The sequence below is a fragment of the Bubalus kerabau genome, chromosome X (assembly GCF_029407905.1).
Source record: "Bubalus kerabau isolate K-KA32 ecotype Philippines breed swamp buffalo chromosome X, PCC_UOA_SB_1v2, whole genome shotgun sequence".
Classification (NCBI taxonomy): domain Eukaryota; kingdom Metazoa; phylum Chordata; class Mammalia; order Artiodactyla; family Bovidae; genus Bubalus; species Bubalus kerabau.
In genome coordinates, this window is record NC_073647.1 from 69,094,753 (window position 1) to 69,383,110 (window position 288,358).

Sequence of the window (288,358 nt, forward strand, 5' to 3'; positions counted from 1 at the left end):
TTTATTGATAATTAAGATAAAGTTAAGATAATGGGCTCCTAGTTTCTAGAAATGGAAATACATATATCTTGGTGGTGGTGGTTTAGTTGCTAAGTTGTGTCAAATTCTTGCACTATGGACTGTACCCTGCCAGGCTCCTCTCCGTGGGATTTCCCAGGCAAGAATACTTGAGTGGGTTGCCATTTCCTTCTCCACTATGTCCTTAAGTATGTGAAAAGAAAAACGTTTACTCTCACTCATAAGTGACATGTAAATTTCAAAGTACATGGACTATGAAATATCTGACCTCTGCTGCTGCTGCGGCTAAGTCGCTTCAGTCGTGTCCGACTCTGTGCAACCCCATAGACGGCAGCCCACCAGGCTCCTCCGTCCCTGGGATTCTCCAGGCAAGAACACTGGAGTGGGTTGCCATTTCCTTCTCCAATGCATGAAAATGAAAAGTGAAAGTCACCTCCAAATTGTCGAGGTCACCAAACCATTAAAAGTCCTTGTCATAGCTAAAGGAATCAAAGGGACATGATAACTAAATGTAATGTGGTATCCTGGATGGGATTCTGGAACAGAAAAAGAGCCCTGAATAAAAAATAAGGAAATATGAACAAACTATGCACTTTAGTTAATAGTAAGGTTCATTAGCTGTGACAAATATACAAAGTTATATATGATGTAAACACTAAAACTAAGTGGAAGAATACAGAATTCTGTACCAGGCAACCTATCTTGTGTGTGCTTGCTTGTATATGCAGAATACCTTGTGGAAAAGAAAGACATACTTCCTATCCTGAAAATTTCTAAAAGATGAGACTGTCATGGCAAATACTAGAGTTATCCAAAACCTGGCCTTGTGTATTAGTCGCTCAGTCATGTCCAACTCTTTGTGACCCCATGGACTGTAGCCTGCCAGGCTCCTACATCCATGGGATTCTCCAGGTAAGAATACTGGAGTGGGTAGCCATTCCCTTCTCCAGGGGATCTTCTTGTCCCAGGGATCAAATCCCAGTCTCCTGCATTACAGGCAGATTCTTTACTGCTGTCTGATCCACCAAGCAAAACCTGGCATATGCAAACAACTGTGCTTCTGAAGCACACAGGTGAATGGATACAGCTCTAACATGCCCTTTTGTGGCTTTTGCACAGAACAGGGTCGGAATCTAAGCAAAAACAGTGTGGGTCATATCATAGTCCACATCAGGTAAATTCTATGGTGGTAAGGCTGAATTCTGCTGCTCAACCAAACTGTCCAGTTGACAGAGTGATAAACGACGAAATGGAAAAATACACCAAGGTTGCTAGTGTGTCTGTCCCCTGGGAAGGTGGCAAAGGGTGGAACAAATACTACACTGACTACCACACCAGACTTGTACGCAACTTCTAATAAAACGTATATCCTATTGGTACTGAAGTGATACACACTACATTACAAATCCACTAGGTGGGACGAGTGGAGAATGAATGGCTAAAAAGACATATACGAGGTGGAATTACTAGAAAGCAAGGTCATAAGGACGTGTTCTATGTACCTGTGTATAATTGTAGCCAGTTTAGTGGTAGGTACCAAGGGACAAACACTTAGAAAATTGCACTAAAAGGAAAACTGGGCTATTTCTAGCTCTGCCAAATTTATTAACTGTGGAATAATAGCTATTCCATTTCCCACAGCATCCTCTCCCTAGTTCATAAGGATATCGGACAGTATATAAAAAGCTTTGAGATTTCCAGATGTTATTCATGGGCACAGAGATCTTATCATGAGGTAATTTCACAAATTCATCCCAGAATAATTTATGACAAGCTGAAAAATATGCCTCATTTGTCTTTCTGACAATTTAACAAGGTTAGTTTAATTAAGCCAGAAGTTCCTCCTTAACATAGACATATTTTCAGGCTTTGTCCTTTTTAGGTGCTTTGTTCACAACACACTTTTGATGAATATATTATGAAGCAATTATAATTTCCAGATATGAAAGAAGATGCTAAAACCAAAAATCTTCTCTTGAAGAGGGAGAACATCACTCATCTAATATTAAGAGTAAACAATTGTGCATGTCTTTCAAATTCTCCAAATTAGATAGCATAAATGCCATTATAGAGAGAACAAATATAGCATCTTATTCAAAGGACAAAAAAAAAAAGTAGATAAGCACTGGGAAAGTGTCAGCATGACAAATTTAAGAATTCTCCTTCAGCTAATACAGCTGGTCTTTAACAATGGTTGGGGGGTGGAGGGGTCTCAAGAATCCAGTACCTAGCAAAAATGTAGACTTAAAATTACTGGCATGAATAGGTTATTTCTGATCTTGTAATTCATGTCTGCTCAACAATGTCACATCTTGTAGACACGTTAGAACCACAGTCAGTGAAAAAGTGAAAGTATAAGTCACTCAGTCATGTCCGACTCTTTGCGACCCCATGGATTATACAGTCCACAGAATTCTCTAGGCCACAATACTGGAGTGGGTAGGGTAGCCTTTCCCTTCTCCAGGGGAGCTTTCCAACCCAGGGATCGAATCCAGGTCTCCCACATTGCAGGATTGGATTCTTTACCAGCTGAGCCACAGGGAAGCCCAAGAATACTGGAGTAGGTAGCCTATCCCTTCTCCAAGGGATCTTCCCGACCCAGGAATCGAACCGGGGTCTCCTGCACTGCAGGCAGATTCTTTACCAACGGAGCTATCAGGGAAGCCACGTCTTTTAGATACACGTTAGAACCACAGTCAGAAGTAGCCTTAAAGACAAATTAGTCCAAGGCTCCAAACAGTACAGAGATCCACCAGTAAACTTACAGTGTAACTGCACTGATTTAGAAGTCACTTGCCATTCACTTGCCTCTTTTATGTCCTAGAAAAAAAATATTAGACCTCTCAATGCAAAGTCAACAGGAAAACTATAGCCCCCTCCTTATTTTACTGAGGAAGTTTTATAGTAAGCATGTACTGGTAGTGAAAAGATATAAAGGAACCATAAAACTTGAGAGAAGTGGAAACTAGTTTATTTCAGTTGAGAAAACTTTCATATGGTCCAACTCTATTATGTTGTAGACAAAAGATAATTCTCCAAATGAAAGTATCTGTCCAGTTAATCAAGCAGGGACAAGAATAAACCCAGTGTTTTCTTCTATATATTATGTTCTCTTTCCTGAATGTGAAACAATGTATTCACAGACTACAAGAGTTGAATTGCCAAAAAAATACAGAAAATCTCTTTATCTAGGGTACAGTAGTAATAATATTGTACTCAAACATTAAAGATTACTCAAGATTATACTCAAAAGCTGTATACCTACAGAAATCATCCATAAAATTAAATGGCCTCTGAATTTTCATATTCTATAACTTTGAGAGGTAATAAAAACTTATCTGATTACAAGCTGCTACTTTGAGAAGTGTGGGTAGGGAAAAAAAGAGGCCATGTAAGTATTGATATTTGGTTTACTCATAAGGTGAAGTAAATCGCTAATACTCATTTCAAAAATATTTTCCTTCCATAATATGTCTCCCTCAGGATGGTCATGTTCAGTCAGTACAACAGAAATTCAGCACAGTAATGACAAGCGACTAGCACTAGTCACTCAAAAACTTTTTAAGTAGTTTATTTTTCAGAGCATCGCCTTTATTTATGATTTAGGTAAAACACGAAACATAAGAAATCAGAAGTTAAGAACAAGGCTTTTTCTTGAAAAACAAATAAATACATAAACCCCACAAGTATTAATCACATGCTAAAATCAAGTAAAATGCCAGATTATTTGCACATTAAAAATAAACTGCCTGAACCATACCCTTTAAAAATAGCCTAATTCAAGCCCTAAATCTACTCTAACTCTTCCTCCCTTCTCTGAAATTCTTTTAATATTTTTATTTATTTATTTATTTGGCTGAGCTGGGTCTTAGTTAAGGCAGGCAGAATCTTTAGTTGTCGCATGCAAGGACTTTCAATTGTGGCACATGAACTCTTTAGTTGTGGCATGTGAACTTAGCTGTAGCATGTGGGATCTAGTGCCCTGACCAGGGACCGAACCAGGGCCCCTTGCATTGGGAGTACAGAGACTGAGCCATTGGATCACTAGGGAAGTTCTACTTCTCTGAATTTCTATAGCATACTTTCTGTAATTCATAACACACTTTCTTGTATTGTCTATACTATTTTCATATAGAAAATTAATTGTATTAATTGTATCTCAAAGGAGACAGTAAGTGCCTTTGAGGAGAGAGACTTCACAGTAGCTAACACTATATGCTGAATGTTAACAAGCACCCAGTAAAGACTGGCTGGCATCTATTTTTTGGCAAACATTTCTCTATGATCTGGCTGGAGTGAAAAGGACAATGTGTACTGGCAGTAAGATATGGAATCTGGGAGAGTAAGCCATGAATTAGACACACAGGGTCAACATCAAAGAGGTTGCTGCCTAGACAGAAGAGCTGATAAAGTTTTGATTTGCTAATACTAAAAGCCAAACTACAGTATCATTTTCAAACAGCACAATATTTAAGTGGAAAAAATACATGCATACTTTATTGTACCAAAGAGGGAATAGTAGCTGTAAATACTATTCTAATGAACACCATCAAAATTTGAAGGTAATGTATAATCCAAAACAACATGCTCAAAATAGGGTCATTTAATCAAAAGCCATCTTGACGTTGTATTCTTCCCAACGATGATCCTCTAGAATTTGTGTTACCTCTTCTACCTTCCTCTGCAGCATGTCTATAAGGGGAAAAGGCACACAACATTACTCACGGGTAGAAATATCCCAGGAACATAATAACTTAATTCTCCCTTCAACATATGATTGATAAAACTTTACATGTCAATTTTAATAGTGTTAAGTATTAAAAGACGAGAAAAACATGTGTCTATCTGGTAGGAAACTACTGGACAAGAGTGTTCTTGATTTTTTCTCCCTAGCTTTCATGGAAATTATGGTCTATCCTGATATTTATGTTTTGCTGAAGAGAAGTGTTAACTGCTTTTTACTCATTACAGCCTAAAAGTGCCATACAGGATGGCCATGAAATTGAATGTGTAGATCTTTGTTGCCTATAAGCAAATTAGTACACTGAGTAGCTTCATATTTCTATTTCATTCTAATGATTAATTTAACTTGGTGGTCCTTAAATTTGCTCAGAGCAGAGCAACACAAAATACCATTAGTTTTACAATATAAAACAGTAATTTTCTGTAGTAAAAATAAGCTGTTGAAGTAAGTGTGATAATCTGAATTTTTCTATTAATGTGCATAAATAAATGTGGTCATTTGTTTTAGTGTTCATTAATGCTCACTGGCTGATAAGCAATAACTGGGCCCAAAAATTTAAGAAAAATTTTACAAGAGAAAAACTAAAAAATGTAGAGCACTATACTTTTTCTTCAGCCAATTGGAAAAGAACAGATGTTACAGAGTTTTTGAAGTATAATACCTTATTTTTATCTTATGACATACAGGCACTATAAGATCACATCTTTTAAGAACAAGTGATTTAAATGATGGTTGTCTACTGAAAGGGTAGGAAAACAGTCTGGCAAAAAACATCTCCTTTCTGTTGAAATAACAAACTGCAGGGTGCAATTTTTCCCCCTAAATAACATTTTTCAATGTGATAAAAGCACAAATGAGCACTACAACAAATCATTAACTTGAGGCCAGAAGTGTCAACATAAGCACAATCTACTTAATTTGCTGATTGATATATATTAAATGCAAAAGAGTAAATTTATAAACATTTTTAAAAATCAATGAAATGTTGAGAAACACAAGTCAGCATTATTAAGAAAGCCTTACCATAAATATTTTGTCATGTTTTCAAATTGAATTCTCAAGACTATTTCTGTATTAACATACTTCATATTTTTCAGAAGTGTCATTCTTTAAGGGCAAAAACTGCACCTAGGCACTTAACTGCCCAGAGTAATGGTCCCATGATATGCATCAGTGATTAGTCCCTGCATGTGTGCATGTTAAGCCACTACAGTGGTGTCCAACTCTTTGTGATTCTATAGACTGTAGCCCACCAGGCGCTTCTGCCCATGGGATTTCCTAGGCAAGAACACTGGAGTGGGTAGCTGCTTCTTCCTCCAGGGGATCTTTTCAACCCGGGGATCAAACCTGAGTTTCCTGTGCCTCCTGCATTGCAGGCAGATTCTTTTACTGCTGCAGGCCTATTAAATTATATGATATTCTAGAAGTAAAATGCTAGTAATAGTTGAAATTTGATGGGAAATACACCATACACATTTGCCATTATTTACAAAGGAACTGTACTGAACAATATGAAATTGAAATTAATAAAACAACTCCATTCACAATAGCATAAAAAAGAATTAAAACACTCAGGAATAAATAAACTAAAGATAAATTTAGGAATAAACAGCAAATGAACTATAAGACTTGTACAACAAAAACTATAAATCACTGCTAAGAGAAACTAAGAAGATCTAAAAAAAATGAAAAGATATTCCATATTCATGGACTGAAAGACTCAATAGTTTTAAGATGTCAATTCTCCACTAATTGATCTACAAATTCAATGCAATGCCTATGAAAATTCCAGCGGGCTATTTTTTGTAGAAATAAACAAGCTTCAAAATTTACATGGAAAGACAAAGGACCCAAAACAGCTAAAATAATCTGAAATAGAATAATAAATTACAGGAATTATATCACCCAGTTTTAAAACTTATTACAAAGCAACGGTAATCAAGACAGTATGGTATTATCATAGGATAGCCACAGAGATCAATGGAACAGAAAAAATGTCCAGAAAAAATCTTACATTTATGGTCAATTCATTTTTAACAAAGGTGCCAAGATAATTCAATGGGGGAAGCATAGTCTTCAACAGATAATACAAGGACAACTGAATGTCTACATGGAAATGAAGTTGAATTCCTACCTCTAACTATGAACAAGGTGGACTACTGGTTAAACCTAAAGAGCTAAAATTATATTTGGAAGACAAAACACAAACATCAAACAACTGATGAATGGATAAACAAGATATGATATGTCCATACACTGGAATACTACACAGCAATGAAGAGGAATACAAAACAGAGATATGTTACAACACAGATGAACCTGGAAAACATTAGGTCAGACAGAAAAGGCCACATATAATATGATTCCATTTAATTAAACTCTCCAGAAAAGGCAAATCAATAGACAGAAAGTAAATAAGTAGCTGCCTAGGGTTCAGAGTAGGAATGGGGATTAACAACAAACAAGCTAGAGAGAACTTTTAGAGGTAATAGAAATGTTCTAAAAGTGGATGGTGTGATGTTTGCACAGGCCTATATCTTTAAACAGCTATTATTTAAGACAGCATATTTGTGTGTTTAAAATATTTCTTAAAAATGACTTCCCCCAAAAAGGTTCTGGTAAAACTGCTTCCAGCTAGCTCCATTCTGTTTAGGGACAGACGTTTTCTTTACCTTACTTAGTCTACTTGCAAATATATCAGATAAAGATTGCAAGATTTTCATAGAAATTTATGAAAATTAGCAATTTGGTCATTAAACACAAGCATAGCCTTCTACTGTAATTACTTTTAAGTTATACATATAAATATTAGTTCAGTTCAGTTCAGTCGCTCTTACTGAACTGACTCTTTGTGTCTGACTCTTTGCGACTCCATGAATCGCAGCACGCCAGGCCTCCCTGTCCATCACCAACTCCCAGAGTTCACTCAAACTCACATCCATCCAGTCGGTGATGCCATCCAGCCATCTCATCCTCTGTCGTCCCCTTCTCCTCCTGCCCCCAATCCCTCCCAGCATCAGAGACTTTTCCAATGAGTCAACTCTTCGCATGAGGTGGCCAAAGTACTGGAGTTTCAGCTTTAGCATCATTCCTTCCAAAGAACACCCAGGGCTGATCTCCTTCAGAATGGACTGGTTGGATCTCCTTGCAGTCCAAGGGACTCTCAAGAGTATTCTCCAACACCACAGTTCAAAAGCATCAATTCTTCGGCGCTCAGCTTTCTTCACAGTCCAACCCTCACATCCATACATGACCACTGGAAAAACCATAGCCTTGACTAGACGGACCATTGTTGGCAAAGTAATGTCTCTGCTTTTCAATATGCTATCTAGGTTGGTCATAACTTTTCTTCCAAGGAGTAAGCGTCATTTAATTTCACGGCTGCAATCACGATCTGAAGTGATTTTGGAGCCCAAAAAAACAAAGTCTGACATTGTTTCCACTGTTTCCCCATCTATTTCCCATGAAGTGATGGGACCAGATGCCATGATCTTCGTTTTCTGAATGTTGAGCTTTAAGACAAATTTTTCACTCTCCTCTTTCACTTTCATCAAGAGGCGTTCCTCTTCACTTTCTGCCATAAGGGTGTGTCATAGATGCTATTAAATTCACTATCAACAGAAGCAAAGTATTCTCATAAACATTACTATAGTATACCTCTTATTCTCCTTTTAGAAAAACAATTGGGGTATTAAAGGAAAAAATAATCTGACAAAAAATGATCAAAAGACACAAATAGGCAACTTAGGAAATGAAGTTTCCTAGGAAATTGTTTATAAACATTTTTAAAAGACTCAACCTCATTAATAATGACAGGAATGTAAATTAAACAAGGGAAATATTATTTTCATCTATAACTTTGAGCAAGGAATGATAACAATGATGATGGTGGTAGTGATGATGCTTTCAGGTGCAGAAAAATGGGTACCTAATGAATTGTATGGATGTGAGAGTTGGAAAACATAAAGAAGGCTGAGCACCAAAGAATTGATGCTTTTGAATTATAATGCTGGAGAAGACTATTGAGAGAGTCCCTTGGACAGCAAGGCAATAAAACCAGTCAATCCTAAAGGAATTCAACCCTGAATATTTATTGGAAGGACTAATGCTGAAGCTGAAGCTCCAGTACTTTGGCCACCTGACGTGAAGAACCTACTCACTGGAAAAGACCCTGATGCTGGGAGAGTTTGAAGGCAGGAGGAGAAGCAGACGACAGAGGATGAGACAGTTGAATAGTATCATTGATTCAATGGATATGAGTTTGAGCAAATTCTGGGAGATAGTGAAGGACAGGGAAGTCTGGCATGCTGCAGTTCATGGGGTCACAAAGAGTAGGACACGACTTAGTGACTGAACAACAACAATGAATTGGTGGTGAAAATATAATTAGGGCAACTTACTTGGAAAGAACCATAAGTCAAAAGCCTTTAAAACAAATATTACTCCTAATTCAGCATTTTAACTTCTAAGAACTTTATCTACGTCCAATAACCATGGATATATCCTAAAATTTACCTACATTGGGGCTCACTGAAGCACAATTTAAAAAAGCAAAAAGCTAGAAACATTAACTAATATGTAACAACAGGTACTATTTAAATAATAGTGTATCCTTATAATGTAAAATTTAACAACTATTAAAATGTAGACTATTTAATAATATGGAATAATATTCATGTACACATGTCTGTTACCTCTGTATCTGTTTTACCATCAAAGACTGAGTACAGTGTGCAGTGTAAATACCAGGGGACAAATAAATTAAAAACATATATACTGGCCCCCAAGTTCATCTCCAGTGAACCAATGAAGTTACTCAGTCATGTCTGACTCTTTGCAATCCCATGGACTGTAGCATACCAGGCTCCTCCATCCATGGAATTTTCCAGGCAAGAGTACTGGGATGGCTTGCCATTTCCTTCTTCAGGGGATCTTCCTGACCCAAGGATTGAACCCAGGTCTCCTGCACTGCAGGCAGACACTTTACTGTCTGAGCTACCAGGGAAGCTCAAGTTCATCTCAGACAATGCTAAGTTCTGAAGATAGAGAAATAACTAAATATAACCTCTATCATCAAGAAGCTCAAATCCCAGTAATGAAGGTAAATATGTGAATAAATAACTACAACAGTGTATGATAAATGCTGACATTATTGTATATAGAACAAGCTATTAAAAACAGAAGTCAAGGAAGGCTTCATAGAAGAGATGATCTGACATGGGAGCAATTACCAGGCAGACAATGATGGGGTGGGGTATGCTGGGAGAATCAACTAAATATCTAAAAATATGGATAAACGAAAACTGAGTGTTTGTAAAACCATAAATATTACTCACAAACATAGAAAACAAACTTACGGTTACCAAAGTGGAAAGGAAAGGAGGGACAAATTATGGGTATGAGATTAACAGACACAATCCACTATACATAAAACAGTTAAGCAGCAAGGATTTACTGCATAGCACAGGAAACCATACTCAATATTTTGTAATAACCTATAATGGAACATAACCTGCAAGATAGCTGAATCATATGCTGTATTCCTGAAACTAACACAATATTGTAAATAAACTATACTTCAATTTGAAAAAGTAATGCTGCAAACAAAAGATGAGGCTGAAAAATAGGTAGGGGCTAGATTATACATGGCACTCTGTATATTATGCAAATAAAAAATACAGAGCAATGGGAAGTACTGAAGACATGATTAGCAGAGAGTATCATTATATCAAAATCAATCTGGCAGTTGTGTAAAAGTGAATCGGATTGGGGTAACACTGGGAAAATGAGACCAATAAAAGACTAATTAAAGACATAAACATATGCATTTATTGCTGCTGCATTCCAAAACACTTGTGAAATGGCAGTAAGGAGATTAAAAAAAAAGAAGAAAAACATAAAGCACAAAACCACAAGGACAAAGATGTAATAAAGTAGACAAGAACAAAATTTTGAAAACTGTAACATCTGAACCCTAGAAAGGATTTGGAATTAGCAGGAAAAGGTAATTTAAAGTGGTGCTGAACTATTTACAACAGTTAGGACACGGAAGCAACCCAGATGTTCATTGACAGATGAATGGATAAAGAAGATATGGTACATATATACAATGGAATATTACTCAGTCATAAAAAGGAATGAATGTGAGTCAGTTGTAGTGAGGTGGATGAACTTAGACCCTGTTATACAGAGCGAAGTAAGTTAGAAAAACAAATACCATATATTAATGTATACATATGGAATCTAGAAAAATACTACTGATGAACCTATTTGCAGGGCAGGAATAGAGATGGAGACATAGAGAACAGACATGTGGACACAGTTGGGGAAGGAGGAGAAGGTAAGATCAATTGAGAAACTAGCATTTACATGTGTATACTATCATGTGTAAAACAGGTAACTAGTGGGAAGCTGCTGTATAACACAGGGAGCCCAGCCTGGTACTTTGTGATCATCTAGAAAGGTGGGACATGACTGAAGTGACTTAGCAATAGTAGCAGTAGCAGAAAGGTGGGATGGGGGGGCGGGAGGGTATATATATATATGTGTGTGTGTGTGTGTGTGTGTGTGTGTGTATATATAAAATATATAAACGCCATATACCTATGGTGGTATACATATAATGAAAGGTGGTGCTAGTCGCTCAGTCGTGTCTGACTCTTTGTGACCACATGGACTGCAGCCCACCAGGATCCTCTGTCCATGGAATTCTCCAGGCAAGAATACTGTAGTGGGTTGCCATCTTCCCAACCCAGGAATCGAACTGGGGTATCCTGCATTGCAGGCAGATTCTTTACCATTAGAGCCACCAGGGAAGCCCCACATATATTATATGTATTGCATAATTATATATATATATAATTGTATATTGCATTCATATTTTATTAATAATATATTACACATGGATAGAGAGAAAGAAATGGGTGTGGTAAAAAGAAGGCCTAAAATGGAAAAACTACAAAGTAATATATACAGTTTTTACAGATATAGAAATTTTTTTTTAAAAACAGCTTAACCAATGAGTATGTTTCTGGGGAATGGGAAATGTGATGTGGACAAAGGGCTGATATTTTTCATAAACCTAATAAAACTGCTCTACTTTTAAGGTAGGAGATGAAGAAGACCCTAAATAAGGCAGTAACAGAAATCTACTTAAAAGAAAAGATTCAAGAGCTATTTAAAAAGTATAATCATCAATGGGCTTCCCTGGTGGATGAGCAGTAAAGAATCCACCTGCCAGTGCAGGAGACACAAGAAACATAGGCTTGCTCATTGCTGAATATCAATACTCAATCCAAGTCTATGCCCTAACCAGTAATATTGAAGAAGCTGAAGCTGAATGGTTCTATGAAGGCCTACAAGACCTTCTAGAACTAAACCAAAAAAGGATGTCCTTTTCACTATAGGGGACTGGAATGCAAAAGTAGGAAGTCAAGAGATACCTGGAGTAACAAGAAAATTTGGGCTTGGAGTACAAAATGAAGCAGGGCAAAGGCAAACACAGTTTTGCCAAGAGAATTCATTGGTCATAAAAAACACTGTCTTCCAACAACAAAAGAGATGAATCCACACATGGACATCACCAGATGGTCAATAAGGAAATCAGATTATTATATTCTCTTCAGCCAAACATGGAGAAGCTCTATACAGTCAGGAAAAACAAGACCGGGAGCTGAGTGTGGCTCAGATCAGGAACTCCTTATTGTCAAATTCAGACTTAAATTGAAGAAAGTGGGTAAGACCACTAGATCATCCAGGTATGACCTAAATCATATCCCTCATGATTATACAGTGGAAGTGATAGATAGATTCAAGGAGTTAGATCTGATAGACGGAGTACCTGAAGAACTATGGATGGAAGTTCATGACATTATACAGGAGGCAGTGATCAAGACCATCCCCAAGAAAAAGAAATGCAAAACGGCAAAATGGTTGTCTGAGAAGGCCTTACAAATAGCTGAGAAAAGAAGAGACACTAAAGGCAAAGGAGAAAAGGAAAGATATACCCATTTGAATGCAGAGTTCCAAAGAATAGCAAGGAGAGACAAGAAAGCCTTCCTCAGTTATCAATGCAAAGATATAGAGTAAAAATAGAATGGGAAAGACTAGAGATCTCTTCAAGAGAATTAGAGATACCAAGGGAACATTTTATGCAAAGATGGGCACAATAAAGGAGAGAAATGGTATGGACTTAACAGAAGCAGAAGATATTAAGAAGAGGTGGCAAGAATACACAGAAGAACTATACAAAAAAGATCGCCATGACCCAGATAACCATGATAGCGTGATCACTCACCAAGAGCCACACATCCTGGAATGTGAAGTCAAGTGAGTGTTAGAAAGCATCACTATGAACAAAGCTAGTGGAGGTGATGGAATTCAGTTGACCTATTTCAAATTCTAAACAATGATGCTGTGAAAGTGCTGCACTCAATATGCCAGCAAATTGGGAAAACTCAGCAGTGCCCATAGGACTGGAAAAGGTCAGTTTTCATTCCAATCCCAAAGAAAGGCAATGCCAAAGAGTGTTCAAACTACCACACAATTGCACTCATCTCACACGCTAGCAAAGTAATGCTCAAAATTCTCCAAGCCAGGCTTCAACAGTATGTGAACCATGAACTTCGAGATGTTCAAGCAGGATTTAGAAAAGGCAGAGGAGCCAGAAATCAAATTGCCAACATCTGTTGGATCATCAAAAAAACAAGATAGTTCCAGAAAAACATCTACTTCTGCTTTATTGATTATGCCAAAGCCTTTGACTGTGTGGATCACAATAAACTGTGGAAAATTCTTAAAGAGATGAGAATACCTGACCTGCCTCCTGAGAAATCTGTATGCAGGTGAAGAAGTAACAGTTAGAACTAGACATGGAACAACAGACTGGTTCCAAATTGGGAAAGGAGTACGCCAAAGCTGTATATTGTCACCGTGCTTATTTAACTTATATACAGAGTACATCATGAGAAATACTGGGCTGGAGGAAGCGCAAACTGGAATCAAGATGGCCGGGAGAAATATCCATAACCTCAGATATGCAGATGACACCACCCTGATGGCAGAAAGCAGAAAAGAACTAAAGAGCCTCTTGATGAAAGTGAAAGAGGAGAGTGGAAAAGTTGGCTTAAAACTCAACATTCAGAAAACTAAGATCATGGCATCTGGTTCCATCACTTCATGGCAAATAGATGGGGAAACAGTGGAAACAGTGAGAGACTTCATTTTCTTGGGCTCCAAAATCACTGCAGATGGTGACTGCAGCCATGAAATTAAAAGACACTTGCCCCTTGGAAGAAAAGCTATGACCAACCTAGACAGCATATTAAAAAGCAGAGACATGACTTTGCCAACAAAGGTCCATCTAGTTGAAGCTACGGTTTTTCCAGTAGTCATGGATGGATGTGAGAGTTGGACTATAAAGACAGCTGAGCACCAAAGAATAGATGCTTTTAACTGTGGTGTTGGAGAAGACTCTTGAGAGTGCCTTGGACTACAAGGAAATCTAACCAGTCCATCCTAAAGGAAATCAGTCCTGAATATTCATTGGAAGGACTGATGCTGAAGCTGAAACTTCAATACTTTGGCCACATGATGCAAAGAACCGACTCACTGGAAAAGACCCTGATGCTGGGAAAGATTGAAGGTGGGAGGAGAAGGGGATGACAGAGGATGAGATGGTTAGATGGCATCATTGACTCAATGGACATGAGTTTAGCAAGCTCAGAGAGTTGGCAATGGACAGGGAAGCGTGGCACACTGCAGTCCATAGGGTCGTAAAGAGTAGGACATGACTGAGCAACTGAACTGATTCAACTGAATGAAATTTATTCAGCCTACCTTAAGTCCTGAATAAATAGCAGCAATCAACTGAAAAAAAGAAAAGTAGAAGGAGTTACAGACCTGGGAGGCCCAGGAGAGAGTGAAGATAATGAATTTAGTTTTATATAAGTTTAGTTTGAGGTGCCATGGGATATCTTACGTGCAGATATTTGTTAACATGAAGCTTTAGAACAGATAGTCAGAGAAACATTAGTGAAACTGATGGTTAGAGATGACAACTGAGGTTTCAAAAATGCTGATTATCAGGAAAGCCTTAGAAGAGAATACTTTTTTTTTTTTTTTTTTTTTAATTTTATTTTATTTTTAAACTTTACATAACTGTATTAGATTTGCCAAATCTTTTAGAAACAAGGAGAGGTTGCAAATAAAAATCTAACTTCCTAATTCCAGAAAACTGAAAAAGAGCAAAATGAACCCAAAGCAAGCAAAAGGAAGGAAATAATGAAGATAAGATCAGTTATCAATGAAATTGAAACCAGGAACACTACTGAGTAAAAGCAATGAAACAAGCGGCTTAATTCTTCAGAAAAAAAATCAGTAAAATTGATAAACCTTTACCAAAATAGAAAAAAATAAATTAGAGAACACAAATCACCAATATAGAAATAAAACAGGGTATATCACTACAGACCCTGCAGCCAATAAAAGGATAAAAATCCTATGAACAACTTTATGCTTATAAATTAAAGGACCTAGTAGAAGTGTACCACAAATTATAATAACCACAGATTATGAAAATTCAACCAAGCTAATCTGAATAGACCTAGAAGCATTAAAGAAATTGACTTTGTATGTAAAAAGCTTTCCCAAAAGAAATATCCAGGCCCAGGTGGTTTCACTGGAGAATTATACTAAATACCTAAAGAAGAATCAAGAAGAGCTCATAAATGCTTCTAAAAATAGAAGCCAGTATTACCCTAATAACAAAACTAAAAATGACAGTATAAAAAAGGAGAAAACTACAGATCAACATCTCTCTGCTGCTGCTGCTGCTGCTAAGCCACTTCAGTCGTATCTGACTCTGTGCGACCCCATAGACGGCAGCCCACCAGGCTCCCCCGTCCCTGGGAATCTCCAGGCAAGAACACTGGAGTGGGTTGCCATTTCCTTCTCCAATGCATGAGAGTGAAAAGTGAAAGTGAAGTCGCTCAGTCATGTCTTGACTCCTAGCAACCCCATGTACTGCAGCCTACCAGGCCCCTCCGTCCATGGGATTTTCTAGGCAAGAGTACTGGAGTGGGTTGCCATTCCCTTCTCCTCAACATCTCTCATGAACATTTAAAAATCTCTCACCAGAGAGATGCTACTGCTACTGCTAAGTCATTTCAGTTGTGTCCGACTCTGTGCGACCGCATAGACCGCCGCGGGTCAGGCTCTGCCATCCCTGGGATTCTCCAGGCAAGAACACCAGAGTGGGTTGCCATTTCCTTCTCCAATGCATGAAAGTGAAAGGTGAAAGTGAAGTCACTCAGTCGTGTCCGATTCTTAGCAACCCCATGGACTGAAGCCTACCAGGCTCCTCCGTCCACGGGATTTTCCAAGCAAGAGTACTGGAGTGGGGTGCCATTGCCTTCTCCGCACCAGAGAGATGGAGGGGGATAAATTAAGAGTTTGGGATTAAGATATACACACTACTATATAAAAGACAGATCATCAACAAAGACCTATGTATAACACAGGGAACTCTACTCAATACTCTGTAGTAACCTATATGGGAAAATAATCTGAAGAAGAATGGATATATGGATATATATAACTGAATCACTTTGCTGTACACCCGAACCTAATACAACATTGTAAATCAAATATATTCCAATGTAAAATAAAATTTTTTAAATCTCTCAAACACTTAGAGATCCTCAAGAAATTCTAGCAAACCAAATCCAATAATATATAAAAGGAACTAAAAACTAGGACCAAGTAGAATTTATTCCATAAATGTAAGGCTGATTCATTTGATGTTTAAAACCATGTCAATGTAGGGACTTCCCCAGTCGTTCAGTGGTTAAGAATCTGCCTTGCAATGTAAGGATGCAAGTTTGATCTCTGGTCAGGGAACTAAGACCCTACATGTTGCAGAGGCAGCTAAGCCCACACACGGAAACTACTGAACCTGCATGTTCTGGAGCCCAACAGAGATCCTGTGTACTGCAACTGAGATCTGATACAGCCAAATAAATACATAAATATTTTTAAAGAATGTGTCAATGTAATCCACCATATCAATAAGTTAAAGAAGAAAAATCATATGATTATATCAATTGGTGTAGAAAAAGCATTGACAAAATCCAATATTCATGAATGATAAAAATTAGTGATTAAAAAGAAGTCAGGAAAAGAGTGGAATTAACTCAATTTGATTTAAAAAGCATCTATTTTAAAAAACCTATAGCTAAAATCATATACTTCTAGTGAAAGACTAAACTCAGAGGCAAGGCAAAGATGTTTGCTCTCATCACTCTTATTCAACATGGTACTGAAGCTCTAGCCAGTGCAATGTAACAAAAAGAAAGAAATAGCATACCAATTGGAAGAAAGAAATAAAACCGTCCCTTTTTGCAGATGATGTAACTACCTCTGTAGAAATCCCAAGGAATCAAAAACAAAAAACAAAACTCCCCAAATCAAACTCTTAGATCTAAGAAGTGAATTCAGCAAGCATACAAGATCAACATTAAAAATTGTGATTTTATGCAGTAAAAATGAACATGTGGAAACCAGAATTTAAAACACAATATCATTTATAATCACTACAAATAAAATGAAACACTTAAGTATAAGTCTAACAAAACCAAAACATATATATGATGTGAGTGCTGAAAATTACAAAATGCTGATAAAAGAAATCACAGAAGATCTAAATAAATATTTAGACATACTATGTTCATGCATGAGAAGACTCTACATGGGAAAGATGTCCATTTCCCCTCAAACTGATCTATAGATTTAATGTGTGTGTGCTTAGTTGCTCAGTTGTCCCCGACTCTTTGTGATCCCATGGACTGTAGCCCACCAGGCTCCTCTGTCCATGGAGATTCTCCAGGCAAGAATACTGGAATGAGTTGTCATGCCCTCCTCCAGGGGATCTTCCCAACCCAGGGAAAGAACTCGGGTCTCCTGCATTGCAGGCGGTTCTTTACCATCTGAGCCACCAAGGAAGCCCCTGGTAGCTCATAATGATATAAATTTAATGTAATCCCTATCAAATCACAGCCCAGTAAACTTTTATAGAAATGCAAACAAATTAAAATAGCGAAAACAACCTTGATGGAGAAAAATAAAGTGGGAGATATCAGTCTCCAAGATATTAAGGCTTAGTATATAGCTACATTAATGAAGAGAGTGTGGCATTGGTGGAGGGAAAGACATAGATCTATGGAACAGTAATTCTAGGAAACAATTTGATAAGGGAAAATTTTCCATAAAGGGAAAAGAAGTTGATCTAAACCTCTCATCTTATACAAAAATTAACTCAAAAAGGATCATAGCCTTAAATGTAAAATATAAACAATAAAACTTGTAGGAAAAAAAAACAGAAAATGGGGGGGGGTGGGATATAGGACTACACAAAAAGCTCTTAGACTTGACACCAAAAGCATGATTCATAAAAGGAAAAACTGATAAACTGGACTTAATTGTAAAATTTTTGTCCTAGAACAACTCTGTTAAGAATAGACAAGCTACAGAGTAGGAGAAAATATCTGCAAACCACATAGCTAGCAAACGACTAGTAGTAGCTGGAATACACAATAACCTCTCAAAACAACAGTTAAAAAAATCCAGTTAGGGATAACCAACAAGGACCTACTGTATAGCACATGGAACTTTGCTCAATGTTATATGGCAGCCTGGATGGGAAGGGGATTTGGGGGAGAATGGATACATGTATCAGAGAAGGCAATGGCACCCCACTCCAGTACTCTTGCCTGGAAAATCCCATGGAGGGAGGAGCCTGGTAGGCTGCAGTCCATGGGGTTGCTAAGAGTCGGACACAACTGAGCGACTTTCCTTTCACTTTTCACTCTCATGCATTGGAGAAGGAAATGGCAACCCACTCCAGTGTTCTTGCCTGGAGAATCCCAGGGACGGGGGAGCCTGGTGGGCTGCCGTCTATGGGGTCGCACAGAGTCAGACACGACTGAAGCGACTTAGCAGCAGCAGCAGCAGGATACATGTATATGTATGGCTGAGTCCCTTTGCTGTTTACCTGAAACTATCACAACATTGTTAATCAGCTATACCCCAATACAGGATAAAAAGTTTTAAAAAATAGTAACCAACAAGATATAATTCTCAGTAACCAAATTAATCATCTAATCAAGCTTCATAATGTTCTAAATAAATAAACATATAAAGTTGAAATATATTGTTACATATTGGTATTAATTTATTATTTTTAAAAAGTGCTTTCTTATTTTAAAATATTTTAATGACACATAGTACAAAAATAATGATATAATAAATATGGCTATACCCCACATAAAGGTTTATTTTATCTTACCCTGATAACTTTATTTCTTTTCCTGTTTTTAATAAAATGAGATTCCAGCTAGCAACGATGCCCTTTGTGTAACTTCCCACAATCATACCATATACTTCTTACCTTTCCTGCCATAATCACAGACTTGAATTTGTGGTTAAATATTGCCAGCAATGGTACTACATTTTGCTGAATATATATATCTTCATAAAAATTACACAATGTGATTCAGAAGACTTTTATATTTGATACAATAGATATATTCTACACATAATTCTTCAACTCGCACATTTCACACGTTATGTTTTTAAAATTAACCTACGTTGATGTAAGTCAAGTTTGTTCATGTGAATTTTTAAATACTTGTACAATATCCCACTGAACAAATATGACATCAACTTATTTATGCATGCTCCTAGGATGGATATTTGGGTTGCTATATGTTCTATGTCATTACAAATAACAACTGCAATGAATTTTTAAAAATCCAATTAGAAAATGGACAAAATATGAAAACTGACATTTCATCAAAAAGGATATGCTCATGACAAATAAGCCCATGAAAAAGATGTTCAACATCATTAGTCATTAGGAAAATGCAAATTAAAATTTCAATGATATCACTACACATCTATCAGAATGGCTAAAATGAAAAAAAAAATAGTGAAAGTACCAAAAGTTTAGGACACAGACAAATTAGATCACTTGTACATCACTGGTGGGCATGTAAAAAATGGTACAGTCTCTCTGGAAAACAGTGTAACAGTTTGTTATAAAATTAAACACTCAACTACCACATGACCTAGCAACTGCACTCTTGAGCATCTATCCCAGAGAAATAAAAACTTATGTTCACATAAAACTCTGTACATAAACATTCATAGAAGCTTTACTCATAAGTAGCCCCAAACTGAGAACATCTAAGATGTACTATAACAGGTGAATGTGTAAGCAAATTGTAGTACATCCAAACCATGGAAAAGTACTGAGCAACTAAAAGGATCAAATCATTGATATTAATATTCATAGCAATTTAGATGAATCCCTGGGGAACTAAGCTGAATGATAAAAATCCAGCCCCGAAATTTTACATGCTATATGATTTCATTTTATATAGTATTATAAAATGGCAAAATTTTAGAAAGGGAGACTAGATTAGTGGTTGCCAAGAACTGGGGAGCAGCGATTAGGGGGATTAGAGGTGGGTGTGGCAATAAAAGGGGAATATGAGGAATTCTTGTGGTGATAGAATTATTCTGCATTTTTGACTATGGTTGTGGATATAAACTTATTTATGACTAAACACACACACGCACAAGTAAAACTGGAAATTTGAACAAGACAGATTTTACTGATATTAATATCCCAGTTGTGATATAGTACTACAGTTTTGTAAGATGTTATCACTGGGGAAAACTAGGTAACAAGAAATAGGAACTCTACATTCTTTCTTTATTACCTATATTATTTCTTATGTTATATGTGAATCCACAATTACCTCAGTAAAAATTTCATTAGTGTAAAAGACTAAGCCACACAAATAAGATTTTGAGTCCCAACTTCTTCTAGAAGTGCCTGCTGATTAGGCACATAATATGACCCCACATTTTTGTGAGGCAACAAACTGCTTTAACAAATTTATTCTCACTGCTTAGTATGGTTGGCCATCTTTTCAGCTTCCAATATGGGTTTCTTCACTGCTGTACGACTGCTAAGCCAAAGGCACATTTAAAGGTTTTTAGTTACTGTAGTATATACTAGGCTAGGCTGCTGTTTAAAAGCAAACTTGAAATCTCAGGAGCTTAACCTAATTAAGGTTTATTTCTTATTCAAAAAGAAGGAGGTAGGAAGAGGAAGAGAGGTGGAGGGAGAGAGGAAGAAAGAGAGAGGGAAGGAGGGAGAAAAAGAGAGAGAGAGAACACTATCCTCCTACTTGTCATTGGTACTTTTAAGAAGATTCCCAGGTTATTGAAACTAAAGTAACACTCAGAATAAACACACTTGAATTCTTAGTGCTAACTATGGCCTGATGGAAAGAAGAGTGTTTATAGGGACGTACAAAGCTCTCAACTCTGCCATGAGAATTCTCATCTTGATCTTATCATTGATACATTAAGGTGATGAGATGATAACACAGTCTGCTTGTATATAGCACTACTGCTTACTCAAAATTAATAAAAAATATGTTTCAAGGAAAGGAATAAAAACAAAAGATGGTAAAGGTATTGTGAATTCTTGGAGGCCAGGGTGGGAGAAAGATAGTAGAATTATTACATTTGAAGTGGTCCTCAGACCTGTTGAAATGTTACTTACTCTTCAAGTCTCACTTCAAATTCTAGCTCTTCTAGGAAACCAACAGAAGATAGGTTTCTCTTTCTTTACTGACCCCACACTTGCACTTTGAAACTTTCAAGGCAGAGATGCATGCCATTGATATTTATATTTCCTACACCGATTTAAGAGAACACCTTGACACATAGTAGGTGCTTTGTATTGAGAATCACTACTCTGTGGTTTTGACTTGCATCTAAAAGAACACTTTCCATTATACAGCACTTGAGCAAAATGCCTAAGCATATTACCTTATTTGATTCCCACAATAGCTTAGGATGAAGAGAATAACTAAAAACTCCGGAACACTCAGTGGCTTCCCAAAAACCAAAAGTAATGAAAATTGGTAACAGGACTCATATCTTCAGACTCCCATCTAATAATGCTTTTTCTATTACAATGCATCTGTATGTCAAATGCTATGAAAATTTTAAATAAAATGTACTAACTGGTACCACAACATAACATTTGTTATTCCTTCACATACTGAAGTGCTCAAAATAGGGCAGTCCTATCTAAACTCCAACTGGGGAAATTTCATTGGTGAAATACTATCAGGCCACCTTATAGATAAAGTACTATATAGATAAAGTACCTCATAGATGAGGTAGCCAGAGAGTGTGGGCCCCTAAACTGCATTATAGCAAGGCTCCAGTATATTTATAGTTTTTAGTCACTAACAGGAAGAAAATTGCTTTGGACAAAAATCTGTATATCTCACAAACAATATAAATTCTGCTATTTGGGAGTGATTTAAATGATGTTACATATAATTCATCTGGGGAAACGCTCCAGCTTGAGGAAATTCACTTGGGCACAAAATGTACACAAGGAGGATTAGTGGAAATCTAATTTTGCAGATGTATTGAGTGCATTTCAAATCTGGATTTACATATAGAAAAGAAGTTTGGGAAGAGGAGCTCTGAGAATGTTAACCATCATGCATTCTTTGCTAACAGGAGCTAAAGACTTGATCATTTTTAATCTTAGTACTCTAATCTAACCTACAAGAAATTATTCAGAATCAAGGAGAAATCGTGTGACAATAAATCTATTTTGTCTGTAATGGGGAACAGAGATGAGTGGGTAGCTCATTAAACAAGGGAAAGATATAAAATACCTTTCAATTAATAGGCAATGGGAAGAGGCAAGTAAGTAGCTGTCTGTTGAGCTTAAAGAGACCTTTAAAATGAGTCTTTGTGTTGTTGCCACATCTCTGACAGATCAAGAGCTTTCACCTCTGAAGTATCTGAAGTGGAACATTATACTCCAGAACACAAGAGATGATCTCATCGATCAACCAATGTGTCACCAAGATTTCCCAAGGAATTTCAGAAAAAGAGGTAAAAGAAACCAGCTCAATCTGTAAATCAGATTCTGCTCTAGAAGATGAAATAGGATAAAGACACTTTGATTGGAATTCAAAGGTGTCTTTTGGTATCTCAGCATTAGATATGCTTCAGATATGAGAGGGCTAAAAGTAATTAATAAAAAATTTTTTAACCATTTCTTATCTGGGCCAAAGCTTCTTTAAAAATACAGCACGGTAACTATAGTTAATGTGTGTATGCATGAGTGCTCAGTCACATCCAACTCTGCGAGCCCATGGTCTGTAGCCCACCAGGCTTCTCTGTCCATGGGATTTTCCAGGCAAGAATACTGGAATGCATTGCCATTTCCTTCTCCAGGATAGTTACTAATACTGTATTGCATATTTGAAAGTCGCTAAGAGAGTAGATCTTAAAAGTTCTCATCTCAAGAAAAAAATGTTTTGGTAATTATGTAAGGAGACGGATGTTAACTAGACGTCGTGGTGATCATTTGGTAATGTGTACAAATATTGAATCATGTGGTACATCTGAAACTAATATAATGCTCCATGTCAAATATACCTCAGTTTTTTAAAAAAGATAAAAACATGCCCAGACCTGAAAAATCCAATTTAAAATAATCTCTCAAACAATAACTGCTAACACTGGGTAAAAGTGAAGTATGATTATGACATATCACAGAAAGCTGCTTCTCTAAAATGATCCTGAGGGTATTTTATGCAAGTTAGTAGAATCATGCTAGATGACCAAATATGTTTTATGTCAAAAATAAATAATTAAGGTGTTCACAGACCAGTGCTAATAGAACTATATTGGAGAAATATCACAAAACTCATGGCATTTTAGTTACTCTAAAGATTCTTCTCTTTCTGTCATAAATAGTAGTCTAAATGTTGTGAGCAACTATTAAATAATTATGGGGTAATCCATGAGAGACTACAATGATTATGGGTAAAATACATTTTAGTCACTTATTATCATCATAAAGCTCTGGGACACTTCATGAAAGAAGCAAATGCCATCAAAATACTCAAGGAACTTTCAACTAATGACAAGCATAAGATTTTCCACTGCCTGTCTCTTTATTATGGTGTTTGATAAATATTAACAGACAAGACAAGGTTGGTTAAATGAAGAAATACAAAACACCTAACCTTCAGCCCTACCTCCCTGCTCTAAAAGAAGTAGCTTCATACATTTAAAATGAATAACAAGTTGGCTCAGATTGATTGCCAACCCTGTCATAAGTGGTCCCAGCAGAGCTGGAGTTGCTGCAGTTTCAGTGACTGCCAATTGAGAAGACAGATGTGTGACTGCAGCACTGCCATCAAGCCAATCTTGAAATAATGACATAAGTTTGCACAAAGAGAAAGACAAGAGAGGGAACCAGTATTTGACTACAGTTACTATTAATTTTCAGTTAGCTATATTAATCATGAGGAAAAGAGGCATAGAAAATGTTTCTAAAATAGATAAATATCAAATTTGAAAAAATTGGAAGAAAAGTTATGACAAAACCAGACAGTGTATTAAAACACAGAAACATCCCTTTGCTGACAAAGGTCCGTCTAGTCAAATCTATGGTTTTTCCAGTAGTCCTGTATGATGTGAGAGTTGAACCATAAAGAAGGCTGAGTGCTGAAGAATTGAAGCTTTCAAACTATGGTGCTGGAGAAGACTCTTTAGAGTCTCCTGGATGGCAAGGAAATCAAACCAGTCAAACCTAAAGGAAATCAACCCTGAATATTCACTGAACGACTGATGCTAAAGCTGAACCTCCAATACTCTGGCCACCTGATGAGAAGAGCCAACTCATTGGAAAAGACCCTGATGCTGGGAAAGATTGAGGGCAAGAGGAGAAGGGGACGACAGAGGACAAAATGGTTGGATGGCATCACTGACTCAATGGACATGAGTTAGAGCAAATTCCAGGAGATAGTGAAGGACAGGGAAGCCTGGCATGCTGCAGTTCATGTGGTTGCAAAGAGTCAGACACTACTTTGCAACTGAACAACAACAGCAGCATATATGTTCAGTGTGCTCAGTCACTCAGGTGTGTCCGATTATTTGCGTCTCATAGACTGTAGCCTGCCAGGCTCCTCTGTCCACGGGATTTTCCAGGCAAGAATACTGGAGTGGGTGCCATTTCCTCATCCAAAGGATCTTCCTGACCCAGGGATTGAACTTGCGTCACCTGTGTCTTCTGCACTGAGCAGGTGGGTTCTTTACCACTGAGCCACCTGGGAAGCCACTCTCTCACTCAAAACTCTTATACTTACCTCTTCCTGGTTTGGTTCCATCAGTGAAGTTCTATGTAATTTAGAGGAAGAAAGGGGCCTAGTTCTCTACTTACTCATGGATATTGAAAAGTTGACTGGACAGTATAATATTTTAACATATATAAAGTGTAATGTGTGATTTTCAAATCACTTTTAAAGATAAGCTGATTTTTAAGTTAAATATATAGCACAACAGTTATGTTTCATAGCAGGAAAAAATTCTGTACTGTCATTAAAGATACCAAATCATAAAAATATTTCCCAGAAATGTTTCAATATAGATTTCAGCTTTAAAATATTTTTTTAGAAAACCCTGCCAGTTAGAGATTTCTCTTTACAATTTTTAAAATTTCTAATTTAATTTAATTTAATTTTTTAACTTTACAATATTGTATTGGTTTTGCCATATATCAAAATGAATCCACCACAGGTATACATGTGTTCCCCATCCTGAACCCTCCTCCCACCTCCCTCCCCATTCCATCCCTCTGGGTCGTCCCAGTGAACCAGCCCCAAGCATCCAGTATTGTGCATCGAACCTGGACTGGCGACTCGTTTCATATATGATATTATACATGTTTCAATGCCATTCTCCCAAATCATCCCACCCTCTCCCTCTCCCACAGAGTCCAAAAGACTGTTCTATACATCAGTGTCTCTTTTGCTGTCTCGTACACAGGGTTATTGTCACCATCTTTCTAAATTCCATTAAAATTTCTATTGTTAAAATAACATATGTTTTGGGTTTTTAAAAAACTATTATTTGGATGTGAATAAAGAGATTCATTGAAAAGTTTAACCTTAAAATTTCTCAGTCCACAGACCATTTCAGCAGACATGATGCCATTAATTATTAAGAAGTAAAATAAACCATCACCACCACCACCACCACCACCAAAAAAAAAACCCTCTTAGCATAATTAAATCCTGCCATTCTCCATTCCCTGATCAAGTCTTTTCCTGATATGAAAAAGAAAGGTTTCTTGTGGGAACAGAAAAAAGGAGCCCACAGTATCAAGAATCTCTAGGCTTTATTCCATTATCATGGCCTCTCCATCTCATTTGAGAACCTGTATGAGCTCTCGTTGCCTCTTCAGCTCAACTCAATTTTAGCAGAAAAGTAACTCCAAGTAATCGTTACTCTATTGTCCTACCTTTTTACTGTGTTGACTGAAGCTTTATCCAGACCACTAGAATTTACATCCTACCCAAGTACTACCATTATATTTTGAAAACCCGTGTCCTCTACTGTTAAGTAAATGATTGGGATTTGTTTTTATATCCAGTGATGCCCACATTAGAATTGTTTTAAGAGCATACCAGTAGAAAGAATACTATTCTGATTATTATTCTGGTCTGAGCTCTGCCGCTAATTAACTGTGTGTTCTTAGGGAAGTCGTTTAACTTCTCTGAATCACATTTCCTTCATTTACATAATACAGTAAGTTCTTGGTAGCACTAACAACCTTAATTTTATTAGTAGGAAAACAGTGGCTGAGAGCCTTGAGATTTCATTTATGACAAAGAGGATCCCAGCCAAGAGAAAAAAAAATCATTATAATCTTTTTTTACCTAATTACATTTTGACATCCCCCCAACTCTATCCAAGCATTGTTCACTGTAGGAAAATATGCAACAGACAGGAATACAACTGAGTCAAACTTTGTATGATCTCATTCCTCAGTGTTCTCTAGCCACCAACAGGCTTCCACATCACAGCTGTTCTTAACCACTTCTCTAAGTAAGTGGTTTTCAATGATAATGTGTGGAACTGCCTTCTCTAGCTACCTTTTGAACCATATGACCCTATTTGTCTTTCTCCCCCAACCCATCTCCACCCACAGCAAACTCTGACAACCAGTTCTGCTGCTATCATTTACCGACCACCAATCATGGAACAGGCACTGCTTAAGGAAACGTCAATGTTGCTTCTTTTAATCCTTACAAAAGCCCTAAAAGGTAAATATTACTCATTTTTAAAATGAGGAAACAGACTTAGAGAAACTGAGTTACAATTAAGGTCACACAACTTTTAAGTGGTAATACCTTGACTTGAGGGCTTCCAGGTGGCATAGTGGTAAAGAATCTGCCTACCAATGCAGGAGATGCAAGAGATGGGGGTTCGATCCCTGGGTTGGGAAGATTCCCCTGGAGTAGGAAATAGTAACCCATTCCAGTATTCTTGCCTGGAAAATCTCATGGACAGAGGAGCCCGGCAGGTTACAGTCCATAGGGTCACAAAGAGCTGGACACGACTGAGAATGCACACAACACACATCCCTTGATTTGAATCCATATCTATCTGATTCAGAAACCTCTCCCCATCAGGTAATTAATACTAAAGTGAAAATCGCTCAGTCGTATCTGACTCTTTGCGACCCCATGGACTGTACACTCCATGGAATTCTCCAGGCCAGAATATTGGAGTGGGTAGCCTTTCCCTTCTCTGGTGGATCTTCCCAACCCAGGGATTGAACCCAGGTCTCCACATTGCAGGTGGATTCTTTACCAGCTGAACCACAAACTAAAGCAATATAGAATTTAACCTCCCTCTGATGATTCAAACCATAGTTTAGAATAAAACAGGATATTTTTTCTTTTAACACAGGAAAGAAGGAAGTAAACATGGATGATGATGATATAGGTATATTTGGAAGGGAAAGAAACAGAAGTTCATGGTTGATGACCTCTAGTAATGCATAGAATGAGGAATATATAAAGCTGAATAAGAAGACCTGTATTATTTTCATACCACATCTTTAAAAATAGTTAACTAGCTATTTAGTTTACCAATAGTAAATTGGTTAACTAGCTCCCATTTGTCTCAATTACTGACGTCTCAATATATTTCATATTTAGGCAAAGGTCTATGACAATCATTTCCCACCAGTTTTTATTTTAAATCTATTGAAAAGCTGAGAGAGTAGTAAAAGTCACAAATTTAAATACCTTTTCCCTAGGTTAACCCACTGTTACCATTTGCCACAAATTTCGCCATCTTTTTCTCTTCACAAATGATTTTGGTTGAACCACTTGAAATAAAATTAGCATGCAGCTAATTTTATTCTCTAAATGTAGCATGCAGCTTCTAAGAGTAAAATTATTTTCTTGCATAACCATAATAACATACATAGGAAAATAAAAAATCCCTTAATATTTAATGTGCAGTTCATACTCAGTTTCCCTAAATGTTCTAAATAATGTCTTCTTGGCTTTGATCCAGTATCTAATCAAAGTTAACATGGTAGACTTGATTGTTATATCTCTTTTAATCTATAACAATCTCCTTAATTTTTTTTTGTTTTGAATTTTCTAGATATCCATGACTGATTTTTCAAGAGTTGGAGTCAATTATCTTTCAGAATATATTATCCATAGAATGTCTGATTATCTTCTTATCATTAGATTCAGGTTAAACATTTTTAATAAGAATACTACATATGGGATGTTATGCACTTCTCACGTCAGATCAAGACGCACACAATGTCAATTTATTGCAATACTAGTGATATTAAACTTGATCACTTGATGAAAGTGGTACTTGTCAGCACTGTTGCAAAGGTACATTTTCTCCTTTGTAATTTTTAAATAATGGGTAGAGTTTTAGCATTACTAAGTGGTTTTAGCATTCCTTGATGACCCTTGCCAGAATCAATCGATAAGCCAGGGCTACAAAATGGTAACTTTCTCATTAAATTGTACAATTAAAATGACTGCATATAAATTGAGTATATAAATTATACCTAAATGAAGTTAAAAATCACTCAGTAACTTGTAATCTATATTTGATCCATTTCCTGTCTGTATATATATATATATATTTTTTTTTTTTTTGGCCAAGAAATGACTGACAGTTTAAATATAAATGAGGTAGGGTATTCAACATCCTGGAAACCTTAATGAAAGTATTCTTTTGAAAATGTTTTAAATGGTGGTTCTCTATTTCTTCTACAATTATTAGCTGTACAATCATTCCTTCTCTAATTATTAGCTTCCATGCTTCTATAAAGATTCTTCACTGCATCTCCCATTTTTCTCTGTCTCTGTCTTTTTGGGAATTTCACTGTAGTCTCATGAGGTTTTTCTCCTTCAGTGTATTATAATACATCACTGCCATTATTCTTTTTTAATGTTGAAACCTGATTTGGCCAGTAGAAGCCCATTAAAGCACCTTCTCGTGTCCTGACTATCTCATTAGTTTTTGAATAATCTTTGTTTTCTGGCATAAAAAGTGTCAAACTCATCCTGTACTTTCCCTGTGTAAGACCTGAGATCAGATATTTCTCTAAGAAGCCTTGGTTCATTTTAATGGTAATGGTATCTAGAAACCAAGATCAAGGTGCTAGATGTGCTCACTGCTATCAGGGTATATCATTGCTTCTTGGCCCTTTCCAGGTATAGAAAAAGGGAACAGTAATTCGTACTGATGTTTGCAATTCAAATTTATAACAAAATATGAAAGAAAAATATCTTATTTCTGCTTTATCTTTTAATGAAAATCTTGGTTTCTATTATTAATAAATGTGTGCATTTGCTTTCTACTATATTTATAATGATGGGCTTCCCAGGAGGTGCTACCAGCCTGCCAATGCTAGAGATGTAAGAGATGTAGGTTTGATCCCTGGTTCGGGAAGATCCCCTGGAGGAGGGTATGGCAATCCACTCCAGTATTCTTGCCTGGAGAATCCCATGGATAAAGGAGCCAGGTGGGCTACAGTCCATAGGGTTTCAAAGAGTGGGACACGACTGAAGTGACTTAGCAAGCATACACATATGTAATATATAGCATCATCCTGAAACTAATGATAAACTTATTAAGAAAGCTTAAGATTTCTTTGTAGTTCTTTTTATCATTAAGATTACATCCTAGTAAGGATGCACCATCAAAAACACAATGTACAAAAGTTATCTGAACTGCATATTTATGTTATAAATTAGTTACACAGGTTTGTTTGGTTTCATTTTGTATTCAGTTTTAGCATTTGTCTTTCTTCCCATTATTTTTGGTTTAATTTTAATTTTTGAATATTTAAACTTTTACATGGTCCAGAAGCCAAAACTGTATAAAAAGGCATACCCAGAAAAGTCCTGTTTCCATTCCTACCTACTCCACTCCATTCCTAAACACCCCCTATTTTCATTAGTTTCTAGTTTATCCTTCCTATATTTCATTTTATAAAAATAAGCAATTACAGTTCCTCAGAATTAATACAGACATAACACATGTTAAACAGTACTCTTACAACTGAGCTCTTATTTGAGTGTGGTCATGGTGCACAAAATCTGACTTGTATCACATTTTCTACTTACAGATAACTTGGGGTACAAATAAACTCCCACCTGAAGTATGATTAATCCACTGTAGAAATTCCAAATGAACATTCAGAATTCTGCAGATCCGCTGGAGCTAAAAACACACAGGAATGCATTTGAGTAAGTTCTAATGAGGTGGATGAAACTGGAGCCTATTATACAGAGTGAAGTAAGCCAGAAAGAAAACACCAATACAGTATACTAATGCTTATATATGGAATTTAGAAAGATGGCAACGATAACCCTGTATGCAAGACAGCAAAAGAGACACAGATGTAAAGAACAGTCTTTTGGACTCTGTGGGAAAAGGCGAGGGTGGGATGATTTAAGAGGGTAGTGTTGAAACATGTACATTATCATATGTGAAGCGGATCGCCAGTCCAGGTTCAATGCATGAGACGGTGCTCAGGGCTGGTGTGCTGGGATGACCCTGGGGGATGAGATGGGGAGGTAGGTGGGAGGGGGGGTTCTGGATGGGGAACACATGTGCACCCGAGGCTGATTCATGTCGATGTATGGCAAAAACCACTACAATATTGTAAAGTAATTAGCCTCCAATTGAAATAAATAAATTTATATTAAAATAAAATAAAATTTTTGAATAACCAAAAAATAAAATAAAAAAACTGTTCTGTAAAGCAATTATCTTTCAACTAAAAAATTAAATTTAAAAAACTGGAAAAACAAACAAACACACAAAAAAGCCACAAAGGATTCTTAGATTATGATTATTCTGATATGGTAAACAAAAAATAAACATAAAAAATGAAATTAGGGAAGTTATTTACATTTCTTCTGATAAGAAATTTACTGAGAATATGCTAAGTATTAATTGCATGGGTTTTTTTTGCTATTTTATATTTGTAATATTCATATATTGGTTCAATCTATTTCAACTGTCAACAATTCAATTCCTACAATTCAGTAAAAAAAAACACCTAACTTCTATAGTACAAAAATAAGTAAAGAACATTAAGAGACATTTGACAGAACAAGAAATTCATATAAAACTTTTAAAATATGACCTTTTATCAACCAAACTAACTTTTTAAATTGAGGTATAATTGATACATATAACATTATATTAGTTTCAGGTGTATACAATAATGATTTGATATTCATATATATTATGGAATGACTACCACATTAAGTCTAGTTAACATTCACCATACAGTTACAAAAAAATTTTTTCTTGTGATAAGGACTTTCCCAATCTATTCTTTTAGCAATTTTCAAATATGTAATACAGTATTATTAACTGTAGCTACCATGGTTTTTTCATTTTGTAACTAGAAGTTTGTACCTTTTGACTCCCTTCAGCCATTTTGCCCACCACTCACCTCCATCCTCTGGCAATCACCAATCTGTTCTGGGTATTTATGAGCTTGGTTTCAGTTCAGTTCAGTCGCTCAGTCGTGTCCGACTCTTTGCGACCCCATGAATCGCAGCACGCCAGGCCTCCCTGTCCATCATCAACTCCCGGAGTTCACTCAGACTCACGTCCATCGAGTCAGTGATGCCATCCAGCCATCTCATCCTCTGTCGTCCCCTTCTCCTCCTGCCCCCAATCCCTCCCAGCATCAGAGTCTTTTCCAATGAGTCAACTCTTCGCATGAGGTGGCCAAAGTACTGGAGTTTCAGCTTTAGCATCATTCCTTCCAAAGAACACCCAGGGCTGATCTCCTTCAGAATGGACTGGTTGGATCTCCTTGCAGTCCAAGCTTGGTTTAGTTTTAGTTTTTTGTTTTCAAAAATTCCATATATAACTGAGATCATATGGTATTTGTCTTTCTCTAACTGACTTATTTTACTTTGCATAATGCTCTCAAGGTCCATCCATGTTATCGCAAAAAGCAAGATTTCCAAATCATCAATTTTTAATAAATGGTAATATTCAGTTGTCAAGTGTGTGTGGAAAATAGGTACATTCATGCACAGCCTATGATAATATGAATTGACCCAGCCCTTCAAAATGTAAATTTTTGCAATAGATATCAAAGTCTTATATATATATATATCAAACTATGATATATATAAAATAATATATATTATATATATATATATATATATATATCAGAAGTCTGATATATATATGTGTGTGTATATATCTAATATTTATATTTATAAATATATATCAAACCCTGAGCTATCAGGGTTTCCCTGGTAGCTCAGTTGGTAAAGAATCTGCCTGCAATGAAAGAGACCCTGGTTCGATTCCTGGGTTGGGAAGATCCTCTGGAGAAGGGACAGACTATCTACTCCAGTATTCTTGGGCTTCCCTTGTGGCTCAGCTGGTAAAGAATCCGTCTGCAATGCGGGAGACCTGGATTCAATTCCTGGGTTGGGAAGATCCCCTGGAGAAGGGTAAGGCTATCCACTCCCATATTCTGGCCTAGAGAATTCAGTCCATGGGGTCACAAAGAGTTCGACACGGTTGAGTGACTTTCACATCAAAGTCTTACCATTTAACTCAGTATACTCTACTTCTAGAAATCTGTCCAGAAGAAATAATGAGATCTAAACATACATCAGGTTAATTTCATAATGGTAAAATTTTGCAACAATATCTCCATCAATAAAAAATAATTGAATATATTATGGTAAAGTCATCTCTAATGAAATATTATACAGTTATTATAACCATATTTTCAAAGAATGGTTAAAATTTGGGGGAAATACCATGAAAGAAAATTAAATGAAGACAGAATCCAAAACTTTATATAGATGTGTTTCCAATTCCATTTAAAAGAAAATAAGTATTTTTACCTGTATAGCAAAAATACTTGAAAGAAATATACTAATATATTAGCAGAATACTGGTAACACAGGGGATTTAATTTTCTTTACAGATTCTCATATTTTCTAAGCTTAACACATTGAATAAGCATATGTATTTATTTTGTAACAAAAATACTAATCCTTTTAAAAATGTTAGAATACTTTTGACAAATAGACAAATATACTGGCAAAGTCCAGGATAATATTGAAAAACAAGGAGAAACGAAAATGTTACCACACTTAAGTGGTATGTAATAAAAATAACAGATTTAGTGTATATTAATATAACAAACAGAAATAAGATTTGTAGTAGGAACAATGAAATTTTATAAAAATCTATGGCTGAATATCATATACCATAATATAAACTTGTTTAATAAAAATTCCAGAAAGTAAGTGGTCTTTCCTATGTCCCCCTGAAAATGGTAAAAATAAACAAGTAAATCCCATCACTGTGAATATTGTTGAACATACTTGCTATTTTTCTACCCTAGTGTATTGGCCTACAGTAATAAGGCTTTGTTGATCTGGTTATAATTAATTATCTACAAGAATTTTATGTTCAGCAAATGTTTTCTCTGCTTCCTGTCCAATGATTAATGCTATCTGAGAAAAGAGATGAATTGTTGCTGATTTCTTGCTACTTTTGTCCTGCTATCAAGAAGCAATTATCCTTGCATTCACTCATCTTAAACATCTCAATCACTCTTGCCAGGAAAAACAGAAATGCAAGACTCAAATCATTTACTCCCTACTACTAAAACAAAATAAAACAATCCAAGGCTTAGTAGAGATAAAGGATACGGATAGGATTACAGTTTCCTTTCACATACTCTGTTTAGAACACTTATCTTACATTAATTCAAGATAGAGACAAGACATCAGCTCTGCCTTATGTCTAAATCTATATGTATTTATTTATGCATCAAAGTTCTATGACAAAACAATCTTGAATTTTGGAATCACAATGGTGATCTAATCTTTCACTAAAAAGAAGGTCTATAATGTTAACTCTTGCAGGAAGATGGTAGCATGTGTAAACTCAGACTAATTTATATTTGTTTTTGTTCAATTTTAGATTCACTTGAAGTAGAGAATAGCAAATTTTTATAGTTGGAGGAAAATTCAAGATCATTTAGTCCACCCTTGACATTCTACAAAAGGGTCCAAGACTTAGATTAAGTGACTTAAATAAAATTCTAGTGTTTTCTCAACTATACCATGCTGTCTCCTTCTAATTAAAAAAGCTAGTAAAATGTTATATAAACAACTGTCTGGGGGGGCGGTCCTAAGATGGTGGAGGAACAGGATGGGGAGACCACTTTCTCAACCACAAATTCATCAAAAGAACATTTGAACACTGAGAAAATTCCACAAAACAACTTCTGAATGCTGGCAGAGGACATCAGGCACCCAGAAAAGCTGCCCATTGTCTTCGAAAGGAGGTAGGAAAAAATATAAAAGATAAAAAGAGAGACAAAAGAGGTAGGGACAGAACTCCGTCCCGGGAAGGGAGTCTTAAAAAAGAGAGAAGTTTCCAAACACCAGGAAACACTCTCACTGCCGAGTCTGTGGTGAGCCTCGGAACCACAGAGGGCAACACAACTGAGAGGAAAAATAAATAAATAATTAAACCCCACAGATTACGTGCCCAACGGTAACTCCCCCAGTGGAGAAGCAGCGTAGACGCTTGCACCGCCACTAGCAAGTGGGGGCTGGGAAGGGAGGCCCGGGCTGCATTGCTTAGAGTAAGGACCGGACCTGAATGCCTCGAGGACAATCTGAGGGAACTAACTTGGGCTAGCAAACCAGGCTGTGGGACAGCTACCACACGAAAAGCCCTAACCTAAGACACAGCCAGACCCGCTCACAGAACAAAGGACTGACTAGAGCTATGAGAAAAGCCGTAACCTAAGACACCGTCAGGCCTGCTCACAGAAAAAAGGACTGAGCAGAGCTGGCCGCCTGCAGACCAGCCTATCCCCCTCTGGTGACAGGCAGGCGAGGGCAGCCAGAGCCGGAAGAGGGCAATTGAGGCCCCAGAGAGGCATTATCTACCAAACTGCAAGCAGGTTTCGTTGCTAACTAAGACTTCTTGGGATTCTGGACGGTCAACATCTGCCTGAGAAGGTGCGCCAGTTGTACACCCAGAAAACCGAGCGGCAGGGACAGGGGAGGCGATAAGTCACAGTGACTGTGCTCAGCAAACACCTGGTCACCTGAGCTGCTTGGATCTGGGAAGGGCACAAAACGCAGGCCCAACCGAGTTTGCCCCTCAGAGGACCACCCGAGTACCTGAACCTGAGCAGCTTAGATCTGGGAAGTGCATACAATCCAGGGCCAGCCTTTGACAGTTCCCGGCAAAGCAACCTAGAGCCTAAGCAGTGTAGACAGGGAAAGCACACACACCTTGAGTGGGGGAAAACCCAGTGTGGCCAAGACACTGCAAGCATGTGCCAGTGTTATTTGTTTGCAGCGTCCCTCCCTCTCCACAGCACGACTGAACAAGTGAGCCTAAAAAAGTGTCCACCATTGCCCCCTTGTACCAGGGTAGAAATTAGACACTAAAGAGACCAGCAAACAGAAGAAGCTAAAACAGAGGCACTCTCCTTGGAAGTGACAGGTGCAATAGATTAAAACCCTGTAGATAGTACCGACTACATAGGAAGGGGCCTATAGATCTTGAGAAATATAAGCCATATCAAGGAACTATTTGAAAATGAACGACCCCACACTGTCCACAACAACACCAGAGAAAGTCCTAGATATATTTTTACTATTTTTCCTATCATTCTTTAATTTTTATTTTTAAAAAATTTTTAATTTTAAGTCCTCTATTACTCCTTTAATTTTCATTTTTATAACCTACTGTTACTTTGCAAAAAAAAGAGACCCTATTTTTTAAAGCAATCTTCATATATATATATATATATATTATAGTTCTTGTGACTTTTTTTTTTGTTAATATTGTAGATTTGAAAATCCAACTTCTACTCTAGACTTTTAATCTTGGCTTTTTGGTATTTCTGATCAATTTTATACCTTTAAGAACCCAATCTTCAGTACCCATTTTTACTTGTGAGTGAGATTACTGGCTTGAATGCTCTCTCCCCCTTTGGACTCTCCTTTTTCTCCACCAGGTCGCCTCTATCTCCTCCCTCCCTCTTCTCTTCTCTACCCAACTCTGTGAATCTCTTTGTGTGTTACAGACGGTGGAGAACACTTAGGGAACTGATTACTGGCTGGATCTGTCTCTCTCCTTTTGATTCCCCCCTTTATCCTCCTGGCCACCTCTGTCTCCTTCCTCCCACTTCTCTTCTCTGTATAACTCTGTGAACATCTCTGAGTGGTCCAGACTGTGCAGCACACATAAGGAAGTGATTACTGGCTACCTTGCTCTCTCCTCTTTTGATTCCACCTCATCTCATCCTGGTCATCTCTATCTCCCTCCTCCCTCTTCTCTTCTCCATGTAACTCTGTGAACCTCTCTGGGTGTCCCTCACTATGGAGAAACTTTTCAACTTTAACCTAGAGGTTTTATCAATGGTGCTGTATAGATGGAGAAGTCTTGAGGCTACTGTAAAAATAAGACTGAAAACCGGAAGCAGGAGGCTTAAGTCCAAATCCTGAGAACACCAGAGAACTCCTGATTCCAGGGAACATTAATCGACAGGAGTTCATCAAACGCCTCCATACCTACACTGAAACCAAGCACCACCCAAGGGCCAACAAGTTCCAGAGCAAGACATACCACACAAATTCTCCAGCAACACAGGAACACAGCCTTGAGCTTCAAAATACAGGCTGCCCAAAGTCACTCCAAACCCATTGACATCTCATAACTCATTACTGGACACTTCATTGCACTCCAGAGAGAAGAAATCCAGCTCCATCCACCAGAACACTGACACAAGCTTCCCTAACCAGGAAATCTTGACAAGCCACCTGTACAAACCCACCCACAGCAAGGAAATTCCACAATAAAGAACTCCACAAACTGCCAGAATACAGAAAGGCCACCCCAAACTCAGCAAAATAAACAAGATGAAGAGACAGAGGAATACCCAGCAGGTAAAGGAACAGGATAAATGCCCACCAAACCAAACAAAAGAGGAAGAAATAGGGAATCTACCTAATAAAGAATTCCAAGTAACAATAGTGAAAATGATCCAAAATCTTGAAACCAAAATGGAATCACAAGTAAATAGCCTGGAGACAAGGATTGAGAAGATGCAAGAAAAGTTTAACAAGGATATAGAAGAAATAAAAAAGAATCAATATATAATGAATAATGCAATAAATGAGATAAAAAACACTTTGGAGGCAACAAATAGTAGAATAATGGAGGCAGAAGAGAGGATTAGTGAAGTAGAAGATAGAATGGTAGAAATAAATGAATCAGAGAAGAAAAAAGAAAAACAAATGAAAAGAAATGAGGACAATCTCAGAGACCTCTGGGACAATGTTAAACGCCCCAACATTCGAATCATAGGAGTCCCAGAAGAAGAAGACAAAAAGAAAGACCATGAGAAAATACTTGAGGAGACAATAGTTGAAAACTTCCCTAAAATGGGGAAGGAAATTATCACCCAAGTCCAAGAAACCCAGAGAGTCCCAAACAGGATAAACCCAAGGCAAAACACCCCAAGACACATATTAATCAAATTAACAAAGATCAAACACAAAGAACAAATACTAAAAGCAGTAAGGGAAAAACAACAAATAACACAAGGGGATTCCCATAAGGATAACAGCTGATCTTTCAATAGAAACTCTTCAAGCCAGAAGGGAATGGCAAGATATACTTAAAGTGATGAAAGAAAATAACCTACAGCCCAGATTACTGTACCCAGTAAGGATCTCCTTCAAATATGAAGGAGAAATCAAAAGCTTTACAGACAAGCAAAAGCTGAGAGAATTCAGCACCACCAAACCAGCTCTCCAAAAAATGCTAAAGGATCTTCTCTAGACAGGCAACACAGAAAGGGTGTATAAACTCGAACCCATTAAGTAAATGGCAATGGGATCATACTTATCAATAATTACCTTAAACATAAATGGGTTGAATGCCCCAACCAAAAGACAAAGACTGGCTGAATGGATACAAAACCAAGACAGCAAAAGAGACACAGATGTATAGAATAGTCTTTTGAAAAAAAAAAAAAAAAAGAACAGTCTTTTGGACTCTGTGGGAGAGGGAGTGGGGGATGTTTTGGGAGAATGGCATTGAAACATGTATAATATCATATAAGAAACGAATCGCCAGTCCAGGTTTGATGCAGGATACAGGATGCTTGGGGCTGGTGCACTGGGATGACCCAGAGGGATGGTATGGGGAGGGAGGTGGGAGGGGGGTTCAGGACTGGGAACACGTGTACACCCATGGTAGATTCATGTTGATGTATGGCAAAATGAATACAATATTGTAAAGTAATTAGCCTCTAATTAAAATAAACAAATTTAAATAAAAAAAAAACAATTATATATGTTGTCTACAAGACACCCACCTCAAAACAAGGGACACATACAGACTGAAAGTGAAGGGCTGGAAAAAGATATTCCACGCAAACAGAGACCAAAAGAGAACAGGAGTAGCAATACTCATATCAGATAAAATAGACTTTAAAACAAAGGCTGTGAAAAGAGACAAAGAAGGACACTACAAAATGATCGAAGGATCAATCCAAGAAGATATAACAATTATAAATATATATGCACCCAACATAGAAGCACCACAATATATAAGGCAAATGCTAACAAGTATGAAAGGGGAAATTAACAATAACACAATATTAGTGGGAGACTTTAATACCCTACTCACACCTATGGATAAATCAACTAGACAGAAAATTAACAAGGAAACACAAACTAAATGAGACAATAGACCAGTTAGATCTAATTGATAGCTATAGGACATTTCACCCCAAAACAATGAATTTCACCTTTTTCTCAAGCACACACGGAACCTTCTCCAGGACAGATCAGATCCTGGGCCATAAATCTAGCCTTGGTAAATTCAAAAAAACTGAAATCATTCCAAGCATCTTTTCTGACCACAATGCAGTAAGATTAGACCTCAATTACAGGAGAAAAACTGTTAAAAATGCCAACATATGGAGGCTGAACAACACGCTGCTGCATAACCAACAAATCACAGAAGAAATTAAAACATGCATAGAAACGAATGAAAATGAAAACACAACAACCCAAAACCTGTGGGACACTAAAAGCAGTGCTAAGGGGAAGGTTCATAGCAATACAGGCATACCTCAAGAAACAGGAAAAAAGTCAAATAAATAACCTAACTCTACACCTAAAGCAACTAGAAAAGGAAGAAATGAAGAACCCCAGGGTTATTAGAAGGAAAGAAATCTTAAAAATTAGGGCAGAAATAAATGCAAAAGAAACAAAAGCGAGCATAGCAAAAATCAACAAAGCCAAAAGCTGGTTCTTTGAGAGGATAAATAAAATTGACAAACCATTAGCCAGACTCATCAAGAAACAAAGGGAGGAAAATCAAATCAATAAAATTAGAAATGAAAATGGAGAGATCACAACAGACAACACGGAAATACAAAGGATCATAAGAGACTACTATCAGCAATTATATGCCAATAAAACATACAACATGGAAGAAATGGACAAAATCTTAGAAAAGTACAGCTTTCCAAAACTGAACCAGGAAGAAATAGAAAATATTAACAAACCCATCACAAGCATGGAAATTGAAACTGTAATCAGAAATCTTCCAGCAAACAAAAGCCCAGGTCCAGATGGCTTCGCAGCTGAATTACACCAAAAATTTAGAGAGGAGCTAACATCTATCCTACTCAAACTCTTCCAGAAAATTGCAGAGGAAGGTAAACTTTCAAACTCCTTCTATGAGGCCACCATCACCCTAATACCAAAACCAGACAAAGATGCCAGAAAGAGAGATAACTACAGGCCAATAACACTGATGAACATAGATGCAAAAATACTTAATAAAATTATTGCAAACAGAGTCCAACAACATATGTAAAATATCATACATCATGACGAAGTGGGCTTTATCCCAGGGATGCAAGGATTCTTCAATATCCTCAAATCAATCAATGTAATACACCACATTAACAAATTGAAAAATAAAAGCCATATGAGTATCTCAATAGATGCAGAGAAAGCCTTTGACAAAATTCAACATCCATTTATGATAAAAACTCTCCAGAAAGCAGGAATAGAAGGAACATACTTCAACATATTAAAAGCCGTATATGACAAACCCACAACAAACATTATCCTCAATGGTGAAAAATTGAAAGCATTTCCCCTAAAGTCAGGAACAAGACAAGGGTGCCCACTCTCACCACTACTATTCAACATAGTTTTGGAAGTTTTGGCCACAGCAATCAGAGCAGAAAAAGAAATAAAAGGAATCCATATTGGAAAAGAAGACGTAAAAACTCACACTATTCGCAGATGACATGATCCTCTACATAGAAAACCCTAAAGACTCCAGCAGAAAATTACTAGAGCTAATCAATGACTATAGTAAAGTTGCAGGGTATAAAATCAACACACAGAAGTCCCTTGCATTCCTATACATTAATAATGAGAAAATAAAGAAATTAAGGAAACAATTCCATTCACCATTGCAACGAAAAGAATAAAATACTTACGAATATATCTACCTAAAGAAACTAAAGACCTATATATAGAAAACTATAAAACACTGGTGAAAGAAATCAAAGAGGACACTAATAGATGGAGAAATATACCATGTTCATGGATTGCAAGAATCAATATAGTGAAAATGAGTATACTACCCTAAGCAATCTATAGATTCAATGCTGCTGCTGCTGCTGCTGCTGCTGTGAAGTCGCTTCAGTTGTGTCTGACTCTGTGCTACCCCATAGACGGCAGCCCACCAGGTTCCCCCGACCCTGGGATTCTCCAGGCAAAAACACTGGAGTGGTTTGCCATTTCCTAGATTCAATGCAATCCCTATCAAGCTACCAATGGTATTTTTTCACAGAGCTAGAACAAACAATTTCACAATTTGTATGGAAATACAATAAACCTCGAATAGCCAAAGCAATCTTGAGAAAGAAGAATGGAACTATAGGAATCAACCTGCCTGACTTCAGGCTCTACTACAAAGCCACAGTCATCAAGACAGTATGGTACTGGCACAAAGACAGAAATATAGATCAATGGAACAAAATAGAAAGCCCAGAGATAAATCCACGCACCTATGGACACCTTATCTTTGACAAAGGAAGCAAGAATAAACAATGGAGAAAAGACAATCTCTTTAACAAGTGGTGCTGGGAAAACTGGTCAACCACTTGTAAAAAATGAAAGTAGAACACTTTCTAATACCATACACAAAAATAAACTCAAAATGGATTAAAGATCTAAATGTAAGACCAGAAACTATAAAACTCCTAGGAGAGAACATAGGCAAAACACTCTCTGACATACATTACAGCAGGATCCTCTATGACCCACCTCCCAGAATATTGGAAATAAAAGCAAAAATAAACAAATGGGACCTAATTAAACTTCAAAGCTTCTCCACAACAAAGGAAACTATAAGCAAGGTGAAAAGACAGCCTTCAGAATGGGAGAAAATAATAGCAAATGAAGCAACTGACAAACAACTAATCTCAAAAATATACAAGCAACTCCTGCAGCTCAATTCCAGAAAAATAAAAGACCCAATCAAAAAATGGGCCAAAGAACTAAACAGACATTTCTCCAAAGAAGACATACAGATGGCTAACAAACACATGAAAAGGTGCTCAACACCACTCAAGAGAAATGCAAATCAAATGCAAATGCAAATCAAAACCACAAAACCATTTCACGCCAGTCATAATGGCTGCGATCCAAAAGTCTACAAGCAATAAATGCTGGAGAGGGTGTGGAGAAAAGGGAACCCTTTTACACTGTTGGTGGGAATGCACACTAGTACAGCCACTATGGAGAACAGTGTGGAGATTCCTTAAAAAACTGGAAATAGAATTGCCATATGACCCAGAAATACCACTTCTGGGCATACACACCGAGGAAACCAGAATTGAAAGAGACATGTGTACCCCAGTGTTCATCACAGTGCTGTTTATAATAGCCAGGACATGGAAGCAACCTAGATGTCCATCAGCAGATGAATGGATAAGAAAGCTGTGGTACATATACACAATGGAATATTACTCAGCCATTAAAAAGAATACATTTGAATCAGTTCTAATGAGGTAGATGAAACCTGAGCGTATTATACAGAGTGAAGTAAGCCAGAAAGAAAAACACCAATACAGTATACTAACACATAAATATGGAATTTAGAAAGATGGTAACGATAACCCTGTATGCAAGACAGCAAAAGAGACACAGATGTATAGAACAGTCTTATGGACTCTGTGGGAGAGGGCGAGGGTGAGATGATTTCAGAGAATGGCATTGAAACATGTATAATATCATATGTGAAATGAATCGCCAGTCCAGGTTTGATGCATGATACAGGATGCTCGAGGCTGGTGCACTGGGATGACCCAGGGGGATGGTTTGGGGAGGGAGGTGGGAGGGAGGTTCAGAATGGGGAACATGCGTACACCCGTGGTGGATTCATATTGATGTATGGCAAAACAAATACAATATTGTAAAGTAATTAGCCTCCAATTAAAATAAATAAATTTGTATTCAAAAAAAGAAAAAAAAAAAAGAAAGTACAACCTGAGCTCCCACAACAGGAGACTTCTCTTACCATTACTGTCATGGGGTGGGTGTGGGGAAAAGGGCTCCATGTAGCTACTAAGACAATAGGGAAAGGCAGAGGAAATAAGTTCTTTAATTAGAGTATAGATAAAGGAAAATAAATCAATCTTTTCTTACCAGCAAATTAATTTAAAACATCTCAACTCTCTAACTGGAGCCTCGGCTGTATTTTCTCATGTTATAATAAATTTACATTATGAGTTAACTAGGATTCCACAAGGCAGGTGGAAACCTAATAACTATACTTAAAATTTCTATGGAAAAATATACTGTAAGTCTTGAGTAGTTGACTTTTTGAACTTTTGAAATATAAGCTAATTATAAATTAAGGATTGCCTGGATATACTTACAAGACTCAGAACATGTGTATGTATATATACACACATATACTCACAATTATATCAACATGTAGATCAATATGTAAAAGGACAAATAAACTAGCTAATGAGTAAGTGAACAGAAAAATTAGAATAGAGACATACTTATTGGAAGAACAGAAAGAAAACCCTGAAAATTTTGGGAGACCATTAATTTTTTTACCCTCCTGGAAATAATCACAAAAAAACTCACAACCTTTTTGTGCTCCTGAATATTTCCTGCTCCACTAACTACACCCAAAAATTCACACCTCTGGAGACATGTAAGGAACACTATAGAGGACAGGAGAAGGTGACTAGGTAAAGGAACAACAGAATGCTAATTTCATACTACATTTTGGTTGTCTAAATAGATAAAGCAGTTAACACACCGGGTCAGTAGAGTCAGCAGGACTTTCAAATATATTCAGGTACTCAATGATGTCCTTGAGATCTTGGGTCATTTGTTTCATCTGAGCATCTACATTTTCTGCAAACTTGTAACTGAAAAGGAAGGTAAAATAAAGGGATTAACAAAAAAATGTTTTCTCCACTATGCACTGTTAGTGACATACAAAGAATGATACTGCCAATTGAATTTGCCCTTGTTCCCCTACCTTCTCACTGTGTCTCCATTATGACTAACAGCACATTTTTATGGATGTAACATTCACGACCATATTCTAAAAAGACTACATAGATGAAGGCTTTTATGCACTTTGCCATTTTTACAGTCACCTGTTACCTCACCTATTAGATATCAGAATAAATCCATAGGTTACTTAGTTATATGAGAAGTTATTTTGGTGTTTAGTGATTTTAAGAAATGCTGAGATGTCTGCAACAATTTTGAATACATAAATTTTCAAAGTAAAATCGCATACAAATATACACCATCATCCAAGAAAAGATATTTTAAGAAATGAGATTCATAACAATCAAAGTCAGAAAAATCTGTTGAGTTCACAAGTCGATTAATTGGCTAAATTCTCAAGATTTCCATCCCAAGTATTTGTGTGTGTACACACACACAGTTAACCTAGTCAATGAATATGTTTATGAGAATTAAAGTGAGCAAAGGATTTTTCAATGTCTATCAGTTCAGTTTAGTTCAGTTCAGTTGCTCAGTCATATCCGACTCTTTACAACCCCATAGACTGCAGCACACCAGGCCTCCCTGTCCATCACCAACTCCTGGAGTTTACCCAAACTCATGTCCATCGAGTCGGTGATGCCATCCAATCATCTCATCCTCTGTTGTCCCCTTCTCCTCCCACCCTCAATCTTTCCCAGCATCAGGGTCTTTTCAAATGAGTCAGTACTTCCCATCAAGTGGCAAAAGTACTGGAGTTTCAGCTTCAGCATCAGTCCTTCCAATGAATATTCAGGACTGATTTCTTTTAGGATGGAATGGTTGAATCTCCTTGCAGTCCAAGGGACTCCCAAGAGTCTTCTCCAACACCATGGTTCAAAAGCATCAATTCTTCAGCGCTCAGCTTTCCTTATAGTCTATCTCTCACATTCATACATGACTACTGGAAAAACCATAGTCTTGACTAGACGGACCTTTGTCTATAAAGACTAAATAATTCAATTAAATTTATTTGTAACTACTGCCTTTCTGTCCCAAAGTACTTATAGATAATTGGCTGCCTACATTGTTGAAGATTCTAGTAAAGAGTCCAATGTAATATAAATCTGACTACCTAAAAGCAATTAGAAAGAATATGCAGGTCAGGAAGCAACAGTTACAACTGGACATGGAACAACAGACTGGTTCCAAATAGGAAAAGGAGTACGTCAAGGCTGTATATTGTCACCTTGCTTATTTAACTTACATACAGAGTACATCATGAGAAACACTGGGCTGGAGGAAGCACAAGCTGGAATCAAGATTGCTGGGAGAAATATCAATAACCTCAGATATGCAGATGACACGACCCTTATGGCAAAAAGTGAAGGGGAACTAAAAAGCCTCTTGATGAAAGTGAAAGAGGAGAGTGAAAAAGTTGGCTTAAAGCTCAACATTCAGAAAATGAAGATCATGGCATCTGGTCCCATCACTTCATGGGAAATAGATGGGGAAACAGTACCGGACTTTATTTTTTTGGGCTCCAAAATCACTGCAGATGGTGACTGCAGCCATGAAATTAAAAGACACTTACTCCTTGGAACAAAGTTATAACCAACCTAGATAGCATATTAAAAAGCAGAGATATTACTTTGCCAACAAAGGTCCGTCTAGTCAAGGCTATGGTTTTTCCAGTGGGCATGTATGGATGTGAGAGTTGGACTGTGAAGAAAGCTGAGCACCGAAGAATTGATGCTTTTGAACTGTGGTGTTGGAGAAGACTCTTGAGAGTCCCTTGGACTGCAAGGAGATCCAACCAGTCCATTCTAAAGGAGATCAGTCCTGGGTGTTCATTGGAAGGACTGATGCTGAAGCTCAAACTCCAATACTTTGGTCATGTGATGTGAAGAACCGACTCATTGGAAAAGACCCTGATTCTGGGAGGGATTGGGGGCAGGAGGAGAAGGGGACGACAGAGGATGAGATGGCTGGAGGGCATCACCGACTCGATGGACGTGAGTTTGAGTGAACTCCGGGAGTTGGTGATGGACAGGGAGGCCTGGTGTGCTATGATTCATGGGGTCACAAAGAGTCCAACACTTCTGAGCGACTGAACTGAACTGAACTGAAGTGAGTGTTTCTTCAACCTACAGGTAGGATCACATGGCTGAAAATGTAACTCTGTTTTCAAGAAAATGATAGAATGCATAGGATAATCAGTGAAATGAAAAGGAAGATTCACAAAGGCTGAAATACAATAGAAGAAACAGAGAGCTAGAGTTCATACAGATTAGCTGTACTTACCACATTTAATACATCTACAAAAAGTTAACTTGCAAGGTTTTAAAAAATAAGCTCAGTCTTAACTCACTAATAAGCCATTCATAAAATCAATCAGATTTAGTTTACATAGCACATTCATACATGTTCTTCTAATAACATTTTATAATTTGGCCTTGTTACCAAATCTCAGTTCTAAAGAAATAAAATTACTGTGGGAATATTGGCAATTTATTGACCAAAGGTAAAGACCAAATCACACACAAATAAAATATATTCAGGTAAAGACCAAATCATACACAAATAAAATATATTCAATCTAAGACATCGACAAAACCATTCAATGTTTAAAAGCCACACAGTCTGCGCCTAGATTAACAAATTTCCTTTAAAATAAGAAATGGATTTATCACTGAAGCAATTGCATGAACATTAGGTTTAAAAGAGTCAGTATAAATAGGAGGTCATAAATATTCCATAATATCATGATACCACACACATAAAATTTGTATTTCTAATTTAAGAACAAACTTGACAAATATAAAAACTTAACAGTGGTCATGTCTAATCCTGAGATTAATAACAGTTTACAAAATGCTACAAAACAAAACTGCCAGAATGACTACTTCACTTTCAACCATCCTGAAAACATAAACAGCAATCAAATAAGTTGATAAATGGCAACTACCGGAACTTGCACTTTTCTCCCAATTTTTATTCCCTGCCTTCAAAATCATTTTTACCTTTGTTTAGTAGCTAAGACCTGCCCTATTCCTCAATCTTTATTTAGTTACTTACGTCTTCTCATGCTCATCTATATACTGTGGATAAACAGACCCACTATGGTCCTTGAGAGACTCCTCCAAAGGGATAAAGAGATCTTCCAGTTCCCTCTGCTGTGATAGGATAAAATCCAATTCTTGTTCCAGCCTGAAAAAAAAAGTCAATAGAAAGGCTGATGAAAGGAATTTGGAGTGACAAAATAAATGTCAATAAACTATAACAAGGAAAAACAACCAGACAAAGAAATAGATCTTTAATCTTCCAACCTAGGGAAGCTACGGTTCTACCTTTTCTGATGCAGTTTCACTTTTTCTACTTCTCCATGTAAAGCAGTTATCTATAAAGGAAAATAAGAATATAATAGTATAAATATTTGAATTTATATTGTAACTGTAAGGCAATATTTATTTTGTAATATACACTTCAAGTATGAAAGAGTTCCTAATTCAGGGCACTTATTACCTAAGGAAAATATTTTTAAGTTTATCACTAATATTGAAAGGAAAAATTAACCATGAAACATGGGTCTATTTTCCTGTGTTCATCAGAAAATACTTGTACAATGCAGGTAAATTAATGAGAACATCTTCTTACCTTCTCACCATTCTCCATCAATGTATAGTCCCAAGCGTTGACCAGGGTGGCCTGGTGAAGAAAGTATTTCTCTTGATCCTCTAACTCAAGGTTCCATTTGTTTACCAGACCGTCCAGCTGACCATATGTCATCACAGGAGTTATGATTGCACTAAAAAGAAGGATACGGTATGATCGGATGATCATACTTTCCAAAGTATGATCAGATTTTTAAAAGTATAACACAGAAGAGCTTAGAGGAAAAAATATCACATTTTACAGGCATTTCTCCAACCTGCTCCCTAACAAAACCACCAAAACTGGTAAAGATTATTTCAAAAACAACCATTCAAAGTCTCTGGAAGTTATCCTAAGGAAATACAGCAAATGTAAAATGATAAATCTTTCAGAAAAAAATTAGGAGAAAATCTTTGGAATCTAGGCAAAGAGTTCTTAAACTTGACACTAAAAGCACAATTCATTAAAGGAAAAAGTGATAAATCAGACCTTGTCAATTAAGTTTCGTTTGGTGAAACAACCTTTAATTACAGAGTTAAAAAAAACTGTTCATAAACCACATATCTGACAAAGGGCAGGTATCTAGAATACATAAAACTCTCAAAACTCAGTAAAAAAAAAAAATCAAGTAGAAATGGACAAAAGGTATGAACAGACACTTCATCAAAGAGAATATGCAGATGGGAAATAAACATATGAAAAGATGTCCAACATCATTAGTCATCAGGGGAATGCATATTAAAACTACTATGAGCTGGAGAAGACTCTTGAGAGTCCCTTGGACCGCAGAGATCAAACAAGTCAATCCTAAAGAAAATCAACCTTGAATATTCATTGGAAGGACTGATACTGGAAGCTAAAGCTCCAAAGCTTTGGCCATCTGATGCAGAGTTGAATACTGGAAAAGACCCTGATGCTGGTAAAGATTGAGGGTAGGAGAAGAAGGGGGCAACAGAGGATAAGATGGCTGGATGGCATCACTGACTCAATGGACATGAGTTTGAGCAAACTCTGGGAGAGACTGAAGGACAGGGAAACCTGGCAGGCTGCAGTCCATGGGGTGGCAAAGAGTCGGACTCAACTGAGCAACTGAACAACAAAAATGAAAAAATAGTGACAATACCAAATCCTGGTGAGAATATGGACAAGCTGGATCTCTCATACATTGTTGTTGGAGAGGTAAAATGGCACAGCCACTCTGGAAAAAATTTATAGCAATTTCCTTAAAAACTAAACTTGCAACTGCCATACCACCCAGTAACTGTACAGATGGGCTGTACAGAGAAATGAGAGTTAGGTTCACCAAAAGTGTTAGTTGTTCAGTCAAGTCCGACTCTTTGCAACCCATGGACCATAGCCCCAAAGGATCCTCTGTCTATGGAATTCTCCAGGCAAGAATACTGGAATGGGCAGTCATTCCTTTCTTCAGGGGATCTTCCCGACCCAGGGATTGAACCTGGGTCTCCTGCATGGCAGGAAGATTCTTTACCATCTGAGCTATGAGGGAAGCCCAGGTTCACCAAAATCCTGTACACAAATGTTCATAGCAGCTTTATTCATAATAGCCCCAAACTGGAAATAAATTATTTCCAAACTGGCATAAATTATAAGAATTCAGGCTCTAGAGCTTGACTGCCTGAATTTTAATCCTGGCTCAACCATTACCAAGTATATGACCAGAGGCAGATTATAAAATCTTAATGTGCTCTAGTTTCCTCATCTATAAAGTGAGAACAAAATAGTACCTAAGTCATACAGTTATTGTGAGGATTAAATGATGATGTGTGTGTAAAGCACTGTCATATTGCTCAACATATAGTAATCACATAATAAATATTATCTATTATTCGCAACAGTAATAATTGTATTATAATGATATTCAGAAGACAAAAGTATCCTTTTAGTTGTTCAACTTCTAAGAAACAGAAAGCCTTTCTCTAACTGCTCCTTGACTCTGAGTCATTTACCTAACTTTCAAACACTATTCTAAAGATATACAAGCAAACTATGTCTTGTGTATGACAAATAAAATGAAACAGATACAAATTGTCAAATGAATACTTACTTAACAGTCGGAGTAAAAGGTATAGATGTAATGCTGACTGGAACAGTGTTATTAATCCCAATTGATGTTAGTGGTTTTAGATTCAAGGTAAAGCTACTAGTGGCGGTAGTAGTGGTGGTGGTGGTAACAGTGGTGGTAGTGGTGGTTGATGCTACAGCTGGAAAATAAAGTGTATAATGTTAATAATAAGTAAGAAATTTTAAAACTCAGCACTTGATCATTCAGGATAAAAAAACCATAGAAGTGCTTTTTAATGTGAATTTGAATTCAAAGTTGTAATGGGTTTTAACTCAACATTGTTATAATATATGGCAGGCCAGTTATCTGGATTAAGCTTCCTGCTAAAAACTGAAAATCTTGGATAAATGTGTAGAAAAATAAAATTTATAACCTAACCAGACCTATAACCATTAAAGAAATTGAATCAATCCTCTAAACTCTTCCCATAAAGAAAACTCCGGACCCAGATAACCTCACTGGTTCATTCAGTTCAGTTCAGTCACTCAGTCGTGTCCGACTTTGCGACCCCATGGATCGCAGCACGCCAGGCCTCCCTGTCCATCACCAACTTCCGGAGTTCACTCAGACTCACGTCCATCGAGTCAGTGATGCCATCCAGCCATCTCATCCTCTGTCATCCCCTTCTCCTCCTTCCCCCAATCCCTCCCAGCATCAGGGTCTTTTCTAATGAGTCAACTCTTCGCATGAGGTGGCCAAAGTATTGGAGTTTGAGCTTCAGCATCAGTCCTTCCAATGAACACCCAGGACTGATCTCCTTTAGAATGGACTGGTTGGATCTCCTTGCAGTCCAAGGGACTCCCAAGAGTCTTCTCCAACACCACAGTTCAAAAGCATCAATTCTTTGGCACTCAGCTTTCTTTACAGTCCAACTCTCACATCCAACCTCACTGGTAAGTTCTGCTAAACTTTGAAGAAAAGAATAATTGCAATCTTACACAAAATCTCTGTACATCTCTAACCTTGCATACTTACTTGAATATATCTGTGTAATTAATCCTAGAAATGAAATTGCTAGACCAAAGGGTCAGCATGCTCTAAATTGTAATTATTTCTTTCCAAATTCCCCTGTCAAAAAGATATTGCCAATTTGCACTCCTATCAGTAGGGAAGACTGCTGCTTCTCTACACCATAGCTCATAATTGGCATACATCTTAGCCAGTATTATAGTTAAAAGCCACACTTTTTTGTGCATTGTTTGTTAAGTGCTCATTGTGTAAGAAGGAACCAAAACTGACATAAAAGTTCAGAAAACTAAGAGAGAACTACAGGTAGAAGAGAAGTGGGCAATAAAACATGAGGAAGGATAGAGTTACTAAAACTCTATCCTTTGATCCTAGATCACAAGGGTGGGCATCTACGTTACTGGCAGCCTATGAGAGGGTCTGGCACAAAAAGCTCTAGCCAAACAGGGATAAAAGATGGGTCAAAATCTCATTTTCAAAAATTTAGAACTCTGGAAAGAATCAGATGGCAGGTAAAAATATGGAAGTATTTCCAGAAATATGGAAAGCATCAGACTCTAAGCAGAAATTTGGAAATATTTCCAAACATGTAGAAAGAATCAGACAATAGACAGAGGGGAGCTGAAAGGACTGACAGAGGGAAAACGTGAAGTAAAATTAAAGAGTCATGAGCAAGTCAAAATTAAAAATAAGCTAAAATAGTATGGCAGAAAAGGGTAGAGAAACCAAAAAGAAGTTAAAAAAAGATTTTAAAAAAGACAAAAGGAGAATGGCTAAACTATATTTATGCAACATTAAATTCAGGAGGTCCCTAAAGCTGACTTTAAAACAACTTCTAAATTCCAATTTCCTTGAAGTTCATTGCCATGATAATACCTGTATTAGCTTTCCACAAGATTTCATTTCTCTTTTGGCCACAAGGATCCTTACAATAATTCCCCCATTCTTTGTGTTAGAAAGTGGAATGGGCAAGAGAAGATCATGCCCAAATACCAAAGATCTCTGGGGTCATCATCACTTAAAACACTGCAGAGATTACAGACTAGATCCCACATAGCATTCTTTACTGACACATGTCATCACCTTCTTCATCTAAGAATAAAAAATCTGATCTGAAAAGAATTCCTTCTTCAGAAATGCTGAAAATTAATGCCATTATCAAGACCCCCCCTTTACTGATTAATCATTCTAACATTGTATAATTACTACATTCAAGACAGAAAAACAGATAAACCATTAAGAAAAACTTGTACAAGTCTTTCTTGTAAAGGAGCTTATCTTCACCCAAAGAAGTTTTTTTATTTTTTTAAGTCAGCATTTCCTGACATGGATAGATGTCCAAAGATAATATATACTTAAGAAAATGGCAAATTCTAAGATTAAGTGTGTGTATCCCATTTTTTGAAAACAACAACAACAACAACAACAACAACAACAACCACATTTAATGTATGTTTGTATGTGTTTGGAAAAAAGGCTGTTAAGGAAAGAACCATACTGTTCCCTCTAGAGGGTGTGATATATGTATGTATGCATGTGTGTATGGTTTGTGTAATATTTAGAAAAGCAACTACAATCAGTACCACTAAACAAAGAAATTAACATAAATCAATGCCTCTCCAAAGATGCTGTATGATACCTTTAGGAAAATTAATACCTGTCAGTCTAAACACAAAGGAATCAAGTCATAAAAAATAGTATGATTATTTTAAACTTTTTTATATAGTATTTTTTTTATTCCTTATTTTTATGGTATTTTTAAAAGGTATAAATTAGCTCTGTCATAGTAGACAATATTAAAATAACAATAATATTTCAACTAATTCCAAAAGAAGCAATAGTTTTGAGAATAAAGGTCCTATCACAGTCTGATTTTACAAGTTACAGCTCTGGTCAAAACTAAATACGAGTCAACTCCATGTTATCTGTATACTAAAAGGAAAGCACTGTTCTATAAATAATAGAAAATAATTACATAACAAATTTGGATTTACATTTAAATAAATCTCATTCTGATAATCTTAAAAATCAATACATAACAAAGCGAGTGCTCAATGTGCTATGCTCAGTGTGCTCAGTAGTGTCCAGCTCTTTGACATCCCATGGACTGTATGTAATCCACCAGGCTCCCCTGTCCATGGTATCCTTCAGGCAAGAATACTGAAGTGGATTTCCATTTCCTCCTCCAGGGGATCTTCCTGACCAGGGATCGAACCACATCTCCTGCATCTCCTGCACTGGCAGGTGGATTCTTTACCACTGCACCACCTGGGAAGCCTAAAATAGTGAGACCATCCTTTAAAAGACCCTACAATTCAATTTTCCTATCCTGTCTGATCAACAACTATGTATCTTATTCCATGCTAGGAATGGACAGCATTAGACTCACTTCTTAAGACTCACTTTAGATTCACTTTCTTAAGACTCATGCAAAAGATGAGACTGACAACAAACAAGCTTCTCTTAAAACTTGCTGATTATATCTAGGACAGAAAACAATCCCAAACGGTGATAGATTTACAGACCCAGATATCTGAGAGCTGCCCTACAGGGCTAATTTGTGAGATGAATCTGAGCAAGTAAATATACTTGGGGAGAAAGAAAGGTGAGTAGGGAAAAAAACAACTCTGGGCTGGGTGTACTGAGTTGAAACATATCTGATGGGAGGTGGGTTAACAACACAAGGCAGTGGTAGATACATGGGCTTGTAGCAGTGGTGCCAGTATGCAGGAAGGAATTTGAAGACTTAGGTGGGGGTGAGGTATGGCAGAGCTCATCAAAGAGCTTGCAAATTCATACTTCACTGACTCAACCCGGGACTGAAAGAATCAATTTTTTGTTCAGCATTTTATAAGGGAAACTATGTGTTACATTTTTTTGCAAATACAGTAACTTAAAAAGTTCTCAAGCCATACCCTTCATAATGCTCATAGGATGGCCGGTTAGCCAAATACACAGTAGAAACTCAGTTAAGTGTTGGTCATGCAAAAGATGGTGTACATCTCCGTTTATGAATAATTACTTTAAACTTAAGAGGGTCTGACTTTTAGCTTATGACAGGTTTGAAGAAAGATTCATTTCAGCCCTAAGTAAACTTTTTAAAGTGAAAACAAACAACACTTCCCTAAAGTGGAGTCTAACTTAAATGATAGGTTTAAGATCTCTAACCACCAAGCTCACAATAGGTAACAGTCAATGGATAACTATAGGTAATAGGCAATGGATAACTAGGAGCTTCCCTGGTGACTCAGATGGTAAAGAACCTGCCTGCAATGCAGGAGACCTGTGTTTGATTCCTGGGTTGGGAAGATCCCCTGGAGAAGGGAATGGCTACCCACTTAAGTATTCCTGCCTGGAGAATTCCATGGACAGAGGAGCCTGGTGGGCTCCAGTCCATGGGGTTGCAAAGAGTAGGACACGACTGAACAACTAACACTTTCACTAATGGATAACTAAGTTTTCTTTAATTTACAACCTACCTAGTACCTAACTGGCAGAAATAAATTTAGGATACATCTACAGAAACTCTTGTAATTAACTTTAGGAGAGGATCAACACAGGTCAAATCTTAGATTAATTTTTAGAGACTAAAACTAGGAATCCCAATATATTGGGTCACTTTGAACAGTATGATCAATAATAAAAATGTTTAAGCTTCAAAGTTGACAAGAGTTTGATAGCAGCTCTGATTATAGTCATCTAAAAGGAGTAATATCATTGGTATCAACTATCTCCTTCCACGCTTTGACAATTCTCAACATTGATGTACCTTTTGGATACTCCGATGAGATGATCAAAACCAACTGAATCCTAGAAACTAAGGAATACAACCTACTTACTGTTGTTACATTTCCAGTGAGCATCCAAATACATCCCAATAATTGTAAAATCTTACTAGATGCAACAGCAGCTGCTCCATATGCTCCAGAGAAACTTAATCCAAATCCCAAAGATGTATCACCAAACATTCCAGAGGAAGTTACTGGGGCATCAACTGCAGAGAATAACATAATACTACCTATTACCCTTTTAATCAAAAATAGTGAATGAAGAATTTATATAGAGTATTTTTCATCTGAGGAGTCCTTTAGTAACTTTGGCTAAACTTAAAAAAACTATAGTCAACCCATTTAAATTAACACGAATATACCTGTGGGGGATTCATTTTGATATTTGGCAAAACTAATACAATATTGTAAAGTTTAAAAATAAAATAAAATTTTAAAAAAAGTGCAGAAAAGGCATAGATAGAGACAAAAAATAGATCAGTAGTTGTCTGGGGCTGAGAGATCTTATTGGGATGATATAAATGTTCTAAAACTGGATTATTGTGATAGTTATACAATTCAGTAAATTTATTAAAAATCACTGAAATATACACTTAAAATAATTTTATGACATGTAGACTATACCTCCTCATTAAAGTTAATTTTAAAAAACACTGTGGTCACGATTTCTTTTCATTTTGTAGGCAAGGACATCAAGGACAGGAAAGAAAAAAAAAAACCTATCAAAGGTCAGAAGTCAAGACTTTGAAAATGGAATTCATTCAATAATTCTAACTCCCAACCTCAGATAGGGTCATATTCACAACATCTATTATACTTGAGAAAGATATTATATATCAAGAGGTTTCCAGAATCTCAGTCATGTCTCAAGATTAAAATCATCCCTACTTGGAAGAAAATACAACTCAAGTGGTAACCTGCAATTTCAACCAATGTTCACCTATGCCAACTGCACAAGATGATGGGGATGGCAAGCCACCATTTTGCATGCTGAACTACGTATTAGCAATTCCTGGCAAGTTTTATTACCAGAAATGGTGACAATTTTGCTATAACAGAGCTTTGGGAGGACCATATTACTGCTAGGATTATAATAACAAAGTCTAATGGTTAATATCATGGCACTGTGTAGATGCCTCCAAAGTACCAGCAGTTTATGTGGACCTGTAAAAAATAATTACCTAAGATATATACAGAATTCAATATTCTCAACATTTGTTATTACTCTACTAATGGAAGATGTGTAGCAAAGAAGTTGGGTTATGAGATAATTAATGTCCCACTTCTCAGCTCAAAGCATCCAGGTGTTCATCTTTAAGAGGAGAGAACAGGAGGCATCTCACAGTGTCATAAAAGTACAAAACTACAGCTGGTCCTTTTGTCATGTACCACTTCTTACAGGTAAAATGTAAGGATCACAAACCTGGTCTATATAGAAGAATAAAATACAGCAAGGCTCCAACATTTGTTTCCCATTTTATCTGATTCACAAGGATAATAAGAGTTCTAACCTTCAAACATACTTGGCAAAACTCCCACTCTTCCTTATTCCCATTAGCTTCAAGAAGTTGCTTCAAAACATTACAATGTTAATGAATTATATGCTTAAAATCATTACGTTAAGCTGTAATAATCATGTTAATATAAAATTCACAACGGAAGCCATGACAATTAGGTTCTTAAGCAAAGCTAGTACTGATATCAGCAATTACAGATGGGATCGAGCATAATGATAACTTATGAGGTGTCAGAGATCCATAGCTTATACTGGCAAATTGAGTTAAACGGCCTAATACGAAATAATAGTATTTTCTTTGCAACTAGTAACTTACATGAGGGCCCAGTAGCAGCAGTGCAGGTAGAAGAATCTGAAAATGGGGTAAATAGCATGGTGTTTGAACTAGCAGTGGCAGCAAAAGTAGATGCTGGAGTAACCCTAAATTAAAGTAACAAGCAAAAAGAAAAAGTCAAAATCATTTTTTAACAAGTAACACAATTATGACAAACTTTACTTATACAAAGAAATAACAACAAAGCAAGGAAAATTAATAAGTATGACATAGTAAAAGTGAAGTTGCTCAGTTGTGTCTGACTCTTTGCGACCCCATGGACTGTAGCCTACCAGGCTCCTCTGTCCATGGGATTTTCCAGGCAAGAGTACTGGAGTGGATTGCCATTTCCTTCTCCAGGGGATCTTCCTGACCCAGGGATCAAACCCAGGTCTCCCACATTGTAGACAGACGCTTTACCGTCTGAGCCACCAGGAAAGTCCTGTCATGACATAGTAAAATTCTGATTTAAAAAATAGTTCATCAGTACTGCTTAGTATTGGCTTCCCAGGTGACTCAGTGGTAAAGAATCTGTCTGCCAGTGCAGAAGATGTGACTTCAATCCCTGGGTCAGGAAGATTCCCGGAAGAAGGAAATTGCAACCCACTCCAGTATTCTTGCCTAGAGAATCCCACTGAGAGAAGCCTGGTGGGTTACAGTCCACGTGTGTGCTCAGTCACTCCGTTGTGTTCAGCTCGTTGCAACCCCATGGATTGTAGCCCACCAGGCTCCTCTGTCAATGGGATTTCCCAGGCAAGAATACTTGGGCTTGGTGGCTCATATGGTAAAGAATCTGCCTGCAATGCATGAGACCTGGGTTGGATCCTTGGGTTGGGAAGATTGCCCTGGAGAAGGAAATGGCAACCCACTCAGTATTCTTGTTTAGAAAACCCCATGGACAGAGAAGCCTGGTGGCTACAGTCCATGGGGTCACAAAGAGTCAGACACAACTGAGCGACTAACCCTTTCACTTTCAAACACAAAATGTTACATACTGTATGATTCTATTTATATGAAATGTCCAGAAAAGGCAAATCCATAGACAGAAAGTATAATAATGGTTAGTTATCAGGAGCTGGGAGGAGAGGGTAATGAGGAGTGACTGCTGACAGTTACAGGTTTCTTCTTTGGGTGATGAGAATGTTCTTGAATTACACAGTAGTGATAGTTACACACTCTGTGAATACATTAAAAAAAACACTGAATTGTACATTTCAAAAGGGTGAATTTTAAAATATATGAATTATACCTTAATTATCTCATTATTTTAAAAATACATGATCATCTCAATAGAAGCAGAAAAAGCATTTGAGAAAATCCAACACTTTTTCATGATGAAAACACTCAACAAACTAGAAAAAGAAGGGAACTTCTTACACATGATTAAGGGTATTTATGAAAAACTTACAGCTAACATCAATCTTAATAGTGAAAGACTGAATACTTTTCCACTGCCACCAAAAACAAAACAAGGATGTCTGCTCTTACCACTTCAACAATACATAGGAAGTTTTTGCCACGACAATTAAGCAAGAAAACAAAGGCAACCAGATTGCAAAGAAGAAATAAAATTATCTCTATTAACAGATGATATGATCATGAATACATAACAACCTAAGAAATCCATAAAAAATCTATTAGAACAATAAACAAGTTCTGCAAAGTTGCAGGATTCAAGATCAATATAAAAACAAATTTCAATTCTATATATTATCAATGAACAATCCAAAAATGAAATTAAGAATATTTCATTTATTATTATTCAAAATTAATAAAATAGTTATGTACAACCCTAACAAAAGAAGTGCAAGCCTTGTATCCAGAAAAACATAAAATATTACTAAAAGAAAGACATCCTAAATAAATGGAAAGATCTTATGTGCATGGATCAGAAATTTTTATATTGTTAAGATGGTGTGGTAGACAGAAAAATGGTCCCCCAAAGATGGTCACATCCTAATACCCAGAGACTGTGAACACATTACCTTATTTGACAAAAGAGATTTTATAGATGAGGTAATGGTCAAATTGGTTAAGTAACATGATATAGGAAGTTTATCCTGGATTATCCAGGTAAGCAAAACTAAGGACATGAATCCTTAAATGTAGAGATCCTTTCCAGGCTGTGGTCAGAAGAAGATGGTGACTAAACAAGAATGGTCAGAAAGATGCAAAGTTGTTGGTACAAAGGGCCACCTAACACTTGAAATCATACTTAATGTCATCAGTCATTAGGAACTTGCATATCAAAACCACAATGAGATACTATGTCATGGCAACTAGAATAGCTAAGGACTTCCCTTGTGGCTCAGCTGGTAAAGAATCTGCCTGAAATGCAGGAGACCTGAGTTCAATACCTGGGTTGGGAAGATCCCCTGGAGAAGGGAAAGACTACCCACTCCAGTATTCTGGCCTACAGAATTCCATGAACTGTATAGTCCATGGGGTTGCAAAGAGTCAGACACAACTGAGCAACTTTCACATCAAAAAATAAAAAAGAGTGGCTAAAGTAAAAAAGACAGATAATATCAAGTGTTGGCAAGGAGATGGAGAAATTGGAAACCTCATGCAATGTTGATAGGAATGTAAAACAGTGTAATCTCTTCAATAAAACTGTATGGCATTTTCTCAAAGTGTTCAACATAAAGTTACCATATGACCCAGTAATTCCACTTCTAGGAACACAAACAAAAGATATGATAATATAGATCCACACTGAAATATGTATATGAATGTTCACAGAAGCATTATTCATAACAAAAGATGAAAGAAATCAATCCAAATGAATACCAACTGAGGAGACGATGAATAAAATGTAGTATATTAATACAATGGAATTTTATTTGGCCATAAAAAGGAAAAGAAGTATTGATATATGCTAAAACATGGATGAGCCTTGAAAACATGCTGAGGCTAATCACAAAATACCATATACTGTATGATTCTATTTATATGAAATGTCCAGAACAGAGCAGTCTAGAGACACAGAAAGCAGATTTGTGATTGCCAGAACTGGGGTGAAGAAAGAATGGGCAGTGACTGCTAATGTGCATGGTGTTTCTTCGGTGGATGATGAAAATGTTGTAAAACGGACTTCAGCAATGACTGCATAACTCTGTGACTATCCTAAAAACCAATCCATTGTGCACTCTAAATAGGTAAATTATGTGGTATGTGAATTATACAATAAGTCTGTGAGAAAAAATAATAAATAAAAGTCTGGAATAAAGTTTCAGAAAACATTACTTGGCCACTTGCTTGAAAATTTAAAATAAAAACTATAAAAGAAATAAAGTTTGAGAAATCAAGTACATAAAGACACAAATAAGATTAACTGGTTAACAGAAAACAGTTTATCTTTTCATCCTCACTATAGATCACTACACAGGGCACATGATACTAAGTGCTCAATAAATATTTGTGCTGACCTGAACCAACCGTTTCCAGACTCCAATACATAATTACAGATATTCTTCTTCCTTTTCAAAGGGAAAAAAAGTTCTTAATAAGTAACTGCATTTGAATCTGTTGCTGCCTACATCCAACTGTTAAATAATTCATGACAATAAATAAGACCCTGCTATCCAAAACATGTAAGGCCACTGGGGGTTTGGGGACAGGGAGGAGATGCTGGGAAGGAATTGGGAACATTACCACCTACCTCCAACTATCATGGGGAATTTCCCTGGTGGCCCAGTGACTAAGACTCTGAGTCCCCAATGTGAGGGGCCTGGGTTCGAACCCTGGTCAGGAAACTAGATCCCACATGCAGCAACTAAGATCCTGGGTGCCACAACTAAGACCCAGTGCAGCCAAATAAATAGATTAATTAAAAAAACTGAAGCCTATTATACAGAGTGAAATAAGTCAGAAAGAAAAACACCAATACAGTCTATTAACACATATATACGGAATTTAGAAAGATGGTAATGATGACCCTATATACAAGACAGCAAAAGAGACACAGATATAAAGAACAGACTTTTGGACTCTGTGGGAGAAGGCAAGGGTGGGATGATTTGAGAGAATAGCATTGAAACATGTATATTACCATGTGGGAAAGGGATCACCAGTCCAAGTTCAATACATGAAACAGGGCACTCAAAGCTGGTGCACTGGGACAACCCTGAGGGATGGGATGTGGAAGGAGGTGGGAGGGGGATTCAAGATGGGGGATGCACGTACACCCATGGCTGATTCATGTCAATGTATGGCAAAAACCACTACAATATTGTAAAGTAATTAGCCTCCAATTAAAATAAATAGATTAATTTTAAAAAATATAGAGATATTCCATGTTCCTACGTAGGAAGAATCAATATTGTGAAAATGACTATACTACCAAAAGCAATCTACAAATTCAGTATGATCCCTATCAAATTACCAATGGCATTTTTCACAGAACTAGAACAAAAAATTTCACAATTCATATGGAAACACAAAAGACCCCGAATAGCCAAAGCAGTCTTGAGAAAGAAGAATAGAGCTGGCGGAATCAACCTTCCTGACTTCAGATTATACTACAAAGCTACAGTCATCAAGACAGTATGGTACTGGCACAAAAACAGAAACACAGACCAATGGAACAAGATAGAAAGCCCAGAAATAAACCCATGCACCTATTGGTACCTTATTTTTGACAAAGGAGGAAAGAATATACAACAGGGCAAAGACAGCCTCTTCAATAAATGGTGCTGGGGAAAGTGGACAGCTACACGTAAAAGAATGAAATTAGAACACTTCCTAACACCATACACAAAGATAAACTCAAAATGGATTATAAACCTAAATGTAAGACCAGAAACTGTAAACAACCCTTAGAGGAAAACATAGGCAGAACACTCGATGACATAAATCAAAGCAAGATCCTCTATTGACCCACCTCCTAGAGTAATGGAAATATAAACAAAAGTAAACAAGTGGGACCTGATTAAACTTAAAAGCTTTTGCACAGCAAAGGAAACTATAAGCAAGGTGAAAAGACAACCCTCAGAATGGGAGAAAATAATAGCAAATGAAACAACTGACAAAGGATTCATTTCCAAAATATACAAGCAGCTCATACAACTCAATGCCAGAAAAACAAACAACCCAACCAAACAGTGGGGAAAAGACCTAAACAGACATTTCTCCAAAGAAGACATACAGATGGTTAACAAACACATGAAAAGATGCTCAACATCACTCATGATTAAAGAAATGCAAATCAAAACCACAATGAGATATCACCTCACACAGGTCAGAATGGCCATCATCAAAAAGTCTACAAACAATAAATGCTAGAGAGGGTGTGGAGAAAAGGGAACGCTCTCACACTGTTGGTGGGAACTGGTGGGAATGTAAATTGATACAGCCACTATGATTCCTTTATTTTTTTTATTTTTTATTTTTTTGAGATTCCTTTATCTTTTTATTTTTTATTTTTTTGAGATTCCTTTAAAAACAAGGAATAAAACCACCGTATGACCAGCATTCCCACTCGTAGGCATATATCCTGAGGAAACCAGGGTTAAAAAAGACACACGTATCCTACTGTTCATTGCAGCACTATTTACAGTAGCTAGAACGTGGAAGCAACCTAGATGTCCATCGACAGATGAATGGATAAAGAAGCTGTGGTACATATACATGATGGAATATTAATAAGTATAAAAAGGAACACATTTGAGGCAGCTCTGATAAGGTGGATGAACCTAGAGCCTATTATACAGAGTAAAGTGAGTGAGAAAGAGAAGGATAAATATCGTATTCTAATGCACATATACAGAATCTAGAAAAATGGTACAGAAGAATTTATTTACAGGGCAGCAATGGAGAAACAGACATAGAGAATAGACTTATGGACATGGGGAGAGGGGAGGAGAGGGTGAGATGTATAGAAAGAGTAACATGGAAACTTACATTACCATCTGTAAAATAGATAGCCAACAGGAATTTGCTGTATGGCTCAGGAAACTCAAGCAGGGGCTCTGTATCACCTACAGGGGTGGGATGGGGAGGGAGATGGGAGGGAGGTTCAAAAGGGAGGGGATATATATATATACCCATGTCTGAGTCATGTTTAGGCTTGATAGAAAACAACAAAATTCTATAAAGCAATTATCCTTCAATTAAAAAAAAATTGACAGGAGCTATGCTATAGTACAGGAGACAGAGATCAAGACCATCCCCATGGAAAAGAAATGCAAAAAAGCAAAATGGCTGTCTGGGGAGGCCTTACAAATAGCTGTGAAAAGAAGAGAAGCGAAAAGCAAAGGAGAAAAGGAAAGATATAAGCATCTGAATGCAGAGTTCCAAAGAATAGCAAGGAGAGATAAAAAAGCCTTCCTCAGGGATCAATGCAAAGAAATAGAGGAAAACAATAGAATGGGAAAGACTAGAGATCTCTTCAAGAAAATTAGAGATCCCAAGGGAACATTTCATGCAAAGATGTACTCGATAAAGGACAGAAATGGTATGGACCTAACAGAAGCAGAAGATATTAAGAAGAGGTAGCAGGAATACACAGAAGAACTGTACAAAAAATATCTTCATGACCAAGATAATCACGAAGGTATGATCACTCACCTAGAGCCAGATCCTGGAATGTGAAGTCAAATGGGCCTTAGAAAGCATCACTATGATCAAAGCTAGTGGAGGTGATGGAATTCCAGTTGAGCTATTTCAAATCCTGAAAGATGATGCTGTGAACATGCTGCACTCAATATGCCAGCAAATTTGGAAAACTCAGCAGTGGCCACAGGACTGGAAAAGGTCAGTTTTCATTGCAATCCCAAAGAATGCTCAAACTACCACACAATTGCACTCATCTCACATGCTAGTAAAGTAATGCTCAAAATTCTCCAAGCCAGTCTTCAACAGTACTTGAACTATGAACTTCCTGATGTTCAAGCTGGTTTTAGAAAAGGCAGAGGAACCAGAGATCAAATTGCCAACATCTGCTAGATCACCGAAAAAGCAAGAGAGTTTCAGAAAAACATCTATTTCTGCTTTATTGACTATGCCAAAGCCTTTGACTGTGTGGATCACAATAAACTATGGAAAATTCCTCAAGAGATGGGAATACCAGACCACCTGACCTGCCTCTTGATAAACCTATATGCAAGTCAGGAAGCAACAGTTAGAACTGGACATGGAACAACAGAATGGTTCCAAATGGGAAAAGGAGTACGTCAAGGCTGTATATTGTCACCCTGCTTATTTAACTTATATGCAGAGTACATCATGAGAAATGCTGGGCTGGAAGAAACACAAGCTGGAATCAAGATTGCTGGGATAAATATCAATAACCTGAGATATGCAGATGACACCACCCTTATGGCAGAAAGTGAAGAGGAACTAAAAGGCCTCTTGATGAGTGAAAGAGGAGAGTGAAAAAGTTGGCTTAAAGCTCAACATTCAGAAAACAAAGATCATGGTATCCGGTCCCATCACTTCATGGGAAATAGATGGGGAAACAGTGGAAACAGTGTCAGACTTTATTTTTCTGGGCTCCAAAATCACTGCAGATGGTGACTGCAGCCATGAAATTAAAAGACGCTTACTCCTTGGAAGGAAAGTTATGACCAACCTAGATAGCATATTGAAAAGCAGAGACATTACTTTGCCAACAAAGCTCTGTCTAGTCAAGGCTATGGTTTTTCCTGTGGTCATGTATGGATGTGAGAGTTGAACTGTGACGAAAGCTGAGTGCCGAAGAATTGATGCTTTTGAACTGTGGTGTTGGAGAAGACTCTTGAGAGTCCCTTGGACTGCAAGGAGATCCAACCAGTCGATTCTAAAGGAGATCAGCCCTGGGTGTTCTTTGGAAGGAATGATGGTAAAGCTGAAACTCCAGTACTTTGGCCACCTCATGCGAAGTGTTGACTCATTGGAAAAGACTCTGATGCTGGGAGGGATTGGGGTAGGAGGAAAAGGGGATGACGGAGGATGAGATGGCTGGATGGCATCACCGACTCGTTGGATGTGAGTTTGAGTGAACTCCGGGTGATGGATGGACAGGGAGGCCTGGCGTGCTGCGATTCATGGGGTCGCAAAGAGTCAGACACAGCTGAGCGACTGAACTGAACTGAATGAACTGATGCTATCTAGCTGCCATTTAATGTGTCAGAGAACTGCTTTATTTTTTTTTAATTATTTATTTATGGGTGTGCTGAGTCTTTGTTGCTATGCCTGGGCTTTCTGGGCTTTCTCTTGTTGCACGGATGGGGCTGCTCTTCACTGCAACGTGCCAACTTCTCATTGCAGTGGTTTCCCTTGTTTTTGGAGCAAGGCTCTTAGAGCACATGGGATTTAGTAGTTGTGTCACGTGGGCCCAGTAGTTGCAGTTCCCCAGCTCTAGAGTGGGGGCTTGGTAGTTGTGGCCTACATGCTTAGTTTCTCCTTAGCATGTGGGATCTTCCCGGACCAGGGATCAAACCCATGTCTCCTGCATTGGCAGGCAGATTCTTAACCACTAGACCACCAAGGAAGTCCAAAGAACTATTATATTAATTTTTGTCCTTTTTCTATTTAGAATAAATGCACAAAAACTAAACAGGCAACACAGTTTTCACACAACCTACAGTAATTATAGGGGCTTTTAGGCTGGGTGAAGTGAATTGAAGTGAAAGTTGCTCCGTCGTGGCCGACTCTTTGCACCCCCATGGATTATGCAGTCCATGGAATTCTCTAGGCCAGAATACTGGAGTAGGTAGCCTTTCCTTTCTCCAGGGGAAAATCTTCCGTACCCAGGGACCAAACCCAGGTCTTCTGCCTTGCAGGCGGATTCTTTACCAGCAAAGCCACAAGGGAAGCCCAAGAATACTAGAGTGGGTAGCCTATCTCTTCTCCAGCAGATCTTCCCAACCCAGGAATCGAACCTGGGTTTTGTGGCTCAGTGGGTATAGAATCTGTCTGCAATGTGGGAGACCTGGATTCAATCCCTGGATTTGGAAGATCCCCTGGAGAAGGGAAAGGCTACCCACTCTGGTATTATGGCCTAGAGAATTCCATGGACTGTATAGTCCATGGGGTCACAAAGAGTCGGACACGACTGAGCAACTTTCACTTAGTCTGGGTGCCAGCATCCATACTAATGCTATAATAAGCAGAGCCCTATCATCCCAGGTAACAGCATCTACTCCTTTTGTTTTTGGCCCTGCTATCTCTGTTACTCAGTTACTCAGTGTGCAACTGCAACAGGCTTCTTATTCACATTGGTGGAAGTGCACTGCAGACTGGTTGCACCAGTTACAATATAGTCTTGATGAGGAATGCAGCATTTGTAGGATTACTCTTCACTCCTGCTACATGGGCATCTAGTGGAACAATTGTTACATAATCAATTGCTCTTTTCAACCATAGCGGACAGTCCACTGGTAGGGTTTTAACTGTGCTTTCTAATGGAGAAGATTGATTTTGAGATTCTAATTTGATTGACTCATCCAAATATGACTTCCTTCTCTTTTTGGAGATTAGTAGTATTGAAGAATGTGATAGAAATTAAATCTAAACTGCTACTTCTGATTTTGCAGTTTTAGGTTTAGAACCAAGGAATGTTTGAGGGGGAAAGTTACAACCTTCTGAGAATGAGTAGTCTAGAGTCTAGACAAATTGGCCTCTAGTAATAATAGAGTTACCCTGAAGTGTTTTGTTCAACTTGCTTAATGCTTGTATTTACCAAGTATATATTTTTTCATAATCTGTTGCTATGTTCTGTTTTCCTTTTTAAAAATAAAACTTCCTAAATGAAATTTATCAGGAAGTACAATAGAACAGAAAAGAACATTTTTTTTGCAGTAGTATAAAATTTTAGAGAATATTAAAATAATGATGCAATAATAAAGTGAGTTATATGGCATAGTTGGGAGATGGTAAAATATTTAGGCTAGTAGAGACATCTTACATGCATGGGTTATAGTTTCTAAATAAGTAGGATTCAGTAAAATACATTTAACCTAACTGGAAATTAATTAGAAGAGATTTAGGATCTTACTAAAGCAAAATGCAACTAATAAAGAGTACTGGTTTATAAGCCATATAAGCATGGTTTTATTGTAGATGCCTCAGTTATTTTTTTTTCTCACCAACATTATTTGACAATTTATTCTTTTTTTTCTCCCAGTGGACTGTGAAATTTTCCAGTTTTTATTTATTTTTTTTTTACTTTACAATATTGTATTGGTTTTGCCATACATTGACATGAATCCACCACAGGTGTACACATGTTCCCCATCCTGAACCCCCCTCCCAACTCCCTCCCCATACCATCCCTCTGGGTCATCCCAGTGCACCAGCCTCGAGCATCCTGTATCATGCATTGAACCTGGATGGCAATTCGTTTCACGTATGATAATATACATGTTTCAATGCCATTCTCCCAAATCATCCCACCCTCACCCTCTCCCACAGAGTCCAAAAGACTGTTCTATACATCTGTGTCTCTTTTGCTGTCTCACATACAGGGTTATCATTACCATCTTTCTAAATTCCATATATATGCGTTAGTATACTGTATTGGTGTTTTTCTTTCTGGCTTACTTCACTCTGTATAATCGGCTCCAGTTTCATCCAACTCATTAGAACTGATTCAAATGTATTCTTTTTACTGGCTGAGTAATACTCCATTGTGTATATGTACCACAGCTTTCTTATCCATTCATCTGCTGATGGACATCTAGGTTGCTTCCACATCCTGCTGAGTGAGATATTTAAGCATTTTACTTTATGGTATATTTTATTAAATTACATATTCATAGTCATGATTTCAGAGCTTTTAGAATCAACCAAAAAGGTAAAGTATTTTTATAATTATAGATAATAGAGAAATAGCTTACTTATCATTTGTAATAGTGGTTACTGAACCAATTTTAATTGATTAGTTTGGCATTGTAAGACACAAAGAGATGAAGTAGAGCATTAAAATCATTATGATGCTAGAATAGTTGGTCACTATCTTGGGGGGGCATTATTTTAATTATGCAGAAATGAATTTTTGATACTACAAATAATACATATCTGTTATCAAAAAAATAGCTACAAAATAAATGTTTGAGTCTTGGCTCTGATATTTACTAGTTCTCTGACCTTGGAAAAGTTACTCTAATCTCTTAATATTTGGTTTGCTCATCAATAAGTACTCAAGATTTTACCTTGTAGGGTTGTTGTGAGGATTGGGCGTGTTGAGTGAATATAAATAAAGTAAATGCTTAGAACCCTGTCTGACATGCATGTAATAGGTACTCAATAAATAGTAGCTATGTTTGTTATTTTTATGAAAGTATACATTTCCCTGCAGTATTAAATATGTTGGATATTATCCCTTTTGTTTGTTTGTATTTTAAGCTTTGGTAGTTTAACACTGAAAATAGTATCATAGCATCGTGTTCATCTACATTTTCTTTAATTATTAGTAAGACTGACTTCTCTTCAAATTATTGATTAATTGTACTTGTGTTCTTTTGGTATATGTTTGTGTGGGGAGGAGAGTGGGAATTGAATGAATTCCCTTTTCCCTTTTTGTATCTTTCGTTGCTCAGTTTTCTTTCTTTTTTCTTTTTTGGCCATACTGCGTGGCATATGGGATTTTAATTCCCTGACCCAGGATTGAACCTGAGCCCTCAGCAGTAACAGCACGGAGTCCTAAGCATTCAACCACCAGGGATTTCCCTGCTCAGTTTTCTAATATGGTGCTTATCTTTTTTCTTGTTTATATGCAGTTGCAATATCTTACCTCTGATATTTGTATAAGAAGTTTTTTCATACCTGTGATTTCTGTTGGTGACAAAAATCACAGGTACTGCTAACCTTTGTAATTTGTTGCCTACCTTTATAATTAAGGGAAATGCTCAATTTCTGCTAGACATTAGTGAAGAGAGATGTAATCCCCCCCCAAAATAATTATTTTCCCCCATTTGTTTATTTTTCTTAGAACTTTATGGATATTAAAAGATTTTAAATTTTTAAATTAAGCTTTTTATTTTGATATAAGTATAGGTTCTCATGCAGTTGTATGAAAAAATACAGAGACCCCACCCACATCCCCTTTGTCCATTTTCTTCTGGTGGTAACATATTGCAAAACTACAGTACAGTATCACAACCAGGATGTTGATATTGGTAGTCAAGATATAGAATAGTTCTTCTCACTACTACGATTCCCCATTTTACCCTTTGATAGCAACACCTACTTTTCTACTGCTCCCATACTCTTTAATCCTGGCAGCCATTAATCTGTTCTTCATTACTATAATTTTGTCATTGCAAAAATGTTGTATGGGGCTTCTGTGGTGGTGCAGTGGATAAGAATCTACCTGCCAATGCAGGGGACACAGGTTCAATCCCTGGTCCAGAAGATTCCACATGTCGCAGAGCAACTAAGCCTGTGTGCACCACAACTACTGAGCCCATGCTCTAGAGCCTATGAGCCACAACTACTGAGCCCATGTGCCTAGAGCCTGTGCTCTGCAACAAGAGAAGCCACCTCAGTAAGAAGCCTGCACACCACAACAGAGAGTAGCCCCCACTCGCCACAACTAGAGAAAGCCCACACACAGCAAAGAAGACCCAGTGCAACCAAAAATAATAAATAAATTTTAAAATGTTGTATGAATGGAATCATATGGCATATAATCTTTTGGGAATGGCTTTTTTCACTCAGTATACTTTTCTTTAGATCATCCAGATTGTTACATGTGTGTTTTTTGTTTTATTGCTTCATGGTGTTCCATGGTATGGATGGACCTCAGTTTGTGTAACTATTTGTCATTCAAATAATTTTTCCTCTATAGGTCAGATGCCATTTTTCTCTTGCTATTTTCAATATTTCTTCTTTGTCTTTAATTTTCAGAAATTTAATTGTTATTAAGTGTCTTGGTGTGGATTCCTATCATTCTGTCATCAAGTTCACTAATCTAGGATATCCCCTCTAGTTGACTGCTGAGTCCTTTTGCTTAGCTTTAACCTTGGATTTTGGTTATTGGTTATCTGGTTATCTCAAATTTCCACTTGGCTCTTTTTTCTGTCTTCTGTTTCTCTGTAGAGATTTTTATTTCTTCTTCTTCTTTTTTTTTGCTAAGGCTATTTTTTCTTGTGTTTTAAGTGTGTTCATAATTTCTTTTTGATGCATTTTTATCATGGATGCTTTAACATTTGTCATCTTGGTATTGTCTTTTAAAATTCCATCTGAGATCTTTCTGGTTCTTGGTAGGATGAGTGATTTTTAACTGAAACTTGGACATATTATGTTATGAGACTCTAAATCAGATCAAAGATTTTTGCTTTAGCTGGGTTTATTTGTCATGATAAAGAAGGGTTTCGCTGTGTTACTGTAAGGTGGGAGTAGAACTTTGTTTTCCCCAGTTCGTCTCCGTTGCTACCGGAGCCAAGTTCTGCTAGTTCTTGCTGGGCGGGAGTGGGAGTTCCTGCTTCTCATGTGGTTTCCTCTGACACTGTGAGGACATGGTTCATTAACTGCTGGCAGAGATGACATCCTGGCTCCCTACTTGACCTCCTCTGATACTATCCTGGCTGGGATGTTGAGACACCTCACTGTAGCTTCACAGTGGCAGAAGTTTAGGCTCCTTGCTTGCTGTTCTCTGGGATAGGTAGGTTGTGGGGCCACACATTTTTTCTGTGGTGTTTGATTACTGGAGAGTGGTTATTGTCTAAAAGTTTTATTGCTCTGTCTCTTTCTTTGTTTTTTGTCTAAAGAGCAGGCTTTTGTTGGGTTTTGTTTTTCTATACCCATTGTTGTTTCTTGCTGGCCAGCCTGTCCGACTCCATGCCTGGGAAATATGAGACAGAAAGAAAACCTATGGAATTCGTTATCACAATGTTTCTTGGGTCTCAAGATCCCTAGCTGATTTGCCTTCTTCTCTCCACCTTTCAGTGTTTTCTTGTTTGTTTTATATATAATGTCCAGGGGTTTTAGCTGTATGTAGGAGGAGGAATAGGGAAAAGTACATTTTCCTGGAAATGGAAATCCTTAAGATTTAAATTTTCATGTTTTCAAATCTCTCATTCTTCTGAATTTCTCTCTCTGGACTTCTTTGTATAGACATTTTTCATCTTAAGATTTAATTCTTTTTGTTCTTTTATGGTTTATATTTTTAGGAATTTCTTGCCTTCCTATTGATTACTTGAACATTTTTAGGAATCTGATTTTTTCTAAATGATCAGTGAATTAAACCATTGTATTTAATTACATAGCCATTCTTTCCCTACTGATTTGAGATGCTGCCTTCCTCATACACCAAATTATTATATATGGTTAGTTCTGCTTCTGGGTGTCCTATTTTGTTCTATTGATTTGTCCTTTCTTGTTCTAGTATCACCATTTTGTTATTGTAGCAAGTGCCACTATCTTGTAAGGTATGGCCACCTTCCCCTATTCTGTTAAAAAAAAATCATGCTTACTTTCTATGGTCAACAGTTTATTAAGATAGTTGATATTTTCCTGTGTTCATAAACATGAAGACATTAAGGCTGATTTTCTTACCCTTATAACACTAGATGGAGAAAATTGTGATATTGAACTCTTCCTCTTGTCCAGTAGAGGCGATTTTCACCCCCTCTCCCAGAGGATGTTTGGCATTATCTGGAGACAATCTTTTAAAATAATATTATTTATTTATTTATTTTTGGCCACATTGAGTCTTATTTGGGGCCCTGGGGCTTCTCTCTAATTATGCACATGAGCTTAGCTGCCACGCTGCATATGGTATCTCAGGTCCATGACTAGGGATCAAACTCTCGTCCCCTGCATTGGAAGGTGGATTCTTAACCAGTGGACCACCAGGGCGGTCCCTCTGGAAACATTTTTGGTTTTCCAAACTGTGTAAGTGTTCCTGCATCTAGTGAAGCCCAGGGATGCTGCTAAATACTTTGCAGTGCACATAAAGGAAATTTTTACTGTCCTTGACACACAACACTTTTGACACCAAATATGTGGGGGTTCTTCCCATACCAACTAATTCTCTCAACTCTCCAGACTCCATCTGGGTATTCTACAGTTCAGTTATGACGCTCACCACCTCAAAGAACTCTGGAAAACACTTGACTTACAATTTCTGGTTCATTATATATGCTGCAGTTTAGGAACAGCCAAATAGAGAGATGCTGTAAGGCTGAGTATGGGGGAGCAGCACAGATCTTTCGTGTCCTCTCCAGGCACCAACACCCTCCTAGCACCTACACCAACCCAGAAGCTCTCCAAACCCCTTCCTTTAGGGTTTTGATGGAGGTTCCTGTTGGCATGAATGATTAAATCTTTTGCCTCTGATGATTAGACTCAGTCTCCAGTTCCTCTCCTCTCCAGGGAGGTCAGAGGGTTAGGCTAAAAGTTCCAGCCCTCTAATCACTTTGTTGGTTCCTCTGGTAACCAGCCTCTCAGCCTGAGGGGCTTTCTAAAGTTCACCTTATTAACATAAATCAGATGTGGTTGAAACCTTTATTGCTCTTGGAGCTGTTTCTGGAACTGTAAAGAAAACTCAAATAAGCTTCTGTCTCTCTCATTACTTAGCAAGTTACAAGAGGTTTAGGATCTTTGTCCCAGAAAGGGGACAAGACCAAATATACATGCCTTATATCTTACCATGGGACAGCCTTCTGCCATAAAGAATTATCGGGTCCAATGTCACCAGTGCCATGTTGAAAAACTCTGCTCTAGTCCTATGATTAGGAAAATGAGACTTTGTTTTTTAAAAGAAGAGCTATTGGTTTTGCATTATTTATTTAGTAACTGGCCCGTATTACTGAAACCTCTTCAATAAAGAGTAAGGCTTTAGCTTGAAAGCAAGTCGTATTAAATGGTATTTGTTTCCTTAGCTACCTCTGGGTATGTGATTTAAGGTCAGGCTTCTGAAATTATGCCAGTATCTGAGACACATGATCAAGATTTGAAAATATGGGCATAAATAAAGTGTAAATTTAATTAGTGCTAGTGAAGAGGTTTCAGTAATGCAGCCAGTTACAAAATAAATAATGCAAAAAACAATAGCTTTCCCATGTTTAAGCAGTAGTAATTGGGAAATATAATGGAGGAAGTTCCCATTAACAATTTCAACCAAAAGTATGAAGTACCTAAGAGTGAACTTTAAAAATGTGCATAACCTATATGAAGATGACCATAAAAGTTTACTGAGGCATATAAGAAAAGACATGAATAAATGAAGACTACACGGACTCAATAGTATAAGAATGTCATCTAGCTCCAAATTAATCAATGCATTTAATATGATTCTTATAAAACCACAGTGGGAATCTTTGGGGGAAGGAAAAGAAGGAGGGTCTCTACAAGATTCTGAAGTTTAAATGGAGGGGATAAATGCATGAGATTAGTCATCTCTTGTGTTTTAAGGAAAGTAATGATAGCTTGCTTGTAGAAAAACATGAAAATATAAGTTTATTATCTGACTGTAAATTTAAAATATTTAATATAAAACTAAATGAGTTCTAGTGCTTCAATAATTGGAAATCTCTTGTAGAACAAGGATAGAAAGAAAAATCAGTGAAAAATTTTAAAGTACAGAATCAAACCTGGGTTTATGAAGATGACATTTCCATTCTGGAGAGAAAGGATGGAATAGTGAATAAATGAATTGCAGTAGCAGGCTAGCCAGGTGATTTGGGGGAAGCGGGTTATGTTTTGCCTAAAGAGATTAACTGAAATAAATACTAGGTGAATTAAAGCTAGAAAATGAAACCATAAATATTTAAATTGTATAAATATGAATATGAAAATGTATAAATAAAAATTGTTGGGTTGGAGAGAGGACCACTTACTGAAGTATAATTTTAAAATATATAATATAGTCAGTCAAATGGTTCAAGAATAAGACTATAAACATAGTATAAATAGGTATACTGTCCCCCATCTACCTTGTATTACTCCCTCCCCCCTCCCCCCATCTATTCGGCTAACCACTGTAATTGTATATATCCTTCCAAAGTTTCTTTATGGCTTTGCTAGCAAATAAAAATATATATTCTTAGCCCTCTGCTTGTTTTTAAAGTATAAATAATAGTATATTCTACACACTGTACCTTGCTTTTTATTTTTTTTATTTTTTTCTACTTTAAGTTTATTTATTTTAATTGGAGGCTAATTACTTTACAATATTGTATTGGTTTTGCCATACATCAATATGTACCTTGCTTTTTAAACTTAAAGCTTTATACACTTATTTTAAACATTTTGTAGCTCTTTTCACATCAGTCAGTATATGAAGAGCTTCCTCAGAATTTTTATAGCATCATACATTGTCTGCATGTGCTATAGTTTATCTAGACCCTTGCCGGTGGGTGTTTGGGTTGTTTCCTCTTCTGCTAATATAAACAGTGGTGCAATGGATATCATTTTACATGTCATTTTACATATGTATATCTTTGTAGATAAATTTCCAAAAGAAGTATTACTGGTTGAAAAGATAGATGCATTTGTACTTTTTAAAACATTGGCCACTTATTTTCCATAGGGATTATACCAGTTTACACAACCATTAGAAGTCACAGAAGTTGGCCCTTTCTTCACAGTGTCCTCAAACAGTATATTACTAGATTTTTAAAAAAATATTTCTTCGCATATATTAGGTAAAATTGTTCTTAAGGTAGATATAATTTGTGATTTTCTCCTAAAAATGAGGTTGAACGTTTCATATGTTTGAAGGAATTTTGAAACATGATATGGAGACATAGACCATAAAGGAGAAAACAGTGGAAAGATTTGACTACATAAAAAATAAAAACAAAATAAGAAAAGCAAATGACAAACTGGGGTTGGAAAGTACTTGCAACATTTGACTAAATAGTTAAAAATCAGTAATAAGAAGATATTAATCCAGTGAGAAAATGGGCAGATGATATGAATAGGAAATTTTGAATGAAGAAATTAAAGTAACCATTAAACCCATGATAAAAATTTAGTCTCGCTGATAGGTATTGAATTAGAAATATTAAAACACCTTTGTGATAATTGGTTATTTCTTTAAAAGTATATATGTTATATATGTGGTGCTTCTGTTAAATGAAACATAGGGATATTCTATGATATATATTTTATTTTATTATATTTTTAAATAATGCAATGCTGCCATTTAAATTTTTTTCTTGTTATTATTTTATTGAAGGATAATTGGTTTAGAGAATTTTATTGTTTTCTGTCAAGCCTCAACATGAATCAGCCATAGGTATACATATATCCCCTCCCTTTTGAACCTCCCTCCCACCTCCCTCCCCATCCCACCCCTCTAGGTTGATACAGAGCTCCTGTTTGAGTTTCCTGAGCCATACAGCAAATTCCCGTTGGCTATCTATTTTACAGATGGTAATATAAGTTTCCATGTTACTCTTTCCATACCTCTCACCCTCTCCTCCCCTCTCCCCATGTCCATAAGTCTATTCTCTATGTCTGTTTCTCCATTGCTGCCCTGTAAATAAATTCTTCTGTACCATTTTTCTAGATTCTGTATATGTGCATTAGAATACGATATTTATCTTTCTCTTTCTCACTCACTTTACTCTGTATAATAGGCTCTAGGTTCATCCACCTTATCAGAGCTGCCTCAAATGTGTTCCTTTTTATACTTATTAATATTCCATCGTGTATATGTACCACAGCTTCTTTATCCATTCATATGTCGATGGACATGTAGGTTGCTTCCATATTCTAGCTATTGTAAATAGTGCTGCAATGAACAGTGGGATACGTGTGTCTTTTTTAACCCTGGTTTCCTCAGGATATATGCCTACGAGTGGGAATGCTGGTCATATGGTGGTTTTATTCCTTGTTTTTAAAGGAATCTCCATACCATCTTCCATAGTGGCTGTATCAATTTACATTCCCACCAGTTCCCACCAACAGTGTGAGAGCGTTCCCTTTTCTCCACACCCTCTCCAGCATTTATTGTTTGTAGACTTTTTGATGATGGCCATTCTGACCTGTGTGAGGTGATATCTCATTGTGGTTTTGATTTGCATTTCTTTAATCATGAGTGATGTTGAGCATCTTTTCATGTGTTTGTTAACCATCTGTATGTCTTCTTTGGAGAAATGTCTGTTTAGGTCTTTTCCCCACTGTTTGGTTGGGTTGTTTGTTTTTCTGGCATTGAGTTGTATGAGCTGCTTGTATATTTTGGAAATGAATCCTTTGTCAGTTGTTTCATTTGCTATTATTTTCTCCCATTCTGAGGGTTGTCTTTTCACCTTGCTTATAGTTTCCTTTGCTGTGCAAAAGCTTTTAAGTTTAATCAGGTCCCACTTGTTTACTTTTGTTTATATTTCCATTACTCTAGGAGGTGGGTCAATAGAGGATCTTGCTTTGATTTATGTCATCGAGTGTTCTGCCTATGTTTTCCTCTAAGGGTTGTTTACAGTTTCTGGTCTTACATTTAGGTTTATAATCCATTTTGAGTTTATCTTTGTGTATGGTGTTAGGAAGTGTTCTAATTTCATTCTTTTACGTGTAGCTGTCCACTTTCCCCAGCACCATTTATTGAAGAGGCTGTCTTTGCCCTGTTGTATATTCTTTCCTCCTTTGTCAAAAATAAGGTACCAATAGGTGCATGGGTTTATTTCTGGGCTTTCTATCTTGTTCCATTGGTCTGTGTTTCTGTTTTTGTGCCAGTACCATACTGTCTTGATGACTGTAGCTTTGTAGTATAATCTGAAGTCAGGAAGGTTGATTCCGCCAGCTCTATTCTTCTTTCTCAAGACTGCTTTGGCTATTCGGGGTCTTTTGTGTTTCCATATGAATTGTGAAATTTTTTGTTCTAGTTCTGTGAAAAATGCCATTGGTAATTTGATAGGGATCATACTGAATTTGTAGATTGCTTTTGGTAGTATAGTCATTTTCACAATATTGATTCTTCCTACGTAGGAACATGGAATATCTCTCCATCTGTTTATGTTGTCTTTGATTTCTTCCACTAGTGTCTTATAATTTTCTGTGTATAGATCTTTTGTCTCCTTAGGTAAGTTTATTCCTAGATATTTAATTCTTTTTGTTGCAATGGTGAATGGGATTGATGCCTTAATTTCTCTTTCTGATTTTTCATTGTTTGTATATAGAAATGCAAGTGATTTCTGGGTATTGATTTTGTATCCTGCAACTTTGCTAAATTCACTGATTAGCTCTAGTCATTTTCTGATACTGTCTTTAGGGTTTTCTAGGTACAATACCATGTCATGTGCAAACAGAGTTTTACTTCTTCTTTTCCAATCTGGATTCCTTTTATTTCTTTTTCTTTTCTGACTGCTATAGCTAGGACTTCCAGAACTATGCTGAATAATAGTGGCGAAAGTGGATATCCTTGTCTTGTTCCTGATCTTAGGGGGAATGCTTTCAGTTTTTCACCATTGAGAATAATGTTTGCTGTAGGCTTATCATATGTACCCTTTACTATGTTTAAGTAGGTTCCTTCTATGCCCATTTTTTGAAAAGTTTTAATCATAAATGGGTGCTGAATTTTGTCAAAGGCTTTTTCTGCATCTATTGAGATGATCATATGATTTTTATCTTTCAATTTGTTAATATGGCGTATCACATTGATTGGTTTGCATATATTGAAGAATCCTTGCAGACCTGGAATAAACCCAACTTGATCATGGTGTATGAGCTTTTTGACATGTAACTGAATTCTGTTTGCTAAAATTTTGTTGACGCTTTTTGCATCTATGGTCATCAGTGATACTGGCCTGTAGTTTTCTTTTTTTGTGTTGTCTTTGTCTGGTTTTGGTATCAGGGTGATGGTGGCTTCATAGAATGAGTTTGGAAATGTTCCTTCCTCTGCAATTGTTTGAAAGAGCTTTAGAAGGATAGGCATTAGCTCTTCTCTAAATGTTTGATAGAATTCTCCTGTGAAGCCATCTGGTCCTGGGCTTTTGTTTTTGGGGAGATTTTTAATCACAGCTTCAATTTCAGTGCTTGTAATTGGGTTGTTCATAATTTCTATTTCTTCCTGGTTCAGTCTTGGAAAATTGAACTTTTCAAAGAATCTGTCCATTTCTTCCAGGTTATCCATTTTATTGCCATATAGTTGTTCATAATAGTCTCCTATAATCCTTTGTATTTCTGCATTGTCTGGTGTAACCTATACTTTTTCATTTCTAAGTTTGTTGATTTGATTCTTCTCTCTTTTCCTGATGAGTCTGCCTAAAGGCTTGTCAATTTCGTTTATCTTCTCACAGAACCAGATTTTAGTTTGATTAATCTTTAATATTGTTTCTTTTATTTCTTTTTCATTTATTTCTGCTTGGATCTTTCTTTCTTTCCTTCTACTAATTTTGTTTTTTTTTGTTGTTGTTGTTGTTGTTCTTTTTCCAGTTGTTTTAGGTGTAAAGTTAGCTTGTCTATTTGATGTTTTCCTTGTTTCTTGAGGTAGGGTTGTATTGTTATAAACTTCCCTCTTAAAACTGCTTGCACTGTATCCCATAGGTTTTGAGTTGTCGTGTTTTCATTGTCATTTGTTTCTAGAAATTTTTTTAATTTCCCTTTTGATTTCTTCAGTAACCTGTTGGTTATTTAGAAACGTGTTGTTTAATCTCCATGTGTTTGTGTTTCTTACACTTTTTTCCTTGTAATTGATATCTAGTCTCATAGTGTTGTGGTCGGAGAAGATGCTTAATATGATTTCAATTTTGTTAAATTTACTGAGGTTTGATTTGTGATCCAAGATGTGGTCTATCCTAGAGAATGATCCATGTGCACTTGAGAAGGTGTATTCTTCTGCATTTGGATGGAATGTCCTAAAGATATCAATGAGATCCACTTCATCTAATGTATCATTTAAGACTTGTATTTCCTTATTAATTTTCTGTTTTGATGCTCTGTCCATTGGTGTGAGTGGGGTGTTAAAGTCTCCTACTATTATTGTGTTACTGTCAATTTCTCCTTTTATGTCTGTTAGTGTTTGTGTTATGTATTGAGGTGCTCCTACGTTGGGTGGATAGATATTTACAATTGTTATGTCTTCCTCTTGGATTGATCCCTTGATCATTATGTAGTATCCTTCCTTATCTCTTGTAATCTATACTTTAAGGTCTATTTTGTCTGATATGAGGATTGCTACTCCAGCTTTATTTTGCTTCCCAATTGCATGGAATATATTTTTCCATCCTCTCACTTTTAGTTTGTATGTGTCTTGAGGTCTGAAGTGGGTTTCTTGTAGACAGCATATATATGGGTCTTGTTTTTGTAACCAGCCAGCCAGTCTGTGTCTTTTGGTTGGAGCATTTAATCTGTTTACATTTAAAGTAATTATTGATATATATGTTACTATTGCCATTTTCTTAATTGTTTGGGGTTGATTTTGTAGATCTTTTTTCTTCTCTTGTATTTCTTGACTAAGTTCCTTTAACATTTGTTGTAAAGCTGATTTGGTGGTACTGAATTCTCTTAACTTTTCCTTGTCTGAAAAGCTTTTTATTTCTCCATCAATTTTGAATGAGATACTTACAGGATACAGTAATCTCGGTTGTAGATTTTTCCCTCTCAGTACTTTAAATATATCCTGCCATTCCCTTCTGGCCTGCAGAGTTTCTGCTGAAAGATCAGCTGTTACGTGTATGGGGTTTCCCTTGTATGTTACTTGTTCCTTCTCCCTTGCTGCTTTTAATATTCTTTCTTTGTGTTTAGTCTTTGTTAGTTTGATTAATATGTGTCTTGGCGTGTTTCTCCTTGGGTTTATCCTGTATGGGACTCTTTGTGCCTCTTGGACTTGATTGACTATTTCCTTTTCCATCTTGGGGAAATTTTTGAACTATAATCTGTTCAAGAAATTTCTCATACCCTTTCTTTTTCTCTTCTTCTTCTGGGACCCCTATAATTCGAATGTTGGTGTGTTTGATATTGTCCCAGAGGTCTCTGAGACTATTCTCTGTTCTTTTCATTCTTGTTATTTTATTCTGCTCTTCAAAAGTTATTTCCACCATTTTATCTTACAGCTCACTGATTCATTCTTCTGCTTCAGATATTCTGCTATTGATTCCTTTTAGAGTATTTTTAATTTCAGTAATTGTGTTGTTTTTCTCTGCAGGTTTATTCCTTAATTCTCCTAGGTTTTTGTTATTTGATTCTCGCATTTTCTCCATTTTGCATTCAAGGTTTTTTATCATCTTTATTATCATTATTCTGAATTCTTTTTCAGGTAGTTTACCTATTTCCTCTTCATTTATTTGGACCTCTGTGTTTCTAGTTTGTTCCTTCATTTATGTATTATTTCTCTTGTTTGTATTCCCTTGTTTTGTTTTTCATTATTTTTTTTAACTTATTGTGTTTGAGGTCTCCTTTTCCCAGACTTCAAGGTTGAATTCTTCCTTCCTTTTGGTTTCTGCCCTCCTAAGTTTGGTCCAGTGGTTTGTGTAAGCTGAGTTTTTGTTTGTTCATTTGCTTTTCCTCTGATGGGTGATGCTGAGTCAGGTGGTTATCCCGTCTGCTGATGATTTGGTTTGTATTTTTGTTTTGTTGTTGTTTAGATGAGGCATCCTGCACAGAGTGCTACTGGTGGTTGGGTGATGTCAGGTCTTGTATTCCAGCAGTTTCCTCTGTGTGAGTTCTCACTATTTGATACCCTCCTAGGGTTAGTTTTCTGTAATCTAGGGTCTTGGAGTCAGTGCTCCCACTCCAAAGGCTCAGGGCTAGATCTTGTCAGGTATGAAGATTCCACGTGTGGTTTGTTATGGCATCAAGTGAGATTAAAACAAATATCCAAAAATGAGAAACCAAAGATGAACCCCAGACAAGTTACATTTACAAAATAAGGCAAATAACAATTAAAATAATGGAACATACACATATACATATACACCCATGAGCAAAGTCAAAAGAGACCAACAAAAATAAAGTACAAGAGACTGACATGGTGAACAAAAGAAATAAAAGATTATATTTACCAGTTAAGAACAAGACTAAAGCACAAACTGGAAAACAAAACTAAAACAAGGTGTCAACTGGGGAATAAAGCAATGAAAATAAAACTAACAAATATGTTGAGACTAAAGGAAAGAAAGAAAAGAAAGAAAGAATAGATATGTAAAGTTAAATAGTGGTAGATAAAGAAGATTTATATATATTAAAGAGTAACTGCAAGGGGAAAAGGACAGTAGGAAAAGCAAACAAGGGAATAAATGCAGAAGAAATAATAATAGATTTAAAAAATGAAAAATTAAAATTAAAAAAGAGAGGGAAAAAAAAGTCCCCAGAACTGCAAAAGATAGAGGCAGAGGTTTATAACAACAATAAAAAATGTGACTGAGAAAAAAAAACAGAAAAAAAAGAAAGCTCAAAAGCTTAATTAGATTTCATACAGCCAATAAAATTGACAACTACAACGGGGGGGAGGGGAGGAAAAAAAATCCAAAGGAATCAATAAAACAAGTCAAACCATAAGAATAATAAATATTTTTCTTGAGCCACTGCTGTCAGATTCCTTTCCCTCGCTGGGAGTCACAGTCCATTCACCTCCCTAGGATGCCCTCTAACACTGTGCTGATCTCTGGACCTGCTGTGGAGGGGAGCTCAGATTCTGTTCTTGCCCTACTCCTCTGTGTTCTTGCCTCCAATGTCCACAGCTATCAGAACTAGTGTGTTTTCTTTTGTGGGAGCTCTCAATGACATTTTATATATTCCATAGACACAGAGTCTTCCTAGTTGATCGTGCAGATTTAATCTGCAGCTTATACAGCAAGAATACACAGAACAACTGTACAAAAAAGATCTTCATGACCCAGATAATCACGATGGTGTGATCACTCACCTAGAGCCAGACATCCTGGAATGTGAAGTCAAATGGGCCTTAGGAAGCATCACTATGAACAAAGCTAGTAGAGGTGATGGAATTCCAATTGAGCTATTTCAAATCCTAAAAGATGATGCTGTGAAAGTGCTACACTCAATATGCCAGCAAATTTGGAAAACTCAGCAGGGGCCACAGGACTGCAAAAGGTCAGTTTTCATTGCAATCCCAAAGAAAGGCAATGCCAAAGAATGCTCAAACTACATCACAATTGCACTCATCTCACATGCTAGTAAAGTGATACTTAAAATTCTCCAAGACAGGCTTCAGCAATACGTGAACTGTGAACTTCCAGATGTTCAAGCTGGTTTTAGAAAAGGCAGAGACATCAAATTGTCAAAATCTGCTGGATTAGAGAAAATGCAAGAGAATTTCAGAAAAATGTCTACTTCTGCTTCATTGAGTACACTAAAGCCTTTGACTGTGTAGATCACAACAAACTGCAGAAAATTCCTCAAGAGATGGGAATACCAGGCCACCTGACCTGCCTCCTGAGAAATCTGTATGCAGGCCAGGAAGCAACAGTTAGAACTGGACATGGAACAACAGACTGGTTCCAAATAGGAAAAGGAGTACGTCAAGGCCGTATATTGTCACCCTGCTTATTTAACTTATATGCAGAGTACATCATGAGAAACGCTGGGCTGGAGGAAGCACAAGCTGGAATCAAGACTGCCAGGAGAAATATCAATATCCTCAGATATGCAGATGACACCACCCTTATGGCAGAAAGCGAAGAACTAAAGAGCTTCTTGATGAAAATGAAAGGGGAGAGTGAAAAAGTTGGCTTAAAATTCAACATTCAGAAAACTACGATCATGGCATCCCGTCCCATCACTTCATGAGAAATAGATGGGGGAACAGTGGAAACAGTGGCTGACTTTATTTTTCTGGGCTCCAAAATCACTGCAGATGGTGACTGCAGCCATGAAATTAAAAGACAGTTACTCCTTGGAAGGAAAGTTATGACCAACCTAGATAGCATATTAAAAAGCAGAGACATTACTTTGTCAACAAAGGTCTGTCCAGTCAAGGCTATGGTTTTTCCAGTGGTCATAAATGGATATGAGAGTTGGACTATAAAGAAAACTGAGTGCTGAAGAATTGATGCTTTTGAACTGTGGTGTTGAAGAAGACTCTTGAGAGTCCCTTGGACTGCAAGGAGATCCAACCAGTCCATCCTACAGGATATCAGTCCTGGGTGTTCATTGGAAGGACTGATGCTGAAGCTGAAACTCCAATACTTTGGCCACCTGATGCAAAGAGCTGACTCATTTGAAAAGACCCTGATGCTGGGAAAGATTGAGGGCAGGAGGAGAAGGAGACGACAGAGGATAAGATGGCTGGATGCCATCACCGACTCAATGGACATGGGTTTGGGTGGACTCCGGGAGTTGGTGATGGACAGGGAGGCCTGGTGCGCTGCAGTTCGTGGGGTCGCAAAGAGTTGGACACGACTGAGCGACTGAACTGAACTGATACAGCTGGTGGGAGGGTGTTGGGTCTTCTTCCTTAGTCACACTGACCCTGCGTTTCAATTGTGGTTTTATTTCCACCTCTGTATGTGGGTTGTCCACTGGTATTTGCTCCTGAGGCTTCCCTGGAGGACTTCAGTTTGCCTTTGTGCAGGCCAGGTGTGGAGGTGGTGCAGTTGCTTGGGTTGCAGGGGTTCTGGCAGGATCAGGTCCTCAGGGGAGTTGGCGGCTAGGGCAACAGGGAATATAGCGCTCTAGAAGGGTATGGCAACCAGTATTGGCCAATACGCTACAGTATTCTTACCTGGAGAACTCCCCTCCCTGAGAGAGAAGACTGGCAGGCCACAGTCTGCTGCTGCTGCTGCTTCTATGTCGCTTCAGTCGTGTCCAACTCTGTGTGACCCCATAGACAGCAGCCCACAAGGCTCCACAGTCCCTGGGATTCTCCAGGCAAGAACACTGGAGTGAGTTGCCATTTCCTTCTCCAATGCATGAAAGTGAAAAGTGAAAGTGAAGTCGCTCAGTCATGTCCGACTCCTAGCAACCCCATGGACTGGAGCCCACCAGGGTCCTTCGTCCATGGGATTTTCCAGGCAAGAGTACTGGAGTGGGTTGCCATTGCCTTCTTCGAGGCCACAATCTACAGGGTCGCAAAGAGTCGAACACTAGTGAAGCAACCCTACAGGTTGCATCAGGCATTTGATGGGCCACCCTCTCTATTGTTCAACTGCCAGTGCTGGCCTGTTGGGGAAGAGAGGTGAAGCTCCCGCTATGGTGATGGCTCCACCCCCATGCGTGACTCAGCAGTATCACCTTGCTTCCATGGCTGCCTGGCTTTCCTCCAAAGGCATTTTCCAACACGATCTCCTCCCTCACATCCCCTCAATCCATCTCTCCACAGTCAACAGCAGCCCTCTCCCTAGGATTGCTCCACAATCCCTAAACTTCAGCTCCCAGCCACTGTGCCATCTGGGGTATGTATGGCTGCAGCAAGGACTGTCTGATTCTCCTTCCATTTAGGCTGCCACAGATCAGCTGTTTCACCCTCAGCCTTAAATGTTTCTCCTCTGATTCAGACAGTTGCCCCGATGTGGGGATTGGACCCCTGCTCCAGTTCCCCCACTGCCAAGGGCACGTTTAGTCCTACTAACACTCCTGTTTTTCCCCCTAGTTCCTTCATCCTACCGAGTTTTGCGTGGGTCTATATGTTCTTTTCTGCTGGTCAGGTACTCCTGTCCTCTCTCAGCTGGTGTTCTGCATGCACTTCTGGTTCTGAAGGTGTATTCCTGATGTATCTGAGGAGAGAGATGTACTCCACTTCCACCTACTCCTCCACCATGTTGTTCTCCCTTCCAAATTAAGTTTTAAATATGAACATTGTATAAGATTTTACTCTATTGGTTATTTCATCTCAATACAGAAGGAAAGACAACCAGATATTAATCCAGGAATACATGTACAGAGCTCCCTATCTGTTCATCCACAGATAAAGGTTCATCCACAGATAAAACCTTTAAATCTTTTAGTTCACCTTAAAGTACCTCATTTGGTCTACTTTAAGGTGAACTAAAAGATTTAAAGGTTTTAATGGGAAGGAGTAGTTCAGAAATGTTTATTTTCAGTAGCAACAAAATAACCTACACTCCTTCTATGAATCTGACAGATTTTATTAAAAATGTAATTTTTTGTTTTAGACACTGAATCATAAAGTCATACAAGAGGCATACCTCTAATAGAGTTTCTAGAAAACTTTAAATGTATTTCATGACCCATGAAAAAATGTGCTTCAGTATTTAAATTACCCATCCTAAGGAAGGTTATTTAACACTCAATTACAAGTTATTAGATAACTAACAGTATAGAGGAGAATTCCAGCGGGAATACTCCAGTTTTCAACAGGCTATCAGGTATTACTGAAAGAAAGGGCTGGATCCAACTGAATTTACATAGAAAGTCATTTTTAAAAATGCTCTCTTTAAAAATTCTGAGATGCAGGAGGAAAGAATGTATATCCAAGGTCATTACAATGATCAATAGACAAAGATGTCTCTAGAGAGAAACATTTAACAAGCAAGCGGTCTAATTTCAAGATGATATATGTTCAAAACCAGTGAATACTCTTCCTATGGCTCACATTAAATGAAAGGATACTACAGATCAGAATTCAATGTGCCTTGTGTCTCAAATCAGAAATGATTTCAATTTATAGGGCTATCTTGGGAATGAGTGACATAATTCCTAATAATTGACTTAGAAATGCCATACCATCCCTTTACCCTCTCTCCACACTCTGAATTGAAAGTTTGTCTTTCAAAGATGATAACCTTTGTAGCCACTAAAAGAATCATATTCCTCTTCTTACCCCAAGGAAAATCAAGTTCCTACTGGGATAGGAGTTGAGGCAACTGGTACTCCAAAGCTGAATCCTGTATTCTGCCTATCTGGAATTGTGTTACTGAATGAAAACAGGTTGGCAGAAGATGAAACTGTTTGGAATGGAGTCCACAAGTTAAATCTTCCTATACCAGGAGTAGAGAAAGCAAACCCTGTAGCTGAAGTGGTTGTCTTTGCAGAGCCAGAAGTGAACCAACCTGTAGGGGTACCAGTTCCTCAAAAAATAAACCAGCACCTGACTCCAAACCCTAAATGAGAGTAAGAGAGGAATGGAAAAAGAAAAATTCTAGAGATCTCAAGGAGACTTTGGGATCCACACTGGAATCAACTCTCTTCTACTCCAAACTCCATAAAGTATCAGTTTAAATGCACTTGCTAAAAGACATTTAAAAAATACAAACCAGAGTTTTTAAAGAAAGAAAGACAAATTTCCAGGTGCCGGACAGGGAATTCATATCTATGAGCAGAAGCTGAAGCTGCTTAATCCAAGGGGGCGACTTGAATGAATATGTGCCCTAAAAGCTGGAATTATGCTAGACTGAGGGTAAATCTGAGGCCACAGTGTAAGGTCACAGGCTCCTCAATCAATAGAGCCCTAGTGAAGCTTAAATCGGGAAAATCCGTATAGGAGGATGGAAAAGACAATGGAGACACATAGGAACCCCAAGCTGATACAGAAGATATACACAGACGGCCTGAATTCAATTTACCTTTGTGGTGTGGAAACTTCAAACTAAGATGTTAGCATAAACACTAGTCAGGAGCTGATGAAACTTTCAGGGCCCAAGCAGGTTGTGCATGACATCACTTACCAGAGGTATCTCTATGTCTCTACTTCCATAATCCAAAAAGCCCTGAGAAAATTAACTCAAAGACAAAGAATATCCTTAACAAAATTCTAGCAATCAGAATTCAACAGCATATTAAAAAGATCATACATCATGACCAAGTGGGCTTTATCCCAGGGATGCAAGGTTTCTTCAATATCTGCAAATCAATCAATGTAATACACCACATTAACAAATTGAAAAATAAAAACCATATGATTATCTCAATAGATGCAGACAAAGCCTTTGACAAACTTTAACATCCATTTATGATAAAATCTCTCCAGAAAGCAGGAATAGAAGGAACAAGTCTCAACATAATAAAAGCTATATATGACAAACCCACAACAAACATTATCCTCAATGGTGAAAAATTGAAAGCATTTCCCCTAAAGTCAGGAACAAGACAAGGGTGCCCACTCTTACCACTACTATCCAACATAGATTTGGAAGTTTTGGCCACAGCAATCAGAGAAGAAAAAGAAATAAAAGGAATCTAAATTGGAAAAGAAAAAAACTCTGTTTGCAGATGACATGATCCTCTACATAGAAAACCCTAAAGACTTCACCAGAAAATTACTAGAGCTAATCAATGAATATAGTAAAGTTGCAGGATATAAAGTTAACACACAGCAATCCCTTGCATTCCTAGACACTAATAATGAGAAAACTGAAAGAGAAATTAAGGAAACAATTCCATTCACCATTGCAATGAAAAGAATAAAATACTTAGGAATATATCTACCTAAAGAAACTAAAGACCTATATATAGAAAACTATAAGACACTGGTGAAAGAAATCAAAGAAGACACTAATAGATGGAGAAATATACCCTGTTCATGGATTGGAAGAATCAATATAGTGAAAATGAGTATACTACCCAAAGCAATCTATAGATTCAATGCAATCCCTATCAAGCTACCAACGGTATTTTTCACAGAGCTAGAATAAATCATATCACAATCTGTATGGAAATACAAAAAGCCTCGAATAGCCAAAGCAATCTTGACAAAGAAGAATGGAACTAGAGGAATCAACCTGCCTGACTTCAGGCTCTCCTACAAAGCCACAGTCATCAAGACAGTATGGTACTGGCACAAAGACAGAAATATAGATCAATGGAACAAAATAGAAAGCCCAGAGATAAATCCACGCACCTATGGACACCTTTGACAAAGGAGGCAAGAATAAACAATGGAGAAAAAACAATCTCTTTAACAAGTGATGCTGGGAAAACTGGTCAACCACTTGTAAAAGAATGAAAGTAGAACACTTTCTAATACCATACACAAAAATAAACTCAAAATGGATTAAAGATCTAAATGTAAGACCAGAAACTATAAAACTCTTAGAGGAGAACATAGGCAAAACACTCTCCGACATACATCACAGCAGGATCCTCTATGACCCACCTCCCAGAATACTGGAAATAAAAGCAAAAATAAACAAATGGGACCTAATTAAACTTCAAAGCTTCTCCACAACAAAGGAAACTATAAGCAAGGTGAAAAGACAGCCTTCAGAATGGGAGAAAATAATAGCAAATGAAGCAACTGACAAACAACTAATCTCAAAAATATACAAGCAACTCCTGCAGCTCAATTCCTGAAAAATAAACAACCCAATCAAAAAATGGGCCAAAGAACTAAATAGACATTTCTCCAAAGAAGACATACAGATGGCTAACAAACACATGAAAAGATGCTCAACATCACTCATTATCAGAGAAATGCAAATCAAAACCACAATGAGGCACCATTTCACGCCAGTCAGAATGGCTGCAATCCAAAAGTCTACAAGCAATAAATGCTGGAGAGGGTGTGGAGAAAAGGGACCCCTCTTACACTGTTGGTGGGAATGCAAACTAGTACAGCCACTATGGAGAACAGTGTGGAGACTCCTTAAAAAAACTGGAAATAGAACTGCCTTATGACCCAGAAATCCCACTTCTGGGCATACACACCGAGGAAACCAGAACTGAAAGAGACACATGTACCCCAATGTTCATCGCAGCACTGTTTACAATAGCCAGAACATGGAAGCAACCTAGATGTCCATCAGCAGATGAATGGATAAGAAAGCTGTGGTACATATACACAATGGAGTATTACTCAGCCATTAAAAAGAATACATTTGAATCAGTTCTAATGAGGTGGATGAAACTGGAACCTATTATACAGAGTGAAGGAAGCCAGAAAGAAAAACACCAATACAGTATACTAACACATATATATGGAATTTAGAAAGATGGTAATGATAACCCTGTATGCGAGACAGCAAAAGAGACACAGATGTATAGAACAGTCTTTTGGACTCTGTGGGAGAGGGCGAGGGTGGGATGATTTCAGAGAATGGCATTGAAACATGTATATTATCATATGTAAAACAAATCGCCAGTCCAGTTTTGATGCATCATACAGGATGCTTGGGGCTGGTGCACTGGGATGACCCAGGGGGATTGTATGGGGAGGGAGGTGGGAGTGGGGTCAGGATGGGGAACACATGTACACCCATGGCGGGTTCATGTCAATGTATGGCAAAACCAATACAATATTGTAAAATAATTAGCCTCCAATTAAAATAAATAAATTTATATTAAAAAAGGACTATAAAACATCTAAGTAAGTAGTCTATAGACCTGAAAATTGAGGAAATTCTCATCTAAGGAATTAGAGATAATAGACCAATATGAATGGCATATTAAGATGTTTTATGTGTTCAAGGAGCTCAAAAGAAATAATATCCATAAAAACAAACAAGTGAATGTGAAAAGGACCATGGAGATATCCAAGAAATGGTTACAGTATTAGCAATAAAATGGTTCAAAGGACAGGTTGAAATAGTAGACTAGACATAACTGAAGAGGAAAAATAAATCATTAAAGAGGAAGAGAGAACAGAAGAAACCTGCCAGAACACAGGGCAGATAAAGTGATGGGAAAGAAGAGAGAGAGAAAGAGATAATGAGAATATAAAAGAGAAGTTCAAATATATATCCAGAAGAAATGTCAGAAGGAAAATAACAGAATGGAAGAGACAATATTCAGAGTTAATAAATGAGTTTGCTAAAACTGAAGAAAAATGAGTGCTCACGTTTAGATCCACCAAGTGCAAGGAGGTAACCCCTCCCATCACCATACACACACACGCACACACACAGCCTTTACAGTGAAACCCTAGAATATTAAGTATAGAAAAAAAAAATCTGAAAGTTACTAAAGAGAAAAAAAAACACTTACCTAATGAGGAGTAACAACCAGGTTGACAGTAGGCTCTTCATTAGCAAACATAAATGTTAGAAGAAGATGAAATAATATCTCTAAATATCCTTTAAAATGTAAGGATAAAATCACTGTGTACTTATAACTTTATCTCAGTCAAGATTTATAAAATGGGTTGTGACTAACAATCAATTTTTACACAATAGCTCTGAAAGGCTATTCTAAGAAATTAGTATCAAAATATTTCATCAAATTTAAGATCCCCATTACTTTATGCACCAATAAAAAGGAAAAAAATATACCAACCTGTCACAATTTCTTATCATTTAAAATTTCCCACACTTTTTGAAAGAGCTTCTTTCAGTGTAGACACAGATTTTAATCAAATGTGCATACATTAAGAAAAATATTCAGAATCCAATTTTCAACTCAAATTTCTTGAGGTCTTCTGTGCTACCAGGAGCATTGTTGCTACAGCAATTCTTAAAAGAACTTACAAGAGAACTAAAAGTCATTTTTTGCTGTGCTTTCAAGCAAGCTTTGCCAGGATGTAGACTAGCTTCCTTTTGTCTCCCACTTCAGCATAATCAATAACTAAACTTGATTAACCATCTTCTCCATTGACTCCCCACAACCACTGGTTTCTAGGAGTTTCAGGCGATTGCCTATTTTCTCTGGGATTTTCACTCAAGCCACCCATTATGCAGATTTTGATCCTAAATGTGCTGATATTACAAGTGCATATGGAAACAACTATGACATTCACAACTGCCACCGAGCCAAAAGGGATTGTAAGATACGATCAATTGTTAAGACTCATTTCAATTTCAGAGATGTTAAAATATGGAAAACTGTACCTCTTAAAATTGATTAAACACAGTATCTTGAGTAGTGTTAGTGTTACAAGTGAACACCTACCCAAGGGGAACTCTGAGGGACAAAATTTATCTAAATGTGTTAATATGACATGCTTATTTTTATGTCATACACATCTTAAAACTTTAAACTTTTAAAATGTGAGCTCCAGAATGGGGAGGGAGGAGGGAGGAGGGTTCAGGATGGGGAACACATGTATACCTGTGGCGGATTCATTTTGATATTTGGCAAATCTAATACAGTTATGTAAAGTTTAAAAATAAAATAAAATTTAAAAAAAAAAAAAAAAAAGAATTGAACCCACAAAAAAAAAAAAATAAAATGTGAGCTCCAAAGGGTGATTTCAATGATGTAATAACTCAGTCCTGAAAGGCATAGAAAGAAAGGTATTCTGTACAAAATAAGAGCCCTTGCTGTATTTTCTTTTTTTCTCTTTTGTTGGCCAGCATGTGGGATCTTAGTTCCCTGACCAGAGATCAAACGTTGCACTGAAAGTGCAGTCTTAACCACTAGACTGACAGGCAAGTCCTCATGGATTTAGTCTTCTATTCCCAAAGGTACCAATCTCCTGAGATTATAGGCATTATGTTATAAATTATAATATTACATTGTCATGTTATATAATTATATATACATATTTATGATATGCAAGTATATGGTAATATTACAAATGCTGATAGAAAAACTACTGTTGTCAAACCATTGTTCTGATACTGTCATAGAAACTGATCCTTTCAGACTGGGTACTGTCATCAATGTGAAACTGTAGATCAAATTAAAACTTCTGGTAGCCACTAAAGGGTGGAATTTTTCTGTGGTCTTGCATTTCTGGACTTTTTTTTCATTTGGAAGTAATTTAAGAGTTACCTTGTTATTAGAATGTCTCTCTTTAATGTAGCATGTACATTCAAATTTTTTTTCCTTAGGAATTTGAAAAATAAAATAAATGAAAATCACCTTTGGATTAAAAATGGCTTTGTCATTAAGAATTTGGAGTTAAAGATTATTTACTTTTCATCTCATTTAGATCATATATCTGTCACATCTTTGTACTTAAAAATTTTTTTAATCTATTTTGCTTAACCAGTTGCTGACAAAAGTGTTTTAAGTCTCTCATTATTATTAGAGATTGTCAATTTCTCCTTATAATCCCATTGCTTTTGCTTTATATATTTCAAGACTATGTTGTAAGGGCCACAGATTCATGGTCGATAGTCTCTTGGTAGATTCCCTTCTTTCATCAGTGTGAAGTATCTGTTTAATACTAAATTGCCTTAAACAGTATTTCGTCTGACATTAATGTTGCTTCACCATTTTTCTTTTGGTTCGGCATATGCCTAGTGTATCTTTTCCCATCATTTTGTTTTCAACCTCTCTGAGTCATTTTCAGTGTGTTTTTTATAAATATCAAAGCTAAAAAATTTTAAATATAGTTTTGTTTTTGTTGTCATTTAGTCGCTAAGTCATGTCCAACTCTTTTGCAACCCCATGGACCATAGTCCACCAGCCTCCTCTGTCCAGGGGATTTTCCAGGCAAGAATACTGGAGTCGGTTGCCATTTCCTTCTCCAGGGAATCTTCCCAACCCAGAGACTGAACCTGCATCTCCTACTTGGCAGGTGGATTCTTTACCACTGAGGCACCTTGGAGACCCTAAATATAGTTTAAGAATCTCATCCAAGGTGGAAATGTAAGCTGAGTTCCACATAAAAAGCTGCAGTTTTGCCAGCTTTACGCTTCTAGTCAGGCAGTGTGGATAAGGAGAGAGCTTTGAGGAGAAACAGAAGTTGGCTAGAGGAAGTCAACATTGACAGAGACAGATATTCCTACTCTTAGCCACCCAGAGGAAGTACAGAGTTGTTTTCCATTTTTTAAATTAAAACATTGATATGCAGAGAAAAGCTGAAGTGTGATAAAGTCTTTTTTGTTAAAAAGGATATAGAATACTCATTAACTTCAGGCTTTGTTAGAAGAACATAAACTTAAACATGTTAAAGAATTCAAGAGAAACTCATACAAATAAATATTATTAGAATATGTAACTTCCCAAGTATAGGAAAAACAAAGGAATACAGAAAATTTCATCAGTCCAATTATGCAGAAAAAGATAAAAGATAATACAACATAGCAAATAGAATAGACAGAGACACTGAAATTTAATGAGCTGAGTTTAATTTATTCACATTTATATGCCTACTGATACAACTTGACACTTATTTAGTCCATCCTATTTTGTCTTATTTATTTGCCACGTTACAATGTGGCTTGAATTATAATTCTCCAAGCCAAGCTTCAGCAATATATGAACCGTGAACTTCCAGATGTTCAAGCTGGTTTTAGAAAAGGCAGAGGAACCAGAGATCAAATTGCTAACATCCGCTGGATCATCGAAAAAGCAAGAGAGTTCCAGAAAAACATCTTTCTGCTTTATTGACTATGCCAAAGCCTTTGACTGTGTGGATCACAATAAACTGTGGAAAATTCTGAAAGAGATGGGAATACCAGACCACTTGACCTGCCTCTTGAGAAACCTATATGCAGGTCAGGAAGCAACAGTTAGAACTGGACATGGAACAACAGAATGGTTCCAAATAGGAAAAGGAGTACGTCAAGGCTGTATATTGTCACCCTGCTTATTCAACTTATATTCAGAGTACATCATGAGAAACACTGGGCTGGAAGAAGCACAAGCTGGAATCAAGATTGCCGGGAGAAATATCAATAACCTGAGATATGCAGATGACACCACCCTTATGGCAGAAAGTGAAGAGGAACTAAAAGACCTCTTGATGAAAGTGAAAGAGGAGAGTGAAAAAGTTGCCTTCAAACTCAACATTCAGAAAACAAAGATCATGGTATCTGGTCCCATCACTTCATGGGAAATAGAAGGGGAAACAGTGGAAACAGGGTCAGACTTTATTTTTGGGGGCTCCAAAATCACTGCAGATGGTGGCTGCAGCCATGAAATTAAAAGACGCTTACTCCTTGGAAGAAAAGTTATGACCAACCTAGATAGCATATTCAAAAGCAGAGACATTACTTTGCCAACAAAGGTCCATCTAGTCAAGGCTATGGTTTTTCCACTGGTCATGTATGGATGTGATAGTTGGACTGTGAAGAAAGCTGAGCACCAAAGAATTGATGCTTTTGAACTGTGGTGTTGGAGAAGACTCTTGAGAGTCCCTTGGACTGCAAGGAGATCCAACCAGTCCATTCTGAAGGAGATCAGCCCTAGGATTTCTTGGAAGGAATGATGCTAAAGCTGAAACTCCAGTACTTTGGCCACCTCATGCGAAGAGTTGACCCATTGCAAAAGACTGATCCTGGGAGGGATTGGGGGCAAGAGGAGAAGGGGACGACAGAGGATGAGATGGCTAGATGGCATCACTGACTCGATGGATGTGAGTCTCAGTGAACTCCGGGAGTTGGTGATGGACAGGGAGGCCTGGCGTGCTGTGATTCATGGGGTGGCAAAGAGTTGGGCACGACTGAGCGACTGAACTGAACTGATTATCTTTTATCTTTTTCTGCATAATTGGATTGATGAAATTTTCTGTATTCCTTCATTTTCCCCATACTTTGGAAAAGTTACATATTCTAAGTATATTTATTTGTAGAAGTTTCTCTTGAATTCTTTTTTTTCTAATTTTATTTTATTTTTAAACTTTACAAAATTGTATTAGTTTTGCCAAATATCAAAATGAATCCACCACAGGTATACATGTGTTCCCCATCCTGAACCCTCCTCCCTCCTCCCTCCCCATTCCATCCCTCTGGGTCGTCCCAGTGCACTAGCCCCAAGCATCCAGTATCGTGCATCGAACCTGGACTGGCAACTCGTTTCATACAGGATATTATACATGTTTCAATGCCATTCTCCCAAATCTTCCCACCCTCTCCCTCTCCCACAGAGTCCATAAGACTGTTCTATACATCAGTGTCTCTTTTGCTGTCTCGTACACAGGGTTATTGTTACCATCTTTCTAAATTCCATATATATGTGTTAGTATACTGTATTGGTGTTTTTCTTTCTGGCTTACTTCACTCTGTATAATAGGCTCCAGTTGCATCCACCTCATTAGAACTGATTCAAATGTATTCTTTTTAATAGCTGAGTAATACTCCATTGTGTATATGTACTACAGCTTTCTTATCCATTCATCTGCTGATGGACATCTAGGTTGCTTCCATGTCCTGGCTATTATAAACAGTGCTGCAATGAACATTGGGGTACACGTGTCTCTTTCAGTTCTGGTTTCCTCAGTGTGTATGCCCAGCAGTGGGATTTCTGGGTCATAAGGCAGTTCTATTTCCAGTTTTTTAAGGAATCTCCACACTGTTCTCCATAGTGGCTGTACTAGTTTGCATTCCCACCAACAGTGTAAGAGGGGTCCCTTTTCTCCACACCCTCTCCAGCATTTATTACTTGTAGACTTTTGGATCGCAGCCATTCTAACTGGTGTGAAATGGTACCTCAGAGTGGTTTTGATTTGCATTTCTCTGATAATGAGTGATGTTGAGCATCTTTTCATGTGTTTGTTAGCCATCTGTATGTCTTCTTTGGAGAAATGTCTATTTAGTTCTTTGGCCCATTTTTTGATTGGGTTGTTTATTTTTCAGGAATTGAGCTGCAGGAGTTGCTTGTATATTTTTGAGATTAGTTGTTTGTCAGTTGCTTCATTTGCTATTATTCTCTCCCATTCTGAAGGCTGTCTTTTCACCTTGCTAATAGTTTCCTTTGATGTGCAGAAGCTTTTAAGTTTAATTAGGTCCCATTTGTTTATTTTTGCTTTTATTTCCAATATTCTGGGAGGTGGGTCATAGAGGATCCTGCTGTGATTTATGTCAGAGAGTGTTTTGCCTATGTTCTCCTCTAGGAGTTTTATAGTTTCTGGTCTTACGTTTAGATCTTTAATCCATTTTGAGTTTATTTTTGTGTATGGTGTTAGAAAGTGTTCTAGTTTCATTCTTTTACAAGTGGTTGACCAGATTTCCCAGCACCACTTGTTAAAGAGATTGTCTTTAATCCATTGTATATTCTTGCCTCCTTTGTCAAAGATAAGGTGTCCATAGGTACATGGATTTATCTCTGGGCTTTCTATTTTGTTCCATTGATCTATATTTCTGTCTTTGTGCCAGTACCATACTGTCTTGATGACTGTGGCTTTGTAATAGAGCCTGAAGTCAGGTAGGTTGATTCCTCCAGTTCCATTCTTCTTTCTCAAGATCGCTTTGGCTATTCGAGGTTTTTTGTATTTCCATACAAATTGTGAAATCATTTGTTATAGCTCTGTGAAGAATACTGTTGGTAGCTTGATAGGGATTGCATTGAATCTATAAATTGCTTTGGGTAGTATACTCATTTTCACTATATTGATTCTTCCAATCCATGAACATGGTATATTTCTCCATCTATTAGTGTCCTCTTTGATTTCTTTCACCAGTGTTTTATAGTTTTCTATATATAGGTCTTTAGTTTCTTTAGGTAGATGTATTCCTAAGTATTTTATTCTTTTCATTGCAATGGTGAATGGAATTGTTTCCTTAATTTCTCTTTCAGTTTTCTCATTATTAGTGTATAGGAATGCAAGGGATTTCTGGGTGTTGATTTTATATCCTGAAACTTTACTATATTCATTGATTAGTTCTAGTAATTTTCTGGTGGAATCTTTAGGGTTTTCTATGTAGAGGATCATGTCATCTGCAAATAGTGAGAGTTTTACTTCTTCTTTTCCAATTTGGATTCATTTTATTTCTTTTTCTGCTCTGATTGCTGTGGCCAAAACTTCCAAAACTATGTTGAATAGTAATGGTGAAAGTGGGCACCCTTGTCTTGTTCCTGACTTTAGAAGAAATGCTTTCAATTTTTCACCATTGAGGATAATGTTTGCTGTGTGTTTGTCATATATAACTTTTATTATGTTGAGGTATGTTCCTTCTATTCCTGCTTTCTGGAAAGTTTTTATTATAAATGGATGTTGAATTTTGTCAAAGGCTTTCTCTGCATCTATTGAGATAATCATATGGTTTTTATTTTTCAATTTGTTAATATGGTGTATTACATTGATTGATTTGTGGATATTGAAGAATCCTTGTATCCCTGGGATAAAGCCCACTTGGTCATGGTGTATGATCTTTTTAATGTGTTGTTGGATTCTGATTGCTAGAATTTTGTTAAGGATTTTTGCATCTATGTTCATCAGTGATATTGGCCTGTAGTTTTCTTTTTTTGTGGGATCTTTGTCAGGTTTTGGTATTAGGGTGATGGTGGCCTCATAGAATGAGTTTGGAAGTTTACCTTCCTCTGCGATTTTCTGGAAGAGTTTGAGCAGGATAGGTGTTAGCTCTTCTCTAAATTTTTGGTAGAATTCAGCTTTGAAGCCGTCTGGACCTGGGCTTTTGTTTGCTGGAAGATTTTTGATTACAGTTTCAATTTCCGTGCTTGTGATGGGTCTGTTAATATTTTCTATTTCTTCCTGGTCCAGTTTTGGAAAGTTGTACTTTTCTAAGAATTTGTCCATTTCTTCCACGTTGTCCATTTTATTGGCATATAATTGCTGATAGTAGTCTCTTATGATCCTTTGTATTTGTGTGTTGTCTGTTGTGATCTCTCCATTTTCATTTCTAATTTTATTGATATAATTTTTCTCCCTTTGTTTCTTGATGAATCTGGCTAATGGTTTGTCAATTTTATTTATCCTTTCAAAGAACCAGCTTTTGTCTTTGTTGATTTTTGCTATGGTCTCTTTTGTTTCTTTTGCATTTATTTCTGCTCTAATTTTTAAGATTTCTTTACTTCTACTAACCCTGGGGTTCTTCATTTCTTCCTTTTCTAGTTGCTTTAGGTGTAGAGTTAGGTTATTTATTTGACTGTTTTCTTTTTTCTTGAGGTATGCCTGTATTGCTATGAACTGAATTCTTTATTTTAACATGTTTAAATTTATGTTCTTCTAACAAAACCTGAAATTAATGAGTATTCTATATCATTTTTAACAAAAAAGATCTTAGCACACTTCAGCTTCTCTCTTCATATCAATGCTTTAATAAAAAAAAAGGAAAACAAGTCTGTACTCCCTTTATGTGGCTATGAGTGGGCTATGAGTCTTTGTCAGTGTTGAGTTCCTCTAGCCAACTTCTATTCCTCTTCAAAGCTCTCTCCTTATCCACACTGTCTGAGTAGGAGCCTAAAGTTGAAAAAACTACAGCTTTTTATGTTGAACTCAGCTTACAGTTCCATCCTGGCTGCCTTAATGCAAGCACACATGTTCAAATAAAGAAATGATAAGTGGTAAATGACTCAACTGAGGCCTTTACACCCCCCCCCACACACACACACACTCTCATACACGCAAAGGACTTCTGCAGAAAAATCACTAGGCATACAGAAATCACCAGAGCTCCCTGGAAAGGCTCCTGGAAATGGGCAGATGATCCTTGTCTGGTAGTCCAATTAATTAATTAAATACCCGGATAGGAAGAAAACAATTCAATGAGTGTTACTGCCTATCGTAGGGCTTCTCTGGTGGCTCAGACAGTAAAGAATCTGCCTGCAATGCAGGAGACACAGGTTTGATCCCTGGGTTGGGAAGATCCCCTGCAGAAGGGAACGGCAACCTACTCCAGTATTCTTGCCTGGAGAATTCCATGGACAGGAGAAGCCTGGCAGGCTACAGTCCATGGGATCACAAAGAGTAAGACACAACTGAGTAACACTGCCTATCTGACCATGCTAGTCACTTAAATGCATTAGAATCTCAGTTTAATCACCTCTAAAATTCTGGCAATTCCACTAAGTAAGAAACCAAAATGTTTTCTTAAAAATAAGTTTACAAAGGGCCCTCCACATATATTGTCTTGTCTAATGTAAAGTGCTATACGAAAGTTTTCCAAAATATAATGCTGGGGTTCTCCTCACTATCAGTGAAGCATCAGTCAATCAGGGATATTTACTGAACACTCTCTGAGCTGGCCCAGAGAGTGAACATAAATTGCATTTCAAATTACAATTTAAAAAAATTACTACATGACTATCTCATTTATCAGCATGCAAATTATCTTCTCTGTATACTATCAATCGTCATTTATAGATCCTGGGAGTCTTTTGGGTAGTAAGAAATCTGACTGAGGATCAGTAAATAATGGTAGGTCATTTCAGGATACACCATTTTTATCTCTTAAGTTCTTGAATCTCTTATATAAAAGGAAAATGACAAAATCACTTATTGAATCTAAAATTCCTCATCTTTGAATTACCTACAACAAACTATTTTGATCTCCATATTATAGCTGAAGAAACTGAGGCTCTAAGATACTAAATCACTTTCCGAAGGTCAAACAAGTAGCAAGTGAAGGAATTGGACATAATACTTTCACTGTGATATTAGTTTAAGTAACACAGATTAGGAAGATAAATTTGATTCTCAAAGGGCAGATTCAAAGTAAGTTCAAGTCTGGGTACCTATTATAAGCCATTTCAGCATAAATGTTCACGGGCTTCTGTCTCACAAAGTACAAATGATTTGGGGGGATCACTCATGCCATTATTTCCCTACATTACTTTGAGAAATGACTGTCAAGACGTGACTAGTATAAAAGTTCAGCCCTGTAACTGATTTAAAAACTTCCCCACATTCTTAGAAGCAAATCTTTGGAGACAGTATTCTCCCTAAAATGCCTAGTTACTTGATAACCATTAAGTGTCATGAATTCACTTCACCTTCTCAAGAACATCATGACTAAACGATCTGGTCTGAAAATTCATGCAATGTGATTAGTCATGTTATAAAACCATTCCCATAAATAGTCACTTCTGATGATACATACAGTTCCTTAACATATCATTAATTATCAAACTAAGGAGAAAGGCAGAGAAGCAAAGGAAAAGTACAAAATCACTGAAGAAATCTCTTGTTCCACCAAGAAAAGCCTTACAGAAATGGAACTAAAGAAGAAACTAGGAAAATTGAAACCTCAAAGTACAGCAGGGTCCTTATTTGCACTGACAGTCATTGATGCCAACTCTGGAAGTATAAACTGAGTTACAAATATTTTATCCTAAATGTTTGAGTCCCCAAAGAGAAATGGATAGGGAGAGGTGAGATCAGTACAGCCACTGTAAAGGAAATAGGAAGGGGTCAAACTTCTAATGGTGATCATTTGTATTTTATGCCAAACTAAAATATAGAGCTACTGAAAATGATTTCAGTTCATATTAAACATCTTAGGCAATGTAACACATTGATTATCATTCACATTAAGTGCTTTTCTCTTCCTTTTTACTTTAACTTGTCAAGGCCATAATGTCTGAATCTTATTTTAAGGGCTAGAAGTGAGTGAAAGCTGCTCAATCATGTCCAACTCTTTGCAACCCCATGGACTACACAGTCCATGGAATTCTCCAGGTCAGAATACTGGAGTGGGTAGCCTTTCCCTTCTCCAGGAGATCTTCCCAACCCAGGGATCAAACCCAGGTCTCCCGCATTGCAGGCGGTTTCTTTACCAGCTGAGGCACAAGGGAAGCCCCCTTGAAGGGAAGGACTAGAAAGGGTTTTTCAAATCCCCAAATTAAGATCAAACTTTCCAAATATTACAAGTCTGACACCTCAGAAGACTGTAACTTTCCATAAAACAGGTCTTATTTTCAGCAAATGCCTTCAGCAGTTACAAAATTGGAAAAGACCAGAGATGGGATCAAAGGGGAGGGTGAGCAGAAGGACTCAAGAGAGGGGAAATCTGGGAGGAGCTGAGAAGGATGCAGGAGTGGGGGAGGGTGGGGGGATGGGGGTGGTACTCAAGAGAGGACGAGAGTGGAGAGTGGAGAAACCCAAAGAGAAGGCTGGGCTAAGTGGAAAGAAGTCAGAGGGATCCAAAAGGGCAGAGCTTGGGGGAGGCACTGGCAGAGTATGGGGCGGGGGCAGCAGTGAAAGAACAGGGTTAGGGGAGAGGGGAGGAGAAAGGAAAGTAAATCACTAGAGAAAACTAGCCCAAGAAATGAAAGAGGAATGGTATTCTAATGCAAAATACAGCCTCAAAGGCCTACTCACTTTCAGAAGTATCCTCCCACAAAACCTTAGAGGGAAAAAAGCAAAAAGAACCAAAAAAAACTGGAGACTTCTGAAGTATAGTATTCATAAAAATCTTACACAAGCATTGTGTAAAGATTTCACAAGCATTATCTAAAGATTTCAAAAAATTTGATTTTACCAGGAAAAACAGATCTGGCTAATACAACTTAATTTGTTTATTTTTAAAATACATTTCACTTTTCTCAGGGCTTTACTCCACAAAAAACAAGTCATAGAGTATATGTCTCTAAAAAATAAGTGTAATTCTTATGTTTGTAACTTTTTATTGTGGCAAAATATACATAATGTAAAATTTACCCTTTTAACCATTTTTAAGTGTACAATTCAGTGGCATTAAGTATTAATACAGTCACAACATTGCTCAACCATCACCACTACCTATTTAAGAACTTTTTTATCACTGCAAACAGAAACTTTGCACCAATTGAACAATAACTCCCTATTGCCCACTCCCCCAGCCCCTGGTAACCTCTATTTTACTTTCTGTCTCTATGAATTTGCCTATTTTAGGGACCTCTTTTAGTGGAATCATACAATATTTGTATGATTTACATGAACATTTGTATACCTGAAACAACCTAAATGTCTAACAACAACAGTGGAATTTTTAAGTGGCATAGTTATATAAGGACTACCTTACAGTAATAAAAACAACTAAGTTTTTTTTTAGTTAATTTAGATTTTATTACTCCTAAGTGATTTTCTGTTTTAAGCTTTATTCCTGGATTGTGCAATAACTTCATTGGGAGAAGCCTATGAAGATTGTACATATTAAATGGCAAGATAGCATTTTTGAATATTTTGTGTTATGGAAATAACTGTTTGAAAAATAAAAAAACATTTCACATTTTAGTATTTATGTGAGTTATATATATGTTATATAATTTAAAATTTTTATTTAATTAATTTTTATTGGCATATAGTTGATTAACAATGTTGTGTTAGTTTCTGTTGTATAGCAAAGTGAATCAATTATACATGATTATAGTGTATATATATCCACACTCTTTCAGATTTCTTTCCCATATAGGTCATTGCGAGCTAAGTCACTTCAGTGGTGTCCAACTCTTTGCGATGCTACAGACTGTATCCTGCCAGGCTCCTCTGTCCATGGGATTTTCCAGGCAAGAATACTGGAGTGGATTGCCATGCCCTCCTCCAGGTAATCTTCCCAACCCAGGGATCAAACCTGCGAGTTATTTACCACTAGCACCACCTGGGAATCCTACACAGGTCATTAGTGAAAGTGAAAGTGAAGTTGCTCAGTTGTGTCCGACTCTGTGCGACCCCATAGACAGCAGCCCACCAGGCTCCCCCATCCCTGGGATTCTCCAGGCAAGAACACTGGAGTGGGTTGCCATTTCCTTCTCCAATGCAGGCAAGTGAAGAGTGAAAGTGAAGTCGCTCAGTCGTGTCCGACTCTTAGAGACCCCATGGACTGGAGCCTACCAGGCTCCTCCGTCCATGGGATTTTCCAGGCAAGAGTACTGGAGTGGGGTGCCATTGCCTTCTCTGATACAGGTCATTACAGAGCACCAAATAGAGTTCCCTGTGCTATATAGAGAATAGGTTCTTGTTATCTTTTATATATAGTAGTGTGTGTATAAAGCAATCCCAATCTACCAATCTATCTTACCCCCAGATAACTAACTTTATCTACATTTATCAATATAAACTGATAAATATCAGATAAATCTCAAAAACAATGTTGACCTTAAAAAAGTTGCAGAAGAGTAAATACAGTAGACTGTTTTTGTAAATGTTAAAGGACATACAAAACAATATATTACAAATCAGTTATGGTCATCTATATTTGAGAGCACTTAAAAACAAGTAAAAATATTTAATAACTTCAGAAGGACAAATATCTCTGGGATGGGAAGGAAATGTGGCTGGGAAGGGGTACAAAGAGGTAGTGTTTTAGCTTTATGTTTAATTTTAGTGTAATGCTTGGTTCTTTAAAAAAAAAAAAAAAGTACCTAATGAAAATATAGCAAAAGGTTAACACTTGCTAAATCTTTGGTAGTACATGGATGATAATGTATAACAGCCTGTACTTTTTTGTTTGAAATATTTTACAACTTTAGAAAGGGTGGCTAGTTAATGTTTTAGAATGACAGAAAACAAGACAGTTCAAATGCTTTGAAAACGGGGAATGTGTTAATACAGACCAATTATAGATCTTATTCTCCCAGTCAACTTAATTGCTTCCTTTATAAAAATTTAAATTATAAATGAATACACACTCATATAATCTTTGGAAAAGATATTCAAAAAGAAAGGTAATCACCATGACTATTATTATGGCACTTGAATCGGCTTTGATTCATATATTTTCTTAAACTGTATCCTTTTAAAAATGTCCATATTTATTAGTTTAAAAATATATTCAACCTAACTCATACGTAAAATGAATATCCTGGTTGATAACTGCTACTCCAGCACATAGAAACATAGATGGGCAAATCCATACATCCAACGGGGCAGAAACTCACAGCTCAGGTCCAGACCACCGGCCTTCCTGTTAGGATTCCTCTTGAGTGTATGGAAGGTAAAAGCTATACAAATGATTTTAAATAGTCAAGACTTTACAGTGTTAACAATAACATGGAATAATCAGAACTAAATCTTCTGTTGTTGGTTTAGTTAGGCTGAGTAAATTATGGACATCTCACTTTATGGAATATCAAGGTGCCATCAATAATGAAAAACATGAGGACTATAAACAACACAGAAAAAATTCCCAGAACTGTATTAAATAAAAGGAACAAAGCATTGTATAAATAGGGATTAAGGTCATGCAAAAAAAAATCAATACATTTGGATAAAATAGGAGAGAAACAGAAATATCAGTTCTATCTTGGTAACAGAATTGAGGGAAATCTTCTGTCTTTAATTTCTTTTAATTCTGGTTTAATAAATTATTTAATTAGTGTTTCAGAACAGTTTATATATTATAAAAGAATTAAATTAGCTAAACTATATCCCTTTGTCACACCTATAACTCACAGAAACATTTAGTTGTCTTTTTTATCTTTCGGATCTCTCAAGTTTCCCTACTTTAAGATCAAACTTGCAGTCAAAGCCAGAAAGAAAGGCAATGCCAAAGAATGTTCAAACTACCACACAATTGCACTCATCTCACATGCTAGCAAAGTAATGCTCAAAATTCTCCAAGCCAGGCTTCAACATTACATGAACTGTGAACTTCAAATGTTCAAGCTAGACTTAGAAAAGGCAGAGGAACCAGAGATCAAACTGCCAACACCCGTTGGATCATTGAAAAAGCAAGAGAGTTCCAGAAAAACATCTACTTCTGCTTTATTGACTACGCCAAAGCCTTTGACTGTGTTGATCACAACAAGCTGTGGAAAATTCTTAAAGAAATGGGAATACCAGACCACCTGACCTGCTTCCTGAGAAATCTGTATGCAGGTCAAAAAGTAACAGTTAGAACCGGACATGGAACAACAGACCAGTTCCAAACTGGGAAAGAAGTACATCAAGGCTGTATATTGTCACCCTGCTTATTTAACTTACATGCAGAGTACATCATGAGAAATGCTGGGCTGGAAGAAGCACAAACTGGAATCAAGATTGCTGGGAGAAATATCAATAACCTCAGATATGCAGATGACACCACCCTTATGGCAGAAAGTGAAGAAGAACAAAAGAGCCTCTTGATGAAAGTGAAAGGGCAGAGTGAAAAAGTTGGCTTAAAACTCAACCTTCAGAAAACTCAGATCATGGCATCTGGTCCCATGACTTCATTGCAAGTAGATGGGGAAACAATGGAAACAGTGAGAGACTTTGTTTTTGGGGGTTCCAAAATCATTGCAGATGGTGATTGCAGCCATGAAATTAAAAGATGCTTACTCCTTGGAAGGAAAGTTATGACCAACCTAGACAGCATATTTAAAAGCAGAGACATTACTTTGCCAAGAAAGGTCTGTCTAGTCAAAGCTATGGTTTTTCCAGTAGTCACATATGGATGTGAGAGTTGGACCACAAAGAAAGCTGAGCGCCAAAGAATTGATGCTTTTGAACCGTGGTGTTGGAGAGACTCTTGAGAGTCCCTTAGGCTGCAAGGAGATCAAACCAGTCAATCCTAAAGGAAATCAGTCCTGAATATTCATTGGAAGGACTGATGCTGAAGCTGAAACTCCAATACTTTTGCCACTTGATGGGAAGAACTGACTCATTTGAAAAGACCCTGATGCTGGGAAAGATTGAGGGTGGGAGGAAAAGGGGACGGCAGAGGATGAGATAGATGCATGGCATCACCGACTGGATGGACATGAATTTGAATTATTTTCAAGTTCTGGGAGTTGGTGATGGACAGGGAAGCCTGGCAGCTGTAGACCATGGGGTAGCAAAGAGTTGGACACAACTGAGCGACTGAACTGAACTGATGGATTCAACCTTGCAGGGGCAAAATAAAGAGACAGTTATAGCCCTAAACATAAATAGCATTTGTTTCCCAAGAAGAAAACTATTATTTGTTAAATATTTGTGCATCTGGTACCTTGCCCAGCACTTTATATTTGTTATATGAACCTTTGGGGGGAGCCCACCACAGAGGGACAGAACCAGTTCCTGTAGTAAGCTAGGGAAACCTGCATTTGTAACAAACATCTTAAATAATTCCTAAACACACACAAGTTTGAAAACCAATGATCTAAGACCAGAGTTTTCAAAGTGTGAATGACAATTCATTAGTGGGTAGTGGTCCACATTTAAATATACATATTATATATATATATATATATATATATATACACACACACACACACACACACACACACACATATAAAATTGAAAGTTTCAGAGAATTTTCCAGAATTCCACAACACGCGTCTGTTAACACCAGGCAGAAAGGGGGCGTGGGGAGAGCGAGTGAAACCGCAGCAACTGTAAAAGCAGTGATAAGGGGAAAGTTCATAGCAATACAGGCATACCTCAAGAAACAAGAAAAAAGTCAAATAAATAACCTAACTCTACAGCTAAAGCAACTAGAAAAGGAAGAAATGAAGAACCCCAGGATTAGTAGAAGGAAAGAAATCTTAAAAATTAGGGCAGAAATAAATGCAAAAGAAACAAAAGAAACCAAAGCAAAAATCAACAAAGTCAAAAGCTGGTTCTTTGAAAGGATAAATAAAATTGACAAACCATTAGCCAGACTCATCAAGAAAAAAAGGGAGAAAAACTATATCAATAAAATTAGAAATGAAAATGGAGAGATCACAACAGACAGCACAGAAATACAAAGGATCATAAGAGACTACTATCAGCAATTATATGCCAATAAAATGGACAACGTGGAAGAAATGGACAAATTCTTAGAAAAGTACAACTTTCCAAAACTGGACCAGGAAGAAATAGAAAATATTAACAGACCCATCACAAGCACGGAAATTGAAACTGTAATCAAAAATCTTCCAGCAAACAAAAGCCCAGGTCCAGACGGCTTCAAAGCTGAATTCTACCAAAAATTTAGAGAAGAGCTAACACCTATCCTGCTCAAACTCTTCCAGAAAATCGCAGAGGAAGGTAAACTTCCAAACTCATTCTATGAGGCCACCATCACCCTAATACCAAAACCTGACAAAGATCCCACAAAAAAAAGAAAACTACAGGCCAATATCACTGATGAACATAGATGCAAAAATCCTTAACAAAATTCTAGCAATCAGAATCCAACAACATATTAAAAAGATCATACACCATGACCAAGTGGGCTTTATCCCAGGGATACAAGGATTCTTCAATATCTGCAAATCAATCAATGTAATACACCACATTAACAAATTGAAAAATAAAAGCCATATGAGTATCTCAATAAATGCAGAGAAAGCCTTTGAAAAAATTCAACATCCATTTATGATAAAATATCTCCAGAAAGCAGGAATAGAAGGAACATACCTCAACATAATAAAAGTTATATATGACAAACCCACAGCAAACATTATCCTCAATGGTGAAAAATTGAAAGCATTTCCCCTAAAGTCAGGAACAAGACAAGGGTGCCCACTCTTACCACTACTATCCAACATAGATTTGGAAGTTTTGGCCACAGCAATCAGAGAAGAAAAAGAAATAAAAGGAATCCAGATTGGAAAAGAAGTAAAACTCACTGTTTGCAGATGACATGATCCTCTACATAGAAAACCCTAAAGACTCCACCAGAAAATTACTAGAGCTAATAAATGAATATAGTAAAGTTGCAGGATGTAAAATCAACACAAAGAAATCCCTTGCATTCCTATACACTAATAATGAGAAAACTGAAAGAGAAATTAAGGAAACAATTCCATTCACCATTGCAACGAAAAGAATAAAATACTTAGGAATATATCTACCTAAAGAAACTAAAGACCTATATATAGAAAACTATAAAACACTGGTGAAAGAAATCAAAGAGGACACTAACAGATGGAGAAATATACCATGTTCATGGATTGGAAGAATCAATATAGTGAAAATGAGTATACTACCCAAAGCAATCTATAGATTCAATGCAATCCCTATCAAGCTACCAACAGTATTCTTCACAGAGCTAGAACAAATGATTTCACAATTTGTATGGAAATACAAAAAACCTCGAATAGCCAAAGCAATCTTGAGAAAGAAGAATGGAACTAGAGGAACCAACCTGCCTGACTTCAGGCTCTACTACAAAGCCACAGTCATCAAGACAGTATGGTACTGGCACAAAGACAGAAATATAGATCAATGGAACAAAATAGAAAGCCCAGAGATAAACCCACACACCTATGGACACCTTATCTTTGACAAAGGAGGCAAGAATATACAATGGATTAAAGACAATCTCTTTAACAAGTGGTGCTAGGAAAACTGGTCAACCACTTGTAAAAGAATGAAACTAGAACACTTTCTAACACCATACACAAAAATAAACTCAAAATGGATTAAAGATCTAAATGTAAGACCAGAAACTATAAAACTCCTAGAGGAGAACATAGGCAAAACACTTTCTGACATACATCACAGCAGGATCCTCTATGACCCATCTCCCAGAATACTGGAAATAAAAGCAAAAATAAACAAATGGGACCCAATTAAACTTCAAAGCTTCACCACAACAAGAGAAACTATAAGCAAGGTGAAAAGACAGCCTTCAGAATGGGAGAAAATAATAGCAAATGAAGCAACTGACAAACAACTAATCTCAAAAATATACAAGCAACTCCTGCAGCTCAATTCCTGAAAAATAAACAACCCAATCAAAAAATGGGCCAAAGAACTAAATAGACATTTCTCCAAAGAGGACATACAGATGGCTAACAAACACATGAAAAGATGCTCAACATCACTCATTATCAGAGAAATGCAAATCAAAACCACAATGAGGCACCATTCCACGCCAGTCAGAATGGCTGCGATCCAAAAGTCTACAAGTAATAAATGCTGGAGAGGGTGTGGAGAAAAGGGACCCCTCTTACACTGTTGGTGGGAATGCAAACTAGTACAGCCACTATGGAGAACAGTGTGGAGACTCCTTAAAAAACTGGAAATAAAACTGCCTTATGACCCAGCAACCTCACTGCTGGGCATACACACTGAGGAAACCAGAACTGAAAGAGACACGTGTACCCCAATGTTCATCGCAGCACTGTTTATAATAGCCAGGACTTGGAAGCAACCTAGATGTCCATCAGCAGATGAATGGATAAGAAAGCTGTAGTACATATACACAATGGAGTATTACTCAGCCATTAAAAAGAATACATTTGAATCAGTTCTAATGAGGTGGATGCAACTGGAGCCTATTATACAGAGTGAAGGAAGCCAGAAAGAAAAACACCAATACAGATACTAATGCACATATATGGAATTTTGAAAGATGGCAACGATAACCCTGTATGCGAGACAGCAAAAGAGACACAGATGTATAGAACAGTCTTTTGGACTCTGTGGGAGAGGGTGAGGGTGGGATTATTTGGGAGAATGGCATTGAAACATGTATAATATCATATAAGAAACGAATCTCCAGTCAAGGTTCGATGCAGGATACAGGATGCTCGGGGCTGGTGCACTGGGATGACCCAGAGGGATGGTACGGGGAGGGAGGTGGAAGGGGGGTTCAGGATTGGGAACACCTGTACACCCGTGGCTGATTCATGTTGATGTATGGCAAAACCAATACAATATTGTAAAGTAATAAAATTAAATTAAAAAATAATAATAATGAAAAAAAAAAAAAGAAACCTCAGCAAAATCTCCTCAGCCCCCAGGCCACCGAGCCTATACCCTTCAGTCCCCCTGCTCCGGGTCGGTGGGAGAACAAGAAAGATACAAGCAATCAAGAAAGAAGAGACAGCATAGTTTACATAACTTAAGCTCCACAAGTATCTGAGAGACGTAATATTTAATACACTTCAACTCTGATCACCTACAGTAATAAAGGGAATTATGGTATAGGTAACTTGGCCAAAAAACCAAAAGTTAGGCAAAACTTAAATGTTCTACGTTCGCTTTTTGTTTTCTGTGCTAATAACAAGTAGAATAGACAAATTACTCAAGCTTTACTATTTACCAGAGAGCAGAAAGAAGGAAAACAATTTAGTTAATTTATAACTGAATTCCAAGCCCTGGAAAACCAACAGTAACCATCCATTAAAGCCGCCCTATTTCTCCTCACTTACAACACACAAATACTGTATGAAGCGACCCACTAGCGAACATAGCCGGTCAGTTCCGAACACTGCAAATATTTATTAAGCCAAACAATCCACAGGATTCTGGAGAAACGAGGGTCACAACGGAACTTCTAGACGAAGGGCAAACACTCGGATAGTCAAGCAATGACAAACCCGCGGAATGCCTGCGTTTATCCATTCCAAGGCGGGAAACGCGGGGCACAGAGACGGGCGACGTTCCCGGGAGTGGGACCAACACGTAGCTCCTGCTCTCTAGTAGCCTCACAGCAGCAGAAGAGGCGCTCCCCATTGGGGCTCCGGATCCCGAAGGCTTGCACACCACGAGAGCGGAGTTGTGGGGAACGCGATCCCATCCTACACACACCTACACACTGCTGCTGCTGCTAAGTCGCTTCAGTCGTGTCCGACTCTGTGCGACCCCATAGACGGCCGCGGGCCAGGCTCTGCCATCCCTGGGATTCTCCAGGCAAGAACACTGGAGTGGGTTGCCATTTCCTTCTCCAATGCATGAAAGTGAAAAGTGAAAGGGAAGTCGATCAGTCGTGTCCGACCCTTAGCGACCCCATGGACTGCAGCCTACCAGGCTCCTCCATCCATGGGATTTTCCAGGCAAGAGTACTGGAGTGGGGTGCCATCACGTATACACAAACGGTTTAAATCAGGATGTTATCACAACACGCGTCTCTAACACTGGGCAGAAAGGGGGCGTGGAGAGCGCGAGTGAAGCCGCAGCAAAATCTCAACCCCCGGGCCACCGAGCCCACCGTTCCATCCCCCTGCTCCAGATCGGCGGGAGAACAAACAGTCCGACCTAGAATTCACGCTCAGGAAAAAAAGTAAAGAGGGAACTGGCTGATGCCCGGAACAAACGAAACCCCGCAAACTTACCCTGGTGGCACTTCGAAGTAAATCGTGAAGCGGCCGACACTGCGAGAGAGGCGGGGTCGGGGCCTTCTGGGGCCGGAAAAAACCGGTCTCCGCAGTGGGCGCGTTCCCTCTGGAGCTACGCTCACTGAGACCGACGCTTAAAGGGGTAGACCTAGTTAATTAGAAAGGGCGGTTACAGACCCCAACAGGCACGGGCTCCGATTGGTTGATTCCCATGAGGGGGGTCAAAGAAGACTCCTCTATGATTGGCCAGCAAAGTCAAGCGGGAACCCGGAGGTGGGGGTTGGGGGAGTTGGGAAACAAAGTTGTTACCCAGGCAACAGAGCGACGCAGAGCTCGCCGCAGTTTATTTTCGAAGCCAAGAGAGTCACCCCAAAAGTGACACAGGTGAGGAAACCTGACCCTTAGGAGGGGAAAAGAAGGGGTCCTCAGATACTTTAGCTATCCGAGAAACTAGGGAGGCCTCTAAATACTAACGGCTCTGAGAGATACCCCGCAAAAGCCACAAGTTGCAGATAGAACAGTCTTGTTCTAAATCCCCCCAGCCTTGCTAGAAGCAGGATTCAGCTTTAACAAAACTCAGTCTATTAGAATGTGAGTGAGATGAGCCAGTTTTACTAGACAAGGGATGGATGCTTCTTGAATGTCAGAAGGCCAAAATGAGCCTGTGACGCCTTACCCATGTCTTTAGACACTCACACACACTTAATGGTTGTATGGCTAATCTGAGAGTGAAAACTTTTTCCTTGTAGGTATATCTGGGTGCTCCCAGTTGGAGCAGCCAGTGTACTTTTTGTTTTACACGTATAGGCATGATTTATCTTGGACCTGCATGCTTGGTTGTGATATATTTTTAGGGGATATTTTGCTGTTCAGACTGTCCCTTGCTACGTGGACAATGCCCTTTGTGAGGGAATGTGAATGCTGTGGCGTGAGAGCTCTGACGAATGTTGGTCAGATCAGTTGAGTGAGAAGCGGTCAGAGGGCACTTGGAGGTCTGGAGTGTGGTGTGTAAAAGACTACTTGTACCTACCAAATCTGCTACTCCCCAAGGGCTGATTGAGATAGCATTATATTGTTGTTGAACTGTTTGCATCAAAAGGTAACAACAGACTGTGACAAAAAATAAAATCTGAGTGAGGGTAAAGAATAGAATTTGAGCCGAGAGTTAGGGGTCATTTCTCCTAAGAGCTTTGATTCAGAATAGAGTCTATTTCCTGAAGAAATGAATAAAACAGACCTCTTGACTTGGGGAGAAAATTTAAAAGTACTAAAGGACAATGAGCCATCTCAACTTTTCAGATAAAGGTGAAGTATGGGAACGGGACAGAAACAACAAAAATTATTGGCAAGTGTATTAAGTTTGGCTAAAATAAAAAATAATGGATATAGGAAATACTAAATCAAGCAGCTCATTTCTTGACCTTTATGTTTATGAAATATCCCAGGTACTTTCAAAAATCATCTTCCATTAAATATTTTAAAATTGTAATTAAAACTCTGTTACGTCCCCATAGTTACTTATGACTGAGTACACTTGATGGCAGTGAAAGTTAGAGCCCTAAAATAAGAAAATTATTCTTGGTATTTTAAAAACAAAGTCAAAATGAATTCGTTTTAATTGTCAGGGAGGGACTTCCCTGGTCGTTCAGTGGTTAAGATTCCATGCTCTCACTGAAGGGGTCACCAGTTCCATCACTGGTTGGGAAGTTCCTAAAGCATGCACAAGCATGGTGCAGCCAAAAAAGAAGGAAAACAAAAATAGGGAAGCATTGAAGTGTATAGTTGTCAAAAATGTAAGGAAAAAAAAAACCCAGTTAACCAGTACATTATAATTTAACTCAGACATAGGCAGCGATGATGTTTACTTTAGTGTTTTTGGAAGAATTTTAATACAGGAATTGTTAAATAAGGCACTATGTAAATAAAGTTGCAGGAGATATGCCAATTTTGAGAGTAAATGAATTTTTAATGCTTTCAAATCATTCGGCTGTAAACAGCACTCTACATGGGGATATGTGTTTACCTATTAAACAAGTTCCCAAATGATAATATTTGATAAGTGTTTATTACTCTAATTTTATTTGCTATATAAACTTGAATCAATAAGATATCATTTCTTTTTGAATAGTGTGTAGTTCAGAGTTTTCACCAATTTAACCTAGACTTTCCTCCAATTAGTTCAAGTCAGAGAGCCATTCCTATTGACACTGTAAAAATAAAAAGAAATAAAAGGTAAAAATAAAAAGGAAGCATGACCCCAGCCCTCTTAACTACAGTCTGACTTAATCTCAAGTTATTGATATTATTGTTTCAGTACTATCAGTCTGTAGTAATCCTATTTTATCTTGTTTAGTCCCTAAATTGGAGAAGGCAATGGCACCCCACTCCAGTACTCTTGCCTGGAAAATCCCAGGGACGGAGGCGCCTGGTAGACTGCAGTCCATGGGGTCGCTAGGAGTCGGACACGACTGTGTAACTTTCAAGTAGACAACCTGAGTGACTTCACTTTCACTTTTCACTTTCGTGCATTGGAGAAGGAAATGGCAACCCATTCCAGTATTCTTGCCTGGGACAGCTGCCGTCTCTGGGGTCGCACAGAGTCGGACACGACTGAAGCGACTTAGCAGCAGCAGCAGCAGCAGCAGTCCCTAAATGGCTCCAATATTTTGGTTAAAGAGCTTATCCTGAAGTATTTGCCCCTTTAGCTCACTGTGGCTAGTACCAAGAGAGATCCCCCATTACCTGTGAAGGCCCTAAGGTTTCAAGTTGATATGGGAAAAATGAAAGGTACTGTCTAGAAAACTCTGCCACTGGAACTGGCCAGCAAAAGAGAGTGTTGCTATTGCTGCTTCAGCTGCTTAAGTCGCTTCAGTCGTGTCCGACTCTGTGCGACCCCATAGACGGCAGCCCACCAGGCTCTGCGTCCCTGGGATTCTCCAGGCAAGAATACTGGAGTGAGTTGCCATTTCCTTCTCCAGTGCATGAAAATGAAAAGTGAAAGTGAAGTCGCTCAGTTGTGTCCGACTCTTCAGGACCCCATGGACTGCAGCCCACCAGGCTCCTCCGTCCATTGGATTTTCCAGGCAAGAGTACTGGAGTAGGGTGCCATTGCCTTCTCTGAAAAGCGAGTGAGAGAACACAAAAGGAGGGGAGGTCTAGAAAATTTAGTTTCTATATAACCAAACTTCAAAGAAAACATTTAGCAATATATTTTAAAAATGAAATTCGTACTTAAACTGGCCTTAAATTTATTCCTGGACTGTTTAAGTGGCAATGCCAGAAAAATCACTATGCTCTCACTACTGTAAGCAAAAGGAAGAATACATTCCAAAGTACAAAGGCAGGAGATTATAGGGTATGTTTAATTAGAAGTTCAGTTTTTAACAGAATGCAGATTACATGTAGGAGAATAATAGGAGGCAAAGGCAGAAAATTAGGCTGGGGTTATATCCTGAAGGTCCTTGATTGCCAGGCTCAAAATGAATTTTATATCAAATTTACAAATAAAAGATAGTCCTACAAATAAATAACAGTGCATAACTCATAAAAAGGCATCTTGCTCTGATTTTTCCAATGTGATCTATTTGTATCAAATGAATTACAATAAGTTTTTAATAGTTTAATGAATTATTCTTGATTTGTTAGACTTCTAAAAAAGCTAGTAGAATCTTCATTTCCATTGAACTTAGAATATAGTTTTCTAACAATTCAAATTTTTGTTTTTCTCTTTAGAGACTTTTAGTTCTTTGATTAATATTGCTGATTCTTTTGTTTGTTGGAATACAATATCAAGAAGCTTGTCATGGTTTATTATTTTGTGCTTATAGGTGATTGTTATAGTTGCTATGGTAAAAATTATTTTTGCTGACATACCAACTTTATTTTGATATTTCTACTTCAATCTATCTAAGTATGAATCTATGCCATTCTATGCCAGCATGATTTGAAATTTAAGAAGTCCAATTCCTAATATACTTCAGATATAAAGAGCATTATTATAAATTATTGTGATTTGTATTACATCCCAAGGAGTGGTATTCCCTTCGAAGCAGTCACTTTGGGAGACTATCCACTTATTATAATGCTGTTGTTATTGCTCAAATTACTTTTGAAACTACTCTTTTAGATTCGCCTTAAGGCTTGTAGCTCATTCTTTTGAATATCCTCAAATATCAGATCTTCATAGTTTGAAAGTAGATGTGATATCTAGATATAGCTAGAAATCACTTGGAGACAAATCTGATGTGTAATCAAACTGAGTGATACCATAACAACACCTGTTTTTTTGGTGATACATATGAAGGCAATTCCAAAATATTTTGAGTATTGATAGCATAATTTCCATCAATGTATAACCTTCCAAGATGACTAGGAAATCAACTTTTGTATGAATTTAATCATGCTTTGTTCAGTATTCACCAACTGCTGACTACATGCCAGCTCTAGTTACTGAAGACACTCAGCTTCCAGGTGTATTTTCCCATTGCCCACACTGCTCTGTCTCTCACCAAATGAGAACAAGGCCAGAGGTACTTCCCCACTGATGTGCATTTAGAATTAATCTGCTTTTCCTAAATACAGTATCCAATGTACCTAATGAACCGCAGCCTTCTTTCATAACCTCTCCTGGGACATTAGAAAGCCTCTGATGTAGTCTCTGGTTCCTCTTCTCTTTTCCAGCTGTGATGTTGAACCCTACCATATTCTGAACCTTTCTCTGGCTGCCAACTCCCACCTCAAGAACCCCACCCTGCCTCCTGTACCCCTACCTGTGGACCAGAGTCCTGCTTTACCTAAATAGACCTCACTGTAACCATGGCTATTCAACCTTTCTGCTGAAACACTGTTCATGTCCTGAAACTCTCGCTGCCATGTCACTGTCAAGCTGATGAGTATGCATGAATAGAAGTTCTGATTGCTATCTCAGATTCTGTATTTGGGACTTCTGAATGCCCTTCTTCTGGGTTAGCTCTACTGGTTCCAGTTTCTTCCTCTCTCACCAGCCCACCATTGATCTCTAGCAATCTTCATCATTGTGTACCTGTGGTTCTGGCACTATGTACCAAATAATAATGATATTTTTATAAAGCTTTTCATATTTTAGCAAAGTCTTTCACCCACATTGCATAATATAGTGATCACAACAATACTGTGAGGTAGATAATGCTGGAATAATAAAGCACTTTCTGCTATATTTGTTTTTTAAAAGTCTCATTGTACAATCTCAACTCAAAATGCCACTTATATCATTGCATCTGATATCTGGATCCATTTTTCCCTTTCGTTGTCTAAGGTAGAAAATGTTTCAGTAAACTTTTTGCTTTTAATGTTAAGTAAATATTTAATGAACACATAATCAGCTAGGACTTTAAAAATATAAACAGGAGCCTCTTCATTTAATTTAATGTGTCAATTATTCATTTGCATAGCAGACTACCAGACCATACTGTGAGAGAAGATTGTTTTATTGCCTCTTATCTCACCTTTTCCAATTTAATAAGTTTTCAGTGTAATGAGTTTTATCATTAAGTTATTTGACATCATTATTAGAAATGATATTCATGCCCAGCAAAATTAAACTTTTAAAGAACCAATAATAGCTAACATGTGTTGAGTACTTGCTATGTGCCAGGCACTTTTCCTGACTCTTTTATGTGTATTAAGCTACTTAATGCTTGTAACAACCCTATAAAGTAGCACTATTATCATTCCCATTTTATAGATAAGGAAAATGAGGTATAGAGAGATTAAATGATGTGTCCAGAGTCACAGAGTAGGAAGTAAATGATAGATACATACCTAGGCAGCATGACTCCAGAGCCCTTACCCTTAACCACTGTGATATACTTGCCTCTATGCTAGATGTACAGAGTTATTTAACATTTGTTCCATACCCTTGACATCTCCAATAAGTATTCAGATCAGTTTTCCTTTTAAAAAGGAAAGTCATAATAATAGTAAAACACAAGTGTAAAACAATAGATTTGTAAACTGCCATTACATGCAGTTGATTTTGACAGGAGATTGTACCAGCACTCTTTTGAGAATCCTTTTATATTACTTTTCTATGCACAATGTAAACATTTTAATGGATCATTTAATATAAGTGCTAAAGAAATTTTTCCTATGAATTAATTTTATAGAATAATGTTTGAAAAATATCAGCAGAAGTGTAGAAAAGATTCCTATTATATTTATGCCCAAATCACTAATAATAAGCCTAATTCTACAGTCTTTATTCAGGTTTTTCATTAGAGTCTGACACTTTCGAGATTTTTAAAAATCCTGAACTCTAAATACAATGGTAGAGAGTATTTTAAAAGACTGATGTCTGGTTGGTAGGAGTACAGGTATTTGTGATTTTCTATTTCTACTTTTAATGTATTATTTCCTAAAATTTCCACAATAGACATACATAGTATCACTATTATAATCAAGAGAAAACAAATATGTTTCCATAAACTTTCACTAAAGTTAATGAACCAACTCACTAGAGGCCTCAAACAGCCGTATAATGCGAGGCATCATCAAGGGTTGATTAAAATTTTAAATAACAGAAAGTACAGGGCTGCCTGAGGCAAAAGTGTGAAATGAGTAACTTTCCTTGAGACATTCACCCCAGCAAACATCCTTTTCAGTTCACTAAATAGAATATACAACTTAGCGTAAAAGAGACAAGGTAAAAAGGTAGTCTACATAAGTACATTTCTAAATAATGATGTACTTTCTACATGACACTGACATACCTTTTCTCTAGAGGTAGAGTTTAAGAATGTGCAGTTTTAGTTATCTCCCCAGTGATTCTTAAGCACTCTAAAACCTGAGAACCACTATGTAGGTGCTCAAGAAATGCTTGTTAGATTGAGCATGAAGTTTTAATAAAGCAAGCTGAATACTTCTGTCTACTTGATGCCCTGTGAGTCTGTGAGTCTCTGTGATTCAGCACAATATATATATTTGAAGGAGTTTACAAGGATTTTCAAGGAGGAATAAGAGATCATGGAGTGACCCAGGGAAAGAAGGGAGATAGGACAATTTAGAAAAATCTTCATGTCTTAAATAAAATAGAAAACTAAAAACCTCTTTCTGATTATCTTCTTCCTCAGAATATGGAATCTGAAAATGCAGAAAATGAAAATATGGAAACAGAAAATATGGACTTTGAAACAATTTCTTCCGTTTCAGCATTACAGGCTCTCTCTAAGATACTCTATCCTGAAGAGGATGACTTTGAGTCCGGACAGGTGGTTGTATACTTACAGATGAATTAGTTCTGATCACACTAAGTCGTGAAACTGTATTTGAACAACTTGTTCCAACCTTGCTGTGAGAGCAGGGCTGTGTCATCTAATATATTCACAGGAGGTTGCAGGGCTCATTATGCATGAGAGTATAACCTCTAGTACCTTTCTAGCAAACATAATTATATTTTTTCTAAACTACCTGAACACTGAATAGGAAAATAGTTCTGTAACTATGGTAGCAATAGCCACATTTCAAAATGTTTGTCATTTATATTTATGGCCAGAGAATGCTTGACAACCAATGCAAAGAGTGGTAGCTAGGATTTTTAAGCCTAGACAATATTTCTATAAAACAAATAATTTTAATTAGGCAGTATTAATTAAACCCCCAAAACCCTTATTTTTTTTGATTTGTCTACACATGAAAGCAGAACAGAAAATATTTTGAGCCAAATAATGGGACAAACTAGCTTCAGCCTATTAAAATTGGCTTCCAGCTGCATGCTCAGATAGAGCTGCAGAATCTAGTTAGCCAAATAGCATTTGGGGTCAGGAAAGGGAACCTTGGGGAGTCTTGCAGCAGCAAGATGGGCTTCATTTTGGGTAGGAGAGTTGCATGAATTGACCTTTGACTATTTCATACTCACTGCCAGTATGCTCAGAATACTCAAAATACTTCCATGTAACCCCTTGCTCTCCATTCTCCATCTCCGTGGACATTAGCAAACTTTGACTATCAGACTGCCAATGTGAAGGCACACAAAATTTGTTTGAAGGCATAAATCTCCTAGTATAGCAGAATATATCAATTTGCTTTAAATTATTTTAATGTTCTTTGTTATCATGGCCAGTTTACCATGAATAAACCATCTCCCATGAACATACATATCAATTTTCTCCTCCCCAAATTCCTTTTTCCCATAGTGTGGAAAAACAAATAGTATAATCTAAATAGGCAGCCAGTTCAGTGGTTCAGGTTGACACTGGATTGAGCTTCTACCCTCCAGGAAGAAGTTAGGTGGAACAGGGCAAGTAAGACTTGCAGATGGAAATAAAATTTGTAGAAGAGGGGAACTGAGTTGGCTTGGAGCCAAGCCAGAATTAGTAACCAAGAAGTTTTAATCAGGGAAAATTCTTAGTAGAGGCCAAAGAAAGAAAAATCAGGTCATTAGTAACAGCATTGAAGATATACAACAAATAAGACACAGAAGAAAAAGTTAAGGGCAATATACCGATAAGTTGGGAAGGCAAATTCATTTTTGCTACCTTAGCTGAGATAGAGTGGTACATCCTGGGAAAGGTAAGGTTATGCCATATAGAAAAAGTATAGTCAGTGCTTGAGAAATAGTGATCTTGAATAAAGTGAAATGGAACTTGTAACTGGAACAGATTCATAGATAAGAATTTATCCTGGTTACAAAGCCTGTTTCCTTTGGCATTTATGCATGGTGATGTTTATTTGCAACTAGAGGCGTTTTCAGGGGAAAGATGAGTGCTTATGAGAATAAAGACACTAGAATCATTTTACCAAATTGTACAATTTATAAAGGAAAATTACTATAATAATGTACAATTCTGTATATCTGGGTTATAAGCAATTTTGAGATAATTGGTCATTCAGACACCACAGTACAGATATCATTAGAGGATATAGAATTGGAGTATCAGAACAGTGGGAGAATAATTAATGTTTCTAATGAACTATTAAATTTTCCAGAAGAGAAATAGCTTTTCATTTTTTAACATGCATTAATCTTGGGAACTGCAGAATGATTACAAGAGTGATGTGTTTTTGAAAATACACTTACTGTAAACAGCATTTAGAACTGTTGCATACACATTGGTTTATTTACACTATCCTCACCATGAATTGTTAAGAATATAGGAGATTGGGAAAGAATATGTCTGTTATCTTTTAAACTCACAAGGGGATTTTAAGACCTTAGGAAATAAGGTTCACCACTTTGCACAGATAACATACCAAGGATGTTCTAACTCTCTTACATATTGCAGGGTGGCATGAATTGCAATGATAAATTGCTCTGATAATTGGGTGTAGATTCATGGTAGAGGCTGAAATGATAATCTTATAGAAACAATTGCCAGATGGTTTTACTGTTTTTTATTATCCTGATCCATCTATTCACGTGAAAATTTTATTTTTAATTATTTATTTTCATTATGTTAATCAACTTAAACTCCCCCTCTGTTCTGATATACTGATCCAATCATCAGTGTTCATAGGGGGCATACCAATTTTTGTCAGGAATGTTCAAGGTTTTATTTCCATGGATTTTTATTTGCTATGGAAGGAAGCACTCAACAAAACAAGAGGCCCTCATGTTCCAAAAAATTCTTTACCCTGATTGACTATTAGTATTATTAGTATTCTGGTGATTAATACCTTAAGAAAAGCACTGCAATTTTATATGACTTTAGTGGTTTAAAAGAAAAAAAAAAGTACAGAATATTATCTTGGGAGTTGCACATTAAAATGCCTGTAACACCTTAAGGGCTTCCCTGGTGGCTTAGTAGTAAAGAATCTGCCTGCAATGCAGGAGACACAAGAGGTGGGCTCAATCCCTGGGTCAGGAAGATCCCCTGGAGGAGGAAATGGCAACCTACTCCAGTATTCTTGCCTGGAGAATCTCATGGACAGAGGAGCCTGGTGGGCTACAGTCCATGGGGTCACAAAAGAATCACACAATTTAGCAACTAAACAAAACACCTTAACCACAGACATAGCACTTTTGAAGCAACTTTCTGGAAAGGAATAGTTACTGCCTGAGAAACTGTTGGAATGTTATAGATTAATTTATAACTAATAACCTACAGCTGTTGGAATAATTTAGCATAATAAAGACAGGTGAGATTTTCCACCAGCTTTCAAGGACAGACCCTATTTCTGTTGCCCAAACAGGACATTTTAACTTTTGTACTTGTCTGAAATCTTGGGAGATAAGGGCAGGATCCTGGAAAGGGAGAGTTTAGAGGTGCTGATTGGCCAGGGCCAAGTGATAAGAAGTTTTGACTGCCAGCAACGGAGTGAATTGGAGCCATAGAATCTGACATCAGCAAGAACAATTAGTAAAAAAATTGGGATTTTCTTGAAATATCGAAGAACTCCTGACAGGGACCAATGAAGTGGTTGCCAGTATATTGAAGGTGTAATGTATGTTATGGCAAATAGATGGGGAAATAATGGAAACAGTGAGAGACTTTATTTTGGGGGGCTCCAAATCACTGCAGATGGTGACTGCAGCCATGAAATTAAAGACGATTGCTCCTTGGAAGAAAAGCTATGACCAACCTAGACAGCATATTAAAAAGCAGAGACATCACTTTGCCAACAAAGGTCCATCTAGTCAAAGCTATGGTTTTTCCAGTAGTCATGTTTGGATGTGAGAGTTGGACTATAAGGAAAGCTGAGTGCCGAAGAATTGATGCTTTTGAACTGTGGTGTTGGAGAAGACTTTTGAGAGTCTCTTGGACTGCAAGGGGATCCAAGTCCATCCTAAAGGAAATCAGTCCTGAATATTCATTGGAAAGACTGATGCTGAAGCTGAAACTCCAATACTTTGGCCACTTGATGTGAAGAACTGACTCATTGGAAAAGACCCTGATGCTGGGAAGGATTGAAGGCGGGAGGAGAAGGGGATGACAGAGGATGAGATGGCTGTATGGCATCACCGACTGGATGGACCTGAGTTTGAAGAAGCTCCGGGAGTTGGTGATGGACAGGGAAGCCTGGCGTGCTGCAGTCTGTGGGGTTGCAAAGATTCAGAAACAACTTAGCAACTGAACTGAACTGAATGAGTGTTATACCTAGTTGAAAAAAGAAAACTATTCTGCTGGTGAGCCAGAGGCAGTCCTGTAAGCTGTGTGTTGGGGGGTATGTATGCTTGTACAGAAGATGGTGAAGTAAATCTGAATTTGCATGAAGACTGAAGTGGTTCATCATGTGTTTGACACTATTACTTTGGGATTGCTGTTTAAATTCACTCATTTAATGTCATGAGGTGGTGAGACGAAGTATTTCATACCCACGGTGGAAAGAAGTAAAAGCTATTAAGACTTTTAAATGAGTTGTTTGATGTCTAAATAGTTGGACTCTATTTAGTTGTTTGTTTCCATTTCTATAAAACTTTCCCATCCTTCTGTTCTCCATCTAACTATGACCAGACAACTGCCAAAATCCAAAATCCGTGTTATACTAATGCTTGGTTATAATCTTCAAAGAGATGAATGTCGCTCACTCCCCTATCCCCAGAAATACATGATTCACTGGTCTGGAACTGGGGATTTAGTCTGATCAAAGATCAATTCTGCCTTATTACTGCTACTACTACTACTGTTAAGTCACTTCAGTCGTGTCCGACTCTGTGTGACCCCATAGATGGCAGCCCACCAGGCTCCCCCGTCCCTGGGATTCTCCAGGAAGGAATACTGGAGTGGGTTGCCATGTCCTTCTCCAATGCACAAAAGTGAAAAGTGAAAGTGAAGTCACTCAGTCGTGTCCGACCCTCAGCGACCCCATGGACTGCAGCCTTCCAGGCTTCTCCATCCATGGGATTTTCCAGGCAGGAGTACTGGAGTGGGTTTCCATGGCCTTCTCCGCAATTCTACCTTAGGGTCTATTAAACCAAATGCTTTTTGAAAGGACAAGGTAAACACATTCAAAATAATACTTGACATCTGTCTCTTGGTTGTATAACAACAATGGATAATTAAACTGGGTAGCTCAATTAAATTGTACCTGGAAATCTTATCAAATTTAAAGTATTACTGGTCATATAAGTTATACAAGTAGTAATTATAGAACATTGGACTTTTTTCTTCTCCTCCAGTCATCAGCAATGGGAGCCATGGGACCTGGAAATATTGGACCACCAAAAATAGAAGAGAATACAGGTAAGTTATACTATAAGAAGTATAGCATATAGATCAATATAATCAGTATACTCTCTTCTTTGGGAGCAAAATTATAGGGAGAGTAATGCTAACACTAGCACTTATCAAAGATGAACTCAAATAATTGTGGGGATGATGAACAGCTATTTACATATAAAGATGCAGCTTTTACTCTATGTTGCAGGTAAGTTGTTTTTCTAGTAATTGAAGTTAATTTGCCTTGAGTTATTCACATTTTGGGGGATGTTTCCTGAGATGGAAAAACAAGAAAGTCCATGTGGTTAGAGAACTTTTTTTAAATTATTTGGAGTCTAGTTACCAAGATGCTTAGCTTCTTCACCTTCTATGCTGCTGTATTCAGGCAGTTTCACAGAATTCATTCATTAAATAAATATTTGTTGAGAGCCTATTATGTACCAAGTAGTATGGTCATCTCTGAGACTATAATGGAGATCAAAATAGAGTCATTGCCCCCTTTGAACTAATAGTCTTCTGGAAAACACAATAAAACAAATAACCACAAGATTTCATCTAATGTTGAAAAACATGAATTAAAGCCCATTGGGTGACTTATAAAGTCATGGGTCCAATAAACTAGAATAAATATTTTTTGGATGTTTTACTTGTGTTTTGGCTTGTACATTTTCACAGAGTTGAACATTTTACACAACTTTAAAAATCTAGAAAGTTCTAATTCTATTGCTCGTGATCACAGTTACCAGAGGATGGACTGGGAAAGGAAATGAAGTACTTAGGTAATTGTAAAAAATTTTGTCTGGAAAAATGTTTAAAATAATGACTAAAATGATGTCTGAGTGGACAATTTTAAAATTTCACTAGTTATTATTCTACATACTCAAGAGTATATTTGCGTTATTCAAGAGATATTCACTTCATAGAAGACTAGTTCCAATTTGGATGTATTTCTGTGCTGCCTGTATTTCTTATAATGTTATGTCTAATAATCCCGAAATACTGAGAACAATGAGTCATACATAAAACTTTATATATAAAACTGTAATTATGCTTTACAAAGCCCATGTTAAATAGACACAGATCATTTCAAAAGAACTGGCAGAATTGAAAACCTGACAATCAGGTACATTTCAGAGAATGCTTGAAAGACTCAAAATACTGTTCTGCACCTAATGTGAGTTGCCATTTGCTGCCCCAATAGTTGGAACAAATTCAAGCTAGGATTTTGCATGCTTATTTACTTTTAAACATTTGAATATGGCATGTAGAAACCCAGGAATATGCTCAGTTTGACATAAAAGAGAAGTAAAAGGCATTTTCTTTAGAGCTCACGTCTACATGAGTAAAATACTGGATTAAAAACGATTATTGTCTCAACTGTTTTCAATTTCTTTCACTGATAGAATTTTTAAAGAATTATATCAGGCTTGCATGCAGTTCAGTTGCTCAGTTGTTTCTGACTCTTTGCGACCCCAAGGACTGCAGCATGCCAAGCTTCCCTGTCCATCACCAACTCCTGGAGCTTGCTCAAACTCATGTCCATTGAGTTGGTAATGCCATCCAACCATCTCATCCTCTGTTGTCCCCTTATCCTGCCTTCAATAATATAGCTTAGTACAAGATAAAATATTTCTACCCAAATCATCTTGATTGCATGTTTCATTTGTTCTTTGATGTAAAAATATTTTACATATGATCCTACTTGTTTCTGTAAAACAGTGTAATATTTCTTTGCACATATGTCATGCAATATATTATCTATAATATATATTTTATATTCAATGTTATTTTATGTACTAAATATTTATATATTATATGTTTTATATGTGTATATACACATATATGTATGTGTACATATATATTTGTAGATATAGAGAGATATGTGTATATACACATATACAGAGAGAGACTAGGAAGATATACACCAGAATGCTATCATTGACTATCTATGAGTGGTTGGATTGTAGATTATTTTATTTTCTTCCTTTTTGCTTATATATCTTTTCCAAATTTTCTACATATATTATTACAACTCTTCAATGTATTGGTTGTGTGTTAATTAAAAACTTTAAGTCAATTGTTACTAATTTAGCTTCCTTTGACAAAAAAACAAGCTAGTGATTACAAATAGAAAATGTTTCACTTCAGTGATCCCAAACTTAATGTGAAGAAGGACAGGGGGAATTTCAAGGAGTAAAAGACGCAGGAGGTTCAGCGTTATCTCCCCTTTCTTCACAGTCATCCCTCAAACTAGTAGTGAAAATTGTGAAGAAATCTGGAATCCAGAGGAACTTTCAGAAGGAGCAGAGCATCATGATGTGTGGGATGTTAGAGACGCACCAGAGTAAGTCAAATGAAGTCAAGAACATGTTTGGGAGTTTTAGATGTGTCATCTAATACTGTTCTATTTTTGACAAGATTCACAAAGTAATTTCTACCACATAAAAGGTAAAACTATGGTGACACACAGAAGGCATGTGTAATTGATTATTTTTTTCCTTCTAGAGCAGAAACAATAAAACATAATACCTTTCTTTCAGTTATTATCTAGCAAAAGATGAAAAATACAGTCACTTCCATTATAAATTTAGTATCATTTAGTCGTATAGTGTGTAACAGTGGATAAAACCAGCCCATTAAATTACAGGCATTCATACAAACTAAATTATTATGCCATGTTTTTGTGTCAAAGACTTGCTTTTAATTACTCAGTGTTCCATAATCTGAGTAAAATGCTATGTTCTCCCACCAATTATCAGCTGTTACCTGGACCTATTTACTACTTATTTTAGTATTGTGTTTAGTATATTTTGCAGGCAGGATTAAAGGCTTGCTTTCTAGCCTTTTCAATAGGAATCATAAATATGAATTTTAGAATTTTCATAAAAGCCTTGCATACTAATACATGAAATCACTCATTCTTTTAAGATTCAAGTATGTTTACATACATAATTTAAATTAATGATTAAATACACTAAGCTTTAAATATATGTATTTTAAAATAAAATCTTGGTTGAATATTTAGAATAGCTTGAAAAACAAAGGCAATACTTATTGAATTACAATGTACTTTAAAATTTATTGAAAACTTCTATGGTAAGTGATCTGAGAAATTTTCTGATTCCAACTGTAAAACTGTGTCCAATATTTAAAAAAAAACAACTATGCTTCTATCTTCTACCTCAGTTCTGAAAATAGAAGCAGTGGGAGGCTGCAGATAATTAACTGGAAAAAAAGTAGTCAACTTTCAAATAAACAATGTTTAAAAAAAAGTAAATCTCATAAAAAGAGAAATCAAAGGGGATTTTAAAACATTTCTGTCTGCATCTTAAATATCAAGGGAGTGAATCCCAGGTTATGTTTATACAGTGCCCACACATTCCTGTGAAAGTAAGAATTAAATCATTCATTTGTCATATAGTTTAGTGAATGTCAAACAGCCATATGTGGCAAGCTCCAAATCTGAGTAAATTTTTACTTTTCATCCTGATGTTTGATGTTCTGTCGAAAGAATATCCCTCAAAATTTTAAATGAACAAGAACTCCAGTAAGGATATGAAGAAAATTGCTTTATAAGATTTTTTAATCTTTATTTTCTATCTTATGCAAATACATTTCAAAATGTCCTAGTTGATAAAGAACAAAATGGATAGAGAATGGGAACAGGCAGGTCACAAAAGAAGAATCACAAGTTACCAAATAAAAATAATAAGGAGCTGAGCTAAGTCACTGACCTTAGGGAGAAATATGAGGGTCTTTATCTGAGAGATATTTGAAGGAAGATTTGGTATTTGATTAGATATGATGAATAAGAGGAAAACATCAAAGATGATGCTGAGATTAGTCGCTTGGGTGACTGGGTGAAGAGTGAAGCCATTAACTGCGATTGGGAATGTAGTGAAGTAGAAGTGGTGGGAGTTTGATTTTGGGTGTGTGGATTGTGAGGTGCCGTGGGACCTTCAGGCAAATATACATAGAAGGCAGTTGGAAAATTGCATCTGGAGATGAGGGGAAGGGCAACAGCTAGAGCAAATCCATGTGGGAGTCCAGGGCATGTAGATCAATATCTTTCTGTTTTGTTTTAACCTGGTTTCACCTGTGTAAATACCTGGGAGCTGTTATAGTCTATTAAGAAAAAAGTGTTCCATCTCAAAATGCTGTTTACTCTTAGTCCTGTTGCAACTCAGAGAAATCCCTCTTTCATCCTTGGGTATTCCGGTTCGCAAGTGGTCAGAAGTTCAATGTTGTCCTTTAGTCTTTCTATCCAGAGATTTGCCATTTCTTCATTAGAGTAGGATTAAACAGACAAGATTATTTGTAAATGTTTGCTTATTTCATTCCATCTAAAAAGATAGGGTTCATTTATGGCTGGGGGTTTCTATAAACCACTGTATCCCTAGGGTCCCAAATTTGGGGCCTAGGAAAGTTTGTGGATTGTCTTGTGTGAGGTGAAATACCAGGAAAATCATTCCTTGAACTAAGGATTCTGTAGATTCTAAACACTGTGGTTGTAGCTCTGCTGTCTACATGATCAGTATTTCTACTGTAGAATTTTTGAGGTGGAAAAGACAATAGAGATCATTTAGTTCAAACTCACCCCTTTCCATAAATTGTACAAATCCAGAAGCTGAGACCACATGAGTTTGGGACTTGACCAAGATCACACAGTTAATGACAGCAAGAGTACTAAGCCTGGATTTTTCTTACTCTGTGGCTTAAATTTGGCAGAAGGTTTCTTTCTATCCATGAAACCCTAGATTATGGGCCCACTATTCTTCTGAGCCATTGTTTTCCAGGAAAGGACCTTCCTTTTTCCTTCTATTTTTACTGTTTGTATAGCTCTGAAACAGTTAACTTTTATTTTTAGACAGGTATATACAACATAAATCCTGCTTTACAGTTTTAGGTATTTTTGACTAAATTTCTGACTTCTATTTTCTTTATGCCTGAAAAACTGCAAGCACTTTATTTATTTTGTCCTTTTATTTTTTGTAGAAATATGTCCTCATAAGTTTCTAGTTTTCTGCTCTGTGACAGAAAATTGCTCTTTCATTTGAGTCTCTATATCACTGGCTTTTTTTCAGATATGAGATTGTGTTCAAACAGCAGGTGGGGACAGAAGATATGTTCCTAGGATTGACCAGAAAGGATGCGTCAACTGCATGTTGCAAAGATTTAGTGGTAAGCCTCTCCCTTCTTCCCCATTTTCCATATGACCATTATAGTTAAATTGACTTATGCAAGGCTGTAAGCCCTTTAAAAATAGTGGTTGCTACGTTTGAGGCACTAAGGGAATAATAGAATAGACTATTTGTTTAAAATTGGTAAACATGTACAAAATAAAAAGTTTACACATGTGGATAAGATTTACAAATAAATAGAATCGTATGATGTAACACACTATTTCTAGCCTAATAACACCACCCAATCTGGACTGAATTTTCTTTCATCCTAGTTCTGTCCTATCCATACCATCTGATTGGTTATTAATTTCTAATGAGTTGACAGTCAATCAGAATGAAATATTTCCTTCCCTGAATCTGTCTTATCTCTTATATCTGTATCTTTTTAAAAATTTAAATTTATTTATTTTAATTGGGGGCTAATTACTTTACAATATTGTATTGGTTTTGCCATACATCAACATGAATCCTCCACAGGTGTACACGTGTTCCCCATCCTGAACCCCCCTCCCACCTCCCTCCCCGTACCATCCCTCTGGGTCATCCCAGTGCACCAGCCCCAAGCATCCTGTATCCTGCATCAAACCTGGACTGGCAATTCATTTCATATATGATATTACACATGTTTCAATGCCATTCTCCGAAATCATCCCACCCTCGCCCTCTCCCACAGAGTCCAAAAGACTGTTCTATACATCTGTGTCTCTTTTGCTGTCTCACATACAGGGTTATTGTTGCCATCTTTCTAAATTCCATATATATGCATTAATATACTATATCTTTTAATGACTCAGCTTACATTAGGGAATGTAAAAGGGGATCTTTTTCCCCTTAAATTTTGGATCTGAACTACCGACTTAACACTCTAAAAAGACATCCAAATTGTTGCTTGGCTCCCTTATATGAATGACGTACAGCATGTTGGAGAGCATCCTTTGCCAAGCAAAGGATGTTTCTTTCTGTGTAACAATGGCGATACCAGTGATATCAGTGAGACTACCTTACTGGATCTAACCAAGAGTGTGAAATGCAACTCACTTTGGCAATATACACTAGTAATTCTGGTGTTTGGTGCTGGGAGTTTATTTTTTGAGAGTAGAGGCTGTGCATCTGTATTTTCCCATCCCTCTCTTAGAATACTCTATGACATAGAATACTAAGGTGCCCATAGGAGATGCTTAATATTTTTCCTTAAGCAAATGGTAAATGGATTCTCTTTTGCATAAATTTCAGGTTTTCTCTTATTAACAAAATCTAAGACATTCAATTGGATCAAATAAAATAATGAGAATAGCATCTTTAAGGACCTCAGGAGATTTTTCAAGCTCTAATGAGTTAGGTTTCAAGTGATCTTGAAGTAATTAGCTCCCAGGGTTTTACCAGTAATATTCAAATTTCTCTCTCTTAAATGACTGTAAGATTATGTTTTTGATGTTTGATATTGCGAATTACTCTAAACTCTAAAGAAATTTTAGGCCCTAAATAAATAAAACTATTATGAGCCTTTCTATTTCTCTCATGAAAATTGCTCAGTTCAGTTCAGTTCAGTTGCTCAGTCGTGTCCGACTCTTTGCAGCCCCATGAATTGCAGCACGCCAGGCCTCCCTTTCCATCACCAACTCCCAGAGTTCACTCAAACTCACATCCGTCTAGTCAGTGATGCCATCCAGCCATCTCATCCTCTGTCATCCCCTTCTCCTCCTGCCTCCAATCCCTCCCAGCATCAGAGTCTTTTCCAATGAGTCAACTCTTCGCATGAGGTGGCCAAAGTACTGGAGTTTCAGTGTTAGCATCATTCCTTCCAAAGAACACCCAGGACTGATCTTCTTTAGAATGGACTGACTGGATCTCCTTGCAGTCCAAGGGACTCTCAAGAGTCTTCTTCAACACCACAGTTCAAAAGCATCAATTCTTCGGCGCTCAGCTTTCTTCACCCTCCAACTCTCACATCCATACATGACCACTGGAAAAACCATAGCCTTGACTAGACAGACCTTTGTTGGCAAAGTAATGTCTCTGCTTTTGAATATGCTATCTAGGTTGGTCATAACTTTTCTTCCAAGTAGTAAGCGTCTTTTAATTTCATGGCTCAGCAATGAAATTAAATCAAATCATTTGCCAAGCAAAGGATGTTTCTTTCTGTGTAACAATGGCGATACCAGTGATATCAGTGAGACTACCTTACTGGATCTAACCAAGAGTGTGAAATGCAACTCACTTTGGCAATATACACTAGTAATTCTGGTGTCCAGTAATTTTGAGCATTACTTTACTAGTGTGTGAGATGAGTGCAATTGTGCTGTAGTTTGAGCATTCTTTGGCATTGCCTTTCTTTGGGATTGGAATGAAAACTGACCTTTTCCAGTCCTGACTAGCATCAATAATAAAGGTATTCTGAGTGAAGAATCTTGGAAAAATTCACACCTCAGAATAATCACACCTCAGAATAAGAGTGTATAGTTTATCTGAAACAGGTATGTACAGAAAAAGGCTTGATCTCCCCCTCTAATGATCTTATAATTGATTGGAGAATTATCTGCAAACCATCTGCAGTGATTTTGGAGCCCCCCAAAATAAAGTTGGACACTGTTTCCACTGTTTCCCTATCTATTTCCCATTAAGTGATGGGACTGGATGCCATGATCTTTGTTTTCTGAATGTTGAGCTTTAAGGCAACTTTTTCACCCTCCTCTTTCACTTTCATCAGGAGGCTTTTTAGTTCCTCTTCACTTTCTGCCATCAGGGTGGTGTCATCTGCATATCTGAGGTTATTGATATTTCTCCTGGCACTCTTGATTCCAGCTTGTGCTTCTTCCAGCCCAGCGTTTCTCATGATGTACTCTGCATATAAGTTGAATAAGCAGGGTGACGATAAACAGCCTTGACGAACTCCTTTTCCTATTTGGAACCAGTCTGTTGTTCCATGTCCAGTTCTAACTGTTGCTTCCTGACCTGCATATAGGTTTCTCAAGAGGCAGGTCAAGTGGTCTGGTATTCCCGTCTCTTTCAGAATTTTCCACAGTTTATTGTGGTCCACACAGTCAAAGGTTTGGCATAGTCGATAAAGCAGAAATAGGTGTTTTTCTGGAACTCTCTTGTTTTTTCGATGATCCAACAGATGTTGGCAATTTGATCTCTGGTTCCTCTGCCTTTTCTAAAACCAGCTTGAGCATCTGGAAGTTCACGGTTCACGTATTGCTGAAGCCTGGCTTGGAGAATTTTGAGCATTACTTTACTAGCGTGTGAGATGAGTGCAATTGTGTGGTAGTTTGAGCATTCTTTGGCATTGCCTTTCTTTGGGATTGGAATGAAAACTGACCTTTTCCAGTCCTGACTAGCATCAATAATAAAGGTATTCTGAGTGAAGAATCTTGAAAACTAAATCACACCTCAGAATAGGAGTGTATAGTTTATCTCAAACAGGTATGTACAGAAAAAGACTTGATCTCCCCCTCTAATGATCTTATAATTGATTGGAGAGATAAAACTAGCATAAATTAACTCATTTTATTACTAACAATTATGCTCTGTGTTGACGATTGTAATTTTACCAGGAGTTCAGCAGGTTTGGACAAGACATGAATACCTTTGAATGCCAGCAACAAATGAAATATTTGTTCATGCTATGGCACTTCACCACATGTATAGCATTCTTTTTATTCATACATTCAATCTTTAAATAGTTATTGAATACTCCTGTTTTTAGGCACTGTCCTTAAGTATTAGGGATGCAAAGACAAATAATAAACAGTCAATTACCATCAAGGAATTTACAGTTAAGGGAATGGAAACCTAATAAATCATTGTAGTTCAGTGTGGTAAGTACATATTTAGAGGCATATACCAGGTATTTGGTGACAAAGTAGAAAGGGATCAATGTTGGGTGGATAGGATTTCTCCAATGGACAACATTCCAAGAAGAGCATTCCAAGCAGAAGAAAGAGCACATGGCAAGGTATCCAGGCATGAAATAGCATGGCCTATTTGGGTAAGCATTGAGTGTAAGCAAGAATAAAGAATAATTGTGGACAGTGGTGTACTGGTAAGCTGTCTCTCAAAAAAGAAAAAAAAAAAACAATCTTTTGCTTGAATTTTATGATGACATCCACTGTCATTACTTAACCCCACTGGGAAGGCTCTGACTGCAGAGGTTGATGACCTCATCTCAAATATTTCTTGCACAAATTTTAAGCTTAGTATTTCTGTTAATAATATGGCATTTCCTCAACTCTACGACATCATCAAATTGTAGATATGCCATTTGTTTAGCAACAAAGGAGAAATACGTATACTACCACATTAAATATGAACATTGATTGTGTGATTCATCCCAATAAGAGAAACATAAAAATGTGAGGAAAATAGCACCTTAGAATTAGCTAAATATGATGTTTGGGGCCTGGATCTGATCTCTATGTAACAATCTGACACAGAGACTTTAAGAAGAAGCCCTCTGCTAAAGCTGAGGAAGGTACTGGGTTGTCCAAAAAGTTCGTTCGTGTTTTCCATCACATCTTGCAGGCAAACCTGAATGAACTTTTTGGCCAACCCAATAATAGGACCATAAACAATCTATTTAAATACAAGGACTGATTTGGGGTTTAAAAATGTATAAGAGCCACCTTTCCTTTACCCTCTCCAGACTCCTTATAAGAAAGCAAGATTTATGAGTCCTAAATCAAAGAGTGAGTCCTAAACAAAAATCAGAGTTAGGAATATGTGTGTTTTCAGCAAACCTTCCACCCTTTCCTTCTAACCCCAACCGGAGAGTTCCATTATCCAAATTATGCCTGCTGCTCCAATTCTGAGTTTTTAGCTACCAAGCTTCCCTTGCCTTAATCTATATTTAGGCATCTTATTTTTAAATAAAATTGTGTATATTTAAAGCATATAATATGTTGATTTGATATATATGGACATAGTGAAATGATTCCTACAGTCAAGCTAATTAACATACCATCTCCTTGCCTACCATTTATGTGTGTGTGTGTGTGTGGGCAGAGCACCTTAAGTCTACTCTCTTAGCAATTTCCCAGTATTCAGTACAGCATTATCAACTATTATCATGCTGTACATTAATTTTAGAGCTAGAACTAGGCCAGTGGTTTGCATGTTTGTTTTGTTTTGGGTTGCCAGCCCTTTTCTTCAAGCAAAATTCTATGAGAAGGCCAAACATATAAAACAAATACTGCTGCCTTAGTTAAAAGGGTACTATCATCCATGACACAGCTCCTAGGAGAAAAATTGGGGCTCTTTGGAACACAGTTTGAAAGATGTTGATTTAGGATTTCCTCCTTATATTACAGTTGAGAAAATAAGGTCAAGTTTACAAGGTCTCTTATACTAACATAAGAGAGTCTAGAGGGCCTTTTCTCCTAGATGGCATGCATGTTTTTCTTTAATCCTCATGAGTAGAATCCTTCTATTTTATTTTATCTTAAATCATATTTTATCTTTTATCTCTCCATTCCTCCCCACAAGACTTCTACTATAATGGATTTGGTACATATCTTTGAATACATATTTATCATTGTTTTCTGTAATTTTTAAAATTCAACACATACTTATTGAGCATTTACTGTAGGCCAGATACTTGACATGCAGTGTTAAACAAAATAAATATAAGGTTCTCCTTCTCTCCAGGTGATTACTGTTAAGAGATCAAACAGTCCATAAGCAGCAGATTTTCATAGATCCATCCAATAAGGAAATAAGCCCCAAAGGATATAGTTTATGATTTACACAAATGGCATAAGCAGAATCACCATGGTGTCAGATCCCCATGTCCCTTTGCCCCACAGGACAGCAGTGAACTACAGGAGCCAGATGACAGGTAACATGAGTAGTGAGACACTCTTGCTGAAGAACCAACTCTAGACTGCAGCTAAGCTGTTTTATAGCTTGCATCTATACCCAGGGAAAGGGAGGTGGAAAGTCCTTTGCTTTGTTGGAACCTCATGACAGCCTCCTGCAAGATAGGGAGCTTCCCACAAAGTGGAAAGACAGATAAGAAACAGCCTTGAGACAGCTCCTCACAAGACCACCTGTCTTCTCAAGCTCCAAGATAATTACAGGATGTTCTGCCAAGACCTCGGGCAGACTGCAGCTGAGCCTTGCCTACATGGCCTATGTGAATAGTGCAAGATTGCCAGAGTGCCATGGTGGAGCCATTTCCCTACATTTGCAGTCCATAAATAAAAGTTTTTATCCTGATTGTTTTCACTTAACATGATATAATAACAACAAACAATTGATAGAATGCTTACTATGTGCCAGGCATTTCCCTAAGAACTTTGCACATAGTAACTCATTAATCTTCACATCAAAACTCGACGAAATAAGTGCTATTATTCCTGTTTTATAAAAACAGTTCCTGAAGCACAAGGAAGTTAAGTAACTTGCTTAAGGTCATGCATTTAGACTCTGGCAGAACTACAGTTTGAACCTAGGCCCAGTTTGAATTTGATAGAAGTGTATGCAAAGTGATCTGGGTACAAAAAAGAGGAAATTCAGGTAGACTTCACAATACAGGTGGCATCTGATGACATTTGAGGGACATAATGGTTTGCCAGGTTGGAGCTGTCTAAGAAGCGTAAATAGGGTGAACAAAGGTGTAGTGCTGTGGAAGTATAATATACAATGTGTTTTGAGAACTATTTGTAATGGTCTCCGAGCCCCAAGATTCTTTGGCATGGAGTAATAAGACAGAATACCCAGCTTAGAGCTAGTTGTAAAAGTCTTTGAATATCATACCATATGTTACAGACTGAATTGTGTCCCCCTCAATTTGTATCTTGAAACCCTAACTCCCAACGTGATGGTATTCAGAGATAGAGTCTTTGGCAGGTAACTAGGTTTAGATGAGGTCACATGGGTAGGGCCATCATGATGATATTAGTGCCCTTATAAAAGAGACACTAGAGTGCTTTCTCTGCTTGCTTTCTATCCCTGCCATGTGAGCATAATGAAAAGGAAGCCATCTATAAGCCAGAAAGAGAGCTCTCACCAGAAGCCAATCATGCTGGCATGTCTGGCATACTCAGACTTCCAGTCTATAGTACTTTGTTTTGGTAGCCTGAGCAGACTCAGATGCCATGAAATTTGGACTTACTGTGGGGTTTAGAGTTCTTAGACATTTTAAAGTGGGTGAGTTAAATGAGTAGATGTATATTTCAGAACAACTCTATTTTGGCAGATTATGGTGGAGAATTTGGTAGAGATTATGGATGGAGGAGCCTGGTAGGCTACAGTCCATGGGGTCTCGAAGAGTCGGACACGACTGAGCGACTTCACTTTCACTTTTCACTTTTCACTTTCATGCATTGGAGAAGGAAATGGCAACTCACTCCAGTGTTCTTGCCTGGAGAATCCCAGGGACGGGGGAGCCTGGTGGCTGCTGTCTATGGGGTCGCACAGAGTTGGACACAACTGACGCGACTTAGCAGTAGCAGCAGCAGCAGCATGGTAAAAGATGAGTGTGAGTTTGGGAGACTGGTGATAGGAAAACCAGCTGATAGTCAATTGCACTAGTTCAGGTAAGAGAAATAAGAGCCTGGACTATGGCTGTGGGGACAGAGAGGAAAAAAATGGTTTCAGTAGACATTTTGGAGATACAGTTGACTCTTGAACAATGTGGGGGTTTGGGGTGCCTACACTCCATACAGTCAAAAATCTAATTCTGACTTTATAGTTGGCCCTCTACATCTGTGAATCTGCACCCATGGATTCAACCAACTGCAGATGTGTAGTCCTGTAGTATGTATGTATTTAAAAAAAAATACACAGATAAGTGGACCCACACAGTTCAAACTCAATGTTGTTCAAGGATCAATTGTAGTATTTTTTGAATTAATTAATTAATTAATTGCTATGCAGGGTCTTTGTTGCCACGTGGGCTTTTTTTTTTTTAATAGTTGCAGTGAGCAGGGGCTATTCTTCGTTGCAGTGTGCAGGCTTCTCACTGAGGTGGCTTGCATGCAGCCCATGCTCTTGTAGCAGAGCATGGGCTCTAAGTGGGTAGGCTTCAGTAGTTGTGGTGTGTGGGCTTCGTTGCTCTGCAGCATGTGGGGTCTTACCAGACAGGGATCAGACTGTGTCTCCTGCATAGGCAGGCGGATTCTTTACCACTGAACCACCAGGGAAGCTCTCAATTGTAGTATTGATAGTATTTAGAAAGTGGTCGAATGTGATGTGTAAGGGAGAAACAGGAGTCAGATTTCTAGCTTGGGTGACTGGGTGAATGGTGATGGTATTAATCAAGATATGGGAAGGTAAAGTGGTTTATATCTGGATAGCAGGCTTATGTTTTTTAATTCATATTTGCTCATCTGAATCTTCTATATTTTTTATAACTACTCTGTATTACTTCTAGAATGAGAGTAAACAAAGGGTGGTTTTATTTGTTTTTTAGGGATCGGGTATGGAGTGCAAAAGAAAGAAGACAAAGTTCTAGAACAAAAATATTAAGTTTGGGCTATACTGAGTTTGAAATACAAATATGTATGGAATTCAAAGATAGAGACTAGAGATGTTGATTTTCAGATTGGTGTTTATTCTCTGTAGGGGTTAGAATATACTACCACAGACTGCTTGCTGGCTTTGCGTCTGGCTTGGAATTAAGTAGAACTGTTTTTAAGTAGTAAGTGTGTGTGTTTGGAGAGGGGGAAGTATGGAGAGGGATACTAGGAAACTGGCAGAAATGGGACTAATTGAAGACAGAATAGATGATCCTTGGGAAGGCTCAATAATCAAAGTTCAAATAGACACTGTAAATTCTCAGTCAATTTCCAGGCTAGGTATTGAAAACTGAGAGACGTTAGGTCAACAAAATGAGGTTGGAATTGTGGCATGGCTTTAGAGATACAGACGATGATGGAGAAGCCAGGAAACTGTCATAGAAGCAAGGTGAGAAGAATGGGAGCCTGCCTATCCCTGACAAACAGGGATGTCTGTGGTAACTGACCTCTTGGGTGTAAGCTGGGGAGTGTGAAAAAGGAATTTTAGGTGTTAAAGATGTGTAAGGAGGCCTCCCCATAGGACTGTTGATGGCAGGAATGAGGATGGGTGCAGTGGAGAGGTAGGTCAGTGGATTTCCATCTTTACCCATGGGTGTTTAACAGCTCACTCTCTCTAAAATCCAAAAATGAATGACTAGGTTTCTTGATTTTTCTGCCAAATGGCCCATCATTTGTTCTAGGAGCAGGAACAAGCCAGCAGATGGCTTCATACTCTTTTTGAGCTGCAATGGATATATAATATTTTGGTGCTCCTACTATAATGGATCTCTATTGATAAGGGAAGATGCTGATGTGACTTTGAAAACAAGACATTAAGCCTGTTTTTATTTTTCATTGTCACCTCCTCACTGGGATATGAGCCTTACTCCATCTCTAAATCTAACTGGGAATGGAGTGAGAGTCAGGGATAGGATGGGAGTCAGTCACCATCAGGCAGACACAATCAGGAGTCACATGTTTATCACATGTATTCATCTCAGAAAGAGCTGGCAATCATTCTGAGCAAAGTGTCTGCACAGCCTCTGAGAATTCACCTGTTTTTTGAATGGTATGCTTCTCAAATTCCAATTTCTCTCTTAAGGTTAAAACAGTCATTTTCATTTACTTCTTATAAATAAATAGATTTGGCTGCTTGATAATGGAATGGATTCTCTTTTCCATTTAAAATTCTGGAGAATGGACACCTTTTTTTCTAGGCTTTCTGATTATGCTAACTTTACTTGATTGGTTATATATCAGACTCTGTGGCAGGGAGAAAGATATTTGAGCTGTAATACAATTCCTCATTATCAGCTCCAGGCAGCACAGTAAACCTTCAATTAAATTTCTAATAGTTCTTTCAGTAATATACATACATTATGGTTAATATCATAATATTTTTACACAATGATGGTAGGGGGATGAATACCTCCTTAATAGCTAATCTAACTGTGTAGACTTAATATATATATGATGATGGAAATTATATATATTTAAAGTTTTAAATAATACCAAAATTAGTAGAGTTGAAAATAAAAGTCCCCTATAAGACTTCTCTACTGGTCCAGTAGTTAAGAATCCTCACTCCCACTGCAGGGAATGGAAGTTTGATCCTTGGTTAGGGAAGATCCCATAAGCTGCAGTATGTAATAATAATTTTAAAAAGTTCCCTGTAATGAGAAAGGTATAGATAGATAGATTGAGAGAGAGAGAGGGAGGGAGGGAGTTTGAAATGGGCTTAAGGTCATGAATTGAATAAGGGTGAAAGATGTCCTATATATATTACTTGGTAGCAAAATCAGTAATTTTACATTTTGATTATGTCATTTGGAGGAGGTTTCATTAAATATTTTAATTATATGGTCCAGAATTCTTGAACCAGAACTGGAAGAACCTTCTGAATCCATGCAGGTGGATTCACAGATAGACCATAGAAAATATAAATATTTGGGGGATGGATAAAGGAAAGGAACAGAAAAGGATATACAGAGATGGGAAAAACCATAATAGTATCTATGGCTGCAGAAAAGTAAAGCAGGATTAAAAAGTCTGGTGATTTTTGAAAGAGAGCAGCTTCTGAGGCATGATAGGGGTTAACACTGGGTTTCAGAAAGCTGAGAAGTGGAGAAGAAATGAGGAAGAGAAGGCAGTAAATATAGATTATTCTTTGCGACAGTTTACCAGTGAAAGGGAGGAGAGAGAGGAGATGGGTGGTGAAGAGGAGGCCTGGTTTAGGGATTTTTGAAAGAATACTTTTCAGTTAATGACAGGAATCCATTCACTTACTCATGTAATATTTATTGAGTGACTACTGTGTGTCATTAGACTTAATGAACAAACCATAAAGAAGTAGTCATGGTACAGGCCCTTAGGGTACTTCTAGAATTGGGTAGAGGCTACTCAGGTGGCTGAGTGGTAAAGAATCTGCCTGCCAAGGCAACAGGTGCAAGAGACTCGGGTTTGGTCCCTGGGTGGGGAAGATCCCCTGGAGTAGGAAGTGGCAACCCACTCCAGTGTTCTTGCCTGGAAAATTCCATGGACAGAGGAATCTGGCAAGGTTGCAGTCCATGGGGTTGGAAGGAGTTGGACATGACCAGCATGCACACAGAAATGGGTAAAGGCATTTTTGGCTACAGGATGTTGTTGACCTTTAGTACTCAGGGGCCAGGGATTCTCTAAATCCTGCAATAAGAGGAACAATCCTAAAAAATGAAAAGTTGTCCTAGACAAAATTAGAAAAAGAGAGGTTGAAGACATGAGAATGACCACTCAGCAATATTCTACCCTGTTGATTACTCCTTCCTTCTTTTTTTGAATACAAAAGTATTTATTTTAATAAACTTTATATTTAAAATAGAATTTTAATCTGTCTACTCACAAAACCTAATTCAAAACATGAAACATTTATCTCTCTAGCTGATTTGATGTTACTCTTTTACAAACAGTACTGAATTTCTAATTGTTTTATATTAAGACTCTGTAACTAAATGAAGTCTATTTTGTCAGAAAACATTTCACTTTAATCTTAAAGAGTGCTTTTTTAAAATGAAGGCACCAACAAGAACTACTTTCAGATGGTAGAGAATTTCTTATTTCTTAAAGACTCTGTGGTTGACCACTTTTTCATTAGTTCCCTGTAGCAAGACACTTTCTATTTTACTCTCAACACTTTTTTTCTCTTTAATGACCTCACTCTCCTGGTTTTCCTCCAAAATCTCTGGACATTCCTCATCTCCTTTGCTTCCAGATCACTGGCTCTTCTCCTGCCTGAAGTTCTCTAGGTCTCTGAAAAAGACCTATGTATTAGTTCTCTAATATATTTCTATCTAGTCCCATGGTTTTAAATGATGCTTATCTGTATAGTCTTAATCCCTTCAATGAGCTTCAGATTCCTATAACAAACCTCTCACTTGACATCTCCCACTTGTTTAATAGGCAGTGCAAACCTAACATGTCCAAAACAGAACTCTTGTCTTCCCCAACTTTATTTCCTATTGATCTTACTCATCTCAAGAGAAGACAACATTCACCCAATTGCACAAGCTAAAAATTTAAATCATTTCTTATTTCTCTCTTCTTTATACCTCATGTGCAATTCATCAGCAAGTCTCATTGGCTCTGCTTTCAAAATATATTCTAAATCCATCTAATTGTTATTACCACAACAACTACCATCATCTTTCAAACCACCATCACCTCTCAACTGGACCATTATGATTCTCTTTTGATTCATCTCCCTGCTCCCACTCTTGCTCCTTTGGAAACTTCCCACAGTGTCCAGAGAAATTTCAGCGTCAGCGTTCATCCTTCCAATGAATATTCAGGACTGATTTCCTTTAGGATGGATTGGTTGGATCTCCTTGCTGTCCAAGGGACTCTCAAGAGACTTCTCCAGCACCACCGTTCAAAAGCATCAGTTCTTTGGTACTCAGCTTTCTTTATAGTCCAACTCTCACATCCATACATGACTACTGGAAAAACCATATCTTTGACTAGATGGAATTTGTTGGCAAAGTAACATCTATGCTTTTTAATATGCTGTCTAGGTAGGTCATAACTTTTCTTCTAAGGAGCAAGCATCTTTTAATTTCATTGTTGTATAGAATTAGATAAACGGAGATGAAATCAAAGAGAATCAGAGCCCCAGATATGCCTGCCAGAACTTAAGGGGCAAGTGAAAGACTACAGGGATAGAAAACCAGATCAATGGAGCAATGCATAGTCAAATAACAGACCTACATAAATGTAGAATCTAGTTTGTAATGAATGCAGCATTTATTACAAATTATGGGGAAAGGGTATACTGTTCAACATATGGTTTTAAGACAATAGGTTTAACATACGGGGAAAAATTAAGTTATACATCTATGTCATGCCATAAATAAAAATACTTTCTAGATGGAATACAGATCTGAAATAAAAACAAAAAAAAAAAAAATAAAAAGTGTATCACATGAATTCTTCACTCTGAACCCCCGATGGATTCTTATTGCACTTAGGACAAAATCCAAATTCTTTATCTTAATCCTTGAGGTCTTAGATGATCTGCCCCTGCATCCTCTTCAGTTTCATCTAATGCCACATTTTATTCCTCGTTCATTATATTCTAGCCACCCTGGCCTTCTTTCTGCTCCTTCAGTATGTCAAGTTATTTCCTGGTTCTTTATGTTCATTCCAGTTGGAAGGCTCTTCCTTCAGTTCAGTTCAGTTCAGTTGCTCAGTCATGTCCGATCTTTATGACCCCATGGACTGCAGCATACCAGGCCTGCCTGTCCATCACAAACTCCCAGAGTTTACTCAAACTTATGCCATTGAGTCGGAGAAGGTGATGGCACCCCACTCCAGTACTCTTGCCTGGAAAATCCCATGGACGGAGGGGCCTGGTGGGCTGCAGTCCATGGGATCACGAGGAGTCGGACACGACTGAGCGACTTCACTTTCACTTTTCACTTTCATGCATGGGAGAAGGAAATGGCAACCCACTCCAGTGTTCTTGCCTGGAGAATCCCAGGGAAGGGGGAGCCTGGTGGGCTGCCGTCTATGGGGTCACACAGAGTCGGACACGACTGAAGCGACTTAGCAGCAGCAGCATGCCATTGAGTCCGTGATGCCATCCAGCCATCTCATCCTCTGTCGTCCCTACTCCACCTGCCTTCAATCTTTCCCAGCATCAGGGTCTTTTCAAATGACTTAGCTCTTCTCATCAGATGGCCAAAGTATTGGAGTTTCACCTTCAGCATCAGTCCTTCCAATGAATATTCAGGACTGATTTCCTTTAGGATGGACTGATGGATCTCCTTGCAGTCCAAGGGACTCTCAAGAGTCTTCTTCAACACCACAATTCAAAAGCATCAATTCTTCGGTGCTCAGCTGTCTTTATAGTCCAACTCTCACATCCATACATGACTACTGGAAAAACCATAGCTTTGACTAGATGGACCTTTGTTGGCAAAGTGATGTCTCTGCTTTTTAATATGCTATCTAGGTTGGTCATAACTTTTCTTCCAAGGAGCAATTATCTTTTAATTTCACGGCTGCAGTCACCATCTGCAGTGATTTTGGAGCCCCAAAAAACAAAGTCTGACACTGTTTCCACTGTTTCCCATCTATTTGCCATGAAGTGATGGGACCAGATGCCATAATCTTCGTTTTCTGAATGTTGAATTTTAAGCCAACTTTTTCACGCTCCCCTTTCATTTTTGTCAAGAAGCTCTTTAGTTCTTCTTCTCTTTCTGCCATAAGGGTGGTGTCATCTGCATATCTGAGGTTATTGATATTTCTCCTGACAGTCTTGATTCCAGCTTGTGCTTCATCCAGCCCAGCGTTTCTCATGATACACGCTGCATATTAGTTAAATAAGCAGGGTGACAATATACAGCCTTGACGTACTCCTTTCCCAATTTGGAACCAATCTTTTGGTCCATGTCCAGTTCTAACTGTTACTTCTTGACCTGCATATAGATTTCTCAGGAGGCAGGTCAGGTGGTATGGTATTCCCATCTCTTTCAGAATTTTCCACAGTTTATGGTGATCCACACAGTCAAAGGCTTTGGCATAGTCAATAAAGCAGAAATAGATAATTTTCTGGAACTCTCTTGCTTTTTTGATGATCCAATAGATGTTGGCAATTTGATCTCTGGTTCCTCTGCCTTTTCTAAATCTAGCTTGAACATCTGGAAGTTCATGGATCACGTACTGTTGAAGCCTGTCTTGGAGAATTTTGAGCATTACTTTACTAGCGTGGGAGATGAGTGCAATCGTGTGGTAGTTTTAGCATTCTTTGGCATTGCCTTTCTTTGGGATTGGAATGAAAACTGACCTTTTCCAGTCCTATGGGCACTGATGAGTTTTCCCAATTTGCTGGCATATTGAGTGCAGCACTTTCACAGCATCATCTTTTAGGATTTGAAATAGCTCAACTGGAATTCCATCACCTCCACTAGCTTTGTTCATAGTGATGCTTCCTAAGGCCCACTCAACTTCGCACTCCAGGATGTCTGGCTCTAAATGAGTGATCATACCATCATGATTATCTGGGTCGTGAAGATCTTTTTTGTATAGTTCTTCTGTGTATTCTTGCCACCTCTTCTTAATATCTTCTGCTTCTGTTAGGTCCATACCATTTCTGTCCTTTATTGTGCCCATCTTTGCATGAAATGTTCCCTTGGTATCTCTAATTTTCTTGAAGAGATCTCTAGTCTTTCCCATTCTATTGGTTTCCTCTATTTCTTCACACTGATCACTGAGGAAGGCTTTCTTATCTCTCCTTGCTATTCTTTGGAACTCTGCATTCAAATGGGTATATTTTTCCTTTTCTTCTTTACCTTTAGCTTCTCTTCTTTTCTCAGCTATTTTTAAGGCCTCCTCAAACAACCATTTTGCCTTTTTGCATTTCTTTTTTTGGGGATCGTCTTGATCACTGCCTCCTGTACAATGTCATGAACCTTCGTCAATATTTCTTCAGGCACTTTGCCTATCAGATTCAATCCCTTGAATCTATTTCTCAGTTCCACTGTATAATCGTAAGGTCATACCTGAATGGTCTAGTGGTTTTCCCTACTTTATTCAATTTTAGTCTGAGTTTGGCAATAAGGAGTTCATGATCTGAGCCATAGTCAACTCCCAGTCTTATTTTTGCTAACTGTATAGAGCTTCTCTATCTTTGGCTATAAAGAATATACTCAGTCTGATTTTGATGTTGACCATCTGGTGATGTCCATGTATAGAGTCGTCTCTTCTGTTGTTGGAAGAGGATGTTTGCTATGACCAGTGTGTTCTCTTGGCAAAATTCTATCAGCCTTTGCCCTGCTTCATTCTGTACTCCAAGGCCAAATTTGCCTGTTGCTCCAGGTATTTCTTGACTTCCTACTTTTGCATTCCAGTCCCCTATTATGAAAAGGACATCTTTTTTGGGTGTTAGTTCTAGAAGGTCTTGTAGGTCTTCATAGAACCATCCAACTTCAGCTTCTTCAGCATTACTGGTCAGGTCATTGACTTGGATTACTGTGATATTGAATGGTTTCCCTTGGAAAGGAACATTCTGTTGTTTTTGAGATTGCATCCAAATACTGCATTTCAGACTCTTTTGTTGACTGTGATGGCTAGTCCATTTCTTCTAAGGGATTCTTGCCCACAGTAGTAGATGTAATGGTCATCTGTGTTAAATTCACCCATTCTAGTCCATTTTAGTTCGCTGATTCCTAAAATGTCAATGTTCACTCTTGCCATCTCCTGTTTGACCCCTTCCAATTTGCCTTGATTCATGGACCTAACATTCCAGGTTCCTATGCAATATTGCTCTTTACAGTATCGGATTTTACTTCTATCACCAGTCACATCCACAACTGGGTGTTGTTTTTGCTTTGGCTCTGTCTCTTCATTCTTTCTGGAGTTATTTCTCCACTCTTCACCAGCAGCATAATGGGCACCTATCGACCTGGGGAGTTCATCTTTCAGTGTCCTACCTTTTTGCCTTTTCATACCATTCATGGGGTTCTCAAGGCAAGAATACTGATGTGGTTTGCCCATTCCCTTCTCCAGTGGACCATGTTTTGTCAGAACTCTCTACCATGACCCGTCCATCTTGGGTGGCCCTACACGGCATGGCTCATAGTTTCATTGAATTAGACAAGGCTGTAGTCCATGTGATCAGTTTGGTTAGTTTTCTCTGATTGTGGTTTTTAGTCTGTCTGTCCTCTGATGGAGAAGGATAAGAGACTTATGCAAGCTTCCTGATGGGAGAGACTGACTGAGGGGGAAACTGGGTCTTGTTCTGATGGGCAGGGCCATGCTCAGTAAATCTTTAATCCAATTTTCTGTTGATGGGTGAAGCTGTGTTCCCTCCATGTTATTTACCTGGGACCAAACTGTGGTGGAGGTAATGAAGATAATGACGACCTCCTTCAAAAGGTCCCATGCACTCACTGCTACACTCAGTGCCCCCAACCCTGCAGCAGGCCACCGCCAACCCACGCCTCCACCAGAGACTCCGGACAATCACAGGCAAGTCTGGGTCAGTCTCTTCTAGGGTCACTGCTCCTTTCTCCTGGGTCCTGGTGTACACAAGGTTCTGTTTGTGCCCTCCAAGAGTTTGTTTCCCCAGTCCTGTGTAAGTTCTGGCAACTCTGTGGTGGGGTTAATGGAGACCTCCTCCAAGAGGGCTTATGCTATACCCAAGTCAGCTGCACTCAGCCCATGTCTGCTGCACCCAGAGCCCCTGCCCCTGTGGCAGTCCACTGCTGACCCGTACCTTCACAGGAGACACTCAAACACAGTTCTGTCTTGGTCTCTGTGGTGTCTCTGGGTCCTGGTGCGCATAAGGTTTGTTTGATTCCTCTGAGCGTCTCTGGCGGGTATGGGGTTTAATTCTAAACGCTATTTCATCCCTCCTACCGTCTTGCTGGGGCTTCTCCTTTGCCCTTGGACATGGAGTATCTCCTCAAAGTTGCTCCAGCGCCTACCGTCTTGCTGGGGCTTCTCTGCCCTTGGCATGGGGTATCTCCCCACAGTCGCTCCAGTGCCACGCAGCTGCAGCAGCTCCAGCACTGCACAGCCACTGCCACTCTTCCTTCAGATAGTGATAATTACCTCCTAATTCTTTCCTGTTGAATTGCATGAGTTAGTACCTCCAGAACTATGTTACATAATAGTAGTAAATAATGGTTTTATTTATTTCTCCCCTTTAGAATATTTCTGATGTTTCCTCATTCACCCTGATACTAACTTTTGTGTTGTGTGTTAAGAACCTGTTCATCTATTCTGATTGATCAAATGCCTTTTTAATGAAGGCAATGGCACCCCACTCCAGTACTTTTGCCTAGAAAATCCCATGGACAGAGGAGCCTGGTAGGCTGCAGTCCATGAGGTTGCTAGAGTCAGACACGACTGAACAACTTGACTTTCATTTTTCACTTTCATGCATTGGAGAAGGAAATGGCAACCCATTCCGGTGTTCTTGCCTGGAGAATCCCAAGGACGGGGAAGCCTGATGGGCTGCCATCTATGGGGTCGCACAGAGTTGGACACGACTGAAGTGACTTAGCAGCAGCAGCATGATATTTTTACTTTTTGATCTACTGGTATATTCAGTTTCTTAATATTGAAACATCTTTGTATAAATTCATTTACTCAGCACATATTTATTGATTACCTATAATTATCCCATAGTAATAAACAAAACACAAATATCACTGTATTCACAAAGCATACTTTCAGTGGGAGAGTTAAATGAACAAAATAAATGCAAAATTGTATTTTACATTGGAAGGTGATTAATGCTATGAAGGGGAAAAAGCAAGGCGAAGTGATAGCGTGTACTAGGGAAGCTAGTGGCTGCAGTTTTAAATACTGTGATCAGGGAAGACCTTACTGAGAAGGCAATTTGTCCAAAGACTTGAAGGCATCTGTCCCCATCAGGAAGTGAGGCTAGGATGCTGGAAAGTTATCTAAGTGGATATTTAAATCACCAATGTTTAAGATACCAGTTAATGTTAGAAATATCAATAGAGAACAAAGAACTATTCTTAGAGAAATAGGTATAGGAAATCTGACTCAGGAATTGGTAGATGATGCCAACAAGGAGGGTAATTGGTGGTATAGTATGAAGACATGAGATTTATTTTTAAAAAGATGCAAGGAAGCGGAGGCAGGGCTAATGATATACGGGAATTGGGAGGGAAAAAAAAAAGACAGGCACAAATTGAGAAGACTATAAGGGAATCAGTGTCATCAAGGTAAACTAAGGTAAACCATCAGTTTAAGAAAAATTGCAGAGAATATTTAGAGGCTTATGAGATAAGGGATGTTGTACTAGTGTTCCAGAAGATCTAATGGGAGGGTTTCATGAGTTGGTAAGGGTTAGGAAATGGAAACAAAATAGAAGCTAGGAAGACCAGATGGTAATTATTAAGTGATAAGGAAAGACTTAGAAATCTGAGGCTTCCTGTGTTTAGTGACAAATAGAGATAAAAAGGGAGAAGGCAATGGCAACCCACTCCAGTGCTCTTGCCTGGAAAATCCCATGGACAGAGGAGCCTGGTAGGCTGCAGTCCATGGGGTCGCTAAGTGTTGGACATGACTGAGCGACTTCACTTTCATTTTTCACTTTCATGCATTGGAGAAGGAAATGGCAACCCACTCCGGTGTTCTTGCCTGGAGAATCCCAGAGACGGGGGAGCCTGGTGGGCTGCCGTGTATGGGGTCACACAGAGTTGGACACGACTGAAGCGACTTAGCAGCAGCAGAGATAAAAAGTATAATGAATTTAGTTCCAACAGCCTCAAAACAGATAATGGCAGTGAGGCTGTGTTTGGGGATAAATGTGGGTACCAATAGAAGTATGAAGGTCCTCTAGATGAGTGTTCTTACTCCAGAATGAGCTGGGCTTACTCTGGACTCCTGTGAAAGGAGAGGAATCATGCTCATGATCTTATGAAACAGACATGGCCATATGGTACTGGAATGTTATAGAAAATGTATCCACTACTTTTAAAAGGTATCTGTTGGTTTCATATCTTAGTTTTTGAGAACATATACCTCCATATTTTTATATCCAGAGGTAAATATTTATACAATTTCAAAGTACGGGGATCTATCCCTTTAATTTTTTTTTTCATTTTCCTATAGATTATCATTGCTCCTGAGAGTTTTTATAAAATACTATGGTTGCACTGAAAAGCATATCTCACATGTGTTTCCATAGGTAAACAATGGGAAGTTAAATCACTGAAGCAATTCAAAATGAGACTTAACCAAACTTTTCTGTTAATCAAAATCTCCTAATATTTTTGTGTTTCAAATGGAGACTCATATAGTCTTAACTTCTTTGTCAAGAATCAAATATACTGGAGATGGCTGCTGTTTTTCAAATTTTTCTGTATATATTAAGCTTCACTAAAATTTCAGTAGATCTCATAGATTAGTCAAGTCACATATATAAGGTATGTATCGCTTATTCTTATGTTCTGGCATTCAGGAAGTGATAGTTTAGAAGAAAGCCTAAAATCGTTGATTTCTAACAAACACTTGCTATTTGACTTTCTCATTTTGATTTTCAAACAACTTAGAATATGATCAAAGACACTTATCAGAGGAACTGGAAAGTCTATATTAATCACCTACAGATTATAGGAATATACTGTCTTTAAGAACCATCTTGTCATATAAATCTAACATAAGAATAAGACAATAAAGAGGAAATCTAAACCTCAAAATGAAAATCTCACATTAATGACCCCACTCCCAAAAGCTTAGGGATATTAAGCTAGCTCTGTTACAACACATAGGGGAGAATAAATGAAAGACAGTGAAAACAATTGGTAAGCAATTTGACCTACATTTACCCATTTCCAGGAAAGCCTCAAAGCGAATTCCTAAAGAGCCTGAAGGAGTAGTTTTGACTACTCTCCTGAAGACAGGCTGAAGGTGGAAAGAAGGAATCTCACAAACTTTAAATTAGTGGACTCTTTTCCTGTTTTATCCACATGGCTGGAAGGCAGAAGTGTAAACTAAAGTTAGCGTTGGGTACAGCGGTAGTCAGGCTTTGAGATGGCCCACAATGATTCTCACCTTCTGATATTCTTCCCTTTGTGTATTCCACTCTCACATCGAATGGGGCTGACCTGTATAACCACTAGGATATTATAGAAATGAAAGTATACAACTTCTGAGGCTACAGTTCTGAAAAAGGCATGCCTTCTGTCTCACACTTTTGGATCATTCACTCAGGGGAGAAGACAGCTGTTATGTCTTAAGGACAGTCAAGGCTCTAAGTCCTATTGAGAAGTCCATGTGGTGAAGAACTGATGTTGCAGGAAGGGGAACTCCTTCAAGGGCCCGAGAATGGGCTCTTGTCTAATACTTGAAAATGAATTATCTGAAGAGACACACATGCTGACAAAGCAAGAGACTATTGGAAAGGGGTGCCTGGGTGGAGAGTAGCAGGGTAAGGGAACATAGAAGAACTTCTCTGCCACGTGGCTCACAGTCTTCAGTTTGTAGTAATGGAGTTAGTTTCTGGATTGTCTCTGGCCAATCATTCTGACTCAGGGTCCTTCCTAATGGTGTATCGCTCAGCCAAGATGGATTCCAGTGAGAAGGATTCTGGGAGGTTGGTAGGACATATGAACTAGCATCTCCTCTATCCTTTTGACCTTTCCTGAATTCTTCCTGCTCGTGGTAGCTTGTTAGTTCCACATCCTTTACCAGGACCTCCTGTTGTAAGATAACTCATACACATGGTTACTGTGGTGCCTAGCCAGTGTAGGTGGTTTTGGTCAGTGATTCCCTTAACACTGAGTTCTCGTGCCATCAGATATGTGAGTGAGTCATCTTGGAGGCAGATTCTCTAGCCCCAGTAAAGCCTTCAGATATCTGCAGCTCAGCCAATATCTTGAACACAAACTCATGATAAACCCTACCTAAGACAGAACTACCTAACTAAGCCTCTTCTGAATTCCTAACCTATGGAATATATATAAGATAATAAATGTTTATTGTTGTTTTTGAGTCATAAATTAAGGAGGGAGGAAGTATAATTGGTTTTGGTTATACCACAATAGATAACTAATAAACAGTAACTATTAGGTTGGTACAAACATAATTGCAGTTTTTGCATTGTTGAAATGTGCCGTTTGATGTTAAAATACATTCTTAATAAATGTGGTTATGTTGTACATCATTTCAATGTGCATTTCTCAGTTTATGCTTTTTTTGCTAATGACTTTGCATGCATGCTTAGTCGCTTCAGTCGTGTCCTACTCTTTGTGACCACATGGACTGCAGCTTACCAGGCTCTGTCCATGGGGATTCTCCAAGCAAGAATACAGGAGTGGCTTGCCATGCCCTTCTCCAGGGAATCTTCTCAACCCAGGGAAATGACTTATTACTTGCTGTTTATTTTATATTAATTTTGGACTATGGGAATAATGTTATACAAAAAGCAAATTCAAGCGATTTTCATATTTGAGTTCAAAATGAGTCATAAAGCAGCAGAGACAACTCACGAAGTGAACGATACATTTGGCCCAGGAACTGCTAATGAATGTACAGTGCACTGGTGGTTCAGGAGTTTTGCAAAGGCGATGAGAGCCTTGAAGATGAGGAGCATAGTGGCCACCCTTCAGAAGTTGACAGCAACCGATCGAAAGGATCATTGAAGCTGATCCTCTTACAGCTACACAAGATGTCAAAGAAATCAACATCGACCATTCTATGGTCGTTGAGCATTTGAAGCAAATTGGAAAAGTGAAAAAGCTTGATAAGTGGGTGTCTCATAAGCTGATTGCAAATAAAAAAATAATTTTGTCATGTTGTCTTCTCTTATTCTTCACAAAAACAAACCATTTCTCCATCGGATTGTGGCGTGTGACAAAAAGTGAATTTTATATGACAAACTGGCAACAACCAGCTCAGTGGTTGGACCAAGAACAAGCTCCAAATCACTTCCCAAAGCCAAACTTCCAGCAAAATAAGTCATGGTCACTGGTGGTCTGCTGCCAGCCTGATCCATCTTTCTGAATCTGGCAAAACCATTACATCTGAGAAGTATGCTCAGAGCAAATCAGTGAGATGCACTGAAAATTGCAACATCTGCAGCTGGCATTGGTCAACAGAAAAGACCCAATTCTTCACAACAATGCCTGACTGCATGTCACACAACCAGCACTTCAAAAGTGGAACGAATTGGGCTATGAAGTTTTGCCTCATCTGCCATATTCCCCTGACTTCTTGCCAACTGACTACCACTTCTTCGAGCATCTTGACTGTTTTTTGAAGGGAATATGCTTCCACAACCAGTAGGATATAGAAAATGTTTTCCAAGAGTTCATCAAATCTCGAAGCATGGATTTTTATGCTACAGGATTAAATCAACTTATTTCTTGTTGGCAAAAATGTATTGATTGTAATGGTTCTTATTTTGATTAATAAAGATGTGTTTGAGCCTATTTATAATTATTTAAAATTCAGTCTGAAATCGCAATTACTTTTGCACCACCCTAATCTGGTTCCATCACTTCATGGGAAATGGGGAAACAGTGGAAACAGTGTCAGAATTTATTTTTCTGGGCTCCAAAATCACTGTAGATGGTGACTGCAGCCATGAAATTAAAAGATGCTTACTCCTTGGAAGGAAAGTTATGACCAACCTAGATAGCATATTCAAAAGCAGAGACATTACTTTGCCAACAAAGGTACATCTAGTCAAGGCTATGGTTTTTCCTGTGGTCATGTATGGATGTGAGAGTTGGACTGTGAAGAAGGCTGAGCACTGAAGAATTGATGCTTTTGAACTGTGGTGTTGGAGAAGACTCTTGAGAGTCCCTTGGACTGCAAGGAGATCCAACCAGTCCATTCTGAAGGAGATCAGCCCTGGGTGTTCTTTGGAAGGAATGATGCTAAAGCTGAAACGCCAGTACTTTGGCCACCTCATGCGAAGAGTTGACTCATTGGAAAAGACTCTGATGCTGGGAGAGATTGGGGGCAAGAGGAGAAGGGGACGACAGAGGATGAGATGGCTGGATGGCATCACTGACTTGATGGACGTGAGTCTGAGTGAACTCCGGGAGTTGGTGATGGACAGGGAGGCCTGGCGTGCTGTGATTCATGGGGTCGCAAAGAGTCGGACACGACTGAGCGACTGATCTGATCTGATCTGATCTGATCTGAACAATAGGTGACAGAACCAGAATTCAAGCCCAAATTTGACTCCAAAGGTTGATCTCCCAAAAGGTCAAAGATTTGCCAATGAAATTTTTATCAGTTTTCCTTAGTTACCTATTAAAATAATTTTTTAAATGAATTCCATTTGTATCCTATGTAAAGAGAGGAACATCAATTCCTTTGGTCAGTGAAATACTGTGTTTACTAATACTGGACACGTTAGGTCTTGGGTACAGTCAGTTCTAAGTCAATAATAGCCATGTCTATTTTCCAGGTATTCATTAAAAGTATTTTTGAAGAAGTCTGATTCATGTTTCGGGAGGAGTCTTTCTGTTGACTCTTCATCAAATCTTCTACTTTATGAGATATTAATGTGTACCATTCCACTTAATTTGTTCTTTCTCCTGTCTCTCTTGTGAAACCATCTTAGTACACAATTTTAATTTCCTCAAAAGGAAAAATTACTGAGTTGTTTCTGAATTACCCTTAATTAGACTTGCAAACAATTTTAAGAACCACTTTGAAGTTTCTACCCAAAAGTTGTATCAAAATTTCATGTAAGTCATTTTTTTTTAACTCAAATGTCATTTCAACGCTGGGGAAATAATCTTTTACCTTGAAAGATATAAACATTTCAAACTAAAGAAAAATTTTTGTATTTCTGAGTCCAGGTGAAATGAATCATCTGGCAACTAAAGAACATCTCAACCCGACTATCCTATCTGAATGTTATTGTGGTAAAAAATGGTCTTTCTTGTCCAATGGACTGCTCATTTAATTTGAGGTAGAGCCCCTATAACTACCTCTTTGAGAAATGTTCTGTTTCTGTCATTAAAAGCATCTCTATTTTAGAAGATTTGAATTTTTAAAATATAAATTGGGAGGTAATTGTTTAATGAAAATATGAACCAAAGGATACATTAGATGGTAGGACCGCTAGAGTTCTATTTACAAATGTTTGTTTATATACAGATTTAATAAAGTAAAATATAACTCACAGACATGTATTTATTCACATACTTTATATTGTGAAAACACTATCGCCTATTTTAAGCTTCTTGTAAGAAATTCTGATTTTTCCCACTGTTTATTTGATAGGTATTTCCTTTGTAATGTATTGCTTTTATCCTTGTTATTTCAGCTTTGAACTCAACAGATGTTCAGAATTTGAAGTCTTCTAGCTCATATTAGTGAAGACTTCATAATTTAACTTAAAGTTGTTTATGGAAACTATATGCTGAGAGAGAGATCAACTTCTATTGAAAAGAGAATAGATTAGAGTTAGAGATTAGACTTTGTATTGTGATAAAATACACATAATATACAATTTACCATAGTGACATGTAGTGTGCTCACAATGTTGCACAACCATCACCACTATCTAATTCCAGAACATTTTCATCAACTCAAAAGGAAATCCTTTTGTCACACCTCTTTTCTCCTTCCCCAGTCCCTCCAGTAACCACCAATCTGTTTTCATTCTCTATAGATTTGCCTATTCTGGATATTCCAGATAACTAGAATCCTACAATATGTGACTTTTTAGCTTAATGTTTTCAAGGATCATTCATGTAATAGTATTTCATTCCATTTTATGGCTGAATAATACTCCACAGTAGGGATAGACTACATTTTGTTTATCCATTCATCAGTTGATGTGCATTTGGGTTTTTGATGCCTTTTGGCTATTGTGAATAATGCTGCCCTGAACAAAAACATTATGTACATAATTTTGTTTGAGTGGTTGTTTTTAATGCTCTTGAATACACACACACACACATATATATACTCAGGAGTTGAATTGCTGGGCCGTGTGGTAATTGAGATGAGACAGTTTTGAGTGAAATCTTATTAAATCAATAAATAGTTCCATTTTTTGAGTAGTGGTCATATTGTTGTTTCTCTTGTTATGTTAGCAAGGTTTCTGGACTCCTACAGTTCTCTAGGAAATGTGGCATGGGAGTTTATGCCAGGAGACTACAACATAGCATCACCAACCCACACCCAACATGAGAACTAACCATTTTTTATACAAAGTACCCAGTGATATAAAGGCAGTGGAAGGTTCCCAGCTCTAGCAGGTGTACTAGCATGCACCTTCAAGCAATGAAGGTACTGGCATGTAACCATAGTGTTTCAATAATAACTTTAAAGGCAGATAAAGCGATGGCACCCCACTCCAGTACTCTTGCCTGGAAAATCCCATGGATGGAGGAGCCTGGTAGGCTGCAGTCCATGGGGTCGCTCAGAGTCAGACAGGACTGAACGACTTCACTTTCACTTTTTACCTTCATGCATTGGAGAAGGAAATGGCAACCCACTCCAGTATTCTTGCCTGGAGAATTCCAGGGATGGGGGAGCCTGGTGGGCTGCCATCTATGGGGTCGCACAGAGTCAGACACGACTGAAGCGACTTAGAAGAAGAAGAATCTTAGTCAAATTACAGATGGTTGCCTTGGTTCACTCACTAAACTTCTCTGTATCTTGGTTTCTCCATCTGTACAATGAAGATAATAAACACTGCTTCTCAAGATTGTTATAAGAGCAGAGTCTGGCACATAGTTGGCATTTAAATAAATTTTAGTTCTCATTCCCTCTTATTTTATTGGACTCTTCAAATTGTTCTTCAAGACAACAGTATTTTTCTTCTCATTTTTTCTTTCAGGTGAAAATTAAACTACCAAACACCAACCCTTCTGATATTAAAGTTGACATTCAGGAGATGATCCTAGACCTCCGTACTCCTAATAAGTGAGTAAAACTTGGAGCTAGAATAATGAATGTTATAATATTAATGAATCTTTTGTCAATATCCTTTATAAAAGTGTGTGTAGTTATTTTGTATCACCCCCAAAGTCAGAAGAAAAGTGAAAAAGTCAGTTAATCATTCAGATGTTTGATCTGGTTAATATAAACATAAATATATTTGTAAATACCTAGATTTTTTACCACTGTACATGCGTAGATTTGGAGTAGGTTGATACCACCAAAACATAGTCCCTGACATTCAGATATAGTTTGCTTATCTATGACGAAAAACAGCTGGAGGTGAAAATCTTTTAAGTTGTAAGTCTTGCATGTGATATTTTGGTACAGTGATGGCATGAAAGAAGCAATCTTTAAACGTTTTGGATATTGTGGGGCTCTAAGGTTGTTTGCGAAGAAGGTAATGGCACCCCACTCCAGTACTCTTGCCTGGAAAATCCCATGGACGGAGGAGCCTGGTGGGCTGCAGTCCATGGGGTCGCTAAGAGTCGGACACGACTGAGCGACTTCACTTTCACTTTTCACTTTCATGCATTGGAGAAGGAAATGGCAACCCACTCCAGTGTTCTTGCCTGGAGAATCCCAGGGATGGGGGAGCCTGGTGGCTGCCGTCTATGGGGTCACACAGAGTCGGACACGACTGAAGTGACGTAGCATAGCATAGCATAAGGTTGTTTGATTATATTCATCTAAAAATCAATGAAAAGACTTATCAATTACTTAAAACAAAAATCTAACAGCTAATTTATCACTGGATCCTCAAGTTGCATGAATACATTTTAAATTAATGCAGATGATAGTGGAATAATTCAATTAAATATTTGATATGTTCAAAAATAGTCTTGTTATTATACAAGTTCAAATGCTGTTCCCCAAACACAATATATAAGGTAAAATTCTGATAAAATGTTTACCCTGAAACCTGGATAAATCAACCCTGTCTCTCAAAACTAACTATATAAGGAAGGAATCAATAGAACCTGGCATGTGCTAGATAAAATATCTGAATATCTCATTGCTTTGTTCACTTTTCAGCTGGATGTATAGCAGTTAGCACACTTGGTTGACTGCAGTGGACCTTTGTTAACTCATAGACATTTCAAAATGGGTGTGGGGAGCAGTCAGATGCTAGCATATTATCTTCCTTCCATTATCAGTACCTATAGTTCTTCTCTGTTGATCATAGGGCTTTGAGAAAATAACAAAATTAGATCTCTGCTACAAAAGACTTCTATGTGTAAACACACCAATGTACATGAGTAGCTTAACTTTGATTTCTACAATAGAGGAATTTAACTACAAATGACCTACAGAGGAATACATATCAAATATTTTCTCCTTACTTAATATAATTTTAAAAATATATTCACTCAAAAATTGTCTCATGTTATGAAAATCACATTCCTTATTTTCACCATTGACATCAAGGAGTATAGTAATTTTTTCATTACATGCTATACACACATTTACTCTTTCCACACAACCTTTGCAAGGGAAGTTGGTTAAATGAGCAGTCAATCTTCCATGATATTTGTGCACTTGTTAAAAGCACAGACATCTACACACCATGGAGTTAATTTCCATTCCCGTAGCGGTTCTCACTGTCTCCATCAATCTTTAGGCAGCTGCTCTGGCTATGCTGTCATTCCAGATATCTTTCAAAGCCCACTAAATGAAAGACTCACACAGAGATATTTTTCCAAATAGAATGTGGGCTGCAGTAGGTCATTTGGATCATACAGTACTTATATATTAAATGCTCAGCACATAAAAGTACTGTCTGTTAAGAAAAAGGTCATTAATTAAGAGAGAAGAAAGAATTAAAATTTTTAGCTCTTTTCCTAAAAACTCAAACATTCTTTGGAGCCCTGTTATTATCTGAACTAGTATTATTGGAAATGTGTCTTGTTTTGAGTTTGCCGATATTCACATCTACTTTCTTTAGTTTCTAACTTTGACACCCTGTAACACTATGCTTACTGGTTTCAAGAAGCATAACAGTGGACATTCTGTTCATGTACCTATAAGGGAAAATGAGCGGAATTATTTTAACTAAATTGACTAGATATCAATCTATTGATAGTCAATTGCATTAAAATTATGAATAAAACCCAGATTTTTAGCATTTTAGAATGAAAAGAAATGTTTGCTGAATCCTTCATTTTGAAAAACTGGTTGTTTTGGCATATAGATTCCCAACAGGGTAGATAGAAAGGAGGAAAGATAGGTGAAATTCTATAATGTCTCAAAATCCCTGGACTTTATCTTCATATGGGGTTTGATTATTTTTTAAGATGGATTCTTAGAATATCTTCAATGAATTCCTTGAATGTGATAATAAAAACACATTCTAAAGATAAACATGAGTTAATTTCTGGTTGTTTGTTACTTTAGATTATCTCACTTTTGCTGTGCTCCTTTGATTTAGATTGAATTGACTGATATTCAAAGACATAAACACCTAAAAAAAAGTTTTCTAAATGGAATAGTGAATTGCAGCTCAGTAGCTGTTTCTGCTTTCTTTGAAAATAGTTATATATCTCCAACAGGAAACCTTAAAAAGGCCATATCTTTTTTAAGCCCAGATATGTAAATCAAATAATTCATAAACTACATAAAATAAAAAGTACATTATGTGAATATGCACAGAACAAGGTTGTTGTATATTTAAATCTCTTGGCAAGAAACATCAACTTGAATTCTCTAATATAAATTTAAGCATATAAGTCTCAAAACTAGAATTCACTGTATAGATATTTTTTTGTTTTTACTTTCATATATTATTATTTGCATTTAAATAATTTCTAAAGAAAAGCAACACTGGAGAGACTTTTTTTTTTACTTTTTATTTTGTATTGGAGTATAGCCAATTAACAATGTTGTGATAGTTTTAGGTGGACAGCAAAAGGACTCAGCCAATATGCATGTATCCATTCTCCTCCAAACTTCTCTCCTATCCAGGCTACCACATAACATTGAGCAGAGTTCCCTGTGCTACATAGTAGGACCTTGTTGGTTATCCATTTAACACTGGATAAACATTTGATCAGTGATTAAACTTTAGCTTTTTAAAAAGCAAATATTTTTCAATGTAAAGGCAGAGAGATTGGGTTTAAATGTTCATTCATATTTTATTATAGTACTGATCTATACTAGTTATTCAAATATCATTTTCTAGTGACCTATTTGCTCTTAATTCATTTATTCGTTCACTCAACAAATAATACTTTCCTTCTTTTAAGAGCCTAAATAAGTTACACAGTTTCTACTCAAAATTTTTGTATGTGAAACTATACTACTAAGGACTAGACAAAAATGCAGGGATGGATGGATCATTCCAATGGCCACTAACTGTCTTTTTTTTTTAATTTATTTCTTTCTGGACAGAGAAGTGCACATTATCATTGGAACTTCTTCAGCTGATTTATAGTTGTCTTTTGGTGCAATGAAACTGTCACCACTGAGCTTTGCTTTCTTTTAAAAGTGAATATATTATCATTTGTAGAATAAGGGATGAAGCAAATCTAACTCTAGTACAACCTATATTGTAAACAACTTTAAAAAGATGGACTCTCAGGAACTCCCTGGATGTCCAGTGGTTAGAACTTGGCACTTTTACTGCCAAGGGCACGGTTTAATCCCTGGTTGGGGAACTAAGATCCTGCAAGCTTCATGGTACAGTCAAAAAAAAAAAAAAAAAAAAAAGATGGACTCTACATGGTTTTTGCACCCACTTTTTTTTTTAAGATTCCAAATATTACAGGGTATATTAAAATACATTGCGATTTCATTACTTCAAGTGGAGAGAATTGTTTCTCCTACCCTAAATATCTGGAATGGAACAAAAGTAACAGAAAACTTCTCCTTTAGGTTCCAGAGCTGTGTGATAAATACTTTTAATGAGCCCAGTTTCCTGAATTTAGGTCTTTGCAAATGAATAATGAGGAGACTGATTTTCGAGGATTTTGTTTTCAAATACTAGTTCTTTGTACAAGTATTCAATAAGTACCCCCTAAAAATTACCCAAATTACCATATTCCTTTACCAATTTGGATCTTATACCTCCTAAAAGAGCTTTTCTGTCCACTTTTTATAGAGATCCTCAAGCCCTCTCTGTTGAGAATGTGAGGTAACAAGTGCTTCATGTATTTAATTTTCTTCAGATACCAGCATGTGCTGACCCCATGCATAATTCCAATTCATACCACTATGACATATTTATGGATGTCTCATCCTAGCCATGCGTCTGAAGCATACAGCTATCCAGCAACTGAGCCATAAACTACAAACTACACTCAGCAGTCTCTCACAGGAAATTTCTGTCAATGTAAAGTAGAAAGAACCAGAGGCAAGCAAAAGAAAGCACTTTCATTGATTGGGTATTGAAATCACTGCAGGCCTGAATTTCAATAACTACACCTGGAGTAGAGATTCAGTTTAAAGTAATGTTAGCAGAATTATTGTAGAACTAGTTGAATTTCAGATTTCTGTCAGGCAGTCACATTTCTTTTACACATAAGGATGACTGGCAACAGATCTATCCAAACAACTTAAAGTTGCAGTGGTTCTATTTCTATGCCAATAAACACAGCCTGAGACTATGTTTATATAATGCAAAATGAGGTCAATTTAGAAAAAAAAGCTTGCTTGCTTGCTAAGGCACTTCAGTCTTGTCTGTCTCTTTGTGACCCTATGGACTGTAGCCTGCCAGGCTCCTCTATCCATGGGATTCTCCAGGCAAGAATACTGGAGTAGGTTGCCATGCCCTCCTCCAGGGGATCTTCCCAACCCAGGGATCAAATCCAAGTCTTTTAAGTCTCCTGCATTGAGGGGTGGTCCAAACAGCTGCTTGGATTTTTAGGGCCAGAAAAAAAAAAGGTATACTATTTGTGTTAATTAGGCATATTTTTGATCCAGTATTCATACTGTCTAGTTTTTTGGTCCCTAACATTGCGATGATATATATTGCTTCCCATTGCCTTTATTAAAAGTGGTATCTTCTTGGTGTCACTGGTTCTAGGTTTTTATTTTGTTTTTCAGGAAGCTGCTGCTAACCCTTCCCCATCCTGTGGACTGCAGCAGTGCCACCGCCTTCTATATACTTGATGTTGAGACTCTCGAAGTCACCATGACTATGAAACGAGAGTTGGATTTCATTAATTTTTTATGAAACAGTGTGGACAAGGATGAAAAGTGGCAAATAACACTGATTAAAAAATAAAAAAACTTTGAAAAAATTAGTTAATGTTTTCTGTCTTCTCTATTATTCTGACATATTGAAAAAGGGCTTATGTTCAATTCTAGTGCTATTCTGATCATTTACAGTCATTTATATTAATCTAGTAGGAAATAGTGTTTTCTCATACTAATAAGCTATCCCATTTTTATAGTGATAGCTGGATGGAATTTACAGGTTAACCAGTTAGATTGCTACATGCCCATTAAATAACTGAAATATGACCATGAAATGGTTGGTTCACTTACTTCAATAGTCTAAAGGCCTTAAGCCATTTGATTATACCATGATACAATCAGTAACATAGGAATTGGTCATTATGATCACCAGAAAAGTTTAATTGATTTCCTTTTTTATTTAATCAAAGGATTTCTAGTGTTCTCTGTTTAGGCTCTCACTATTGTTCAGGAACATACAAATAACAGAAGATTATAAATATACAAGGCTTCCCTTGTAGCTCAGTCGGTAAAGAATCTGCCTGCAGTGCAGGAGACCAGGGTTGGATCACTGGGTTGGAAGATCCCCTGGAGGAGGAAATGGCAACCCACTCCAATATCCTTGCCTGGAAAATCTCATGGACAGAGGAGCCTGGTGAGCTGCAGTCCATGGGGTCACAAAGAGTCGAGCATGACTGAGCAACTAACACACACAACTAACACATAAATAGTTTGATGCACCATACTAACAACCTGTTTTACCTGAATAAGAAATACTCTTGAACACACAGTGTTATTCGGCTTCCTCAGTCTTGCTCTCAGTGTTTGGATCTATTTAGGTTAAAATCTTTTCCTTTTGTGCACTAATAATTATTAACAATGCCTCTTTGGGTACTGTGTTTATATTTAGTAGTTGAATTCCTTGACACTTGAATACAAATAAAAATGTGTGCATTTACAAATACTATTCTCTCTCATTTCCTATATTTATTCATAATTGGACATACTTATTTTATGAATTATGTCAATGTGCCCTGCCTCTTCTGTACTATATAGCATAACTTTATTTTAGAATTATTTATGAATAAATCATATTTTAAAACTTGCGTGACTTAGTCTTACACATCATTGCAGAAATCTGGAGTTACCTGGGGGTAAGTTTTGAAAAGAGATAATGGAAAGATGTGAGCTATTGTGATGTGATGTGAGCTAAATACTCAAGCAGATATTTTCTAAGCTTAATTATACAGACAACTATGAAGCATCTAGTTTGTGACTAGATCAAGTAAAAGGAAAAGACTGAGATTTTGGGAAAAGTGGTTGTGTTAAAACACTAAATTCTTGCAGAGAATTTGACTTTGAAATTACCACCAAGACTTTCTTCTCTGGAGGCAGGAGTTGAGGGTGGTATTAACTGAAAGGAAATTAGTGTCTGTGAATTTAAGTCCATGATGTTACAGAATGAAGAGTGTCCTACTTTGCTTTCATAAGATCTTTTTAAAAAGCTGTATTTTAAGAATTTAAGATTGCACCCTAAACTTTAAACTCTGGAATAAGCCTAAACAGTAACCAATATTTTTCTTCTCTAGAGAGCAACACTGAGTCAGTGGAAATTGTATCTTTTTTTTCCCCTGTGTACTGGCCCTAATTACAAAGACCATTATTATTCAAACTGACAATGTGTACAAGTTGTCCCTGGAAGAAAAGATAGAGCATATCCAGGTCAACTTGAATCAGGCTTTGGTTATGTGAAACTGTATCAGTTTTATAATGCAACAGTGCTTCAAGACAATGAAACGTGATCCAGTAATTTATACCCATCCAGAAATCATCCTACTTCACTGTCTTTGGCTTCAGAAGTAACAACTTCATTATCACTGTTGTTTGTTTTTAAACTAATTCACAGGACTTTTCTCCTTTAAATAGGAATCCTCCACTAAAGCAAATGTAGATAAAGAGAATACAAAAGGAAATTTATCTTCTCAGAATTTTTCATGGCCTCTCAGCCATGACCCAGAGAACTGGAAGTTAAAACCAGGATTGTGGCATATTATTAACCTTCTCCTTCATGAACTTTACCTCCCTTGTTGGTTTTATAATCTCTGGTTGACTTTGTACAGATTCATTCATTCATGCACTCATTAATTAATTCTTTCAACAGATACTTACTTAGCATTTATCACATGCTGGGCACTATGTTAGATGCTAGGCATATAGCAATGAGCAAACTAGATGTGGTCATTGTCCTCATGGAGCAAGTAGTTTAGCAAAGGAGACCCAACAATAACCAAGTAAACACATAAACATATATTTTCAAATTTATTATTAGTATGAAGGAAAAGAAAGGGTGCTTTTGAGAATATCAGAAAAACCAAACCTAGTCTGGGAAAGGAGAGAAGAAAAGGCTTCCCAAAAGATTTGATACTCAACTGAAACATGGAGAATACCTAGGATTTAACCATGCAAAGGGAGTGTTGAGGGAAGGAAGGTAATAGGGCTTCTAGATGCTAGGAGTAGCAAATGTGAAGACCCAGAATGGAAACAACCTGGAGCACAGAGTTCAAGGAAATGAAAGTCAGTGCAGCTGGAGTAGAATGAACCTGGCAATGACTGGTGGTAACGTTGGAAATGCAGGCTGCAGCAATGTCATGTAAACTTTACAGGCTAAGGTTAGGAATTTGAATTTATTCTAAGTATTTTGGAGAAGAGGATGTATTGGGAGGCAAGAATGAAAATGGGGAGACCACTTAGGAGACTGTAGCCCAGGCAAGTTATTCTACACTTCATCCTAAGTAAAATTCATTGTTAATTTTTTTGTATTTAGAAAAAAAACTGCATGCTTACACAGTCCAAGCAGGAAACTTTAACAATACAGAAAAGCTCTTCAAAAATAAAGCAAAAATTTCCTACCATGGGCCGGGACCAGGGTCCAGTGCAGAGAGCCCTTCGTCCTGGGACAGGGGGCGCGGCCAGTAAGTTTTATTTTTCTTTTAGAAAAAGAAATAAAGGAAAAATAAAGCAAAAATTAAAATCACCTGTAAGCAAACAAACCATAAATAACCACTCTTAATCATTTTTAATGCTTCTTTCTAACCCTTTTTTCTAATGCATAATAGATATTATTTTTCTGCAAATAGGAAGATAACACACAAACTGGTTTTATAACCTACATTCTTTTAATTTCCAACTGCATTCTTTTGTATCATCTGTTTCTGGAAATTCCAGTTGTGTTGCATTGTGATAAAAGAGTGTGATAAATGATCCATGTGTATTTTTAAAGAATGAATATTAAATAATGAATATTCTATAATTATTGGGTACAGAATTCTATACATATATATATAAATTCAAGGTTTTTTAATATTTTAATTTTATTGAAGTATAGTTTATTTATAATGTTGTGTTTCAACTTAAATATTTTAAAACAGTGTTGTTCCAATCTTATACATTCTTGTTAATTTTTGGCCTGCTTTCTGTAGCAACATGAACAGGTGTATTAAAATTTACCAATGATGATAGATTTGGTCAAATCTCCTTGTAATTCTGTCAATTTTTGCTTTATATAGCTTAAGACAATATATTTAGGCCCAGACAGACTTAAAATTGTTCTATCTTCCTGGTGGATTATTCCTTTCATCAATATTCTGTGACACTCTCTATCTCTAATAATATTTTTTGCTTTAAATATTTTTGATTAACATTAACATAGCTACATCAACTTTTTAGTATTTGCCTGGCATATCTTTTCCCATCACTTTCCATGCCTGTATGTTTTAGGTATGATGTTTATGAACAGAATTTAGATAAATTTTGGATTTGGGGATGGGGGTTGAGGCTGTGCTGTGTAGCATGCAGGATCTTAGTTCCCCAGCCAGGGATCAAACCTGGGCCCTTTGCATTGGCAGCACAGAATCTTAACCACTGGACAACAAGGGAAGTCCCAAATTTTGGATTTTTACAATTTTTAATATTATTTAAATCCTCCACATTTTAGCACTTCTCTTATATTTTATACGATTTTCTTCTTTTTTAATAATTTCATTTATTTATTTTTGGCTATGCTGGATCTTCTTTGCGGTGCAGGCTTTTTTTTTTTAATTTAATTTAATTTTTATTTTTTTTAATTTTATTTTATTTTTAAACTTTACAATATTGTATTGGTTTTGCCAAACATCGAAATGAATCTGCCACAGGTATACATGTGTTCCCCATCCTGAACCCTCCTCCCTCCTCCCTCCCCATACCATCCCTCTGGGTCGTCCCAGTGCGGTGCAGGCTTTTCTCTAGTGGTGATGGGAGCGGGGGTGCTACTCTCTAGTTGTGGTATGCAGGCTTCTCACTGCAGTGGTTTCTCTTGTTGAGGAGCACAGGCTTTAGGGCACACAGGCTTCAGTAGTTGTGGCTCCTGGGCTCTAGAGCACAGGCTCAATAGCTGTGTCGTATGGGCTTAGTTGCTCCATGGCATGTGGGATCTTCCCAGATCAGAGATTGAACCTGTGTCTCCTGCATTGGCAGGCAGTTTCTTTACCACTGAGCCACCAGGGAAGCTCTTGGATTTTTAAATGCAACAAAGATTCTGTCTTTAAAGTCACATGTTTTAGTCCAGTTACATTTATTTTGATTAATGATACACTTGATTTATTAATGATTTATTTCTATCACCTTATCATGGGATTTCTGTCTTATTCTGCTTTTTTCTATGCTTTTTTTCCTCCTTTCTTGCCTTTTTTCTATTAGTTTTCAAAATCTTTTTTTCCTTCTACTGATTTGAAAGTTATATATACATTTTTTAAAACTTTGAATGTCTACAGTTTCTCGATAGTTCTACCCACTTTAAACAAAATTTAAGAACATAGAAAGTTTTTTTTTTGCATAATGAATGTGTTTATTATAAATTTTACTAATATAAAAGATGTGTAGCATACAATTTACAAATCATCATAAAATATTATTTTAGAGTACATTCCATAGGCCCAATTAAATCTCACAAAATGTTTTCACTGATTTTTTTTTAATTAATTTAATTTTATTTTATTTTTAAACTTTACATAACTGTATTAGTTTTGCCAAATATCAAAATGAATCCGCCACAGGTATACATGTGTTCCCCATCCTGAACCCTCCTCCCTCCTCCCTCCCCATTCCATCCCTCTGGGTCGTCCCAGTGCACCAGCCCCAAGCATCCAGTTTCGTGCATCGAACCTGGACTGGCAACTCATTTCATACATGATAAGAAAGTTTTAACTAAAGCGTACCTCTCCAATTTTGTTTTCATACCCCAAATTATCCATCATCCTCATTATTGTTTTGTTTTGTTTTGTTTTTACAGCCAATGCTTATTTAGATCTACCCACATGTGTATCAATGCTTTGCTCACCATTCCTTTTTCCACATCAGTGCTTCCTTTCTGAATTGCATACTTTAAGTATTTCTTTCAGCAACAGTTTATGAGTTCTTGATTCTCTCAGTTCATTTCTAGAAATGTTTTTATTGCCCTCACTCTTGGACAATAATTTAGCTGGGCTTAGAAATCTAGGTTGACAGTTATTTTCCTTCAGAATTTTGAAGATACTGTTTACCTGTGTTCTGGCTTAAATTTTGTAATTTAAAAGTCTGCTGTCAATCTCATTGTTCCTTTGAAGGTAATCTATCTATCCTGTCTGGTAGTTTTAAGATTTTTCTCTTTCTTTTGGGTGTTTTGCAGTTTGATTATAATATGTCTGAATATATATTTAATTGTATTTATTTTGTTCAACACTTGTTTTTAAATGTTTCATCAGTCCTGGAAAATCCCCAGCCATTATGTACTCGAATATTTCCTTTCTTCCATTCTGTTTTCCTTCTGGAACTCTTCTTAGGCTGGACCTTTCATTCTATACTCAGTCATATTTTCCATCTCTATTTTTCCTTAATATTGGGTAATGTTCTCAAATCTATTATCCCCCAGCTCAGTGATTCTCAGGATTCTAATCTTGCTGGTGATTGTGTCCACTGACCCCCACTCATGGTAGATCATTTATTCTTGTGGGTTTTGCAATATCTTCCTTAATTGGGCTTTAAAAAATTTCTTAGTCTGTGTTGAGGGAGCAGCCCTTCAAGGTGGTTTTACCTTTGCTTTTTCCGAGAGCCTCGGTACAGTTTTCCTGGTCATGCAGGTAGTATAAATTAAAACCCAAAGCTCACAAGAGTTTCAGGCCTGTGCTTTAAATTCTCAGAAGAAATTTTTTCTTCCATCTTTGACTTACCAGCTGATAAACTTACTGGTTTGCCTATGCCAAAGATGCAGATTTTGTTTCTACTCCAACCTTTTATAGAGAGCATAGCCCTTCCAGGGGATCTTTAGGATGGGTCCAAGATCTTGGGTCCAAGACCTCATCTCCTATCCCTGTGGTTCTTTTCTTTTCTTTTTTCTTTTTTTTGGGCTGTGCTGGGTCTGTGCATGGGCTTTATTTAATTGCAGTGATCAGGAGCTACTCTTAGTTCTCTTAGTTGCAGTGGAAGGTCTTCTTATCGTGGTGGCTTCTCTTGTTGCTGAGCATGGGCTCTAGACACGTGGGCTTTAGTAGTTGTGGCTCATGGGCTGAGTTGCCCCATGGTATGTTGGATCTTCTCAGACCATGGATTGAAGCCACACCCCCTGCATTGGCAAGTGGACTCTTAACCACTGGACCACCAGGGAAGTCCCTTGTGGTTCTTAAAAGCTGAAGCTTCCTTCCCAGGGTAACCTCAGCTCTCACTCACAAGATTATAACTCTGATTTTCCGTTTCCTCTTCATTTCTGGCACCTAGGAGTTTTCCTTTATTTCTTGTGAAATTAGTTATGCAATTAAAAAAATGTTTTTGTATTTTATCTTGCACTCACAGAGGTTATTTTTTGGGGCTCCAAAATTGCTACAGATGGTGACTGCAGCCATGAAATTAAAAGACACTTGGTCCTTGGAAGAAAAGCTATAACAGACATAGACAGCATATTAAAATGAAGAGACATCATTTTGTCAATAAAGGTATGTCTAGTCAAAGCTATGGTTTCTCCAGTAGTCATGTATGGATGTGAGAGTTGGACTATAATAAAGCTGAGTGCCGAAGAATTGATGCTTTTGAACTGTGGTGTTGGAGAAGACTCTTGAGAGTCCCTTGGACTGCAAGGAGATCCAACCAGTCCATCCTAAAGGAAATCAGTCTTGAATGTTCATTGGAAGGACTGATGCTGAAGCTGAAACTCCAATACTTTGTCCAACTGATGCGAAGAACTGACTCATTGGAAAAGACCCTGATGCTGGGAAAGATTGAAGGTGGGAGGAGAAGGGGACAACAGAGGATAAGATGGTTGGATGGCATCACCGACTCGATGGACGTCAGTTTGAGCAAGCTTTGGGAGTTGGTGATGGACAGGGACGTCTGGCATGCTGCAGTCCATGGGGTCCCAAAGAGCCGGACGTGACTGAGCAACTGAACTGAACTGAACACACAGGTTTGTATCAAAAGGGTTTTTAGTTAATTTAATCAGTCATGTTGCCAGAAATGGCCAATCAGCTTTCTTAATTTAGCAAAATATTTTTAATATCTTCCCATGTTAATATTCTTCAACACAATTGTTGCAGATTGAATTTCCCAGAAATCAAACTCCAACTCAGCAACAGTATATTAGCGAGTGCTCTTGGGATCAAACCTGTGGGAGGAAGGAAAGGAAAACAGATTGGACAAAGAGAGAAGTTGGGCTGCAATGCAGTCACAAGGCCTTAGCACACCACTTAGGGAGCTCTGAATCTGTAATAATCTCCTAGAATTGTCCCCAGTTGGAGAAAGGAGGCTGAACCTTTATATTCCATCATTGACTGGTCATTGAATGCAAGCTCCTCCTTGGAAGAGAGTGTAACCTTGAGGTAGGTGACTCTGTTTGGCTGAGTTCCCAGAAAAAGCTGACAGCTGAGGACAGTATGCCAGCAGCTCTGCTAGCTGCTGGAGGAATAAGGCCTTCTGTCTTACAGCAGAATCTGTGTGCACATAATAGTGTCCATGACAATGATTTTAAATGGTTTCAGAGCATCCCATCACATGTATTTAACACAATTTACTGATTCTACATAACCAATAATAATGGACTCAGTCATGTTCAATTCTTTGTGACCCCACGGACTATAGCCTACCAGACTCCTCTGTCCATGGGATTTTCCAAGCAATAGTACTGGAGTGGGTTGCCATTTCTTTCTTCAGGAGATCTTCCCAATCCAGGGATCGAACCTGGGTTTCCCGCATTGTAGACAGATGCTTTACTGTCTGAGCCACCAGGGAAGTCAATAATGGACTAGCTATTGCTAATTTTTCTATATCAATAATACTGATAAGAACATTATTGTACTTTCTCTTTGTCCACTTGTTTCCTTAAGTTAAATTCGTAGAAGTGAAATCATTAGATACACACCTTTAAAAATATTTTTATTCTTTAGCCAATTTGCCTATCAAAATGCTTATACTGGTGTGTATTTCCAAAAAAAATGTATGAGTACCCATTTCCCTACATTCTAAGAAATCCTGAAAAATCATCATGCCTTTTCATCATTTCCAGTTTAATAAGAAAAAATAGCATCATGTCATTTTCACAAATGACCTTCTTTGACATTGTTTTGTGTTTTTTTCCACCTATTGCTAGTGATGCCTGTGGCACTCACTTGGGCCTGTACTACCTGTGAGGAGGCCCCATAGACAGTTCCCCATGCGTGTGTTGTCATTTCAGTCATTTCTGATTGTTTGCAACCCCATGGACTGTAGCCCGCCAGGCTCCTCTGTCCATGGGATTCTCCAGGCAAGAATACTGGAGTGGGTTGCCATGCCCTCCTCCAGGGGATCTTCCTGACCCAGAGATAGAACCTGTGTCTCCTGCATCTCCTGTATTGCAGGCAGATTCTTTACCCCTGAGCCACCAGGAAAGCCCCAGAGAATTCCCCAACTGGAGCCAAAGTTGTGGCAAGACTGACCCTTGTGGTTGTAATTATAATTGCAAGGCACACTTCTGCCACAACCATCAGGGAACTTTGAAAAAACAAGGTATGTTACTTAGGTTCTAGACAAGGTTACAAGTTTCTGGACAGTACACAGCATGTCCAAGGGCCACAGAGAGAAGTCATGGGTAAAAAGAGAGTGTGTGGAACTGGGATTCTGCCTTTGCTGGGTTAAAGGATGAAGTGCCCGAGGTTCCCCTTCATTGGTAAACATGAGAGCAAGAATTAAAGCACAGTAAAGGAAATGTAAGCGATCAGTTATCTAGGTCACTCAGGGCTTTCTAAATCGAGAACTTCATAGGTGGGGTGGCCTGGCTCTTTATCTACTTGTGGAGCTGGCACTATGTTTATTGAAGATGGATATCTTTGAAATGGATGCCACAGCAATTGAAAGCTTAACATCAAGCACGTATTACAATCAAAAAAGCCAATTGTTGGGCATTTACACTACAGACATACTAGTGAGGTTGAACAGTGTTTCATAACATGTATTGGCTGTTTATGTTCTCACTTTTGAGGACTGTTTTTCTTTCAATCATTTTACTATTAGACTATTTAACTTTTTCTTATTGATTTGTAAAATTTCTTATATTTTAACAATATCAAGAGATTTCCCTGGTGGTGGCTCAGCTGGTAAAGAATCTGCCTGCAATGTGGGAGACCTGGGTTTGATCCCTGGGTTGGGAAGATCCCCTGCAGAAGGGAAAAGCTACCCACTCCAGTATTCTGGCCTGGAGAACTCCATGGACTGTATAGTGCATGGGGTTGCAAAGAGTTGGACATGACTGAACGACTTTCTCACACTCCCTGGTGGTTCAATGGCTAAGACTCCACACTCCTAATGCGGTGGGCACAGTCCCCCTGATTGGGGGACTAAGATCCCGAATGCTGCAACTAAGACCCAGCACAGCCAAATTTGGTTATTTTACAAAATGCGTGCATGCTCAGTCACTCAGTTATGTCTGACTCTTTGAGACTCCATGGACTGTAGCTTGCCAGGTCCTCTGTCCATGGGATTTTCCAGGCAAGAATACTGGAGTGGGTTGCCATTTCCTACTCCAGGGGATCTTCCCAACCCAAGGATTGAACTTGCATCTCTTGCATCTCCTGCATTGGCAGGTGGATTCCTTACCACTGTATCACCTATTTCCCCCAGAATATTATTTATCTTTTAATTTTTAGTATTTTAGAAGAAAGTTTTTATTGTTATGTGTCGTTTTTGTAGACAGATTATCCATTTTATTTTGGTGATTTTAAGGTTTCATCTTCTACTTTTAAACTATAGCCATTAGAAGTTTATTTTAGAACAATTAAATTTCAGCCTTCTAATACTAGATTTGAGCATTATAAGATACATTTAAAACATTCACTGTCACACTCTGGCTTCTCCCATTTAATTTTACCATGAAATCACCCATAAATTATGCTGTTAGAAGAACAGTTGATGATTTGTAACATATTACAGTAACAGAATTTGAGTTGCAATGCACTTTTAGTCAACTCTTCTGACAAGATAATTTTTCAGTGTTTCTATTTGACTTTAAAATGCATTCACATATGTATGAATAGGTATTACACTGAATTTACACTAGTACAAATTTAAGAAGCTTCATTATAAACACTCAACTAGAGAGGTGCTGAAAAGCAACCTTTTCTCCTCATCCTGACTATGTTTTGTTTTGTTTGTTTCATCCTGCATGTTGAAAAGGACCGTATCACCTTTCAACCTAAGCAGGGCTTTAATCTAAAAGTACTGTCTGAATATTTCCACATTCAGTAGTGGTATGGGGTGGAGGAAGTTGAACAGATAGGTAGTAAGAGCAAAGGTAATTTTTTTGTTTACAATCTTATGAATAACTGAGAGGACACAGAGAAAGGCAAGGTCAAGGTTAACATGGACTCTTTATGCAAATAAGAAAAAGCTACCCTGCCTCATGCATTGACAAAAAAGCCCCCCAAAAGCATCCTCCCCAAAAGACCAGTAACAAAAAGGCACACTCCCCAGAAGCCAATTAGGAAGAGGCACTATACAGGGCCTATCATGAATTTGGGGCTCAATTTGCTCCCTTTTACTCAATGCCTTTGGCCCTAGACAACTTCATGCAGTCCTTCTTCCTCTACATCCTCCGTTTTTTTCTTTACAATCCTTGTTGTACTAAAAGGCAGTTGAGGAATCTGAATAAAGTCTATAGTTCAGTTAATATTAGTGTGCATGCATACATACTAAGTCGCTTCAGTCATGTCCAACATATTTCAGTAACAGAATTTGAGTTGCAATCCTATGGACTGTAGCCTGCCAGGTTCCACTGTCCAGGGGATTCTCCTGGCAAGAATACTGGAGTGGGTTGCCGTGTCCTCCTCCAGGGGATCTTCCTGACCTAAGGATCCAATCTGCTTTTCTTATGTCTTCTGTAGTGGCAGGCAAGTTCTTAACCACTAGTGCCACCTGAGAAGCCCTAATATTATTTTACCAAGGTTAATATTTCAGTTTTGATAATTGTACTATGGTAATACAAGATCTTTACATTAGGAGAACCTAGGTAAACTATGAAAACCATCTACACATTTTATGACACTTTTTGTGAGTCTAAAACTCTTTCAAAATAAAAAGTTTGTTCTAAAAATCAGTAGAGGGACTTCCCTGGTGGTCCAGTGGCTAAGACTCTGTGCTTTCAGTGCAGGAGGCCAGGGTTCGATCCCTGATCAGGGAACTAGATCCCAAATGCTGCAACTAAGAATTCGTGTGCCACAGCTAAAGATCCCACATGCTGCAACTAAGACCCAGTGCAACCAAATAAATGAATAAAAACAATTTTTAAAAAAGTCAGTAGGGGATAAAATCTACTGGAGAAGGGAATGGCTACCCACTCTAGTATTCTTGCCTGGAGAATTCCAAGGACAGAACAAGCTGGCAAGCTACAGTCCATGGGATCGCAAAGAGTCAGACATGACTGAGCAAGTAACACCTTCAGAGGAGAAAAACAGCTATAGAATTATAATTATAGCATCACTGCTCTGTCTGCCTTTTGTAGCTTGGGGCTCTCTTTATTTTTTTCCCTTTTTACCTGTGGAGTGTTTCAAGTTTTGCTGAATACACTCAGCCAATATGTTTGTAGATGACAGCTGATTTTATTTTGCAAATACAATCTGTTCAATATAAAGACATAAAAAAAACACAATGAGCTCAATCTCAATTCTTGCTAGACACTTTAGAGGTGCTGTATAGAAGTATACAGTCAAAAAACCTACAGTATAGTTTGGAAAATAGGAGCAGCACATGATACAAAAGCAAACAAATTATATATATATATATATATATATATATATATATATATATACACACACACACACATTCACACACACACACACACACACACACACACACGTGTGTGTGTGTGTGTGAGTTAAATTGCAGGATGTTAGCAAAAGTGGTCTGGCAACCCACTCTAGTACTCTTGCCTGGAAAATCCCATAGACGGAGGGGCCTGGTAGGCTACAGTCCATGGGGTTGCTAGGAGTCAGACACAACTGAGCGACTTCACTTTCACTTTTCACTTTCATGCATTGGAGAAGGAAATGGCAACCCACTCCAGTGTTCTTGCCTGGAGAATCCCAGGGACAGGGAGCCTGGTGGGCTGCCGTCTATGGGGTCGCACAGAGTCAGATATGACTGAAGCAACTTAGCAGCAGCAGCAGCAAAAGTGGTAGTGTAAGGACTGCTGAAAATCCTCTTCTCCATAAAAGCAGTGAGAAAACTAGCAAAAATTCTTAAGGATTAACTAAGAACTCTAGAAATTTAACAAAAAAGCTTGCAATAATCCACGGAATTTAAGGAACATGGCTGTATCTGAGTAAAAATAGAAAGATTTATGGCACTATAACTTACTGTATTTCTACCTCCACCTTTTCCCTGATTTCACAGTAACTTTGAAAATCAGTGGCCAAAATCATGGTGAAAACAAGCAGCCTAGAAGTCAGTGGAGGGAGCAAAATTAGGTTGGAGCTTGTGTTGATTAATTGTATGTGTCAACATGACTGGATCATAGAGTGTCCAGATATTTGGCTAATCATTATTTCTCGGTGTGTCTGTGAGGGTATTTCTGGTTAAAATTAGCATTTTGAATCTATGGATTCAGTAAAGCGGTTTGCCCTCAGAGAAACAGAACCAATAAGAGATATATATGTGTGTATAGATGTAGATTTATTATAAGGAATTGGCTTAGACAATTACAGAGGCTGAGAAAGGCTCTAATTAATGCAGGACTGCTTCAAGTTCCACACCTAGTATTACTCTGATACCTAAACAAGCAAAGACATCACAAGAAAACTACAGATAAATATTCTTTATGAATATAGATGTAAAAGTTCTGAACAAAATAGTAGCAAACTAAATCTAGCAACATATCAAAAGGATCATACACCACGACTGAGTGGGATTCATCCCAGGATGGAAGGTTGGTTCAACAGATGAAAATAAATCAGTGTATAACATATTAATAAAATAGAGGACAAAAACCACATGATCATCTCAATAGATACAGAAAAAGCATTTGACAAAATTAAATACTCTTCATGACAAAAACATTCAACAAATTAGAAATAGAAGGAAATTTCCTCGCCCTAATAAAAGGCATCTATGAAAAACCCTCAGCCAACATACTTAATGGTGAAAGGCAGAAAGATTTCCCCCTAAGATCTGGAACAAAACAAGGAGGTCCACTCTTACCACTTCTATTCAACAGTTGACTGAAAGTTCTAACCTCCAGAAAAAGAGATAAAAGTCATCCATACTGGAAAAGAAGTAGTAAAACTATTTGCAGATAACATGGTCTTGTATATAGAGCCAGATCGACAGATTTTTGTACATAGAAAATCAAGACCCCTCAAAAAAACTCATAGAGTTAATAGCTGAGTTAACCAGAGCTGTACGAAATAAGATCAACCTACAAAAACCTGTTGTATTTCTATAAACTAGGAATGAACAACGTGAAAATGAATCAAGTAAACAATTAGCATTTACTTTGGCATGCATTTGTGCTCAGTCATGTTGGACTCTTTGCGACCCTATGGACTATAGTCCATCAGGCTCTTCTGTCCATGGGATTTTCCAGGCAAAAATACATGAGTGGGTTGCCTTTTCATACCCCAGGTGATCTTCCCAACCCAGGAATTAAACCCATGTCTCTTGCATCTCCTGCATTGGCAGGTGGATTCCTTATCACTGTACCACCTGGCATCAAAAATTAAAAAAAAATACTTATGAATAATCAAAAAAAAAACTGTAAGATTTGTACATGGAAAACTATAAAATACTGTTGAAAGAAATTAAAGAAGACCTACATAAGTGGAAAGACAATCCACAGTCATGGATTAGAAGACAATATTGTTAGGATGATAATATTCCCTCAAATTAATCTACAGATTCAACACAAATCCTATCAGAATCCCAGGTAGTTTATTTACCTGGGATTCTACCAATCCCAGAAGTTGGTAGATTGATTCTAAAATGTATGTGGAAATTCAAGGGACTCAAAATAGCCCAGACAATCTTGAAGAAGAGAAACAAAGTTGGAGAACATGTTCACATGTTCCAATTTCAAATCTTTCTAGAAAGCTACTTTGATCAATAATTTTCAAATCTACAGATAGAAAGTAGATTTATGGTTGCCTATGTCTGACAAAAGGAGGAATGTGGAGGAATGGGCTAATGGGAATGGGGATTCTTTTTGGAGTGATAAAAATGTTCTAAAAAGTGGATATGGCTTGTGCTCAGTATTATGTACTTCCTTGGCATCTAAAATGAGGAGGAAGTTGTGGATCTAATAGTCTAATGGTAAGTCATCCTCTGCAATCTACTCCTGTGGATAAGGTTCCCTGAATAAATAACCCTCCTTATCACAGGGACCAGGCAAAATTCCTGCTTATCTTAAGTAAAAGGTTTCAGCTCCCTGCCAGTCTGTGAAATTATTTAAACAAATTAATCACATTCTCATGTGGGAATCAAGGATCACTCCATCCTCCTGATATTACAAAGCTTGTCTCCCACAGTCCCTGCTTATTCATTCTGTTCCCAAGAACAACTCTGTGGCCTTGTGTGACATGCTGTGTCTTCCCATGGGGACTGAGTATACGTGATTAATAAACTGCTATTAATCTCATCTGTCCAGTGTCAGATGTCATGTGCTTGGCCATCCCCATAAACCTGGGGTGGGATGCCCTCTCTCACCAATGGAGTGAAGAGCAGGCAATAAAAATATGATTGTACATCTTTGTGAATTATACTAAAAATCACTGGACTGTACGCTCTAAAAGAGTGGATTTTATGGTATGTAAATTATAACTCAATTTTTAAATCATTGAAAAATAGATCAGATGAAAAACTTACATGTCATTGATGATAAATTCTATAGGTTTTTAGAGGAATAGATCAGGAAAAGCTTCGTATAGGAGATGAGTCTTGTTCTGGCTTTTGAAGGATGGCTGAGATTTGAGCACTCTTGGCCCAGAATGAGAAGTGAATTTGACAGATTTGAAGCACAATATGCAAACTGATCTGACTAAATTAGATGATTACTTTAGGGATTAGCAGAGAATAAATCTGGCTAGGTAGGTAGAAGAAAAATTAGAGAGGAGTTTGAAAGTCAGAAGAAGACTTTAGCCTTGATTCAGTAAATCCAGATTTTTATCACATAATTGACATGATATGGAGAGAAGAGGCAACATATAACTTAGTAATTAAAGAGAATAGCCTGTAGAGTCAGAGAAACTTAGAACTAAATTCTGGTTCAGACTATTTCCACCATGAATACTGTATCTTTACTATTTCACAGCATTGAAGTTAGGTAATACCTTTGAATCTCGATATGGCAAGACATCATTGTCACTTTCTCTGATTAACTGTGCGAGCATTCTCCCACTTACTGCTTGTTTTAAATATTCTTTTTTTAAGCCTAAATGATTTAGCAACAAGACCCTGGAAAAGCTTGCTAACCTGATCCTCAGTTACATTTAAAATGCTTAGAATTTTTTTTTAAGTAGTTTGACTTGAATTGAGCTAAATTTTACCTTTCATTGGTTTTCTAGGAAATGATGTAAACAAAATGATATATTGCCTTGAAGTATTGAGAAAGTAATTTTGTGATGACTTTAGCAATTGTTTTAATGGAATAGATGCCTGAGATAATGGATAACAGTTGGAGCAAACAGTAGATTACCCAAAGAGCTTAAAAGGAAAAACTGGAAAATGAATCATCCATAGGGACTTTGAAAAGCTAGTACATATTTCTTGTAATCTAGAAGACCAGGCACATATGTAGAACTGTGCACATACCCAGGAAAGACCTGAGAAAGCCACAAGCTTTCATCCACTCCTGGCTGATTTGTGGTTCTGTGCAAGCAGGAAGTGTAAGCTAATTCAGAGTTGTTGTAAAGTGTTTAGATAACAGTTGAAGGTGTGCCCAACATGCTTGCAGAGCCCCTTTGCAAAAACTCAGAGATTTTTAGATCTAGGCAATTAAGCTGCCTTCTAAGCTAACTGAGCACAGACTTCACTGGCCATGTATGACAAAGAGTACAGAGCTTACTGAATTAATTCAGGAAACTCACTGAACAAGCAAACAACTACAAAAACCAGCAATAGCAACAACAACAACAAAAACCCTGGAGAGAGGAAACAACATAATTCCCAGGACTGTCAAATTATATTATTTAAAATATCTAGTATGTAATGAAAAATTATAAGATATGAAAAAAATTCTATAGCCATAACACAGGCAAAACACCAAGCAATAGAAATTGTCCATGAGAAGCCCAGACACTGGCAATACTAGAGACAAACATTTAATCAGTTATTTTAAATATGTTCAAGGAACTAATGGAAACAATTTCTTAAAAAACTAAAGAAAATTAGGAAAATAGTGTCTCATTAAATAAATAGTATAAAGAGATAGCAATTAAAAATGAACCAAATGGAAACACTAAAGTTGAAAAGTACAATAAGTGAAATAAAATTTTTGCTAGAGGGGTTCAATAGCATATTAGAATAGAAGAGTGAATGCACCTGATAATAGATATATTGAAATTGTCAAGTCTGAGGAATAGTAAGAAAAAAGAATGAATAAAACTGAACAGAACCTCAGAGATCTGTGGGATATGATGAAGTAGACCAACATACTTATACTGTGAGCCCCAGAAGGAAAGGAAAGAGATAAAAAGGAGGCAGAATGAATATTTGAAGAAATATAACTGAAAAATTCCTGAATTTGATGAAGAGTATTGCTCATAAAAGAGGCTCAATGAAATCAAAGTAGGACAAACTAAGAGATCCACACTGAGACACATAATAATCAAACTGTCAAAAGACAAGGAATTTTGAAAGCAGAATGAGAGAAATTACTAAGCAAATACAAGAGCTCTTCAATAAGATAAGCAGCTAATTTCTCATCAGAAACCATGGAAGAAAGAAGGCAGTGGGATGACACATTCAAAATGCTGAAGGAAAAATTTTAAAGGTCAACCAAGTGTTCTATATCTGGCAAAACTACCTTCAAAATGAAGGGGAAATGAAGACACTCAAAGAGAGACAAAAATCGTGAGCATTCATCTCTAGCAGAACTGTTTCTCCAAGAACATGAAATGGAGTTTCACAGGCTGAAAATAAAGGACACAAGATTTTAACTTAAATCAAGATGAAGAAATAAAGGATGCTCACAACTACATAAAAAGCTATAAAAGACAGTGCAAATGTATTTTTGCATGTAACACCATTTTTTCATATCTGATTTAAAAGACAACTTCATAAAGCAAAAGTTATAAATCTATGTAGAACACACTATAGAAAGATGTAGTTTGTGACAACAATATGAATAAAAGAGGGGTGGATGAAGCAATGTAGGAGCAGTTTTTCATACTATTGAAATTCCATTGGTTTTAATATTTTTTAAAAAAATTTGTTGCTCTGAATCTTCACTGCAGTATTTTCTTTTGTTGTGGAGCACGGGCTCTAAGATGTATGGGCTTCATTAGTTGTGGCACATGGGTTTAGTTGTTTCACAGTGTGTGGAATCTTCCTGAACTGGGGATCAAACCCATGTCCCCTGCATTGGCAGGTGGATTCTTAACCACTGAACCACCAGGAAAGCCCTCCATTGGTTTTAATCTAAACTATTTTCTTACAGATTAAGAGGTTAATTATACTCCCTAGAATCACCACAAATATACTCTAAAATATATATACTGGGAAAAGAAGACAAGGAATTAAAATAATACACTAGAAAATATTTAACACAAAATAATGCATTAATTGAGAAATAATGAAATAAAAAGAGTACAAGACACAGAAAAAATAGTTAAGTGACAGAAACAATCCTATCTTCAGTTCAGTTCAGTTCAGTAACTCTGTCGTGTCCGACTCTTTGCGACCCCATGAATCGCAGCACGCCAGGCCTCCCTGTCCATCACCAACTCCCGGAGTTCACTCAGACTCACATCCATCGAGTCAGTGATGTCATCCAGCCATCTCATCCTCTGTCGTCCCCTTCTCCTCCTGCCCCTAATCCCTCCCAGCATCAGAGTCTTTTCCAATGAGTCAACTCTTCGCATGAGGTGGCCAAAGTACTGGCATTTCAGCTTTAGCATCATTTCTTCCAAAGACATCCCAGGGCTGATCCCCTTCAGAATGGACTGGTTGGATCTCCTTGCAGTCCAAGGGACTCTCTCCAACACAGTCTTCTCCAACACCACAGTTCAAAAGCATCAGTTCTTCGGTGCTCAGCCTTCTTCACAGTCCAACTCTCACATCCATACATGACCACAGGAAAAACCATAGCCTTGACTAGATGGACCTTCGTTGGCAAAGTAATGTCTCTGCTTTTGAATATGCTCTCTAGGTTGGTCATAACTTTCCTTCCAAGGAGTAAGCGTCTTTTAATTTCATGGCTGCAGCCACCATCTGCAGTGATTTTGGAGCCCCAAAAAATAAAGTCTGACACTATTTCCACTGTTTCCCCATCTACTTCCCATGAAGTGATGGGACCGGATGCCATGATCTTTGTTTTCTGAATGTTGAGCTTTAAGCCAACTTTTTCACTGTCCACTTTCACTTTCATCAAGAGGCTTTTTAGTTCCTCTTCACTTTCTGCCATAAGGGTGGTGTCATCTGCATATCTGAGGTTATTGATATTTCTCCCGGCAATCTTGATTCCAGCTTGTGCTTCTTCCAGCCCAGCGTTTCTCATGATGTACTCTGCATATAAGTTAAATAAGCAGGGTGACAATATACAGCCTTGATGAACTCCTTTTCCTATTTGGAACCAGTCTGTTGTTCCATGTCCAGTTCTAAGTGTTGCTTCCTGACCTGCATACAGATTTCTCAAGAGGCAGATCAGGTGGTCTGGTATTCCCATCTCTTTCAGAATTGTCCACAGTTGATTGTGATCCACACAGTCAAAGGCTTTGGCATAGTCAGTAAAGCAGAAATAGATGTTTTTCTGGAACTCTCTTGCTTTTTCCATGATCCAGCAGATGTTGGCAATTTGATCTCTGGTTCCTCTGCCTTTTCTAAAACCAGCTTGAACATCAGGAAGTTCACGGTTCACATATTGCTGAAGCCTGGCTTGGAGAATTTTGAGCATTACTTTACTAGCATGTGAGATGAGTGCAATTGTGTGGTAGTTTGAGCATTCTTTGGCATTGCCTTTCTTTGGGATTGGGATGAAAACTGACCTTTCCCAGTCCTGTGGCCACTGCTGAGTTTTCCAAATTTGCTGGCATATTGAGTGCAGCACTTTCACAGCATCATCTTTTTTAACAGTTATTAAATGTAGATGAATTAAACTCTCCAATCAAAAGGTAGAGATTAGCAGAATGGATAAAAATCAAACTCCAATTGCATGCTATCTTCTAGAGACTCATTTTAGATTCAAAGATAAATATGTTGAAAGTAAAAGTATGGGAAAGATATATCACTCAAACAGTAACCAAAAGATTGCTAGGGTGGCTAGACTAGTAACAGACAAAATAGACATGAAAACAAATAGTATTTATAAAGACAAAGTAGGATATTTTATAAGAACAAAATGATTAATCCAAAAAGAAGATACAACAGTTCCAAATATATATGTATCTAACAACAGAAATCCAAAAATATTTGAATCATATGCAGGCAGAATTGAAGGGGAAGATAGACAATTCAACAATAATAGTTGGAGATTTTAATACACCATTATCAATTATGGTTAGAATAACTAAACAGAAGATCAGCAATGATAAAGAAAATTTGTACAACACTATTAACCAAGCAGACATGACAAACATGGGAACAACATTCCATCCAATAACAAAATATATGCATTCTTCTCAAGTGTCCATGGAACATACTTCAGGATAGAAGATGTATTAGGTCATAAAACAAGTGTCAATAAATTCAAGAGTATCTAAATCATAGAAAATGTGCTTTCTGAACACAGTGGAATGAAATTAGAAATCAATAACCAAAGGAAATTTGGGAAAATTCACAATTATGTTGAAATTAAACAACCAATGGACCAAAAAAGGATTGCAAAGCAAGTTGAATGAATTTCAGATGAATGAAAGTGAATACTCAACATTTAAAAACTTAGGGGATGGAATTAACTCAGTACTGAGAAGGAAATTTATAGTTGTAAATATCTACATTAAAAAAGATCTCAAAGTAAAAATCTTACCTTCCATCCTGAGAAACACACACACACACACACATGTGCAAATTAAACCAAAAGCAAATAAAAGGAAGGAAATAATAAAAATTAAAAGAAAAATAAATAACATAGAGAATAAAAATACAATAGAAGTCAACAAAAGCAAAATTTTCTCTTTGAAAATATAAACAAAATTGACAAACCTTTAGCTAGACTGACGAATAAAAAGAGAATGAGAGAAGACTGACAGCTAAAATTGGAATGAAAGAAGGGGTATTACCAACAACCTACATAGAAGTAATTATTACAAGAGAATACTATGAATAATTGTATGTCAGCAAAGTAGATAATCTAGATGAAATAGACAAATTCCTAGAAACATAAACTACTGAAACTGATTTAAGAATAAGTAGCAAATCTGTTTAGATCTGTAACAAGTAAAGAGATTGAACTAGTAATAAAAAAATTTCCCACAAAGGAAAATTCAAGATCAGATGGCCTCAATGGTGAATTCTGCCAAATATCTAAAGAAACATAAACACCTATCCTTCTCAAACTTTTCAAAAAAATTGAAATTAAGGAAAACTTCCTAACAGATTTATGAAATATTACTCTGATACTGAACACAAAGACATCACATACAAAAATAAAACTAAAAACCAATATCCCTTATGAATATAGAAGCAAAATGCTCAACAAAATGTTAGCAATATGAATCCAACAACATATAAAAAGGCATATATACCATGACCAAGTGGGATTTATCCCATGAATGTAAGGTTGATTTAAACACTCAACAGTCAAGAAATAGAAAGGAAATCCCTCAACCTGATAAAGAATATGCATGAAATACAGCTTACATTATGGTGAAAGGCTGAAATGCTTTCCCCATGAAACAGGAACAACACAAATATGTCCATTCTCACCACTTCTATTCAACACTGTACTTAGGGTTAGGGTTAAGATTAGGGTTAGGATTTGCTGAAAGTTCTAACCAGAGCAGTTCATCAAGAAAAAGAAATAAAAGTTATACAAACTAGAGAAAACTATATTCACTGATGGAATCAATCTTACAGAAAATTCTAAATAACAAAAAATCTTCTAGATCTAGTAAATGAATTAAGCAAAGTTTCAAGATACAAGATCAACATACAAAATCATGTAACTTCCCTGGTGGTCCAGTGGCTACGACTCCATGCTTCCAATGCAGGGAGCCCAGGTTTGATCCCTGGTCAGGGAACTAGATCCCACTAAAGATCTGCAACTAAAGATCTCGCATGCTGCAACTAAATATAAAAGAACACACATGCCACAACAAAGATCGAAGATCTTGCATGCTACAACTAACACCTGGTACAGCCAAATAAATAAATAATTTTTAAAACATACAAAATCCTTTGTATTTCTATACAGTAGAAATGAGCAATTTGAAAAAAAAAATTAAGGAAATAATTCCCTGGTGGTTCAGACAGTGAAGAGTCTGCCTGCAATGCAGGAGACCTGGGTTCTATTCCTGGGTTGGGAAGATCCCCTGGAGGAGGGCATGGCAATCCAGTCCAGTATTCTAGCCTGGAGAATCCCCATGGATGGAGGACCCTGGCAGGCTACAGTCCATGGAGTTGCAAAGAGTCAGAAACGACTGAGCCATTAAGCACGTACACACTAGAAATGAACAATCTGAAAACAATTAAGGAAACTATTATACAATAGGATCAAAAAGAATTAAATACTTGGAAATAAATATAACCAAGGAAGTATAAGACTTATACACTGAAAACTACAAAACATTGTTGAAGGAAATTAAGAAGACACAAATCATTGGAAAAACATTCTATGTTCACAAATTGGAACTCTAAATATTGTTAAGATGATAATATCACCTAAAGCTATCTACAGATTCAATGCAGTCCCTATCAAAAGGCAACTGATTCATGTTGAGGTTTGACAAAAAAAACAGCAAAATTCTGTAAAGCAATTATCCTTTAATAAAAAATAAATTAATTTTTTAAAAAGGCAACTGTCTTTTTTTTTTTTTTGCAAAACTGAACAAGATTATCCTAAAATTTATATGGAATTTCAAGAAACTCTGAATAATCAAAATGATCTTGAAATAAAATTGTAGGAGTCACACTTCTCAATTTCAAAACTTACTACAAACTATAGTAATCAAAATAGTCTGTTACTGGCATAAGGACAGACATGTAGATCAATGAAATAGAATTGAGAGTCAGATAGAAACCCATACACTCTATGTTCAACTGATTTTTGAAGAGGTGCCAAGATGGTGCAACGGGGAAAGAATAGTCTCTTCAACAAGTGGTGCTGGGGCAATTGAACTTCCACATGCAAAAGAAAGAAGGTGGACCCATACCTCACATCACATACAAAAATTAACTCAAAGCAGATCAAATGCCTAAATGCAAGAGCTAAAATTATAAGTCTCTTAGAAGAAAACATAAAGGTAAAATCTGTATAACCTTGAATTTGGCAGTGAATTATTATTAAATAAGACAAAAACATAAACAATGAAAGAAAAAATATACAAATTCAACTTAAACAAGACTAAAACTTTGGAGCATCAAAGAACACTATCAAGGAAGTGAAAACACAGCACATAGAATGAGAGAAAATATTTACAAATCATATATTTGATAAAGGTTTAGCATAAATATTATGTATAAATTTATATATAAATATTATACATATATGTATATATTATACAAAAAAAAGACAACTCAATTTCTAAATGGGCAAAGGAGTTGAATAGTTTCTTATTGAAGTAAAATATACCAGTGGCCAATAAACACATGAAGAGATGTTCAACATCATTAGTCATTCAGTTCAGTTCAGTCACTCAGTCATATCCGACTCTTTTCGACCCCATGAATCGCAGCACGCCAGGCCCCCTTGTCCATCACCAACTCCCAGAGTTCACCCAAACTCATGTGCATCAAGTCAGTGATGCCATCCAGCCATCTCATCCTCTGTCGTCCCCTTCTCCTCCTGCCCCCAAACCCTCCCAGCATCAGGGTCATTAGGGAAATGCAAATCAAAACTATACTCGGATACCATCTTGCACCTGGAAGGATGGCTATAATTAAAACCAAAAAGAGAAAATAACAAGTGCTGGCAAAGACGTGGAGAAATTGGAACTCTCACACACTGTTGATAGGAATGTAAAGTAGGGGAGCCATTGTGGAAAGCATTTTGGTAGGTCCTCAATAAGTTATATATAGAGTTACCATCTGACCCAGCAATTCCACTCCTAGAGAAATGAAAACATATGTCCACTCAAAAACTTGTACATTAATAGCAGCATTATTCATAGAGTGAAAAAGTAGAAATAATTCAATTGCCTATGATAGGGTATGTTACATGCAATGGCATATTATCCAGTCACAAGAAGGAATAAAGTATTGATACATGTTATTGATACAACATGGATGAACCTTGAAAACACAAAAGTTTATACACTATATGATTCTGTTTTAATATGAAATATCCAGAATAGGCAAGTCCATAGATACAGAAAGCAGATTAGCACTTTCCAGGAGCTGGGGGTAGACAAAGAGGAATGTACACTGATGGCTTAATGGGTACAGGGTTTCTTTTTGGTAGGTGAAAAATGTTTTGGAATTAGATGTTGATAACAGTTTCACAATATTGTAAATAGACTAAAAGCATTTGAAATGTATACTTAAAGTGGCTATAATGGTGATTTATAAGTGATGTGAACTCTACCTCAATATAAAAAGGATATGTGGTACTGGCATAAAGATAGACATATAGATAATTGAGATTGGTAAAAACCTGTCTGCCAATGCAGAAGACATAAGAGATGCAGTTTTGATCCCTGCGTTGGGAAGATCTTATGGAGAAGGACATTCCAGCCCACTCCAGCATTCTTGCCTGCAGAGTCCCATGGACAGAAGAGCCTGGTGGTTTATAGTCCCTGGGTTTGCAGAGTCAGACATGACAGAAGAGACTTAGCACACATGCATACACTGAGAAAGAACTGAGAGTTCAGTAATAGACCAGTACATACGTGGTCAATTGATTTCCTACAACGATGCAAAGACCAATCAATGGGGAAAAAAATGAGGTGTCTATCACATTGCTAAAGATAAATGATGAAGATGGGTTGAGGATTGAGGTCACAGCACCATGAAAGAGAAAGTTTCTCAGAATGTGGTCCTTGGACAACTGAGTTCAGAATCAGTTGGGGATAGATTGGGAGTTTGGGAAGGACATGGACACACTGCTATATTTAAAATGGATTACCAATAAGGACCTACTGTATAGCACAGGGAACCCTGCTCAATATTATGTGGCAGCCTGGATGGGAGGGGAGTTTGGAGGAGAATGGATACATGTATATGTATAACTGAGTCCCTTCACAGGCCACGTAAAACTATCATTACATTGTTAATCGGCTATACCCCAATACAAAATAAAAGGTTAAAAAAAAACAAAACTGTATGGCTCAGGAAACTCTGCTCAATATCCTGCAATAACCTAAATGGGAAAAGAATTTGAAAAAGAATAGATAAATGTATATGCATAACAATCACTTTGGTGTACACCTGAAACTAACACAACATTGTTAATCAATTATGCATGTGTGTATGCTAAGTCACTTCAGTTGTGTCTGACTCTTTGAGACACTGTGGACTGTAGCCTGTCAGGTTCCTCTCTCTGAGGGATTCTCCAGGCAAGAATACTGGAGTGGGTTGCCACACCCTCCTCCAGGGGATCTTCCTGACCCAGGGATCAAACCTGAGTCTTCTATGTCTCTGGCATATTAGCAGGTGGGTTCCTTACCACTAGTGCCACCTGGGAAGCCCTAATCAACTCTGCTGTGCTGTGCTTAGTCGCTCAGTCATGTCTGACTCTTTGTGACCCTGTGGACTGTAGCCCGCCAGGCTCCTCTGTCCATGGGGATTCTCCAGGCAAGAATACTGGAGTGGGTTGCCATGCCCTCCTCCAGGGGATCTTTCCAACCCAGGGATCAAACCCAGGTCTCCTGCATTGCAGGTGGATTCTTTACCATCTGAGCCACCAGGGAAACCCATCGACTATACTCCAATATAAAATAAAATAAAAAAATTAAATGCCAATTCCTGGGCCCTAATATAGTGAATCAGGTTTGAGGCTCAGGAATCTGCATTTTAACTAGCTCCCTAAGTAATTCAAATGCATACTGAAGTCTGAGAACAACTGATGTAAAGAACAACTGCATGGGTTTTAGAGCCAGAAGAACTTGGGTTCAAATCTCAGCTCTGTCAATTAGTAGTTTTACCTTCTCTTTTTAGGTGTCACTGCTAATTCCCTGCCTTCACATCTGTGTTCCTATCTCACTGGCTTAGTTCTTACCCTCTGAGACCAGGGTTGATTACTTGTTATATACAGGGGCCACAATGTAAATGAATAAACCCAGGTGCAAAATCTTAATGCAAAACCTAAGTCCTTCCTTCCAGCATCTCATCTCTCTTATCCCAGTGCCTCCAACAATGCCCTGCACCCCAGGTCTGGTGCCCCTATCTCTCCTTTTCATTGCATTTTGAGTGGGCTCATCTTCCTGTTGAGGATGGGAGATATGAAAACAGAGAAGCTTCATAACAGGGGCTTCAACCTGAACTGGGCCTTGGAAAACAAACAGGATTTCCACATGCAGAGATGGGAAAAGAAAGAATGTTCCAGAAGGAGAAAGGAGCCAAGGCCAAAAACATTAATGTAAAGAGAGGGGTTGCTGCACAAATTGAATTTGTCACTGAAACAAATCGGGAGGCTAGGCCTGGGTTACTTTGTTACTGGTTTCCTTCCAATTGTAGTTTATGTTCATTTTTCTGATCAGCACTGGGGTGGGAACTTGTGCTCACTAACTTTGTTGTTGGTTGCCCCTCAACTCCCTTCCCTTAGAGCAACCCTAACTTCTGTGTACAAACTATATGCAAAGCTGTGCCCCTTCCTGACCTTTCTAGCCTAGCTGTCCCAGTGTCAATACTCCCTTGAACCCTAGCACTAATGCCTGGCCATAACTCCTCATGGTCACAGGAGAGGTCACATCCATTTAAGGTAGAGGACATGGAATCAGGAAAGGCTTTACAAAGGAGGCTGTGTTTATATCAAGTTTTGAGGGAGGGGGGCATTTCTCCAGAGATGGAAGAAAAAGGCATCTCAAAAAGAGGCAATAATATGAAATTATTTATTCAAAAATATTTATTGAGCATTCCTTTTTATCCCATCAATCAGTAATGCAACACAATTTTTATAGTGCAGGGAACTCTGCTTAATGTTATTGTGGCAGCCTGGATGGGAGGGGAGTTTAGGTGAGGAGGGATACATGTATGGCTGAGCCCCTTTCCTGTCCACTTGTAACTATCACAACATTGTTAATTGGCTACACTCCAATATAAAATAAAAGGTTAAAAAATAATGCCACACAATTTTTAGAGCATCTACTAGGTGCTGTGCTAGACTCTTAGATGCTTGTTCACTCACCCAAATTTCCACTTAACAAGACTCTGCTGATCACTTACCCATCATTGTACTCCGTAGCTTATGGAAATGTGCTCCAAGGACTACCTGCACCACTCACCTGAGTGGCATCTCATATACTACCTTCTGTATTTTTGTTGCAGTGTTCCAGGCCCTAAGGTGAGGTGAGGTAAGGTAAGGTGAAGTCGCTCAGTCATGTCCGACTCTTTGCGACCCCACACACTGTAGCTTAACCAAGCTCCTCCGTCCATGGGATTTTCCAGGCAAGAGTACTGCAGTGGGTTGACATTTCCTTCTCCAGAGGATCTTCCCAACCCAGGGTTCAAACCCAGGTCTCCCGCATTATAGGCAGACACTTTACCATCTGAGCCACCAGGGAAGTCCAGGCCCTACATAATCCTTATCTTCAAAGCTTCAGGCTTATCAGGCAACTACATTCAGGGCATCATGCTTCCCATCCTCTCCTCCAACCTACCACCACCCCAACTACCTAGTGCCTACTCATTATCAGGGTTTTTTTGTTGTTGTTGTTAATTGAGGTAAAATACATATAGCATAAAATGTTAACCGTGTTTAAGTATACAATAAGTGCTACTAACTACACTCAAATTGTTGTACAATGATTACTACAACCTGTCTCTAAAATATTTTCATCACCCCAAACAAACTCTGCACCCACTGAACAATAACCCCATTTCTCCCTTACTCTAGCCCCTGGTAACCTCCAGTCTACTTTCTGTCTCTATGAATTTGCCTATTGTAGATATTTCCTATAAGTGGAATCATACCATATTTGTCCTGTTGTGTCTGTCCTATTTCATTCAGAATAATGTCTTTAAGGTTCATGCATGTTTGGAGTAGGAAATAACAATCCAGTCCAGTATTCTTGCCTGGAAAATTCCATGAACAGAGGAGCCTGGAGGGCTACAGTCCATGGGGTTGCAAAGAGTTGGACATGACTAAATGCACACACACACACATGTTGTAACATGTGTCTGATCTCCACTCTGCTTGAAGGGATTTCATTTCTTTTTATGGCCAAATAATATTCCATTGTATGTATATATATACCATAATATACCATAATTTATTTATCCATTTATCCATCTATGGACATTTGGATTGTTTTTACCCTTTGGCCATTGTGAGCATTTGCATATAAGTATTTGTTTGAGTCTGTTTTCAGTTCTTTGAGGCATATACCTAGGAAAAGAATTTCTGGGTTATATGGTAATTCTATTCTTTGAGGAACCGCCAAACTTTTCTATAGCAGCTGCACCATTTTACATTCCCACCAACGATGCATGAGGGCTCCAATTTCTCCACATCCTCACCAACACATACCACAAACTGTAAATAGCACCTGTATTGGAAAATACACCTTTACTATTCAGACTGGCTTATATAAAACTAAAGATGGTATCCTTAATTGTACACACTTCAACGATGAAATCTAAGGTGGAAAAACTGAAATGGATTTCAGGTCATAGTGACAACTGAGCAGAAAATCTTTGGAAGAATTGGAGATGATTGAGGAAAGACAGATTGGTGTCCTTTGACACCCTTTCATCAACTGAATTCAAATTTATTCCGGTGACAGCATCTGCAGCCGTGATAGAAAGGTTAACATTTCATAGATCACTTAACAACTCTGCCCATAGCCATTGAAGTGAAGAGGTCAGCAGACTGGGAAGAAACGACACTCTGCCACTCACATTCTGAGTGGTTCCTTTTAGCTGATTATTTTAGACCTTTTTGGTGATACAATTTGGCCATTTCTCCCTATTTTTAAAGTACTCAGGCAATTTAGGCATTTAAATGTTCTTCCATCTGTAAGAGGTTTAATCACTTAGCCCTGCATTTTCAATCTTCTTGAATCAATTGAAGCCTTACAAAGTGTTCCTTTTAGCTAAGGTTGGAAACAGAACAGCAGCAGCTGAGCCAACCCTATTATTTGGTATCAGAATGGAGATCAGAGTTAGTGAGGCAAGTTGGGCCTCCACCAAACCTTTTGATTCATGTTGCAGTGCCTCAGAGTGTGGCCTGGGGACAACCTGCACCAGGAACACCTGGGGCTGTTGTTTTAAAACAACTCATTCAGAACCAGGGTGACCAATCATCTGGGTTTTCCCAAGATGGAGGGGTTTTCCCAAACGTTGGACTTTCAGTACTAAAACTAGGAAAGTGTCGGACAAATCTTCATGGGTCGTCACCCCTACCCCAGGTCTACTGAATCAGAATCACTTCTTTCTTATCAATACTGAAGTTTGAGAACCACTGTAAGGAGCAAAGCACTCCACTTCCTTCACTCCCCACTGAAGACCACTGCCTACACACACACACAAAGCCTGCAGCTGCCTCACTGTGGCACTCACTGCCTTGGCTAATTGCTTTAACTGACATGTAGGTGGCCCTCCTCCTTCATTTGGAGGATGGTGCTTTTAGGGAAATATAATGGCCTAGCAAATATCAGAATCATCACTGTTGCTTGTATCTATGTGTGAGGTGAAACAGAGAGGAGATTGTAGAAGTTCATTCTTTCATCTATTCATTCTAGGAATATTTACTGGAAAAAATGTATAATATATATATGTATGTATGTATATGAATATGTATATATATTTTAGTATATATATATATGGAGTGAGAGAGAGAGAGAGAGAGCCATAAGCTCCTCAGAGAAAAGAGCCTAAGTTTAGGTGTGAATATAGGCATCTCTGTAGGGATTTATGTCTGGCATGTTCCAGCATACAGATGGAGAACTTTCCTAGAACTACAACTACAGTTAGCCTTTCATATCCACAGGTTCTGCCTCTGCATATTCAACCAACCACATATTGAAAAATATTTGAAAAAATTCCAGAAAGTTCCATAAAGCAAAACTTGAATTTGCCATGTACTGGCAACTATTTGCATAATATTTACATTGTTATTAGGCATTATAACCTAGAGATGATTTAAAGTATATAGGAGGATGTGCATAGGACATATGCCAATACTACACCATTTTATATAAGGGACTTGAGCATCTGCAGATTGTGGTATCTGCCAGAGGTCCTGGAAACAATCCACAAAGAAATATATTATGACAGGAGCTTTGATAAATGCTATGAACAAAATAAAATAGAGTAACAAGATTGAGATGGAGAATCTACTTTTGATTGGTTGATAAGGGAATGGTTCTCTGAGGAGGTGACATTTGAGCCAAGCTCTAAATGACAAAAAGCCAGACATTTGCAGGCTGGGAGAGAAATGTTCCAGACAGAGGGAATAGCTGGTACAGGAGCCTGAAGGCAGGAAAGTGCTTAACGTGTTGGAGAAATACAAAGAAAGCTGGTGTGAGAGGAGTGTCATGAACAACAGGAAGAGTCATGAGAGAAGTCTGGGGAGGCAGGAAGTGTCTAAATCTGGAGGCCTGGATTTCATTCTTTTTCTGAATACTTGTTCAGAAAAGATATTGGAAGGTCTGAAGCAGAGGAGTGAGATGGCCAGATTGACATTTTTAAAGATCTCTTTGATATTTTCAGAGAACAAATCATCATAGAGTGAGAGCAGAAGCAGAGAAACCAGTTAGGGGACTATTGGCAGTAGCCAATGTCAGAGGTGGTGGTGGCTTGGAATAAGGTGATAGGGAGTAGAGCAAAGGACAATTATTCTGTATGTATTTTGGAGTTAGGGTTTTGGTGATGGTCTGGATGTTGGCTCTAAAAGAAAATAGAAGACTTGGGTGAGTGGTGAGATCGTTTGCCAAAATGGAAAGACTCAAAGAAGAGTTGGTCAGGTATCAAAAATTCAGCTTTAGACATGTAAAGGTTGAGGTGCCTAATAAAATTTAAATTGAGGTGTCAAATAATCAGATATACATTCTGACTTCTGGGTGATATGAGAGTTGGAGATACAAATTAAATTTGGAGTCAAAAACAGGTAGATAACAGCTAAAGCCCTGTGATTAAGTGACCTTGTCTAGGAAGAGAATGGAACAGAGAAGAGGAAGAGGTTCCTGGACTGAACTGTGGAGCCTCTAACATTTAGAGGTCAAGCAGAGCACTTTGAGTGGTTACAGCAAAGAGTTACTTTGCTCGTCAAGTAAACAGCAAAAGAGGCTGAGGGGCAGTAAGGTGTAAAAGGAACCAGAAAAGCGTAGTGTCACCGAAGCCTAGAGGGAAAAAAAGTGAGAGTTTCAAGGAGAGAGAATACAATTATTTCCATTTTATAGGTAAGGAAACTGAGGCATGAGGGTATTAGTAATCTGCCCAATGTCACATAGCTAGTAACAGAGGAGAGGGAGTTAAGCCCAAGCAGTCTGACTGTAGAGTCTGTGTTCCAAACCACTACATCTGTGGTTCTCCAACTGTAGTGTTAACAGTCATGTGAATGACTTGTTAACAGATTGCTGAGCCCCACCTCCAGAGTTTCTGATTCAGAAGGTCTCGGATGGGGCCCAAGATCTCACTTCTCTAACAGACTCACAAGTTATACTGATGCTGCTGGTCCAGAGACTACACCTTGAGAATGACCATGACATTACCTTGCACATCTTCTATACATTGTGATAACGTTGGTGTTCCTTGCTTTCTCGAACTAGCTTTGAAAGTTTCTCCCTTAGTTTGTGGGGGAAGAATTAGCATACCATCCTGTCTAGAAGTATCTGAGTAAAGCACCCATATTTCTGACTAGTATAGGAGAGATCAGTTGAGCTCTAGGGCCTGAGGGATATGATGGGACTCGGGAAAATTATGAGCCTACCAGCTCCTTGATGTTTACTCCACTCCTATGATAGCCTAGATGGGGACACTGCTAAACCAATCCAAAGCCTGAGAAGGCAAGTAAAGGCTTCAGGGTAGTCTTGTCTTAGGACTCAAACAAGGAGGGGACTGAACCTAGAGATATCCCTTTGACAGTTGTCACATCCTTCCTCTACACTGCTCATAGTCATCTGTTTCAGCTTTATAAAGGCACTAAGTAGCAAAAGCATGCAGGGCAGTGGGAGGCAGAAGACTGGAAAAATTGATCCTGGCCTAGGATACACATGCCAAAAAGCCTGAGGGAAAAACTGGCATGCTGTGAAGTTTAAAGGCAGAAAGTTCAAGAGTAATTGAATAATCATAAATGAACACTCACTAGAGGGGGCAAGGACACTGCTGACAGAGGCCCCAGAGAATAGTGATCAGTGTGAGCCCCCAGGAGGTTGCATCAGACCCAGCCCTACCCAACAACCTACAGCCTCCAGTGCTGGAATGACCCATGCCAGACAACCAGCAAGATAAGAACACAAATCCACCCATCAGCAGACAGAGTGCCTGAAGCGATACTGAGCTCACAGCCACCTATAAACATCCCCCCTTGACCCAGCGTTGCACACCAGAGGGACAAGACCCAGATCCACCTACCAGTGGGCAGGCACCAGTCCCTCCCACCAAGAGTCCTGTACAAGCCTCAGAACCAACCTCACCCACCAGAGGGCAGATACCAGAAGCAGGAGGAACTATGAGCCTCCAGCCAGCAGAAAGGAGACCACAAACACAGAAAATTAGACAAAATGAGATGACAGACAAATGTGTTTCAAAGGAACAAGATAAAACTCCACAAGAAAAAATAAATGAAGAAGGGATAGGCAACCAACCTAAAATAGAATTTAGAGTGATGATAGTAAAGATGATTCAAGATTTCAGAAAATAGTAAATGAGCACTTACTGTATGCTAGGCATTTAACATATGTTATCTCATTTCATCCTCAAAGCAACTTATGAGGTAGATATTAATATTACCCTCATTCACAGATGAGGAAACAGACTCAGTAGCCTAAAGTTACAGCTGGTGCTTCTGCTGCTGCTAAGTCTCTTCAGTCGTGTCCGACTCTGTGCGACCCCATAGACAGCAGCCCACCAGGCTCCCCTGTCCCTGGGATTCTCCAGGCAAGAACACTGGAGTGGGTTGCCATTTCCTTCTCTAATGCATGAAAGTGAAAAGTGAAAGTGAAGTCACTCAGTCATGTCCAACACTTAGAGACCCCATGGACTGCAGCCTACCAGGCTCCTCCATCCATGGGATTTTCCGGCAAGAGTACTAGAGTGGGGTGCCATTGCCTTCTCCAAAGGTCACAGCTAGGAAGTGCCAAACCCTTCATTCAAACCTAGATCTAATGCCAAAGCTCTTGTTCTAAAACAGTACACTCTAAAATGATGAAAAAACAATATTTTCTAGATGACCTCTGTATAAATAAAATGCAGGAAAGCAGCATGGCTTAAGGAAGGACTAGCCTGGAAGACTAAGTAAGGCTGCCAGATCTATCTGAGATAGCCTGTCAGTGCAAGACCCTGGGCCAGTGACTTCTATACTGTTGTTGTTTTAAAATCACTAGACTTATAGAAAGACAGAGTTCATCAATAAGAATACTATATGTAAGAAGTGTGTGAAATGAGACAGGAAACATGACCAAGAAATGCTTGGCAAGATGCACACAACACACAGCAGCAAAATGGAGGCAACTGAAAAAGTATAGGCACATAAATGAAGACATTAATGAAGAAAAAGTTTGGCGCTAGAGGATGAGACATCTGGCAGAAGCAAATAGATGAAGGGACTTTATTACATTGGAGAACTCTGAGGTCAAGCACCTTCTTTTCTTCTTTCTCTTTTTTAAGCTTCTCTGACATTTTAATTGGACATTTAATTCAGAATTGTAAATTCACATGCAGTTGTAAGAAATAATACTTTGTCTGGTTTCTCCAAAGGGTGACATCCTGCAAAATTATAATATTACAATCAAAATGTCAACATTGATATAATCTACCAATATTACTCAGATTTCCCCAATTTTCTGTGTGTGTGTGTGTGTGTGTGCATGTGTGTATGCTGCTGCTAAGTCGCTTCAGTCCTGTCTGACTCTGTGCAACCCCATAGACGGCAGGCCACCAGGTTCCCCCATCCCTGGGATTCTCCAGGCAAGAACACTGGAGTGGGTTGCCATTTCCTTCTCCAATGCATGAAAGTGAAAAGTGAAAGTGAAGTCGCTCAGTCGTGTCCGACTCTTCGCAACCCCATGGACTGCAGCCTACCAGGATCCTCCATCCATGGGATTTTCCAGGCAAGAGTACTGGAGTGGGGTGCCATTGCCTTCTCCGGTGTGTGTGTATAGTTGTATACAATTTCATCACTTGTGTAAGGCCATGTATTCATCATCACAGTCAAGACACTGAACTTCCACCACCACAAAGATCCTTCCTATGGCCATTGATAGCCAAGCTCACCTTCACCTTTCACCATAGTCCCATCCCCAACCCCTGGCAATCACTAACCTGTTCTCCATCTCCATACTTTTGTCAGGAATGTCATATAAATGAAATCGTATAGTGTGCAAGTTTTCATGATTGGCTTTTTTAACTCAGTATAATTTCCTTGGAGATTCATTCAAGTTACTGTGTATATCAATAGTTTACTTCTTTCTATTGATGAGTAGTATTCCATGGTATAGACGTATGACAGTTTGTTTAACGATTCATCTGTTGAAGGACATCTGCGTTTCCAATTTTTGGCTATTATGAAAAAAGCTGCTATGAACATTCATGCACAGGTTTGAGTGTGAATATAAATTTTCATTTCTCTGGGATAAATGCCCAGAAGTGCACTCACTGGGTGGTTTTATAGTGGCATGTTTAATTTCTTAAGAAAATGCCAAATGTTTTCCAGAGTAGCTGTAGCATTTTACATACCCACCAGCAATGTATGAGTGATCCAGTTTCTCTACATCTTCACCAGTATTTGGTGGTCTTACTACCTTTTTGTTGTCATTGCTGTTGTTGTTAGTCATTTGAATACATGTGTAGTAATGTCAATATTTTATTTTTAAAAAACAGACTTGAAAGGAGAAGCTGTTTTGAAATTCCTTTGAGATAAGACCTCTTATTGTTTCAGTTTAAGCATCCTGACTGGTTTTGGCTGGGAAGCCATTTTGAACTTTGGAATTAAAGATCTCCACTCGTACAGGAGCCAGTAGCCCTAAAACCACAAACTAATTGCTTAGCTTCTACTGCTGCTACTGCTGCTAAGTCGTGTCAGTCGTGTCCAACTCTGTGCAACCCCATAGACGGCAGCCCACCAGGCTCTGCCATCCCTGGGATTCTCCAGGCAAGAACACTGGAAGTGGGTTGCCATTTCCTTCTCTAATGCATGAAAGTGAAAAGTAAAAGTGAAGTCGCTCAGTCGTGTCCGACTCTTAGCGACCCCATGGACTGCAGCCTACCAGGCTCCTCTGTCCATGGGATTTTCCAAGCAAGAGTACTGGAGCGGGGTGCCATTGCCTTCTCCGTAGCTTCTCCTAGGCCCAAAGAAAAACTGAGCAAACTACAGAAGATTCATCTGAGGTAATCAGAAGAGCCAGGCAAAGAAGGGATATCAGGAAAGATTTTCCACGACTATATTCACAAATGATAACTTCCCCATTTTATTCCATATTCTCCTCTGAGGGGGACAGCAGTATGGTTTACATGCTCCAGGAGAGAACTGAGTTGTAAAGGCAACATGAAGAGAGCTGATTCTGCACATGTATTCTTAACTGTGTATTCAGTGACCTTGTGTTGGTAACTGCCATGGTGGGAGTATTTACACCACAGAAATTGGTAAACACTACAAATCCGAGCACCTTTTTTATCCAGGGAATTGGTTGGTAAACATTAATTAGCACAATGTTGTGCATTTCTTTCCAAAGCATGTTCTCAATCATTAAAAGGAAGAAGATAAGGAAATATTAATTGAGCACCTACTATACTTGTTAGCTCATATAATTCTCATGACAACTTTATGAGATAGGTATTATTTTACTCATATTGCAGATTAGGAAACTGAGATTAAAGACATTACGTTTTGTTTCTTTGCTTGTTTTTGACCATGCCTTATGGCTTACAAGAACTTAGTTCCCTGACCAGGGATAGAACCAGGGCCCATGGCAGTGAAAGTACTAAGCCTAACCACTGAAACATCAGGGAATTTCCAAGACATTAAGTATATTATTAATGTTACATGTCAAGTAAATATCCGAGCCCTAATTCAGTCTTGCTCAATATAGTCTAAGCTCAATACACTGGCTCTCTAGAGAGGAGGAGGCATTATATATTGGAGAGAAGTGATGAGGCAAAACTTAAAAATTTTCCTTGATGTTAATTTTCTTTTTTTTTTTTTTTTTTTTTGGCTGTGCCACATGGTTTGCAGGATTTTAGTTTCCTGACCAGGGATCAAACCAGTGCTCCCTGCAGTGGAAGCACTGAGTCCTAACTATTGGACCACCAGGGAATTCCCAACCTTAACATTGATTTTCAAAAAATAAAGTTAATTAAAAGGAAAAACAAGTCTGCCTCTGGCATTGTGTAGCACATTAGCTTATCTAAAATATATTTATATTCTTATCTAAATTATATTTACATATATGTAGTCCAGCTGTAGTGGACATATTAACTATGGTTTTGGTCTACTTTTTCCTACTTCTCTTCTTCTGGTTCCATTGGAGAACACTTCCCCCTCTCCATATAACCCTAGTAAAGCTCACAAGGGCTCTGGCCTCCCCCGACCACAGGTATAGCTGAGCCAATGAGGATCCTTCTCAGGACCTGTCTTGTTTTTTTTTTTTTTTTTTTTTTTGAAGTATAATTGATTTACAATGTTGTGTTAATTCTTGGTATATAGCACTGTGGTTCATTTATACACACACACACACACATATATATCCTTTTTCAGATCTTTTTCCCTTATAGGTTATTGCAAAATATTAAGTACAGTCCTCTGCACTATACAGTCGGTCTTTGTTGGTTATGTATTTTATATATAGTTATGTATATATGTTAATCCCAAGCTCCTAATTTATCCCTCCACGACTTTTCCCCTTTGGTAACCATATGTTTGTTTTCTATGTCTGTGGGTCTATTTCTGTTTTTTGTATCAGCCATAAAAAAAGAATGAAATCACGCTATTTGCGGCAGCATGAATCCAACTAGAGATTATCATACTAAGTGAAGTAAGTGAGACAGAGAAAGACAAACATATGATACCGCTTAGATGTGGAAACAAAAAAAAAGATACAAATGAATTTATATACAAAATAGAACTGGGACTTGCTTGTTAAAGCTAGAGGAAAAGAGACTCTCTTCCCTTCTCTGGTAGCTTATCTAGGACATTGCGAGTCTGGGGCTCCTATAGCATCATCAGAACTGTTGCAGTCTTGGCTATGTTATATTCACATGGTGCAGGAGATGGCTTCCTGCAGTAGGTTTCCCAGTTAATTGAGCCAATAAAGTATCATCCCCATCTTCTGTGTGTGTGTGTTTAATTAAGATGAGTTGAGTTTTCATCATTTGTTACCAAGAGTCCCATCTCTTCTGTGACTGTTTCAGCTTTCTATGAATTCTTACAACCCAACTATCTATACTACTGCTGCTGCTGCTAAGTCACTTCAGTCGTGTCCGACTCTGGGCGACCCCATAGACGGCAGCCCACCAGGCTGCCCCGTCCCTGGGATTCTCCAGGCAAGAACACTGGAGTGGGTTGCCATTTCCTTCTCCAATGCATGAAAGTGAAAAGTGAAAGTGAAGTTGCTCAGTCACGTCCGACCCTCAGCGACCCCATGGACTGCAGCCTACCAGGCTCCTAGCTCTGTTCAATAGAAGGGCAATGAGCCACATTTATATATAACTTTAATTTTTCTAATAGCTACATTTTAAAAAATGAAAGGAAACAAAAATACATTTAACATATTTTATTTAAGCCAATATATTTTAAAATTATCATTTTAAACTATAATCAATATAAAAATTCTTAGTGAGATGGTTTACATTCTTTGTCCTGAATCTTTGAAATCTGGTGTGAATTTTATATTTATGGCACAACTCAGTTTTAACTAGTCACATGTCTGTTGCTGAATAGCCATGGCTACATATTAAACCACACAAATTTATACTATATACATTGGCACCTAATCATATATCATGATATATTGCTACTTAAATGTTTCATGTGTAAATGTCTAACTTTTTCACCTAACATATAAGCTCCTTGAGAACAGAAATGTCACCTTAAAACTATTTTATGGCGCGCTCCTGGGCATATATCCAGAGAAAACCATAATTCAAAAAGATACATGCACCCTAATGTTCATGGCAGCACTATTTCCAGTAGCTAGGATATGGAAGTAATCTAAATGTCCATCAGCAGAAGAAAAGTAAAGAAGCTATGGTACATATATACAATGGAATATTATTCAGCCATAAAAAGAACAAATCAATGCCATTTGCAGCAACATGGATGGACCTAGAGATTGTTATACTGAGGGAAGTGAGTCAGACACAGAAAGACAAGTATTGTATTATATAGCTTATGTGTGGAATCGAAAAAAAAAAGGCTACAAATGAACTTATCTACAGAACAGAAATAGAGTTACAGATGTAGAAAATAAATTTGTGATTACCAGGGGGTAGGGGGAGAGGGATATATTGGAAAATTGGTATTGACACATATACACTACTATATTTAAAATAGATAACTACTAATGGCCTACTTCATAGCACAGGGAACTCTACTCAATATTCTGTAATGGCCTATATGGGAAAAGAATCTTTAAAAGGGTGTATATATGTATATGTATAACAGACTTATTTCACTGTACACCTGAAACTAACACAGCATTGTAAATCAACTATACCTCACAAAAATTTAAAAATAAAAAGCATTTGGGAATAAGAAAAAAATTTCACCCTGGAGAAGGAAATGGCAACCCACTCCAGTATTCTTGCCTGGAAAAGTCCATGGACAGAGGAGCCTGGCTGGCTGCAGTCCATGGGGTTACATGACTGAGCATGTGTGCATGAGGGTGGAGGGTCACGGGTTGGTAGCAATAAACTGGTAGAACTAAAAAAAAAAAAAAAAAAATTTCTTCTATGGCCCTCAAATTTTAGCATGGTATTACACTAAAAAAGTGGAAAGTCAAGAAATACCTGGAGTAACAGAAAAGTTTGGCCTGGGAGTACAAACATGAAGCAGGGCAAAGGCTAAAGAGTTTTGCCAAGAGAATGCACTGGTCATAGCAAACACCCTCTTTCAGCAACACAAGAGATGACTCTACACATGGATATCACCAGACGGTCAATACTGAAATCAGATGGATTATATTCTTTGCAGCCAAAGATGGAGAAGCTCTATACATTAAGGAAAAATAAGACCTGGAGCTGACTGTGATACAAATCATCAGCTCTTTATTGCAAAATTCAGGCTTAAATAGGATAAAACAGGGAAAACCACAAGGCCATTCAGGTATGACTTAAATCAAATTCCTTATGATTATACAGTGGAAGTGACAAATAGATTCAATGGATTCGATCTGATAGATAGAGTGCCTAAAGAACTATGTGCAGAGGTTTGTAACATTGTACAGGAGGCAGTGACCAAAACCATCCCCAAGAAAAAGAAATGCAAGAAGGCAAAATGATTGTCCAAGGAGGCCTTACAAATAGCTGAGAAAAGAAGAGAAGTGAAAGGCAAAGGAGAAAAGGAAAGATATACCCAACTGCAAGCAGACTTAGCAAAGAGCTAGGAGAGTCAAGAAAGCCTTCTTAAGTGAGCAATGCAAAGAAATAGACAAAAACAATAGAATGGGAAAGACTAGAGGTCTCGTCAAGAAAATTGGAGATACCAAGAGACTATTTCATGCAAGGTGGGCACAATGAAGGACAGAAACAGCAAGAACCTAAGAGAAGCAGAAGAGATTAAGAAGAGGTGGCAAGAATACACAGAAGAACTATACAAAACAGTCTTAATGACCCAGATAACAATGATGGTGGTCACTCACCTAGAACCAGACATCCTGGAGTGTGAAGTCAAGTGGGCCTTAGGAAGCATCACTACAAACAAAGCTGGTGGAGGGGATGGAATTCCAGCTGAGCTATTTTAAATCTAAAGATGATGTTGTTAAAGTGCTGCACTCAATGTGCCAGCAAATTTGGAAAACTTAGCAGTGGCCAAAGGACTGGAAAGGTCAGTTTTCGTTCCAATCCCAAAGAAGGGCAGTGCCAAAGAATGTTCAAACTACCACACAATTGTGCTCATTTCACATGCTAGCAAGGTAATGGAGAAGGCAATGGCAACCCACTCTAGTACTCTTGCTTGGCAAATCCCATGGACGGAGGAGCCTGGTAGGCTGCAGACCATGGGGTCACTATGAGTTGGACATGACTGAGCGACTTCACTTTCACTTTTCACTTTCATGCATTGAAGAAGGAAACAGCAACCCACTCCAGTGTTCTTGCCTGGAGAATCCCAGGGATGGCGGAGCCTGGTGGGCTGCCGTCTCTGGGGTTGCACAGAGTCAGACACTACTGAAGCGACTTGGCGGCAGCAGCAGCAGCAGCAGCAAGGTAATGCTCAAAATCCTTCAAGCTAGGCTTCAACAGTATGTGAACCAAGAACTTCCAGATGTACAAGCTGGATTTAGAAAAGGCAGAGGAACCAGAGATCAAATTGCCAATATCCGTTGGATCATAGAAAAACCAAGGGAATTAAAAAAAAAATCTACTTCTGCTTCATTGACTATGGTAAAGCCTTTGACTGTGTGGATCACAACAAACTGTGGAAAATTCTTAAAGAGAGAAGGGAATACCAGACCACCTTACCTATTTCCTGGAAACCTGTATGCAGGACACGAAGCAACAGTTAGAACCAGATATAGAACAATGAACTGGTTCAAAATTGGGAAAGGAGTATATCAACAATAATGTGAAATGCTAGGCTGGAAGACTCACAAGCTGGACTCAAGATTGCCAGGAAAAATATCAACAATCTCAGATATGCAGATGGTACCACTGTAATGGGAGAAATCGAAGAGGAACTAAAGAGCCTTTTGATGAGGGTGAAAGAGGAGAGAGAAAAAGCTGGCTTAAAACTCAACATTCAATAAAATAAGATCATGGCATCTGGTCCCATTCTGTTCTGTTCAGTTCAGTTCAGTTCAGTCGCTCAGTCATGTCCGACTCTTTGCAACCCCATGAATCGCAGCACGCCAGGCCTCCTTGTCCATCACCAACTCCCAGAGTCCACCCAGACTCACGTCCATCGAGTCAGTGATGCCATCCAGCCATCTCATCCTCTGTCGTCCCCTTCTCCTCCTGCCCCCAATCCCTCCCAGCATCAGAGTCTTTTCCAATGAGTCAACTCTTTGCATGAGGTGGCCAAAGTACTGGAGTTTCAGCTTTAGCATCATTCCTTCCAAAGAAATCCCAAGGCTGATCTCCTTCAGAATGGACTGGTTGGATCTCCTTGCAGTCCAAGAGACTCTCAAGAGTCTTCTCCAACACCACAGTTCAAAAGCATCAATTCTTTGGTGCTCAGCCTTCTTCACAGTCCAACTCTCACATCCATGCATGACCACAGGAAAAACCATAGCCTTGACTAGATGAACCTTTGTTGGCAAAGTAATGTCTCTGCTTCTGAATATGCTCTCTAGGTTGGTCATAACTTTTCTTCCAAGGAGTAAGTGTCTTTTAATTTCATGGCTGCAGTCACCATCTACAGTGATTTTGGAGCCCAGAAAAATAAAGTCTGACACTGTTTCCACTGTTTCCCCATCTATTTGCCATAAAGTGATGGGACCGGATGCCATGATCTTCATTTTCTGAATGTTGAGCTTTAAGCCAACATTTTCACTGTCCACTTTCACTTTCATCAAGAGGCTTTTTAGTTCCTCTTCACTTTCTGCCATAAGGGTGGTGTCATCTGCATATCTGAGGTTATTGATATTTCTCCCAGCAATCTTGATTCCAGCTTGTGCTTCTTCCAGTCCAGTGTTTCTCATGATGTACTCTGCACAGAAGTTAAATAAGCAGGGTGACAATATACAGCCTTGACGTACTCCTTTTCCTATTTGGAACCAGTCTGTTGTTCCATGTCCAGTTCTAATTGTTGCTTCTTGACCTGCCTACAAATTTCTCAAGAGGCAGATCAGGTGGTCTGGTATTCCCATCTCTTTCAGAATTTTCCACAGTTTATTGTGATCCACACAGTCAAAGGCTTTGGCATAGCCAATAAAGCAGAAATAGATGTTTTTCTGGAACTCTCTTGCTTTTTCGATGATCCAGCGGATGTTGGCAATTTGATCTCTGGTTGCTCTGCCTTTTCTAAAACCAGCTTAAACATCTGGAAATTCACGGTTCATGTATTGCTGAAGCCTGGCTTGGAGAATTTTGAGCATTACTTTACTAGCGTGTGAGATGACTGCAATTGTGCGGTAGTTTGAGCATTCTTTGGCATTGCCTTTATTTGGATTGGAATGAAAACTGACCTTTTCCAGTCCTGTGGCCACTGCTGAGTTTTCCAAATTTGCTGGCATATTGAGTGCAGCACTTTCACAGCATCATCTTTCAGGATTTGAAATAGTTCAACTGGAATTCCATCACCTCCACTAGCTTTGTTTGTAGTGATGCTTTCTAAGGCCCACTTGACTTCACATTCCAGGATGTCTGGCTCTAGGTCAGTGATCACACCATCGTGATTATCTGGGTCATGAAGATCTTTTTTATACAGTTCTTCTGTGTATTCTTGCCATCTCTTCTTAATATCTTCTGCTTCTGTAAGGTCCATACCATTTCTGTCCTTTATTGAGCCCATCTTTGCATAAAATGTTCCCTTGCTATCTCTAATTTTCTTGAAGAGATCTCTAGTCTTTCCCATTCTGTTGTTTTCCTCTATTTCTTTGCATTGATTGCTGAAGAAGGCTTTCTTATCTCTTCTTGCTATTCTTTGGAACTCTGCATTCAGATGCTTATATCTTTCCTTTTCTCCTTTGCTTTTCACTTCTCTTCTTTTCACAGCTATTTGTAAGGCCTTCCCAGACAGCCATTTTGCTTTTTTGCATTTCTTTTCCATGGGGATGGTCTTGATCCCTGTCTCCTGTACAATATTATGAACCTCATTCCATAGTTCATCAGGCAGTCTATCAGATCTAGTCCCTTAAATCTATTTCTCACTTCCACTGTATAATCATAAGGGATTTGATTTGGGTCATACCTGAATGGTCTAGTGGTTTTCCATACTTTCTTCAATTTAAGTCTGAATTTGGCAATAAGGAGTCCATGATCTGAGCCACAGTCAGCTCCTGGTCTTGTTTTTGCTGACTGTATAGAGCTTCTCCATCTTTGGCTACAAAGAATATTATCAATCTGATTTTGGTGTTGACCATCTGGTGATGTCCATGTGTAGAGTCTTCTCTTGTGTTGTTGGAAGAGGGTGTTTGTTATGACCAGTGCATTTTCTTGGCAAAACTCTATTAGTCTTTGCCCTGCTTCATTCCGTATTCCAAGGCCAAATTTGCCTGTTACTCTAGGTGTTTCTTGACTTCCTACTTTTGCATTCCAGTCACTTATAATGAAAAGGACATCTTTTTTGGGTGTTAGTTCTAAAAGGTCTTATAGGTCGTCATAGAACTGTTCAACTTCAGCTTCTTCAGCGTTACTGGTTGGGGCATAGACTTGGATTACTGTGATATTGAATGGTTTGCCTTGGAAACGAACAGAGATCATTCTGTCGTTTTTGAGATTGCGTCCAAGTACTGCATTTTGGACTCTTTTGTTGACCATGATGGCTATTCCATTTCTTCTGAGGGATTCCTGCCCGCAGTAGTAGATATAATGGTCATCTGAGTTAAATTCACCCATTCCAGTCCATTTTAGTTTGCTGATTCCTAGAATGTCGACATTCACTCTTGCCATCTCTTGTTTGGCCTCTTCCAATTTGCCTTGATTCATGGACCTAACATTCCAGGTTCCTATGCAATATTGCTCTTTACAGCATTGGATCTTGCTTCTATCACCAGTCACATCCACAGCTGGGTATTCTTTTTGCTTTGGCTCCATACCTTCATTCTTTCTGGAGTTATTTCTCCACTGATCTCCAGTAGCATATTGGGCACCTACTGACCTGGGGAGTTCCTTTTGCAGTATCCTATCATTTTGCCTTTTCATACTGTTCATGGGGTTCTCAAGGCAAGAATGCTGAAGTGGTTTGCCATTCCCTTCTCCAGTGGACCACATTCTGTCAGATCTCTCCACCATGACCCGCCCATCTTGGGTTGCCCCATGGGCATGGCTTAGTTTCATTGAGTTAGACAAGGCTGTGGTCCTAGTGTGATTAGATTGACTAGTTTTCTGTGGGTATGGTTTCAGTGTGTCTGCCCTCTGAATGCCCTCTTGCAACACCTACCATCTTAATGGCAAATAGAAGGGGAAAAAGTGGAAATAGTGACATTTTATTTTCTTGGACTCCAAAATCACTGCAGATGGTGACTACAGCCACGAAATTAAAAGACACTTGCTTCTTGGAAGAAAAACTGTGAGAAACCTAGACAGCATATTAAAAAGCAGAGACATTACTTTTCCGACAAGGGTCCATCTAGTCAAAGCTGTGGTTTTTCCACAGTTGGAAATGATATGAGAGTTGGACCTTAAAAAAGGCTAAGTGCTGAAAAATTGACGCTTTAGAATTGTGTTGCTGGAGAAGACGCCTGAGAGTCCCTTGGACAGCAAGGAGATCAAACCAGTCAATCCTGAAAGAAATCAACCCTGAACATTCATTGGCAGGACTGATGCTGAAGCTGAAGCTCCAATACCGGATATGAAGAACTGAGTCATTGGGAAAGACCCTGATGCTGGGGAAGATTGAGGGCAGGAGGAGAAGGGTGCAACAGAGAATGAGATGGTTGGATGGCATCACTAATTCAATGGACATGAGTTTGAGGAAACTCCAGGAGATATGAAGGACAGGGAAGCCTGGTGTGCTGCAGTTTATGGGGTCACAAAGAGTCAGACACGACTTAGCGCGACTGAACAACAGCAATGCTAATAGAAGGTAATAGCATGAATAAGTGATTTTGATTGCATCATAGAATGTGCATAGCGTTGTAATTCACACTTTAGTAAAGAAATGTGACTGAGAAACATACCGCAAGTCCACTGGAGATATGTCAGCCATCTGCATATGACTGCTGTAAATGTTTCTCTGATAGCAAATTATCAGACCTCAGGCAAAGGAGATAAGGACCAAAGTGATAAGAATGCCTTATGATTCTCAAATGAAAAGCGCTAAATTCAAAGTGTAAAATGAGTATCCTTTTCCACTGCCATTCCATTTTATAGATGAGAATATTAAATTACAAGATGAGTGATTTCTGCCTCTGGTAATATGTAATCAGCAAATTATTAGCATTTGAGCACAGACAGAGGCCATTTATTTTGCCTCATATAAGCCACTGCTTTTCAAAAAAAAAAACAAACAAACAAAAACAAGACAGTGGACAGTGTTGGAGGGGTGTTAGGGTGAGGAAAATGTGGCGGAGAGAAGAAATCAACTTACAGTCTATTTTCCTAGTGTACATTCTCCATCCCCACTCTATCACACACAAGCGTGCACATGCACGCACACACACACACACATACACACACTCTTTCCATCAATACATCAGTGATTGATTCATCAGAGTTCAAATGAAGTCTAAGATGTCTAGTGCTCCTAAATCTTACCAGACCCACACCCAAACACAAATACTCAGCTTCAAATAACCCTTCAGATCAGTTGGTCATTCATTCTTTTCATTCACTAATTTATTTGGTATATATTATATGTCAGGCACTATGAAGGCTATAAAAATCAAAGATGCAATCTCTTTTCTCACAGAGCTCAATATATTGCAAGTGTGTTTGTGTGTTGGGGGGTGGCAAAGATGGCAGAGATTATTCACTATAATGCTGCATGATAAACACTAAAGAAGGTCTATGTCCATCATGTTATTATGAAATGTGGTGTAGCAGTTTTTAGAATAAAGTGAAATTTAAGGCAGTGGTTCTCAAAGTGTGGTCCCTAAACCATCAGTTTCAGCTCACCAGAGAATTTTTTAGAAATGCAAGTTCTTGAGCCTCATCACAGACTTACTGAATCAGAAATTCTGGAGGTGGGAGTCAGAAATTTGTGTTTTAACAAACCACTCCAAGTGTTTCTTATGCATACTAATATTTGAGAATCACTACTTTAAAAGGAACAAGGCTATGGAATAAAATAGTGTGATTCTACATATATGTGTGTGTGTGTGTGTGTGTGTGTGTGTGTGTAGGGGCTTCCCTGTGGCTCAAACAGTAAAGAATCTGCCTGCAATGCAGGAAATCCGGGTTCAATCCCTGGGTTTGGAAGATCCCCTGAAGAAGGAAATGGCAACCCACTCCAGCATTCTTGCCTGGTGAATTTTGTGAACAGAGGAGCCTGATGGGTTACAGTCCACAGGGTCACAAAGAGTCAGACATGACTGAGTGACTAAATTTCACTTTCAAATTTCATTTAAAACCACTGACTTAACCTTAACTGAATGCTTTCAATATGTATCTTAATATACATACATATATATACTTGTAGGTATATATAATACATCTCTGCTAATAGGGGTTACTTCTGGATAAGGGGTTAGTTTGCAGGGTAAGGAGGTAGATAAATGAGCCTTTATCTTTTCCTGAATTATTTGAATCCTTTAAGAATATATTCATATATTAATTGAGCAACTAAAAAGAAAGAAATGCTATTTTAAGATTTTTTAAGTACTCTGGAAATACAAAGGAAAGAACATTAAATCTTTGCAGAAGAGGTAGCTTTTGAACCAGGCTTTGGGGCTCTCCTAGTCTCTGCTCTACATCCAGCCCTGTGGCTCTACCATGTCTAGAACATAGCTCAATTTTTTTTTGTATCCTTGTCCTTTCAGATGACAGAGGCATCTCCAGAGAAGCTACAATGTGATTTCTTAAATAGTATAGTGGGTCACCTATTAGTCCCCCAAACTTCAAGCCTTAGAAAGCTAAAATCCTGAGGTGAAGATTGAATTGGAAAGAAAATGTGACTGTCCTTCCAATAGAAAGAAACTGCCCTCCATCCTGTGTTTTAACAGTTATGATGCTCTGAGCAGCATATTAGGGTGGATGAAAAACATAAAGCAAAGATCATTATTGATTCACCCTGGACCAGGCTCATTCAAATTCAAAATGGAAAAGCCCTTAGAGAGACATCCATGTCCTTGTCTTCCAGTGTTCAGTGACAAACCATTTTGGGAAAAAAAGCATGCCCTTTAGAAGGCCAAGCCCTGCATCCCATTGACCTACTCTCTTTCACAGTCTGTTCTGGTTCTTTTTTAGCTGATGATACTAGTGGGAGGTGACAGAGGGAAAATAACAATAGTAAGATTCACCCAAAGCCCCTAGCAGGAACATGGCCTTTTCAAGTTATAAAGATAAATAACTATCTAAGCCACATTCTAGGGAGTTTGTTTCCAGTAAAGTGAATCTGAGGAGAAAAAAATAGTCACATTAACCTCTGACACAGCTTTCCAGGCAAAAGCTTTCATAACTAAGGGCCAATAAAATGATGGCAGGAAGAAGCTCTGTAGAATGGGCCAGGTTGCCCTATATAATCAAGAAGGGTAATGAAGCCAACAGGCTGGGGAGGAGCCCCTATCATTATTATCACTTTCTGACTGCCTGAATATTAGAGAAATGGACAGATGCATCCCAGAGTTAACTGACTTGATAGGCTGTGGAGAAACAGACAATTGCAAAGTTTCTCTTGCTTCCTAAAAGGTCTGAGATGGAGAAACAACACAACATACTGGGAATTTTGACTTTGAAACCAGGGTTGTTTGGACTAAAAGAGCTTCTGGAGCTTTTGAAACTAGCAGGAGGTAACTCTCAATTAACAGAGAGCAGAAGGACTTAGAGATTGAAGGGTTCTCCTTGAAATAGAATTTCTTTGATTTGAGTCATGAATTTTGCTCCAATCTGAGTATTATATAGGATGCTTGCTCTCTGCTAAAGCATGTCAAAGCTGGTAACTGAGCTCAGAAAACTAATTATCACTCAAATGATTTGCCTTAACATGGAGATGTTGAATTTCATCTATTTTTTGAGACAGTTTTTATCAGGCTAGAAATATTTTTAAATGTTTATTGGAGACCCACTATGTGCATAGCACTTCTTGAATTCTATAACAAATACAAAGAAATAGATGTCAAAATATATTCTCAAGGAGATTATAATACAATTCAGGAGGGGCAGTAGAGGATGAGTTGAATTGGCATACATGAAGAGTTAACACTACAATGGTACAAAAGCAATTCATGATTTAGTGACAGAAAAATAATACAAAAAAGTCAGGATAAAAATGGAGAAATCTCTGTGGATGGGACAAATCAGAAAAGTTTTGGGGAGAAGAAATTAAACGAGGTGTTAATAAGCAAAGAATGAATGTTTTTTGTGTGTCTCAGAGGTTTACTGTGAGGCCAAGTCACAAGTGATGGCCATTGGTAATTGATCTAGTGCAAAATTATAAAGTAAAAATTTGTCTTCCCTGCCTTTGCATTCTATCCCTTTCCCTAGACAGTGTCTAATACTTCTTAAGATAGCTAGGAGATAAGGGATAGCATCCAAGTTGTTGCCCTCTATTTAACCCAACTCATCTGTCCTATGTCCACATTTTTCTCAAAATCCACCTTCTCCTTGGAAACCAATTAAAGCTAAGGTGGTTATGATCTCTAAGTCTTAGTGTGATGGTGGTGGTGATTTAGTGGCTAAGTTGTGCCCAACCCTTGTGATCGCATGGATTGTAGCCCTCCAGGCTCCTCTGTCCATGGAATTTTCCAGGCAAGAAAGAGTACTAGAGTGGATTGCCATTTCCTTCTCCAGGGGATCTTCCTGACCCAGGGATCAAACCCAGGTGCACTGCATTGCAGGAAGATTCTTTACCAACTGTGGCTTAGTGTGATACTCTTTCCAAATAGCATTTTGGAAAACATACATTGCTAGCTTACCATGCTAAATTGCACTGTTTAATTTTTACAACAACCTGGTGAGATGTTACATTCTTCCTATTTGTCAGATAAATAAACTGAGGCCAGAGAGGTGAAGTAAACTGAACAAGTTAAATTTATCAGTGAAAATGTCAGAGTAGGGAATTTCAAGGGCCCATCCTTCCACCAAAACAGCAAATAAATGGGCAAAAAGTGTCAGAAGCTACTCTATTGGAGCTCTGGAACCTAATCAAATGCTTATAGCAACCAAGCAAGTGCTTAATCAAGAAAAATTGGGGAATGAATCCTTGTAGAAGAGCTTTGTGACTTTCTATTCACTAACCAACTACTAAGCTAAATTAACAGAAACTTCAATAGCCATGGGCTTCCCTCATAGTGCAGTTGGTAAAGAATCAGCCTGCAATGCAGGAGACCCTGGTTTAATTCCTGGGTTGGGAACATCCCCTGGAGAAGGGATAGGCTACCCACTCCAGTATTCTTGGGCTTTCCTTGTGGCTCAGCTGGTAAAGAATCCGGCTGCAATGTGGGAGACCTGGGTTAGATACCTGGGTTGGAAAGATCCTCTGGAGAAGGGAAAGGCTACCCACTCCAGTATTCTGGCCTGGAGAATTCCAGGGACTGTATAGTCCATAGGGTCACAAAGAGTCAGACACAACTGAGTGACTTTTACTTTCACTTTTAACTTCAATAGCCATGCAGAACAATGGATATAGAGTTTACAAAATTAGTTCAGAAAAGTCACTAAACAAGCAAACAAGAGCAAACACAACAAGGAACAACAGAAAACTATGTGGCACAGGAGAGGGGACACATAATTTCAAGAGTTGCCATAATAGTCAAAATGTTTAGTGTTCAACAAAAAAATTACAAGGCATGCAAAATAAATAAATGCATGCATACATAAAAGTAGATCTCTTACAAGAAAAAAAGGAATTAATAGAATCTGTCCCTGCAGAAGCCCAAACACTGAGCTTATTAGAATAAGACTAAATCAACTAACTTAAATATACTGAAGAGATAAAGGAAACCATGTATAACAAAATAAAGGAAACCACGAGAATGATGTCTCATCAAATGTTCTCAGTCCCTCAGTCATCTCCAACTCTTTGTGGCCCCATGGACTGTAGCCTACCAGGCTCCTCTGTCCATGGAATTCTACAGGCAAGAATACTGGAGTGGGTTGCCATTTCCTTCTCCAGGGGATCCGATCTTCCCAACCCAGGGAGTGAATCCATGTCTCTTACATCTCCTTCATTGGCAGACAGATTCTTTACCACTAGTGCCACCTGGGAAGCCCTGTCTCACCAAATAGATAATATGAATAAAGAGATTGAAATTATAAAAAGGAACCAGATGGGAATTTTCAAGTTAAAAATTATAACAACTGAAATTAAAAATTCACTAGAGGAGTTGAATAGTAGATTTCAATCAGTTTCAAATAGTAGATTTTCAATCAGTAGATTTCATAGCACTATTCAATCTACTATGAATTGAAATTTCAGTTCATTCAAGAAAATGAATAGGTGAAGATAGGACAATTGAACTTATCTAGTCTGAGGAGCAAAAAGAAAAGGGAATGAAAAATGAATGATGACTTGGAGACCTATGGAACACTGTTAAGTGTACAATCATATGCATAAGAGTGGTCACTGAAGGAGATGGTGGTGTAGAAAGAATATTTGAAGAAATAATTACCAAAATTGTCCCAATTATAATGAAAAACATGTATCTACATGCAGAGCAAGATCAAGAACTCCAAAAAAGGATAAATCCAGAGATCACATTATAATCGAACTGTCAAAACAAAAAAAAATTACTTAGAAACTGGCAAAAGAAAAGTATTAATAACTCACATACAAAGGATACTCAGTAAGATAATCAGCTAATTTCTCATCAGAAACCATGAAGGCCAGAAGGCAGTGGGAAGACATCTTGGAAATTACAGCATGTTGCTACATGAAATAAAATGAAAATAAATGACAGTCAACCAAGAATTTTATACTGTATGTGGCAAAAATAAAGAAGAAATTGTGATTCCCAGATAAAAATCCTAGAGAGTTCATTACTAGTAGGCTTGTCTTATAAGAAATGCCAAAGGGAGTTTTTCAGGCTGAAATAGAAGCACACTAAACATAACTCAAATTCATATGAGGAAATAAAAATCACTGATAATGATAAACAAATAAATATAAATTCAATATTACTTTATTTTTGATTAGTATATCCTCTATTTTCCCTATGCAATTTTTTTCTTTTTTTTTTAAATTTTATTTTAAACTTTACAAAATTGTATTAGTTTTGCCAAATATCGAAATGAATCCGCCACAGGTATACATGTGTTCCCCATCCTGAACCCTCCTTCCTCCTCCCTCCCCATACCATCCCTCTGGGTCGTCCCAGTGCAATTTAAAAGATAATTACATAAAGCAATTACTATAAATTTATGTTGCTAAATTCAAAATGTATAAATACATAACTCATGACCAAAACAATATGAAGGGGTAGGACAGAGCTTTATAAAAGAAAAGATTTTATAAACTAGTGAAATTAAGTTAGTATTAATTTCAACTAGATTGTTATAGATTCAGTTCAGTCAGTCAGTTCAGTCACTCAGTCATGTCCAACTTTTTGCAACCCAAAGGACTGCAGCACATCAGGCGTCCCTGTCCATCACCAACTCCTGGAGGTTGCTCAAACTCATGTCCATTGAGTCCGTGATGCCATCCAACCATCTCATCCTCTGCAATCCCCTTCTCCTCCCACCTTCAATCTTTCCCAGCATCAGGGTCTTTTCCAAAGAGTCAGTTCTTTGCATCAGGTGGCCAAAGTATTGGAGTTTCAGCTTCAACATCAGTTCTTCCAATGAATATTCAGTACTGATTTCCTTTAGGATGGACAGATTTGATCTCGTTGAAGTCCAAGGGACTCTCAAGAGTCTTCTCTAACACCACAGTTCAAAAGCATCAATTCTTCGGCACTCAGCTTTCCTTATAGTCCAACTCTCACATCCATACATGACCACTGGAAAAACCACAGCTGTGACTAGATAGACCTTTGTTGGCAAAGTAATGTCTCTATTTTTTAATATGCTGTCTAGGTTGGTCATAACTTTTCTTCCAAGGAGCAAGCATCTTTTAATTTCATGGCTGGTGTCACCATCTGCAGTGATTTTGGAGCCCCCCAAAATAAAGTCTCTCACCGTTTCCATTGTTTCACCATCTACTTGCCATGAAGTGATGGGACCGGATGCCATGATCTTCATTTTCTGAATGTTGAGTTTTAAGCCAACTTTTTCACTCTCATCTTTCACTTTCATTAAGAGGCTCTCTAGTTCTTCTTCACTTTCTGCCATAAATTTGTGTCATCTGCATAACTGAGGTTATTAATATTTCTCCCGGCAATCTTGATTCCAGCTTGTACTTCATCCAGCCTGATATTGTGCATGATGTACTCTGCATAGAAGTTAAATAAGCGGGATGACAATATTCAGCCTTGACGTACTTCTTTCCCAATTTGGAACCAGTCTGCTGTTCCAAGTCCAGTTCTAACTGTTGCTTCTTGACTTGCATACAGATTTCTCAGGTGGCAGGTCAGGTGGTCTGGTATTCTCATCTCTTGAAGGTTTTTCCACAGTTTGTTTTTCCATTCCAGGTTTTGGCATAACCAATAAAGCAGAAGTAGATGTTTTTCTGGAATCCTCTTGCTTATTTGATGATCCAATGGATGTTGGCAATTTGATCTCTGGTTCCTGTGCCTTTTCTAAATCCAGCTTGAACATCTGGAAGTTCATGATTCAAATACTGTTGAAGCCTGGTTTGGAGAATTTTGAGCATTACTTTGCTAGTGTGTGAGATGAGTGCAATCATGCGGTAGTTTGAGCATTCTTTGGCATTGCCTTTCTCTGGGATTGGAATGAAGACTGGACTTTTCCAGTCCTGTGGTCACTGTTGAGTTTTCCAAATTTGCTGGCATATTGAGTGTAGCACTTTCACAGCATCATCTTTTAGGATTTGAAATAGCTCAACTGGAATTCCATCACCTCCACTAGCTTTGTTCATAGTGATCCTTCCTAAGGCCCACTTGACTTTGCATTCCAGGATATTGGGCTCTAGGTTAGTGATCACACCATGTGGTTATTTGGGTCATGAAGATCTTTTTTCTCTAGTTCTTCCATGTATTCTTGCCTATCTTCTGCTTCTGTTCAGTTCTGTTCCATTCAGTCGCTCAGTTGTGTCTGACTCTTTGCAACCCCATGAACTGCAGCACGCCAGGCCTCCCTGTCCATCACCAACTCCTGGAGTCCACCCAAACCCATGTCTATTGTGTTGGTGATGCCATCCAACCATCTCATTCTCTGTCGTCCCCCTCTCCTCCTGCCTTCAATCTTTCCCAGCATCAGGGTCTTTTCAAATGAGTCAGCTCTTCGCATCAGGTGGCCAAAGTACTGGAGTTTCAGCTTCAACATCAGTCCCTCCAATGAACACCCAGGACTGATCTCCTTTAGGATGGACTGGTTGGATCTCCTTGCAGTCCAAGGGACTCTCAAGAGTCTTCTCCAACACCACAGTTCAAAAGCATCAATTCTTCAGTGCTCAGCTTTCTTTATAGTCCAACTCTCACATCCATACATGACATTGGAAAAATCATAGCCTTGACTAGATGGCCCTTTGTTGACAAAGTAATGTCTCTGCTTTTTAATATGCTGTCTAGATTGGTCATAACTTTCCTTCCAAGGAGCAAGGGTCTTTTAATTTCATGGCTACAATCACCATCTGCAGTGATTTTGGAGCCTAGAAAAATAAAGTCAGCCACTGTTAGGTCCATACAATTTCTGTCCTTTATTGTGCCCATCTTTGCATGAAATGTTCCCTTGGTATCTCTAATTCTCTTGAAGAGATCTCTAGTCTTTGCCATTCCATTTCTTTGCATTGATCACTGAGGAAGGCTTTTTATCTCTCCTTGCTTTTCTTTGGAACTCTGCATTCAAATGGGTATATCTTTCCTTTTCTCCTTTGCCTTTCATGTCTCTTCTTTTCACAGCTATTTATAAGGCCTCCTTGGACAACCATTTTGCCTTTTTCCATTTCTCTTTCTTGGGGATGGTCTTGATCCCTGTCTCCTCTACAATGTCAGGAACCTCCTTCCATAGTTCATCAGGCACTCTGTCTATCAGATCTAATCTCTTGAATCTGTTTGTCACTTCCACTGTATAATCATAAGGGATTTGATTTAGGTCTTAGTTGAATGGTCTAGTGGTTTTCCCTACTTTCTTCAATTTAAGACTGAATTTGGCAATAAGGAGTTCACAATCTGAGCCACAGTCAGCTCCTGGTCTTGTTTTTGCTGACTGTATAGAGCTTCTCCATCTTTGGCTGCAAAGAATATAATCAATCTCATTTTGGTATTGACCATCTGGTGATGTCCATGTGTAGAGTCATCTTTTGTGTTGCTGGAGGAGGGTGTTTGCTATGACCAGTGTGTTCTCTTGGCAAAACTCCGTTAGCCTTTGCCCTGTTTCATTTTGTACTCTAAGTCCAAATTAGCCTGTTACTCCAGGTATCTCTTGACTTCCTGCTTTTGCATTCCAGTCCCCTATGATGAAAAGGACATCTTTTTTTCGTGTTCATTCTAGAAGGTCTTGTAGGTCTTCATAGAACTGTTCAACTTCAGCTTCTTCAGCATTACCGGTTGGGGTATAGACTTGGATTACTGTGATATTGAATGGCTTGCCTTGGAAACGAACAGAGATCATTCTGTCATTTTTGAGACTGTACCCAAGTACTGCATTTTGGACTCTTTTGTTGACTATGGTGGCTACTTCATTTTTTCTAAGGGATTCTTGCCCACAGTAGTAGATATAATGGTCATCTGAATTAAATTTGCCCATTCCAATACATTTTAGTTCACTGATTCCTAAAATGTTGTTCACTCTTGCCATCTCCTGTTTTACCACTTCTAATTTACCTTGATTCATGGACCTAACATTCCAGGTTCCTATGCAATATTGTCCTTTATAGCATCAGACTTTACTTCCATCACCAGTCACACCCACAACTGGGTGTTGTTTTTGCTTTGGCTCCATCTCTTTATTCTTTCTGGAGTTATTTCTCCACTCTTCTCCAGTAGCATAGTGGGCACTTATCAACCTGGGGAGTTCATCTTTCAGTGTCATATTGTTTTGCCTTTTCATACTGTTCATGAAGTTCTCAAGGCAAGAATATTGAAGTGGTTTGCCATTCCCTTCTCTAGTGGACCACATTTTGTCAGAACTCTCCACCATGACCCGTCCGTCTTGGGTGGCCCTACATGGCATGGCTCATAGTTTCACTGAGTTAGACAAGGCTGTGGTCCATGTGATAAATTGGTTAGTTTTCTGTGATTGTGGTTTTCAGTCTATCAGCCCTCTGATGGAGAAGGATAAGAGGCTTATGGAAGTGTCCTATTGGGAGAGTTCTGATGGGAGGGGCCATGCTCAGTAAATTTTTAATCCAATTTTATGTTGATGGGTGGGGCTGTGAGATCAAACTATGGTGGAGATAATGAAGATAATGGCAATCTCCTTCAAAAGGTCCTGTACATGCACTGCTGCACTCAGTGCCCCCAACCCTGCAGCAGGCTACCGCTGTCCCACGCCTCTGCCAGAATCCTGGACACACAGGCAAGTCTGGGTCAGTTTCTTGTGGGGTCATTGCTCTTTTCTCCTGGGCCCTGGTGTGCACAAGGTTTTGTTTGTGCCCTCCAAGAGTCTATTTCCCTAGTCCTGTGTAAGTTCTGTAACCAAATCCCACTGGCCTTCAAAATCAAATTCCCTGGGGGTTCTCAGTCCCTTTGCTAGATCCCCAGGTTGGGAAATCTGTTGTGTGTCCTAGAACTTTCTTAACAGTGCGAGAATTTCTTTGGTATAATTGTTCTGCAGTTTGTGGGTTGTCTGCTCAGTGGCTCTATGATGGGGTTAATGGCGACCTCCTCCAAGAGGGCTCTAGATTAAGATGTTAATTATAATCCTTAGGGAAAGTTAAAAAAATTATTTAGTAAAATATGGGACTTCCCTAGTGGCCCCGTGGCTAAGACTCCACACTCTCCATGCAGGGAGCCCAGGTTCAATCCCTGGTCAGTGAACTAGTTGCCATATGCTGCAATTAGAATTTTGCATGCTGCAACTAAAGAGCACATATTCCACAAATAAAGGCTCCCACATGCTGCAACTAAAAGAATCTGCATGCCACAGAGAAGCTTGAAGATCTCATGTGCCACAACAGATACAGCAGAGCCAAATAAATAAATAAATACTTAAAATTTTATATAGTAAAATAAATGAAAATGGAATCTAATTTGTATAATAAAAAATATCTAGCATAAAGAAGGCAGTAACAGGAATTGGTGAAATGATGTAAGATATATAGCAAACAAACACCAAGATGGCAGAGGTAAGTCCTTCCTTGTAAGTAATCTCACATTAAACATAAATGGAGTGAACTCTCCAAATAAAAGGCAGAGTTTGGAAGAATGGATAAAAATCATGACGCAGACAAGAGATTCAATTTAGCACCAGAGACACACATTGGTTGAAGGCGAAAAAATGGGGTAAGGTATTCCATGCAAACAGTAACCAAAGAAGAGCTGGAATGGATACTAATATCTGACAAAACAGACATTAAGACAAAAATTGTTACAAGATGCAAAAAATAAGGACATTATATAATGGTAAAAGGGTCAATCCATCCATATATAAACATATATATATATATATATAGCTCACAATAGAGCCCCAAAATATGTGATACAAAAAACTGATAGAACGGAAAGGAGAAACACATAGTTCAAGGATAATGGTTAGAAACTTCAACATCTCAATTTCAATAACAACTAGGCAAAAGATAAGTAAGGAAACAGAAGACTTAAACAATTAAACAAAACAGACCTAAAAGAATGTACAAAGAATCAGACATGACTGAGCAACTGAGCACACACAGATAAAAAATTGACAAACTTTAGCTAGACAGACTAAGAAATAAAGAGAGGAGGTTTACATCACTAAAATCAAGTATGAAAGTAGGGACATTACCACTGACTTTACAGTAATAAAAAGAATTATAAAAGAAAAGCCCAAGACCAGATGTTTCACTGGCAAATTTGATTAAATATTCAAAGAATAATTAAAACCAATCCTTCTCAAATTCTTCTGAAAAAAGAGAACACTTTCTAACTTATTCTAAGGCCAGCATTACCATGATGCCAAAGCCAGACAAAAACATCCAAAAAAGAGAAAAGTACAGACCAATATCCTTCATGAATATAGTTTGAGTAATCCTTAACAAAATACTAGAAAACCTTATCTAGCAGCATATTAGAAGGATTATACACATGTACAAGTGAGACTGGTACCAGGAATGCAAGATTGTTTTAACATATGAAAATCAATCAATAAAATATACCATATTAAAAGAATGAGGAGGGAAAAAAGCACATTATCATCTCATTTAATGCATAAAAAGCATTTGACAAAATCCAGTACCCTTTCATTATTAAAAAAAAAAAAAAACTCAACAAACTAAGAATAGAAGGGTGCTTCCTTAACCTGATAAAGAGGATGAGAGAATGGCATTAAAACATGTATAATATCATATAAGAAATGAATCGCCAGTCCAGGTTCGATGCAGGATACAGGAAGCTTGGGGCTGGTGCACTGAGATGACCCAGAGGGATGGTATGGGGAGGGAGGTGGGAGGGGGGTTCAGGATGGGGAACACGTGTACACCTGTGGCGGATGCATGTTGATGTATGGCAAAACCAATACAATATTATAAAGTAAAATAATAATAATAATAAAATTAAAAAAAATTTCAAAGTTAACATCATACTTAATGGTGAAAGACTTTCACCCTAACATCAGGAACAACACAAGAATGTGTGATCCCATCATGCCTATTTAACATTATACTGGAGGTTCCAGCTACTGACATTACACAAGAAGAAGAAATATAAGGCATCCAAATTAAAAAGGAAGTGGCAAAACTATCTCTAAAGAACCTATATACAAGGTTCTATATGTATAAGAACCCATATACAAGGAAACTATTAGAGCTAATAAGTGAATTCAGCAAAGTTGCAGGATACAAAAATCAGCTGTACTTCTATACACCAGAAATGAATAATCTGAAAACCAAATTAAGAAAATTCTATTCATAAAAGCATTAAAAAGAATAAAATATTTAGCAACAAATTTAACCAAGGAGGTATAAGACTTATAAACTTAAAACTTCAAAATATTATTGTAAGAAGATCCAAAAAAATGGAAAGACACCCCATAGTCATGAATTGGCAGACTTAATGTTAAGATGACAGTAGTATCCAAACTGATCTACAAACTCAAGGCAATCTTTATAAAAATTCCAAATTTTTTTTTACAGAAAGATATAAACTGATCCTAAAATTCATTGAATTGCAAGTGACTTCGAATAGCCAAAAGAATATTGAAAAAGCAGCACAAAGTTGGCAAACTATTTCTGATTTCAAAACTTGCTACCAAGCTACAATAATCAAAGTACTGCAGTCCTGGCATAAGGATAGACATAGAGATTAATGGAATAGAATTGAGAGTCCATAAATAAACCCATACATCTATGGTCAACTGATTTGCTGCAAGGGTTCTAAGACTATTCCATGGGGAAAAAAAGAATCTTTTCAATAAATGGGGCTGAGATAATTGAATAATCACATGCAAAAGAATGAAGTTAGATACTTACCTCACACCATATGTATTAGATTTCTCCAGTGAAACAAAACCAATAGGATATAATGTTGGATAGCAGAGGTGAGAACACCTTCTTGTGTTCTTCCAGATAGATACATGATGGAGGTGGAGCAAGCTGGAAACTCAGGAAAATGTAGTTCCAGTCCAATTCTAAAAGCTTGAGAACCAAAAGAACAAATGATATAGTTCCAGTCCAAAGGCTGGTAGATTTGAGATCCAGGAAGAGGTAATATTTCATCTTGAGTCCAAATGCAGTACAAAGGCAATGTCCCAGTTCAAAGGCAGGAAAAATTCTTTCTTCTTGAGAGGAATAAAGTGTTAGTCACTCAGTCATGTCCTACTCTTTGCAATCCAATGGACTGTAGCCCTCCAGGCTCCTCTGTCCATGGAATTCTCCAGGCAAGAATACTGGAGTGGGTAGCCATTTCCTTTTCCAGGGGATCTTCCTGACCCAGGTATCAAACCCAGGTCTCCCCTGTTGCAGGCAGATTCTTTACCGTCTGAGCCACCAGGGAAGCCCATGGCCTTTTTGTTCCATTCAGGCATTCAGGTGATTTGATGAGGTCCATCCACATGAGCAATTTACTTTATCTTTTAAATTGGCAGAGAGCAACCTACCAATTTAAATGTTAGTCTCATCCAAAAACACCCTCAGAGAAACACCCAGAATAACGTTTAAGCAAATATCTGGGCTCCTGTGATCCAGTCAAGCTGACACATAAAATTAACCATTACATCACATTAGAAACAAACTAAAAATTGATCAAAGACCTACATGTAAGAGCTGAAACTATAAAACTGTTAGAAGAAGACATAGGTGTAAATCCTTGCAGCCTTTAATTTGGCAATGGATTCTTTAAAATGACATCAAAAGCAAAGTAATAAAAATAGATAAGTGGGATTTCATCAAAATTAAAAACTGAGCATCAAAAGACGTTATCAATAAAATTAAAAGATGGCACATAGAAGGCAAAACAAATTGCAAATCATGTATCTGAAAAGGGTCCAATATCCAGAATACATAAAAGAACTCTTACACCTCAACTACAAAAAGACAAACAATCTGATTTAAAGATGGACAAAGGATTTAAGTAGATATTTCTCCAAAGAAGATATATTAATGGCCAATAAGCGCATGACATCATTAGTCATTAGGGAAATGCAAATCAAAACCACAGTGAGATATCATTTCATACTTATTAATGGCAATAATTAATGGTTGTTAAAATTTAGTAATAATTATTAATAATTAGTGGCAATAATTAAAAAACAAAACAGAAAGTAACAAGTGTCAATGAACATATGGAGAAACTGGAGCCCTCATACGTTGCTGGTGGGGAATATAAAATGGTGTAGCCACTGTAGAAAGCAGTTGGGGAGTTCCATGAAGTGTTAAACATAGAATTGCCATATGACCCAGCAACTGCGCTGTTAACCACATACCCAAGAGAAATGGATATATGCTCAGAATATGGAAATATGGAAACATGTCCACACAAAAATTTGTACATGAACATTCATGGCAGTGTTGTTTTAATAGCCCCATAGTGGGAACAATCCAAATGTCCATGAATTGATAAATGGATAAACAAAATGGGCATTCAATGGAATATTATTTAATAAAAAATGAAATGCTGATATATGCTACATCAATGAACCTTGAAACCATTATGCTAAATGAAAGAAGCAAGACAGGAAAAGTTACATATGGCATGATTCCATTTATATGCACTATCCAGAATAGGACAGTCTCAACTAAAAGCAGATTTGCAGTTGCCAGCGACTGGAGGAAGCCAGGAAACAGAAATCACTGCTTAGTGGCACGGGTTTCTTTTTGGTGTGATCAGAATATTCTGGACTTAGAAAACATGGAGGTTATGCATCATTTTGAATGTACTCCAAGAGACTGGATTGTACACTTTGATATAGTTAAAATGGATAATTTTATGTTGTGTGAATTTTACCATAATAAAATTGAAAAGATTCAAATAATCCAAATCTATCTTGATAAGATAGATTTTATGGAGGGAATCTTACAAAATACAGAAAAAGTGGATCATCAGTCCCAAGTTGGGTTGGTTGCTCAGTCGTGTCTGACTTTTTGTGACCCCATGTTCTGTAGCCCTCCAGGCTCCTTAGTCCATAGGATATTCCAGGCAAGAACACTGGAGTGGGGTGCCATTCACTTCTTCAGGGGATTTTTCCAACCCAGGCATCAAACCTGGGTCTCCTGCATTGCAGGCAGATTCTTTAGCATTTGAGCCACCAAGAAAGCCCCAAAGTATGTTGCTAATCTGGAACAGAGGTTGGCATTCTATGGTATACAGGCCAACTCTGACCAACCTAAAACATTTACTACATGACTATTTACAAATAAAATATTGTTGATCCTGAGCTAGGGTGATGATGAACAATAATCCCTCATGTTTATAGAGGACATTTCAGTTTACAAGGCACATCCGTATTCTCAGCTGACTTCAAAATAATGTTGTGAAGTAGGTGAGGTGTTGCTCTTCCATACAGAGGAGGAAACTGAAGTTTGGAGAGGTTAAGCTACCCAATAAACTGTGGAAAATTCTGAAAGAGATGGGAATACCAGACCACCTGACCTGCCTCTTGAGAAACCTGTATGCAGGTCAGGAAGCAACAGTTAGAACTGGACATGGAACAACAGACTGGTTCTAAATAGGAAAAGGAGTACCTCAAGGCTGTATATTGTCACCCTGCTTATTTAACATATGCAGAATACATCATAAGAAATGCTGGGCTGGAGGAAGCACAAGGTGGAATCACAATTGCCAGGAGAAATATCAATAACCTCAGATATGCAGATAACACCACCCTTACGGCAGAAAGTGAAGAAGAACTAAAGAGCCTCTTGATGAAAGTGAAAAGGGAGAGTGAAAAAGCTGGCTTAAAACTCAACATTCAGAAAACTAAGATCATGGCATCCGGTCCCATCACTTCATGGAAAATAGATGGGGAAACAGTGGAAACAGTGGCTGACTTTATTTTTTGGGGCTCCAAAATCACTGCAGATAGTGATTGCAGCCATGAAATTAAAAGATGCTTGCTCCTTGGAAGGAAGTTATGACCAACCTAGACAGCATATTAAAAGGCAGAGACATTACTTTGCCAACAAAGGTCCATCTAGTCAAGGCTATGGTTTTCCCAGTGATCATGTATGGATGTGAGAGTTGGACTATAAAGAAAGCTGAGTGCCAAGGAATTGATGCTTTTGAACTGTGGTATTGGAGAAGACTCTTGAGAATCCCTTGGACTGCAAGGAGATCCAACCAGTCCATACTAAAGGAGATCAGTCCTGGGTGTTCATTGGAAGGACTGATGTTGAAGCTGAAACTCCAAAACTTTGGCCACCTGATGCGAACAGACCCTGATGCTGGGAAAGATTGAATGCAGGAGGAGAAGGGGACGACAGAGGATGAGATGATTGGATGGATCACTGACTCAATGGACATGGGTTTGGGTAGACTCCGGGAGTTGGTGATGGACAGGGAGGCCTGGTGTGCTGCGGTTCATGGGGTCACGAACAGTTGGACACGACTGAGCAACTGAACTGAACTGAACTGAACCTTGGTCTGTCATTTGCTAGAACTCAGACAGTCTGAATGTAATTCAGTGTTCTACCCCTGCAGCCGACTGCCTCTGAACACTTTGGAACGATAACTAAAGGCTCTGTGAAAATACAATACAATTTAGGCTTGACAGATCAACCCAGGGTTGAGAAAAAGGCCAATAGGGCTTTGGCTCACTATAGATGGGATCTTTCTCTCTCACTCTCTCAGCTTTATATCTCCACTGGTGATGGTCATATATTTTTCTAAACGAAATGCCACCCATATTGAGGGGATCAGAAACTGTCAGGCCAAAATCTTTCAAGTGTCATACAGTTGGACAGTTTGCCATATTTCAAGCACATCAGGTCAAACAATACAATAAAAATTGACTGTTTTGTGATATGTCTCTTTATAGGAGCCATGACATTCACTCCTTTCCTTAATGTCCTGCATCCAACCTGCAGCTTCAGCTGTCTTCTGGACGGCATATCATGCAGTTGTTATTCTGTCTTCCCATCAATTAGCCTGAGGTTACTCTGCAATATGTTAGTGAGGAGGAGTAGGTGGCAATTGATACAACTATTTCCTAATAGGCCCTCAGCCCCTGAGTAGCCAATCAGCAGCTTCAAAGATGGGCTCCCTACCTCAAGGTCACTGTTTTCTCCCACCTTCCTTCATCCCACATGTTACAATTTCATGCACTATTCGTAGAGGATCTTTAATCTTCTCCAGTCAGTTCTGGATGATGGTCACATGTTGTGGCGGAAGCAGCACTGCATGCACTGTTGATTCAGGTGCTCAAGGGCCATGAAGTAAATGACTGGCCCTACTGGAGGCTCTGTAATAGAATTGTGAGGGATTTATAATTATATCTCTCCATACAGGTCAGTTAATTAATCAGCCCTTCCCACACATTTCCATTAGGTTCCTCTCACTAGGTAAGCCATTTTACTCACAGCATGTAACCTCTCCATTCAATTCTCTTTCTGCCGTCTTCTCAGTCTCCTTTTCACTGAGGGGCCTGCATAACTTCTCCCCAGGTGCTCACTTAAAAACTTCAGGCCCTTCCCTTCTTTGGGGCCCTCATATAGATGCCAGATTACCGGTTAAGGTATTTGTGTTTTGAATTTAATCTACATGGCCAAAGTCCCCTGATTTTACTTTTTAGAAGCAACTTCGATTCCCCTGCCTGATGTTTCAATTGTATCCCTGGCCTCGAGGATACCTTAATTTGTGTGTATCCATTAGGGAAAAGAATTTAAAACCCTTTCTTCACTTTCACAGCTGGGCCTGTGATCCTCTTGCCTGTAACACCTGAGTTCTAAATATCCTTTAGGGACAAATATTATTATTAATAGTAGCCTTTCTTCCATTTAGGCAGTCCCAATACCTTGGACTTTTTGGTTTCTTTTTTCATGCAAAGACCTTGTCTTACCAGCATCGCTAGTACATCTGGCAGAGTGCACTACCTTAGATTCCCATCAGTTTGTAGCATCCATCTGGACCTCCTCCTTGTATTCTAAATTTCCCCCACTCTTGCTGGACTCAACCCTCTATATGTTCAGTTGCTAAGATATGAGTCCTAGGTCTGTCTACTTTAGTCAATGCTCCTGCCTCTTTGTGTGGAGGGATTGAGATTGAAATAGCCTCCCTGGTTCTGCCTCTCAAAATTCTTCCCTAGTTGATGATGTCATTCTGTTGTGCTCAGGCTTCAGCAGAAGTCTTCTTGGTTTGCTCTCAGCAAAAAGCCTAACTCTGACAGAGTACTTCAGTGGGCCTCTGTTCCCATTCTCTCCTAAGATTTATTAAAGGAAATTCCACGTTCAGAGCCTTGCAGGGCACACAGGTGATGTTATGGTGGAATTGTAATTACACCTGTACACTGCTCCCAATCCTGCAGCTGGCAGAGAGAAGCTGAGAATGAGACCAAGCTGCTGTGTGGTTTCTCTGCAGTGATTTATCAGGAGGGGAAAGTGGATGCTCCGTGGACAGCTTCCTGTTCAGCCCTTTTCTCTTCCAAGTCCTGAACCTTGACTTAGGGGAGATTTTCAGCACAGATTATTGACCACTAAAAGTGAGCTGAAAGCTACTCATACCTTAATGATGAAACCGGCCAGTGGACCAAAGAATCTTCTCCTTAGTCTCTTCTAGGCCATTTTATGGACTACTACTATTCTTCCTTCCTCATCTTTTCAGTATCCAGCTAAGGTGAACTTTGCATTCTTTAAAGTTCTTTTTATAAACGGGCAGACTTTGATGACCTGCCCCAGCCGTCTGCAAAAGTGGTGCCATTCAACTAACTTTCTGGAGGGTGTATTAGAGCCTTAAGTCAGTTTTTCACTCCCTGTGTATCAGTGTACCATGAGACTGAGTGCTGTTGAAGTAGCGGAATTAGTGATAGCTTTCAGTTTTGTATTGCTTATGGGAATCTTGGTTTCTATGTATAATTATCCTGAAACAGGCTAATGATCTTTTTAAAATGCAAATCAAAATATATCATTCTGCTACTGAAAACCCTCCAGTGGCTTTCCATTGTACTTTGAATAAAACCCAAACATCTTTGTGTGGCTCACAAAACTCTACATGATCTGGGCTCTGCTCAACCTCTCTGAGCTCATCTTGCACCATGTTTCCAGCACTCACAAATTCTTCTGTCCCACAGAACTTCTTTCTGTTCTTTTAACCACAAGCCTGTTTCTACCTCAGGGACTGGGCACCTGCCCCTTCTTTTGACTGGTACACACTTTCCCCAGATCCTTGAATAGCTGGCTCTTTCTCATTATTCAGATATCAGACTAAATATCATTCTATCCAAAAGGCTTTCCATGACCACCTAATCAAAGAGAACCCTTTTTCTTTAGGTCGTTTACTGTCACGTCATTCTGCTTTATATTTCTCACAATAGTTGCCACAATTTGGAAATTATTTTAATTATCTATGTGCTTATCATCTGTCTTCCCCCAGGAGAATGTAAGTTCCATGAAAAAGAGGGCTTGTATGTCTTACTCACTGCTATGTCACCAGTGCTGGGCACAAATATTTGTTGATGAATAATTGGATTGCATAAGATATGAGTTCATAACTCTCTGTCAATTTTGTTAAATGACCCTTGATGATTTTCTGTCATATATCTTTCAAGACAACAGTCTTCAAAATATAACAGCTCCTGGATACTTGGCTGTCTGACTTTGGATAATTCATTTATTCAAGCATTTACTGAGGGCTAGGCACTATGCTAAGCTGTGGGAATATAAAGATAAATAAGACTCCAGCCTCTGCCATCAGGGATCCCATAGTCTAGTGGGGAAAATGGACATATAAATGATTATAGTACAGTGGAGTAAATGACATAATAGAAGCTTGAATTAAGTGTTGTGGTAACACTAAAGAGAAAGAATCCATCTCTTTGGTACTAAAGTAGGGATGGAAATGGTTCAAGGATGTAGTTTCAGAGGCAGTGATATATTGGCTGGATCTTGACGAGTGAATGAGTTCACTGAGTAATGAGGACAGGAAGCACATTCTAGTATGTGTGGAATATGGGAAAGAGAAAGAGCATTGGCTATTCTGGTGATGGCACATTGAAGGCTTTTACTGGAACACAGGGTGATTGTGAGAGATAAATCTGGAAAACGAGGCTGAAATCTGTTGAGCTGAAAGTACTTTTCATCTCAACAGGAGTTGGAGCACCTATATGATATCCCTGCTCCCTCCAAAAACAGTAAATAAAGTTGCCACCTGAGAGTTAAACTAGTAAAGTTCACAGGCAAGTCACATGATTAGATATCTGGAAACCAACCAGGAAATTATCAGTAAACACATGACTGGAAATTTTGTAGACTCTTAAAACTCTGTTAAAGGTGAACTAGGACAAATCTTAAGGAAGTAGAACTGGAATGCAACTGTAATTTTGGTAAGTGGAAACCAAATTAATTGTATTATACACTCCTTAGAGTGAATAGAAAATAGTTGGCCAGCTAGAAGCAAAAAAAAAAAAAAAAGACTGTTACCAGCCAGCTCCATCCAAGAGAATGATCTCGGCAAAGTGAACCCAGCATTATGGGTTCTTTGGCAAGGCTGGCCCTATAGTTGATGAGAGTGCTTCGAGTTGTCTAATTTGAGAGACTATTCTTATGATCAACGAACTCCCCTTGTTTTGATTTTATGCTCTGCAAGCAATCTTCGATAATTTACTCCCCATACAACTTGCCCACAGGGAAAGAGTACACTGATCTGCCTACTCAAGCATTTTGGCCTGTTTAACAATTGTATTCCTCATTGTAAATTAATAAATTGGCATCCCAGCATAGATATGTATAAGATCAGAATGCCAATATATTTGTGGAGGATAGAGAGATATAGATATAAATATAAACATTACTAAAGTCTCTATATAGCAAAAAGACATGTGAGGCTGCTTAAGTTGACTTTACCTTATTGAATTCACTCAATCCAGACTCTGATCTTTAGCCTTATGGAAAGCTAATTTTGTCTTTACGCTGAGAGTCCAGACATCTCCTGTAAGGTTTTTGGAAGCAACCAATTGGTATTCACCAGGTGACAGGACCATCTGCATTGCTGTGTCTTGCACTCCAAAGTTTACTACGGGGATAGTGTTCGCTCTTCTGTGTTTGTTTTCAAATATGCCATTCAAATTGGAGGAATTCAATCTGAGAGTGAACATCGCTGTCAAAACGTATGCGGACAGAAAATATTGTGGTTTCATTTTGTTTTTTTCTTTTTCTGACTTCCAGTTCTCAAAATCAGGCCCTGAGAAAAGGATTTGGGTACATGTGGTTTATTTGGGAGGCAATCTCAGGAAGCACAGGAAGAAAATAGGGAAAGAGAGACAGGGAAGAAAAGCGAATATGGAAGATGTTAGTGAGCAAGTTACCCTGTGGGCAGCTGAGACTCGGGCCTGCTGGGGACTCTCTTAGAAATTGTGTGGAATGTGTCTCAGAATCAGTCTGCTGGAGAACATAGAGTCTGTGATGTCCATGGACTTCCATCCCCATTGGTTGAAGTTTAGCTTCAGTGGTGTTCATTATCCAGCACTTCAGGGTGCACCTGGCTGAGGCAGAGTAAGCTTCTATTGTGCCCAAGAAACCCTCCAGCAGAGAGGAAAGACAGTCCACTTGAGGTGGATAACTGTCAGGAGGCTGGAAACTGCAGCTGCAGGTGAAATTAGGTGGGCCAGGGGAATATGGGACATGAACAGCATCTTGGACCTAACTGGAAACAAATACAACAGACTCTGAGACCCCAGTGGACACAGGAGCAAAGGATGTGAACTGGTAAATTGTACACAAAATATATAAATGCCAACAATTATAATTTTAAGCTCAGTAGTAATTGATTAACTGCAAGTATAAATGAGATGCTATCTTTTTTGCTGGTCAAATTAGCATAGGCCTATTTTTTTCAATTGAAAACATGTATATTGATGACATATACGCTCATTCACTGCAGGTGGAATTGTAAATTGGCAGAACCTTTCTGAGAAGCAGTTTTTCAATATCAATATGTATCAAGAGCCCTCACAATTTTTGTCTTTAAACTGAGGAATTCTTGATAAAAGATAAGGATGTTGATCTCAGTGTTCTTTATAACACTAAATGTCCAATGGTTGAAATAATTATGGTAGAGTCATATACTAAAAATAGTAAGCCATAGAATCAGGTTTTAAAATATGTATTGACATTGAAAATGCTTTTGATATATTAAATTAAAAAACATAATCTAAAGCTATATAAACAGTATGATCACAACTATTCTTTTTTTCGATTCACAGAATGACATAGATTGTAAGACACTGGATTATTAATAGCTTAAGGAAAAAGAAACACTACCTTTAATATACCCAAATTGTATTCTGCTGATAGTAATGTGCATGTGTGTGCTAAGTCATTTCAGTCGTGTCCGACTCTGTATGATCCCATGGACTATAGCCCACCAGGCCCTAGGCTCCTCTGTCCATGGGATTCTCAAGGCAAGAATTGGAGTGGGTTGCCATGCCTTCCTCCAGAGGATCTTCCCTACCCAAGGATGGAACCCGCGTCTCTTGTGTATCCTGCATTGACAGGCGTGTCCTTCACCACTAGCGCCACTGGAAGCCTGTTCATATGTCCATACAATATATACCACTTTCTTCTTCAGGAACATCACCAAAAGTAGAGTCTAAGCTTTCTTCATGTCCCAGAATCTAAAGATTCTCATAGGGCTTCCCTGATGGTCCAGTGGTTAAGAATCCACCTACCAATGCAGAGGACACCTGTTTGATCTCCGGTTCAGGAAAATCCCACATGCCCATGGGGTAACTAAGCAACTGCTGAAATCCACACACCCTAGAGCTCTTGCTCCACAAGAGAAGCCAACACAATGAGAAGCTCATGCATTGCAACAAAGAGTAGCCCCTGCTTAACGCAACTACAGAAAACCCATGAGCAGCAATGAAGACCCAGTGCAGCCAAAAATTAAATAAATAAATAAAATTTTAAAAAGATTCTTCTGAATTATTTTTGAGCATTGGCAGTATTGCAGTGTATTGTGTTGATATGTGGCTGCTTTTCCTAACCCTGGCTTGAAATAGGACAAGATCCTATCAAAGCACGTAGAAGAATCTTGGGAGTTCATCTGCATTTCCTGTTTGGTTAAACTCGTAGTTTCTTTTTTTCCTTTCCTTTGTCTATTGTTTTTTTCAATTCAATTACATTAGCTAAAAATCAATCAGACTTTCTCTTGAAAATCACTCAGAAGCTTTTGACAGATAGACATTCAGTGCCTGAGTAATAGTCCCTCACAACGCATGCAATGGTCACACCAACCTTTCCTAGCTTTGTAAATTTTATGATCTATTCCAAGAGATTTGGCAATTTCTGCTGTCTTTAATTGCATTGTCTGGAGTATGACAGGCAGTCTTCAGCAGACACAATAATTTTTCATTTCAGTGATGCATCATAGTGTAATTTTCAGAAGACATTTTAAGTGACACTTAGGGAGAAAGCCAAATTTAACTTAAAAATTTAACCATGAATCGTGTTACCAAGGCAGATAACTCAACGGAAGTGACAATCAGATGAACAGATACCCTCTACACCTGGCTAAGTCTGCGCACACACAAGCATTGACAACAATATCACAGTGGATTGCTCTGCCTGGCCATTTGCAAGTCACTTTGGCATCCATTGTAAGATGCATCCTGATTTCAGAAATGAAGAACATGTGTCTCAGGATACAGGAAATGTGGTTTGAAACCAACATTACAGAAAAAAACACGTTCAGAAAAAAAAAAGACAAAAAATAAATGCACCAAAATGCTTACAGATTGTGCATATTTTAGCTTATCTTCATTCTCTAAATATCTGAAGTAAGCTTGTACTACAGTTATATTGTAAAAACTGTAGAGAGATTAAAAAAAAAGAACTGGACTTTGTATTTTAAAGCCTGTTGCTCCCTATTGGGATATAAAACACTGGACTAGAGAAGGACAAGCTTGAGCCTAAGTTGGATGAATATTTGGAGGACCATAGTAATCTCTGGATCTTCCTGGCGCAACAGAACAAATAAACAAGTACTCACCTCTGAGATAACTTAAAAGTGAAGAAACAGAACTTCAGTGGTGGGCTAGTGGTTAAGAATCTGCCTGCCAATGCAGGGGACACAGGTTCAATCCCTGGTCCGGGAAGCTCCTACATGCTGTGGGGCAACTAAGCCCATGCTCCACAACTACTGAAGCCTGTGTGCCCTAGAGCCCATGCTCCACAACAAGAGAACCACCACAATGAGAAGCCCCTGCTCCACAACTAGAGAAAGTCAGTGTACAGCAATGAAGACCAAGAACAGCCAAAAAAAAATTTTTAAGTGAAGAAACAAATCAGAAACTCTGAGGCCGCATTTGCTGTTCTAGTCCAGCTTCTGATTCATCACACCATTTTGATAAGTCACTTACCTCTCATACTTACTTTCTCACCTGGAAATGAAGGGCTTCTTCTTCATGGTAGTAGCAGAAATGCAGCTAAAAACAAATAGAAACATTGATCGAGTACTTCATAATCTTGTTGTGTTCCCATAAGCCATGCAAATATACACCAGTAATCCATATAATATCAGTAACTATTTGGATGCTAAGGCTTGAGGGCTGTCTCTGTCCTGCCACCCATTTCTTAGGAGGATCTCACCAGAAAGCTTCCTCAGGGTGTACGTGTGTGTGTGTGTGTGTGTGTGTGTGTGTGTGTGTGTGTGGTGTGTGTGTACGTGGTGTGTGTGTCCATGCACACATTGGGAAATGCAGATCAGGAGTTGGGGGTGGTGAGCAGAGAGCCTCAGGGCTGATAGTCTGCACACAGTTCTGTTTCTGAGGCTTGGGGAAAATGCCAGGGCTTGTGTAATTTCCATCACCGGGCACAGGCAAATGAATTTTATAGTGGTAGCCCTTGGGGACAGTCTGTAGCTGAGAGAACTTCATTTCAGCTAATTAACGTGGACTCAGTTCCTGCTACCTGTGGATGGGGAGACAGGCCTGCAAAATTTGCTCTACACACTCTTACTAAGTCTTACCCTCAGGCTGAACTCCTAAAGCCCAGTGGGGAGAAGGGGAGACAGGCTGTCAGTGAGGAGCCCTGGTTACAGGCCACAGAGCTGAAGTGTGATGTGAGGAGAAATAGCAGAGCTCGCAGCACCTCGACTAGTACAGCCCTCAGGAAATATGCATTGAAGCATTGATACCTTAGCTCATTTAATCTTCCCAACAGCTCAAGGTTGTGCATGGTGGGGTTTGGAGGAGGCCAGCCTGCTTGGTTTATGTCTAGCACTGTGTAAACAGCTCCAATCCTGTCACTGCTATTATTCTCATCAGCAGCATCATTATTCCCAGCCCAGAAAGGGCCTGATAATCAATACCTTGCCCCGAGCAAGGTTGTCACCGTCACTCCATCCCAACTTGCACTGTTGTACCCTGCGAGTTTAAATCACTCCTTTGAGGAAAAGCAGTGCTGTGCTATGCTTAGTTGCTCAGTCGTGTCTGACTCTGTGACCCCATGGACTGTAGCTTGCCAGGCTTCTCTGTCCATGGAATTCTCCAGGCAAGAATACTGGAGTGGGTTGCCATGCCCTCGTCCAGGGGATCTTCCCAACCCAGGGATCAAACCCAGGTCTACCCACATTGCGGGTGGATTCTTTACCATCTGGGCCACCAGGGAAGCCAGTAAAGACCCTATTAAGGTGCAGGTGTTTCCCAAGAGATGATCTGCCTTAGGCCTTTCTCATCCATCAGTAACTTTGCAATATGACACTAGTGGGCAACCAGGGTGGAGAAGCCCAGGAATGAGGTTGCTGAGAGCTGCACATTGTCTCCAGTGAGACCAACCTATAGTGTCAGTAAGCAGGGCAGTGGTGGGGAATGAACCAAGGACTCACCCCAAGTCTGACTCCCTGCCCAGGTCTGTAGGGATCAGGAACAGGGAGAGAGACAAAAGCAGTGTAAGCCAGGAGGAGTCTCATACATCAGCCTCAAAGCCAGGAAGATCCCAGGCTTGTTTCTTTCCCCATTGGTTTGCCTTTAATTAGACTTAATCCTTAGGTTTTTAAAAGTGGAATCACCAAAGGCAAGGGTGTAGGGGGATAATTTTCCAATACTACTCTTGTAAACTCAAATTCTTCTTCAGAGTACAACAGGCTTTTACTATTCACAAGGTTATTTGTGAGTTGCAAAAAATTTTTCCTGTATTCCCCCATTCAATCTGGCTGCCACAATCAACAGAAAACACAAGGACACTTTTTTCTTTCTTGTGGCTGTAGTGGAAGAAGACTCCAGGTTTTGAGAGGCGAAGTTGATCCCAGACTGGTAGAAGAAATATGTCCTTCCCCTTCCTGGGCTCTCAAGTGTCAGAGGGGAGGCCTCAGGAAGTGTGCATATGACGAGCTGGGAAGGGAGACTTCTGGCCACCGGCAGCAAGCTGGACACTGGTTTGGACAAGCCAGCAGGACACAATAATTGATTGTCTTCTTGCTGCAAAATCAAAATGGCTTTTGATGTTCAGCCATTCATTGCCATAACTGGAATAATAACACAATTCATTTTAGCTGCAGCCCTGCAAATGGATGGCTTTAATAATGGCTAATTTGGGATGATGAATGTGCCATTTGGGGGTGACATTACTGCTGAATAAGGAGAAGGGCGTGCAAGAGACAGGGAGAGGAAGGGATGAGCTATACGAGACTAGTCATGTTTGCTAACTTCCGAGGCTGCCAGCGCTTCAGTTCCACTCCACAGTTTTGATTTAGCAAGCACCTACTCCCTACCTGGCACTGGGCTGAGGGTTGGGGGAGATTCTGAAAGGACATAGGACTAGAATGACAACATATCCTGATTCCCTTAGGACAGTCCTGGTTTATGCTGCAACCTGATGCCATTATGAATACCCCTCCCCTACTCTAAAAAATATCTTGGTTTGGGTGATAAATGATATTGTCATTCTGTGAGGCTTATTCTCTGCTCTTCACGAGCATACAGCTTTTCTGGGAAGACAAGACTTATTTATGCACATGGAGGAATTATAGTGTGTCGGGAGACCGTGTGTAACCAATAGATGAATCAAATAAGCACAAGCAACCAAATCAATGTTTACAAGTTTGAAATTGATAATGGCTGTGGATTCCAATATGTTGAAGATGACTTTCACACGCATGGGGATGATAAACCCGAATAGGATATCTTTCTTGATCTTCACAGCAGACTTAATGTGACACCTCAACCTGCCCCCTACACACACTTCTTATAGATAAGATACTGCTGCTGCTAAGTTGCTTCAGTCGTGTCCGACTCCGTGCGACCCCATAGACGGCAGTCCACCAGGCTACCCCGTCCCTGGGATTCTCCAGGCAAGATCATTGGAGTGGGTTGCCATTTCCTACTCCAATGCATGAAAGTGAAAAATGAAAGTGAAGTCACTCAGTCCTGTCCGACTCTTCGTGACCCCATGGACTGCAGCCCACCAGGCTCCTCCATCCATGGGATTTTCCAGGCAAGAGTACTGGAGTGGGGTGCCATTGCCTTCTCTGAGATAAGATACTAGAGGCCCAGAAAAAGGAGTTGATTGCTCAAGGTCACAGAGCTAGTAAGTGATGAAGTCAGGAGTTGAATCCAGGGCTATTTTAACTTGGAAACCAACTATATTTCCTTTTCAGAACAGAATAATAGACATCAAGGCTGGCTGGAGTGATCAAGGGAACCCATAAAGGAAGTGTATGGTTATCAAGGAATGAATTCACAGGTAAAAGGAAACAGAGTTTTTAAAAAAGTGGAAGATGTAAAGCTTAGAATGGAGAGTAAAGAAAACTAAGTGAGGTGTGATTAATCGAGGATGATTTGTGCCAGAGGTGAGTTTGCTCTAGGTTTGAAATTACTGATGAATATGGGTTAAGAGATATCAAAAAAAGCACTTTCATATGCAAAGGAACAATAAACTCCAAATCAGGGCACCATTTCTTGGGCATGGGGAAATGGATGGGCATGGGGTAAATAGGAAATGCCAATGATGTTTGTAAGGCTGGATTTCTTAAAACACATGCATGCATGCATTGCGTGCTAAGTCACTTCAGTTGTGTCCAACTCTTTGCGACCCTGTGGACTGTGTCCACCAGGCTCCTCTGTCTATGGGATTCTCCAGGCAAGAATACTGGAGTGAGTTGCCATTCCTTTCTCCAGGGGATCTTCCCAACCCAGGGATTGAACCTGTGTCTCTTATGTCTCCTGTGTTGGCAGGTGGATTCTTTATTACTATCGCCACCTGGGAGCCCCTTCTTAAACACAATGGTAACTAAATGGCCACATATTATGCTATTATATATATTTTGTATATCTGAATATTTCATGATAAAATATTTTAATAAGAGAGAGATTGGTCTTTTCAGATAAGAGAAATATATTAAGCAGAACACAGAAGCAAGGACAATAAATGTCCATTCTGGTAAGGTTTTAAACAGCTCCCTTCTGTCTGAACCGAGCATCCATAATCTTCCTTGCAGAGTGACCCACTGCCATTTCCTCCTCTCAGCCCAGCACAACACTTTTGAAAGCCTTGTTTGGCCCTCACGCTTATTTGAATCAAGTCTTGGAACTTCTAAAAATGCCCGTTTACTGCCTGCTAAGGTGTGTGGTCCGCATGTCTCACTTGCTATGGGGCACCATGAACAGTGCACTGAGTATTGAAGTGTTTACTACTTGAGGGATTTGCTGTTTAAACAAAAGCTTTGTGACTCCCTAAGTACTTGGCCTCCTGATTGTCAGCTGGGGTCAGAGGCCCCCTCTCAGCCCCTCTCCAGCTCCCCAAGACAGAGGGCTGATCCTGAGAGTCCCGGGGAGTTGCTGAAAGTCTAGGTTTGGCCTCCTTTGGGTCTCACTGCCTCTGCACAACAGTAAACAAAAGCAGCAAAGGAATCCATACAAATTCCATCACTGTGGCTCCACAGGGCAGTAAACAGGCCATAATGTGAGATTCTACATACTTCACCACCAAACAAGCTGCAGCAGATCCTGCAGGTGGGCACAACATGGGTACCAGTTGGGAAATGAGGAGCAGAAAATCGTTTCAGCAGGGTGTAGTGGGCCTCAGAGAACCCCTAACATGCCTCTCTCTGTCTTGGGGCAGAGTTTTTGTTCTCACTTGGTGGCTCAGCTGGTAAAGAATCTGCCTGTAATGCAGAAGACCTGGGTTCGATCCCTGGGTGGGGAAGATGGCTTGAAGACTGAAATGGCAACCCACTCCAGTATTCTGGCCTGGAGAATTCCATGGACAGAGGCGCCTGGCAGGCTACAGTCTATGGGGTTGCAAAGAGTCTGACACGACTGAGCAACTAACAATTTGGTTCTCAAGGCCAGCTCCACCTGGTCCAGGGCCTTGGGCTCCAAGTCCTGAGCCATCAACATGATCTTTTTTTTTTTTTTTTTTTTTTTGCCAGTCCAGGTTCGATGCACGATACTGGATGCTTGGGGCTGGTGCACTGGGACGACCCAGAGGGATGGAATGGGGAGGGAGGAGGGAGGAGGGTTCAGGATGGGGAACACATGTATACCTGTGGTGGATTCATTTTGATATTTGGCAAATCTAATACAGTTATGTTAAGTTTAAAAATAAAATAAAATTTAAAAAAAAAAAAAAAAAAAAACATGATCTTTTTTTATTTCACCTTGCTCCAGGTTGAGTTCCCCTAGCCACAGTCTCAGGCAAGTAGAGGAGGTTCCCACAGTCCCCTGGGGGAACTGGAAAGGTACCTCCTATTTCCTTCCTATGGAAGAACCTGTAACAGCACTAATTGTTCCACCTGCACAAACTCATTGCCCTGCAGGGTGTTCCTGGGGCAGGAGGGACATTTCTCCTAACAACTTTGACCCAGTCTCTAAGGTCACTTGTTCAAAATCCCTGGATGGATGTTACAGAGAGAGAGCCTAAGAGAAATCAGTGTGGGAAGTTAGCCAGGTGTGATAGAAAGGTCCAGAGTCAGAAGACATGGGTTCCTGTCCTGACTCCACTGAATTGGCCTGTGACCTTGGGGAAATGTCATGAGCTGTGTTCCCAGGAAAACAGAGCGTGACACAGAGCTTTGTGGGCAGGAGGTTTCTTGGGGAGCACTCTCAGGATCAACACCTGCAGGGAATGAAGAAAGCAGGACCAGAGAGAGGAGGAAGTTGAACTGTGATGCAGCCATAACATGGGCAGCTCTGGAGCCAGCGTGGCCCCTCAGAACGTCCTAAATGGTGGTAAAGGAGCCAGGGCTTTATGTCCCCGCATTGACCAGTCACTAGATGCAGGCTGCCACCTGGGATTGGTGCATGGCCTTGGGCATGGTGGCTCCCTTCAGCTGCAGGTCATTTCCTGCGAGGGGCCTAGCTGTGTGCTGTCAATCACCAACAGGCTGAGGGCTCCGGCACTGAAGAGGGGGTTGGTGCAGAGCTGGGCAGTGCCCCACAGCATCCTTCCAGCAAGTTACTTCCCTTCTCTGTGCCCCAGTTTTCTCATCTGTCAGATTCCAGCTCCAGGGCTCTGATTCCATCAAGCCACCCTCTCTGCTCTTACTAACACCTCCCTTTCTCTTAGGCTACACCCAATTTAACATCCCACCCCTTCTACAACGTCTGCAGCACCTCCTCCTTGGCTGTGATAAAGTGCAAATGCCTTGGGTGACTTTCAAGGCCCTTCGCAATCTAGTCCCGACCTATCCCTTCAGCCTCCCTCCTCATTACTTATTCTCCATGGCAGATATTTTGTTTCTATCATGATTTCCCTGAAAACATTCTCCCTCCTTTCCTCTGCTCTTTCAGTAAGGATGCATTCATGAGCAGGGTATAGTGGAAAGGACTTTGGAGTAAGACTTCAACTCAGGTCCAGCTCTTATCGGTTGTGTGACCTTAGTCAGGTCACAAGCTCTTTGAGGTTGTTTCCTCATGTAAAAAAATGAGAACTTTAAAAAATTGATGTCTTTTTTCTATGTTTGCTGCAAGAAGCAAGTAAGTGACACAAGAAGCAAGTAAAGGGTCTTCTGCAAAGCATAACGGAGCTCAATAAATGTTAGTTCTCTTCTGTCTTCCCTTTGTTGAAATAGCTGAATGTAAATAACATTATCCAATGATTAGTTTCAAATATACTTAGAATGAGTACATACTGTATATAATTTGGTGCTTTACTCACTAATCCCTAACTTTACAAAAATCCAGTCATTCAGAAATTTTTGTCTGGCACCAAGTAAATTCCCAGTCTCTGCTCAGGCTCTCCTGGCTTACATCTTTCTCACCAGCCTCTCTGCCTCAGTCATAAGAACATAGAAATCTTTTTATTCTCTTGGCCAAGAGGCATCAGTCAGCATCACCTGGGAACCTGCTGGAAACTGACATTCTCAGCCACCACCACCCTAGACCTACCATCCCAAAGTTCAGGGTGGGGGGCAGCAATCTGGGTTTTCCAAGCACCCCTGCCCCAGGAGATTATGATGCATGCTCAGTCTGAGAACCACTCCTGCTCAGCAGCAGGGGGCTTATCTCAGGCCACACTTCCTTGGGTTTGTTGATGTCTCAGGTCCCTTCACCATCCAGAAAGAGGGAGGCATGAGGGAGGGAATTAGATGACTCCAGAAGAGATCAGGCCTTTGACAGGAGGTCCTGGCTGTAACCTGTGCTCTCCAGCTCCTGTAGGAGCCCCAGGAGCAGATTGCTGAGCTCTGCCCAATGCCTGGACTCATTGAGCTAGAATCTCCTCTGGTTCACATGCTGGGCAAGTCTTCCCAGGACCAGAGACTCCTAACCTTCAGGCCAACTCAGCACAGCCCTGAAAGCAGTGATTCTCAAAGTGTGGTCCCCATTACTACTGACCTTAGAGAAATAAAAAGGATAAGGAATACTATAAAAAATTGTATGCCAATAAATTTGATAACTTAGACGAAATGGACAAATTTGCAGAAAACACAAACTAATGCAACTGACTCAAAAAGAGATCTGAATAGACCTATAACAATTAAAGAGATTTAAGAGATTGAATTAATAATTCAAAGGAAAGCCCAGGAAGAGATGACTTCACTGGTGAATTCTATCAAAGATTTACAGAGGCATTAACACTAATTCTTCACAAACTCTTCCAAAAATAGAGGAGGAAGAAGCACTACCCAACTCCATCTACAAGGCCAGCATTACTCTGATACCGAAACCAGACAAAGAAAATACAAGAAAGCAACAGATTAATTTCAGTTATGCATATGGATATAAAAATGTGCAAGAAAATCCTAGCAAACCAAATCTAGGAAAACGTAAGAAGAATCAGATACCGTGACTAAGTGGGATTTATCTGAGGAATGTAAAGTTTTTTTAACATCTGAAAATCAATTAATGTAATAAACCAATCAATAGGATAAAAACACAAAACCAAATGATCATTTCAATAGACAAAAAATTTTTTTGGAAAAAAAAATCTAACACCTTTTCATAATTAAAAAAAATAGTCAATGAACTAGAAAGAATGAAGAACTTCCTCCATCAGATTAAGGACATCTCCAACACACTGCAGCTAACATCATGCTTAATGATGAAAGATTAAAGCTTCCCCACTATGATCAGGAATAAGACAAGGATGTTCACTGTCATGACTTCTATTCAACTGCACAGGATGTTCTGGCCGGGGCAATTACACAAGAAACAGAAACAAAAGGCATTCATATTTGAAAGGAAACAGTAAAAACTACCTCTATCTTCAGATGATATGATCTTACGTGTAGAAAACCCTAAGGAATACATGAACACACACAGACACTATTAGTGTTAATAAATTAATTCAGAAAATTGCAGGATGTAAGATCAATATATGAAAATCAGTTGTATTTCGGGCTTCCCTGGTGGTCCAGGTTAAGAATCTGCCTATCAATGCAGGGGACACAGGTTTTGATCCCTGGTCTGGGAAGACCCCACATACTGCAGGGTAACTAAGCCTATGCACCATGACTACTGAAGCCCATGCACCTAGAGCCTGTGCTCCATAACAAGAGAAGCCACTGCAATAAGAAGTCCATGTACCACAATTAAAAGTAGCCCCACTTTGCTGCAACTAGATAAAGCCCTCACACAGAAGACCTAACACAGCCAAAAATATATAATTTTCAAAAAATCAGTTGTATTTCTATACATTTACAAAAAAATCTGAAAATGAAATCAAGAAAATCCATTTACAATAATATTAATATTATTAATTATAATATTCATTAATAATCAATAAATTATAATTAATACACAAGGTATCACTTATTATTGTGATTATTTATTAATATTAATAATATGATAACATTAAAAATAAAATTCTTAGGAATAAGTTTAGCAAAAGAAACACAAAACATTTTCTGAACACTATAAGACATTGTTAAAAGATGTTTAAGAAGTTCTAAATAAATAGAAAAACATCCCGTGTTCATGAATTGGAATACTTAATGTTGTTAAGATGGCAGTATTCCCCAAATTGATCTACAGAGTCAGTACAATCCTTGTCAGAATCCCAGATGACTTCTTTGTAGAAACTGGCAATGTGATGCCAAAACTCATATGGAATTGCAAGGGATCAAGAATGGCCAAAATAATCTTGAAAAGGAAGAACAAAGTAGGCAGGCTCATACTCCTGATTTCAAAGTGTGGTCTCCACTACTATATGGCAAGCCACTCCAGTACTCTTGCCTAGAAAATCCCATGGATGGAGGAGCCTGGTGGGCTACAGTCCATGGGGTCGCCACGAGTCGGTCACGACTGGGTGACTTCACTTTTACTTTTCACTTTCATGCAATGGAAAAGGAAATGGCAACCCACTCCAGTATTCTTGCCTGGAGAATCCTAGGGATGGCAGAGCCTAGTGGGCTGCTGTCTATGGGGTCGCACAGAGTCAGACACGACTGACGCGACTTAGCAGCAGCAGCAGCCACTACTATATAGCACAGGGAGCTCTGTGTCTCCATCAAGATATAGCACAATGTTATGTGGCAGCCTGGATGGAAGGGGAGTTTGGGGGTGAATGGATACATGCATATGCATGGCTGGGTCCCTTTGCTGTCCACCTTGAGTCTCTTTACTGTCCGCCTGAGACTATGGCAATATTGGCTATGCCCCAATGTAAAATAAAAAGTTTTAAAAAATGTGTAGTCCCCAGACCAACAGCATCAGGATCACCTGGAAATATGTTGCTGCGGCTGCTGCTGCTAAGTCGCTTCAGTCGTGTCCGACTCTGTGCAACCCCATAGACAGCAGCCCACCAGGCTCCTCCATCCCTGGGATTCTCTAGGCAAGAACACTGGAGTGGGTTGCCATTTCCTTCTCCAATGCATGGAAGTGAAAAGTCAAAGTGAAGTCGCTCAGTCGTGTCCGAGTCTTAGCGACCCCATGGACTGCAGCCTAACAGGCTCCTCCGTCCACAGGATTTTCCAGGCAAGAGTACTGGAGTGGGGTGCCATTGCCTTCTCCAGGAAACATGTTAGAAACACAAATTCTCAAGCCATTCCCCAGATCTACTGTAACTGATTCTGAAATAGGCTTAAGTTTGAGAAATCACCACTAGCCTGGACTACAAACTAGATTAACTCTACAGGATAAACTTCATTTGCTTTTTCAACCTCCCCATTCTCTGGCTACTTCTTTGTTAGTACACAGATGAAAGGGAAGACAAAAACATATTGATAAGGAGGATATATAAAGCCTTGTTCCCTAATTAGAAGGAACTCCCTTTTTACTTTACTCTTTGGAGTTATCTGTTCTCGGCTGGTTTAACGTGATTTGCACTTGATACTTAATTTCTCCAGTGGCTTGTTGCTTGTGGTAAGAGCTTTCGTACACAGACCAGAACGTTTGGAATACACTATGAAAAGCATTTTGAACAGAGATTTAGTATCATTAGTCACTGGCATGGTGTGTTTTAAAGCTCTGATTTCAGTTCTAGTGGTGAAGACTCAGGGAAGGCAAACAGATTTCAGAAAATAAGAAAATAAAGGGTGGGGTGGACGGAAGGGGAGAGATATACTCCCCAACTGGCAGATCAAGGCCAGAGAGCTAAATTAGGCAGGCAGTTTTATAGCAAGGGGAACAGGGGAACGCAGTGCTGGAGCATAATTAAGCTGTGGAGTCTTCACTGGAAGGAGGGCTGGAGGACAGCAGGGCTGGCTGAGGGCCTGGATAGGAGAGACCAGGGGCAGGTGGGGGCTCTGAGGCAAAAGCCCAGAGGGCAGATCAGGGCCAGGGGCTCAGACCTATGGGCCAAGGGCATGAGCCCCGTGATTTTCTTGCCTGGATTCCAGTAGGGATGGGCTTTGTCTGTTCGCGCTCCTGGTCCGAAGTTGCAGCCTTCTCCAGCTTTACCTCCTGACAGCCTCTCCTTTCTCCAGCCAGACCCCAGCACTGTTTGTTTGTTTCCAGGGCTGAGGGCATTCTGAGATGGTTGCAGTGGAAGGCTCAACTCAGTCTTTGTAGGAACTTAGGAACACACTCCTACCCTCTTTCCTCCTGCTCCAGGCCCCCTCCTAAAGACCTCTCCTTTGCATTTAGCATAAGATCTTGTCCAGATTCTCAGTCTGGCTTTTTTTTTTTTGGTTGCACTGGGTCTTCTTCGCTGCACATAGGGTTTCTCTAGTTGTGGCACTCAGGTTTCCTGTGGCAGTGGTTTCTCTTGTTGTGGCACACGGGCTTAGTTATCCCGCAGCATGTGGGATCCTAGTTCCTGGACCAGGGATGGAACCCATGTCCCCTGCACTGGCAGGCAGATTCTCAACCACTGGATCACCAGGGAAGTCCTTCAGTCTAGCTTTTTAAAAGTTTTCTGGATGTTCACTAGAAACTAACACAAAATTGTTAATCAATCATACTCCAATATAAAATTTTTAAAAAAGAAAAAAGAAAAGCACCGACTAGTTAAAGAAGGAGAAAGGAAAAAAGGGGGTCTGGGACTTCCTGGTGGTCTAGTGGTTAACACTGTGCTTCTGCTGAAGGGGGCATGGGTTTGATCCTTGGTCAGGAAACTAAGATGCTGCAAGGCACACCCCTCCCCCCACCCCAAAGAAAGATTTTTTTGAAAATTGGGAGGCTAACTCCTTTTAGTCACTGAGTCACACAACTCCAGTGGCGCTGCTTCTATCATAGACTGCAGGGTGAATGGTGCCCCCCGGAATTTGTGCAACACAGCCATTTGTCCTACTTTGCAGCCTTTAGTCACCTCCCCACCCCAGCCAGTCCCCCTCTTGAACTGGCTAAACTCTGCACTTTCAGGACTTGAGCTCTTCATCTGTTCTTCCTCCGGGAAGCCTGCTCTGGTTCCCAAGGCCGGGGTAGATGGCCCTCTTCGCCTTGCACAGTGCCCGGTGTCTCCCTCTGCTAGAGCACTGACCACCTTATAGAATTATCTGGATACCCATCATTCTCCGCCGCTAGACTGTATGTTTCTTAAGGGCAAGAGCTAGGCCTCCCTCTGTCTGATTCCCACCTCCCTCCCCCGCCCCAGGCCTGGCCAATAGTAGACACTGAGTAAACACATGCTGTTGAATGAACCAGCACTCTGGAGTGTGGAGCATTGTCTAGCTGGAGAGCTTTGGGAATACACCTCGCCACCCAGAGGACACTGTGCTTATTTAATTACTTGTGTGTGTGTTGGGGGGGGGGGTCCAAACAGATGTTATAACAGCTCATTTAGCAAAGGACAGTGATTAGGGTTCTCTTTTATTAACTAAATAGATAGCACCCAAGTGGAATATTAAAAGCCAGATGGCACAGCTTCCAGTTCGTGTATATCTGGAAGGGATGCACTAAAAGTGCCAGCATTGTCCCATTTAATCTTAAGTCCAGTCTCAAAAGATAGTCTGTACCCACTGCAGGTCTAAGGCAAATGCACAGAATCACACAGGCCTCAGCTGCCTGGGTACATGAATGAGGCCTGGTGTGACTCTATGCATTTACCTCCCTGCCATACCCATTTCCCTCCTACTTAGTTGAGGAAAAGCCAAGGGGAAGATGGAATATGGGGTCTGTTACAGGCTGAATTACATGCCCCAAAATTCATATGTTGAAGCTTTAACCCCAATAGCTCATCATGTAATTATATATGGAGGTAGGGCCTTTAAAGAGATAATTGAGTGTAAAATGAGGCCATCAGTTGTTGTTGTTCAGTCACTAAGTTGTGTCCAAATCTTTGAGTCCCCATGGACTGCAGCACACCAGGCTTCCCTGTCCTTCACTATCTCCTGGAGTTTCCTCAAAAACTTCCTTGTCCATTGAGTCAATGATGCCATCCACCCATCTCATCCTCTGTCGCCCCCTTCTCCTTTTGCCTTCAATCTTTCCCAGCATCAGGGTCTTTTCCAATGAGCTGGCTCTTCAAATCAGGTGGCCAAAGTATTGGAGTTTCAGCTCACCATCAGTCCTTCCAATGAATGCTGTGCTGTGCTGTGCTTAGTTGCTCAGTCATGTCCAACTCTTTGCAAACCCATGGACTGTAGCCCACCAGGCTCCTCTGTCCATGGGGATTCTCTAGGCAAGAATACTGGAGTGGGTTGCCATGCCATCCTCCAGGGGATCTTTCCAACTCAGGGATCAAACCCAGGTCTCCTGCACTGCTGCTGCTGCTGCTGCTGCTGCTAAGTTGCTTCAGTCGTGTCCGACTCTGTGCGACCCCATACACGGCAGCCCACCAGGCTCCCGTGTTCCTGGGATTCTCCAGGCAAGAATACTGGAGTGGGTTGCCATTTCCTTCTCCAATGCATGAAAGTGAAAAGTGAAAGTGAAGTCGCTCAGTCGTGTCCGACTCTTAGTGACCCCATGGACTGCAGCCTACCAGGCTCCTCCATCCATGGGATTTTCCAGGCAAGAGTACTGGAGTGGGGTGCCATTGCCTTCTCCGTCCTGCACTGCAGGCTGATTCTTTACTGTCTGAGCCACCAGGGAAGCCCTTTTCCAATGAATATTCAGGGTTGATTTCCTTTAGGATTGACTGTTTTGATCTCCTTGCTGTCCAAGGGACTCTCAAGAGCCTTCTCCAGCACCACAGTTCAAAAGCATCAATTCTTTGGTGCTCAGCCTTCTCTATGGTCCAACTCTCACAACCGTACATGACTATTGGAAAAACCACAGAGTTGACTATACCGACCTTTGTCAGTAAAGTGATGTTTCTGCTTTTTAATATGCTGTCTAGGTTTGTCATAGCTTTTCTTCCAAGGAGCAAGCATCTTTTAGTTTCATGGCTGCAGTCACCATCTGCAGTAAATTTGCAGCACAAGAAAATAAACCTGTCACTATTTCCATTTTTTCCCCATCTATTTGCCATGAAGTGATGGGACTGGATGCCATAATCTTAGTTTTTTGAAAGTTGAATTTTAAGCCAGCTTTTTCACTCTCCTCTTTCACCTTCATCAGGAGGCTCTTTAGTTCCTCTTCACTTTTTGCCATTATGGTGGTGGTGTCATCTGCATATCTGAGGTTATTGATATTTCTCCCGGCAATCTTGATTCCAGCTTGTGCTTCATCCAGCCCGGTATTTCTCATGATGTACTCTGCATGTAAGTTAAATAAGCAGGGTTAACATATTCAGCCTTGATGTACTCCTTTCCCAATTTTGAACCAGTTTGTAGTTTTATGTACAGTTCTTATTGCTGCTTTTTGACCTGCATACAGATTTCTCAGGAGGCAGGCAAGGTGGTCCTGTATTCCCATATCTTTAAGAATTTTCCTCAGTTTGTTATGATCCACACAGTCAGAGGTTTTAGTTTAATCAATGAAGCAAAAGTAGATGTTCTTCTGGAATTTTCTTGCTTTTTCTATGATCCAACAGATGTTGGCAATTTAATCTCTGGTTCCTCTACCTTTTCTAAATCTGACTTGTACACCTGGAAGTTCTCAGTTCACGTACTGTTGAAACCTAGTTTGAAAATTTTGACATTACCTTGCTAGCATGTAAAATGAGTGCAATTGTACAGTAGTTTGAACATTTTTAGGGCTTCCCTGATAGCTCATTTGGTAAAGAATCCACCTGCAATGCATGAGAACCTGGTTCGATTCCTGAGTCAGGAAGATCCGCTGGAGAAGGGATAGGCTACCCACTCCAGTATACCTGGGCTTCCCTTGTGGCTCATCTGGTAAAGAATCCACCTGTGATGCGGTAGACTTGGCTTCGATCCCTGGGTTAGGAAGATCCCCTGGAGAAGGGAAAGGCTACCCACTCCAGTATTCTGGCCTAGAGAATTTCCTGAACTGTATAGTCCATGGGGTCACAAAGAGTTAGACACAACTGAGCGACTTTCACTTGAACATTCTTTGGCATTGCCTTTCTTTGGGATTGGAATGAAAACTGACCTTTTCTAGTCCTATGACCACTGCTGAGTTTTCCAAATTTGTTGGCGTATTGAGTGCAGCACTTTCACAGCATCATCTTTTAGAATTTAAAATAGCTTAGCTGGAATTCCATTACCCCTATTAGCTTTGTTTTTGGTAATGCTTCCTAAGGCCCACTTGACTTCACACTCCAGGATATCTGGCTCTAGGTGAGTCCAAGAGTCCATCAGAGTAGGCTCTAATCCAACTGGACTGATGTCTGTATAAGAAGAGGAAAGTTTAGCACACAAAAGGGACACCAAGGACATGTAAGCCCAGAGGAAACAACCACACGAAGATGCATCAAGAGGGCAGGCATCTAGGGACTTCCCTGGTGGTCCAGGGGTTAAGGCTCCACACTCCCAATGCAGGGAAGCCCAGGTTTGATCCCTGGTCAGAGAACTGGATCCCACATACCGCAACTAAGATCCTGCACACAGCAGTGAAGATCCTGCTTGTCACAACTAAGACCTGGGGAAGCCAAATAAATTTTAAAAAAAGAGAGTGGCTATCTATAAGACAAGGAGATTGGCCTCAGACAAATCCAGGCCTGCTGGCACATTGGAAGTTTAGCTTCCAGAACTATACATTTCTGTTGCTTAAGCCAGCCAGTCTGTGATATTTTGTCATGGTGGCCCTAGAAAACTAGACAGGGTCCAATGATCAGCAAACCTTAGGCTCCAGTTTGGCTGTGGAATGCTGGAGTATGCTCAGAGTCATCCCTGAGCCTAAATCATCTGGGCCTCTGACATGGAGCTTGCCCAGATTTGTAGCCCTCCCCCATCCCACACCCTGGACCGTAGGCCCATTTCTTCATAGTTGAATTCATTTGTCTTTTTGCTCATTCACTCACTTCCTTCTTCACTCATTCACTCACCACTTATGAAGTGCTGCAAGTGATATAACACATTGCCCTTAAGGAACTGGTCTTCCCTGGTGGCTCAGCAGTAAAGAATCCACCTGCACTGCAGGAGACGAGGGTTCCATCCCTGGGTCAGGAAGATCCCTTGGAGGAGGAAATGGCAACCCACTCCAGTATTCTTGCCTGAGAAATCCCATGGCCAGAGGAGCCTAACGGGCCACAGTCCATGGGGTCACAAAGAGTTGGACACAACTGAGTGACAGAGCACACAGCACCTAAAGGAACTTAATGTCTTGTATAGGATACATATCTACCCTGTAGTGTGAGAGATGAATGAGGCGTGTGACATCACTTCTAGCTGAGGTGATAGGACTGGTTGCTGAAAAAGGAGGAACATTAGACTGCATTAAAAAAAAGGATCTCAGAATTGCAATCCAATATGGCACAGCAGTTAAGAGCTTAGACTCTGAAGTCACTCTGGCCAGTTCCTTGAGGGCAATGTTCCTAACTGCATAAAGTAGAAAGATGCTAAGGCTAAACTGTCTGGGTTCAGATCTGGAACTTATCAGCTCTATGACTTTGGCAAGTTACTAAACCTCTCTGTTCCTCAGTTCTCCAGTCTGTAAAATGGGGCTATAGAATACTTGTCTCATAGGGTTACATTAAGATTAAATAAGTTCAAACACACAAAACTCTTAGATTAGTACATAACACATAGTAATTGCCACATATATTTTACTTTTAAAGGATTTAGGGACAGAAAATCTGGGTTTCAGTCTGTTCCTTACTGGCCATGTGCATGTGTGCGAAGTCGCTTCAGTCATGTCCGACTCTTTGCGACCTCATGGACTGTAAAGCCTGCCAGGCTCCTCTGTCCATGGGATTCTCCAGGCAAGGATACTGGAGTGGGTTGCCATGACTTCCTCCAGGGGATCTTCCTGACCCAGGGATCAGACTCAAGTCTCTCATATCTCCTGCATTGGCAGGTGGATTCTTTACCACTAGCACCACCTGGAAAGCCCTACTGGCCATGTATCCTAGAGCTATTAACTTCTGCTCCAGTTTGCTGCCTTTCTACCAAGCCAGGTGCTTGGAAGGATTAAGTGAGAATATCAGCATTTAAGGGTGTTGAAAACTGTGGGGATATTATTATTCTGGTTATTGAGTTGAGCCTCAAAGGATGGTGAAGACATTTATTTTTATATTGACTGTGGTGAGTCTTTGTTGCTGAATTCAGGCTTTCTCTAGCTGTGGTACACGGGCTTCTCATTGTGCTGGCTTCTCCTGTTGTGAAGCACGCCTCTAAGGTACATGACTTCAGTAGTCGCAGCTCCCAGGCTCTAGAGCATAGGCTCAGTAGTTGTGGCTCACAGGCTTAGGGGGCTTAGTTGCTCCTCGGAATGTGGGATCTTCCCAGATTAGGGATTGAACCCATGTCTCCTGCATTGGCAGGCAGACTCTTTATCACTGAGCCACCAGGGAAGTGCAAGGGTGGTTAAGATATAATATGAAAGCTATCACCTGCTGAACACTTAAGCAGAGGGGGTCAGGAGTCCAAGAGTGGTACCTGTGGCATGGCAGCATCAGCAGTGGCATTTTAGTTAGGCTGACCCTGAGATGTGAGCTACTAGGATGTGCCCCCTAGTCCCTGACCCTTGTCTGAACTGGATAGCAACCTTTTTATTGATTCTGTGAGCAACATGATAGCTTTTCAATAATTCCCTCTTCTGAACATAACTAGAGTTGGATTTGTTGCTTGCCCCAAGAAGCACTGAATACCTTTTAAAAATGTACATGTTTCTCCCTTCATCCATGAGTGGTATTGTTTTTACCCCCATTTACTGATGAGGAAATGGAATTTTGTGGGGGTGAGGCAGGGCAAGACAGTTAGTCCAATTGTCACACTGACAGTAAATGACAGCAACTGTTCTTGGTTCTGAGTGTGGGCTTAGGGATGATGGCCTTAAGGGAGAGATTGGTGAAGAGCATTTCAGGTGGAAGGAATCCCCAGGTCAAGCCCAGATGTAGGACAGCATATGGGGGAGTTCAGAAAACTAAGGAAGGTGGTGACTCAGACGGTAAAGAGTCTGCCTGAAATGCGGGAGACCCAGGTTGGATCCCTGTGTCAGGAAGATCCCCTGCAGAAGGAAATGGCAACCCACTCCAGTATTCTTGCCTGGGAAATCCTATGGATGAAGGAGCCTGGTGGGCTACAGTCCATGGGCTTGCAAAGAGTCAGACACAACTGAGAGACTTTCACATACATACATACAGAAAACTGGGAGTTTCTATATTGGAAGGAAAAATGGTTCATGCTGTAGATGGTAAGAAACAAAACTAGAAAGAGAGTTTGGGGTTGGCAGTATGGATTCTATCTATTTGACACCATGGAGCCACTAAAGACTCTGGGCTTTTGAGGTAAACTATGGTATATGGAGAAGGCAATGGCAACCCACTCTAGTACTCTCTCCTGGAAAATCCCATGGACGGAGGAGCCTGGTGGGCTGCAGTCCATGGGGTTGCTAAGAGTCAGACACGACTGAACGACTTCACTGTCACTTTTCACTTTCATGCATTGGAGAAGGAAATGGCAACCCACTCCAATGTTCTTGCCTGGAGAATCCCAGGGACGGGGGAGCCTGGTAGGCTGCTGTCTCTAGGGTCGCACAGAGTCGGACACGACTGAAGCGACTTAGCAGCAGTAGCAGCATTGTATATGTGGGCTTCCCAGGTGGCGCTAGTGGTAAAGAACCCTCCTGCCAATGCAGGAGACTTAAGAGACACGGGTTTGATCCCTGGGTCGGGAGGATCCCCTGAAGGAGGGCATGGCAACCCACTCCAGTATTCTTGCCTGGAGAATCCCATGGACTGAGAAGCCTGGCAGGCTACTGTCCATAGGGTCACACAGAATCAGAGGGTTGCACAGAATCATTCACGACTGAAGTGACTTAACATGCACACACAAAGAACTTAACTGGGGAAGGGCAGAGAGAAATTTTATAGAAAGATTAAACAAGTCTTGATGAATGATTAATTAGGGAGGAAGAGCCTGGTTGATTGAAAGGCTATTTATACCCTTGATAGAAATGGGGAAGCCTGAGCCAGGAGTCATCTGGGGGAGACAGGAGGATGGAGGAACATTGTATTCCAGGGAAAGAACCTTCTTTTTGCTTTGTGGACTGGCCTTCTTTGAGTCCAGGCCACACTATCATAATTTCTAGGCTTTCAGCTTCTTATTTCAAAGCCCTTGTCATTTGTCTTTTCTCTGTGTGGTTTAAAAGCCAAAACCACTTGGGATTAACTGATGGAACTATGGCTTCATTTGGGGAACTGCACCATTACCCACAGATGTGGGAAGCACTGGCTTATTTGGAAAGTGGAATCCTAGCCAGCTGGAGGCAGTCACCTCTCTGGGTCCCCATGGCCTAGTTACAGTTATTAATAACTGATGGCTCTCCCATCTCTTCTTCCAGTAGCCCAGGAGGACTGCATCCTCTTATAGTCTGCTGCCCTTTTGCTTTGGCTGTCAGCAGTGACCCAGCTGATGGCCCTTTCACCTACATTTCCATCTGTCTCTAGACCTTCTTGTGCCCAGCCTCAGACAGACCTCTACCAGCTTTTGTGATTCTAAGAGAGGGAAAGGGGGGATGAGCCAGGTCCCAGACCTCTGGCTAGTTCTGACATAACTCAGAGGAAGGATGATTTCGACCCAGTGTGATGATTCCTCTCATTCTCTCCCTCTTCTTCCCCCCATCTTTTCTATCTTCCCTCCCTCTTCCCCTCCTCACCCCCATCACCTTTCTCTCACTGGCCTGCCCATGATCACCTCAGCTTTCTTTTCCTTTCCTTCTTTCATGCATTCAACAAAAATTGAGCCCCTACTGACTGAGTGACTTTCACTTTCACTGCATGTCAGGACCTAGACTAGGTATTAGAAATACAGGTGTGAAAAATACACAGGCTGTGCCTTTTGAAGAGCCACGTGAGAAGATAGGCAATGATAGAAATAAGACCAGGACATAATGAGAACATAGAGGACTACCTTGTTCACATTGGAAAGGGGAGAAAAGACTAGGATCCTTTCCTGGAGGAAGTTATATCTGAACAGAATCTGAATGATCCTGGCAGAGATCATATGGAGGAAGGAATGGGGGGAAGGTATTCCTAGCTGAGAGGGTCAGCAGAAGCAAAGGCATACATGCTGGGAGGAGGGAATTAGTGCTGTGGTGATGCTGAAATGTGAAATGAAAGGCAAGTTGTGGCAGCCTAGGAGATGGAGCAAAAGGAAGAGCAGGGCCCTTGCATGTTAAGTGCTTAGTCTTGATCCAGTAGACAATAGTCACTGAAAGATCAAAGACAGAGAAGAGGAATGGTCGTGTATATATTTCATTTAAGAAATATAGATCACTCTGCTGGTGATGTGAGGGATGGCTTAGAGAGGGACAAGACGATAAAAGAGGAACCCGGTTGGGAGGCTGTTGCTAGCATCCAAGTTAAAAATAATGGTGGAAAACTGGAGCAGTGTGGAAAGGAGGGAATGGAATTAAGGATAAAAATTAGGTGGCAAAATAGGCAGGGCTTTGTGATCATTTGAATATGAATGACAGATGTGAAAGAAACTTCAAAATGATACTTATATCCCTAGCTTGGTTAGTTATAGGTATGGTACCATGACAGCAGTAATGAAAATAGCAGTAAAAATAGTGGTGCCATCAACAATGATAGAGAATTTGAAAGGTAGTGTTTGTGTAGAAGGACATGGAGAATTCCCCTTTTGGACATGTTGAGTTTAAGGTGCTAGGGAACATACAAGAGGTGGTGCCTAGCAGGTATTTTGAAATTTAAATGTTTCCATTTTAATGCTAAGAATTTAACTGGTTTAAAGCACTGGGTGGGGGGACTTCCCTGGTGGCTCAGATGGTAAAGAATCTGCCTACAATGCAGGAGACCTGGGTTTGATCCCTGGGTTGGAAAGATCCCCTGGAGAACGAATGGCAACCCACTCTAGTACTCTTGCCTGCAGAATTCTATGGACAGAGGAGCCTAACAGGCTACAGTCCATATAGTCCATGGGGTTGCAAAGAGACACGACTGAGTGACTAACACTTTCACTTTCACTTTCAAAGCCACTGGGGAGAGTCTGAGGTGGACATTTAGATGTGAGGTTGTGTTCGGGATATTAGTCTCAGCCTGTCATGATTACACTACTTCTAAGGGAACTTGCTGCCTCCACTGACTGCTGTCCAAATAGCTATAATTTGTGCTACGTGATCCATCCAACAACTCCCCCACACCTGCCTTGACTGCGGTCAATGGAACCAAATAAATCCCTGACCCAAGGACAGCCAATCTGTAAACTGATCAGAGACTTATGACCCATAATCTGGTAAAAAAGATAAACTGGGATAATTAGAATTCCTCCCTAAGGATTTTGAACTAAGAACTACAGAGACTCCAGGCCAGTTAACACTGGAAGTTGAAGCTGGAAGATTGTAGGAAATTGGGATATGAAAAGCTGAGGCCATTTGAAGCTCAGGTGACAAGGAGATGAATACAATGGTTAAATAGAGGATGTTGGGCAGTAGAAAGAGAAGAATGGAGTAGACACTGGTGAAAAGGATACAAACAGAGAGACACAAAGTGAGTCTGTGGCCCAAGAAAAAGATGGAAGGACTTACAGCAGCTTCAAGCCCATTCATGAAGCTGATTCACTAACCGATAGAGTTCCCATCGCAGTCTATGTGCAGCCTCAAATCAAAACCCCACCAGTGAAGATAATTTGAGTGAGGGTTCTTTTTTCTCCAGCTGAAAGAGGAGTTACTAACATGAGAATGAATGAGATCATGCAGGGAGAAACTAGCACAGGATGAAAGCAGTGGGCTAAGGACCACAATGGGAAATACCATCAGTGAAGGACTAAGTGCCAGAAGAGGAGCCTACACACATACAGAAGGATGAATAACGGGTATTACAAGGAGAACAAGGGGGCCATGGAAGTCGAGAGCTTGTTACTTTTTTCTTTAAAGAGGGAATGGTCAGAAATGTCAAAACCCACAGAGAACCTTGTTTTATGTCCCTGGATATGTTCCAGCATCTCCTTGTTTATGGTGTATGGGAACTTGAACACAATTTGTATCCTATGTGCAGATGACACCACCCTAATGGCAGAAAGTGAAGAAGAACTAAAGAGCCTCTTGATGAAAGTGAAAGAGAGTGAAAAAGTTGGCTTAAAACTCAACATTCAGAAAACTAAGGTCATGGCATCCGGTTCCATCACTTCATGGCAAATAGGTGGGGAAACAATGGAAACAGTGAGAGACTTTTTTTGTGGGGGGGGGGGGCTTTAAAATCACTGCAGATGGTGACTGCAGCCATGAAATTAAAAGATGCTTGCTCCTTGGAAGAAAAGCTATGACCAACCTGGACAGCATATTAAAAAGCAGAGACATTACTTTACCAACAGAGGTTGGTCTAGTCAAAGCTATGGTTTTTCCAGTAGTCATGTATGGATATGCGAGTTGGACTACAAAGAAAGCTGAGCGCTGAAGAATTGATACTTTTGAACTGTGGTATTGGAGAAGACTCTTCAGAGGCCCTTGGACTGCAAGGAGATCAAATCAGTCAATTCTAAAGGAAATCAGTCCTGAATATTCATTGGAAGGATCGATGCTGAAGCTGAAACTCCAATACTCTGGCCACCTGATGTGAACAACCAACTCATTGGAAAAGACCCTGGTGCTGGGAAAGATTGAAGGCAGGAGGAAAAGGGGATGATGACAGAGGATTAAATGGTTGGATGGCATCACTGACGTGATGGCATGAGTTTGAGTAGGCTCCGGGAGTTGGTGATGGACAGCGAAGCCTGGCATTCTGCAGTCCATGGGGTTGCAAAGAGTTGGACATGACTGAGTGACTGAACTGAAGTGAATTGTGTGAAAATTGTATAAATCTTAACTGTGTTGAATTGGTTCATGGTGCTTTTCAGGTCTCCTATATCCTTCTAGTTTTCTGTGTATTCATTCTGTTAATTTTTGAAATTTAGATATTGAAACTCCAACTAAAAATCTTACTTTATCTACTCAAAAAATAATTCTAATATATAGTGGAATTATATGTAACTTTGTTCTGTCTTTTCCAAATCTCCTGTAAATGTGCTATCATATTTTCATAATTTTAAAAAAAATTAAAAAGAAAGAAAAAACTGCAGAGAGATTTTCTAAGAACTGAGCTGTGTCCATTGGGTTCACAAAGAGTAGGTAACTAGTGATTTTAGGGGAGGTATTTGGTAGAGTGGTAGGGGAAGGCAGAAGCCAGACTTCAGTTGGTTGAGAAGTGAATGTGAAGAATGTGAAGATAGCATATGTAGAATACACTTCTGAGAAAATTATATAAGAAGGAGAGGAAAAGAGACTGAACAGTAGCTAGAAGGGATCAAACAAAGGGCCAAAAAAAAAAAAAAAAAAGATTTGAGGGACTTCCCTGGTGGTCCAGTGGTTAAAACTCCACACAGCCAAAGAAGGAGTCACCAGTTTTCTGCCAAGAGTGAGGCAAGCAAGGTCAAGTAAAGGGCTGGGGGAGGGTAGTGAAAGGTTTGGTGTTCAACTGTAAGAGCAGAGAAGGTAGCATTGTGCTGTTTCCCAGTTGGGGTTTGGTTGGGTGTGTGTGGATGAAGTGTAGGGGTGCTAGCAAAGGGAGGGTGATGCTGAGGGAGGGGTTTAGGTATTCAGCCATGTGGTTCTGCTCAGTAGGGAAGGAAGGGAGACCAGGAAGGGACTAACAAACTGGGAGAATGGAGAGCTCAAGAGGCTGAAGGAGGCTGAAAAGGAAGTGTTAGAAGGCTGGCAGGTGTGGGGACATCCCTGGTGATCCAGTGGCTAAGAGTCTGTGCTCCCAATGCAGGGGACCTGGGCTTGATCCCTAGAACTAGATCCCACATGCTGCAATTAAGAGTTTGCATGCTGCAACTAAAAAGATCTTGCATGCGGCAATGAAGATCGAAGATCCTACATGCCGCAACTAAGCCCCAGTACAGTCAAATAAATAAATAATATCTGGTGGCTCAGATGGTAAAGAATCCAACTACAATGCTAGAGACCCGGATTCGAACCCTGTTGGGAAGATCCCCTGGAGAAGGGAAAGGCTACCCACTCCAGTATTCTTGCCTGGAGAATCCCATGGACAGAGGAGCCTGGTGGGCTACAGTCCATGGGGTTGCAAAAAGGCGGACATGACTGAACAACTAACACTTTCACTTTGTTTTTATAAATATTGGGAGGTGTGAACCCAGCGTATTCCAGGAACTGTTCCCAGTCCTGTTGACTGGATCATGGGACAATAATGGAGACTTAGAGAGAGAGGAGGCCAGAGTGGTAGGCAGGGCTTGGCACAGGGAGACCTTATGGGTCACTACTGAAGTTGGATAAGTTGGATATTGCAGAAGAGGCAGAAGCCAGGTAAGCTTACAAAGGTGTTTTTACAAAGTGAGTCACGGAAAGATATAGACCTCTGGAGTCCTGCTGGATCTTTCTCTGAATTCTGGTATTCTCTTCTGATGATTCCCAATGCTACGTTCCAACTGTAAAAATTTGCACTGCAAATCATCCCCTCCTGCTCCCTATATAAAATTGGGGTGGCAGGGAAATTAGATTAATTCTTCATCTGTTGAAAGAACCTCGGAAACCTGGACTCTAGTCTCAGCTCTATCACCAACCAGCTGTCTGTACACGTCTCCATCTCTCTAGGCTTCTTTTTCATTATCTATAATGAGAGAAATATTCCCTGTCCTGCTTATCTCCTAAGGTTGATGTAAGGGTGAAATGAAGTGGTAGATGTCAATGTGCACATTGGATAGTTAATAACAGGGTCTGGCCAGGTTTGCTTTGTGTCTTTCCCTTACAAACCTTTGATAGCAGAGTCTAGCTTTCTGCTTCCTTCCCTTGTTCCCAGTCCCCCAATGCCCTCTAGATACCCCTGATCAAGAGATCAGGCTGGTGCTGGTAGGAGTCAGAGAAACAGTCTTAGCAGCTCTGTCTGGGATGATGAGCTGAGAAATCAAAGGCTTTTTCTTTGCCAAGAAAAGGGTTTTCTTTGCTTCCCCGCTCCCCCCTCCTCTCCAATACATCTGTCTGACTCCACTGTTCCATGACAAGGCTGATTGGCCTTGCCCTTGGGACGTGCCAGCTCAGCATGGGAGAGGGAGATGCTACAAGATTTGATGCCTCCCTTTTCGATACATTTAAATTCATTGCTACAAAGACTTGGATAAGTAAAACACTAAGCCCCCTCCAACTGGGTTTCCTGGAGAGAGGGATTCCAATAGCTTTTAAAAGAAATGTCAAACTGTTAAGAGTTCAGGCTTCAAGCAGCTTAATGCTTTATTATGTTTTAGAGTGAATGTCTCCTGGATTCTTAATGCCTGGTTTATTTAGAATGGAAGATAACTGATCAGCTAGTCAATCTGATGAAACCACAACAACCAGTCAACTCTGAAGAAAGATGGATCCATTTTACTCGTGGCTGTTTACCTTCTTCTCTACCAAACCGGTTCACTTGCTTGATCTAGCAATCAATAGGAATTAGGCACCACTGTATGCGCAGCTCTTTTCAGGGTACCATGAAGGTCATACCAAAACAAACAAAAACAAAATGCCCTTTCCAGGGCTCCCCTGGTGGCTCAGTGGTGAGGAGTCCGCCCACTAATGAGGAGACATGGTTTCAATCACTGGGCCGGGAGGATCCCATATGCCGCAAAGTGGCTGGGCTCGTGTGCCACAACTACTTGAGCCTGCGGTCTAGAGCCTGTGTGCCACAACTGCTGAGCTCATGCACCACAGCTACTGAAGCCTGCACACCTAGAGCCCGTGCTCCACAACAAGAGAAGCCACCACAATGAGAAGCCTGTGCACCGTGGCTAGAGTGGCCCCCACTCGCCATAATTAGAGAAAAGCCCACACAGCAATGAAGACCCAGCACAGCCAAAAATAAATTTAAAAATTCTTTGAAAAAATACACATTCCATATTGTGATGGGCTGAACTGTGCCCCTCCCCAATTCATATGTTGAACCCCTAACCCCTAGTACCTCAGAATGCAGTAGATAGGGGCATTAAAGAGGAAATTAAAATGGGATCATTAAGGAGGGCTCTAATTCAGTATGACTGATGTCTTTATTAGAAGAAGTTAGGACACAGGCAGTGACACCAAACACAAGCTCACACAGAGAGACAACCACATGAACACACAGGCAGAAGATGTCCATTTGCAAGTCAAGGAGAGAGGCCTCAGAAGAAATCAACCCTGCAGACACCTTAATCTCACACTCTAGCCTCTAGAACTATGAGGAAATACAGTTGTTTAAGCCACTCTGTCTCTGTTATTTTGTCATCAGAGCCCTAGCTGACTAATACACCCAGTATTGTGGAGCTTGTAGTAAGATGGAAAAAAATCCCTCGTGTAACTCTTTACTTATGCCTATAATATCTGGGAAGGTGTGTAAATATAGAAAAGTACTTCCTATTACCAATCACAATTAAAATATGGGACTCAAGGCTTCCCTGGTGGTCTAGTGGTTAAGAATCTGCCTGTCAATACAGGGGACACAGGTTTGACCCCTGGTCTAGGAAGAGTCCACATGCTGTGGAGCAACTAAGCCTGTGCACTGCAACTGCTAAGCCCGTGGTTTAGAGCCTGCGCTCTGCAACAAGAGAGTAGCCCCCACGTGCCGCAGCAGAGGAAGCCCAAGAGCAGCAATGATGACCTAGCACAGCCAAAAATTTTTTAAAAATATGAACTCAAAGAATAGTATACAAATTGTCTGGACTTCTCTGAAACCTCAAGTCCTCTACCAGGCCACACACAGGCATCTGGAAGGAGTATTTGGGGTCCCTTCTCTCTATAGTTTCTCTTTCTCTTCTCTTCCACAGACTCTTGGGTCTTTTTCTAGCCTTCTTCTCAGCACCAGCTTCCTGGCTCTACAGGTTATGGAAAGAGGCCTTATGTCAATAGTTCTGACCTCAGAACTAATCAGGGTGCCAAGTGAAAATGTAGATTCAGGGAAATTACCATTAATAATTCAGGTTCAACAGGTCTAACCAGGGCCTAGAAATCCACACTTAAATTCTTCACTGTGAGATATGCATGCAAACGAGTGTCTATAATCAGATCAGATCAGATCAGATCAGTCGCTCAGTTGTGTCCGACTCTTTGCGACCCCATGAATCGCAGCACGCCAGGCCTCCCTGTCCATCACCAACTCCCAGAGTTCACCCAAACTCACGTCCATCGAGTCAGTGATGCCATCCAGCCATCTCATCCTCTGTCGTCCCCTTCTCCTCCTGCCCCCAATCCCTCCCAGCATCAGAGTCTTTTCCAATGAGTCAACTCTTCGTATATCTATAATACATATGTATAATTTAAAGAACCATAATGCAGTGAACATCCATGCACCAACCAATGAGCTTTATATTGGATTGGCCCAAAAGTTCATTTAGGTTTTTCTGTAACTTGGATTGTAAAACCTGAACAAACTTTTAGGCCAACCCAACAAATAGAACATTTCTCTGTGTATCCCTCCCCAGTTGCATTCCTCTTTCTTCCTCCATGAGGCAAGCACTTTTCTGAATTTTATGTTAATTACTTTTTGCTTTTCTTATTGTTTTTTATATGTGATTGTATCTTTAAATTAGAAAAATACTGTAGCTTGCTTGTTTTAGGGTTTATATAATGATGTCATACTATTTATATTCTTTGGCAACTTGCTGTATCATTCCACATTGTTTTTTAGATTCATTCGTGTTGGTACACTTAGCTGTAGTTTAGTCATTTTCATTGCTATGCAGTATTCCATTATATGAATACACCACAATTTATTTATCCATTCTCCTATTCATGGTCCTGTGGGTTGCTTCCAGTTTTTTTTGTAATTGCCATTGTTTTGTTTGCTATTATAAATAACATTGCCCTAAACATTTTTACATGTTTCTTAGCACATAGAAATCTTCATTTTTTTGCCAGCTCTCCAGATTGGGTCTGATGTAAGTGGTCCAAGAAATACTGTCTATGGTCCTGCATATTCTTCAGAGTACTACATGTACAACATAAACCTTTCTTGCTAGTATTGACCTCATCTTGAAGCATGACCCTAGTGCTTCATTTTGGAGTGGCAAAAACTCTGAATTTATCTGCAGAAAGCCCACTCTTAGTAAGAGGGTAAGGTGCAAGGAAAGAAGGGAGAGAGTAGAAGAGTGGGAAGAAACTTCTGTATGTCACATGTTCAACTATGTGGTGCAGATTATAAGTGTAAGAATACTTACATATGGATATTCAAAGACAGCAATCAACTCTAGTCACATAATAGATGTACACTTATTCACTCACTGATTTAAAAATCAAAGTGGAAAGGCTTCCTGGGGAGTTCCCTGGTGGACTAGTGGTTAGGATTTCAGGCTTTCACTGCCATCACCAGTGTTCAATTCTTGGTTGGGGAACTGAAATCCCACAATCCACATGGTGCAGTCAAAAAGAGAGAGAGAAAGGAAGAAAGGAAGGGAGGAAGGAAAGGCTTCCTGAAGGATGGGTAAACTGGAAATGGGGATAAGGGAAAAGGGTGTCAGTGAATGGACAGAGTTTGCTCAAGAGGGCAAATGCTAGAAGGCCTACAAGGTGAATCAGAAAAGTAAATGTGAGACCAGGGTGCCGTGGGGTGGAGTAGGGTGTTAAAAACTGCAAATCCAGCCCAACGAGGGCATGGCAAATCTAGTTCAGTTGTAGGAAAGTACTGACATCCCAGGGGAATCCTATCTGGGGAACTAGGGGTAAGGGCAAGGCTTTGGATGTACAGGGTAGAGACCATGAGAATATCAGAATCAGGGTACTCTAGAAAATAAAGCATGAAAAAGTAATCATGGAGTCAAGGATTCAGAAGAACTAGGCTGGTACAAATAAGAAGGGAAATAATTCAACTCTTAATAGAGGGTCCTCACTGATGTCAAAGCCATCTCCTTGCACTTCTAGATATTAAATTTTCTGGGTGATACCTTCTCTATTCTACATACAACCCTCTACTGTCCATCCCCATTCTCAGCTGAAGACCTCACCACCCACCTCACTGAGAAAAGAAAATGAATTAAACTGAGAAAAGAGAATAAATTAAATGAATTAAATTCCTTACCCTCCCATCACCACATCTAGCCACCTACCTCCACAGTACCCTTGCTTTCTGATATGTTAGATGAGCTGTCTCCAGTTAAAGGCCATTCCTTTCACTTATGCACTGGAATAAGGATTAAGTTCATCTGTGAGAATCATAGGTCCAAAATAATAGTGGCTCAAACAAGAGAGTTTATTTCTCTCACACATAAACAAATGGAGGTAGGCAGTTCAGAGCTGATATGGTAACCCTGCTTCACAAAATCTTCAAAAATCACATGCTTCTCAACTCACTGCCTTCTTTGGGTGTGACCTTTGTCCTCAAGGTCCAAAATGGTAGCTTGAGCTCCAGTCATTACATCCAAAGTTCAGGCAACTGGATGGAGGAAGGGACTAAAGATGGAAAAAAGGCATGTCCCAGCTGTCTTTCACAGAAGATTCCCAAGAGCTGTCACATGACACTTTGGGTTACATCTTATTAACCACAGATAGTTACATGGACACATCTAGCAGTAAGGAAGGCTGGACAGTATAATCTTTATTCTAGTGAGTATGAAGTTAGCTATGGATTTGAGAATTTTATTATTGTAGAAGAGGAGGAGACAGATATTAGAGGATATCTAGAAGTCATTGCCAGGTGGCACTAGTGGTAAAGAATCTGCCTGCCAATGCAGGAGATGTAAGTGATGCAAGTTCAATCCCTGGGATGGGAAGATTCCCTGGAGGAGGGCATGGCAACCCACTCCAGTATTCTTGCCTGGAGAATCCTATGTACAGAGGACCCTGGCGGGCCACAGTCCATGGGGTCGCAAAGAGTCAGACACAACTGAAGTGACTTAGCACAGCAAAGTCATTGCCACAGCATCACTTCTCTCCTTTATGAGGACTTTTGCCTTCTCTACTAAATAATTCTTAGCAACATACCAACCTGAGTTAGTATATGTGTGTGCTTAGTCACTCAGTCGTGTCCAACTCTTTGCAACCTCATGGACTGTACCCTGCCAAGCTCCTCTGTCCGTGGGACTCTCCAGGCAAGAATACTGTAGTGGGTTGCCATGCCCTCCTCCAGGGGATCTTCCCAACCCAGGGATTGAACTCAGGTCTCTGGCATCGCAGGCAGATTCTTTACCAAGGAAGAATGGAAGGGAACTCAGGAATGGAAGTCCCCGAGTTAGCATTTACTCCCCAAAATAAACCTTTCCTTGACACTACTATCCCTCCAGCTCCTTCCCCATATTTCTGTACCCACTAACAGAAAACATTCTCTTTTTTTGAATATTTCTTTATCTTATTAATTTACTTCATTTATTTATTATTTTTGGCTGTGGTGCATCTTCATTGCTGTGCAAGGGCTTTCTCTGGTTGCAGTGAATGGTGGCTACTCTTCATTGCAGTGTGCAGGCCTCTCATTGCAGTGGTTTCTCTTGTAGAGCACAGGCTCTAGGCATGTGGGCTTCAGTAGTTGTGGCACATGGGCTTACTTGTTCCATGGTGTGTGGGATCTACACAGGCCAGGGGTAGAATCCATATCCCCTGCACTGGCAGGTAGATTCTTAACCACTTGACTACCAGGGGAGCCTAGAAAACATTCTTGAATGAATTCTCTACAAGTGCAATCTCTTCTTCCTCGTGTCCTCTTTATTCCTAAATTCACTCCAGTCTGGTTTCCATACCCATCAGTCTACTGAAACCACTCTTGTCAACATCCCCAGAGATCTATGTTGCCAAATCCAATGATCACATTTTTGTCCTGATTCTATTAGCTCTCTCATTAGCATTTGATGTGGATGATCATTATTTCCTTGAAACTTTTCCTCTTTTGGCTTTGTAAATACCATGTTTTACCAATCTTTACTTCTCAACATCCTCTACTTGAACTCTAAATACCAGAGTTATCTACACTTTGTCTTGAGCCTCCTCTTCTATTCTCTCTCAAATCACTCCTTAAGTGATTTCATCAGTTCCTATGACTCTAAATACCATCTTTATGTTGATGATTCCCAGTGAAAATCCTAAAAATATTCTAAATTTCAGATTCATATATACACCTGCCCATTTAAAATTACCACTTAAACGTCTACAGATATCTCTAATACAACACTCTTATAAAATAGAACTCTTGACACCCTGCTCCCACCCAATATGTCCTTCCCCATATTTTTCACCTTAGAAAAATGACATTAACCTGGGAGTCATCATTGATTCCTCCTTCTCTCTCATTCCCCAGATTCAATCCATCAGCAAATCCTGACCATTCTACATCCAATATGAATTTCTAATTCATCCATTTCTTCCACCTCCACTTTTACTACCCTATACCAAAGGAAACTCATCTCTTGCCCAAAGTGTAAGGTAAGGTAATCGTTTTAAAATGGAAGGTAAGTCATGTCACTCTCCTGATCAAAACCCTCTCTTGGCTTCCCATCACATTTAAAATTCAAACTCCTACCCCATATGGCCCTGTGCATTTCTCCTACTCTTCTCCCCTCAACTCACTATGCTTCATCTGTGTTGGCCTTCTATATTTGTGTTATGTGTCAAGCTCTCTCGAGCCTCAGAACTCTTTCATTTGTAGTTCCCTCCAACCAGTCCATTCTGAAGGAGATCAGCCCTGGGATTTCTTTGGAAGGAATGATGCTAAAGCTGAAACTCCAGTACTTTGGCCACCTCATGTGAAGAATTGACTCATTGGAAAAGACTCTGATGCTGGGAGGGATTGGGGGCAGGAGGAGAAGGGGACGACAGAGGATGAGATGGCTGGATGGCATCACTGACTCGATGGACGTGGGTCTGAGTGAACTCTGGGAGTTGGTGATGGACAGGGAGGCCTGGCGTGCTGCGATTCATGGGGTCGCCAAGAGTCGGACACGACTGAGCTACTGAGCTATCTAAAATGGGATTGGGCTTGCTCAGAGGTTAAAGTGTCTGCCTGCAGTGCAGGAGACCTGGGTTCAATCCCTGGGTCGGGAAGATCCCCTGGAGAAGGAAATGGCAAACCATTCTAGAATTCTTGCCTGGAGAATCCCATGGACGGAGGAGCCTGGTGGGCTACATCCACGGGGTTGCAAAGAGTCGGACATGACTGAGCGACTTCATTTTCTTTCTTTCTACCTAAAATGCTTTTCCACTGGGTTCTTCACATGTGTTATTCCTTTTAAACCTTCAAATCCTGAGTCAAATGTTACTTCCTCATAAAGGTGTTCCCTAACTTCCCTATCTAAAGTGAAAAGTGTAAGTGAAATTCCTCAGTCATGTCCAACTCTTTGCAACCCCATGGACTGTAGCCTGTCAGGTCCCTCCATCCATGGGATTTTCCAGGCAAGAATACTGGTGTGGGTTGCCATTTCCTTCTCCAGGGGATCTTCCCAACCCAAAGATCAAACCAGGATCTCCTGCATTGCAGGCAGACTCTCATCTGAGCCACCAGGGAAGTGCCTATCTAAAGTAGTTCCATCTTACTATTTTCTATCAGATTTCTTCAATGGTATTGTCACAGTGTACAAGGCCATGAGGTCAGAGACCTTGTCTTTCTTATTTACCATTGTATCCCAGCACCTAGCATAGTTCTTGGCACTGTGCCTGTCATTAGGCTCAACAGATGCACAACAGGTATTTGTTGAAATGGTGAATTGATGAGTAGGAGTTGTCTGAAACACCTTTTAGTGGTTGAGAGGAGAGGGGGAAGCAATGAAGTTTGATGGGCCCAGCAAAGCTGCCAGTACAAGTCTAGAGCCAGAGCTGGGGTCCTGAAGGGACAGCTAGGGGAAATGTTGTGCGTACATATTTGAGCCAAGACCTTGAGGAAGAATGGAACTGCTAGATGGCAAAAGGAAGATTGTAAAAGAGGACAGAGCCAAGGCTCAGAGGTAAAATGGAAACCCATTTGGAAGAGGTGTGAGTAGGCTGGGAACAAATGAGAAGGACCCTAGGCAACTGTCAAGAACTATACTAGAAAGAGAGACTGCTGCCCAGCCATAAGCAATAAGAATTGACTGAGAACTGAGAGTCTGAATGGCTGAAGACCATGAAAACTATGTCAGTGATCTTCAAGCGTGGGTGATCTTCTCCAGCATGTCTCAGAAAGAGTAGATTATAAGACTGACTTTGGGTGGAGGCTTATAGGGCAGGTGCAGCCAGGTCTAAGAACAAGCATCAAAGGACAAAGAGCTGATGAATTGAGATCTTACAGTCTAAGGATGGAAGGTGGAGTTTAGAGTTTCTGAGATAGAGCAGTGAGTGATGAGGAGGTTCACAGCATGGCTAAGGCAGTGGCTGACATAGAGCAGAGCTGAAGATAATCTGGGATGAAGGAGCCAAGAAGCTAAGAGTTGGGACTTCCTTATGGGGCCCTCAGGTTAACGATGGGATAGGAGGTACAGAAGAGTACTAGAATCTTCCATGGATCTAGGGTAGTGAACTGGATGTCAATAAATGATAACAGTGAGGAGGCATAGAGGGTAAACTATGAGGATGAAAGAAGGAAGAAATTGTTTCACAAAAGTGAAAGAAGGGGACTAGGGAAAAGCTGGTGGGGTCTCTCTTGCTCTCTGAATTTGGGAGAAGGAACAATTCACACAGGAGGCAGCCCCAGGGGAAGTGTTTCCATTTGGATTGTCCCCAAATCAGAGTCTGAGATAAGGAATCCAGTGTAAGTAGTCTATTTAGGAGTAGATTAAAGGAAATTCCCATAAAGGAGTGGGGAAGTGAAGTAGGGGGAGGGAAGAAAGCCAATAAAGGAGTGTATTATAAAGCAAATTAACACTCTGGGTAACAGGAGCTTGATCATGCCTGGGAATTCTAGGCACAGTAGAACATGCATCTCACAGTTATCCCACCTAAGGGATAACCCTCTGCTATCAGTTACTGATTCAGAACTGTCTTAGGGAGGTCATTCATTCCCTGGTACTTCTAGCTTCCTCAATATTCAGGCAAAGAGGACTCTAGGGGCTAGAGAAAAATACTCCAGGCAGAGAGTCACAGGAGCTGGTAGCTGGAAGTTAGGCTAGCATGGAGAGACATGGGAAGAGCCCAGAGGCTATGGGTGGAGCACCAACAGCATCTAGGGATGTGCAAGCAGGGAGCCAGGACTCAGTCAGGGCAAAGAAGTGGACAGACCATGCTATAAAAAGAGTGAGAGTGAAGGGCCTAATTTATTTTTGAGGGGACATCTAAAAAATAATTGTATATATTCTTTACTTCAGTGTACAAATTCTTTAACACCTTATAATCCTCAAACCATATTCAAATTATGCCCAATTATTCCAGAAATGTCCTTTACAACCAGTCTGTCCAAATCAGGATTCTGTCCCAAATCATGCATTCATCTGATTATGTCCCTGACATCTCCTTAACTTCAGAACATTGTTTCTTTATTTCACAGTACACTGTCTTATTGAAGAAAGTGGGCCAGTTGTTCTGAAGCATGTCCTACTTTGAGGAATTGCCTGCATGTTTCCCTGTGGTATTATTTACCTTGTTCCTCAATCTCCTGTTGTTCCTGTAAACTGGACTTTAGGTCTAAAGGCTTGATTGCATTCAAGTCCAGTATCTTTGGCTGCTGCTGCTGCTGCTAAGTCGCTTCAGTCGTGTCCGATTCTGTGCGACCCCATAGACGGCAGCCCACCAGACTCCCCCGTCCCTGGGATTCTCCAGGCAAGAACACTGGAGTGGGTTGCCATTTCCTTCTCCAATGCATGAAAGTGAAAAGTGAAAGGGAAGTCGCTCAGTCGTGTCCGACTCGTAGCAACCTCATGGACTGCAGCCCACCAGGCTCCTCCGTCCATGGGCTTTGGCAGGCAAGAGAGAATACAGCAATGTGGCATTGTGTCATGCACTGCAGCACATGGCTGCTCCGCTAGTAGTAACACTATGATGGACTGCTGGATCAGCATGATAGCAGCCAGATCCATGATAGAGTTATCTTTGCCTCCCAATGCCCAGAAGATAGTCTGTGGAGTGGTTAAGAATCCATTTCCAATGCAGGGGATGAAGGTTTCATCCCTGGTCGGGGAACTAAGTTCCCACATGCTCCAGGGCAACTAAGCCCACCTACAACTAGAGAAGCCCACCTGCCACAACTACTGAGCACATGTGCTCTAGAGCCTGTGCCACAACTAGAGAGCCCTCGCAGCCAAATTAAAAAAAAAAAATCTTTGGGCTATTTAGTTCCACACAGATGTCCCCATCAGCTATCCACACAATAATTTTAATCCCACTTGACAATTCTTGCCTGGATCAATGAATTCATGACACGTTTAAAAATGATTTCCTAATACCCTCTTACACTGTTGGTGGGAATGCAAACTAGTACAGCCACTATGGAGAACAGTGTGGAGATTCCTTAAAAAACTGGAAATAGACCTGCCTTATGACCCAGCAATCCCACTGCTGGGCATACACACCAAGGAAACCAGAATTGAAAGAGACACGTGTACCCCAGTGTTCATCGCAGCACTGTTTATAATAGCCAGGACATGGAAGCAACCTAGATGTCCAACAGCAGATGAATGGATAAGAAAGCGGTGGTACATATACACAATGGAGTATTACTCTGCCATTAAAAAGAATACATTTGAATCAGTTCTAATGAGGTGGATGAAACTGGAGCTTATTATACAGGGTGAAGTAAGCCAGAAAGCAAAACACCAATACAGTACACTAATGCATATATATGGAATTTAGAAAGATGGTACCAATAACCCTATATGCAAGACAGCAAAAGAGACACAGATGTATAGAACAGTCTTTTGGACTCTGTGGGAGAGGGAGAGGGTGGGATGATTTGGGAGAATGGCATTGATACATGTATATTATCATATGTGAAATGGATCACCAGTCCAGGTTCAATGCATGAGACAGGGTGCTTGGGGCTGGTGCACTGGGATGACCCAGAGGGATGGGATGGGGAAAGAGGTGGGAGGGAGGTTCAGGATGGGGAATACATGTACACCCATGGTGGATTCATGTGAATGTATGGCAAAAACCACCACAATATTGTAAAGTAGTTAGCTTCCAATTAAAATAAATAAATTTATTTAAAAAAAAAACAAAAAAATAAAATAAATTGATTAATTTAATACATGATTTCCTAATTATATCACTCCCTTTCTACTTACTAGCTAGCCTTCTTCAGGAAAGAACTTCCTTTTTTCAACCAGGGCAGCCTACGGCAGTGGATGAGAATATGAACTTTGGAGTCAGACTTTCTACTTTCAACTCTTGGTCCCACCACTTGCTACCTGTGTGACTAAGTCACTTAACTGCTCAGTGCCTCAGTTTCCTCATCTGTAAAGTGTGGTTGCTATGAAAATTAAATGAGGAAGTATCACTAAGGGCTTTTCTGGTGGCTCAGATGGTAAATAATCTGCCTGCCATGCAGGAAACCTGAACTCGATACCTGCATCAGGAAGATTCCCTAGAGAAGGGAATGGCTACCCACTGCAGTATTTTTGGCTGGAGAATTCCATGAATAGAGGAGCCTGGGGGTCCTACAGTCCATGGGGTCACAAAGAGTCAGACATAACTGAGCAACTAACATTAGTATTACTAAAGCAATCAGAATAAGGCCTGGTACATGGTAAGAACTATGTGTTAAATAAACACAAAGTAAAATAAAGATACGGTTATTTAATTATGCTGAAATATAGTTCCTACTGAAAAGGCAGGATAAATGCGTAATTCTTTTCATTTAATTACCAAGTCTCAAAGTAAGGATTTCGTTTAATAGCTGCCACAAGGGGTGACAAATAAGCAGAATGAACATTAAAGAGCTCAGGGAAAGACATGGGAGGGAGGGAAGCTGGGAGAAAAGCCCAGAATGAGGATGTGTAGTGCTGGATGGGGCTGGGAGAAGGCGAGACCTGAAAATAGCCTTCCCCTCCTTTTTTCTTCATTTTCCAGAGCCTCAGTCAAAATCACACAGAACCAGGGCACCTAAAGGAAATGGGAAACAGAGCTCCTATTTAGAGGACAGGTGCTTGGTCATTTATGCACATCTACAAAAGACATTCTCATTTTCTCTTCATTTGCTGTTCTTACTATTGCATTGTTTTAATAGAATATATAATATAAAATACAGAAGTTCTCAAATTTATAAAACACAGCTTGGAACAAAATAACACAAAATTTATTCTAGACCTATCATCCTGATCTGTTAAATAAAATAATGAGGGACTTCCCCAGCGGTCCAGCAGTTAAGACTCTGAACTTCCACTGCAGGGGTCACAGGTTCTCTTCCCTGGTTGGGGAACTAAGATCCTGCATGCCCTGTGGCCAAAAATAAAATAAAATAATGAGCCCACATTTGGGGATCCACTTTAAAATGTTCCTAGATAAGGCTGGCTTCCTTGTGGATCCCATGCAGTCCCATGGGGCCCCACACTCAATAGGGCCTGCTGCTGCTACTGCTGCTAAGTCGCTTCAGTCATGTCCGACTCTGTGCGACCCCATAGACAGCAGCCCACCAGGCTCCCCCCTGTCCCTGGGATTCTCCAGGCAAGAACACTGGAGTGGCTTAGTTTAATCCTCTGTGGTCACCACCTTGGAATTCTTAATAGTTCTTGAACAAAGGACCCTGCATTTTCATTTTGCACTGAGCCCTGCAAATTGTGTACCCTAGGGCCTCACAGGGCCCCTGACCCTGACCCCAAACCAGCGGCCAGCCTGCATCCCCACAGAACAGCATAGGTAGGTAGCCTTTTGCATTTCTAAACTCTCTGCTTTTTAACTTTGGGACTGCTCCAAGCTTTGCTCTTCTTACTGGCAGCTTTTTTATTTGGTTGCCTGCATGGCTTGTTCCAGTCTCCGTCCCCTCCTAAGGTTCCTTTTCGTCTTCAGAATCATTGATGAAATGCATCTCTCCGTGGGCAGTGCTTCCACCCCCACCTCCAGAAAGAGGCTTTCACCGGAGCTGTGAGAATTGTCTGTCTTATCCTCTTCCCCCTCAGTCTGAGCATTCTCTGTACTGCTTGTTGCTTGTTACTAAAATAAGACACATGGCCAAGAAAAGAAAAGAAGCCTCCCCGCATTTTATTGATGTGTAGACCAGCTCAGCTCTGAGGCTGAATGCAAGTGGGGGCTGGGTTGCAAGAGAAGGGAAGCAAAGAGAGGGAGTTTGAAAAAGAATGAGATTATCCAGTTCCACTCTGTCTCACCGCTGGAACTGCCTCTGTTTTACGCCAGCCAGATGAAAGCCTAAGTCTTAAGGAGCTCCAGGGAAGGCCACATCATGGGGCTTTTAATTATAAAAGATTCAAGATATTCTGCCCGTTTTCAGTTCATTTCCTGTCACCAAATACCTTTCCACAAATAGTCGATACCACTTTTTCAACTCGCTAAATTCTAATCTTCATCCTTTTCCCATCTATGGTCCCCTGTGCTGTGTTTAGTTATTCAGTCGTGTCTGACTCTTTGTGACCCCATGGACTATAGCTGGCTAGGCTCCTCTGTCCATGGGGATTCTCCAGGCAAGAATCCTGGAATGGGTTGCAATGGCCTCCTCCGGGGGATCTTCCCAACTCAAGGATAAAACCCAGGTCTCCCACATTGCGGGTGGATTCTTTACCATCTGAGCCACTAGGGAGGCTGTATTTAATATAGCCATCTCCCATTATCCATGGGGGATTGGTTCCAAGACTCCTATGAATACCAAAATCCACAGATGCTCAAGTCCCTTATGTAAAGTAGCAGTGTATAAGCTAGGCACATCCTCCCATAGACTTTGTCATCTTTAGGTGCTTATAATACCTAATACCATATGCTGCTGCTGCTGCTAAGTCACTTCAGTCATGTCCGACTCTGTGCGACCCCATAGACAGCAGCCCACCAGGCTCCCCCGTCCCTGGGATTCTCCAGGCAAGAACACTGGAGTGGGTTGCCATTTCCTCTCCAATGCAGGAAAGTGAAAAGTGAAAGTGAAGTCGCTCAGTCGTGTCTGACTCTTAGCGACCCCATGGACTGCAGCCTACCAGGCTCCTCCATCCATGGAATTTTCCAGGCAAGAGTATTGGAGTGGGGTGCCATTGCCTTCTCCTAATACCATATAAACGTTATGTAAATAGTTGCCAGAGAGGAGAAAATTCAAGCTTTACTTTTTGGAACTTTCTGGAATTCTTTTACCAAGTATTTTCATCCACAGTTGGTTGAATCTGCAGATGCAGAACTTGCGGATACAGAGAGCCAACTGTGTATGTTATTCCTGTTCTGTTGCCTTACTGTATACACACGCACACACACACACACACACACACACACACACACACACACACACACAATCATTGTTCTATTTGAATAAGGCTTTCTGTCTAAGATCAGGCCTTTTGGGACATCTCTGGTGGTCCAGTGGCGAAGACTCGTAGCTCCCAATACAGAGGCATGGAGTTCAATCCCTGGTCTGGAAACTAGATCCCACATGTCACAACTAAAGATCTCTCAAGCCACAAGGTCAATGGAAGATCCTGTGTGCCACAACTGAGACCCAGCATATGTGTGCATGCATTTCAGCCATGTCAGACTCTTTGCAACCCTATGGACTGTAGGCCACCAGACTCCTCTGTCCATGGGATTCTCCAGGCAAGAATACTGGAGTGAATTGCCATGTGCTCCTCCAGGGGATATCCCAACCCACGGATGGAACTCGCATCTTCCCAACCCACGGATGGAACTTGCAACTCTCCTGCATTGGCAGGCACATTCTTTAAAAAGAATCTTAAAAAGCAGAGACTTACTTTGCCAACAAAGGTCCATCTAGTCAAAGCTATGGTTTTTCCAGTAGTCATGTATGGATGTGAGAGTTGGACCATAAAGAAAACTGAGCACCAAAGAGAGTTGGACCGTAAAGAAAACTGAGCACCAAAGAATTGATGCTTTTGAACTGGGGTGTTGGAGAAGACTCTTGAGAGACCCTTGGACTGCAAGATCAAACCAGTCCATCCTAAAGGAAATCAGTCCTGAATATTCATTGGAAGGACTGATGCTGAAGCTGAAACTCCAATACTTTGGGCACCTGATGTGAAGAACGGACTCATTGGAAAAGACCCCAATGCTGGGAAATATTGAAGGCAGGGGGAGAAGGGGAAAACAGAAGATGAGATGGTTGGATGGCATCACCGACTCGATGGACATGAGTTTGAGCAAGCCCCAGGAGTTGGTGATGGACAGGGAAGCCTGGTGTGCTGCAGTCCATGGGGTTGCAAAGAGTCAGACACAACTGAGCAACTGAACTGAACTGAACTGAGCTCCACGTAGGAAGCCCAGGACCGAGCACAGCCAAATAAATAAAAATATAAGCATTTGACCAAAAAAAAGACAATGCCTTTTTTCCTTCTTCCTTTGGTTCACTCTCTTTCCTTACCAGGAGAACAAATAAGTTTTCATTAGGGCTGGGATAATCCCCAACAGTATATTTCATTTGTTCATTTCATTTTTGTAAGTAAAATAATAATAGTAGAAAAAGAAGTAATAGTACTAATACTAGTAGTTGTAATGATGGTTGCCTCTTATATGCATGGCACGGTCTGTTCATTGCTAATTCTAGTGACAACCAGTGATTTAGGTTTTATTGCCCCGATTTTATAGACAAGGAAACTGAAGCATAGAAATGAAGGGAACTTGCCCCAAATGGTCACCTTTTAAATAACAGAACTGGGATGCTTAATGCTACTCTGTTGACACCAGTGCTAATCACCACACTGCCTCAGTCTCCTCTCTGTTTAAAATAGAGGGACCATCAGTTCAGTTCAGTTCAGTTCAATTGCTCAGTTGTGTCCGACTCTTTGCGACCCCATGAATCGCAGCACGCCAGGCCTCCCTGTCCATCATCAACTCCCGGAGTTCACTCAGACTCACGTCCATCGAGTCAGTGATGCCATCCAGCCATCTCATCCTCTGTCGTCCCCTTCTCCTCCTGCCCCCAATCCCTCCCAGCATCACAGTCTTTTCCAATGAGTCAACTCTTCCTATGAGGTGGCCAAAGTACTGGAGTTTCAGCTTTAGCATCATTCCTTCCAAAGAAATCCCAGGGCTGATCTCCTTCAGAATGGACTGGTTGGATCTCCTTGCAGTCCAAGGGACTCTCAAGAGTCTTCTCCAACACCACAGTTCAAAGGCATCAATTCTTTGGCGCTCAGCCTTCTTCACAGTCCAACTCTCACATCCATACATGACCACAGGAAAAACCATAGCCTTGACTAGATGAACCTTTGTTGGCAAAGTAATGTCTCTGCTTTTGAATATGCTATCTAGGTTGGTCATAACTTTTCTTCCAAGGAGTAAGCGTCTTTTAATTTCATGGCTGCAGTCACCATCTGCAATGATTTTGGAGCCCCCCCCAAAAAAGTCTGACACTGTTTCCACTGTTTCCCCATCTATTTCCCATGAAGTGATGGGACCAGATGCCATGATCTTCATTTTCTGAATGTTGAGTTTTAAGCCAACTTTTTCACTCTCCTCTTTCACCTTCATCAAGAGGCTCTTTAGTTCCTCTTCACTTTCTGCCATAAGGGTGGTGTCATCTGCATATCTGAGGTTATTGATATTTCTCCTGGCAATCTTGATTCCAGCTTGTGCTTCTTCCAGCCTAGCGTTTCTCATGGACAGGGACCATAGCATCTTCTTTTGTTTGATCAGAGCTCCATTCACTGGATAACCATAGAATTTGCACTCCATTTCCCTCGTGGCTCAGATGGTAAAGAATCTGCCTGCAATTCAGGAGACCTGGGTTCGATCCCTGAGTTGGGAAGATCCCCTGGAGGAGGGCATGGCAACACATTGCAGTATTCTTGCCTGAAATCTCCATGAACAGAGGAGCTTGGTGGGCTACAGTCCATGGGGTCACAGAGAGTTGGACACGACTGAGCAACTAAGCACACATTTACATGCAGACATCAAATGTTGGGCTGCCCCTCCAATGAACCCTCTTCTTTTTATCAGGTTATATATTAGCTTTCACTAGCTGCTTGTTATGTAAGATGTTGCATGTGACGTCTCTGTTTTGCCTTCTTTCTTACATTCCTGAAGCCTTTTAAAGATCTTTTTAATGTCCTCATCCCCTCATTCAATTTCTACTTTATAGGTCCAGCCCTCCTTTGGTATTTCTCTGTACATCACTTCCCTGGCCTTCCCTTTCAGCTCTTTGCCCTGTCTTTTTCCCATTACCTCTTTGTTGTCAGGCCCTTTCCACAGCCACCCCCTCCCAATACTGTGTAGCCCAAGTGCAGTGACGTCGACTCCTCCTTTTAGTTTTTCAGTGTTGGCAGGAGGAATTTCAAGCCTGCCCCTGAGTTGTCCTCTTCTGGTATCTTACTTTGAAACACAAAAGCATTAAATTGTAAATCAATTCTGCATTGATCAAGGCTGGCTCCCATCCCCACTGCCTGGCTGCGGCCTCTGAATACTGAAACTGTGAGTTTTCTTCTGTGCTGGCTCTAGTGTTGCACAAGGCCAAGAAAAGGTCCTTATGAATGAAACTGCACACCTTGTTGGCAGGAGTCAGGCAGGAAAGCTGGCAGCCAAAACTCATGTGGCTCTACCTTTCTTTTCTAATGAAAACTTTAACCTTTTTAATTTGCTTCCTTTTTATTTCCCTATGCCTATTGCATCTTATTCTCTCAAGTGCAGTCAGACAGTCCTTATCCCCAACATTTGCATTTTTTCTCCTTTCCTCCTATTCTGCTCACTTGTCCCTTTCATTTGATTCTCACTTCAGCTTCTTTGGATTATTCTTTTAGCTTTAAAAAAATTCAGCAAGCACTTATTGAATGCCTACTGTGTGCCAGCTGCTAAACTAAGTGCCTGGTCCCTGCCCTCAAGGAGTTCAGTATTTCCATGTGCACTGAATAGTTAGGTGACCCCTGGGTGGAAGAAAAGAGCATGTCAGTTGGTCAGCCATATATATGCATATACATATACATATATATATATACATGGAGTTCAGAGGAATGCACAAAATGGCCTTTATTCCCAGTTTAAATCACACTTTCTAATCGATATGAATCAACAGGACATGTCGATTTTGAGTGGCCTCTTTCTTAGTCCTCCCAAAGGAGAAGAGGGCAGCAGAGGATGAGATGGTTGGATGGCATCACCCAACTCAATGGACATGAGTTTGAGCAAAGTTTGGGAGACAGTGGAGGACAGGGAAGCCTAGAGTGCTGCAGTCCATGGGGTGGCCAAGAGTCACATATGACTCAGCAACTAAACAACAGCCACAACTTACTACTCCACTCAATTCTCAGTCCCTCTGTGGGCACAAGACCTCTGTTCTAGACCCTTTGGATCACACCTCTCCCTCTTCCAGTCAGTGGGAAAACCCTTGCTGCCTCTTCTCTCCACCCCACTGGATCTCTGGGAACTTCCCTTTCTGAAATGGGTGTCTAAGATTAGGTTGGCATTTGGCTTCATCCAGGTCCAAAATTTAATGGAGATGAGGAAGCCCTTCCAGTCCTGTGAGTGGAAGAAATGCAGAGGAGAAACTAAAGATGGTCCTTGGCATGGAATATCTTTGAGAAAGCTGAACATTCTACACTGCCAAAAGTGATATTCTCTTAGCATGCCTCTTTTTTTTGGGGGGGGGGTGTCTATTGTGATGCCAAACCCATTGACTGATACAATGGGCAGGAGATGGTGAAGGACAGGGACATGGACATCACCAGATGTTCAATACTGAAATCAGATTGATTATATTCTTTGCAGTCAAAGATGGAGAAGCTCTATACAGTCAACAAAAACAAGACTGGGAGCTGAGTGTGGCTCAGATCATGAACTCCTTATTGCCAAATTCAGACTCAAATTGAAGAAAGTAGGGAAAACCACTAGACCATTCAGGTATGACCTAAATCAAATCCCTTACGATAATATAGTGGAAGTGACAAATAGATTCAAGGGATTGGATCTGATAGAGAAAGTGCCTGAAGAACTATGGATGGAGGTTCATGACATTGTACAGGAGGCAGTGATCAAGACATCCCCAAGAAACAGAGATGCAAAAAGACAAAATGGTTGTCTAAGGAGGCCTTACAAATAGCTGAGGAAAAAAGTGAAGCAAAAGCAAAGGAGAAAAGGCAAGATATATCCATTTGAATGCAAGAGTTCTAAAGAATAGCAAGGATAAGAAAGCCGTCCTCGGTGAGCAATGCAGTGAAATAGAGGAAAACAACAGGATGGGAAAGACTAGAGATCTCTTCAAGAAAATTAGAGATACCAAGGGAACATTTCATGCAAAGATGGGCACAATAAAGGACAGAAATGGTATGGACCTAACAGAAGCAGAAGATATTAAGAAGAAGTGGCAAGAATACACAGAAGAACTATACAAAAAAGATCTTCACAACCTAGATAATCACAATGGTGTGATTATTCACCTAGAGCCAGATATCCTGGAATGTGAAGTCAAGTAGGCCTTAGGAAGCATCACTACGAACAAAGCTAGTGGAGGTGATGGAATTCCAGTTGAGCTATTTCAAATCCTAAAAGAGGATGCTGTGAAAGTGCTGCACTCAATATGCCAGCAAATTTGGAAAACTCAGCAGTGGCCACAGGACTGGAAAAGGTCAGTTTTCATTCCAATCCCAAAGAAAGGCAATGCCAAAGAGTGTTCAAACTACCACACAATTGTACTCAGCTCACATGCTAGCAAAGTAATGTTCAAAATTCTCCAAGCCAAGCTTTAACAGTACGTGAAACATGAAATTCCAGATGTTCAAGCTGGATTTAGAAAAGGCAGAGGAACCAGAGATCAAATTGCCAACATCCACTGAATCATCAAAAAAGCAAGAGAGTTCCAGAAAAACATATACTTCTGCTTTATTAACTATGCCAAAGCCATTGACTGGGTAGATCACAACAAACTGTGGAAAATTCTTCAAGAGATGGGAATACCAGACCGCCTGACCTGCCTCTTGAGAAATCTGTATGCAAGTCAAGAAGCAACAGTTAGAACTGGACATGGAACTACAGACTGGTTCCAAATAGGAAAAGGAGTTCGTCAAGGCTGTATATTGTCACCCTGTTTATTTAACTTCTATGCAGAGTACATCATGAGAAACGCTGGATTGGAAGAAACACAAGCTGGAATCAAGATTGCCAGGAGAAATATCAATAACCTCAGATATGCAGATGACACCACCCTTGTGGCAGAAAGTGAAGAAGAACTAAAGAGCCTCTTGATGAAAGTGAAAGAGGAGAGTGAAAAAGTTGGCTTAAAACTCAACATTCAGAAAACGAAGATCCTGGCATCTGGTCCCACCACTTCATGGCACATAGATGGGGAAACAATGGTAACAGTGAGAGACTTTATATTGTTGGCTCCAAAATCATTGCAGATGGTGACTGCAGCCATGAAATTAAAAGATGCTTACTCCTTGGAAAAAAAACTATGACCAACCTAGACAGCATATTAAAAAGCAGAGACATTACTTTGCCAACAAAGGTCCATCTAGTCAAAGCTATGGTTTTTCCAGTAGTCATGTATGGATGTGAGAGTTGGACTATAAAGAATGCTGAGCACCAAGGAATTGATGATTTTGAACTGTGGTGTTGGAGAAGACTCTTGAGAGTCCCTTGGACTGCAAGGAGATCCAACCAGTCCATCCTAAAGGAAATCAGTCCTGGGTGTTCATTGAAAGGACTGATGTTGAAGCTGAAACTCCAATACTTTGGCCACCTGATGTGAAGAACTGACTCATTCGAAAAGACCCTGATGCTGGGAAAGATTGAATGCAGGAGGAGAATGGGATGACAGAGGATGAGATGGCTGGATGGCATCACCAACTCAATGGACATAAGTTTGAGTAAACTCCAGGAGTTGGTGATGGACAGGGAAGCCTGGCATGCTGCAGTTCATGGGGTCGCAAAAGAGTTGGACAGGACTGGGCAACTGAACAAGAGCATGATGCCAAAAGAGTCTTTGTTCATTTACCTACCTGATTTACAGTAACAATTGTTGTTCAGTCGCTAAGTTGTATCCAACTCTTTTCAACCCCATGACTGCAGCACGTCAAACTCCTCTGTCCTGCACTATTTCCTGGGCTTTGCTCAAACTCATGTCCATTGAGTCGGTGATGCCATCCAACCTTCTCATTCTCTGCCACCCATTTCTCCTTCTGCCCTCAATCTTCCCCGGCATCAGGGTCTTTTCCAATGAGTCGGCTCTTTGTATCAGGTGGCCACAGAATTGGACCTTCAGCCTCAGCATCAGTCCTTCCAATGAATATTCAGGACTGATTTCCTTTATGATTGACTGGTTTAATCTCCTTGCTATCCAAGGGACTCTCAAGAGTCTTCTCCAGCACCACAGTTCAAAAACATCAATTCTTTGGTGCTCAGCCTTCTTTATGGTCCAACTCTCACATCTGTACATGAGAACTGGAAAAACCATAGCTTTGACTAGATGGACCTTTCTTTGTCAGCAAAGTGATGTCCCTGCTTTTTAATATGCTGTCCAGGTTTGTCATAGGTTTCCTTCCAGTAACAAAACCGACTCCAATTAGTATGGTTTGGAAATTTGCCAGATACTGGTTGGGGAAATAATGAGAAAAAAAATGTATCAGCTTTTTCCATTTTTGACAGTGTGATGTGCTCTGCCTAGGTGTCGTTGGAATCCTTCTTGCTTCTCAGGAACTCCCGCTTTCCATCCAAACACTTTGTACCCCTTTGTTTGATATGTATTTCCTTGGTACAAACTTCTTCACCTTGGCATTTAGACATCTAATAGGCATTTCAAATTAAAAAAGTCCCAAACTCAACTCAGGATTTCCCTGATCCTTGAACCCATGACTCTCCCACTCTTCCCCATCTCAATAAATGTCATCTCAATTCACCTAGTTGCTCAAGCTGAAACACTCAGAGTCAGCCTTAACCCTCTCTCACACTCTACATCCAATTCATCAGGGCATCTTATTTACTTTAACTGGCTTTGCCTTTAAACTAGATGCTGAATCCATCTACTTTCAATGCCTCCTCTGCTGCCACCCTAGTTGACACCTCCATCATCTCTTACTTGGACTCACACAGTAATCTCCTGTTTTGTCTCCCTGCTTCACCCCGTACAATCCATTATCTCCACCACAGCCAGAGGGATGCTTGTAAAAGGTCAATCTGATATTGTCAATCCCCAGATCAAAACACTCTAATAGCTTTCCATCACAATTAGGGAAAAATACAAAGTTCTTATCCCAGCCTCCAAGGCCTGCTGCAGATTGGCCCTTGGCTACCTCCGGCCTCGTTTCCTACCACCTCTCCCTTTAACTCACCTTACTTCGGTGTCCTCCTTTGCTGTTTTCAAACATGTCAAACACCTCCAGGCTTTTGCACTCTCTGTCTCCCTAACTTAAAATATATTTCTCCTAAATTCCACATGACTCATATCTTTATTTTATTCAGGACTGTTCAGTCCTTGGAGGGCCTCCCCTGCCCCTACTGTCTAAAATATCACTGTATCCCATCACTTCTTATCTTATTAACCTGATCCATTTTTCTTCATATTCATGATATGTAATTATATGTGTAATTGTTTGTTATTTAATTATCATCAGAATACAAGCTTTATGAGGGTAGAAATGTCATCTATTTTACTCACTTCTATATTATCAGCTCCTAGAACACTGTCTGGCACATATTCAGAGCTCAATAAATATTTGTTAAAATGAGTGAATGATTATGTGAAAGGGGCCTATCTTAGCAGCCTCACTTGGATTCACCCTTCAATTCACATATGTATTGTTCTGTATGGAGAGTCTAAGAGGTGGGTCCACTGAGAAACTATGTGTTTAGAAGCCCAAAGAGCTTCTTGGGAAAGATGCCATCCTAATGGAAGAAAGAATGAACATCTAAGATTCCTCCTAGACCTCAGAGTTGAGGGATGGGAAAGATTTTGAATATAAGTCTCAAGTTGTAATTAATCAGGACATTTAAAAACAAGAAGTAACAGAAACCCAAGTCAACCCACTTTAAGAAGAAAAAAAAAGATTGCTTTTGTTCAAAAAGCTAGGAAAGAGAGTGGGATGCTCAAAGAAACCAGGATTGGAGACTCAACATTGTCAGAACACTCTATGTTTTATTTCTCCTTATCTCTGCTTCTCTTTCCCCATTTGTTTCATCCTTTCTTGTATACTGGCCTTCTCCACATTGTAGGAAACATGGCTTCCAGCAGACAAAGCCAAGCACAGAGAGCTTCTGTCTCCCAGAGTCCATAGACCTGTCCCAGGCAACATTTCTGATTGGCCTTTTTTTGGTCATGTGTCCATCATTTCATCCAATCACTATCTCTAGGAGAATGGGTATTCTGTGATTGACCAGCTCTAGTTCACATACTCCTCCCTGAGGCCAGGAGTAGAGGCTACAACCAGTTGAAGGGGAGTGGGAAAGTTTGCTGGAGAGGCCAAAAACTAAATAACAACAGCAACACAAAACCTACCAGAGGCCACTACCCTGGTTACCTTCTGATCTAGCTCCCAGGACTCGTACCCGAGTCCTAAGTAGAGAGGGTTTTGTAAGAGTAAGTACCAATTTAAAAGACTATTTCACTAAAATCTCTATGGGGCATTGAATACACAGGGCACATCAGAAGCATTGGCTTTAGTAGTTCCAGTTGGGTGGGAAGCAGCTTTGTGACAGCAACAGCAGCCACCTCAATGCATCAATGCCTTTGTTAAGGGCATCAGAAGCCTTGGCAGCAGATTATCACCCCAGGGAGCTAGAGAAAGAATGGAGGAAATGGTGGAAGCCACTGGGGAGGTGAAAGGATTTTGTTAATGAACCTATGTGACAGACATCTGGGAGACTAGCAGAAATAGTTGGATTAATGAAAGGCTTTGAAGAGGGCAAATACAGGCAAGGGCAGAGTCAGAGAAATTCCTTTTTGTGATTATATTGTGAACTTGATTTCTCTTCCAATCTCTTTGCCAGGTCAGAAGGATGTCCACAGACCACAGAAAAGGAAGGAATAGAGACAGTAGATCACCTAGTGATATGTCACCCCCTAGAGCCTGTAGTATTGTGCTGAAGTCACAAAATCTGTGACACTGCCTGGGAAGTGTCAAACAGGGAAGTTTCCAAACAGGGCAGAGAGGGACTTCCCCGGTGGTCCAGTGGTTAAGAATCTGCCTGCCAGTGCAGGGGACAAGGAGTTGATCCCTGGTTCAAGAAAGCCTGTGTGCCACAACTACTGAGTCTGCGTGCCGCAGCTACTGAAGCTTGTGCACCTACAGCCTGTGCTCCACAACAAGAGAAGCCACCACAATGAGAACCCTGTGCACTGAAGTGAAAAGTAGCCCACGCTTGCCTCAACTAGACAAAACCCACACACAACAATGAAGACCCAGCACAACCGAAAATAAATAAATAAAAGAAATGGTAGCTTAGCTAAGAATCTGCCTTGCAGTGCTGGGGTCGCAAGCTTGATCCCTGGTCTGGGAACTAAGATCCCACATGCAGCTAAGCCCGTGCACTGCAACTACTGAGCCCTTGCACCACAGTGAGAGTCTATGTGCCACAACGAAAGATCCCATGTGCCACAACTAAGAACTGCCACAGCCAAAAAACAAATAAATATTAAAAATAGGGCAGAGGGCAAATGGGTCCCAGTTTCGAGATCCACTAGCACATCCTTGGCTGAGCTATGGTGTGGACCCACCTAGCTTTTCTGATTCAGGAGATACATGTCACGCTTGGATTTTATCTCCACCAATTTCCCTCTTCTTGACTTGAAGGCCAGCCACAGACCAATACTGCCATTAAACCAGGGTTCTCCTGACACCGCCTTCTGCCTGATTTGGACCTCTGCAGGATTCCTCTCACCTGTCTATTCAGACTCCAGACCTTGTCTGTGTCCTCCAGTTTGGTTTTTACACCTTGGATTCAGACCTTGGCTTCAACCTCATAACTCATGGCAACTAGCTCCCTGGGCATTCATTCTAGTTCCCCTATTCACCTGCTGGCCCAGCTCGGCTGTGAGTCCCAGCTTGCATTGTTTGGCAGCCACCCATGACCTAGCACTGACCGTGTCCACCTTACCTCCCACTGTCCCTTGAATTGCTTTCTCTACCCACCCTTAGAATATAAAAATGCTGCTCACGTTGATACATAATGTCTTCATATTTCAGCAGCTTGTCTGGCTGGAGGAACCTTCATAACCTCCTCTGGCAATCCATTCCACTGTCTAATCATGCTGATAGTCAAAGTTCTTCCTTCTGTCATACCATTTAGTAGAAGTCTGAGTGCTGCTGAACAATCATCATTCTAAATGTCACCTACCTGGGAGAAATGAGAACAGTGATCCTCAGGGGCTGCACTATTTGGAATGTGCCCAGAATGTAGAAACACCTGTTTGAGATAAAAATAGTGGACCTCTGAACATATGTCATTGATAGACCTAGGGAACTCTTATAGTCACTCCCAGGGATTATAAAGATAAAATGAGGAACCAATATGGTGACTCTGTGGCTCCTGAGCAAGGCCTGAGGTTCTTGAGGAAGAAATCATCAAACTGGAAGGAGAGAAAGGCACCCTTCTGTGGCTGGACAGAGGCAGGCATATCACTCAGCTAATTCAATGTGTGATGTCCAGTTCTGTGCTTAGCAAAATAGATCCCCATATTCATTCATTTTTACTTCTCCCCATTTCAACTGTCACTGCCCTCTGTGTTCAAGTCCAGGCATCCAGCTCCTTCTGCCTAGACCATCACCATGTGTGCGGGTGCTAAGTCACTTCAGTCGTGTCCGACTCTTTGTGACTCTATGAACCTTAGCCCACCAGGCTCCTCTGTCCATGGGATTCTCCAGGCAAGAATACTGTGGGTTGCTGTGCCCTCCTCCAGGAGATCTTCCCCACCCAGGGTTCGAACCTGCATCTCTTACATGTCCATCTACCTTGGCAGGTGGGTTCTTTACCACTAGCACCACCTGGGAAGACAATCACCATAGCTCCTATCTGTTTTCCCTTCTTGTTTACTCTTGTTTCCTTCCATTCTATTTTCCTCACAGCAGTAAGGAAAGATCAGAGTGATCTTTTAAAAATGTAAATCAGATCATGTCACTCTCCTGCTTAAAATCCTTCAAAAGCTTCTCATTTCACTTAGAAGAAAATCCAAACTCCTTCCCATGACTCATAAGGTCCTCCAGGATCAACCCTCTGCCTACCTCTCAGACCTCTTCTGTCTCCCTTGCTCACTATGCTCCTATGTGCTGAGCTCTTCCTTCTCTTGAGGGTCTTCACACATGTGGCTCCTTTTGCCTGCAGGGCTCTTTCCTAGGCTTCTCTCAAAGCTGGATCCTTCTCAGTTTTTAGTTCACAGCTAAAATGTCACCTCTTTAGAGAGGTTTTCCTGGCCACCAGAGAGAACTTCTCTGTTTATTTCCTTCTTTAGCATCTACTACAATTGCAATTGGATATCCCTGGTGTCTCAGATGGTAAAGAGTCTGCCTGAAATGCAGAAGACCTGGGTTCAATCCCTGGGTCAGGAAAATCTACTGGAGAAGGGAATGGCAACCCTTTCCAGTATTTTTGCCTGGAGAATTCCACGGACAGAGGAGCCTGGGGCCTGGTGAGCTACAGTCCATGGGATCCTGAAGAGTCAGACATGACCAAGTGACACACACACACACACGCACAATTGCGATTGTTTGACGTTTGTTTATTCAAACTCAGTCTTCCTCACTAGAATGTAAGTTCCAAGAAGACAATGCCATACTATCCCTAGCCTTAGTACATGTGTGAGTGCTAAGTCACTTCAGTCATGTCCGATCCTGCCACCCCATGGACTGTAGTGTGCCATTCTCCTCTATCCATGGAATTCTCCAGGCAAAAATTCTGGAGCGGGTTGCCATGCTCTCCTCCAGGGGATCTTCCCAACCCAGGAATGAACCCACATCTCCCGTGTTTTCTGCATTGCAGGTGGATTCTTTACCACTGAGCCACTGGGGAAGACCCAGCCTTAGCACAGTACCTGGCATTTAATAGGCATTCAATAAATGTATGCTGAATTCCTTTTTTAAATAGTAAATATGCAACATGTAATTTTTTAATGAATGAGTTAAAAGTAGAGGGAATTCCATGGAAATTAAAAAAAAAAAAGAATATTATCAACAACTCTATGTCCACCAATTTGATAACTCAGATGAAATGCACCAATGCCTTGAAAGACACAGTTACCAAAACTCAGACAAGGTGAAATAGATAATCTGAAAAGGCCTATATCAACTAAAGAAATTGAATCAATAATTAATAACCTTCCAAAAGAGAAAGCATGGGCCCAGATGGTTTCACTGGTGAATTCTACCAAACATTTAAAGAATAAATTATATCAATTCTCTACAATGTGTTTCAGGGGGAAAAAAGCACAGGGAAGCCCTCCTAACGTGTCCTATAAAGCCAGCATTACCATAATATTAAACCCAAATAAAGATATTACAAGAAAGGAAAAGTACAAACCAGCATCTCTCATAAGCATAGATGCAAAGATCTTCCCAATTTGATCTATAGATTTAACTCAATCCCAACCAACTTCCCAGAGCATTACTTTGTGGATATTGACAAACTGATTCTAAAGCTTATATGCAAAAGCATAAGACCAAGTATAAACAATACCATTATGAAGACAAAGGTGAAGAAGAAAGTCAAAAGACGGACACTCTCCAACTGCAAGACCTACTATAATCAAGATGATGTGGTATTGGAAAAGGAGCAGACAATTAAATCAATATAACAAAACAGAGCACCCAGATGTAGACTCACACAGGCTGGGGAGAGGAGAGAAATAGGTGAGGGAGAATAAGAGGCACAAAATTCCAGTTTCAAAATAAATGAGTCATGGATATGAAGTGCACAGGGTGGGAATATAGTCAATAATTAGTCAATAATTTTGATGATGACAGATGGTAACAACACTTGTGGTGATCACTTTGAAATGTATAGAAATATCGATTCACTTCCCTTGTGGCTCAGCCGGTAAAGAATCCACCTGCAATGTGGGAGACCTGGGTTTGATCCCTGGGTTGGGAAGATCCCTTGAAGAAGGGAAAGGCTACCCACTCCAGTATTCTGGCCTGGAGAATTCCATGGACTGTATAGTCCATTGGGTCACAAAGAGTCAGACACGACTGAATGACTTTCACTTATGTTCTATAACAGGAACTAGCATAGTGTTGTAGGTAAATTACACTTCAAAGACAAACATACAAGGAAACCCATAGAAAAAGAGATCAGATTTATAGGTACCAGAGGCAGAGGAGAAGGGAAGGGGAATTGGATGAAGGCAGGCAAAAGGTCAAATTTACCCTTATAAATAAGTATTAGGGATGTGTACAACATGATAAATATAATTAACACTGCTGTATGTTATATAGGAAAGTTGTTAAAAGAGTAAATCCTAAGTTTTCATCAGAAGAAAATTTTTTTCTGTTTTCCCTAATTTTGTATCTATATGAAATGATTAATGCTCACTAAACATATTAAATTACCACAGACATATTTGTGGTAGTCATTTCATGTTGTATATAAGTCAAATTACTATGCTGTATACCTTACACTAATACAGTGTTCTGTATGCCAATTGTATCTCAATAAAACTGGAAGAAAAAAAGAAATAGACCCACACAAGTATAGCTAACTGATCATAAAAGCAATTCAATGAAGAAAGAATAGTCCTTTCAACATACGGTCCTGGAACAACTAAACATACATCCACAATCAAAAGAAAAAAGAGAGAAAAAGAGCATAGATACTGACTTTATACTTTTCACAAAAATTAACTCAAAATGGATCTTAGACCTATATGTAAAGGGCAGAGCTATAAAAATTCTAGTAGGTAACATAAGAGAAAATGTGGGTGACCTTGGGTTTGGTAATGACTTTTTGGATACAATACTAAAAGCGCGGTCCATGAAAGAAAAAAAATTGTAAGTTGGACTTCATTAAAGTTAAAAACATCTTCCGTGTTAAAGAAACTGCAGAGAATAAAAAGACAAGCCACAAACTAGGGAAAAGTATTTCCAAACACCTAAGAGGTAAAGGACTAATATTCAAATATAGGAAAATCCTTAAAACTTAGGAAACAACCTAACTTAAAAACAGGTGGAAGAAACCTCACCAAAGAAGAGATACAGATGGCAAGTTGGCATATGAAAAGATGCTCAACATCCTGTCATTAGGGAATTGCAAATTAAAACAACAATGAGCTGCCACTCGCTACATACCTATTAGGATGGCTAAACTCCAGAACATTAATACCACCAAATGCTGGCAAGAAGGCTATGGAGCAACAGGAACTTTCATTTACTGCTGGTGGGGAGGCAAAATGGTTCAGCCACTTTGGAAGACAATTTGGCAGTTTCTCACAAAACAAAACATAGTCTTACTGTATAATCCAGCCACCACACTTCTTAGTATTTTTTAAATGATTTGGAAACTTAGGTCCACACAAAAACCTTCACACAGTGTCTATTGCAGCTTTCTTTATAATTGCAAAACCTAGAAGTAATAAAGATACCTTCCAAAAGGTAAGTTAATAAAATCTGGTACATCCAGATGATGGAATATTATTCAGCAATGAAAGAAGATGAGCATGAAAAGACACAGATATCACTTAACACATATCTCTAAGAAGCCAGTCTGAAAAGGCTATATACTACATAATTCCAACTATCACATTCTTAAAAAGGCAAAACTATAGAGAGTAGGAAGATTAGTGGTTGCCGGGGGCTGGGGCTAAAGGAGAGGCATGAATAGGTAGAACCCAGGGGATTTGTAGGGCACTGAAAGTATTCTGTATGATGCTGTAATGGTGGGTACATGTCATTATACATTTGTTAAAATGCATAGAGCTGTACTGTAGAAAGAGTGAACCCTAATAGAAGCTACGGACTTTAATAATAATGTATTGGTTCATCAATTAAAACTAAAGTAGCACACTAATTCAAGATTTAATAATAGAGGTAACTGTGTGCAGAGGGAGAGGGGGCATATGTGCTCTCTGCTCAATTTTTCTGTAAACCTAAAACTGCTCTAAAATATGTGAAAGTGTTTGTTGCTCAGTCATGTCTGACTCTCTATGGACTGTAGCCCGCTAGGCTCCTCTGTCCATGGAATTCTTCAAGCAAGAATACTAGAGTGGGTAGCCTTTTCCTTCTCCAGGGGATCTTCCCAACCCAGGGATTGAACCCTGGTCTCTTGCATCTCCCGCATTGCAGGCAGATTCTCTACTTTCTGAGTCACCAGGGAAGCCCAGTCAATTAATTTTTAAAAGTGGAGGGAATGTGGGAGAAACAGTTCTGGAAGGGACAAGTGAGGAGACAGAAGGTCCTGATATTGCCCAGGAGATGAAGGTTGATGATTAAAGGGAGTTAGGTTCCAAAAGAATTGCAAAAACCCTCCTCCCACTAAAACCAGCAGCATGTGCTTCAACCCTACTCTATTCCAAGTTTTACATGGCAGCTCAATCCCATTGGGACAGTCTCAGATAAGAACAGGAACCCCTTGGCCTTTCACAGCCTTTCCCATTTCTCCTACTGAAGTTCCACTAAACTGTGATCTGACAGTTAAACTAGGCCTGTTGAAAGAATTTACCCCATAATAAATCCTTTTATTATAGCTTCCCAAATGGAAAGAAGCGAGAAGAGGGGGGGAGGGAGGAAAGAAGGAAGGAAGGAGGGAAGGAAAGAAGAAGGAAGGAAGGAGTAAAGAGAAAGGAAAATAGCTAATGAGGAACTAGAACTTCTTTCACAGCTACCTTTGGTGGAGTATATGCATTCCATTAAAGAGTGAGATATCTTCATGTTGCTTGATTCACATATCCTTCTGTCTCAGTGGGAAAAGATAGAACAAACACATTCACCCTGCAGTTGAGTGACTGTTGCTGTGCGTTCTCCTTATCAGAGCTGTGTGCAATTACCTAGAGATTCTTGGAGTCACATGTTAGGAAGAAATTAGACTCCTGGGAGAATTGCAAGCACTAGTGAGTGGTAGGGCCAGGGGGGAAATTACCCCCCAGGCTTCCTGCTCAATCTTATCTTCTGGGGCCTAGGAAATTGAGGAACAATAGAAAGAGGAGTGTACGGGCTCAGGAGTTTCTGGTGTCGTGCTTGTGTGAGTGCTCAGTCACTTCAGTCATGTCCAACTCTTTGCAACCCCATGGACTGTAGCCCTCCAGGCTCCTCTTCCATGGGATTCTCCATGCAAGAATACTGGAGTGGGTTGCCATGCCCTTCTCCAGGGGATCTTCCTTACCTAGGGATTGAACCCAGGTCTCCTGCATCTTATGCATCTCAGGCAGATTCTTTACTACTGAGCCAAGGGGGAAGCTCCAGTATCGTGCTTAATCGGTCATAATACTGACAGATGGTTTAAGGAGGAAGACAAGTTGCATGGGCCAGAGGGGAGGGGATGAGATCTATACTCTGGTCCCACAGCCCACAGAGAATTATAGGAAGAGGAGGCTGGTTGTTCTCCACAGCTGAGGCCCCACCTGACTTGGGAGGTGACTGGAATTTCAAAGCTGGAAGGTGCTGCTAGAAGAAAGTCAGCTGAGTGGGCTGTTTATTCAACAGGCACTAAACATGAAGTTTGGCACCTCATTTGAGAACTTCCAGCCACGTGAAGGAAGCTGATTCATTTTTTCAAATCAGACTTAATTGTTGTACTAAATTGTTATTTAATAGTGAGATAATAACATCTTATGTGTATGAACTGTCTCATAGCCTGAGGGAGTCCACACCAGCTTTCCAGACTTCAAAATCTGAGAGCAACTTGACAGGGCTGGTGTCTTCCATCACTGACATGCTGTCACCTGGAGGCTGGGGGTCTGGGAGGGGAGGGATTTGCTCTGGAGGAGCAGGGTCTTTACAAGGACAGACACTTCCTAAGGTTGCTTCACAGCCCAGGACTCATGTTTCTCTTGGGCAGGGCTACCAGGTAGGGTGAGGCAGGGTGTCTGGGGCAGGACACCCACCTGAGGAAGTAGGTGAGAGCTGAAGCTTAACTCAAGCTCCCTTTGCCAAGCTGAGCACCCTGTGAGGGTCTGCACCTGCCTAGGGGAAGAGATATCCTTTTCTTATTCATAAAAATGAAGGGTTTCTAATCTAATCAATGAAACATTTCATTCTAATGTGAATAGGCTAATGGTGGCCCTGCTGGAAGAGGGGTCTCAAGGAAGCGTGTGTTGTGAGAGGGTTGGGCTGCCTTTGAGAGCCCACCCTCCTTGCAAGGCAGTATGGTAGAAGTGAGATGGAGCCCCACTCTGACGTGAAATGGCTATGTACCTCAAGTAGTTCATTCAGTCATGTCTCCAGGCCTCCATTTTCTCACCTGGAAATGGGGTAAGTCACTGTAGCTGATTTTTGAGGAGGGTTGCTGAGATGGACAACTCCAGGGGGCACCATTCCTATTGTTTCTGAAGAACCATGAGCTCTACAATGGAGTCTGGGGACTTCCCTGGTGGTCCAGTGGTTAGGACTCCAGGCTTCCAAGTGCAGGGGATGTGGGCTCCATCCCTGGTCGGGGAACTAAGATCCCACATGGTGCCTGTGCAACACAGCCAAATATTAAGAATTTAAAAATGTTTACCATATTATGATAATAAATAAATAAATGGAGTCTAGGCTTGACTAGCAGAGAAGGCAATGGCACCCCACTCCAGTACTCTTGCCTGGAAAATCCCATGGATGGAGGAGCCTGGTAGGCTGCAGTCCATGGGGTCGCTGACGGTCGGACAAGACTGAGCGACTTCACTTTCACTTTTCACTTTCATGCATTGGAGAAGGAAATAGCAACCCACTCCAGTGTTCTTGCCTGGAGAATCCCAGGGACGGGGGAGCCTGGTGGGCTGCCGTCTATGGGGTCGCACAGAGTCGGACATGACTGAAGTGACTTAGCAGCAGCAGCAGCAGGCTTGACTAGACGATGGCAGGGCTGACCATTCCCTGTGCATTTAAGCCAAATGCTGACATTTGCTTCAGGTTCCCTCACATCCGGAAGCCAGTTTGCCCTACTCCCCACTTTTTTGTTCATGTTACTCAGCCCTTCTCTATGCCTTCAGGGTATACCCTGCTGTGTTGTACATAATCTCGTAATATTTTCTCACTTACTTACATCCCTTATTAGACTATGATCTCTTCAAGGACAGGACAGGATCTTTTTCTTCTCCATCTTTGCATGTTTGCCCTCTGCCCATCCCCCAAGCCCCACACATAAAGAGTCCCTGTGGCTCCTCTAGCTAATTAGAGATGTTTAAGCCGGTTTGTTCCCTCTCTCCTCTCTAAAACTTAACTTTCAAGAAAAAGATTGAGGGTGGGGATGGGGGTTACCTGGGAGACCACTAGGAATCACCCATTTCCCATCTGGTTCCGCCTTTGGCTCCCTGAGGCCCCTTTCTGATGGCCTCTCACTGCAGAGGCTGGGCAGGGAGCGGGAGTGCTAGAGATGAGCTGATCTCTAAAGTATCTTCTGTTTCCAGCTTCCTATGAAAACATGCGAGTTGCCCTTAGTAACCAGCTATGCATAAATTTATGAATGCTTCTAACCCTTTTTGAAAGGTATTTACACATACTTTCAGTTTACACTAACTCTTGAGGATAATGAATTTCATATATTTGTTTTCTGTTGCATAAAATCACATTTATTTGTGGTTTTCTAAATGTATCCCTTTCAAAACCTCAAGAAGTCTCTGATAGCATCTCCTAGATGTCGTGACCACAATCTACATTCCCCATCGTTCTGGGCCTCCCCCAGCTCTACTGCATCTCCCCGCAGATGGAATTCAGAGGCCGGCATTCTTTGTGCAAGGGGAAGGGACAGGTCTTTCCTCTAACAAGCCCAGAATTGGGTTGCCTGCCTTGACCACAGCGGTAGGTGGTTGTTGCTTTCATTGTTCAGTCGCTCAGTCATGTCCAACTCTTTTGTGACTCCATGGACTGTAGCCTGCCAGGCTCCTCTGCCCATGGGATTTCCCAGGCAAGAATATTGGAGTAGGTTACCATTTCCTCCTCCAGGGGATCTTCTCAACCCAGGGATGGAACCAGCATTTCTTGCATTGCAGGCAGATTCTTTACTGTCTGAGCCTTAGCGACTAAACAACAGTATGTGTTTATTTGGCTTTAAAAAAGATCCTCAGGGACAGAGTTCGTTTTTCTGCCTTTTCCAGTCATCTCTCCCCAACTTCTCCCTTCTCAGCCAGTATTGAAGAGGGGTTTGAAAAGTGGGAAACACACCCCAAACAAGTTGGACAGCTCTCACGGATCCTGGAAGGGTTTTTGGCTGCATTCTAAGAGCTCCTATGTTTGGAGGAGAGGGTGTTTCCTCTTGAGATTCTAGAGAAGCATGGAGCCTAGGGGATAGCAACAAGATCATCTACCACCATCCATAAAAGGTTTCACATTAGAATATGTACAATTGAGAAGACATCTCTGGTGGTCCAGTGGTTACGAATCTGCCAGCCAGTGCAGGGGACATGAATTTGATCCCTGGTTGGGGAACTAAGTTCCCAAATGCCATGAGGCAACTAAGCCTCAGGCCACAATTAGAGAAGCCCACGCACCACTACTACAGAGCCCCACACACCACAACTACTAACCCTGTAAGCTCTGGAGCCCGCAGGTCACTAGAGAATCCTGCACTCTGCAAGGAGGAGCCCACATGCCACAGCAAAGACCAAGCATAGCCAAAAAAAAAAAAAAAAGAATATGTAGCACTGAAAAAAGAAAAAGAATATGTACAGTTGGCAAAGCTTCTACAAAAAAAAAAAAAAAGAGAGAGAGAGAGCGTGCTCTAAAGAAAACAGAAGCAGGCTGGTATACAGAGGACTTGTGTCTGGAGCTGAGTGACACTGTTGGATTGCTAGGTGGCTGTACCTCAATTTTCCCATCTGTCTTATGGGAAAGTATGAGGATGAATGACCCCACAAAAAA

At 39.3% G+C, this 288,358-nt stretch overlaps 2 protein-coding genes across 2 annotated transcripts; one reads left to right on the forward strand and one right to left on the reverse strand.

The window, feature by feature from the left end:
• Window positions 1–3,594: 3,594 nt before the first annotated feature.
• NUP62CL (nucleoporin 62 C-terminal like) lies at window positions 3,595–110,014 on the reverse strand. The gene is made up of 11 exons (XM_055565314.1): window positions 110,011–110,014; window positions 109,332–109,467; window positions 56,121–56,224; window positions 54,396–54,494; window positions 49,517–49,673; window positions 47,455–47,605; window positions 47,148–47,197; window positions 46,876–47,007; window positions 43,619–43,730; window positions 30,364–30,430; window positions 3,595–4,710 (listed from the first exon to the last, which is right to left on the reverse strand). Exons 1-11 carry the CDS (start codon window positions 110,012–110,014, stop codon window positions 4,622–4,624), a joined length of 1,101 nt encoding a protein of 366 aa, XP_055421289.1. The 3' UTR covers window positions 3,595–4,621.
• Window positions 110,015–116,434: 6,420 nt separating this feature from the next.
• Window positions 116,435–158,238, forward strand: DNAAF6 (dynein axonemal assembly factor 6). The gene is made up of 6 exons (XM_055564706.1): window positions 116,435–116,578; window positions 121,426–121,489; window positions 123,704–123,809; window positions 126,550–126,646; window positions 152,968–153,053; window positions 158,109–158,238. Exons 1-6 carry the CDS (start codon window positions 116,444–116,446, stop codon window positions 158,236–158,238), a joined length of 618 nt encoding a protein of 205 aa, XP_055420681.1. The 5' UTR covers window positions 116,435–116,443.
• The last annotated feature ends 130,120 nt before the right edge of the window (window positions 158,239–288,358 follow it).

What these genes read in the sequence shown, in the direction of transcription:
- NUP62CL (XM_055565314.1), bottom strand. An exon ending in AGCAGCTGCTGTTGCATCTA is followed by an intron (nt 49,674 to 54,395) that starts GTAAGATTTTAC and finishes TTTATTTTCCAG; the next exon opens with CTGTAGCATCAACCACCACT. An exon ending in TGATGGAGAATGGTGAGAAG is followed by an intron (nt 47,198 to 47,454) that starts GTAAGAAGATGT and finishes TTTCCTTTATAG; the next exon opens with ATAACTGCTTTACATGGAGA.
- DNAAF6 (XM_055564706.1), top strand. Translation starts at nt 116,444, where the DNA reads ATGGAATCTGAAAATGCAGAAAATGAAAATATGGAAACAGAAAATATG. An exon ending in ATGACTTTGAGTCCGGACAG is followed by an intron (nt 116,579 to 121,425) that starts GTGGTTGTATAC and finishes CTTCTCCTCCAG; the next exon opens with TCATCAGCAATGGGAGCCAT. An exon ending in AAAAATAGAAGAGAATACAG is followed by an intron (nt 121,490 to 123,703) that starts GTAAGTTATACT and finishes CTTTCTTCACAG; the next exon opens with TCATCCCTCAAACTAGTAGT.